Source organism: Dermacentor variabilis, chromosome 9 (genome assembly GCF_050947875.1).
Source record: "Dermacentor variabilis isolate Ectoservices chromosome 9, ASM5094787v1, whole genome shotgun sequence".
Lineage (NCBI taxonomy): Eukaryota > Metazoa > Arthropoda > Arachnida > Ixodida > Ixodidae > Dermacentor > Dermacentor variabilis.
Window position 1 is genome coordinate 141,045,321 of NC_134576.1, and position 252,980 is coordinate 141,298,300.

Genomic DNA, 252,980 nt, shown 5'->3' on the forward strand with positions numbered 1-252,980 from the left:
CTTGAGCATTAAACTTTGTGATAGTATTATTTTACATAAGATATCGATACCATGGTTACTTCACTATCTTACAGACGTTTCTCCACAAGGAAATGACGATCACCGCACCGATGCGAGTTGGCATGAGCCAAGCCCAAAAGACAGCCCCAACGCAATCAATGCGGCTTCGGACTCTATAAATGTCTTGGATCTCCGCAAGCCGTCGCTCGGCACTACAGGTCCCGAAGCACCCTCGAGCGGCGTCAGTGCAACCAACGCGAAAGATGCGCCGCTACTTAACACCAACACCACCTCTTCAACGCCTAGTCCTACCCAGTTCCCCAATGTTGACAACGCATCAGCGACCGCGTCAGTAAGTCAGAGTAGTGAGGAAATATCTGCTAGAACGCTGCCGAAGGTCAGCGGAGACGTGCCCAACGGGTCTTTAACCGGTACCAACGCTAACAACGGCCCCGAGGCTGCAAACGCATCTACCCCTTTAGACGAACAAACTGACGATGATGATGACGACGACGATGTCCCAGGCGATGTCGGGTCGGAACGTTCGGACGGCAACAGTGCGCAAAACGCGACGCTGGGAGGACGGGACGACTCGGAGAGTTCGAAAGATGAGAAGCCTGAGGATTCCGGGACCACTGACGGCGAACAGGGCTCACTAAATCAAGGGCGAGATTCAACATCCAAGACCTTAGAAGACACGCTGCAATCCAGCGCATCAACAATTTCAAGCCAGCAGGCAATAGAAGGTAAGTTTAATAAAAATCTAAGCAGAGTCCTGTCTGAAGCTGTAAAGTACACAAGCCATTAAAACAGACAGAATAGGCCACGTGGATGTGGTTAATACTGAGGATCAAAAAACGTGACGCATCCCTTTTTTGACACATCCGCACATGGTCAGCCTCTATGTTTTGCCCTTTTGGTGTATATCAATTAGGCGATGTCAACTATTGCCATTAGTTTCTTTGAAATCCATCACATTCACCACCAAGAAACTTTCTGAAAGAGTGCTGCATCACAAACACAATTTACCGCTTCTAGACGTAATGCGCAGTCGTAAACTGGGACACATAGCGCAAGAACGACACAAGGACGAAGCAGGAACGCGGAACTTCGTCCTTGTGTCGTTCTTGCGCTATGTATCCTAGTTTACGATTGAACTACCAACACGCCCAAAGCAGAGTCCTGCCTGAAGCTGTAAAGTACACAAGCCATTAAAACAGACAAAATAGACCACGTGGATGTGGTTAATACTGAGGATCAAAAAACGTGACGCATCCCTTTTTTGACACATCCGCACATGGTCAGCCTTTATGTTTCGCCCTTTTGGTGTATATCAATTAGGCGATGTCAAGTATTGCCATTAGTTTCTTTGAAATCCATCACATTCACCACCAAGAAACTTTCTGAAAGAGTGCTGCATCACAAACACAATTTACCGCTTCTAGGCGTAATGCGCAGTCGTAAACTGGGACACATAGCGCAAGAATGACACAAGGACGAAGCAGGAACACGGAACTTCGTCCTTGTGTCGTTCTTGCGCTATGTATCCTAGTTTACGATTGAACTACCAACACGCCCAAACTTCTTCCCTGCTAAGGTAATGTGCAGATAGAAAGGGGGGAATCTAGGGGCTCAATTACACGTTGCAATCATTCGAAGCAAACAGATAATGAAGCCAGCCTTTACTTTCCCTATCTGTTTGGCTCATAGTTGTTACCGCTTGTTTTCTGGAAAAACTGGAGATACGGATACATGGCCAGCGAGTGCTTAGGCTTGACATCAGAAACGAACTCTTGCCGTGACGAAGTCCCCTTGTATAAATTCTGGCTCCAGGGATATTCCTTGTTCGAGCACTGTTGAAAGCTACTATTGTGCTCTGAAAGACGTCCCAGTCGGAAACTGAAGACCCCGGCCTGCATTTCAGATATTATTAAATGCATAATTTTAAGTCCTTCCAAGATGTGCTTTTGGTTACATGGCACTTCCTGCTTGCCGGACAAACAAAGAAATACAGGTAATTTCCCTACAGCGGCACGGCTGCGCCACCTATCATTGTTAGCGGGAAACACGATACCCGTCTTGTTTCGTCGTCACAGTGAGCGATGGCGCTACCGTTCTGTTCCTGCCATAACGTCCACATTTGCCTTGCGTGGGCACACACAACACATACTTCCAATTCCTGCGGACACGAATCAGACGTGACATCATACTGCATGCGCAGCAATATGCCATCTCTGCGGGAAGCTTTGGCGGTAACGAGCAAGCGACTTAGCTGAAAGGGTCATGTCTACCTACCGCTCCTATTTACGCAACACCCGGTATACTACAGACACGACAGATTTTCAGCTTGTTCCCAGCATTAGGTGTCAACAGGTCCAACAGGGCCCAATAAATTATTACGCCTGAAAGCCACAAGATGGGGGAATTCTTTTGGAAGTAACAGCTGTGGCTTGGTACTATACTTTCAGATGAATGCCAAATTTTCTTGCCACGAGAGGCGTTGTGCCCTGAAAGCAGTTTATGTAGTATATAGCAGTCATTGTTTTTGCTATGCCAATATCGCAGGCCACATCTCGTCTACCAGAGTTGACCACCCAACTTCCGCTTCCAACGTCGCTGGTGAAGGAACCGCAGATCAGCACAGCACTCCCCACTGACGGCTGCGGACGATGACGTCCACAAATAAAAGGCGTCCGAAAACTGCAAATCGCGTCCCTCGCCCCCTTTCAATGAAGAAATAAATCACGACTTTCGTGAAGGACGCCGAAGGAATGCCAGGAAATGGAAGATTATGTTATAGTCCTTTAATACTTTTAAAGTACTTAAATGACTCTGGTTATGCTTAGCTTTATTGTAGATTTGCCTAAAACGTTGTCGGGTCTTACAAATAGCGCTTCCTTTCAAATAAACCTACACAAGTGGCTTCTGGCATTATGCAATACATAATGCAGTAGTTTTTGCTTACGTATGATTACACATGTGAGCGAAAAAATAAAGCGCGTGGGGTTGAGACAGACACGGAACTTTACATCTTCCTTTAAATGTTTGCAACCCACCTACGGCAGAGTTCACATTTAATATACAGGGGGACCATACAGAATTTTTAAAAACCACCTGTAGCAGATAGTGTAATGGCAGTCCTTGAGCTGGATACTCGAAGTGGTGGGCATTACTCGCACGAGAAATTGAAACTACTTATTGAATAACTTAAACAATGCCCTAATTAAAAGCATATTTAGCGCCAGCAAACAAGGACGGATGGGAGACAACACAATGCGCTAACCAATGCGTCTCCCATCCGTCCTTGTTTGCTGGCGCTAAATATGCTTTCAATTTACCAACACGCCCAACAAATGGCAATGCCCTAATTAACTTTTAATTAATTACTGTAAGGCACATATTGCAATTCACTAACTGTAGCCGCTTCGTCTGCAAGGCAACATCCACTTGGAACGAATTCTAACAACAGAACAAGTTTCGAGATATATGCCGTGAATCTTGTGGTAAACATGCGCCATTGTTTTCCTTACTTTTTTCTATAACAAACCACTATTTTATGCATTAAATCAGAAGAGAAACTGGACCGTCAGTGTTTTTCGTCGCTTACTTTGGTAATGGATATCTCTAAACTGCGGTCACCCTGAAAACTCGTTCTAAGTGGATACGCCTTGCGAACTCACCGGCAGTAATTCGTAAATTGCAATAGGTACCGTGGGTAAATAAATAATTAAATATATATTGGCGTCTTTTTTTTTTTTTTTTTTGCTAATCAGTGGTTGTATGTTTCGATTTCTCAAGCAAGAAATTCCGGCTCATTGAGCAGCCCAGCTCAATGAATAGAATTATACTTTCTGCCACAGGCGATGTTTAGATCTTTTGTATGCTCTAAAGAAATACCCGGTATATAGGGTGCGTCCCAATGCAAGTACGTGATCACTTCTTCGATCACTACTGTTTAGTATAGCGGCACAAAAGACCGGCATGAAATAAAGGAACGAAACCTCTGGGGCACAGAAAGATTTGCCACCGAACAGAAATTTCATCGAAAAAGGCGCGAAATTACCCTGATATACGAAGCCCTTACACAACCTGCGAAATAAAATTGTCTATTGAATTGAGTGCAAATCCGACAGCAGCAACAAATAAGAGTGCCTAAGCTGAACATTCCCTCGTTCTTTAAAATGCGACCGACTCCGTCATTCTGTCCTGAGCACTCCACAAGTTGTTGCTTCCGTCTTGGCAAAAGTGCATTGTAACTGCAACGCTGTGTTTTTGGCATCATCATTGCCACTGCGGTAAGACGCTTAATGGCGTTATATCACATGGGCTGTGCGGAATTTCTTTTTCCTTAGCGTCCAACTTGTCACTCGACGATTCTATGTACCGATAGCCGTACCAAGAACTAGTTACGTTACTGACGGTGGCCATATGGGTAATCTACTACATTTCTCGTCAGATCGAATAAAACATAAATATAGAATATAAAAAAATCGGGGAGGAGGAATTTTGAAAGGAAAAACTTGTCATCCACACGAGAGTGGCTGAAGATACAAAGAAAGCTCATGCGAGTTTCCTTTCTCAGTGGATAATAAGTTTTCCATTCATGATTCTTCCTCTACCTTGCGAGTGTCCGCAGATCCGTTTTGCAACATACGTTAGATATAAAAAAGCAACTACGTCAACAGGTTTGGAACCCGCACACTTTGCATCTAAAAACTGACAGTGCGACAACCTGGCCACCAGGACAATCTTTTTTTTTTTTTATTGCAGGACAGTGTAGGGACAAGCACTCACACGGATTCACATTGCTCGACATCAGAACATCGGGCGAAGTGCGAGTGGCGAGGGTAGTGATGACTCGTGAGGCGATCGTTCGGGTTCGTGCTTCATTGCGCGGTAGGCATTAACCGCACCGAAGGGTTGAGGCCGCGAAACAGGACATGGATTGCGAAATAACGAATGGCGAAAGCTGTAGTTTTTCATACATGTAGAAAACGGAATGATTGCACCTCATGTCACATTTCCATTCATTCAACAATTTAAAGTTGTGAGGCAACAGTGTTGGACAAAATGTTTCTAGCGAACTTATATGACATCATGCGCCATCAAAGCAATTCCTCAGGCTTTTTGGCAGAGCTGTGCGTGAAGAATTGTAGCGAGGGAACGCTCTTAAGGTTGTTATTTGACACTCGTAGTTTTCGGTTCACAGCACAGCCCATATGGCAAGGGCTCAGACTGGCTCTATAGCTTCTGTCCGCGGTGCGTTCTGCGGAGTGCACGGGGCCCACTCATCTTCTCTTTATCTTGTCGGATCTGGGACAGAACCTCTCTAGTAAACAAGAAAAAAGAAGTTTGTTTAGAGAGTCATCGAGAAGTCTGCAGATATTGTTTGTGCGTGTGTTCACGGCGGAGATGACCGAACTTCGAATAGCGCGAAAAGTGGACTTGCGTCCTTTTCTTGCATCTTTAGTTTACCGTTCAACTCATGGAAAACCTATGACACATTTTCTATACTGCAAGCGTCGCTAAGGCGGAACACTTGTCTGCACGGAATGTCGTGTTTAAAAACCGCCAAACACATCGCCAGTGTCACGAACAGCAACATCAAGATATTTTGTCGGAAAATGTCTATAAAGTATCGGCAAATGTAGCATACATCTGGAAGCCTATATGGAACAGTAGCAGACCGAGGTAAATTGAACTTTTAACAATTTATATCAATGTAGAGTCTCTATAGACCTCACACGCGCAAAATAACAAGCCTATTAGGAAGGCAACTTGGCCTATACGAGCTAGAAATATACAGGCATGGATGCGCAGAATGCTGGCACGCCACTGCGAACGTTTACAACATTCGATGTTCCGCGAGACGCTGCGTGTCTCGCTACGCCAAACATTGCATTCAGCATTTTGAAAATTCGGTTAACAACGATTCAATATTGTCGCGAGTAGCTTTCTCGTCCACTCGAGAAAGTCCACTCGAGCGCGCTGTCACCCCCTTGAATATTCCGTATGCCTTCACCACTGATATCGCAACGTTGCCAATGGTCAATAGGAAATATTTTTGTCGCAAAGCTTCATTTCTTGCTGCTGCCACAAATAACTCGAGTCTGTCGAATAACTCATTGCAGCCCACCCTCCAGTGGCTATGACGCTGAGCTGCTGAGCACGAGGTCGCGGGTTCGATTCCGGGCCACGGTGGTCGCATTCTCATGGAGGTGTAATACAAGAACGCTCGTGTACCGAAATTTGGGGGCGCGTTAAAAAAAATCAGGTTTTCACAGTTAATCCGGAGCCTTCCACTGCGGCGTCCCTTACAACCCACTATTTCGGCACGTTATACAACCCATGGTTACGTTGTTTTAAAACGCACCCCGAAAGTTGTGATCGTTTCCTCACAGTTCTCAAGATATGCGTAAAACGGTCACTACATTTCCGGCCTTCTTATATATATTTTTTTTTCTTTTTACGCGCCTCTAATCTGCAGAAGTGGCACCAACTGCGTCTAAACATGGCAGACGATGACATTAATATTTGCCTCTCCGCCATCGAAGAAGCCATCCCTTAGCAGCTGCCAGTAGTCAGTTCGAAATATATTCTTCCATTTCGAGCGATGACCCGACATGTTATTCGGATCCGCCTCCTGCAAGTAGCGACACCTCCTGCAATCTTTGTCCTGCAGTTCCACACTCCTGACGAAAGGGTTCAGACTGGAGGTTCGAACTGTTCCAGCCAATTGAACACAGACTTCGAACCAGCCCGGATTGTCATCGAGGGCGATGGCGATGATGAAATACAAATCCTTGCAGTGCCACAGGTCGACTACGTCCAGTACTCTTCTGCCGGAACGTTTATAATCGTGGCCGATTTTGTCTGCGTTTTTCAGGTTCAGGCAGTAAGTGAAGCGCTCCAGTAGTCTCAGCTGAGACGAGTACAGCGGATCTACGATAGCTCTCTCCTTGTGGTCGCACGCCATATCGCAGCGGGCGACGAGGTGCGGAACATCCCGCACAGTGGCGTGGCGCAGGTCGCTCAGGTAGCCAAGCGATTGCGTCACCATGACGTCCAACCTGCGAAGCACGTGTCTCTTTTCCTGACACCACGGCATGGGCGATTGGCGCTCTTCATCCGGCGTGGCGTCCCGAAGCCTAGAACAAAGCGTGTCGACCTGGGACTGGAGTTTTTCGTCAAACATCGCGGAAAGTTGTTGCGCCGTTTCCGACTGCCTGCAGGTTAGACTCTGCTGCGTTTCCCTCAAAGTTTGCCTAAGCTCCTGCAGCAGCGCGCCGTGGTTCGTCACCAGCTCGGTGATTTCGTTCATCTTGCTCTCCATAGTCGGTAGCTGGTCCTGGTACAGCTGGCTCAAGAGCGCGTTGAACTCTTCCAACGCTGCGTTGATGTCGCCAACTCTGAGGACGCTATCGTACCGCGGTGGTTCGTCGTCTGTCACAGATGGCACCCGGCCGTGGCAGCCAGCCTTGTAGTGCGCCACCAGGTCAGCGTGCAGGGCTACCTCGCCGCATCTCGGACACTCGACTGCGTGGAAGTTGCACTCTTCCTCGTAATGGCGCAGTAGAGACGGCAGGGTGTCCTCGAAGGGACAGCCTCGGGCTTCATTCCAGCAGCGAGCCTTGAAGAAAAAGATTAAGAAAACGGGAGTATAAATGCCCCGAGCACAACTCGACAAAAAGCGGGAATCTCGACGCGCAACCGTCAAAATCATTTTCAGGAGCGCAAAAGGAAGAACACCGACAGCATCGTACTAGCATTCTCACTCTGGTTTGTTTCGTTCGTTCGTATGTTCATTCGTTTGCTTGCTTGCTTGCTTGCTTGCTTACACGTTTGTTTGTTTGTTTGTTTGTTTGTTTGTTTGTTTGTTTGTTTGTTTGTTTGTTTGTTTGTTTGTTTGTTTTAATTACGCTGTTAGAAATGGAAGCATTCTATGACCTGTGATCTTATTCTCTTTGTAGAGCTTTTGCAGTGAGGATCAAATTCTAAAGAAAAAAACTGTCGCAACTAAGGGTGCAATATTTAATTCTGGTTGTCAGTAAACTTTCAGAACCAGGACATTTGTCGCGAACCGAAGAAAAGATTGAGGAAGACGCTACAAGATCTCCTACATCACATCAAGTGATGATGTCACGCAGCGTACATTTCTTTCCTGCTATGTTCATGTTTTACTTCCAATTATTATTTGTACGTAAACATATAGTTGTTGCTTTTGTTTTCTTGCTTTGCGTTGATTATGTGTGCTGTAATTCTGAAGTTGCAGCACGACTCATTGCTGCAAAATGTCCGTTCGTCTTGGTTTTTGTTTTCTTACGAGAAGAGCAAGCCTTCATCAGGGTTGTGTACCGGCATTTGCCTTCCTTCCTTGGTTTTTGCCCTATAAGCCAATATCAAGTGGCTATATATGTCTATTGGGCGCACTAATTTTGATAACAATGGTAGTAAATCAATTCGCTGCAGAAAAGGCAAAATTTCGCGCGGTGGTCGATGACTTCCAAAATAGCTTACGAGTCTATCTGCCTACAATCTCTGGGGCAATAGCCGCGATCGAACTCGTACCGAAAAGCTCGGAGGCTATGGCCGGACAAGTACAGGGTGCGCAATCGGCAAAACAGATGGCACGGCCCGTCTGGCCGTCAGTAGCACGTACGTACCCGCCGCGCTCCAAGAAAAAAACAGGCAAAGGTTGTCAAAGTTGCCGGTTGTCTATTTCGGGAGGTAGCACTTCAAGTGAGTATCCAAACGCAATTGATGATTGCGAACAAACAAAAACTGACTACAGATTGAGCGTATACAGATTGCACCGTCAAAAATTTTCCGAAAATGTGCGTCACAAGACCAAGCAGTGACTTCGCACGACGCAAACTTCTCTCACGGCACTATCCATCGATAAAATTAACTGCTGGCTCGCCGCGGGAACCGTGAATGCGAAACGACCCAACAGAAATTTCTAGGCGCGTACGAAGTAATCCATGCAGGATTCTCTTGCTTCGCACCGGTGCTGCTTGGCCGAAAAGTGCCACGAAATGGCGATCGAGAGCTCGACACTCGCCTTGAGGCTGCTGAGCTTCCTCAGCGGCAGGGGGATTCTTCCGCATTCGTCCTCGACGAAAGGCTCTTGGTCCAGCGGGCACACGCCTCCGTCATCTTCGAGGCTACCGCTCTTGCATGTCTCGCACAGCGCGTGTTCACACGGTAACAGCAGCGTGTGCTTCGGAATCACTCCGCACAGGGAGCAGGCGTACGGATGCAGTCCGCCCACGGCGAACCGCGTCGGTCGCCAGTTGACGCCGCCGAGCGCCCCTCGTAGTCGGAGCAGCTTCCCCGTGCACGTATCCGGCATCGCAAGTCTCTTCTGGCGCAGAGACGGCGCTCTGCAGACGACGACGAGAATGGTATCGATTGTGGAGAGCGAGGGGTGAGCGGCGTCAGTGGCGTCAGCACCGGCTCAGCTTTGCGCCGAGACTTAAGACCCTTGTCTGTTCCCAAAAGCGTTCTTCTTTTCATTATTCTTATTATTCTTTCGCGGATACTTCTGCTTTTGACTTCCCGTCCGTTTGCGGAAAGGTTCGGGAAGAGATCTGTATTGCGTTCAGTGGTATATGCACGGAAGTCTGAATGTAGAGAAGGCAAAATATAAAGACAGACTAGCATTTTTCTAATGTGTCCCACCCTCTCTGCTTTCTTGTGTTATTACCATCAGTGTATTCAACCCAAATGAAAAAAGAAGGGAAGTGTAACTCTAGTTTCATTTCACTGCCTTTTTAAATGTATAGCAAGATCTTTAATTGCATTACGAGTTGCTACTGATGTTTCCATATTAATGTTCATTTCTCATGCTCCAAATAAGACTACAAATGTTCCCTCATCCACAGCTATCAGGGCTTTATGGCAGCTTTGGAACTTCTCTGAGCTGAGTAAATGCTACACATTGCATAATTTCTGAATACATTTTTCACGGCTGCCTTTAACATGAATAGTTTCTCACTAAAGCCAGCATTTCTCTTCTGAACACCTTGTGGTAATGTATGCCTAACATGAAATATGGGTGCTTCGTAGTGCTGGAATGCTCTGTCTTGGTATATTGTATCTTAGTATATACAAGTCTGACAAATACCGCATTAAGCATTGGTGTTTTGCTATTTTGCCTTATGTTTCAATTTCACTGCACGTGTGCATTTTACCGGTGCACCAGTAAAGGCTTTAAAACGTTCTTTAAAAGGTTTAAACGTTTTTTTAAAACGCTCACGAGCACTTATCCCGATCAATTCCCCATATAAGTGGTTTTCCTGAAGAGAATACAGGAATACGTACAAGCATAATTAGAAAACTAGGAATGTGCGGAGGAACACTATTTTCCGCACACGTCTTTCTTTTGATGAACTGCTGGTATAATGCTAAAATCTGCGCATTTATAAAAGCACACCGCTCTGCTTCACCACTCCACGCCAAGTGCAAGTATCCTGTACCAGGACGTCAAACCAAGACGTGGGATGTTCAGTCTGTAAAAATAAAAACTAGTTTGAAACAGTAACGTTTAAAAAACTAAAACACACCAAAGAAAATACACAGAACACAAGAACAAATCCAATCAATCAGAATTACCTTTGAGAGCAAACATATTTTCTATGGCACAGTGAAGAAACCTTGATCCTCCTGTGTGTGTGTGTGTGTGTGTGTGTGTGTGTGTGTGTGTGTGTGTGTGTGTGTGTGTGTGTGTGTGTGTGTGTGTGTGTGTGCGTGCGTGCGTGCGTGCGTGCGTGCGTGCGTGCGTGCGTGCGTGCGTGCGTGCGTGCGTGCGTGCGTGCGTGCGTGCGTGCGTGCGTGTGTGTGTGCGTGTGCGTGTGTGTGTGTGTGTGTGTGTTTACGAGAAAAGACGACAGCGCATGTGTTCTGTTCCATTTTGTGTATCTGCCACTTTTTCTCACACAAAAAAGACGTCGTCTCAACGCAGCCAACTGTTCTCACATAAACCTTTCTCGGCTCTCATACCATGATACTTACAGTTAAAAGCTGTAGTAATGCTTAGCTTGAATGAACCAAAACCAGCTACATGCACTGTACTATTGACCAGGGCAATGTAAGTTAAGTAAATGCATAGCATATTCATGTGCTATATACATTTCATCTTGATTATAGGCAAGATAAATTAAGAGTTATGTAAATAAGAATGTTCCCTAACAAGCTATGCAGAAGTGCTCTCCCATTTGGACAGAAGCAGAGCGCAACTGCAGTGAACAAGAAGACAACTTATACAGCATTTAAAATGTAGGATCTAAATGTGCAACAGATTTTTCTGAATTCATGGTCAAAAATCTAGGTGTTAAAGGTGACACATTTAAACAGGTATCTGCTTGACTGGTGACGCTATAGATATATATGTGTCGCCTAGTTTTATAAAATATGCCCTACCACTGGTCTCCCACGTTAAGGCTGCTGTCCTGTTGCAGGTGCAAATCCCTCAATCATGTCTAGGGCACACAGCCAAAATTACTGCACCATTGAGGTCTATCTTCTGACATCTCATCTCTTCTCAGAAAACTACCTCTCTAAAAAAACCTTCACAACTTAACCCCAACCTCGCTTGAGAAAAGCCATCACACTGGTCCTTGAACACTAATTATACAGTGACTCCTCGCGATCTTATATTATGTACGTCAGCACCTTGCGAAGTACAGGAAAATTTAATAATGGCAATATGACAGGTACACAAAGCAAAGGGATAAAACATCACACAGGCTGCCATCAATGTCCATGTCTCCATTCAATGTGGACGTTTTTAGTAGCGAATATGCTCTCATTAAATTGAGTGTCATAATATCACTAAAGCGAATGGCAAGGGTTTTTACCTTCTAAACTGACAAATGCGCTTTGAAGCGGTATGCGCTGGATGCATGAAAGAAGACTAAGTGGGCTAGGGGAGAAGTGAGGATGAAATTAGAAAAAAATGGTGGACGCCATTCATCTGACTGAGATCATGCCGTTCCAGTTAGGAACGCTATATGCTTTAGTATGTTTCACCGGAATATAGGATGTTTTACGGTTAACTACCACGTAGTGTTTCGGCTAACTACGGCTGGCGTGTCCTGCAGTGAGGCATCTTCTGTATTGCGGTAAAGCGTATTGATAATGACAAAAGCTAACTGGCATGTATGGCTTTAGCCAACAGAAGTTGTCAAAACATCCTCCTGCCGCGAAAATCTGCTTTGTTGAGACTAGAACATTAGGCTCGTCGCTGACTGAAACCACGTACCCGATTCGCGTAAATTCTTCCCACTATCGGCATGCTTCACCGTAACACACAAATATGTTGCGGTAAAACTGTGGTCAAACAGGCTGGTGCAAATGTTTCGGCAGGGCAACTGCTTTCCTTGGCACCCACTCCCAACGGGGAAGAATCAGGTGGTAAAGCCTTTGCCAAGTGACGTACAGACAAGCGTTTGGTAGTGGCTGGTAGAGAGGCAGGAGTCTAAAAAACGTTGTGAAATTCGGTTTCGTAAGGTTAGCCTCGCCGCAGTGCAAATATGTTACGCGGTTAGACATGCAGAATGTTTTGCGGTGAAGCATAGCAAGAGTGCCTGGCCTTTGATGCAAAGCAGCTTCTCAAGAGGTACACTGATCTCACGGCTAGTTATACAGTTCCATGCGTGCGAGTGAGCACCCCGCGTTCGGTGATCTCCCAGTTACATACAATATGACATTGATTGCCTGTGTTGTAAATGGGTGACGGCACTACTGGTGCAAAAGCGTCGTTTCGCTTTCGAAAACAGCGCTTGGCTAAAAAGAACACCTTGACTAGTATATTACCAAAGCAGTTGGACAGGAAACTACGAAATTACGTAGCTATTATTGAAGAAATCAAAGTTCAGAAAAAATGACTGTCCAATCTGTGACTGCAAAAAGATGACTGTCCAAAAAATGACTATCCGATCGATCACCAGTGATCGATTGGGTAGGCGTGGTAACGAAAGTGTTAACTGAGTGATAGTGCTGAAACCACTACGAAATCCATGCTGAGTGCTGCACAAGATGTTGTTAGACTGAAGAAAAGTGATAATGTGTTTATAAATTATGTGTTCAAGGAGTTTGCATGTATGAGAAGATAACAAAATGGGCCTATAGTTTAGAAAGGATGGTTTCTGCCCAGATTTGTACAATGGAATGATCCTAGCCCGTTTCCATGAACAAGGAACTGTACAAATGGACACTGACTTCTGTAAAATTAATGTGGCGTCCAAAGCGCATAAGGGTGAAGGAACACATTGTTGACGTTGTCTGGACTGCAGTCTTTTTTGGTGTCAAGATTTACAGTACGGTTCAGGAATCCTTGCTTAGATATTGTAACACTGTTAATTGCACAGGACATGTTGCCGTGCAGCGAGGAGGAATTTCGTTATTGTCCTGTGTAAATACTGAGTGAAAATAGTCACTGAATGTTTTAGCAATAGCACTAGTATCACTTTTCAGAATCATCTAATAGGAATATTTGAGTCCTATTTTGGATAGTCAAAATCAAGCTCCAATATTTTTGTGGGTTACCTTTAATCACATTAGGTAGAGTGAACTAATAGAACTTCTTAGCTGCATCAATTTTTTTTGCTAAATTCTTCCTTCATAAAGCGAAAGTGGGCATTTGTTTCGTCCTTTTTGTGGCGCTTCCGGCGTGCTCTGGCTACTCGACGCTTCAAATGCATTATTTCCCTTGTCATCCAAGGAACGTCAAAGTCTTTCTTTTTTCTTTTTAATGGCACATATCGCTCTATGCAAGTTTGGACAAAATGGGATACTATAGCACTATCACTGGTAATTTCCAAACAATAACTCTATTCTTCCCAAGGAACGCACAAATTATGGTAAGAAGAGTATCCACCTTTCGTCCGTTTCCTCCTGGAACACACTACCTCCTACTATTAGGTCATGCAAATTATTTCAATTTAAACGACAACTAAAAAAGAACACATTTTATCATCTGCAACCACTTAGTTAAGTCTTTTTTTTCGTTTCTCCCTTCCAAATGTACATTTGGTTACGCGACACAAATAAAAGTTCATTTGGTTATGTCTCATTATCCATTTGCTTCATAATGGCGTTATAGTTCTGCAATTAGCCGAATGTAATAATAGTTATTATACTTTTTACTAGCACGTCCGCAGCTGATTTGTATTAGTACTGCCAAACCTAAACTAATACTAAGTTTGCTTTTTTTAATATTTTAAACTATTTGTTGCAACTGTTGTTTATATTTTACTTATACGCTGTACAGGAGGTCACATCACAGTCTTTGACGTCGGGACCTCCTCCTGAATATTATTCCCTTGTACTGTATCTTGTCTATTAACAATAAAACCTCATTCATTCAATGCATATTCGGAAGAATTAGTCAAATTAAGTACTCAATGTATCAAGTATGCACGTGTCATTTTCAGGATTATAATCGTAGAAAGTGGTATATATAGTGGCGCCTTGAAACTGAGAGATTAATAGTAGCAATAAAAGTTTTGTGAACGGAAGTAACGTCGGTAATCTCACACTCAAAGCCACTCGCAAAGAGCGGTGCAGTTAGAAAAATCAAATTAATTATGGTGGACTCTCTAGTAGGATCAGATACAGTTCGTTTCAATCCAAACGACAGTGAAAATTCAAGTAACTCTCTAGAAAGAGAAACGTTGGGACCAGTTACTGATAATGAAGCCCACGAAATGTCAGGTACATTGAAGTGCCCCATGTAGATTAAGTTTGTATAGAACAAAAACCGTGCTCTTGTATGAACGTGATAAGATCGCTTTTTCATTGGAGGCAGGTTTGAGGTTTGCGTAAAGAGGCTTGCGTAGGTTTGCAATCTTTGGTGTGTAGCGGTTTTTTCTTTCCTTTCTCTCTTTTTTTATTCATTTCGCGGGCTTTCTTTCTCGTTAAAAGTTTTAACGAAATTAATTAAAATTATACTCTGGAGTTTTACGTGCCAAAACCACGATATCATAATAAGGCACGCCGTAGTGGGGGACTCCGTGTTAATTCTGACCACCTGGGCTTCTCTAACGTGCACCCAATGCACAGTACACCAGTGTTTCTGCATTTCGCCCCCGTCGAAATGCGGCCGCCGCGGCCGGGATTTGATCTCGCGACCTCGGGCTTAGCAGGGTAACACCAAAGCCACTACGCCACCACGGCGGATTCTAGGTTGTTTTAAATGCTGTTATCGGTCATTCGTAAACGTCATCCACAACGCTTTCGTTTACATCTTATCGAGTAGTTTATAAATTCAACTAATTAAACATATTCGTGCACAATAAACGAGAAATAATCAGTGGCCACAATGAACAACACCCATAAAGCTACAGTGAACGCCCTTCGCGTAGTGCTCCAAGGAAATTAATTCTTGGCGACCTTCAGACAAGCTAGCAGAATATCGCAGAATAAATGCGAAGTGACCTACTGGTCATTGCTCGTTTGCCAATATATTTCGCATCGCTTGCCGAGAGAAAGCTCAAAGATATTTCTGAAAACAGTGAAGGGATAAAAATGTTCACTGAATTTCCGGTATGCGTCGTCGACCAATATTTTCAATAAGCTCGATTATTCTGGTTTATTCGCGGTTCTTCCACGAGCTCCGTAAAGCCAGCGTTAAATGCCAATGGTTATTTCGTTCGCTGAATAATGGTTCATTAAAATTTGTGGAATCGAGCTGCGCAATTCGCGTCGTGGACATCGTTGCCGCGAACGTAATTTCGGAGGGTTGCGGTTTCGCCGAACGTTTAATCATGACCACAAATTGGCCGCTAATGTTGACTAAATATGAAACTTTCCATCCTGGGCTTGCTTTCTGCGGCGGCAAGACCATGATTTTGCGTGGTGTGGCCGGGCAGAAAATAGTGTAGCCTGAGTGCAAATTTGAGTGACGATTGTGGTTGCCATGGGATATTTGTGGCGAAGAAGTTTCATGAAAGCAAGCAGGTCGTTTGTCGGCGAGCCGCACTATCAACCCGGTAACCGGACGTGGCGCACGTGCGAAGTAGATTTAGAACATCAGACGCACGGCGTCCCCCATTAATCGACGCGGATGTACCAATATGGTGCAAAGTCGACTGCTAAAATTTATAACGATATTGAGGAGCTACACGCTGAGCAGACTGTACGACCTTATTCATTCAGCGCGGCTTTACTTAACTGCCCCATGAATAAGTGAGCGCCAGTTCAAATCTTTAGCTGGTCCGCATATACGCAAACGCGCAACACCTTTTTAATACATTCGTAACGCATTGTCTAGCATAAAACGGTTTTCATTTTTCTTGTGACCTAGTTACAATTATGCCACCAAACACACCCACACTCCGAATACGCCAAAGCTGAAACGGATCTCTTAGGCTTGGATTGCAGGCCTAAGCGCTAGCCAACGCATGTCAATGACTGTGGGGCTGCCACAGGAGGTGCACATGCTGCTAAATTTGGTAACTTCATTCGACATTTGTGTTTTGGCGTAGGTTGGCGCAGTTGGTGCAGCACTTCCATCCATTCACGAAAAACAAACTCCATGCAAGGTGACTCACCCGACTTGTCCGACCTGCAAACAAGCAGTGGCGTCCTTCCACTCTAAAAAATGCGGTGGGAAAGAAAATAAATATTCGTCCATATTTCTTGGCAATGGGGACCTACTGAAAGCACTTCAATGCAGCAAGTCACTTATGAGGAATGGAATTCTGCCGCCGTCACTAGACAGCCGCCTAAATTTGTGGCACATGTGTGACCGAACTTCGTGTTTGCTTGGCATCGAACTCAACAAGCATTAATTAAGCAACAGCGACAGAAACAATAGGTGTTTTCAGACTGGTAGAGTACTCTTCCATAAGATCATTTTCGTGTTCTTTCGGCAGGAAAGAAAGTCGTTCATTAAGGGAGAAACTTGAGCCCAGACGCTTATTCCTTGAATTCTACGTCTAAACCACCGCGCCTACGGTGTGTATTTGACGTCATACGTTCCACGCTATCCTGGCAGAATATGGCAGTTTTCGCGCCGGAGAAGCCCACATATCTCGTCAGGCTAACCCATATAGTTTAGTTAATAATGCGCTGCGATCCATTTCTCCTATAATTCTTGTATATGCTCTCCTTTGCTCCCCAATGGCAGCATATACAGTGGCTGTGCTGCCTCCGACGAAACGTTTCGCTGACCCCAAGCAGACGCTGTCGAAATATGACGTCGAGGCGCACTGGTGCGGAAACGTCAAGGCGGGGTCGCGAAAGGGGCAGTGTCCGGAAGGGTAAGGCGTTTTGTATAAAACTATCGCAAAGTGCTGAGTGGGCACCATTGCACCTGTCGCTCGTCAGGCTAAGCTCTGGTAAGCTCCTGTCGAACTCTAATATGTCGTCTTTCGCAGATTCGTTTCTTACAGCAGAAGTGCCCTTCAGCAGTGACCGCGAAGTGCCATGGAGCAGAGCTTTTTCGTACTAGCACGACATTATGTACAATGGCTACTGAATATCTGAAGAGATATTCTGGTTTAGAATAGAGAGTAAAAAGAAATGAAGTTGTGCAGGCCGTGTAATGCGTACCTACAGCAGATGGCCGGTGATCTATTTTCAGCTTACAGAAGAGTTTACAGAGTTTACAGAAATTTACGGAGGAATAAATATGGGTTGGAGCGCATTCGGTAGACATTGTCAGATTCTGACTGGAAGCTTACCATTATCATTAAAAAAAAGTGTACAATCAATGCATTCTACCGGTGCTAACATATGGGGCAGAAACTTGGGGTCTAACAAAGAAGATCGAAAACAAGTTAAGGACCACGCAAAGAGCGATGGAACGAAGAATGTTAGGCGTAACGTTAAGAGACAGGAAGATAGTGGTGTGGATCAGCGAGCAAACAGGGATAGCCGATATTCTAATTGACACTAAGAGAAAGAAATGGAGCTGGGCAGGTTGTGTAAAGTGTAGGTTTGATAATCGGTGGACCATTAGGGTTACAGAATGGGTGCCAAGAGGAGGGAAGCGCAGTCGAGCACGGTAGAAGACTAGGTGGGGTGATGAAATTAAGAAATTCGCAGGCGCTAGCTGGAATCGGTTGGCGTAGGATATGGTTAATTGGGGATCGCAGGGAGAGGCCTTCGTCCTGCAGTGGGCATAAGATAGGCTCATGATTATGATGATGAATGGACACCAATCGAAAGAATAAGCAGTCGAAGACGGCAACAATTGTGTAATGTGATGAAACTAGGAGGTTGCCGGGAACAGGATGTAGTCAGGTGACGCAAGGCAGGGGTTGTCGGAGATCGTTGGGAGATGCTTTCGTCTTGCAGTGGACATAACTAGGGCTGATCGTTATATCATCATTTATATATCAGATATATAAATTTGAACTTAAGTAACCCAATAATTAGTTGATGAAAACGACAATGCAGGCGTCTACTATGTGCACAATGTTGCCCTGAACTTAAGCATAGTAGCTAAAGCAACAGTATTCTGTTGCCGGCAGTAACTGTGAGCATGCGCTGTTAGCGTGACGTGAGCTTCGGCGAATGAATTACATTAATTTCAGCATGGCATGCGGAAAACGCGAAAAAAAAAAGCTTTCGAAACAATCTTCGACAGTGTTTGTACTCTCGCGGTAAATGAATAAATCGGGTACCTCATTTCCCTCGACCCATATATGCACTTTTCTTCACGCTCGCAACGTCTGCATAAGGAATTCTTTAGCGACAAGGGACTGCAAGTTAACGTCTCGGCCATATGTGCATGTTTTAATGGCTGCCTTCGTGTGCAGTTTTTACAAGAGATCTAGTCTTTTTAATGAAACTGTCCCCTGCCCCCCTACACACATTGTGGCAATGATTGTTTAGATTTTTTTTCCTTTGCTTCGCTGAACTGGTAGGTTCTCTGATGTTTTCTCTTAGGCAGGCTTTGTTTGTGCCTTTCTAAAACTTCAGTTTCAAAGCATTCTTGCATTTGCTTTTATTGCCTCCGTGTCAGACCAAAAGGCATTGGTCAAAAAGCAGCTATATTAAATATGTCCACCTTCGCTTTTTTAATATTGGCTTATATAATCCCGAACTTGACGCCTTATACAATAAATATTAGGATTGGCCATGGCTAATCTTAATATCTGATTGTTCATATTTACCTTTGCTCTTCGATATACATTTTTAACAGCACTCCCGTTTCAGCTACTTAAGACGTCACAGATGACCAAAGCAGAGCATCGGAACGGATTCCCCAGTCTAGCAGGGCACACAATTCACCGACGCCTCCGCTCGGACCTTATAGGCAACGATGCTGAGGAGCAGCTGCATGTAGTAATCAAACCCTTGACGCGCTTCAATTTCGTCACACAAGAACAATGTGCATTAGTTTCGTGCACAATGCAACGGTTCACGCACGAATGACGCCATTAGGCAGAAAGCATTGCAAAATAATACTGACGCGCGCCAGATCCGCCAACTTGCCCAGCATGGCACACGCATACAGCCTGTCGTCAGCAGAGCAAGCAAACCGAGCGAATCAATGCTCGGTCGACATTGAATAGTCGTATTCAAGCGGCGCGTAAGCCTAAACCGCGCCCTAGGCTGTGTGTTGTTCTTCTTTCCCTATAGGTCAGCCACACGGGATGCCACGTAGCAAATGAGGCGGTTTCGGAAAGGGGAGGGTAGAACGAGCGTTCGACGTAACAGAACCCGCCGTTTACGTAATATAGACGGCATATTCATGGCGCGCAGAATTACGGTACAATGATCTCATTGATCTTTTATTTTGCTGTTGATGGCATCCGGCGATTGTTGCGTCGTCTGTTGGATGACGTCAAGAGGAACACCGTCATACCTTATGCAAAGCGTGCAAACTGTAGCTAGTGGTCTTGTGTATCGTCGCTGCACGACTAACAAAAACGCTACACGCCTCGCGAGCACTTGCCCCGGCCGAATCTGATGAGCGGCGTAACACCTGCGAACGCCACTGCGAGAAGCTTGAATCAAAGGCCGCGCCTACAGAGGCCTGGTGCACCGACCAAGGGAAACTCGTGCTTTGTGGCCGTTTTCCTTCGATTCCTGTTGCTTTATCAGACCAAAGGCTGCGTGCTGCCTGTGACCATCTAAGGACCACTGTAGCCAGTGAATTAAAAGACGACGCCGGCAGCGCATTTTTGGAATGTCCCGGGTCCTGACACCCCACTTATACATTCAAGTCATGAACATCTGCATTTGCGTGACCGTCACAATCTTTACCATCTCCGGTAAACGCCTTCTTGCAGCACCAACGAATGACGATGGCGGCGAGAAATGCAATGCAAAGCCGGCCTCGAGCAGGATCGAAGAACGGGCACTGTGCACCTACACCAGGATTGTCGACAAGGACGAAGCTCGCCATCCTCCAGAGATTCCCGTGGTGCGCTGCAACTGCCTCGATTCGCTCTGCGGAAACGTGGGGGACTTCCGTTGCCACGAAGTGACGGAGAAGGTTCTCGTTCACTACCCCGCACAGCTTCGCAACCTGAGCATCGAGGTGACCACGGCGTGCATCTGCGTGGCGAGTCGGAGCAAACCGGCGTCGCCGACGCTGACCAGGGTCCTCATGGACACGGGCAACTATCTTCTCGCGTGAGATGTGCGGAGTGTGCGCCGATGTTCCCTTAATTTGCCCTTCTGTTGTATACGAGAGCCCCAGACAAACTGCTTGCGACCATGTGACGACAGCCGTTATACATGCAGCAATGCGTCAAGACTAAAGACTGCGACAAGATCTGCGTTTCTATAGCCGGACATAGAGCTTCGACAACCTGTAGAGTTGTGGCACGCGCAGTGCGACACAGTCGCGAGGAGCACTTCCTATAGCCTGCGGTACGTTTGACTGGCAAAGTGATGTTTATTGCCAATCCACTAAACTTGTGGACAACAACTGACGGATTAATAGGTCTTAAAGCGAACTTAAAATTAGTCCGAACCATCCGGTAGCATTTGGAATGGAGTGAACATTTCATTTTCACAGTGGTTAGCAGACGGGTGCGTGACCAAGGTATTAGAATGCGAAAGTACGCAACTGTTTGCTCAACGAAAAGACGATATCTTTCAAGTGCATCTAGTGCTGATGTCATGATGGTGGAGTCATTGAACCCGTCAGCAGTGACGAATGTACCTGTCGCGACGAAAAATAGGAGAAACGGAAGGCGAAGGCCGTTCAATTTCGCTAAAAGCTTTACGGACCGTAGACGGTATCCGAATTCTTGGTTAACGCGCCTTCGAAGCTCGAGCGCATTTTCGTGAGAGACAACGGCAACTTTACGCACATGCGCATTTCGCTCTGCCCTCTAGTGCAAATAAAGCCACGTAGTCTCACTGATAACGACAGCAGATATCGCATACAGTTGGTACTGAAAATATCACGATATTGCCCTCTTTAGAACGACAGAAAGCAGAGCGGTAAAGTATTCCCGATTTGAAAAATCAGGCATATAATAAAAAACATGGTCATATAAGTGTTCCTTTATTATTCATCGTGCGTTTCATGCCTGTCTCCTCTTTTTCACCTTTTTTCTTTAATCACGGGCGCTGACTTCTAGACAATTAGTGAACCGTGAATCCAATTCCAGTACTGGACGTGGCACCATGGTCACGGTGCACGCGCAGACAGGCGGTCGACATTTCTACGCATGTCTACTGGCGATACAACCCTGCAGCAAACACATTGTACAGGAATCAGCAATTCTAGAGACTTTACACCCTCAAGGGACTGGTTGGTCTATTGGATAGCATAGCACCCCTGCCCTAAGACTATACAAAATTACAGCTAGCAAAATCGAGCTGAAATTATGCCTGCTACGAGACAAACCGCAGTCGACAACTTAATTTTGACCACCTGCTACACACCGAAATACCTGCCACGCGAGTTTGACCGTGATACCAGTTAACTGTTTATTTCACGCAGTTTTCCTATCGTCTGTCGAGCCTGTCATCTATACTCGCTACAAAATATTGCCATAAAAGAAAACTTCATTTGTCCTATCGACGACAAACCATGGAAGCACCCTTTGCACAACCATGAGGGTGTTGAAATGTTTAGTCTTTATATGCTTCTAGGTCTCCTTATACGACTCTGCGTACATATAATACAAGACACGGTGATCAAGACTGGCAGAACAATTAAGGGAAGCCTTAGCCACGGAACTAACGTTTCCACAAAGGGGCTTGTCTTCGTCAGGACCAGTGCTCTTCAACACAAGTATAGCCTTGTCGAGACATTGGCTCTGCAGGCTGAGGCTTTCCTTGATCGGAAACTGCTGATGACTTCAAGGTTACATCTTCGCGCCGTTAACCATTTGTCTTGTTTAGTTTACAAGACACCACGTCCTGTGAATATCAATGATTTCCACCGTCAGTTCACGCTTTCGTGGCTGCACGTGAAGCTATTCGCCGTGTGCCCAAACATGGTGCACACCTGTGGCAGCCGAAGAACTATATCATCGCTTTTACTGGCAAATGACTCGTCCAGAACGTCCTAGCCAGAGCATTTTGGTTCGCAGACTTTCCATACACAGATGTTTAGGTATTCGAACACGCCTCTCGGTACACGAAGTATACTCTCTATACTCTGATTTTTCGGTGCGCTGATTTTTTTTAGAGACTTTCAGAATAGGAGCCCCAAACGTTTAGAACACCAAAGAAACAGCGTTGAAGCCATTGCGCATGCGCGAGACGTAAACTGCGTTTGGGTTTTGCGTCAGGCACGCTATTTCACTGATTTAGTGGAAGCCCCAAAAGCTTTGCGTCAACAAACATGGCGCACCCATCGAAGCGACAGCTATAACCTAGCACCAAACTGGGCTCGATTCGCGGTAAAGAGTGAAGTTCGCAAACTAGAAGTGACTGTGGTTATCGCTTTCTCTGAAATAACTTGCACGTGTTATGAGATTGATTTACTAGACGCCGCTGATTCCGAATTTTTCTTTTTTAAACTATGGGGTTTTACGTGCCAAAACCACTTTCTGATTATGAGGCACGCCGTAGTGAAGGACTCCGGAAATTTGGACTACCTGGGGTTCTTTAACGTGCACCTAAATCTAAGTACACGGATGTTTTCGCATTTCGACCCCATCGAAATGCGGCCGCCGTGGCCGGGATTCGATCCCGCGACCTTGTGCTCAGCAGCCTAACACCATAGCCACTGAGCAACCACGGCGGGTGATTCCGAATTCGATTGTCGGTTTCATGACATATAGGCCTAACATGGCGTAACTTGGTGCTATGGTTGGCGTGTAACACTTCAGGCAAAAAGGATGCTCGAAAGACCCTTCTCAACCGAAACGGCGGATGGATTCCTAATTTGTTATGGTTGTCTCGAGTGGTCGCCGGTCCGGCAGACGCCCCGCAGTGTTAACAGGCCCCTTTGTGTGTGTGCATGAAATCCCTTTCCGCGAACTGTCCGACTCTAGGGGAGACCCTTTTCCGAGAACCAACGTCGCCTAGAAGGATCAGTCGCCCATCCTTGACCCGCGGGTTGACGCCAGCGGGGGCAAACAAGTGCAACGTCACCTAGGAAAGTGGGAGCAGCCGCAAAGCAACAACGGGGACGTGCAACCTCGCCCAGGAGAGGAGCAGCCGCAAAGCACCAACGGGGACGTGCAACATCGCCGAGGAAAGTGGGAGCAGCCGAAAAGCACCGAAGGGACTAAGTGCATGCCACGTGACGTTGACGTGAGCAAGATCCCGCCTACAATTTTAGTGGACCTATTACACGGGCACCGCAATGTACTTTTTCAATTCATTCATTCTCTTCTTCTTATCCTTCACCAACCATTGAATAAACAGTGCAAGCTTCGCACTACAAATCATCTCGTCCCTGCATGGTCGCCATGGTCTGCCGGACGCCTGCAACCCGCCGACATAGCCACGCTACCCAATATTAACGCCGGTCGAGCTTCGAGAAACAAGCGGCGCAACTGGTTGGCAGCGGAGGGATACGCTACCCTGGAGACTCCAACTTTGGAAGACATCTAAGAGATCATCTCCTCTTCATCCTGGTGACAATGTTCGGAAGGAAGGTGTCAGGATTCATGACTGCATATGGTGAGTTCACGACGTTTCTTCACAAGATATCACTTGGCTTTACGCATTTTTTCGGGGAAGTACAGAGCAGTGATTTTTCTTTAACCGTTGACGGAAGTTTTGAGTACCTCGAGGTTGTTATAGAGTGAATAGTCAGCAGCACTAAGGGCAGCCATGAATTTGAAGGCACTAAAGAAGCCGGAATTGTTTAGCTTGGCCAGAGAGTTGGGCCTTCAAATTGCCGAATCAAAGAGAAAGCCAGAGATCATAGAGGCGATCGAAGCGATCGGGGCAGACGACGATGAACTGAAAGAATGCCTAGACATCATTGCGGATAAGGAGGAAGAGCGTAAGCGCCTAGAAGGAGAAGAGCGCGAGCGGGCAGCACGTGAGGCCAAAGAAGAGCGCTACCTCGAAATGAGGCGCCTAAATATTGAATTGCTGAAGGCTCAAAATACCAGACCTAGCATACAGGCACGAGAAAGCGAGAGCAGAATGACAGACTTGATGACACCCTACGCAGTAGGAGGGGCATAGGTCTTCTTCTGGTGCAATTTGAGCGCACGTGTGAGAAGGCAAAATTCGCGAGAAACTCGTGGCCGCAACGGCTTGCTTACGCTGCTGCCACGTGAGTTAGCTGATATCATTGCCTGCATTGGGAAAGAAGAAACAGAGGACTTCGATAAAGTCAAAGCAAATCTGCTTAAAAAGTATAGATTATCAGCAGAAGCGTTCAGGCGAAAATTCAGGGAGGTCGAGAAGATCTAACGTTAGTCATACTCAGATTTCGCATACACCTTGGAGGTAAACCTGAAAGAATGGCTCACAGAAGGGGGTGGACTCGGCGACGCAGAAAAGACAATGCAGCGCGTTGCATTAGAACAGTTATATACCGCCGGTTGCCAGAAAATATCAAGTATAGACAAGAACGGCACCGCGAGCGGCGCTGCTGCGCCGGCGGGAGAGCACCGCATGCGGGGCAAAATTCAGCTAGCGGGTGGTACGCCTCTCCCATCTCTCGTTCGCACTGCCTTGTCTTGATTGCCTCTTGTACTGCGGTGTTTGGGCACGTTTCGTACCGCGCGCGGCGTGTAGCTACGTGCGTGTGCGTGGACGTTTTATTCGAAGGACGACGTACACGCTTCTATTTGCCTTTAAGAAGATCGGTACGCTTGACGATTATTTTTATGGCTGCAATGCGACGAAAGGGCAGCGTCTGCTTAGACATGTAAGTGCCGCTGAGCAGGTAATTGGAAACGGCATCGTGTGTGTCCCGCCGGAAAAATCATCGGCATGTCATGCAGATGCCTTCAGCAATGCCGGCGCGACCAAGACGCGGGCGCGTATCGTCCAGTAACTCGATCGATCGGTGCAGTGGTGATGCAGGAATAAACTCCGGTCATGTTTAATGCATCGTTGACATATTCACTTTCTCGGCACGCGTGAACTTCGGCCACTGCTAGCGCATGCAACAGAAGTGGTTTCCATTCTTGGGCAGCGCACATACAAACGAAACACGAGAAAGAAGACCGGACAAGCGCTGGTCGAAGAACCGAGTTTTTATACGAATAAAAGGATTATATACCGAGTAATCACGAAATTCATGTGGGTTACATATAAAAACCGTCATACACTCGCGAATGATCAATTAACGAGCTCGCTTCGTTTGCCAGTTGTTTACTTCGTTCGCACTGCAGTAATCCATGTCTGTCGCCTGCTTTTTTTTTTCGTACCATTTTCTTGTGAATCGGCAGAATTTCGCTGGTGGCATCAACCCTTTCGTGTTTACATTGCTGTCGTGACAGTTAACAACACAATAATAATTTCCGGTCATCCGAAGAAGCGCCGTCGCAAACAAGAAACATTTCGCGCGCAGCGCGAACTGAACGCAGGTACAGTGTACTAGAATACTTCTAGTTCACTGTAACGAGGGCGCTACCATGAAGGGAAGCGGCGGCGGAAGCCTACACCCGTTGGAGGTGAAATCGTTCCGCCAGGGGAGCAACGAGCGCTGGCATCTAGGATGAAACTTGCCGTGCGGACGTCTGTTGGGTTCAGGATAGGCCAGGCGTGGACACTGTCACGATAGCGGCCGATCTCGCTGATGAGTACGTAACTCGTCGTGCGTTCGAAGGCAACAAAGCTCCTAAGAAGGAGATGAATAAATACAGACCCGGCAAGCCAGAGCGATAGTCAAAGTCGAGTCAGTATAAATCCAAGGAAAAGCCAGATTCGGTGAAAATTCGTGACGAGAACAGCAAGGGAAAGGAGTCACCCGAACAGAGGGCAGAAAGGCAAAAGAAAAAAGCTTTCGAGGCAAACAAACCAATAGTTTGCTACAACTGCCAGCAAACGGGACATAACTCCGTGGCGTTCAATAATCCCAAACTAGTGTTGATGTCACTAACTGGTAACGAGAAAGACATGAAGTTGCTGGTACCGTACATTCGAGACCTCGTGGTAAACGGCAAACCATGTCGGGTGATTCGCGACTCGGCAGCTACAATGGACGTGGTGCACCCGTCGTACGCGGAGGAAGGCCAGTTCACGGGAGAATGTGCTTAGATAAGGCAAGCCGTAGAGGCCTCCAGTGTTTGTCTTCCTCTGGCAAAGATTCGTATCGAAGGCCTTTTTGGAGTACTGGACACTGAAGCCACCGTCTCGGTACATCTCCCGCCACAGTATCCATATTTGTTTTCTAACAAATCTGAGGATTTGCTGCGACGCAGGGGAATCGGGTTTAGTGAGGAAATAGTGCAAGCCCTAACTCGTTCCACAGCAAGGGAGCTCGCGGCCAAGGCAGCGTATGAATGTCCAGTGGTGAAGGAAACAGGTTTGACGGAGGATTCGTCAGCCAGCACCAAACAGGACAGCCCTATAGGGGATACTGCGGAAAGTACACGAGCTAAGAAGAGGTCAGGAAAGCACCGGAGCCTGAAATGTCTCAAGAGGCAGAATAAACAAGTCATTGAATCAAGCCCTGCCACTGATTGCTGAACAGGAAAAAGATTCCACCCAGCGTCACCTAAGGTCAGACGCGAAAGAAGGTATGGCCAAACAGAAAGTAAAGTTCCTCAAGAGGGCAGGTGTCCTCTATAGAAAGTACGCCAGTCGAAAGGGAATGCAATTCGACCCACTCGTGGTGCCGCATACCTATCGTGAGCAGCTCCTGCACCTGGTCCACGGGGCCTTTGGACAGGGCATCTGGGCATTCGGAAAACGAAGGACCGCTTACTGCAGGAATTTTACTAGCCCGGCTGCTTTCGGGAAGTGGAAGCATTCGTGAGAAGCTGCGACACATGTCAACGCATAGACAAGCCTGGAGACAAGGCTAAAGCGCCAATGAAACTTGTTCCTATTATCACGGAGCGGTTTCGCCGGCTCATAATAGACACAGGGAGACCATTTCCTGCAACGCACTCTGGCTATCGGCATATTCTCACTATACTATGCCCCGCAACGAAGTTCCCAGAGGCGGTGCCCCTCAAAGAACTAAGCTCGGTGGAGATCGTAAACGCGCTTTTGTCTATCTTCGCGTGAGTGAGTTTTCCCGCAGAAGTCCACTCAGATCAAGGATCCGCCTTTACGAGCGCACTGACCTCGACGTTTCTGGAAACGTGCAGCATTAAAATCATTCATAGCTCAGTGTACCACCCGCAGTCAAATGCGGTAGACAAAGACCACTCCGTCATGAAACTGCTTTTGCGAGCCTTTTGTTATGAGCACAAAGGTGATTGGGAGGTTTGCTTGCCTGCAGCAATGTTCGCGCTTCGAACTGCACCGAACGAGTCAACAGGGCTTTCACCTTCAGAGCTCGTTTACGGTCGCTGCCTTCGGTCCCCTCTTCGCATTGTTCGAGAAGCCTGGGAAGGCCGGGCGGACGACCCTTCAGTTGTGGCATACGTGCTAGAGCTGTTAGACCGGCTGCACACATCTCAAGAATTAGCAGGACAGGAAATGCGCAGGGCCCAAAGCAATGCTAAGCGATACTATGACAGGACGGCTCGAACGCGACGCTTTGAAGTTGGTGAAAAGGTAATGATTCTGAAACCCTCATTGAAAAACAAACTACAGGTTCAATGGGAAGGACCGGTTGACATAATTCAGAAATTATCTGAAACAGACTACGTAATCACGGTACCGGGAAAACGAAGGTCACCACGAGTATACCACAGCAATCTACTTAAACCCTGCCGGCAGAGGGAGGCCATAGTGAACATGTTCCTTAGACAACCTGAGGAGATGCCTGTCGACTTTCCAGAGTTAACATCAATAACGGGGGCAAATGAGATTCACGATACCATTGACAAGCTAGTAGAGCAGACAGAGTTGAATCCCAATCAAAGGGCCGAACTGAAGGAACTCGTGTTTGAATTTAGACATATATTCAGACACACCTGTCAGGACCACTGCTTCGATCGTTCACGATATCGAGTTAACCTCATCGGACAACGTTCGTTCGAAAGCTTATCGCGTTTCACCTCGCCAACGTCATGGCCGCTGAAGTAAACAAGATGCTAGAGCTAGGTGTATTCGAGCCAGGAGAGAGTGATTGTACCTCGCCTCTTATCCTGGTTGAGGTTCCAGGAAAGGGGCCGCGACCGTGTATCGACTACCGCCGGCTCAACTTAATCACGAAGGACCAGATCTACCTAATACCGCATATCGAGGAAAGGCTTCAGAGAGTTAGCAGTGCTAAATTCATCTCTGCGCTCGATTTAGTCAGAGGGTACTGACAGATTCCGTTGACCGAGAGGGCAAGCAGGCTTGCGGCGTTTATTTCCCCGATAGGAACCTTTCGGCCGAAAGTCCTGAGCTTTGTATTGAGGAATGCTCCCAATTGTTTCTCTAGCCTTATGAAGCAGGTGCTAGGGGGAATGGAGGACTTCGCATTTCCGTATCTCGATGACATAGTAATCTTTTCATCATGGGCGAACCATATGCAACACTTGCGAACCGTCTTGTGTCGTCTACGAGAGGCCAACTTGACTGTCAAGGCTCTTAAATGCCAATTAGGACGCGCGGAGGTAGCTTATCTAGGTCATGTAATAGGGCAAGGCCATCGTCGGCCTTCCGAAGTTAAACTGACCGCAATAGACAACTTCATGCAACCACGCACCAAGTGGGACATCAGGTCATTCCTTGGCTTGGCAGGTTATTGCCAAAGATATTGGCGGCGAGAAGTTACGGAGTCGCCATCTGTCGGAAGCGCCTCCCTTGCGTAGTATGGGGGACGCGGCGCGCTCCTCATAGGTTTCGCTTACGGCGCTCAATAAAAAAACCACGCGGCAGCACTCCTGGACATTTATGTAGGTATTCTCAAAACGAGGGAAGTTTTTGACTGTCGATATAACAATATTCGGCAAACTGGAAGCACAGAATCGTTTACAGACGTTATCTCTTTATCGAATACTTGGTGAACGCCACTGCGCGCGGTCGCCGCGATGGAGTCTCCCCAACCGGCTTCTTGGGTGAAAGGTAGCCAAACGCTGAGAGTAAACTATGTGAAATATGTTCTTATAGTGGGCTGTCTGTATAACCGAATGGGGCATAACAGAATGGAGCCTCAATCCAGCGATCGCACCGGTTCGCAGCGACCGACTGCGCGTTTGCATGCATGTCCGCGCACAAAGTTTTGCTTTCGCCGTGAGCGCGTTTTCGCACCACGCTGTGAGCTTTAGGCCGTAGCATATGAGCATTTTACAGTACACAAGGAACCGTTGTTGCGTGGACGCTATCAGAACTGTTCAAAAATAATTCCGTTATAGACTTCAACGCCTAGCTGCGGCGACTGTGATGTGCCGTCGCGATGATTCAATATTTTTTTTTTGTCTTCTAAATTCTTGGACATTTCAATATTATTTCTCAAGTTGCGTCGCACTGTATGTTTATCGGTCTTCTCAGCGTGCGATTTCCCTCTGCTTGTTTTCGTAATCCAGTGCATTAATTCATAACACAAACATGACCATATGCCGTGCCTTTCTTTAATGTGGGTCTTACCGCTCCCTTTCCGTTCCAGCGAACTTGCCAGTATCTAGCATCAACAAGTTCATGGACCAAACCATCATGACATTAGCCGGGCAGCGGGCGCGGGCGAGCATATCAGTGCGCGTTTTCTGCTACTCACCGAACATCACGCAGTCCCGGCGCCGTAACAGAAATGCTCCTCTCGTCTGTGCTTGCTGCATACCCGAGTTGTAGCCGATGGCTGTCTGCCGGTTCCAAGTTCCGACAGACAAGGTTCATGTGTGAATAAAGCTGACACCGAGCTCCGTTGCGTACGCCCGGCACTGCGGCACCAAGCAGTAGCCTACCATGCTGCACGCCTCCAAAGGCAGCCACTACCTATTATAGTACTCTCAAATGTTGTCAAGCAGACACCCAAGGTGGTAAAGCCTCGCCATTTAATCAGAACCGCGGCGCAGGTGGGACTTTAAACTTTCGTTTTCAGCTCGCTTCGGCGCTTCCGAAGCAACCGACGCGGCCGCTGTGTCCACGTGATCCCTCATGCCACGTCAAGCCGACGGTGGCGCTAGCTTTTCCAGTGGTGGAGCTCGCCCCCAATATGCCACGTTATTCCGATATTGCAAGTTCTTTAACAGATGCTCTCAAAAAAAAAAAAGAAAACAGAACCGCAAACGGTAAAGACGGGTGACGCAAAATAAATGGCTTTTAGTATGCTCAAGAAAGCACTAACGAGTCAACCAGTGTTAAACGCGCCCGACTACTCTAAGTCGCTCATTCTTCAGTGTAATGCCAGAGGCAGGGGAATGGGGGTGGTGCTTTGTCAAAGGGAGATGACGAAAATGAACACCCCGTACTGTACGCCAGTAGAAAGCTCAGTTCGTGAGGCAGCATACAGTGCATCAGAAAAGGAATGCGCCTGCGTGGTATGGGCGGTGCAGAAGCTAGCTTGCTATATCGCTGGTTCAGGGTTCAGCACAGAGGCTGACCACTGTCCCCTCACATGGCTGCAGTCCATGTCTACGAAAAACGGCCGTCTTTTGCGCTGGAGCTTGGCTCTTCAACAGTACACCTTCGATATTCGCTACAAGGGTAAACTTAACGGCAATGCCGACGGTCTGAGTCGTTGCCCCTAGAGACGATGGGAATGAGACGTTCATTTGAGGGATCGCCAGTCGTTTGTGCGCAGACGTGAGTAAGCGCGGGCGCGAGAGAGAAGGTCTGGAGGCTTTTGCTCGTTGAATAAATGACTCTGCCTAGGCACTACGGAGGAGGTTTCTTAGCGCGTGTTGCATGCGTTTGTCCCCTAGACATGCCGGCATTGCGGAGTGCGGTGGAGTTTACGCTCCGCCGCAGGCTGCCCGCGCGGTGAGGCAGTGGGCACGGACGCCCTAAAATCCCTCGATAATTTGAAAGTAGCGACACTCTTTGAACTCTGCTGCCGCCGCGCGACCTCCTCGCCTCCTCCTAGCCCCTTGCGCGTTCCCCCGCGGCAACCAGTTTGGCCCCCATTTTTCTGCACGACGATTGGTCTCCCTGCTGTTGCCCTTGGAAACGCGCGGATCTTGAGTTTTGCTTGTTTTTCTTTTTCGTTCGCGCCATTTTCCTCCTGAGCACGGCTGGCTCGGCGCTTTAGCTCGGCGTAGCGAACGTTGTACGCTGTGTTCCATGCTCTATGTGCTAGCGCCATGCAGGGCTGTTGCACATATAACTGCAGCAAGAAGCCTGAAGATGGTTATGCCGTTTTTATGATACCACAAGGAAAGCGTGACGGCTTGCGCAGGACACAGTGGCTGCATAACATTGGCCGAAAGAACTTTGTTCCGACAAAGAACAGCGTTGTTTGCGAGGTGAGGCGTCTTATAGCTCGCTATACCAAAGCATCCCGTAATGCTTTTTTTTTTTCATTCTTCCGGCTTGCTCACCAGCATTTTTGTTGCGGGTGTCTTCAGTATGCTTAATATTCTGCGGCGGCTCCATCACCTCGCACATCGCTAACTGTTGTTATTAAGATTCTGCTTTGCGCCCTGAAAAAATTAGTGGCAAGTATACCCGTGGTATTGCAGGTGATGAGCGTTAGCTAGTCAACATTGAGTTCTTTTTTTTTAAATTTTAGGCGAAAGCCTTAGATCATTGTTTCAAGGTCGCGTTGTAAACTGGAAGTATTACGTGACCCAAGGAAGGCCAGAGGGGACCCAAAGCATGTCCACCCCTGTAGAAGAGAATGATTACCCAAGCTAATTAATGAATCATTAGTTGTTGACATAAGGTGGATTAGGGAGGATTAAGGTTTATTAGAGTGTATTAAAGAAGATTAAGGTGGGTTAGGGTGCATTATGAACGATTAAGATGCATCAATAAAGATTAAGGTGCGTGGAGGAGGATTAAGGCGGATTAGGGTGAAGTGTTGATGAAAGGGTATTAAGACCCTTTCATCATTTCATCACCTTTCATCATTAAGACCCTTTCATCATAGTTCATGACCCTTAAGGGTCATGAACTAGGACTAGGGAGGATAAATGTGGATAAAGGAATATTAAGGTCGAATAATGTAGATTAAGGTGAATTAGGGTTGATAAAGGAGGATTAAGACCGATTTGGATGGAGTAGGGTAGATTAAGGTGGATTAGGGACCATGGAGCTGGATTAGGTATGATAGAGGCGGATTAGGGTGTATTAAGGTAGATTGGGACCATTAAGCAGGATTAATTGGGATTAAGGTGCGTGAATAAAGATTAAGGCGGATTATGATGGATTAGGGTTGATAAAGGAGGATTAAGACCGCATAGGGTAGGCTAAGGTGCATTAGGGGCGATGTAGGTTGATTAGGTTGTGTTAAGGTGGATTGGGAGTATTAAGGTAGATGAAGAAGCATTAAGGTGGATTAGGGTGGACTAAGGTGAATTGGGGTTCATTGAGTAGTAAGACTGATTAGTCTACCATAATCCTCCTAATGCACATTCATCGACCTCAATCCTCCTTCATTCACTTTAATCCACCATAATCCACGAAAGTCCTCCTTAATGCACTTTAATCCCCCTTCGTCGACCTTAATCTACTCTAACCCTACTTAATGCACTTTAATCCTCCTTAATCAACCGTAATGCTCCCGCATCAACTTTAATCCACCCTAGCCCACCATAATCCTCTTTAATTCACCTTAATCCCTCCCAATCCACCCTTATACTTCTTCATGCACTTTAGTCCACCATATTCCACTATAATCGTCCTCAATGCACATCAACGCACCTTCATCTACCCTAATTAACCTCATCGACCTTAATCCAACCTAGTTCTCCTTTATGCGCCTTAATCCATCTTCATTCGCCCTAATGCACCTTCATTGACTTTAATCCACCTTAATCCTCCTTAATACACCCGAATTCATCTTAATCCAATCACTAATCAATCATTACTTTGCTAATCATTAATCATCTCTTATACGCGGCTTCACATACTTTGGTTCGCTTCCCGCCTTCCTTCGGTCACGTGATATTTTCTGTAGCTCACAACGGGACCTTGAAACAGAGGTCTAAGGCTTTCGCTTAATAAGCCACACATAAAGGGATGTGTCACAAGCAATACTAGATAAGACGCACGAAGTAAAGCATCTGATCATGTGGCAGAAAAATTGTCGGGAGTATAGAACTCGCCTCAAAGGTCCCTTTAGATCGGTATACCCCGTTCATACGGCTTTAAGAGAAAAGCAACCTCCTCATAAACGTTGCCTCCAGCATTATCGATGCTGTTAACATTTCTCAAAATTTTCAACCCCACTGGGGCGCGCAACTGGCCCAAAATAACACGCCTCCATAGAATCTTGCGGCCCGTCCGCGGGAGCCCAGGAGGAATAGCGCGCCGTGCGCAGCCTGCGGGTGAGGAGAATCGAGGAGGCAAGCGCCGTGAGGAGGTGAGTGTAGCTACTTTCAAATTATCAAAGGGCTTTAGGTCGCCGTATCGCCGGTACATGCAGCGCCGCCCGTGGGTGCTCATGGAACCAAGGTGCTGCATTGTGGTGTAGCGCGAGGGTAAGAACATCTACGGAGCAAAATTGCTCCTTCTGGTCAACAACAGGCCGGCCTGTAGTTCACCGCACTGCCAGTATAGTGCCAGTAAGCGCTCGTCCGTGTCTCTTCTTCTTGTGTCGTCTGTTTGGCGCTATAGTACTTCAGTAATATGCACCAACTAGCCCAACAAAAAGTTCTGCTGAAATACTGCTGCTGAAATGCCGATCCCCTATGCGTCAGCATCTTCCTCCCCTGCCGGAGATGCTGTTACGGTTGGCATAACACCCCGGGCAAGAAGGATGCTCAAAGACCATGCCTAATCGAAACGAAGGATGAATTCCTAATTTGTTATGGTTGTCTCGAGTGGTTGCCGGTCTGGCAGGCGCTGACCCATCATCCATCAGACCCATGCACCGCGACATCCGCTCTCTGCGCCTTGTCATCTGCTAGCCTACCATTTCGGCTGCCGTGAAGGATCCATGGAAAGCTAAAAATCCCCAGATTTCTGAATATTAGTTCATAGTACTGAGGCATTAACACCATAGGCAAATTGAATAACGATCATTATTCTGAAAAGTTCAGTATTCTGGAGTTCATAGTACATTGAAACTACAAAAAGTCAGCAGGGGATTTCAGAAAAGCTTGTTAATCTGAAAAGTTCGTTAATGTAGTGTTTGTAGTAACGCGGTTTTACTGTATCATCGAAATGCCTGCTAAAATGTATTTTTGTAGAGCTGCCTTATCTGCATGACCTCAGATACAAAATACAACTTGCTTGCAGATCCTCACACCCCCTCAGTGATAGCTAATTTACTCACATAGAGTCAACAAGTTTAGTTCATTAAGCAATAAGCCAGCTGCAGTAGGTATCGCAAAAATGCCAACAATGCTTTCACTACAATTGTCTTTGAACAGCGCAGTTTATTTAGAGGGTCGAGTGCAAATTATAAACGTTCAGAACTTGATACCTAGGTTCAAGCAGAATTTTTCTATAAACAAAAACAAACAGAAAACAGAAAATAGAACCCTCTTCTGCTCCCGATTTCAAAAGTGACTAAAGAAAGTTAACTCAGATCAGTCAAAACTATTATCTCTCAAGATTAATTTGGTATGTCAGATTAAAAAAAGAGAGGAAGAAGAAAGTAAGACCATTTAATAACACTGAGAGTAAGCAATGGACTGTTAAAATGAATGGTTTAGATTGGGACTTACACCGGTAAGCAATTACTATCAACACTATGTAACAAGAGTTTACTTAAACAAAGCCTACAATGTGTCAGAAAAATAAACTGGTGTCAGGTTACATTACAGAGGGAGTCCAAAATAAATTACCTATGGTGAATGAATTCCAGTAGCTCACTGTAATGCACTGCAAGGGCAGATTTATCATGTCATGACAATGCTTTCTGCTGGAAAACATGCAGGACAGAAGTCGCCAAACTACATCTTTAGCCCGCACCTCATTCACCAAAAAGATATCTGTCAGCAAAAGGCAGCAGCTAGATCAAACAAGCTGTGACTAAGAAAATGTAGCAGATGCACTCGCCTGTAAACAAAAACAAAAAAGTGCACGTCGAACATTTTTGTTTACTTTGTCCAATGCAGAAGTCATCTGTTAAACAACATTTCAGCAAAGAACATTTCAAGCCATTCAACAACATCTCACAAAAACAGTGCTTTGCATTTAACATGGCATAGTCCTCGAACCTCTATAAGTCTTTATGCTCCGTTATCATGTCAGTCATATCGTATAACCAGAAATGCTGAAAATGCTGGACATTTAACAGTGTAGTGACCAGTAATCAACAAAGAAATAGCATTCAAACTCAACAACACTACATAAAAAATCGGTAACCAGACAGTACCTATTTGCAAGCCTTTTGAGTTTTATCACAATGTCAGTCCTAAGTGAGAAAGGGCCATGATTATGTTGGACATTTAACTATGTAGCAAGAAGTCAGTGCAAGACATCAAACAGTAATTCTCTGAAAACAGGTGCTAGTGTGTGACAAGGTATGATATGCTTGGCATTCAGGCTTTTGCATTTGCGAGTCAACTTTTGTCCTGCTCCTTCTTTTCTGTCTGCTCATGGCGCAGTGTTGGTCTGTATTCAGATAACAATGTAATAAGGCATTAACCCGTGAGTCTTGACGATTTATTGTTGTTGACAGTTCTTTAACAAAAACGAGAATAAGCAGGGCCATCCCACCAAACTGTCCATGTACGGTAGAAATATCCCTGAATCCACACACTGCATTCAGTAAGCTCATGCTATTCAGTACCAGCTGCTACATTCAAGATTAACACATTTTTACTGTAGACACTGCTACATCATTTTTCTGACTTTGCCTTGTTTCGACCTGATCGTCAGTTTAAAGAAATGTTACTTCGCTGCTTTAGGTTTCTTGACTTCACCTGTTACGAATTATTTGTTCCTGCAGTTCACAAGTCTTTCACATACATATTTTAAAAAAAAGGAGAAATAAATTTTTTTGTATGTTTGTTGTTAAACTCGAGCGTACCATTTGTGCATTTTATCATTGCAAAGGAAGCCAAATTTGTACTTTGCTATGTAATGCCCAGCCATACAAACAAGCATTCACGCCACGCAGATTGGTCATATACCATTTGTTACATTTATGCATACTGGTCTATCAATAACCTTATAAGCTTAAGTGAAAGTCATCATAATTCCACCTCGTCAAATTTTTTATAAGATGGGATTATGATGACTTTTACAGGGCCCCTCACCAGGTCTGGGCATCTTGAGCTGATAAGCGCCGTGCATAAGTGCACACTAACGATTGTGCCTGCTAAGCACGGAAAAAGCTGAAATTTTGAACCAAATGCCGTTTGCCCCTCTCCTCACGAGCGCCGGCTCCAAGACGGAGGGTTGACGTATATGTGCAAGTGTGCCTATATACATGTATATGCTGTGACATCGCTTGTAGTGACATGTGACTTCGAGAATTATTCAAGACAACATCTGTTACTTGGTAATCTGTTGCTTCAATAGATTAATTGAAGTTTAGAGAAATAATTAAACACACAACCCGAATGTCTGCGTGTTCTTGTTTTACTTCGCATCACAGCACGAGTAAGTTACTTCCTATTTGTCTGCTTGTTCCCACGTCATGCAGTCACACAAGCAGACAACGAAAGTATGTAATTTTCTACGGCACTCCAGTACATGATCATGCTCTATGAACTGCTTGTGTCTGCCTCAGTATTCGCACAGCACTGGCTTATACCACTAGTCAGCTGTTCTCGTGCACAGTGCGCAAAATCGTGTGCTGCACAAAATGAGACAAATGCAACAGCTCACGTGTGACGCCATCAGCGGAAGTGTGCAACGCAGCAAAAGAGCTAGGAAAAAATTGAAGGCGTGGCCTATGACATATGCGTCACTCAATCCTCGAGCTCCGGTATGGGACAACGCCGAGAAGGAATTTCGCTGCACAAGCTAGACGGGACAAGTGGAGAGAGTGTCTCTCTTGCCAGCGGCCTCACCACCTGAAATCATTGATTCGCAGCACTGAAATATTTCTATCTTGGTTATTAACGAACCAATTTGAAAAATTCTTGCAGCAGAGCTCTCCTATAGGGCACGTAACAACTTCCAGCGTATAACTGAAATTTGCTATGTGGCCTGGTAAGGGGCACTTTCAGCAGGCAGAAGGATTCAAAGAAAAAAATAAGAGAATGAGAAAATGAAGAGCTGAAAGCCTTTGTCTTTCCAGGTCAGATATCCTTACCTGCAAGGATGAAGGCATTCTTTGTACTTGGATAACAGCCATAATGACGAGCACAATGAATAAGAAAACATAACTTATCAACAGTTATTTATTTTTTTAACTGTTAATCAAGGGAGTTATAACCACATGTCAAAAAATAAAATAATAAACCCCTAAATCATGAGCAGCTCTGGTCGGAGTGAATACCTTCTCCCCATGGAATCTTTAAAAAAAAAAATAGAAGAGGAAAAAAAACTGAGAGACCTGAAGACAATTCCACAGTTAACGCTTTCTCCTGAATGGAAAAAGAGAAGTCCTATGGTTTGTAACAAATGTGGATGAAATTATTTCACATTGTCTTAATGAACCACACACAGTCATGCAAATAATGCAATACAGTGGACAAGCAAAACATGACCAGAGCAACTTGGACACGAGCCCAAATGAAAGAATGCTTTGGTTGATGGGAGTTCAGACACCAAAACTGTCATGTTTGCACATTCAGTAAAGGCAGTGTATCGTAAGATGGATTCAATACGACCACACAACAGTTTCACATGCCTCAACCAGTCTTCGAACGTTTCTTTTTTCATGCATCTTTGAGTTGTCCTCATTCAAACTTCATGTATCTATGATGTGTCTAGTAAGACTTTACAACAGCTTGTGCCACTTGCAAGCACTTGTACAAAGTTGTTGGCTCTTCAGGGAAAACCCCTCGTCAGTAAACAGTCCAAATTAATTATTTTCTTGGAAAATATGTTGTTGCTTTGATGCATTACACCAATACTTACTAATGAAAGGCGGGCCAAAAGCTGTTGTGAACACTTGAGGTGCTCCCATTAAAGACATGTGGTCCTGTGCCTATGACAATGCAACAAAACGACCTTACCAGAACTTCCATATCAGTGGCAGCATCAATGCTGTAGCTGAGCTGGCCTATGAAGCCCAACAAGGGCTATCAGATGATGATCCTGGTCTGGTTGCCCAAAGCACGAGGTAATGAGAACTAAGTCACTGGCCACTGCACAGACCTAACGTGTGATAACCGGTCGAAACAAGGATTGCAAATGGCCAATGTTAGGAGGGGGAGTGGACGGTCACACACACGCACATGACAGTGCACCCATTCCATCTCATAGTTGCACCACTTTCCCATGTGAAGCTTGAAGATGCCTCATTGCTGTCATCAGTTCAGAAATCTTCGGCAGTTCCTTGCTCCACATTTGCACTCGATGCGGATTTTAGTGTGGGGATGACTCTTCTTGGAGTCCGGCGTTGCTTCTGTTCCTGAAATGCAATAATGAAGGAAGGTGTGATCAAATGCTAATGAGAGCAGTTTGCTGTGCACGGAAAGGGCTCTCACACCATGCTTGACCAGAAACTCGGGTTTCCTGACGAAGTGCCACAATAGACCAATTTCACTACGTTCAGACCATGTGCGAAGCAGTCCTGCCAGCAACATGATGACAGTATTCCTCTCCACATTCTCGATGTACTTGGTTTCAAGAGAACATTGAGGAGATTGCGCAGGAAAATGCCATTGTGGATTTTCCTACTAATATTATAGCGTGGTTGAGGAGTGCATCTCCTCGACCACACCCATGGTAGAATTATTTTATTCTCATCTATATGGCCTTTTGATCTTGAGGGCTAAGTGGGTTTGTCACAATACAAACACAACATGCATCATACCATAGTTGCCCTTCAGCCTGCTGAGGACTGCTACTATATATGGCATGCTTTGCTGCAGAGACTGAAGAAGAGCGAAACTTGTCATGAAATGATGTATTGATTATTTTGCAGGGCAAATTCCTCTTTCCAATATACTCCTATTTATCCTGCCTTCTAATGCACCTGCCCCGTGCTTTACAAGTTCACTGACCTCATCACTCTAGCTGACTCACTACCACCTCTGAGTTACAGCAAATACTAACTGGCCATTCAGTCGGAGCTACCTCGAGTAAGTGCTCGAATCGCACTCAGATTTTGCAGATCCAAATTTGTCAACTTGAAGAAAATATTCTCCGGCTAGATTACAGCGATAGTTGCCACATGCAACCAGCATCAATTCACTAGCAGACGAACTTCGTTATAACTAAGTCACATCTGATATGAAAATACCACTGCTACATTCACTATTAATTATATGCATGCACACTGCCATTGGCAAAAGAAGAAGAAGAAAAAAACAAGGAAAATATGTAGGCTTACTTCATTATATCTGATGATTGACAATGTTTGTTCTATTGAGGTTAGATTACATTAAAAATTTTCAATGTCTAAATGGCCAAACAAGAGTGGCTATTTGCCACAATATTATTTGACTCGAAATGACCAGTTCAAAACAAATTATGCATCACAAAATGAAAAAAAAAAATCAGCTCTCGGTGCAACCAGTGGTAACTTAAATGGCGTAACATGCAAGGTTCACATACATCACAGGAGCTTTTGCCGCATGTGCTGCTCTTTGTCCTGAGAACTTATACAAAATTACACAAGTCATGGCACAGGAAACGAAGAAAAGGGTATAAGTGCCTACTGCCTTCACAAATATCCCATCTGTGATTGCTCATTTCAGGTATCAGGAGAATAAAAAAAAAAGTGAGTATCATGGTTGTACGCATGTCTGAGACATCATAGTTCAACCTAATTATAATGAAGTAGCATACAACATGAAAATACCGCTATTATATACACAATATTTGTTATAGGCATATAATAAGCATGCTGCTGGCATCAATGATCAACAATTTAGAGTTACTTTGCTGTATGTGTTTGTTACATCTAGGTTTGTTATATTATTTAAGACATTAACACTTTCTTGCTTGCGGCAAAAGGAGCAGTTTTTGGGTAATCAAGCAGTAAATATATGCTTTCTTTTCTGTTTCCTGCTTGATACTAATGTGCATAGTGTCAAATTGTAGAGGAAAACATTTTCTTTACACAAGTATTGGTCTCAAACAACACATTTATTAAAAAAAAAGATCATGAAAATACTCTCAGAACAAAAATATTGCAAACAAATAGGAAAATATATAAAATTGTCAGTGTTGTGCCACACAGACGGAACATTAAAAACTTTCAGAATATACATTTCCAATGCAAGGTATCTGTGCAATATTCCACCAAATATCGGCTTTCTATGTGCAGAACTGCTTAATTAAGATATATGTGAAAATGTCAGCCCTAGTGAATATTGTTCCACTGTACAAAGCCGTTCTTTGATACAATGAAACACAGATTGGCTGCACAGGCCTCATAAACAGTTGTTTTCTGCTTAGAGATAACGCTTTACTGTGTCCTTGATGGGGTCCAGGGGCCGTGGGGGTTGGGAGACTAACCCCCAGTCCCCGCCCCCTTCCTTAAACGGCCGCCAGTCCTTGCTTTCTGGAGGTATCTTCGGCCATCTGGACGGCCCAGAGCTGCTCTTCTGGGTTCAAGCTGAACAGCAAAGTCTCCTACTGATCAGCCGTAGTTATGATGCGTGTAGGGTTAGTGCGGTGGGTGTTGGCGGATGAGGCTTTAGGATAATGTGATCAAGGTCAGCACAGGCCTCGCACGCTTTGCAGAGTGGAGAGTATGCATCAGGATAAATGTGGTTGTATAGCACGGGGTTTGGGAAAGTTCGCATCTGAAGTAGTCGCCAAGTGGTGGATTGAGATTTATTCAGTGTTTTGTGTGCTGGGGGGGTAGTATAACCACTCTCTGCGATAATGGAGGAGGATTTCTCTGAACATTGGGTCCCGTGCGTGACCGCAATGCAGAACAGAGGGCTGGTCAGGATCAGAAGACGCAGGAGAAGGACAATGTGCCCGCTGTGCGAGGGCTCAGGGCTCAGGCGGCATCGTCAGCGGCTTCGTTTCCAGTCAGACCCGAGTGACCAAAGGCCCAGATGATCTGGACGCAGCATTGCCTTGAGGGAGGAGTGCAGGAGAGTATCTTCTGCACTTGAGGCGCTATCAGTCCTCTTGTGTAGTTGTGAATGGCCATTTTTGAATCGCTGATGATGCAGTGTGCAGTGGTAGAGGCGTAGGCCAAAGCGATGGCCATTTCTTCTCCTTCTTTGGGTTGAGTGGCGAGTATTGATGCAGTCGCGACGAGGCGGTACTGCGAGCCCGCGACTGCGACGACCTCGATGGCGTTTTGGTTGGTGTATTCCGCTGTGTCCACATAGGCTATGTCAGCGGGTTAGTCGCAGCGCTTTTGTAGTAGTTTAGCTCTGTCTGCACATCGCTCCAGATTGTGTTCAGGGTGCATATTGCGAGGTATAGGTGGGATAACTAGCTGAGCGCGAATGTTCAGAGGGACAAGTACTTTTGGTCCGAAATGGGTGGTGTAGGTTATGTCTGGGGTGCCTAGAACATGCCTGCCCGTGGTGGAATTGGCGAGTCGTTCAAATTTGCTAGTACTACGCTAAGCTTCAATAAGCTCACCTATGGTGTTGTGAATGCTGAGGGCGTCCAGTTTCTCGTTAGAGGTGAAAATGGGAAGACATAGGGCTTGTTTATAGGCCCTCTTGATCACGGTACTGAGTTTGAGCTTGTCAGTTACACTGAGGCTAAAGTATGGGGCGACATAGGTGATCCTGGTCAGGGCGTAGGTGGTTATCAGGCGTATAAGCTTCTTTTCTTTCATGACGTGATGTCGATTTGCGATGCGTGTAATGAGGCGAGTGGTTTGGTGTACATGAGTATCTAACTGCTTGAGTATCTCCGTGTTTCTGTCGTTTTGTTGGATGCGTAAGCCAAGGATACGGATGCTAGGTACAGTAGGTATGCGTTGCTGATGCACGTAGAGTTCTATCTCGGTGGGGTGAGTGTCTGGACCTCCTCCATTAGGCTTGTATAGAAGGATCTCAGATTTCTGTGGGGAGCACTCCAGGCCGCACAGTTCTCCGTATGCAACAACCTCATTGATGGCTCTGGGCTAGACCTAACCAAGGCCTTCAATAATGTCACGCATCAGGCCATACTGGCCCAACTGTTTTCTGCTGAACTTTTCTTCCTTCCTGGCACATTTTACAGTTTCTGTGTTTACCCATTTTTGGGGGCTTTGGGATGTGCAGTGGGCATTTGGGGTCTGCAGGATGTGGCTCGCCAAATGTGAGAAGTTTCTCTATCAGTTCCAGTCTGAAGGCAAACTGTTCGAAGAGTTCACTTCTTGACAACGCAGGCAGTTTAGAACACTGCCAGCGATGCTCCTCAAAGAGTACCAAATTATTCCCCGCAGCTGTGTCGATGGAGTAAAAGAAACAGCCTCTTCCACCATCGCATGCACGCACTTCATGATGACATTGCATGAGCTGGTGGTGAGTAGGTCCGATTTGTCTACCCTTGAGCATTCTGACGTTGTACTTGTCAATAAGCATTGGCTTTCTGATGGATACTTCAGATAATTTATTGTACTTTTCTTTTTCACGTCACAAGCACAAATTTCTTCCCTGTGTGGGATGTCAACGTCAAGATGCACCTTCATATTTTCTTTGTCTTTTTTTTTTCCACGAGTTTGTTTTTATATCTGGCAAGATATCAGCGTGCGCATGATTGCATGCTGAAGAACTAGGATGTCCAACTGAAAAGTTTTCAGGTTCAGCTCAGAAGCAAAAATATAACAGTTTGAACTGGTTCATAGTATTTCTAAAGCCCTTGAGCTCTGTCAGGCTGATATCGTCTATGTTTTTGGCGACTTTAATTTTCCATTGATCGACTGGAATAACCTATCATCCTCTTGTCATACATCAATGGAGTTCATTTCTTTAATGTTAGATTTCAATTTATTCCAAATAATTACCCAGCCCACCCGTGGCACTAACATATTAGATTTAGTTTTCACTAACACCCCTGAAACAATTGGTGAAGTTGTTTGCTTAGACGGTTTCAGTGATCACAAGCTACTACAACTTACTCTTAACATTCCCTTGAAATATACAGGCGTCTCAAACAAAACCATCCGTGATTACAACAGCGGAGACTATGGCAATATTAACAAAGAACTTGATACTTTTCTTTCTGGCACCTTTTTAGCTTCGTTTTCTGTTCGGTCAGTCAACGAAAACTGGCTTCTGTTTAAAGAAAAGCTGTGTGCTTTAGTGGAAACGTATATCCCCCAAATAAGAATAACAGGCGATAGACAGAACCCTTGGTTCACCAAGCACCTTCGACGGCTCAGAAACAAGAAGAAAAGGCTATACGCAACTGCAAAGCGTACAAACTCACCCGTGGTATGGGATAAATATAGCTCATTTTTGAAAGTTTACTGTTCATCTTTAAAAGAGGCTAAAGAAAAATACTTCTCTCAAGATCTACCTTCACTACTTAAAAACAACCCCCGAAAATTCTGGCAGGTGATTTCACCCAATAGTGGCTCACATCACATTTCACTAAGTGATGGGAATCAAGCTCCAATCAGTGACAAGGAATGCCCAGTCGTCTTTAATGAATTTTTTTCATCCATATTCACAGTAGAAGACCATTCTAATCTGCCGGAAGTCGCTGATCTAGATTACCAGTACATGCAATCCATCGATATAACAGAGGATGGTATCACAGGTCTCATAAATAACCTTAAGTTGACTACTTCTTCGGGTGTCGATAATATTAACTCAAAAATTTTAAAGAATACAGTCACGTTATCTAGCAAATTTTTATGCAATATTTTCTGCCAGTCGTTGTCATCAGGCCAGCTTCCCTTAGACTGGAAAATTGCAAGAGTGATACCAGTCCACAAAAATGGTAGCAAGAATTCCCCAGAAAACTATCGGCCGATATCATTGACAAGTATTTGCTGCAAAATGCTTGAACATATCATTGCATCTCACATATATCATCATTTGGAATCAAATAATTTTTTCTTTATTAACCAACATGGGTTTAGGAAAGGTTTGTCATGTGAGACGCAGTTACTAGAATTCACTACAGACTTGCATTTTAACATGGACCATAATCTTCAAACAGATTGCTTTTTTCTCGACTTCTCCAAAGCCTTCGACCGTGTGGCTCACTGCCGTTTAATTTCCAAATTATCCGTTCTCAAATTAGACTGCTTAACGCTCTCCTGGATTCGTAAGTTCCTAACAAATCGTCAGCAATTTACAGTCATTAATAATTTTACGTCACCCCTTGCATATGTCAGTTCCGGTGTACCGCAGGGTAGCGTACTAGGACCCTTGCTTTTTCTTATTTACATCAATGATCTGCCCAATAACATCTCATCCTGCATGCGTGTTTTCGCCGATGATTGTATATTATATCGACCAATTCGCAGCCTTGATGACCATCACATTCTTCAAGAGGACCTTCATCTCGTTACCAAATGGTGTGAAGACTGGCAAATGAAACTTAACTCATCTAAATGCCAACTAATGACATTCACGCGAAAAACATCAACTCATAGGCTTTCCTATTATATGAACTCAAATATAATATCTCAGGCATCAGCATATAAATATCTAGGCGTAAATCTTACACCGAGCCTTTCCTGGGCCTTTCACATTGCAACCATATGCGCAAACGCTTCCAAATCTCTTGGGTATATTCGCCGCAACTTTCGTAATAGCCCGTATAACATCCGTAAATTAGCATTCGTATCATTTGTACGCCCTCAGCTCGAGTTCGCGTCCCCTATATGGTCTCCCTACCGTGAATACCTAATCCACATGATAGAAGCCATCCAAAACCGAGCTAGTCGATTTACTTCCCGAAATTGCAGCTACCAGTCAAGCATTACTCAGATAAAACTCGACCTTTCCCTTCAATCACTGAGTAGCCGACATGACATAGCTCTCCTGTCCTTGCTCCATAGATATGTTCACCAAATCAAGCCACCAAACTTGCCACTGGAACGCGCGTCTTGCACATCACGACGACTTTATAATGATTTAAGTCTCACTCGCATTTATGGCAACACTAACGCATTTAACTTCTCGGCTTTACCACGAGCGATTCGGTTATGGAATTCGCTTCCTAATAGCACTGTCGCTCAAATGAGCAATGATAAATTTAGACAACTACTGAACCTACAGTCTTCATCATAACAAATATCTTCATCTGTACATATGTCATGTCATATAATACGTGACTTTCTTTTTCTTGTTATTGTGGTTTCAATTTTGTTTGCTTTATGTACTCGCGCTATGTACGTTATTTTGCGCAAGTGTTACATCGCCTTTTATGTTAGGGTGAAATGTACTTTTCATTCCTTTCCCGATAACTCTTTGTATTGATTTAGCATTTTTTTAACACTGCTTTGGAAGCATGTGATCCTTACAAACATTTTTGACTCTCACATTTTTTAGCGCTCATATATCTGTTTTCTCTTGTCATTTGTTCAATGACGCCCCCTTTACTCAATGCTCCCCTTGGGGCCTGTAAGGTACTTTGAAATTTAAAAAAAAAAATACGGGTTCGTAACAGTATAGGATTAGGAACAATGAAAATTTTAAGAAAATAACTTCCAGCTTCAGCCTCAAATCTATGCGAGCGAAAGACTGTTTATTCCTGTCCTCAAGCAAAAATATAACGGTTTGAACTAGTTCATATGGGTCCATAACAGTATAGGATTAAGAACAATGAAAATTTTAGGAAAATAACTATTAACTTCAGCCTCAAATCTATGTGAGCAAAAGATTGTTTATTCCTGTCCTCACATGATGTGGATCGATGTATCTGTGATGTCTATAATATTATGCAAGAAATGCAATATACTGCGACCCGAGGCGCATGCGCAGGCGTACTGTGATTCGTTTTCGAATGCTCACAGTGCCCAACATGTTGAAAACACATTTTATTTAATTTAATTGTGCCAGAAGACTGCTTTACACCTGCGTTCACCTCATGTGTGGAAGTTGAAGGATCACTGAGGGAGCAACAACTTATAATTTGGCAACGCCACAAGACTGTGTGACCTGCTTTGCCATTCCAAATGTTGTTCTGTTCTGCACAGCCTGCAACCAATCTCTAACCATGCACTCATGTAGGTCCCATTATTTCAACGACCTGAAAGTTAGGCACTGTCACGTTCTTACAGCAAAGCTGTTAGCTCAACTATAGGAAGCTTTCAAAAATGTTATGTGCCTCACAATTTTCTAAAAAAATAGATCACTCAAAAAGTTTACATTTTGAGGAAATGTGGGAAATGTTTGGGGTGATATGCAGATAAGTTTTGGAGCCTCTGGATTATTTAGGCACTAAATACATATTGCTAAAACTCTGCTTTTGGCCAGCTTAAAGCAGTATATTAAATGCTTACTAAGTTTACTGGTTTGTTAGGACCAAAGATGGCAGCAATTTCATACTCAGATAAAATAAGGGCCATGCTATGGGTGTCATGCACAATAAGTTTCATGAGTAATTACCGTATATACTCAAATCTAACATGCACCTTTTTTCCAATAAAACAGGTCCAAAAATTGCATGCGCATTAGAATCGAGTATGACCCTAAATCCGCGCTACCGTATCGCCATCGGCATTCGAAAAATGGCCACCTCATACACACTTCTAGCCTAGCTGCCGTAGCTTCCTCCATGTGCATACCACCATGTTGCACGTGTAACCAGGCACTGGTGTAACCTAGTCTGCCACCTGTCTTCCCGTCTTCTGCGTTTATTCAATCAGCATGGAAGCGCTGACTCTAAAGACACACCAAGTCCACCACGATGCTGCATTCAAAAGGAAAGTTATCATGTGCGCGGAGAAGGACGGAAATAGGGCCGCATCACGGGCCTTCGGAGTTCCCAAAACTTGCATGAGGAACTAGCACAAACAGAAGGATAATATTTTCGCCAGCAAAGCAACAAGGAAGGTTTCAGTGGACCAAAGCAGGGCCACTGCTCGCAGAATACGTGCAAGAGCAGCGAGTGGTACAGCGGCCTGTGACGACCGATCTGCTCAAAGTATGGGCAATGCAGTTGACCTACAGAAAGGGCTAATGCGGAGTGATTTCGAAGTGAACAGGTGCAGGCTATCAAATTTTATGAAAAGAAAAGACTTTTCTCTTCGAAGGCAGACAGGGATATGGGATATGCCAAAAATTGCCCGAAGAATACGAAGAGAAATTGCGCAGTTTTCAGCGGTACGTTTTGAAGTTGCGCCATAGAAACAGCTACCACTTCAGACAGATTGGAAATGCCGATCAGACGCCACTCTATTGGTATGACTGCCACCACAACGTTTGAAAAGAAGGGGGCGAAGAAAGTGCGCGTTTTGTCTTTCGGCCAAGATAAACTAGTCAACGTAATGCTTTGTTGCACTACGGATGGGCACAAGCTGCCCCCATATCTTACCTTCAGACGGAAGACGCTCCCAAAAGGAATCGTGTTTCCGAGTGGCGTGATTGTGCGCACAAATAAAAAAGGTTGGATGACCATGGACTTGGTCGCTGATTGGATTAATATTGTTTAGCAGAAGAGACCCGGCGGCAGTTTAGGCCTGAGTGGGATGCTTGGGTTCGACGCATTCAGGTTCCACCTTGACCAGCGCATCAAGGTTGTACAAGCTGGCTGCATGCAACACCGACCTTGTCGTGATACCCGGCGGCAAGACATCGCAGCTCTAGACGCTCAATGTTTGTTTGAACAAGCCAGTGAAAGATACAATTCAGGTGCTCTATACATCAAATGGCTTGTCAGTGGCTGCCACGAATTCATGCCTGCCAATAAAATGAAGCGTGCCTCATTGCGGGACTTTGCTGGATGGGTGAAAGATGCATGGTGCCCGATCCCGTCTGCCATGGTCAACAAGGCCTTTAAGAAATGCGGCACTTCGAATGCCATGGATGGCACCGAGAATGAAATGCTTTGGTCTGTTGATAGCGATAAGGAGTTGTCTGATAGTGACGACGAGTGATATCTATTGCACCACGCGACTCGTACCAGCACAGTGAAAATCTTGGCGGCAAGGTACGCCGCTCCCATTTGTGTTTTTATTCATCGCAACTTTAGTGTATTGGGAATAAATCTGTTTTTCCAAATGAGACAAAATAGTGTTTCCATATGAAAGCATGAGGTGCGAGGTATTGCACTCTTCTTCTTCTTTTTTTTATTTTTGTTATGGAGAACGGGTATGCATTACAATCGAGGTTTTCGTTTTCTTTTTTGTTCACAAAAAACGCGTGCGCGTTATAATCAAGGGTGCATTAGAATAGAGTAAATACGGTATGTGTCTCAAAAATAATTACTGAACTCATTTTCTCACAATTTTCATGTGTTATGCGAGGCGTTTAGCTTGTTTTCCAGATATTTTCGGTGAATTATGTCAGGCATGTTGTTTAGGTGCAATAAGTGTTCAATCTGCATATGTTAATTACAGTCTTTGTAGAAGTCCAGGGAAAACACGGGGAATGCGGGAGATGAAAATTCAAGACGATGAGCAAAACGTGAACAAGGTGAAAGCAGGAGCCAACGTGTCGACAAGTGGACTTGTCAGAATGTTAGCTCCTGCTTTATTGTGGCCTTTGCAATAAATTATGTATTCAAGTGCTGCAGAGCATTATAAAAAGATGTGTTTTATGAGCAGCACAAAATTTAGCCTGCTGACGGCATAATTACAAATACCATCGGGAGCAAGCTCAGCAAGAATGGGGCAACCATTATGGCAAAGCAGTACAGGAAGTTAAATATGTGTGCGTCAGATACAGCTTTTGCAAAATATATCTTAAGGTACTGTTTGGAGATGCCACGCAACCATTATCGGCAATGTTTCTCAATGTCCCAAGCAAACTCTACTCGACACCAAGTTTATATTTTGTGGTGATGGGAAGCATAATGAGTGTAGCGTGTAGCAAAATTTTAATGTTTCTAGCTGAATTAGGAATGTTGAAAGTAATTACGGGACCCTTGTTTTTAGGTATTTTACTGTATGTCACACCCAGTTTGCCACTTTCGCCGAAGTGACAGCGCAAGTGAACCATGTTTTTTTACGTTGACATTGTTTCTTTTATTTTATTTATTTATTGTTTTTATCACATTAGACAATATATAAATAATTTCCGTCATCCTACTCTGTCCTCTTTTCCTGTACTCTGTCCTAGCTCACTTACATTGGACAGCTACCCATGTGTCAAAAGATGTAGCTAGACAGTTACAGCACAGTCAGCAGTAATTTTCCTTACTTTCCTTTTCTTCCTATTGATTAAAAAAAATCAACTAACATTACACCAAGCCTACTGTTGGTGGAAGAAATGGGAAGATTGCATATGATGTGTACGCAAAGTTAGAAGTGTGCTGGTTGATTCCAGTTTTAGCAATAAATTATGTATTCAAGTGCTCCGGACAATACTTTAAAAGTGTGTTTTACAAATGGCACAGAATTTAGCCGACTGCCTTGGGAGAACAATAAATGCCACCAAGATAAAATTTATCAGAAAGGCAACACTAAGATAAATTTGTGTGCTAAGTTAAATGCATGCAGATCAAATACCCTCTTTCCAAACTTTCCTTTAGCAAGGGCTCAAAAGCCCTATACAGCATTTTACACTACATGTTTTAGTGTTTAAAGAGACTTCTAAATCATACCAAGCTTACATTTGACATAAATGGGGGGGGGGGGGGATTTGGGGAGAATTTATGGCCAATGCTTGCTAAGTAATAAAGTGTGCGGATCAATTACTGCCTTTGTTCAAACATTCCTGAACGATACCTCGAAAGTGTTACCAAATGGGCAAGACATATGCAGGCAACATTTTAAAATAAGTGGTTTAATGACAGGCAACTAAAGTTCTTAATTTAATTGTTTAAGAGAAAGAGCTTCGCTGAAAATTGAGTGGAAACTCTGCAAGGTCACACATGCCTATGTAATTATGCATAAGTGTTTGCATTAACGCATCTATCACATTACGGGCTTTCTGTGCCATTCTGTAGTTCGCTGTATGGTTGATGGAGGTGAATTATTTTATTACCATGTCAGCACTACACTCAACAGGGATTGAGAGAGAAAGATACATTAAGTCACCTACTTATACGTCGTTGAGACACGACCATGAGCTGAAAGTCCGCGAGTTTCCCTTCAGGGGTGACATCTCTAGGTATTCTTTTTTCGTTCGGTCTATAAGAGAATGGGATGCTCTTTCGCCTGACATTGTTAATATTGAAAACAATGATGTATTTTAATGCGCTTTATGTATTCGATTACTTGTTTTTTCCTTTAAAATGTAATCCCCCGTCCTTTAATGCCCGTATGGGCGATGCAGGTATGTAATAAATAAATAAAATAAATTAAGCACCTATTGCGTTCATGTTTCTCCTAGTTTACTTATTTGGCAAAGTTACATCAACCTACACTAATGGCCTGGCGTACCTGTACAATGCCCAATCAAACTTAAGCCACTCTAAAAGCTACTTGGATTTCTAAATAGATATATGTTTGTTATTCACATACGTATTTGGTATGTGGAGATTTAACGGAGGGCTTTCCATTTTTGTTTCTTTCACCGTCATTGTCACATGATGCATCGATGTCACACATGACGACAAACATGCAAGGACTGCCAGGAGTTTCAACATTACAGATTTTTCTCTCATGAGCATACTTCGATTACAACACTTTCTGCCTTTCTATTTCCCCATTCGGTGTACAAGCACGAAGCTGCCCAAGAATTCTCAGAGAGACGCAAAATACCAATTTTCAACCAGTGATAGTGGACTATCAATGGGAATCTGCATGGGCAGTGAAGTGTTAAAGACATTAAAGCCTTTGACATTAATGCAATGAAGTCTACAACAGTAGTGAAGATTTGGCATGGAGCTGTTCTGATTCACTGTTTAAATTACCTTTACACAATATCTCCTAAACGAAGCACAGTGAAATTTACAACAACATGCAATGGAACTGTTACTATAAAATGTTCGAGAAATTAACGACATCAACAAGTATAACTGATACACCAGTATGGCTGTCCGAGAAATTATCGACATTAACAAGTATAATTGATACACCAGTATGGCTATATACAGTCAACGCCTGATTTTTCAGATTCCATAAGGGTTGCAAAACATTAAAAAAAGTCAGGCAGTTCGAAAAAATATGAATGTATAGCCACAGGCATGTTTGAAATAGCTCTGAAGGTTTTCTAGTACACTTCTTAGGCATATCGGTGCTCATACTTTGATAGGAGATGGCAGGTGCATGCGTGTATGATTAAGAAATACATGCTGGGACCTGCGACTGGGAACCCATTCTAATTTTAGTATACTTCACCGCAATACATCGCGTATGCTTCACTGCGTAGCATCATTGTATTGCGGTGAAGCTGACTTTCGGGAACTGGCATATGCAGTGCTTAACTTTTGCCGTGTTTCAGAACCATCAGGGAGGATCAAATACACAGAGTCGATGACATTACTGACAGCTGCAGATTCTTTCAATGATAAACACGGCACTGAACAGCAAGGTGCTTGGTAGCAAACGTAAAATCTGCTAGGCCTAGCGTTGCCGCGGTGTCTGCAGCTGCCAGCAGATTGGCGTGCAAGAGTGTTTGGTAGCGAATGTCGAAGCCACTAGGCCCAGTGTTGCCATGAAGGCTACGACTGCCAGCAGATCAGCATGCCAGAGCACTTTGTAGCGAATGTCGAAGCAGCTAGGCCTAGCACTGCCATGGCTGCCAGTGAGTGGATCGGCGTGCGAGAGCGCCTGGTAGCAAATTTCGAAGCAACTGGGCCTAGCGTTGCCACGGTGGCAACGGGTGACAGTGGATCGGCGTGAAAGTGCTCTGGTTCTAGCATGGAGGAAGAAAAAGGAGGGAGCATACTGCAAAACGATTGAAGCCGAAATCTGCTCGGCCAGTGGTGGCCCAACACATGACGTCAATGTGTGCAGTTGATTTTAGTGTTTCCGCTCTACAGGGAGCGCCATGGCAGGGCAGCTGAACAAGCGTGCACCAAATAAAAACTACTGGCATAGCTACTGGGACCCAAAAGTCCCCACAAATCTTGATTCTTCCTCCATAATCTCGACGTAAGAGGGCACGTGTTGGGCCACTACTGTGGCTTCGCGGAGCGTTCGCTTGCCATATCTTTTTCCTTCCTCCATGAATTCTAGGCTGTGAAGCAATCAAAAGGGTGGGGGGTGGTGCCTTCGATTAATGTCATTTCAGACCTGCAGTCACGGCAAGAAGTCCACAAAAACGGATGGCTTAAAGTTTCAGTGTATAAAATTTCCAACGTTCTTATACACTGCCTCTACTGGGGGCAATCTTTACCAATGGACATGCTGGCGCTACCATTGGTGTGATGTGGTATGAGGGATCACGTGGGCACAGCAGCCATGTCGGCTGCTTCGGAAGCACTCAAGCAAGCTGAAAATGAAAGTTTAAAGTCCCATCTTCGCTGCAATGATTAAGTGGTGCGGTTTTCCCATTTCGGGTGTCTGCCTGACAACACTTGAAAACACTATAATAGGTAGTGGCTGCCCTTGAAGGTGTCCAACATGGTAGGCTACTGCTCGGGGCCACAGTGCTGGACGTACACAACAGAGCCTGGTGTCAGCCTTCACGCATACTCGCACGACAAGAGCCTATGTGAAGCTTGGATTGCAAAAATTAGAACCAGCAAGCAGCCATCGGTACAACTCGGATGTGCAGTAAGCACTTCAGCAAGGAAGATTTCTGCTGCGGCATCGGGGCTGCGATGTTCAGTGAGTAGCAGGAAGCACACACTGAGACGCTCGCTCGTGCACGCTACCTGGCTAATGTCATGAAGCTTTGATCTTTGAACTTGTTTATGCTAGATAGTGGCAAGTTCACTGGAATGGAAAGGGAAGGACAAGAAGCACATTAAGAAAGGCATGGCATATGCTCATGTTTGTGTAAGCACCAAATAATGAATTATGTATTGGATTAAGAAAAAGAATCAGTGGGAAATTACTCGCTGAGAAGACCGATAAAGATACAGTGCGATGCAATTTGAGAAATTACAATATCGAAACATCCAAGAATTTAGAGGAAAGGAAAAAAAAAGGCTGAATCATCGTGACGAACATCAAAAGCCGCCGTAGGCATCGAGGTCCCTAGTTATAACTAAATTATTTTTGAATAACTCTGATAGTGTCACGCAACAATGGTTGTTTGTGTACTGTCGAACACTCACATGCAACGGTCTAAAAAAAGCTCACGATACAGTGCGAATGCGCATGCAGAAAAAGAAAAAGCAAAACACTGCGTGGACATGCATCCAGATGTAGTCGGTCGCTGCGAACCCATGCGACCACTGCATTGAGGCTTCATTCTGCTACGCTCCATTTGCTTTTAGCCAGCCTACTATAAGAACATACTTCACATAGTTTTCTATCGGCAACTGCCAACCTTTCCCGCAAGAAACCGGTTCAGGAGATTCCATCGTGGCAACTGCATGCAGTGTGCGTTCACTGTACGCATTCGGTAAAGAGATAGCGTCCGTGAACCATTCTCTGCTTTTTGTTTGCCCAAGATTATTATTTTGACAGTAACATGGACACTTCTGTTTTTTCTGTCATTTCGAGAGTAGTACTTACAGAAATGTCCAAAAGTTCTCCAACGTGGCGTTTTTGTTGAGCGCTGACAGCCAAACCTATGAGGAGCGCGCCGCGTTATCCCCCATACTACGTAAGTGAGGTGCTTCCGACAGATGACGACTGCATAAGTCCTCGCCACGAATGGTGTACGAGGTGGTGCCACAAAGGCGTCCGAATTATCAAGCATGTCCAAAAAATTTATCATTGACATATTAAGCAACAATGATATACAGGCCATTATAGAAGCCAGCAATAGTAAAAATGGCTGCTGAGCAAGCTGCCGCAGTGCTGACCTCCACATGACATCTTGTAGTCCACAGTCAGCTCCTCGTGAATGCAGATGTCTCTGTTTGTAAAAAACGCCAGGCGCGGCATTCGGAGGTCCAGGTTGTTTATCCACACCATGCAGACAGCCATGTTTGGCTCACACTGCAATTACAAGACAATTATCATAGCCCCATTAATTAAAATGTTTGTCAACAGAAAGCACATAGCAGGTGAGCAACTGGTGCTCTCTCTACAATTAGAAGTCATTGATTTATTTATTTATTTATTTATTTGAGTACCCTAAGGGCCCATTAGGGCATTACATAGGGGGGGACGAAAAAGTTCAAGCATGAGTGAAATCTGTACAATGTAAATATATGAAGGCATTAGGAACCATAAAAAACATCTAGCAGAAGCAAACAAAAAAAAGAAAGAAAGAAAAAAAAGGGTAACGAAATTTATACAATGTTTAGTAGTGTGAAACACGCATAAGAACCTAGAATGTGATGCAAACAATCAGTACCCATCGGAACACGATGGGTACTCAAATCAAATAAACGTTTAGGTAAACAGCCGACACAGATACATAGCAGATGAAACGGAGTGAATTTTACACAATGCCAAGCACTTTAAAACGCTGTTTAAGTAAATATTCAAGAAAATGTGGGTTCTGACAGGTTGACACACTCTAAACAGGTTAGTAGTGCTGCATGAAATGATGATGATTCCGTAAGCGAGACAATGTTTGCAGGTAGCGAGTTCCATTCGGCAATAGATAAAACGAGAGGCGAATTTTGATAAGCGTTAGTCCTGGCAAATATAGGTTTTACTTTATGAACATGGTCTGTGCGGGTAGAGATGTGGGGAGCGGGAAGAATATGGGCTCGAGCGAATGCAGTGTTGCTGTGGTAAAGGCTATGGAAGAAGGTCAACCGTGATAATTTCCTGCGCATGCCAAGTGAAGGGAGATTAAGTAATTTCTTTAAGGCGGACACACTTTGATATCGCGAGTATGAAGTTAAGATGAACCGCGCAGCTTTATTTTGAACTGATTCGAGTAGGTTCGTGAGATTAGACTGATGGGGGTGCCAAATTATTGACGCATATTCTAAAGAAGGCCTGATAAGAGTACTGTATGCTCGAAGTCTGGTATCTGTGTTAGCAAGGTGTAAGTGACGTTTCAGATAACCAAGTTTTTTGCATGCTTTTGTGGTGATGTGTTCAATGTGAGCATTCCAGCTTAAATTGGAGGTAAACAGGACACCCAAGTACTTGATTGAAGATACTGAGTCAACAGTAATACCGCGTATTGCATATTGGTCAGAGGTAGGTTGAGGTATCGAAGCAAATTTTACGTGTTTAGTTTTGGCTATGTTAATTTCCATCTGCCATGTGTCACACCAGCCAGTTAGTTTTGTTAAATCAGACTGCAACACAGAGATGTCGGCAGGGCAGCTTATTTCATTATATAAGACGCAGTCATCTGCGAAGAGACGTATATGTGAGGTAATATTAGTTGCGATGTCATTTATGTATATTAAAAATAGCAGTGGCCCAAGGACGGATCCTTGAGGAACTCCCGAAGTGACGTGAGTGCGGTTAGAAAAGCAGTTGTCGAGACTGATTACTTGAAATCGGTATCAATGTGCCAAAACTGCATCTATCAATCATCTCAATGTGCCAAAACTGCATGCATTTGCACCAGTGAAGTGTTGCAAAACCAGAACACATACACAAACAAGACAGAATAGAGTTCTTTAAAAATGACTGCCCATGAAACAACTTGAAATGTATGTAGAATGCTACTGCAGCAGACATAATGTGTTACCACATTCGCATGTAAATAATATGAGCACGAATACAGTCTATGCTCGTTACAACGGACCCCTGTACAACAGACTTTTGGATATAATGGACCATATTTCAGCCTTAGTTTGTTCTACCTACCGCATTTACTCGAATAATGATCGCACTTTTCTGTAAAAAAAAATTGACAGAAATCCAGGGGTGCGATCATTATGCGGGTTAAATTTCCCGCGAAAAGAAGATTTTTTTTTTTTTCATTCCACGTTTGCTGCGGGATGACAACAGGTCAACAAATAGACGGCTGCTGTTGTATGTAGTGCGGGACACCAAAACAAAGATGATGGCCGGTAGAACAAGCCGAACGCTATACGAACGCGCCGAACGTGATTTTTTTTCTTCTCGTGAGTACATTACGTGCACTGAAACAGTTTCTTCCATATCAGTAATGAATAATATAGTTAATATCGGCAAGTTTGCAGCAATAACGTAGCCATGTCCACTTTGAGGGGACAGAAACAGATGGGCATGAGTGACATAGAAACATGGCGGGCATACTGCTGAAACTATGGAATTTGTCTTCACTATCCTAATACAGCACATTTCCGCTAAGGGTGGGCTTAGCTGTGTTACAAGCGTAGGCGTATGAATAGGGCACACCTCTAACGTATTAGTGTAAACGTGGCTACTATCCTTGCCGCTCACGATTTGTTGTGTGCCCACGAGTGCAGACAAAAATAGAAAGACGCCTTTTTTGTTGTTGTGGACCACAACCATTATAAAGCCTATACATAATAAAGGCAAGTTTGGTTGTAGCTTTTCTTTTTGTCATGGACGTGCGGAAAAGGAATGAAATGGGGCATCTGCTTTAGGATGTTTGGTGCGTGCAGACCGCCTGGTTTGTCTTGAAGAGTTGTTTGCGTAGCATTTGACAGATGATAAGCGCGATCATTGTTAGGTAGACTTGGCACACGACATATTGCTGCGGCAAGTTCGGGGTGCGATCATTACATGAAAAATTTTTAAAAATCGAATTTTGACGACGAAAATCAGGGGTGCGATCATTACGCGAGTGCAATCATTATGTGAGTAAATACGGTATTTCATGAATGCAACGAAGTAAGCTTTTAATGGACCTCGCTACAACAGACTATTGGCTACAGCAGACAAAATTAGTGGCAATTTTATTCAAAATTGGGCATAGAAAAAGTACTTTTCCTGTGTAGACATGGGCTGACAAGTGACTTACGAGGGTCAGCCAATGATCGCAGCTCAATATCGAGCATGCGAGAGAGGAAGGCAGGGCAGAAGCGCCGTCTTCTTTCACACGCGAGGCACGTAGGGGAAGGTGAGAGAGAGGGGCGTTCTAGTCTGGCGGCGCTGCTGCTTACGGAGCTGCCGCTGTATCTTGAAAGTGATCTGATATGTGGACAAAGTGCTCACCTGTGCTGCTGCCGTATCTTGAAAATGACCTGCTATGTGGACAAAGTGCTTCCCACGTGGGGGGCACGGTATTTTGAAAGCGATCTGCAATGGGGACAAAGTGCGTGCCGCCGCGGCACTCATTTCAAAAGCGATCTGTAATGCGGAGAAAGTGCGCCCAGTGCCGGTAGCACCGTATACACCATGTTTTCGACGTTTAGTTCGTGTTGAAGCGATAAACAGCACGAAGATCAATTTTCCCGCAGCTGCTGCCGCGCTTATCTTGCTTAATTTGCTATCACAATCGATGCTTCGGGTGAAACTGCGACTTCTTTGTTCGTTTTTTACTTTGGATGTTTGTCACTCACTTTCCAATAAAGTTGTTAAGACATCACGACGAAAGTTTCACAAGTGAGGCATTTCGGATATTACGGACTTCAGATAAAAATGGATGTTTTCTGTCGGATTATCAGGGTCCATTGTAACGAGAGTTGACTGTATAACATGAAGAGGGCACTTTTAATCTCTCAGAAAAATAAAAAACGTATATATTATGATTATAGCACGAAGTGACGCCACAAAGAAACAGGAAATGATGCATCATGCCAGCAGGTTTATTTTTTATTAATTGTTCCTGTGAAACTACTGTTGCAAAATAAAGTGGAAGGACGAGTGCATGCAAAATTTAGTCATCACTGCCGACATCTTTGTAACTGTTAACAGCAGCATCCTCCACACCACCATGGTTATTGGACAGGCAGCATTTCTGAAGTGGCCACAGTATCATCGAACAGCTCTGTACGTAGTACAGTTGAACCTGGCTATATCGAACTCGCAAAAAATGTCTATCAGTTCGATATAGAGCATAATTCAATATAAGCCTGCTAAATATTTAAATGTCATAAAAGCACATACCATATTAATATCACTTTATTGATGAAACTAGCTTAGTTTCGCATGAAATAGTCCTGCATTTGCTTCTGCTTGGGCAATTTCGCTGCCTGCAATGCACGCACTTCTTCACATTGTCTAAGGAGTCGGAGCAGCTGAGGCCGCAACCTTCCGCATTCGCGCAGAAGCACCGAACTAGTGCAAGCGCACGAATCACTTCGGAAGATGTGGGCAAAGGACCGTCGTTGCTTTCCTCATTGTGACCACTTTCACTTGTGCTCGGTATGATGTCGGCAATGTAGTCTCCGTTTTCGAGCTCTCCCGTGGTCGCGACACCATCATTTGCACTCACAAACTCATCCACCATTGATTTGTCAACAGCTTACGGAAATTCTGATAGCTTGCTCCAAACTTCGGCAACACCGGCAACGGCTTCATCGCATTCATCAGAATGCGATGAATTTACAATCGTCACCGAGCATGCGGAAGCCGGCACGGCTGAAGCAATTTCGGATGAACCGCTCGTACACACGGCTGTACGTACGCGTCGGGCGCCATGGGCACCGGGTCGCGAGTTTGGCCACTTTAGCCCTAATGTCCCCCTTATTCTTCAAGATCGTGCTGAGAGTGCTCCTCGGAATCTGTGGAGCATCTGACTTCTCACCGCGTTCAACCCGATTTATGATTTCGAGCTTCACGACAAAAGGCGAATTTTGCCACTTCATCACGGCAACACTGCGGGAGAAGGCCCACAAGGCGCACACACAATGAACCAGAAAAGCACTTTCAGAAGAACTCGCACTTTCGCCATCTTGCACGACGAGGGTACAAGAGCCTCTGATCGGCTGTTTGAGCAAGCGCTGCGGGCGGGCCAGGATCATTTTTTGCAGGGGGGGTGTCGACGGCTCGTCCGAGGCAGTGCGGTCATGGTAGGGAGAGCGGTTGGATGGAGCCGCGCCGCAGGGTTTCCCCTCCACCGCGAAGGAAAGCCAACTTCTGGGGGCACTTTCCCGCCACTTGATGTTTGATACATCAGGAGTCGCTGCTATTTTAGTTCGATGTAAGGATAATTTTTGCTATATATACTCTTTGTAACTATACAGTGTCCAGAAATTGTTCGATATATAGAATAATTCGATGTAAACGGGTTTGATATAGTCGGGTTCAACTGTAGTAGCAATTGTGATGGTGCGCAGCGGTTTAGCTCATTGCATTCTGAAGAGACAAAAATGTTTGTCAAAAGCTGCGTTATATTCGTATAACGAATCCCAATATATTGCAAGGCGTGTTCAGTGGCTGAAAATTGAGAAAAAAATTTTTGGGTTGTAATTGTGCAAATACGGTAATTTGCTAAGTAGAAGGATGCCTTATCTGTGTGCACATTGTTGTTCATCACATGAATAACATGTAACAATAAAAGTACAAACACTCTATCTTAAAACAAAGAGGCACAGCTGTGAAAGACTGATCAATGCCAAGTATTTATAATCACTCTGCAGGGCGCAGACTTGTGCTACTAGAGAGGTTTAGCTTGTCTTGTATTAGGGTACACGCAGGGGGACGGGGCGTGGGGGCACTGTGGCGGAGGTGTAAACTTGTGCGGCCAGCATGGTACAGCCATGTGTTGGTGCAGAGCTTTAACAGACAAAAAAAGCTACTATTGCAGTAACCAAGTGTACTTTACTTTGCTGCGGGTACAAATTTTTGGCAGCAACATGATAATGCAAGTGCCAAAAATTTACACCGGCAGCGAAGTAGAATACACTTTGTTAACGCAATATTAGCTGTTTTTGTCTCTTTGAGCTCTGCGCCACCAGGTGGCTGCACCATGCAGGCGGCTCCCGTTTACGCCACCGTCCTAACGCCCTGTCCTCCTATGTTTACCCGAATACCAGACAGGCTAAACCTCTCTACTATCCACTGGGAAGAGCCAGGACAGACAAAACCTGTTTCCTCCATTTTTCTATCAGCAGATGGCAGCACCATTGTGCCCCCCCCTTTCAGTTAATGGCATGTGTCATGTAAGAGCCTACCATTTAAGATTGTCAAGAGCTTCAAGGTGATGGGGTTCTTAAACAACAATGGACAGCACAGAGGACAAACAGTTTTTTGGAAGAGTCTATGAGTTGAGCTCATCAAACGATGAGGGTAGTGGAAGAGATGACAAGTGAATAAAGGTATTCATAATCTAAGTGCGCTTTGAGGCTTCAGTTAGTAGCCATAAGCTTGCTTCATGTAATGCCTGCAGCCCGCAAAAAAAAATTTTTTTAAAGTGCGAGCCTTACATGAGCACAAATGGTAGTACAGTATAACCTCGCTCAGTTTAAGAAAATTTTTTTGCATAAGAAGAATGAGAAAAAGTGTACTAACCAAGAGAACGTACAATCCGAAGTAACTAAAAGCTCTGACAGACTCAACTGTATTTCACATCTACGTGATGCAAAATGTTGCAAGTCATTGCGCACAAGGCACTGATGCAAGTCGAGCTAGTGGAGCTTCGGCGGCTTGAGACACAATTTGCTGTTTTGCTACTGCGCAGTGTTTAAGATGGCGATGGAAGCGAAATTGAGCTGGTGGGTGACGCCAGATGCCACCAAAGTGAAACATGACCCTCATGTCACGCCGCCTGCAGCAGGGAATGGCGGCACGTTTGGATTATCACCTACTAAAAGCGTGCAGTATGCTACTAACGGCACTACGCCCCACACGCTGTAAAACAGACAGGTGAAGATGCTTATCACACTAGGTTGGCAGCAGTAACATTGAATGCAGCATGTGACGAACTGGGAGAAGAATTGCTGGTAACAGAATAAGAAACTGAGTGCATGCCAGAATTTTCATGTGAGACGGGCAGGTGAGTATTGCGGTGAAGCTGCCACAGTGGGCGGCTACGTACTCTTTTCGATTGCACAAGCCTCACGCATTTTTTTGTTTGCATGGGATCTAGTGCCTGGAAAGCATATTATACGATCGCAGTGTGGCAACGTACTGAACGTTGGTGCCGAAAAATCATGTTTTCCAAGACGTATGAACTGGTAAAAATTAAGAGCAACTCTATTGGGTCATTCTTTGTGTTCCTGATCGCAAAAATTGGCACCAGGAAATTGTACGTAATGGGATCGTATCAAAAAGGTTTTACTGTACATAATTTTACAACTCTTGTGTGGGTCTTTGTGTAATTGATCTGTATGCAGAAAACAAAGCTGCTTGCAGACCATCAATACCTAAAATTTTACAACATTGAAACCCAGTGCAAATTCACCCACCTTCAAACGATCGAAACATATTTGAACAATCCACACTACAGAGACAGTGAATGCATACTTTTTCTAGTTATCAAAATGCAGGCAGTTGTCTCTACTTCACTGCTGCATGCTTCAGTTGAAAGCAAACTTCAGTACGAAGGCTTGACACACACACACACACACACACACACACACACACACACACACACACACACACACATGCCAAACTGTGCACATTGAGTTACAACTACTAATCAACCTTTTTCATTTTCCTGTCCTGTCCTCTGGCACACACTGCTGGAAACATTTTGGAAGGGTGCCAGGGCTTTTGCCAGTTGATTAGTGTACCTCTGAACATGTTGAGAATGCATCAGTTACGTGTTTTCTAAATCACAATGAATTATTAATGGCTTCTCTGGGGCAGCATATCCTATGTGGAAGCCATGTAGCACTCAAGTACTACAGCAGAACCTCGTGAATACGCCCCTGTTACATACAGTTTCTTGGCGGCAACATTCACGATCAAGAACACAAGAAATGACCCAACAAAATTACGCTCATTTTTTACCGGTTCATACATTCCCGCAAAATACGATTTTTCAGCACCTTCGTTCAGTACATCGCCCAACTGTGATCGTATGATACGTTTTCCGGCTGCTAGATCCCACATAAACAAGGAAATAGGCGAGACGAGCGCAATCAAGAGCAGTATATAGCTGCCCGTCGCAGCAGCTACACCGCAACACTCTCCTGCCTGCCTCCCATGAAGATATCAGCGCACAGTCAGTTTCTCATTTCAGCACCAGCAAATCTTCTGGGTCATCACCCGTGGCATTCACAGCTATCACCACCAATCCCACTGCAATAAGCATCTTTGCCTATTTGTTTCACAGTGTGTGGCGCCGTCGGAAGCATAGCACATGCTTTTAATAGGCAATAACCGAAATTTGCCACCGTTCCCTGCTGTAGACTGCCATTGTATATGTTTTCCGGCCGCTAGATCTCATGTGAACAAAACCAGGTGAAAGACGCAAGCGATCGAGAACAGTATATAGGCGCCCATCTCAGGTGAAAACAACCGCACGCACAGGTTCTTATTCCGCTACCAGCAAATTTCCGCCCGGGTCGTCGCACACTGCATTCACAGATGTTGCCACCGAACCTATTGCGATAGGCATCTTCACCTATCTGTTTTACAGTGCGTGGTACGTAGTGCCATTTGTAACGTACTGCACACTTTTAGTAGGCGATAATCAATATGTGCCATCATTTCCTGCTGCAGGCGGTGCGATATGAGGGTCACATTTCACTTCGACGGCATCCGGCATCGCCCACCAGCTCAACTCCATTTGGGTTTCCCGTCACCATCCTAAAACACTGCGCAATAGGAAAACAACAACATGCGTCTCGGGCCGCCGGAGCACCCCCAGCTAGATGCACGTTGGTGTCTTCTGCCGCAACAATCCGTGCAACGCCTCGTGTTATGTAGATGTCAACAATAGTCGAGCCTGTCAAATTTTTTTAGTTACTTTGGATCGTACATTTTCCTGGGTAGTACATTTTTTTCTCATAGTTCTATGAACTATGAGAAATATGAAACTATGAGAAACTAGGAGAGAAGGCCTGATTGCACTATAGTGCTAACCGTGTGGCCAATAAAAGCACGCTGAGTTCCGTCTACGACGTGGCTGCCTTTGAATTTGTTGCCGATTTCTGGCAATTGCAGCTCACGTTTTATATTCCTTTTACCCATTCTACAGACATTTCGTATTCAAGAAGCCTTTCAGCACAGCCTTTCGTGTCAGATTTACCAAAGCAGTCTATTTGCTTGCACCAACATCTACAGCCATAGATCAATGTTAGCTTCAAATACGGTGGTAGCGGCGCATCGATGATATGAAATAATGTAAAAATGTAGCAAAACATTCATATCTGCACATATGAGCCGCATTGTTCTACCCAGAGACGAGTCAATATGAGCAGTTGAGCCCCTTAAACAAAGACGACTACGAACCAGATACACATATTACAGGCTGTTATCACTAATTTTCACTTTTCTTTAACTCCATCATAGTTACACTTCACACATTCCATAAAGTGCTACAGTCGACTCGGGTTACAACAGACCATGACAACCCAACAAAGCAATGTCAGTTTTATTTGAAGTCCGTAATATCTGAAACGCCTCACTACCGAAAATTTTGGTCACAACGTGTAACAACGTTATTGCAGAGTGAGGGACGAACGTCCAAAGTAAAAAACAAACAGAACAAAGTCACAGTTTTGCCCGAAAAGCAAAGCATCGATTGCGATAGCAATTTAGTAAACAGCTATGCAAAGTAAGGAATGTAGTTTTATCGGCCATATAAAGTTGTAAACTTCAGCTTACTAACTAAATTAACAAGCACCATACAGCGCGCACACAGGTAAATATGAACACAGCTCGCTCAATGACCAACCACGGAAAGTCACTGTCAAAACATTACAGTGAGGAAGTGTGGCAGCAACAGCGAGCGAATTGACCTTCGTGCCGTCTCTCGCTTCAACGCAAACTAAACGTCAAAAACAGGGCGCATATGAAGCTACCGGGACTGGGCGCACTTTGTCCACATTGCAGATTGCTTTCAAGATACGACGCCCACGTGGGTGCGTACTTTGTCCCCATCGCAGATTGCTTTCAAGATGCAGCGCCCACATAGGCACACACTTTGTCCATATCGCACATTGCTTCCAAGATACGGCGCCTGCACGGTTAACAGCAGCCACCAGAGTGGAAGCCCTCCCCATTTTTCCCTTGCCTCCCCCTGCGCCTCGTACACAAAACCTGGCGCGCGCTGGTGTGCTTCCGCCCCGCCTTTCTCCGGCCCTCGCATGCACGATATTGAGCCACGATGGTCAACTGACCCTTGCAAATCAGTTGCCAGCCCGTGTCAAAACAATACAAGTCTATTTAATAAGCACGGTTTTAAGAAAAATTGCAGCTAATTTCATTCACAGTAGCCAACAGTCCATTGTAGCGCAGTCCAAAAGCACACTTTGTTGCATTAATAAAATAGGTAGAGCAAACTAAGGTTGAAATATGGTCCGTTATATCCGAAAGCCTGTTGTATGCGGGTCTGTTGTAACGTGCATAGACTGTCGTATTAGAGAAAACTATGCTAGTATAAGCACCCATTTATAGGCTGTGTAGTTCTCTCGTGAAAACACGGACGCCATCGTTGACACCATTTGGTAACTGAGAAAGACGGTTGTTTATGCTGCTGTACTGAATGCAATGGCTCTTGTTTACTGTTTCACGGAGAGGTAAACAGTACATCTCTGGAATGACGAAATGTGTAAGCATAACAACATGTACAAACCTACCCATCTACGTAGTGAATGGGACTAGCAGGGCACAGCGCTGTGTCACTGCTTCCCACACTTATTTTGTGTGCCCCCGTGCAAAGTGAAGAGTTGATTCAAATTGCTAATGCTATAACTGAACTATAAAAGCGATTTTCTTCGTCCTAACTGCTTACTTTTCAGCTCAGGTCTGTCGGTAGTCGGTTCACAAACTCAACAGTTCTGCAAGGCCTAACCTTCGCTGAACATGATCAATATCGGCTCAAACTTCATGTGCATGGCTTGAGAGGGTTGAAATTTATGCATTTCAAGTTCTAAAGCATATTTCAGCTAATTTTGAGGCCAATTATATATGCAAGTGAAGGTACTGCTATCACATTGCCAGTTTGACGGCTGATCACATGCAGATTGATAGAATGATGGTCGGCACATTGATTTCGTTGGTACTATTGACACAAAAGCCCATAGTACTTCGACAGCTTGTGCTCGTCGATTGTGTCGTTGTCAGCCTGGTATTATAAAATGGTCTCAGCAACACATTGTGCTAAATAATGTCAAACCAGTAATACCTTGCCTCACTTTACGGCTACGTGAAGTGAGGGCTGACGCTGCAAGAAGACTGTCAGCAACGTGATGTTTTTTGAAGTGCCACTCCAGTGTAACGGAGGGGTTTGTCGATAAATTTGCTAGCCATGAATAAAGGGTGGTTGCAACGTGATTAACGGTGCAGTTCGCATAAAGTCCTGCCCACTTCTGTTTTAAATGCAAGTTGCAGTAGTACACTACACACATTTTCGGCATCACATCGATGTAGAGCTACCAGTGGAGTTGTAACGTGGTACATGACATGATATGTGTAGCAGCAGTGCACGTCCGTGCACTTTCTTCTGGAGGACTTGTTTCTGATATTGGGCCGTGCACACAACATTTTGCGACACACACAAAACATTTTGCGACTTGTCCCCTAGCGCAGGATGCATGCGCCGTCACACCGTGAAAAACATGGATTATTGAAAACTTTTTAAACAGCAGCAGCTGATAATAAAATTTACTATGAAGTTGCTCTACACTCTTAAACAAAATTGCACCCTTTGGGTCGTATCTTGCCACACAACAGTAATCTTCATCAGTCTTGTCCACATTTCCTTTCTTTAATGCTGCAAGCCCAGTACTTCAAAGCCATGAACAGCATGCGCATTATCAGCATGACAGAGCATTCTCGACAGGAAAATAGCGGGCACAGTGTTTTCCAGAAAAAAACGCAAGCAAGGCAGATGAAAATTATTGTCGTGTGACAAATATACACTCCAAATGGTGTACATTTGTGTAACAGTGTATACAATGTTTCATACACAGCAGGCAACACTACAAAAGCTAGACTTCTCTCACTGATTGAATTTGCAAGGATGAAATACAGTCGAAGCTCGCTAATTCGAACAGGCTTAATTTGAACTTTCGGTTTATTTGAACTGACACTGTGGTCCTATCAAAGTTATGTGTATTCCAATGGGCAAAAACGCAACACACAAGCATTTGCAACAGTTAATTTGAACATACTGTGCTCTGAGCAGTGCACTAGATTATGTGGTGGCGCCTTCAACCAGCATTCCTCTGACCCCTCCATAGAGGAGGATCTTAGGAGAGACCGCTCAAAGCCGCGCAATGAAAAAAAAAAAAGTGGCACAAATTTGTGCACAGACGTGTGCAGGCGCACATCATCTACAGTCGACTCCCGATAATTCGAAGCCGCTTAATTGGAATTTTCGGTTAATTAGAAGTGAAGTGCTGGTCCCGTCAGTTTTGCATGTAATCCTATAGAAGAAATCGCTCGATAATTCGAAGTCCTCATCCAGTATCTTCAAGGGCAGTATGGTAGCGCGATTCAAAGACGGGACAAGAGAAGACACAAAGGGACACACACAGCGCTAACATGCATAAAAGAGCCCGATGTACTAGAAATGAAGTTCACGAAGGTTGCAATGTGGTCTCTTGTCCCGTCTTTGAATCGCGCTACCATACTCCCCTTGAAGATGCATTACCAACAAGCCCACATTGCAACCCTCGCGAACTTCATTTCTAGTACATCGGGCTCTTTTATGCATGTTAGCGCTGTGTGTGTCCCTTTGTGTCTTCTCTTGTCCCGTCCTTGAATCGCGCTACCATACTCCCCTTGAAGATGCATTACCAACAAGCCCACATTGCAACCCTCGTGAACTCATCCAGTAATATTGTTTAATTGGAAGTTAATTTTCAGCCGGGATCCTCGAGGTGACCGTCATTCTTTGGTAGAATGTGCAATTTTTCAAGTGTTGCAACAGTTCCATGCTCCGCGTTGGTGTCATCGCCACCGCAGCCGCCCGCAACGCCATCCTTCTTGGAGCGGCGCGATTATTCATTGCTACGGCTGCCGTGGCCTCCGCGATCAACTCCGGCGGGAGGCGAAGCGGCTCCCGCCGGAGGCCACGCGCGGCTGCCACGCGTGGCCAGAGCTGATCGCGGAGGCCACGCGGGTGCCATAGGTGCACGCAGCGCTGCATACTGGCAGTGGCGAGATTGTGCGAGATTAGTCTTGCAGCGCACGCAGCTATGTCGAGGCGTGTGTTGGTCGAGCGCCTTTGTGCGGGAAGCTCGTAGGCTAGGTTGTTCCACGAGTGATTCGGAATTGACTGTACCTAGTCGCACAGTTTATAGCCATGGCAAACCGTGGCTCTTATCGCACGCTCGACCTGGCAACGAAAGTCGAGGTTTTGAAGGAAGTTTAGAAGGGAGGTGCCGCCAAACAAGACATAGCGCGGAAGTACGGGATCAAGCCGAACACGCTCTCTAACTACATCAAGAACAAGCGCACAATAATGGATGCATTTGAGAACGACAAGTTCAAGACTTCTCGGAAGCGAATGCGCACCGGCACTTACCCAAAGTTGGAGAAGGCTCTGCTGGTTTGGATTAGGGAGGCCAGGAGCAACAAACTTCCTCTCAGCGGAGACATCGTTGTGATGAAAGCCCGAACGCTTGCAGCAATGTTGGGGATCGATGACTTCGTTTCGTCAGATGGATGGCTGACGCGCTTTAAAGATCGCCATGAACTGGTTTTCAAGAGCGTGTGTGGTGAAAAGGCGTCCGTTAACCAGGAAACATGCGCCACGTGGAAGGACGGAAAGCTGCGTGAATATCTCGCCGAATACAGACCGGAAGACATCTTCAATGCAGATGAGACTGCACTCTTCTATCGGCTTCTACCAGAGAAGACCCTGACATTCAAGGACGACGACTGTGCTGGGGGCAAACGCAGAAAGGAGAGAGCGTCGGTGCTGATCGCGGCAAACATGACTGGCACGGAACGATGTCGGTTACTTGTGATCGGGAAAGCCGCGAAGCCGAGATGTTTTAAAGGCGTGAAGACGCTGCCTGTGGACTATGAGGCGAACAAAAAAGCGTGGATGACGGCCGAAATCTTCAAGAGCTGGATAAGCAAATTGGACCGCAAGTTTGCTGCTTCGAACCGCAAGGTGTTGTTCCTTGTCGATCACTGCAGTGCTCACGTGAATGTGCCAGCCTTGAGTGCAATACGCCTCACATTTTTGCCTGCAAACACAACGGCTGTTTTGCAGCCAATGGGCCAAGGCATCATCAAGAATGTTAAAGTCCTGTACAGGCGGCACCTCCTCGAGCGCATGATTTTGTGTATGGATAGCTCCACAAAGTACGAGGTGAACCTGCTTAGTGCCATCCACATGTTGGCGCGAGCATGGGATCGTGTGAAGCAAGAAACAATCGCAAACTGCTTCAGGGCTTGCAGTTTTGTGGCAGCTTCTTCAGAGGATGCCTCTGAAATTTCAGCGGAGGAAGCGTCAACAAGCGAGCTTGACGGCACTGATTTTGGTGATGCTCTCGGGGATGTCAATTTTGAAGATTACATCGCCATAGACAAGGCGGTCGAAACGTGCGGTGCACTGACAGATAAGAAATTGTAGAGATTATTCGGCCCCAGGAAGCGACCCACGAAAGCGACGATGATGTTGAAGGCGAGCCGCAACCTAAGGCTGCCGATGTAGCTGCGGGCCTTGCTCTTGCGGAGCGCTTCTTTGCCGCTGAAGGTAACGCGGAAGAAGCGTTATGCCACATCTACAGCCTGCAGAACTTGCTTTCAGCAGCGCGATTCGGCAAGAAGAAGCAAAGCAAGATGACCGACTATTTTTCTTAGAGAAAATACTCGATTTCGCCACAAATAAAGTGCTGTTTCTTGTGTTTTGTGCTTAATCGGAAGTTCGTTTAATTCGAAGTTTTTTGCGGTCCCCGTGAACTTCGTATTAACGGGAGTCGACTGTATATAGTTCTGTTAGTGACGGGTGTCCTGTGCAGTGAACAACCAATTTTCCTGACTCCAATTTTTCGGACATGCCAGATAATTTGGACGCCTTCGCGGCACCGCCATGTACCCCCCCCCTTAGAGTTAAATTATAAGAACGTCTAAAATTTTGGACACAAAAAAACCTTTGCGCTCCAATTTTCCAGACTTTTTTCCATGACCGCAGGTCTGAAACGGCATCAATGAAAGCCACCACCACAGCCATTTTTATTATCTTGCCGCCTCGAGCCGGTGCTCTCGCACATAGATCCGCTGGCAGCTGTGGCCACACGGCAGCAACACTACGCCTAAAACGTTCGCTACCAGGCTTCCTGCTGTTCGGTGCCGCCTTCTTCATAGAAACAATTCCCCGCTGTTAGCAACGGCGCCAAGTCCACCTTAGTAATCCTCGCCAATGGCTTCGGAGCGCGGAAAGCATGGCACGTTACATAATGCCGTTTTATGAAAGTCAACTTCGCCCCAATACAGTATTGCACTGCGGTGAAGCATACCAAAACTTGTAAGGGACAATTGTCAAGGGCCATGGCATGTTTCCTTTAATCATACACGTGTGCACTGCCGTCTCCTGCCACAGTACGAGTACCAATACGCCTAATACGCATACTGGCAGGTCTCCAGAGCTATGTCAGGTGTGCCTGTGGCGATTTGAGCCCTTGGGGTCAGTAACCGGCATGCATTCATTTTTTCAGACGTTTTCACAGCCCATAGGTTGTCTAAAAAATCAGACGTTGACTATAATCTAAAACTTCCCACTCAGGTGTTAGCTCAGTGGACATGTGCCACTGCAGGCACGCCTTTCTTTTTAATTTTCTTTTTCTGCAACGTACCCGACACCCTGGCACACTTGCTCCTGGAATGCCCGTGGCAGGAAGGCAGAGAAATGCAACTGGAAACAGATGCAAAATGCGCACAAGAAGCAAACGAAGACCACCTATTCGAAACGTGGGAGGCCAAGCCCGTCCTCGGGAACATGGAAGACCAACAACAACTCATCGCCAGGGCCAAGAGGGCAGTCGAAGCCAGAGGGTTCCTGGACTAAGGAGCCTTCCCACCTTAGGCGACACCGGGCCTCGCTCGGGACACTGTTCCGAATAATAAACGTTTCTTTCTCTCTCTCTAATAGTTGCATACCAAAAACTACTGCAGCGTGAAATGCATAGAACAAGATTTCTATGAACAGTCTACTTACATAGTTTCCACAGCGTTGCTGGCTGTGGATGAAATGGAGAGGTAGTGCAATCCATTTCACATGCACCAACCTAGTTTATCAGAACCACAAAGTTACACCACCACCGAAGTTACACAAAGAGGAACAAGTGCTCACAGAATGGTTCACGAAATGGGCGATGTTTCCATATGTTCCGGCGTCCACTGTGTACATGGTTCCTTGATCCATTGAATCATCTTGGAGGTGATAGTCAAGGTCAAACAGGTACGTTGTTCCATGGTCATCATACCACTTGCCACGTTTCTCAGCTTCCTCATCCGTGATCACCTAAGAGCAATGGAAGAAACTATGAAAAAAGCATTTCAGCTGTACAAAGGCTCCCTTAAAGGGACACTAAAGGTTAATATTAAGTCAACGTGGACTGTTGAAATACCATCCCAGAAACCTCGAAACGCTTGTTTCACACGAAGAAGAGACTTATTTTAAGAGAAAATGTGGTCTGAAGCGTCCGCATACTTCTAGCGCAGTTCAAATCGCCTGCCCTCCGATCGAGGAGTGGTGACGTCATGGTCTCACAGTGACGTTGTGCCGTCGGTGAGTAAAACGACGCCCGCAAATGGCGCTACCGCTTTTCTGCGCAAAATGGAAACGCATGGCCAGAAACAGAGCCGACAGCAGCGCAAAAGCAGAACTGTGGTGGCTAGCGGAAACGAAAGCGTGTGACGATAAGCTGGTTCTTTATTTTATGACGCCAACTTTGACGCTCGTTGCAATGGACGACCCTGACAACGACACATTGGCTCGCGATGCTGGGCTCGACTTCACGAGATTTAAACACTGATGAACGTGACTTGCTGCTGAGGGCTCGCGCTGCCGGCGTCGTTGCATACTACTACAATGGCAACTGTATTTCATGGCTGTACATATTCGCAGATTTGTAGCTTGTCCTTCATGAAAACCAAATGCTGCACTCACCGTCCCGTCTTCGACCTGCAGTTGTTCTTGCGCTTCGGAGAATGCAGGCAAGACCAACGGAACAGCGCTATGGGAAAGCATGCTTTAAAAAGCACTCCACACGACTTCAGTAAGTCGGCGTTGAACTCGTAATCCTCTGGACAGAAGTGCAGCGAGCACACTATGCAATTTTTCGGCTCTTTGCCATTGCAATGTGGCAGAGGTACAGCACTTAACCACTTCGAACGGAGAGGTTTACTCGGTGGCACACAGTGATAAGTAACGTTGGATTCGCCACTGCAACTGCCCTTGACCAAGTTCCACGGACCGTTTGCGCATCCTATGACATCACATGGACGTGGCATTGTCACTGCTTGTTCCAAATGCAAGCTTCGCGAGCCAGCAGAACCAGCGTAGCATGACGCGATAATGAAACAACTGAAACTCCAAAGCGCGCACGGCGCAGAGTCGAGCGAAAACGAAACCCTTCGACCACCCATACTACTGAAGGATAACGTCAAAATGTTTTTTTCTTAGGATCGAACAGAAATAGACCAGGTAGCATTTTCTTCCGTCTAATAACCTAATGAAATTATCTTTTTGATACGAGTAGTTGAGTACTAGTGACATAAATTATGAGGAGTGCCTTCGTCATTGGGCTAGTACCGGAATGTCGCTGGGGGGTCTCAAATCGTGTCATGCATTTACCTCAATTTCTCGGTTACTAAAGCTCCGTTTGCAATTATACTGACGCCTTAGACGTTCTAGACCATTGCTTTAACACTTTAACATGACTTCATAGTAACCTTTCGTGTCCCTTTAAAGGGGCACTAAAGGTAGCCACTTAGTTGACGTAGACTTAAAATACCATCCCAGAAACCTTGGAGCGCATCTTTTGTGCCAAGAAAAGACTTATTTGACACTTGTTAATTGACACTCAGTTGAATCTTGTTAATTCGAACACGCTTAATTTGGCCTTCTGGTTTATTCAAACAGACACCGTGGTCCTGTCAAACTTATGTGTTTTTCTATGGGCAAAAATGCCTGGTAATTCAAATGTGCAAGCACTCGTGACGGTTAATTCGAACATACCGTGCTTCGACAATGCTCTCAGCAGTGCGCCAAATCACACGGCGGCACCTCCGACCAGCATTGCTCTGACTCCACAATAGAGAAAAAGCTTAAGAGTGACCCCTCAATGCATGCGCAATAAAAAATAATAATAAAAATAAGTGGCGGAAACTTGCTCCTCTCTCAAATGACAAGGTCGTCGTTTCTGCATCATACCAGAACACACGTGTATGTGCCTCTGTCTAAGTCAAGCGAAAATGGAAATGAATCCTCCTCCTTTTTGTTTCTTCTGTTTTCTAGTCACATTGTGTTGACCTTGAACGCTACGGCTGCGGAGGCCCAGTCAGTCGGCCGAGTCGGCCAGTGGTGTCGTCGTTCTTGGTGCTGCAAGGTGCTACAAATCAGCTAGGCTTACACTTGCAAGTGTAATGGTGAGCCCGGGCACGTATCGCCCACCAAAGGTCCTCAAAATGAAGGTGGAGATTACGCATGAAGTTGACAAAGGCGTGCCCTTTGAAAGGCAGAAATGCTCCCCCCTCCACTTAGTGCAACTGAAGTAGCATCGGCACTGGACATAGCCGTACACTACTTCTCTTGCCAGAAGAATGCAGACACTGAGTTGCAACTAGTTCACAAGTTTCGAGCGATGTTTATTGAGCTGCCGCAAGACAAACATGAACAGGTGCGGATCACCAATTACTTCTGTTAGTAGAGTGTTTTAGTTGAGAGTGTTTACGCTCCGCTAAACAGTTAAGCAGAGCGGAAGCGCGAATGCGCATGCGCCGTCCGGTTAGCCGTAAGCGGGATAGCGGAGCGAGGAACACGGTCCGCTAAGAAGCTGCCTGAGCGGAGCGTGTTGCGCAGCGGTTTGGCTAGCGTTGGCGTCAGAAAGGATTGGATTGGATGCTGAAAGCAAGCGCGCTGGCTATCACGTGGCGTTCCCCAAGACGGCGCTTTATTTTTCATTGGATAAAATGGACCCGTAACGCATTACAAATGCACGTCTAGATACTTCATGGAGAAATAAGTTATATATAAACATATATACTGTACAAGAGTGATCAATAGGTGTTTTTATTTTCTTTCATTACCCTGAATTTAGCCAGGGGGCGCTGCAACTACGAAAGGTCCACTTCGCTACGCTAAACGTATAACTAAAACGTGAAAATTGCTCGTCGCTCCGCTGTGGCTTAGCGGGGCAGCTCGGAGCGGAGCGTACCGTAAAGACGCTGAACTAAAACACTCTAGTGGCAGGTGTCCTGTAATTCGTACATACCGTATTTACTCGCTTAATGACCGCACTCGCGTAATGATCGCACCCCTGAATTTTGTCGTCAAAATTAGTTGTTTTTTTTTCATTTTCCGTGTAATGATCGCACCCCGCACTTGCCGCAGCAATATTTCATGTGCCAAGTCTAGCTAATAATGATCGCGCTTACCATCTGTCGAATGCTACGCAAACGATTCTTCGAGACAAACCAGGCGGTCTGCACGCACCAAACATTCTTAAGCAGATGCCCCATTTCATTCCTTTTCCGCACATCCATGACAAAAAGAAAGCTACAACCAAACTTACCTTTATTATGTATAGGCTTTATAATGGTTGTGGTCAACAACAAAAAAGGCGTCTTCCGATTTTTGTCTGCACTCGTGGGCACGCAACAAATCGCGAGCAGCAACGATAGTAGCCACGTTTACACTGATACATTAGAAGTGTACCCTATTCGTGCGCCGATGCTTGTAACACAGCTAAGATATTCACAAATCCTTAGCGGAAACGTGCCGTATTAGGATAGTAGTGAAGACAAATGCCGCAGTTTCCGCAGCATGCCCGCCATGTATTCCTATGTCACTGGCAGCTAAGCACGGCCATCTGTTTCTGTCCCCTCAAAGAGGACATGGCTACGTTATTGCTGCAAACTTGCCGATATTAATGATATCATTCATTACTGATACGGAAGAAACTGTTTCAATGCACATAATGTAGTCACAAGAAAAAAAAAATCGCGTTCGGCACGTTCGTATAGTGTTCGGCTTGTTCCGCCAGCCGCCATCCTTGTTTTGGTGTCCCGCACTACATACAATGGCAGCCGCCTATATGTTGACCTGTTGTCATCCCGCAGCAAATGCCGGATGAAAATAAAAAATTATTTTTTCTTGCCGGAAATTTAACCCACATAATGATCGCACCCCTGAATTTGCGTGAATATTTTTTTATAGGAAAGTGCGATCATTGTGCGAGTAAATACGGTATGTGTGAATAAATCTCCTGGAACTTCCCACTCATGTGTTAGCTCAGTGCACACGCGCCACTGCAGGTAAGTCTTCCATTCAATTACCTTCCTTAATTCAACAAGTACTTAGGCCCCTTCGAGTTAAAATTAACAAGTTTCGACTGTATAAAACACTGAAACTTCATTGATACCTTCCTGTTTGTTTCATTTGCCCAGTTATTACGTTGTAAAACATTGGCCCCATTTATTTACTATAGGGTTTTGTGAATTAGTTTCCACACTAATTCCACACTCAGCAGACTAATGTACTCCCTACCTTACCATACCATGAACAGGGAGGAAGAAGAAAAGGCTGATACAATAATAAGGATGGCATATAAGACAGCCCTGAGGTTGCCACACAACACTTCAAATGAGAAGCTTCTAGCCCTCGGCCTCCACAATACATTTCATGAGCAGGCTGAGGCCCAACTCATAGCGCAGAGGAGTCGATTGGCGCAAACGACAGTCGGCAGAGCTCTTCTTCTAAGAGTCGGCCTTGGAGAATGCATACAAATATACCAAAACGCCAAAGGTCTACCCTGCCAGATTAGAGCTTTGTATGGGGTATCACCAATACCACAAAACATGGATCCGACATTACACGCAGGAAGGAGAAAAGCTAGAGCAGAGTACATAGACAAAACAACAAAATTCTTGGACACTGCACGATTCACGGATGCTTCACCATATCGGGCCAACGCAAAGAACATGGTGGCAGTTGTCGTAAACCGTAAAGAGAAAATCACGGCCTGTGCTTCGGTTTCCCGAGCAACCATTTTAGAAGCCGAAGAGATAGCCATCGCCTTAGCTATACGAGAAGGTATAGAGCGCAATGCTCCACTAACAATAGTCACAGATTCTCAGGCCGCATGTAGGAACTATCAGAGGGGACAGATCGGCACGAGGGCACGCCAGATACTTACCGAAATCAACACAGACCTTGACGTCAGGTATACCCAAACGATAACATGGGCCCCAGGACACGAGGGTGTTACTGGGAACCTCCATGCAGATGAGGCAGCTCGAGGTTTTACTAATTGCCGAGCTGCCCATGGCAACATGGTGGAGGACCCGACACCCATTGATTCAAGTTATAAAGCGGTCTTGCAACACTACAGGGAAATCAGAAGGCTCTACCCAGCCCCGCATAGGAACCTTTCAGCCGTGGATTCAGCGACGTTACGCAGGCTCCAAACAGACACATACATAAACCTACATAAATTGCACATATACTACCCAACAGCATACAAGGACATATGCCCGTGGTGTGGGAGCACACCAACGCTCTACCACATCACATGGGAGTGCACAGCTCACACAGAAGAACAAGAAGATAATAACACGAGAGCGAGGTGGGAGGCATTGCTATCCAGCTCCGCCCTCGGGGATAAGCTCAGGCTCGTCCGCAGGGCAGAAAGGATGGCGAGGGCAAGCGGTGCCTTGGAATAGGGGCCCAACCACACGGCGTTACGCCGTTTTAGGTGCAACGAAGTTCTTTCTACGAATAAAGTTTTGTTCTTCTTCTTCACATATGTAATTAGATTTTTGATAGCTGTAGCAGTTCAAAAAATATTGAGGTCTGAAGTCAAATTGATTTCAAACTCGTTACGGGGCTTTTTGATGATTCCGTCTTGCTAAACCAAAAACTAAATGCATGACACCATTGCTAAAAACCTACTGTAGGGGGTGATGCTATTTTTATTCATTTGGAAGCATTTTGCGGACAAGAAAACAATTTTGCATATGTTATGAGCATTTTTTTCTAATTAGCAGCGATTACTATACCTGAATGTAATTTTCATGACAGTGCAGGAGTAATAAAAATAGCATCACCCCCCAGATCATTTCAATACGAATAAAATGATACCACCCTTGTCATTTTTGGCCGAAAACAACCCAAAAAAGACACCTGTAAGGCGGAGTACAGTGTGCAAAAACATCGAACTGAAATAAACACATTTGAAGTTTCAAACAAATGTAGCTTTTGCTGAAGTGAAGCTACAGCAATACAAACGGCACCATTTTGAAGCTCTATGTTTTGTAAGAATGGCCATACTAAATGTGTGACTGCACACTCTCAAAATAATAGCATACTGGCCACTGAACTAGCACAAGAAACTTCAAACCGAAGTGTAGAACTCTGTGTGGGCATGAATATAGTTCCAGTGTTGTACATGCAGGCTGCCTGATTGATTGCAGTCTCCATTACAATCAGTGAGGCATTTTTTCATTTGGTAGAATTGACTATGTTACTGAATGAAGGCTCCGAGTGTAAGTAGCCTTCCAAGTCATCTTCACCTGACAGTGGCTGTGGAACTTAGGATCAGAAAGCCAGTGATAGATATGCAGCTGCTAGGTGCTTTCCAGAATTTTACTTTTGTATGATGCCTCAATCACTTCTGCAGCCAGGTGTGTGCCAGCCCAAGGGGCCTAGTCACAGAGCTCATGATGAGGTTCTCTTTATGAACGGGTGGTATGATAGATATTGTTACGAGCTATCGTGACAATATGATAATAGAGTGAACGCGCAATGTGCTTGGTTGCGAGTCCGAAGTGCCGATGTGCGAAATGCATAGCCGCAGATACAAGGAGCCGACGCGCGATGTGCTTTGTCGCGCAGTTCAAGGTGCCGACGCGCGAAATGCCTAGTCGCGGGCTCGGAGTCGACCCTCGATGCGCTTATTCGCGCAGTCCGAGATGCCGACGCGCAAAATGCCTAGTCGCGGGCTCGAGGAGTCGACACTCGACGCGCTCATTCGCGCAGTCCTACGTGCCGACGCGCGAAATTCCTAGCCGCGGGCTCGAGGAGTCGACACTCGATGCGCTTATTCACGCAGTCAGAGACGCCGATGCACAAAATGATTAGGTGACGGTCCGAGAAGTCCGCGGGAGATGTGCATGATCGCCGAGTCGGAGACTCCCTATGCGCGAAATGTTCAGCCGCGTTTCCGAGGATTGCGTGCGCGATACGAATTTGTCACGAATTCGAAACACCGAGTGCTGAAAGGCTTAGCCGCATGTCCGAGGATTCCGTGCGTGAATCTTGGTCGCGAAGTCCGCGTCGCCGATGCTCGGAATGTTTAGCCGCGAGTCTGAAACGTCCACAAGCGTAGGGATCGGCCACGCTACTGCGGTGTCCACGTAGCGCCCGTTTTGACACGTCGAGATTACGGCGAGTGGAGACGTCAAACTTGCGAGGTGCAAAGAGCCGAGCAGACGACGCGACCGTCGAACCAATGGCGAACCTCAGAAGGGTTTGGGTGCGAGCTAGTTGGTACGGATCATTCATATTTAAAACAGCGCAAATAACACGGACAAGGGAGGACACAGGGAGGGAGGAACCGCACTGGAGTCACGTGGTGGGCGCGGCCAATCGCAGATTCCGGCACGACCTTCAATCATTTGCTTTTTGTGCGCTTGTTTCTGTATGGAGGAGTTCGCTGAAGCGGCAAATTTAGGTCCGTTCGATTTACCTTGCACTGCGTGAACTAGTTCCTGGCAGTTCAGAAAAAGTGCCACACTCATGCAGCACCAGTTCAGCAATGCAGGCATAGCGCGACACTAGCGCCAAACTGAAACGAATGCTGAAGTACAGGTAGTCCAGGGGCCGAATCTTATAACGGTTCGGTTGGGGAACCGTTCTTTTGGCCTCACCTGATTGGCTAAAATTTTGATTACGTCACAGGTCGTCAGAGGCAGCGGGGCGGTATTGCAATTTTCGAATACATCATTTGAAGACGGAGAAATGCGCTTTCCAACGAGACCAAGATGGTGGCGCTCGGTCGCGCCGTTCCGGAGATATTGTGGCGTGAAAAACGCTGTTCTTTCTTGACTTCCGCGAGATTTTTCGCCACCTTGGCTGATAAAACGAATTTTTTAGAGCACTTCTAAGTGGTTTACAGTGATGATATTTGGGTATCAGATAGAAAAAGGGTTATAGAAACTGAAAATGTGATTTTCAAAAAAATCTATTTTTTTGGCCATTTTTCGCGATGTAAAACCCGCGTCCACCCTTAAGCGCGGATTGTCTTCGCTCACGCTACAAAACAACCTGCTTGTGAAGAACTTATCACCAGTCCGCACCAACTACCTTCTTGTTCCCTCAGGGCTGCGTCCAGAAGTATTGCACGCCCTATATGACGATCAGACCGCTGGACACCTCGGATTCTCCCGGACAGTATCGAGGATACAGGAAAGGTATTATTGGCCGCGCCTGACCGTCGACGTCGCCTGTTACGTCAGGACATGCCAAAACTGTCAGCAACGCAAGACACAACCGACAAGGCCAGCAGGATTGCTACAGCCAATCGAGCCTCTTCGCCGACCATTTCAGCAGATCGGGATAGACCTGGTACCCTTTTCGATGTCAACCGGAAATAAGTGAATGGTCTTACGGAGTGCCGCATAAGACTCTTGCCGACATGCTAGCAATGAACGTCGACGTAGAACACAAGACCTGGGATGCCATTTTGCCGTACGTAATCTTCCATTACAACAAGGCAGTGCAAGAAACAACACAGATCTCCCTGTTCAAGCTGATTTACGGCAGGGATGCGACGACGACTCTCGACGCCATGCTGCCGCACGTCATCAACGAAGAGAATCTTGACGTCGCCACCTATTTTCAGCGTGCTGAAGAAGCCCAACAGCTCGCCCACCTAGGGATCAAGAACCAGCAGCATACAGACAGCTGACATTACAACCTCCGACGACGCAACGTCGAGTACAAGCCCGGTGACCGTGTTTGGGTTTGGACCCCGATACGCCGACGAGGACTCAGACTCAGTGAGAAACTATTGCGACGCTATTTCGGAGCCTACAAGATCATCCGACGTATTGGCGAACTGGAATATGTGGTCGTGCCAGATGGCATTTCGCATTCACAGCGGCGCCACGCACGATCTGAAGTGGTCCACATGGTGCGTCTTAAGCCCTTTTACGCACGCTGACGAACTTCCTTATTTTGTTGTTTCTTTGCTACGGGTATTTATTACTTTCGTTTGTTTGCAGCATCGAGTCGATGCTTTTTTGAGAGGGGGGTATTGACCTGGGTGTACTTGTTTATCAGGTGACCGCGTTTCACCGCCCAGCATGTTATCGCACAGTGCAGGACATGCCTGCATGTATCGGAAGTTTCTGGAATGTCATCGATGGTTTCATCCACTGTCTGTCACCGAACCTTGTGTAATCTGATTGCATGTATGCGCAACGCGAATAATGTAGAACTTTGTGGGAGACATGCGGGTCCCAGCGATTACTCTGGAACGTTCGATAACTGATGTATAAAAGTCACCACGCTTGACCCACTGATCAGATTTTCGACGATCGCCACGTGTGTAGGCCGCTATCGTTGTTCTTTGAGTGTAGCCTGCTTTTGAGGGCACAAGTTCGCCTAATAAAACGCTAGTTTCGTTAATCACGGTTTTGCTGCCTTCTTCACGATCACTACTATGTGACAATACAAACCAGCAAAATGCATCATTCAAAGTCACTAAAAAATTTGGCAAACTCAACTGTAGTAGACATCTACATAAGGCGAAGCGTTGCGCAAATTGTTGCAGCTTAGGATGCCGATGTGCGCCGATCTGGTGAGCCCCTCGGGCCCCACCAGATCGTCACACGTTGGCCGTAGCAATGACCCGCAAGAATATTTGCTGGTATTTAAATACGAAACCGAGTGCATGCAACATTTTCATGTGACACGGCTAAGCGAGTAGTGCAGGGAAGCTGCTGTTGCAGGTGCCTACTGCACTCAATCGCATGTGTCTCGCACTTCTCTAGTTTACATGGAATCTAGCGACTGGAAAACGTATCATACGATCACAGTTTAGCGGTATACTGAACGGTGGTGCAGAAAGATAGATCTTACAACCATATCAACCAGTTAAATAGTAGCGTAACTGTATTGGGTCATATTCTGCATTCTCGATAGCGAATGTTGGCGCCGAGAAATCATACTAAATGGGATTGTATCAACAAGGCTCTACTGTACTCGCAAAACAATTTTGACAAGGTCAATGTGTCTTAAGAGGAAGCTTTAGCTCGGGGGATCTTATCTAAACAAGTGAGAAATGAGAAATCGTTTTTCTCAGCAACCACTGCACCAAATTTGATGAGGTCTGTTGCATTTAAATGAAAAAGTTCAAATCTAGTGATAGTGGCTGTTGGTAGCGAATTTATTCAGGCTGTCAATAATTTCATTAAAAATGTTGGAAATCACAAATTTTCAGAAAATGAAACTATAATGTTTACAGTTCTGTAACTCTAACAAAAAACAATATCACGATTCTGTAAATTGTATCTAATGGTACATCTAAAGCGGGCAAAATTGATGCATAATATATGGCTCCCCGATAGACCACTACAGTAAAAGCTCATAATTCGGATCTCAGAGAACCAGGAAAAATGTCCGAATTATCCAAATGCCAAATTAAAAAATGAACAGGAAAAACAGCATTAAAATCAAGTTGGAGAAGCATACCTTTATTTACTGAAGTATTTTGCAATAAATAGTCGTCAGCTTTTTTGCGCCAATTCCGCCTGACATCACAATTTTTATTAACTCTTCGAAGTGGCCAACAGCCCGCAAACTAACGGAAGTGCTCAGGCAAACGTCCTCCAATATCAAAAGTGATTCCGTGACTCCTCGTGAGGTGCGATGAAGTCGCGGCTGCACCTCCTTGCATGACTCTTCGTCTGAATCATGGTCTTCCCAGATGCCCGTGACATCACTAATAATTTCTTCATTGGTCAGGAGACAAGTCGTGGCGACACAATCATCAATCACGATGTAGCCCTGAAGGGTCACATCTGTGGGAAGGACAGCATCGAAGGTCCAGCAGTCATCATCGATGGACTCAGCTGACAGCTCGTCGGCTACTGCCGCATGCACGGGCCTCACAAAACCGCTGAGCCGAAAACAGTTGGCAATGACTTGCGGAGGTGTATTTTTCCACACGTGGGCAATGATGTGCACTGCACCGAGTAAGTCTACTTCATAAAACTTTCCAACTGTTGTGCTTGATTTTTACCTGAGCTGACCACCATGGAAGGTGGGACTCCTGCAGACGAGCAGGCGAGCGTAATACGAAAGCAGGGTCCTCCGGGTTTGCCACTTATACGGCAATGAAACAAATTACAATATATGGTGCTCAAGAAAATCCGGCCGTGCAAGAAAAGGACACGGCAGCGCTCCAGACGACGAATTCGACGAAAGGCGCGAACATCAACATCATAGCCTGAATGTCGGCAAACAGTGTGCTGCACTGGTGAATTGTCGAAAGAGTCCATTGGATCGTATTCAGTGACTTTCTCGCCGACGTTTCTGCCCAGGTTCACTCTGAGGAGCCGGATACAGAGGCCGTCTTCATTTTCGACAACGCTCCCGCTCACAATCGCGCAGGACAGGCAAATCTGGTCAGCTCGAACCATTCCATCAAGCGCCTGCCGCCATACGGCCCTTTTTTTTAATCCAATTGAGGAAGTTTTGTCCAAGTTCAAATGTCAAGTTAAACATTACCTCAGTGAGCGGCGCGACGCAGTGCTGGTGACTCCACAAGGAGTCAAACAAAAGAAGCACAGGCGCTCATTGCTTCTGAATGCTGCACAACACGCAATGCCACTTGTTCAATACGTGGATTGCGCTGCATTTGATAAGTACAACTTTTATTCAGGCTGCGCTCAGAGGGGAGGACATGTAGTTCTCGGTTTGTTTCTATAATCACATTCAGGAAGTGCCCTGGTATCTTGTGAAATTAAATACCACATCGAATAAATTACATCTTTTCGTTTGAAAATCTTACCTTATCTTTGTACATTTGGTGCAGAGCGAGGTGTCTCATATATTCTTCAAAGTGACAACATGTGAGTCACCATCATAATACAGATTGCGCATGTCAATTCGCTTCTTCTCTAAAATGATATCGTTCGAGTTCCTTGGAACAGCGCATCGTTAGTCAATAGTGGTCATGTCATGTTAATGAGCGATAGTAAGCAGCTACCTGCCCTTTGATCGTTTGAAAGATCTTACCTTATCTTTGTACATTTGGTGCAGAGCGAGGTGTCTCATATATTCTTCAAAGTGACAACATGTGAGTCACCATCATAATACAGATTGCGCATGTCAATTCGCTTCTTCTCTAAAACGATATCGTTCGAGTTCCTTGGAACAGCGCATCGTTAGTCACTAGTGGTCATGTCATGTTAATGAGCGATAGTAAGCAGCTACCTGCCCTTTGAAAACCATTTCCTTTGACATACGTGCCGGTAGGTAAGGGGAGTTGACGCTCGTATGCGAATGTGGTGACATCACGTGAGTCACCAGTGATTACCCCTTTCGACTTCGTGATAATGAGCAGGTTGCTGCTCTCTAAAAGCCATTTCGTTTCATATGCATGTCAACAGGTTAGGAGAGTGCACGGTTGGGCAAAACACATGGTGACGTCACGTGAGTCACTAGTGATCACATCATTCTACTTAGTGATATGAGCAGGTTGTTCCTCTTTGAGAGTCATTTCATTTTATATGCATGTCGGCAGATTAGTAGAGTGGATCGATGGGTAAACCGCGTGGTGACGTCACGTGAGTCACTAGTGATAATTTAATTTGACTTTGCGATCGTAAGTAGGTTGTTACTCTTCGAAAGCCATTTCGTTTGTTATGCATGTTAGAAGGTTGGTAGGGTGCATGGGTGGCAAAAACATGTAGTGACATCATATGAGTTACTAGTGATCACCTCATTTGATTTTGTAATAATAAGCAGGTTGTTACTCTTTGAAAGCGATTTAGCTTGTATGCATATTAGTAGGTTCGTAGGGTGCGTTGTTGGGTAAAAAGTGTGATTTCACGTGAGTCCCTAGTGATCACCTCATTCTACTTTGTGATAATGAGCAGGTTGTTCCTCTTTGAGAGCCATTTCGTTTGATATGCATGTCGGCAGATTAGTAGAGTGCATGGTTGGGTAAAACGTGTGGCGACGTCCCGTGAGTCACTAGTGACCTTTTCATTTCGCTGTGTGATAGTAAGTAGGTTATTACTCTTTAAAAGCCATTTCGTTTGATACGCATGTCGGCAGGTTAGGAGAGTACATGTTTGGGTGAGAACCCTGATCACGTCATGTGAGTCACTAGTGATCACCTCATTGATTGGGTGATAGTGAGCAGGTTCTTACTTTTTGAAAGCCATTTCGTTTGATATGCATGTCTGCAGGTTAGGATACTGCACGCATGAGAAGAGTGGTGACGTCACGAGAATCACTAGTGATCACCTCGTTGAGTGGGTGATAGTGAGCCGGTTGTTACCCTTTATAAGCTACTTCGTTTGATATGCATGTCGGCAGGTTAGGATAGTGCCCGTGTGAGAAGCGTGGTGACGTCTTGTGAGTCGCTAGCGATCACGCCACTTGAGTGAGTGATAGGGAGCAGGTTTTTAAGCTTGAAAGCCATTTCCTTTGATATGTTAGTAGGCAGGTTAGGAGGGGTGCGACGGCGGTGACGTCGAGTGAATGACTAGTGACCTAATCATGGCACTCAAGAATAAGCTGTTAAACTCTCAGAACAATTTCGTTTCATATGCATGTTGGAGGCATAGGAGTGCATGCAAGATACAAGCTTAAGGAGCTATAATGAGTCACTTAGTGATTATGTCAAGTGCCTGAGTAATGGTGAGAAAGTTTTTACCCTTGCGAACGATGTTGATCGATATGCATGACGATAAGGAAGGAAATTGAATTTCATGATTGCAACCAAACTCGTGTAATATCCATCACAATTCTGACTCACCCATGTGAGTAACTCTTCTCACTCGGAAATGCGACTCGAAAAGGAGGAAATGAGCGAGCGGTATACACCGGTTTTTCAAGGGTGCCACCATATTGCTACGCAGTGGTGCCATCTATGGGCAGTCGGCATGCTGGCTTGGGCGAGTGCTCCGTCTTGCATGGCAGGTATATGCTCGGCTGTAATTTCTGGCGTTTGTTTTTGCACTTGTGCGGTCTATTTAGTATGACGTGCGTGTTCTATGTGGTAAACGGTTCTGTGAGACGTGTTGAAGTGGTTTAAGTCTGCATGGCGGAGTTTCTGCTGGCATTGGCGGACGGAGCATGCAGCATGATGTGTGAGCGCATATTTGAGTCTACATTCAGCCTCGGAGGTCAATTGTGTATTTTTGAATGTTACATTCACAAATGTCTCCTTATAGCAGTATTCTTCTTTGGCTCTAAGCTGCGGTTTAGGAGCCATGAAATATATGCGATGATAGGAGCTCTGCTGTTATACTTTGACAAGCGTTCAAACTGTTAGCTGCAGATTACATTGCGTTAGTACATGGTTTGATGGATGAGGTTTCCACCAATGAATAAAATTGTTTTGGTTAGTAATAGCAGCATACCTAACAGTGTGAATTAAGCTTGTCCAGCAAAGCGACTGTTTACGAACTGCGCGAGGGTCCTAAGCAGTGGTAGGTGCTGGATTACAGATATCTTTGTTCTATATAGCACATGCTCCAAGCATATGGCATCAACGTTTATAGATCTATAAACGCTGTGCGGCGTGACTATGCGTGGTCGTATTGCGGCATAGCCCTATCTTTTTCAAGAAAGAGGATGATAACCGAATATTTTTTAAGGTTGTGTTCATTCCTTTCTCTACAACGCGCACACACACATTACTTTTTTTTTGTCCTCAAAAATATCCATTGCATTCTCTTTATGCGATCCCTCTCATATATTATGGCTTTACAGGGCGGAAAGGCAATGCTGAAGCACATAGCTTATATATTGGCACGCACTAGTTACACTAGAAGCCGAGGATGAAGTGTGCGTGGTAGCTGCTGCAGAAACGAACAGAAAACGGCCGTTCGCTTGGAACTGACTGCTTGCTTTTCCTCTTGCAACAAACTGATGGAGGCGCCGGGTACATATCCACCGCATGCCTACTGGTCCTGAACCAGAAGCTACCAACGCCAGTACCTCGGGGATGGCAGAAACCCATCGAAGCAGCCGTCGCCTCCAATGTCTTCCACCGCAATACAGTCCCCTGGCAAGCTCCATGAGGAAGATTTCAACAACTGCAAGCCAAACCGAGGGAATCCCAAATGCTGCTGTACCATGCACTGTCAACGCGCCTCGCTAACGCATTCCACGGCGACGCCTTTGAGGACGTTGAAGACTGGTTGGACCATTTCAACCACGTCGTCGCCTTGAACGACTGGGACGATCGCCGTAAGTTGAAGAACATTTACTTTTTACCTTTTAGACGCTGCAAAAGTATGGTACGAGAACCACGAAGCCTCATTTACCAGCTGGCAGGAGTTTTACCGACTGCTTCGTGACACCTTCAGCCCCCTCGAAAGGAAAGAAAGAGCCGAACAGGCACTGTCTTCGAGGTTCCAAATGCCGAACAAAATCATCGCCATGGTCGTCGAAGACATGACACGATTGTTCCGTCAGGCCGACCCACTGATGCCAGAAGACAAGAATGTGTGTCTGTTAATGCGAGGCATAAAGGAACAGCTTTTCACGGACCTCGCGCGCAATCCCCCTACAACAGTGTCTCAGTTCGTTCGTGAGGCAACAGTCATTGAACGTATGCTTCGGCAGCGGCTCTCGCAGTATGAACGCCAGACCACCATGACTGCTGCATGCTCTCTCGTACCTGCAAATGATTACAGGGAGTCCCTTACCAAACTAATACGGCAAATTGTTTGAGAAGAACTGAAGAAGTCTTATACATCAGCTCCGGCACCTCCGAGTGCCGCGGCTCTTACAGACATCGTTCGGAAGGAAATCGGCAAAGTGGCTCACCCTCGGAACCAACACGTACCGAACCATCCACATTCTCGTACGCGAATGCTCTTCGGTTTTTCAGCCGCCTGCCGGGATTCCTCGATGCTTCCCAAGTCTAATCCACCGCACGAATCTGCAAGCGCTAGCCTTTTATCCTGACCATGCAAGTCTACAGTATGGCACGCTCCTGACAACAGTCCATTGTGCTAGCACTGTGGGGAGGCTGGTCACATGTATCGCGACTGCCAGTACCGACAAATTGGTCTGCGGGGATACCATCCGGACGCCCATTGCCCGCTTTATGGCAAACGCCCTCACGAAATTGAGGAATACTTAGAAAGTAACTGGCTTCCTCCTGCCCCGCAAAGAAGACAGTCACGGTCGCCATCACCTCATTGGTACCTGTCACCAAACCGTGCTCGACCCGCCCTTGATTCCACTGGAGTTAAGGGTGGAAGCCCGTGCCGGGAAAACTGAAAATGGCGACCTCCGGGGGTGAAGCCGCTGTCATGCGAACCATCAAATATCCTCCGCTGACGCCACCCCCTAATGACGTACCGCTGACGCCTTCATTCGAAACTGCCAAACAACTTCCGCTGCTATTACTGCTTCCATCGACGGTTATCCGGTAACTGCACTTGTCGATACAGGAGCTGATTACTCGGTTATGAGTGCCTCACTGGCCACTGCATGGGACGGCCCACATCTGATTACGGCTGGAGAACACCTCGTGTCACCCATTGGACGATGCACCGCCAGACTTGCTATTTCTACTTCTACTTTCTTAGCACCTTTCCTTGTGCTACCCAAGTGTTCTCGGCTGGTTATACTGGGCATGGACTTTCTCCAGGAATATGGGGCGATCATTAACCTGCGTGACTTGTTCATGACATTTTTAACTATGTTTCTTCGGATTCGAGCGCGGAGGATGAACATCACCGCAAGGCTTTACGCGTGGTCGATGACTGCGTGAAGTTACCGCCTTGAAGTAGCATCTTCATCCTCATTGAATGCCCCCAAGACCAACTAGGAATAGGCATCGCTGAAGATGACCTCACCATTTTGCTGGATCAAGATGTCAGCATCACACGAAGTCTCGTAGAGCTCCAAAATAGGCAAACCACGATCCTAGTTACCGTATTTAAACGATTGTAAGTCGACCACTTTTTTAAAATTTGAAAGTCTGAAGTTGGGGGGTCGACTTACAATCGAAACCAAAACATGTCCCCGCCAAAAAAGTGAGACCAACGGGAGCTACAATGTAGTTACAATTTTATGTTTGCTTTATGGCCCTACCCGTATCTTTTCGCTATCTCGCGTTTGTTCGCTTTTAGGAAGGGTTTTTCAACATTTTTAAGAGTTTTACAGTGCACGCAAACATCATGGGAGGGGGTGTCGATAGTTGATGGAAGTGCCGCCGTTCCTATTTGCGGCGGCACCCTCAGAACGGCGGCACTTGCGGGAAGTATCGGTAGTTCGTGGAAGAGCAGACACCGCTCGCGGGTTTCTCTTTCTCTGTTGAAAGGCATTGGCATTGGTTTGACGCGTTCCACTTGACTGCCGGCTACGTGCTACTTCTATGCTTCCCCAGTCGTCATGAGTGCTCCAGGCCCACTAATCGTTCGGCACTCGTTCACAGCAGCGTTCAAGAGGGTTGCCATCCTTTAAGCCAAAGAAACAAATCACTGCGCAGCGGTCCGCAATGTCTATGTTTCTGAAAGGGTGGTGCGAGAGTGGTGACTACGGCGAAGTGAAATTTTCGCTTGTGACGGCAAGTGAGAAATTCCCCACGTGCCGAAGTCTGGACGCTTTCTGGAGCTGTAGGCTAAGCTTTTGGCGTACGTCGCTGAAATGCGAGATCGGTCCCTGCCAGTGAAGTGCGACATGGTCATTTTCACGACCATGACAAGCCCCGACCTTCGCCTTTTAAGGCCCTGCTCCGTCGTGAGTATGAGTGACTGGCGGCAGGATACCGCAAAATTACGCCAACCGGACCTGTCAAAAGAGCCTCCCTGACGTCTGCGTGTGGTTGGGTGCATTCAGCGTGGGCTGCTGTTCCGCAAGATGTCGTGATGCGGTCGTTTGCCAAATGTAAAATTTCGCTGGACTGCGACGCGCTGTGGGACCGCAGGAACGATGACGATGGCAGCACTAGTATAGACGAGTAGTCCAGTGACCATGAGAGCTACTAATAAATTTTCATTCTCGAATGCGCCCTTGGGTATGCTCTCCTTGTTGTGTTTTTTTTTCCTGTCACGCAATATGGGGGGGTCAACTTACATTCGAGTCAACTTGCAATCGTGTAAATACGGTACCAACTTCAGTGGCGAATACAAGCACTTTGCGAGGCATACCACCATGGCCTTCTTTGAAACGGTGGCAGAGTCCGACGCCTGTGCTTCGGTAACGACAATCTAAATTCCGGAACCCGGCGATGTGGACTTGACTGGTCACATCAACGTGAACCCACAGCTAGACCAACTCGAAAAGGCGAGGCTCCTCACTCTGCTATCGTCATTTAGCGACTGTTTCGCCACCACGTCGAAGGTCAAACAGACTCCTTTAACCAAACATAGAATCATCAGTGAACCGACCGTCCAACCTGTTCGCCAACTCGCGTATCGCATGTCGCAGAGTGAACAGGATGCTATTCATCATCAAGTCAAACAAATGGTAGACGATGATGTCATTCAACCATCGACAAGTCCCTGCGCTTCACCTGTTGTATTACTTAAGAAGAAAGACAGTTCACTACGATTCTGTGTCAATTATTGCAAACTGAACAAGATCATGAAAAAAGACGTTTACCCACTTCCTCGGAATGACGACTCTTTGGATCGCCTGCGACATGCCCGTTACTTTTCCTCAATGGATCTGCGTAGTGGGTACTGGCAGATTGAAGTTGACGAACGGACCAGGAAAAAACGGCATTTATAACACCTGACTGTCTCTATCAACTTAAGGTACTCCCTTTTGGATTGTGTTCCGCTCCGGCCACATTTCAACGCATGGCGGACAGTTTTATCTGACCTCAAGTGGCACTCGTTTTGAGTCTACTTAGAAAATGTAGTTGTTTTCTCCTACACGTTTGAACAACACATCCAGCGGCTTGAGGCAGTTCTTCACGCCATCCGCACCGCCGGCCTGTCTCTGAAGCCCGAAAAATGTCACTCTGGCTACGAGGAGCTTAAATTTCTAGGTAATATTGTCAGCAACACCGGTATGCGCCCTTACCCTAACAAAGCCATGGCAGTTGCTCTATTCCCGATACCGAAGACAAAGCACAATGTCCGCCGATTTTTAGGGCTTTGTGCATATTACCATCGTTCTGTGCCCAATTTTTGTGAGATTGCTGAACCATTGCAACGACTCATAAAGAACGACGTCACATTTGTTTGGGGCCCGGCACAATCCGGCGCCTTCCGCGACCTTCAGCGACGCCTACAGACACCACCGATCCTTGGTCACTTTGACACCGAGGCCGACACAGAAGTGCATACTCATGCTAGTAACGTCGGACTCGGAGCGACACTCGTACAGTTTCAAGCTGGTGTTGAACGCGTTATTGCATATGCCAGTCGAACGTTGTCTGCTGCTGAAAAAAACTACTCAGCAGCTGAAAAGGAATGTATGGCAGTCATATGGGCTATCCAGAAGTTCCGGCCATACTTGTACAGATGCCCCTTCCGCGTCGTCAGCGACCACCACTCTCTCTGCTGGCTGGCAAATCTCGAGGATCCTTCAGGCCATCTCGCAAGATGGAGCCTTCGGTTGCAAGAATTTGATGTAACAATAGTCTATAAGTCCGGCCAGAAACACACGGACGCTGACTGTCTCTCCCGTGCCCCCGTCAAACACGCACCACTAGATACTGATGACGACTCTGGTTTTCTTTGCACTCTTCCGTCTTTAAACCTAGCTCAACAGCAACGCCAAGATTCTGAGCTCCAGCCCTTGATTGAATACCTTGAAGTAAGCCGCCCACAACCCCCTCGGGAGTTCGCGCTCGTCCTCTTTCTGCCTACGTGGTGACATCCTATACAAGCGGAACTTTCACCTATGGCAACCGTTTTCCTGCTCATTGTTCCCGCTCCTTTCCGAAACGACGTTCTACATGCATGCCATGATGAACCAACATCCGGGCATCTTGGTTTCAAGTGTATTATGGCAAGGATCAAGCAGAAGTACTACTGGCGAAAACTCGCAAAAACCATAAAGCAGTACATCAGAAGCTGTCAAGATGGCCACCTTCGCAAAGTTCCACCACTGAAACAAGCCGGTCTGCTTCAGCCTGTACGACCTCCTTGCTCACCTTTTGAACAAGTCGGGATGTATTTACTTGGCCCGTTTCCCAAGTCTTCGGCTGATAACCGCTGCATCGTTGTCACCACCGATTACCTCACTCGATACTGCGAAACACAAACCGTTCAGCGAGCTACTGCTTCAGATGTAGCCAACTTCTTAGTCAAAAATGTCGTCCTTCGACATGGTGCTCCTGCTGTTGTCATCATAGAACATGGTACGGCCTTCACCGCCCAGTTGGTCCGAGATATTCTGTAGCTGAGTGGAACCATGCACCATACGACAACTGCGCATCACCCGCAGACTAATGGGTTAACCGAGCGTCTCAACAAAACAATTGCAGATATGCTTTCTATGTATGTCGCCACGGATCATAAAAATTGGCACGAACTGCTCCCGTATTTGACATTCGCGTATAACACTGCACTTCAAGAAACCACCGGGTTTTCTCCTGGTTTACGGACACGACGTCCCCACTATGCTCGACGTGATGCTCCTACCAACTTTGTCTCAACTTGCCACACCAGATACAGATGCCTTTGTTCAACGTGCCAAAGCAGCGCAGCACCCTGCACGGCAACGAATTCTATCCTGACAAAGTCATGATGCTCGTCGATACAGCATACGCCATCGGGACGTCACATACAACCCAGGAGATCTCGTATGGGTTTGGACCCCTATACGTCAACGAGGCCACTCAGAAAAATTATTGCACCGTTACCAGGATGAAGTCCTACCACTCATGCTGACTCTCATCCACAAACATTGTGGTGCGGCCTCTGTCATCACGTCCATTGTCTTTCTCATTTCTTTTATTTTCTCCTTGTGGCATTTAACATCACCACAACTTTTTTTGGGGGGGGGGGCCTAACTTTTGTCTAGTCGCATGGAGAAGTAATCTCTCTTATTTTTCTTTTTGAAGGGAAGGGTAATGGCACGTGCTAGCAACGATAGAAGCCGAGGATGAAAAAGTGTGCATGGTAGCTGCTGCAGAAATGAACAGAAAACGGCCATTCGCTTGAAGCTGACTGTTTACTTTTTCCTCTCGTGACAATATGTATCATGTTTCACCAACCGCAGTGATCGTTCTGTTGAGCAGCACCATCGGCCTCAGACAGGAAGGCTAGCATAGATATACAGTGATTTCAAGCCCACTAGACTTGAAATTCATGGGAACGAGCCCGGTGTATCACACATATTTGATAGCGTCTGTCGCTTATTAGATGTTTCGTAGTTGCCTTAGGTTGGCCGTGCACGAGCATGCGCTCTTATGTTTTAGTCCCTACGACAAGCCATCAGATAGTGAGCAGATTTACCATTTCATCTGGTAATACAGAGACACCGGTTCTCTTCGTTGAATTAAAACCGATATACGCAAAATAGTTCACAACACATACGCACACCGCCGCTGATAATGCGCGTCACATGTTTGCGCCCCCAAGAGATATTTCCGCGTACTATAGTTATCGATACACCGAAAGGCTTCCCTGGCGATCTTATATGAACTGACATTGCGTAAATTTCAGAAAGAACTATCTAAAACATATCAAAATCGTTTTGCAGCACGCGGCAGCAATACTTTCAAGCAGCGTCGCACTGGAGAGAGGAGGAAAGGCTCGCCGCGCACCCTTTCCTCCTCACCCAGTGAAAAGGTCTATACCATGCGGAAGTGTTTCTGAAGCAGCCATGACGACACCGGTAGTGTGGAAACTGCTCCTATAGTGCTGACACCAATATAGTGATTACATCAACGAATAGATGGCATTCATGATGCCTGTTACGACCTCTTCTGCAAGAATTATTTCTTTCTCAATCAATTTCCAACAGGATTAAATTGACTGGCACTGGGATTAAAATGTGTGGCACTTGGATTAAAATGGCTGGCGCAAGGATTAAATGAGTTGGCACGTGGATTAATACAGATGGCACTGGGGTTAAGTGTGGTGGCACCTGGATTAAATTATTGGCACTTGGATTAAAAATGCTGGGACTCAGATTAAATTGGCTGGCACCTGGATTATTTTCAATGGAGTTTGGATTAAACTGAGCAGGAAAACCTGCAGTACTACAACGCAATCTACTTATGATGGTAAAAAGCAGAAAAATGTAACACTGAGATATGTGCTCAAGCATGTTGAATGAAAATTAAATTCTGGTACTTTATGCGCCAAAACCACGATCTGACTATGAGGCACACCGCAGCGGGGCACTCTGGATTAATTTTGACCATCTGAGGTTCTTTAACGTGCATTGCATGCATGGCACACAGATGCTTTTGCATTCTGACCCCATTGGAACACAGCTGCTGTGGCAGGAACTGAACGCCCGACCTCGTGCTCAGCAGTGCAACGCAAGTTCAAGAATGCTCTGCTGTAATCTGTTCTTACATACAAGCTCGAAGGGAAAGCCCGTCCGCCTTTTTTACATACAGCTACAATATTCAAGACACATGACCACCCTGATATCGCAAGGGCAGACAATGACATAAATGTGATAATACATTCCACATTTATTATGACTAAAGATATGGAGCAACATCCTTACATCTGGTTTGAATGTATGCTTCAGCAGTAGACAAGACCAATAGTTCAACTGGTAGTCTCTATAATTGGTACCATTATAAATGAACTGAACTGTACTCCTGAACTGTCTATGGCTAGTTGCACAAAATACAAATCTATGCAGAGCCACGTCACATGTGCACGGTGCAGCATTGGCCTTGAAGATTTTTTTAAGTAAAGCACTGACATATCACACAAAACCATCAAGTATACAGTATAGTGCACTCCTAATGGTAACGCCTCATTAGTATTCAGATGAACACAACTTCTCATCAACTTCATAGAAAAAAAGCTCCTTCATATTACAAGCTAGGTAAACTATACATACTACTCAACAAACAGAATATTTCCAACAGCCTTCCTTTTAAAACCAAGCTGTTTCTCGTCTTGAAATAAACTTGGTCTTGCTTCTAACAGTGAAATTTACTCTACAAAACAGTAACACACCTCAGCAGATAAAAGCACAAACTTGCAGAAGCTCACCTGGCCCAAATACTCCATCACAAACGTGCCTTTGTTGATGCGCTGCTCTGTCCGAACGCCCCAGCCCCGACCATTCGTTGTCCTAAAGATAGTAAGGGGAATCTAGGGGGGGGGGGGGGGGGGAGGAAACACGCTAAGTAAATAAGGCAAATTAACCTGCTAAGCAAACTTTCACACTTATCCCAGCATATAAGTATGGTGTAAAGTATATTCATCTATATGAAAGTAGCTTTAAGACAGAGAGAGAATGAAAAATTTCAGCAGAACCCGACTCGTGGTGACTGTCAACGTTAATGTGAGTAGCATTGCAGCAATGTAGCGACACTGTATTGCTGTAGACACCTTTATTTACAACTTGCAGAGGGAAAAGTAGGCTAAGAATGCCACCACAGAGCACAGCATCTACACCTTTGGACACCACAAAGCTTTACTAAATGCAACCTTCCAATTGCAGCCTATTTTGTCCCACTGGTGCTGTAGAATTGGGATTCAGAATACCAGACTTTGAATGAACTATGACATCATGGCTTGGATGTCTTCTTCAGGTGAAAAACTAATTCTCATTGTCATTTAGAAGGGCGTGCATTCTTACTTATACAAGTCACACATGTAATTTCCCCCTTTCTTTCTTTCTTGCGTTCTTTTTCTTTTTTCCCCAACGAGCTAGGTAGCAGACAGCAACAGCATGCCAAAGTGAGCAAAGTAGGCTAAAAATGCTAACTGTATTAAAGAATGCGACGAGGTTATCCATTTTGGTTTGCTATCCTGCACTGGGGGAAGGGAATAAAGGGATGAAAAGAGACAGAACTATATTGTGGGTTTTGATGTCCCAAAACTGCACAGTTACTATTAGGGATGCCATTATGCATGCACACCTGAAAGTGCACACAAAGTCTATAAACTGGCAGAGATTTGTTGCATTGACTAAATGCCCTGTAGTAGCGTTCTCATGGTAGCATTCATACTGTTCCTTGTAGCAGCGTTTTCAAACCCACAAAGACAAACCATATGGGTGCCTCAGGAAGGAAGCTTTGCAGTCAAAGAAAAACTGATCCAGGGGTCAAACCCGCCACGACTAGTTTCCAGGGCAGTCACTCTACCAAGGGCAGTCACTCTACCACGTGACCTAACCAGATGTCTAGTACTCAGCAACTCGCATAGCTGAATAATTGAATTAACTGAACTACTGGGACAATAAACTGACTGCAGAATTATTCAATGTTCTCACACTTTGAGTTGTCAATTATTTAGTTGAGAAGAATGCAACTATGTATTAAATGGCAATATGCCCACTGTGGGTGGTTTATGAGGGAGATCTATAAGTCAAACAAAAGTGTTTCAGAATCTAATTTATCACAATAACACTCTAAGAGACACCAACAGGAATGCGAGAGAACTCATCCATTCACCAACTGACAAGGTAACCGAAGACTCCTTTCTCCTATAGCCAGTGGAAACGAAACCAGCCATAATGGGTGTAGCTCAAAGAACAGCATCCTAATTCCTAAACTATTGCGAAAATAAGGAGCAAGACTTCACCCATCATGTGAAAAATCTATAGCCAGGCATATATTAAACTGCAAACCATACGTCTGCATAACCTATGATATTTGCACAAGTACGAAGCAAGTTTTCTTGGGCATAACTATCAGTTTAACAAACAACTTCGTGCATATTGACAGCTGTGCACTGGCGACAATGTGATCCCAGTTCCGAGTAGAAATCGCATCTTTCAATGAACAGTGCCACTGTCAAAGCCTCATCACCTGCTTCCTCGTCCAGTGACACTCATCTACTGATCTATTGTCCTCTTGCTACCTGTGCTTCACTGATGCACTGTCTGTATTGTGACTTCCCTTGTCAACAAGTCCGTAGTGAAGTCTTCCAAGTGCCTCAGGTCCTACCCTTAAAGGGCTCCTCGCCAAGTTTGGGCATTGCAAAGACAAGCACAATGTATATATCGCTACTAATCATGTCTGCAAGGTATTGCACCAACGTACACCACTAACACAGATGAAAGTTCAAGCAGCAGCCAATGCGCCCTCACTTTCAAGGGGACCCAGCAGGGTCCCCTTTCCCAGTTTCCCAGTAGGGAGATTTCATACCAAAGGCACATCCTCGTCACACCAAATACTCACACCGTCATCAATTATGGCCCATGAATTTGGTAAATCACCTATAGCAGAATGTGCAAAACCATCACTGGAAATGAATCACACAGCAAGAGGAAGAGAAGAAAAAAGGGAAGGTGGGGCTTGTGACATAAACGTTACATGTTCCATTAGCTCTTGTATGGAAGAAGCCAGGGAAAGAATGTCTCTTGCATGCACTAGTCAGGGGGAAAGAGAGTGTCTACAATGCCAGTGGAAGCTCGTTTCCTGGTAGCATAGCATTGCGACACTTCAATTTCTCTCATTTTCTCTAATAATGAGCCAATAGGAAAATTTTTGTAGTAGAATGCTCTCCAGGCAACACCTACAATGTCCAATGCGCGACTAAAATTTCTGATGCTGTCTGGTACAGGTCCCTTTACCGGGCAGCACTTGCCAGCACTATGCAAGTGGCTGGCCTCTCTTCTTGCGAAGGGAGGGAAATATGAGTGAACTCAATAGCTCTACTTGCTTCCTGCTATGGGCACCTGAGCTGCGATTTTGTAGCGATGCCTTTTACTGATGCTATTGCCATTCGGCGCTTTTCGCGTTCACGAGTGCCCGTGTTCGACACTCCCCTGGGGGTGGAGTGTCTCTTTACCACTCACGAATGTGAAAAACGCGAAAGGCATTAGCATCAGAAAATGGCATCGCTACAAAAAAAAACTGCCCTAGTGGAATGTAGTAGGACAGGTGTGCTTCTGGGAAGCCAGCCAGGTCTGGGGCCTTCGAACGCCTGAAAGACCACGGACTTCTCTGACGCATATCGTCGCTGCAGTTCATCGCGAGCCACTGTTATTGGCTTATAATATAATATAGGCATATAGTGAAGTGTGGCTGATTGAATACTTCTTTGGGTTAATGTCCCCAAAGCAGCACCAAGCCTCTGATGGACAGTGTCAGTGGAGGCCTCGGTATTAGCTTTGATTACCTAGGGTTCTTTATCATGCACATAAATCTATGTGCACAAGTGTGTGTGTGTGTGTGTGTGTGTGTGTGTGTGTGTGTGTGTGTGTGTGTGTGTGTGTGTGTGTGTGTGTGTGTGTGTGTGTGTGTGTGTGTGTGCGCACGTGCGTGTGCGTGCGTGTGTGTGTGTGCGCGCGCGTGCGTGTGTGGGCGCGCGCGTGCGTGCGTTTTTTTTCCTATTTCACCCCCATCAGCATGTGGCCGCTGTGCTCGGGGATCAAACCCACAACCTTTTGCTCAGCAGCAGAGTACCATTGTCACTCATGCCAGGTCCAAGTCAACTGTGTGGTGACAGTGGTATTGTAGGGCAGGATCAACGACAAATAAATGGATGAGGGTGATGTTGCAATTCTGACCAGCATCAGAGAGAGTTTATGTAGACAGCTAAAAAGACACCTTTAAGCCCGAGCAATGGAACACATCTGGAATCATCTGGAAGATGTTTCTACAATGCGATGCAACTTGACAAGAAAAAGCTAGGGAAAGCAAATATTTTCTGTTTATTTTAACTCTCTGCTTATGCAAACATATGAAAAACTCAATGCAGCTTACATTAAGTACACAAGAAAGTGCGGCTACGCTTTCTTCTGTGCAGACAACCTTTCTGTTGAGTTTCCAAGCTTCCTGCTGCAAAGCAGCCTGCAACGTTTTTGAATTCAATGTTGTGTTCGCAGAACTGCCTGACAGCTTCGTCAGAACTGGAATGAGACTCAAGATGGGTGCTATTTGCTTAGCAGTCTACTTTGTTCTCTACGGCGAGTATTGGAATACAGTCCGAATACCAGCTAGGGTTTGCTGGCTGGGCCCCAGTGGTGCGGCTTCCCCAGAGTCTGGAAGCATTATCCATTTTCAGCTCGCAACCTCTGTTCCGATTTAGAAAAGCCCACCCCACCCTGCTTATACCATTTCATGTAAATAGCAAATGAAAAAGAAAGAAAAGGAGCCAAAGAGAGAATGATTCATAGTAACAGCTGGCACACCTTGCAGCCTCGCTGCACAACTCTGTTTGGACAGTTAATGTCACATCGGCACAGGCGGTTGCACTCAAAGATGGGGCTGCCGAAGGGTGCACTCAAGGTGCCACTGGCTGTGTAAGCGAACTTGACATCGTTGTAGGCTGGGCAGCAGCCCTTGCGGTCCGTGTAGCAGTTCTCACAACTGCAGCCCATCTTGGGGTCGTCAGGGAATGAGACACCAGGTCCCGGCAAGAAGTCCTGCATGGGTTTTAACATTAGGCCTCTGAGAAATGGCAAAAGATTTTTACTGCCAAAGCAAATCAACGGCGGTGTACGTTATCAAGACCGTGTTTTTTCTCTTTTTATGTATACAATGCTTCATTCAATACCTCACAAGGTTTTGAGAAAACAGGAACTGATTCAGTGCTAACTAAATTTAATAAGTAGTCGACAGTATTAGTTTGTAGTGGTATGACTGTGAGCTACAGCACTGCAGATAAACACTGCCTGAAGCGGAATTGGCATGTGTAGTACAACATGACAGCATGCCTGGCCTGAGTGACCGCATCTACCTGCCCCTACAGTAACCATTGCACTATGGCCGCTGCAGCTCCCTTTTTGTATTGCCTCCACAGGTTCAACTAATTACGATATTCAGGGTGTCTACCAAGTTGACATTTCCGAATTCCCCGAGTTCTCCAGGTTTTCCCTGAGTGCCCTTGCAAAATTCCCTGAGTGACGCAGAGCTATGTTTTATGTCAAGACAGGCTGAAACCATGTCGCCCGATGCTGTCACTATCTAGTGAGCATACGAAAACCAAATAAAAAAAAACTACTTGATCCAGTTTGAATGCTAAGGAGTAGTGTTTGTGTTATTAAAAAAGAGAATGGAAGGAAGGGCTTAGTAAAATGCACAGCAAATAAGATGTCTTCGAAAGAAAATGGCAAATCGAGTCAGAAATTCTCAAATACAAATAAAAAGAAGTTGCATACAGAAGCAAATATTTTCGTATACAAGCTATTTCTATCAACTGACAGCAAGCTCAGTGGTACTAGGCCCGAACTTTGTCACAATTGAGATTGTCTCTCAACAACTCGTAAGTCAACCTCAACTGTCTTGACATAGTCTCAGCCCACGCACGACACGTCAGTGTTTTGTTTCATTGTTTGAAAGAGTTTGTGTTGGTTTGGATGAGGGACACCTGCATCTCGGCATCAGCCAACACTTTGTCTTTTGAGCTCAAGCTCCTTCAAAACGGCGGCAGCACGCTTCCTTTCCTGTTCATTCCTCAATGCATAGGTCCTTCCTGTTCCTGTCCTCCTTCCACCACTCGTTCACCCCATGGACAGTTTGAAGCATCTTTTTGGTCACTTGCACAGTCCACATCCGATTTTTCGAACTCCCTAGGGGCCGCGAGAACGTCCGAAAAATCAGCCAGTTGGAAAAAATAAATGCATGTCATTTACTGCCCTTAAGGACTCAAACAGCCCCAGGCACATTCGAAAAAGCTTGGAAGGCCTGTCGGTACACATATTAGGCATATCAGTGCTCGTACTGTTACAGGAGATACCGGGTGCACGCGTGTATAATTAAGGAATACATACCGTGTCTCGTGGCAATAGCCCCTTCCCACGCTTATGCTTCACTGCAATACTTTTGCATATGTTTCACCAAGTAACACTTCTTAACAGAGGTGAAGCTGACTCTCGGGAACCGGCATTATGCAACGCACCGCACTTTCCAAGCTTCTAACCAATCACGAGGACCACAAAGGCGGAGTCGGTGCCACTGCTGACAGCAGCGAATTCTTTCAATGGAAAACGCGGCACCCAACGGCAAGAAGCTTAATAACGAATGTCGAAGCAGCTGGGTCTAGCGTTGCCGCAGTGGTGGCTACGGATGCCAGCGGATCTGCATGTCAGACCGCCGGTTCGAGGCGGCGAGGTAATCAAAACAGCAGCGGTGGTGGCTTTGATTAATGCCCATTTGGATCTGCAGTCACAGCGAAAAGCGCCGGAAAATCAGACGGCAAAGGGTCCTTGCGTCCGAAATTTCGGATGTTCTGATACATTGACTCTATGGGGTGCATGGTGGTGCCACGAAGCTGTGCAAATTATCGGACATCCGGAAAGTCGGTCATTGACTGTAAACAGGCAACTCCTCCAGCTGACGACAGGGCGTCAAAGACGATTCCTGTCTGTTACTTGAGCCAGCGTTACCACGACTTTCGACCACTTTAATAAAATTACAGCTAATTTTCCCTGATAGAGGCACAAATTCCCCGAGTTTGCCCTGAGTTCTTCCAGACTACTCAAAATCCATGAAAATTCCTGGTTTTCCCTGTTTTCCCGGTTGGTAGACACCCTGGATATTCCTAAACACTTTCCTGCTCTACACTCTGTCTCAATTATCACAAGAGCACAACAGCACCACTCCTCAACAGAAGCAGCCACTACGGTTCAGTGACACTTTTCAGCAAAGCCTAAGCTAGCAATAGGGTTGAGGATTCGGCGAATTGGTATTGCATTCTAGAACTGGTACAGTGCAACATACAAAGGAAGAATCAAGCCGAGCCGGCCAGATAAAGGAACAGAGCACTGACTTCCAACTGGTTTAGTAGCAAGTTGCACGAAATATATACCTACAAGAAAGCATCAGGACAAGTCATCACAACACTTCACAAACGTCACACCGATAGAAGGCTACACCATCATGGGTCACAGAACACACAATTTCGTCATGCAAGGTTAACCCTTTGAGGGTCGATTTTTTTCGCCATATGTGACCGCCCAGGGTCGATTTTTTTTTTTGTTGTTGTTGCAGATTCCGACTCTTTTTAGAGACTTATTTAGAAAAAAAATTACTGCAATTTTTCTAGGGTGACCGTAAAATGAGAAAAAAATATTTTGCGTTGGTATATATGCACTCTTCATTCATGAATAACAACAATAAAGAAGGAAATAAACTTATCAGAATTAAAAATTTGATGCATTTTTATGCACATGGTTCAAGGCTTTGAAAATCCGGACATGAGAATATTTCGCAAGCCACAAATGTTCCTGCTCTTACACTAATACGTACGTCCATAGCGTAATCGAACTGCGTAGGTGCGCGCACTCAAAAAAACTGTTTGGTTGTGTGCCCATCAAAAAAAGCAACACGTGTGACAAACTTCTGCTAATCTTCATGTTATCGCCAACCAGCTAGGGCAATTAGCTTTTGCGATCCTTAAAAAAAAGAAAAGAAACGGAAATGCATGCATGGCGGCATCCCTCCTATGCGCACCTCTGTGAGCACTAAACGAGCAAGAAACAAGCGGTTGCCCTTTGAGAGATTAGGAACGAGATAGCCATCAGTTTTGCAAGCGCAAGAAACCGAAACCGCCCGCGAAACAAAATCCAAACAGCCGCCCGCCTGCGCGCATGCCAATGCGCGAGCGGTAGCGAGCAGTAGGAACGTGTGGGAGCAAACTAGCGCTAAAACAAACCATGCAACGAAAACTGAGAGAGGGAGGCACGCGAAAAAAATTCCCTGTATCCCCACATAGTGGCAGCACATGACAGAAAAGAAAAAGTTAGGAAATTGGCACGCTTTTTAAATGTACAGACGGCGGCATAAATATACGGCATCGACCATTTTCGGACTTGTTCACGACGCCGTATATTTACGTCATGACCATCAAAGGGTTAAACTGATCAAGAAATCTTGCTTCCTGTGGAGATAGGCACAAAGATGGCGCGCTAACGCACGTGCTGCGAGCCCTTGCTATGAGATCAGCTTCAATGATCTCCCGTGTAAGTTGTGATTGGCGCTTCTTTAACACTTCACACCGATAAAAATTCGGTTTACATCCACAGTCGCTACAGTCAATTCCTAAGTGTCCCTGTATAGCCAGTGCACATTGTAATCATGTTCTTTTAGCCTTTCATTAAGGCAGCGACCAGTTTGACCTATATATCTCTTCCCGCATGATAGTGGAATTGAATAAACAATTCGTCTTAAGTGACATCTACCTTGCTCATCATGACCGGCTGCTATTGAGCATGCTAGATAAACAAAGTGTCGTCAAAGTATGCCGTTTTGTAGATGATTTTTGGGACTTTGTAGATTGTGACAACGATGCTTTCCAGCCCACATCAGACGAAATTGTTAAAAATTTAAACAGTTGCTTTCATCCGCTTGTGTTCACCCCATGAGATGCCCACTGACAACAGCTTACGATTTTTAGACCTCAATTTACTTCTTTCACGTGACCCATGTATGCTGGATGTATGAACCAAGAAACGGGAAACCTCTTTTATCATTTAACTCAGCCCATTCTAAGCTGGTTAAGCGAAGCACAACTAATCTTTGTCTCACAAATGCCCTCAGGAAATCCTGTCATTATACCATGCAGCGCAGCTTTGCAGGTCAAGATGATCGACTTTTGTGTGTCGGGTACCCGCCCACACTACTGTCGGCCATGGCAGAAAAGCTATTAAAGCAGCTAAAGAAGGATAGTGACATGGAAGCTCAACAAAGAAATAGTGATCACAAGAGGCCTGTAGTCATACCACATTTGCATAACGTCTCTCAAAGATTAAAAAAGATTGCCCGCAAGGGTAACGTGGAAGAAGTGTTTTCTGTGCCGGTTAAGCTACGCAGGCTCTGTACTGTCGTAAATGCGTTCCATTCGCGCATTACTGTCTGTTCGACTATGCACAAGAAGCGTTTTCAGTCATGCGTTGTTGGAGTTGTTTATTCAATTCCACTATCATGCAGAAAGAGATATATAGCTCAAACTGGTCGCTGCCTTAATGAAAGGCTAAAAAAACATGATTACAATGTGCACCGGGCTATACAGGGACACTTAGGAATTCACTGTCGCGACTGTGGATGTAAACTGAATTTTTAGCGGTGTGAAGTGCTAAAAAAGCACCGATCACAACTTACGCGGGAAATCATTGAAGCTGATTCATTTTATAGCAAGGGCTGGCAGCACGTGCCTATCTTGTGCCTATCTCCACAGGAAGCAAGATTTCTTGATCAGTTTAAGCTTGCATGATGAAATTGCGCGTTCTGTGACCCATGATGGTGTAGCCTTCTATCGGTGTGACGTTTGTGAAGTGTTGTTACGACTTGTCCTGATGCTTTCTTGTAGGTATATATTTCGCGCAACCCGCTAATAAACCAGTTGGAAGTCAGCACTCTGTTCCTTTATCTGGCTGGCTCGGCTTGATTCTTCCACTACAACTGATATTCTTGAAAGCGCTTTCGAGTCAAGGGCTAGCTGTCAATATGGGGCAAGTTCCCGAACCACAAGATGCAGTTTAATCTGTATGTCACCTGAATCCCCAAAAACAGCACATCAAAACTGAAAACTGTTGACGTGAAGGCATGCATAAACGATGAATATTCAAACGATGCCTAAATTTGACATCCAAGTGGTCAAAATTAATCCGGAGTCCCCCACTATGGTGTGCCTGAAACAAATCATGGTTTTGGCCCGTAAAATCCCCAGAATTCTATTCAATGTTAAAACACGTTGACACAAAATGAATGACGCTACCAACTCTCTTGCCACAAACATGAATGGGTTGAACCACCTAATACTACATCTGTTTCTATAACATTTCCCATTCAGTATCTCTTGGAACACAATGAAGTGTGCACAGTCGACTCTTGTTACAATGTACCCTGATAATCTGACAAAACACATCCGTTTTATCTGAAGTCCGTAATATCCGAAACGCCCCACTTCCGAAACGTTCGTCACAATGTCTAACTTTATTGCAAAAAGTGAGTGACAAACATCCAAAGTAAAAAACAAAGAAAAGTCGCAGCTTCGCCCGAAAGGCAACGCACCGATTGCGATAGCAAATTAAGTACGCACTTAGTTTACATCTCAGATCGTTGTCAAGATACGGTGCCCGCGCAGGTGCGCACTCTGTCCACATCGCAGATCGCTTTCAAGATACAGCGCCCACGCGGGCAAGCACTTTGTTCACATCACATATCGCTTTCAAGATAAGGCGGCAGCGCCGGAAGCAGCAGCCGTCGGAGTAGAACAACCCTCTCTCGTATTCCTCCCACCCTCCGTGCCTCGCGCGCGAAAGATGGCGCGTTTCTACCCCGCCTTTCTTTCTCGCATGCGCGATACTGAGCCTTGATTGTTGGCTGGCCCTCGCAAGTCAGTTGTCAGCCCGTGTCGACATGGCAAAAATTCGTTTTATACGGCCAATTTAAAAAAATAATTGCCACTCACTTTGTCCACTGTAGCCAATAGTCCATTGTAGCGTGGTCCGTTAAAAGCGAACTTTGTTGAATTAATAAAATAGGTAGAACTGAGTATGTATGGCTTATTATATCCGAAAGTCTGTTGTACGCAGGTCCATTGTAACGAGCCTAGACTGTATATCTGTTCACACAGAAACCCACAAATCTGTTACAGAATCCCGTTACTTTAGCTTCGGATATTTCTAACCTCTTCTAAATCAAGCAAAAATCAATGGTCTCAAAAGTTTGAACCACCTTTTTTCATGACAGCTCACTCTGTCCCTGTGGAGCTGAAAAACAACAGGGAGCTTTAGATATCGTGTACCCAAAGTGTGGGGTAGCAAACTGCTGGGTTTACAAAAGGATGCAGACAGAGTATGGCACTTTGGGAGCACAAAGATCCCTTTGGGTAACGCAAGCCGTTTGGGTCTGCAAAATCGAACTCTCGAATGCTACGAGATGTCATCAACACTCCATCAACATCTTTCTCCTGCGCTCGTGGCATCCAGTAAATGACCTCTTCCAGACAAGTTACTATAGCAAAGGGCGGTGAAAATGTATTCACTACATAACCTAATGCACAGGACTTTATGCAATTGTTTTTCACATCCAGAAGAAAGGTCAAACAACCCTATCTCTAGCAGGCTGGGGGATTATTTGTCCCAATCCCATTTTAAAGGGGATGCCAATAAACATTATCATCATCATCACCAATGTCACTGTAATTTTTCTTCTTATAAGCTGCTTGAATGCTTTCATTGAAAATATGGTTGCCTCTATGACACATTTGTGTGAAACTTTTGGGAAATTTGGTAAACTTTTGTCACTTGCTGCAGTAGAGAAAGGGTTAGCGTAACTTCAATGTTCCAAATGCGGAAACCCGATTGCCAATTCAATCATACCCTTATGTAGACAAAGCCAGGTGGTGGTGCTTCCTGGTCAACGTTGTTCTCTACGCGCAGGAGAGGCTTCGTTGTGTTGGCCTCGTATGTACCAGAGGCGACCTGGATATACGTTTCCCACTTGCGGATGGTGTGGGCCAGTGCATGCCGCTCCTCAACTGTTGCCACAAACAACTCCCACGACCCAAATGCCTTCGCAATGCGTGTCAGCTGTGCTGGCCGATGTGGAGACAGGCGCAGGACCTGGAACGTCAGGGTTGGGAAATTGCTCACTGTACCCAGAGAAATACTGATGTGGCACGCAGGCAGATGTCAGAGAGAGAGAGGCCTTAACAATGAAAGTTCACTGCATTTTATTTCTCAGAATGCTGTCTACTACAGTCCACTCTCGTTACAATGGACCCTGATAATCCAAGAAAAGATGCCCGTTTTATCTGAAGTCCGTAATATCCGAAACACCTCACTTCCGAAAGTTTGGTTGCGATTTGTAACAACATTATTGCAAAGAGTGAGTGACGAACATCCAACGTAAAAAATAAACAAAAGAAAAATGCAGCTTCACCCAAGAGGCGAAGCATCAATTAAGATAGCAAATTAGTAGACAGCTATTCAAAGTAAGGATAGTAGTTTTATTGGCCATATAAAGCTGTAAACATTCGCTTACTAACTAAATTAACAAGCACGGTGTCATACGCGCACAGGTAAAGATGGATAGACCTTACTCGATGACTACGGAAAGTTGCTGTCAAAACGTTGAAGTGAGGAAGTGCGATAGCAGCAGTGAGCGAGTTGACCATAGTGCTGTCTCTCGCTTCAACGCAAGCTAAACATCGAAAGCACAGCGCGTATGAAGCTACCGGCACCGAGCGATTGCACCGAGTTCACATTGCAGATCCTTGCATGTCAGCTGTTAGCCTGTGTTGACACGGGAAAAGTATGTTTCGTACGCCCGATTCTGACAAAAATTGCCGCTAATTTCGTCCGTTGTAGCCGACAGACCGTTGTAGCGCAGTCCATTATAGCGAGCGCAGACTGTATTATAGTTAACGATGGAAAGGAGGAAAACTAAATTGGGACAGCGAAATTTAAATTTGTGTGTTCAGTCAAAACATCAAGTGCAACATACATTGTACTTTGCAAGAGACACAGAAGGGCAACTTTATCTGAAATCCATCAACAAATTACTCTTACATTTATCTGAAAGGTCCAGTTCATGCTTCATTTCTATATGACAGCACACAACTGCTCGTTGTGAATCACAACAACAAATATAAAACAAGCACAATAATGTGATACATTCTTTTTTTTTTTTACACCATGGTTTCAGTTTTCGTGATAAACGAATTCAGTGCACCAGACTGGTCTCCCCTCATTCAGAGCACACATGCAACTGACCTGCTTGCACCACGACCCTGGTATGGCTAAATGCCTTCTGGGTGCATGTGGGTTCAAGGCAACATTAAAGGCCAACTGTAACGAAATTTCACTTTGACTAAATTTTTGAAAAATGAGAGGTATATACTAGGGATGTGCGAATACTCGATTATCACTGAACTGAATCGCATCGTGAACATTAAGAAAATTCAACTGGTGAACTGAATATCTACTACTAGATTTTTTTCAAATATTCTATACATTTGGAATAGAGACTCACACAGTACCACACATTGCGTGCCCTGTGGATCCCCTAGTGCGCGATACCGCCCAAGTGAGCATTTCACTCAGTTTTTGGTGCAGAAAGAGTGCCAAGCGTGCCTCGGACGGGCTGCCACGGTTGACACGGTAGCAGACTTTCTCACTGTGAGTGCACCCTGACTTAAGTTCGGTGCGAAGATCACACACACAGTGCCTGAACGCCATAATATGCAGAATGGCACATCATTGTCCTGGGCCGCCTCTGTCGGTACAAGGTTCATCCTGGCCAACAGGACATATCAAAATGATAACGCAACACAGACAGAGGGAACGGCAACGAAAGCAGCTCGTATTTCACAAAGTGTGAAGATCAAGCCAATTATCCACCAATAGGCACGCAGATTATGTTGCATATGTGGCAACAAATTTAATGCCACTTCAACAATTATCCATCTAACCCACATGCATCATCTTGGCACCGATCACTGATGACACACCCGTACCAACGAATTAAGTGAAACTTCATTACTAAAAACACCACTTTTAACTAACTTTTCAGAAATCCCCCGCTGACTTCTTATGCTTTTCAATGTAATTTCAGAACTACGAACTTCAGAATACCAAACTTTTCAGAATAACGATCATTATTCAGTTTCAGTGCCATGTTAACACCTGAATACTACAAACTAATATTCCGAAATCTGAGGATTCTTATATTTCTGTGTATGCTTCACGGCAGTCGAAACAATAGGCTAGCAGATGATTAGGTGCAGAAAGTAGACGCCATGGTGCACGGGCTCGAAAAACCTGAGACAGCGCTAAATAAAAAAATGCAGGAGAGGATATTTTTATCTATTGCAGAAGCAACCACGCATTCAGTTTTGCGAGCGCTTGCTAGAGGCAGGTGTCACCTAGCAATGGAGGTTTGTCTCTTCCTTCTTTCGGCCTTCTTTCTGCACACGCCTCTTTCTTTTACACTTCTTTCTGTAGCCGTACTAGCTATGCATGCGGAGAAATGTAACCTCCGCACTCGCAGTGATGCTATACGTTTGCATTTTGCACGTTCCAGGCGGTGTCCTTTATGCGCACTTCACTTTGGTATAGTCCAAGTGTCCGCCTCAAGCGAGACAGTTGCTGTGTCCACGGCAAGAAATGTGAAAAACAAACAAACAAGCAACATTGCACTTTGGAGGCAACATGGAGCTTCCTTTTTGTCAGCAGTTTCCTCAGCGTTAGCGCCTGCTTCATGCGCGTCACTCTTATACTGTTCTTCGGTGGTGCATGGCAGCGGAATCTATGGAAAATAGTAACAGCACGAGCCAAGAGCCAACAGCGACGTTTTCATGGACAGCTCAAAAGGTGACAACTTATTAACTCATGGGTTGATCGGCGGAAAAGTTGATTTTGAGGCTTTCACTATAACAACCTTTCAGAATAAAATAAATAATTTTGGGCGGCCCCACGCAATTCGTTATATCGTTATTTGATTGTAGTGGCAAGCATTCTGTGATGGCTTGCTGCCTTTTACCACATAATCCAGCAGGAGAATTTTTGTCACAACCACTGCCTACCGTATTTACACGATTGTAAGTCGACCCCTTCTTTAAAATTTGAAAGTCTGAAGTTGGGGGGTCGACTTACAATCGAAATCAAAACATTGCCCCGCCAAAAAAAAAGCGATACCAACGAGAGCTACAACGTAGTTACAATTTTATGTTTGCTCTATGGTCCTACCCGTATCTTTTCGCTATCCCGCGTGTTTGTTTGCTTTTCGGAAGGGTTTTTCAACATTTTTGAGAGTCTTACAGTGCATGCAACACTCATGGGGGGTGTCGATAGTTGATGGAAGCGCCGCTGTTCCCATTTGCGGCGGCACCCTTAGAACCAACGCTGCTTAGAACGGCCACATTTCTTTCTCTATAGAACGGCGGCGCTTGCGGGGAGTATCGGTAGTTCATGGAAGAGAAGACAGCGTTCGTGGGTTTCTCTTTCTCTGTTTAAAGGCATTGGCATTCGTTTGACCAACTTTTTGACGCGCTCCACTTGACTGCCGGCTACGTGCTACTTCTATGCTTCCCAAGTCGTCATGAGTGCTGCAGGCCCACTAATCTTTCGGCACTCGTTCACAGCAGCGTTCAAGAGGGCTGTCATCCTTTACGCCGAAGAAAGAAATCACTGCGCTGCGGGCCGCAATTTCGATGTTTCTAAACGGGTGGTGCGAGAGTGGCGACTGCAGCGAAGCGAAATTTTCACCCTGTGGCGGCAAGTGAGAAATTTCCCACGTGCCGAAGTCTGGACGCTTTCCGGAGCTGTAGGCTAAGCTTGCGGCAGCGTCGCTGAAATGCGTGATCAGTCCCTGCCAGTGAAGTGTGACGTGGTCATGAAACAAGCCCGGACCTTCGCCTTAATTTTAAGGTTCTGCTCCGCCGTGAGTACGAGTGGCTGGCGGCAGAAGACTGCGAAATTACGCCAAGCGGACCTGTCAAAAGAGCCTCCCTGACGGCTGCGTGTGGTTGGGTGCATTTGGCGTGGGCTGCTGTTCTGCAAGATGTCCTGGTGCGGTCGTTTGCCAAATTTGAAATTTCGCTGGACCACGACGCGCCGTGGGACCGCAGCAACGATGACGATGGCAGCACTAGTGAAGACGAGTAGTCCAGTGACCATGTCAGCTACTAATAAATTTTCGTTATCGAATGCGCCTTCGGTTTTTTTTTTTTCCGGTCAAGCGATATGGGGGGGGGGGGGTCGACTTAGGGCTCATTCACACCGGCGACTGACAGTGGTCGCGCGACCAAGTTGGTCGCAAAGCGACCAGTCGCAAATGGTCGCAAACGGTCGCCTTTCTTGAAAAGCGACCGTTTTGGGCCAGTCACTTTCTGCGCGATTTTTCAGTCGCGCGACCGTGGTCGCAAAACTGATAAACCAATCAGCGGCGCACCGGAAGTGATCTTTCGTGTGTCTACATCCGGCCTCCTCCGGCATCGCGTTCAAATTCCGCGTAGATTCCGAGAGTTCTCGCTGAGAACGATAATCTCCGGGATTGCGACTTGCGGGTCGCGCTCAGCCGGGCTTGCCGGTGTGAACATCAGTCGCCTTCGGTCGCTTTTTGATTGCGAGTCGCAAATGGTCGCGCGACCTCCTCAAGTCGCCGGTGTGAATGTGCCCTTAGATTCGAGTCGACTTACAGTCGTGTAAATACGGTACGTCATTAGGCCTATGCTTCATTGGATGTTGGCGAAGAAAGTTACGGTTTGGTGCTGAATCGATGTAGATATATCCGCAGCAGCTGCGCAACACTTGGAAAGCTGACAAACTGCCTCACAAACAAAAGCAAGTGCATGGGACGGCAACAAAGTTATTCATGGCCGCCATCTTACAGTAGCCTCTCATTCCCAACGCCGTTTGTAGATGCACATTGTTCAATTTTTTTTAGCTTCGAGCAACCGTAACTAGACTAGCTTTTGATTTACATGGCAGGTGCGAAAATGTCATGACCCAGTTGGACACCGGATGAACGAAGTGGGTAGATAAAGGGAGAAGGGGGATGGAAGCGAACATAAAAATGCCGCGACCCTTTGGGTTTCAGATTCTTTGACAGGTAGCAAATGATGCAGAACATGACAATGCAACGGCACGGAGGGCACCTGCTTCTTACAGTCAGTGCCAGCTACACGTGAAACAGTGATTGAGTCACGTGACACAGTCCCTTTGCCTGTCAGGCAGATTGGCCTTACAATAAACCACCTGCCGTAAAATTGGGTAGCCCTTCAGTCTTTTTAAAGAAAAACTGTAAAGCAAAACTTTCTATGCAATAAATAAAAGATTGTGGCAAAACACTGGACCTCACTGGTATTCAGTCCAACAAGATGTCATTAATTCATCAGTTTCAGAGGAAAAAAAAGCATTTGATTCTGTTGAACAAAAAGATTATATTGATAAAAAAATACTGAGACTTTTATATACTGGAACTGAGTTGTAATCAGTGTTGATGTGGCTCAAGCCCCGCCTATATGGACATAGCACCCACCCCTATTGGCAGGTCTTGAGCCATCCTGACCTCTCGCAGGGGGTAAATGGCGGATTTTAATTAAAAAAACAGATTGGAATAGTTTTACATTATCCCAACCCTGGCATACTAAATTGGTGCTCCCTTTATTAAGAGTAGAACGCATTGTATATCTTAATTTCTATGCACACCCAGCGACAAAATATTGTGGGGCACGAGATCGAAGAAAAAGCTGAATCTCTCAGCAACCTCACAATGCAGTCTGGTATTTGCATTTCAGGCCTCAACTAGAATATGCTAACAACACTGTCGATACAGTTTTACTGGCTACTACTACAGGCTGCTCGGGAATTGAATGTTTTCGGAGAACCCGTGATCCGTAAACTTTTGTCGCCAGGTGTACATAAGCAAGGTCCCACGATCAAACCTCGGCCACGGCAGTCACATTTCGATGGGAGTGAACCCGTGTACTTAGATTTAGGTGCACAATAAAAAACCCCAGGTGGTCAAATTTAATCCAGAGTCTCCCCCTGCAGCATGCCTCATAATCAGATCATAGTTTTGGTACGTAAAGCCTCATAATTTAATTTATTTATGTCCATAAGTTACTAATAGCTTGCTACATTCTTGTTATGCAATGCTAGGAGACTCCCGCTGCAGCACAGTGTTTCCTTGCACAAAATTTTGTAAGCATTAAATTTCATGAATAATTTTTTTTTTATATTCCACATTCAATATTTGGATTTCTTTTTTCTTGATTCGGTTCTACATTCAATTCGAAATCTACTAGTATTCGGTATTCACATACACCTAGTATATGCCGTTGAAGCAATCTTGGCAAAGTCATAAAGCTGGTAATTGCATAGTGTTCTTGTTAACAGTCTTTAAACTATGATGCAACTCCCAACATGCTGCCTCACATTAGTACTTATGGCATAATATGATGCGGAAACACCTATAATACTCATATAGTGTCTCTCCAGACAGTTCAGAATGAAGCCATAAGAATAATTACTCACAATCCACGCTTTTCTAATGCCAATTCCCTACTATGTACACGAGAATAACATCCTTACCATTTCTGGACTCACTAAATACGCTCAAGTAAAACTTTTGCTTGGGCTAGTTGGTTCATGCTTGAATTAGTAAAGGCAAGGCGCAGAAGAAAAGGACTCAAGAAGAACACACACGACAGGACCGACACATGACAGGACCGGCGCCGGTCCTGTCGTGTGTGTTCTTCTCGAGTCCTGTTCTTCTGCGCCTTGCCTTTACTAATTCACTGAATACAACCTAGGTATTTTTTCTAGAGTTTTCTGTATAATGAGCTACCATTTTCACCATCTAACCTGATGATTCATAGTACCACCAGATTTGCATTGAATAACAATTTTCTTTTACCAAGAATCTGCACTAACTTTGGCAAACAGACTGCAGAATTCACTTCGACATAAATATGTTCCATAAAAATGAAAAACGCAAAATCTTTACCACAATTTAAAAGAGAACTAAAAATGCATTTAATATTGACAGATTAACAAGAAGGTTTCCTGTATTCGGTCTTTGTTCCCTTTTTTTTTGCTTCTTTATTTTTTTTTCACTCTTTCGTTGTTGTAAATAAACTGTTGGCATTTTCTTCCCACACAATTTTTTTCCTGCTACCATGAGATATGCTACCTTGTTAGTATTTGTAATCAATTCTGTATTTTGTTCTCTAACCATTTTTTTTACTTGTATACTACTTTATTAAATGCTACTGTTGCTTTGAGATGTTAACTATAATAACCGTTCTTGTACAGGAGGTCCCGATACAGTCTTTGACTATGGGACCTCCTCCTGCATACTAAATACAGTCAAACCCACTTAAAACGATACCGGTTTTAACAATATATCGGTTATAACAATGTGAAGATGCTGCACCATCAACTTTTGTATGTTTTGCATGGTGAAATAACCCGCTTACTACAATGCCCTGGCGCTGCATTATCGGTTATAACGATGAAGTCTGGCTGCTCAGTGTACGAGCCGAAAGGTAGTGAAATGCGAAATCCTTGAAAAGAAAAAAGAAAACGAGAAATTCGAGCCACTGCACGATGGCCCGCTTCTCGTACAGCCGCCACACGCTCATTTTTTAGCCTTCTCCGCGCGCCTTTCTCCCGTCACCCTTCCACCCCTTCGAACACGAATGGACTGTGCCCATCTCTACGCTGCACCACCCTTTGAAACATGAATGGACCGCGCCAACTGCACTGCTCGGATCATTCAGCGCAGTTCTGTAAACAGCGTAATCGCCAATGTTCGTCTGTTAGTTGCATCCAAATCGTTCCTGGCCACGTGGTTTCTCAGCCTTTCTTGACTCGCTGCCGAAACGGAAGATGACTGACGCGTCCGCTGATAATCGGTAATGCACAACGTTGCCGGTGAAAGGAAAGGGTGCAGCTATGGATTTGGAAACTAAGTGCTAACAGATGAAGCAATCACCGCAAATGTGCTTGCATAGGATAGTGACGGCGACAATGGCAATGATGACGCGGTAGGGCAGGCTGTCTCAAGGTTGCCCTCACAGGAGGCCCGGCAGAAGATTCAGTCCCCCTCCGGGGCTTTGTTTTCACAAGGAACCTTTTGTTGCACACAGTGGAGCTCCTGGATGCCTTAGAGAAGGATGTCAGCAAGTTTCGCGTAAAGCATGCAAGGCTGAGGGACATAGGGTTTTCTCGTGCAAGCCAGTGAGAATTACATGTCCAGATGCTTGTGGCATCTCAGCATTTTTTCTGGATTTCTCAAGCTGACAGGCTGCTGCGAATACTTCTTCACATTCTTTGAAAAGCCCCTTTTGGGCCCACCAAAGCACTGCCTCAGTGGTGCTCGCATATCGCTTGCCACCCGTGACACCTCTTTGCAGTTGTTATAGCAGCGCCATTCTGTAACGCCGACAGCCGCAGCTTGTTGCACATGATTAGAGCGCCCAGGAAGCATTTATACCGGTGTCGCAGGTACACTTTTGATTGCAAACGGGACCGTTCCGGATCAAAATTCTCGACTGCGATTGGCTCTCTCGTGCATTTTGTGCAAAGGAGCCAATCACGACCGAGAAATTCTATCCGGATCGGGCTTGATTGTGATCAAAAGTGCGCCGTGTGACACCCGTATTAAACGAGTGAGCACAAGCAGTAGCCAGATGGAGGAAGGTGGCGGGGAGAGGCACTGGCCTCCCCACTATTATAGTTTGCTAAGATCAGCTCTGCCATCCCCCTATTTTGATTTTTTCATGCAACCTGGTTTTAACAACTATCGGTTATAACAATAGAATTCTCATGGCATTTGAATATTGTTATAAGTGGGTTCAACTGTACTTGTAATGTGACCCAACTTCTAATAATAAATTCCGATCCTGATCCCGAAATTAGTGCGCCACAGGCAGTCGCAGGTGCTGCCTATCTTGGAGGTCATGCCAAGGAGCTGCTCATTCAAGGTCACATGTCACTTCTGCTGAGTGGAATGGTGGCACATTTTTTAGTTCCGGTATCAAAAAATGGCTATCTCTGCAAGCTTTTTGTAACGCTAGCATTTGTATTTCAAATGACAAATTTTGCATAGAGGCCCCTCTATATCTAAATGATCTCGAACTAGGCTTTTTATGCACTCCAAAATTTCATTGCAGTTGGCCTTTAAGTGAGTGCATAGACTAGCTGCTTTGTGAATATTTCCAGCATTTAAAGAGAAATACGAGCTGCATCTGCATTGCTCTTTTTCCTTGTGCCTTCCTTTTCAAATCATAATTAACCTCTAGTCCACTAAGGTCAACTGCTAATGGCATCCTTTGCAATATCAGTGGCCTGGTAAAACTCTTTGAGAGGTCTATATATTTACAACAGCACAACACTGAAAAAAAAAAGGTAGATGAGGCTCACATGACCATGCATTATGTTTCTCAATTTGTAAAGAAGAAAAAGTGCATTACAGTTCTGATGAAATGAAGTACAGTAAAACCTTGATATAAGAAACGCAGATTCTCATACATAACAGATCACTGTGACCAAAAGTGGTCAATCATGATATGCCTCGAGCAGGAGCCAATGCTTCAACAAGGGGACTTGTCATTCACCTTGAGAAAGACAAGCTTCCATGTTGAAACACTGGCTCTAACCTGAGGTATCCACTATTTGATCACTGTTATCTGATATGAAGTGCTGTGCCACACGTGTCAAACATGATTAGTTCTTTTTATGTTACGTCATAGGCAAGCAGCCTATATATATAGTTCGCTGTCACTGAAATAAAACAGTGCGGTACGTGCTCTTGGATCGTCTCCGTCACTCTGCCACCCACTACAACAGTGGCGACGAGGGTGGGACCACCCCGCGGAGCCCCCGCCACGAGCAGTGGCATCTCGGTAGCGCTGGAAGTCCTGCTGGGTACTGAAAGTAATCGAGTCTACGGAGCATCGGCGGTCATGGCCCTGGCTACGAACCTCGGTACCCCAAGTTTCTATGAAAATCAAGATAAGTGGGATATTTACTTGACTTGACTGGAGGCATTTTTTGAAGCAAATGATATTAAGACAGATGATAAGAAAAAGGTGCTCTTGGTTTCGACACTGTCAACGAAGACGGTAGGCGTTCTTGCTGGACACTGCGCCCCCCAGAAAGTAAATGGCCTGAGTTACAAGGACGCACTTACCATCCTAAATAACCACTATGCGCCGAAGACTAATGAGGTTGCCGCAAGTTATAAGTTCTTTACAAGGGATCAGGCTGCAAACGAATCTGTCCGGGACTATGTTGTTGAGCTATGAAAGCTTGCGAATAATTGTCACTTTGGCACCAGTCTGGACCGTATGTTACGGGACCGCATTGTTTGTGGCATCCGAAATCGGGCGGTGCAGCAGACGCTGCTTGAAAAATCTGAGCTCACACTTGCCCAAGCTGAAACGATTGCCATAGCGGCAGAGACAGCCGCAGTGGAAGTAAGCGCCATGACTAGACCTGATAATGAGGCAGCGGTGTGCACTGTAAATCGCGCCGATATCAGACCTTCACCAAAGATAAGCAAAGCCATACTGAGTGCGCACGCTGCGGAAACTACGATCACGAAGCAAGCGACTGTCTGCACAAAAAGGAGCAGTGTTTTCACTGTCGGAAGACTGGTCATTTTGCAAGAAAATGCCGCTCCCAATCGGGGCTCCGGGCTGGTCGTAGGCGCGATGGCGTCGCTAACGCAGTTCATTATGAGAGCGCTGTATCCGAAACGGAGGAAGGCATTATTTCATCAGTCTTCACATTGCAGGAATCGCGGGAAAAGAAATCTTTGCTCCAGGCATTCCGCAGATTTATCCGCTGGGGTGGCGTGCCCTTGAACATGATTATTGACACGGGATCACCGTTTTCTATCATTCCGCAGGAGGTGTATCTAAAGCACCGTCTGAGTTGGCCACGCTTATCGAAATGCAAACACACGCTCAGCTGTTACTTGGGCAAGCTACCCATTGTCGGTGAACTGCACCTTGAAGCCCATTTTGCGGGGAAGACTGTACCTGCCACACTGATAGTTACAGGCTGCTCGGGTCACAGCCTTTGCGGAAAGGACTTAATCCAAGCGTTCTCGCTTTTGCCGTCCGGGTTTCTCGCTACGGTTCAACCGACGTCAGCAGATCCCGACAGCCTCAGGACCGAGTTTTCTGCCCTTTTTGAGCCAGGACTTGGAAACATTCAGGGGCCACCTGTGAAATTCCACATTCGAGAAGGCGCCCAACCGAAGTTCCACAAGACGCGGTCAATTCCTTATGCTCTACATGAAAAAGTGGAAACTGCGCTGTACCGTTTAGTAGAGCAAGGCATATTATCGCCCATAGCACATTCTGAGTGGGCGGCGCCAATCATACCAGTACTGAAGAAAGACGGGTCCCTTCGCATCTGCGGCGATTTCAAAACCACAATCAATGCTGCGTGCATAACTGAGCAGTACCCTTTACCAAACATTGAAGACATTTTCGCGTCGCTACGTGGGGGATCCTATTTCACAACACTGGACCTTAAGGATGCATATAACCAACTCCCTTTGGATGAGGAGGCGAGGAAGTTGGCCGTGATAAACACTCACAAGGGGTTGTTCTGCTATAACCGTCTTCCGTTTGGAGTTGCCTCAGCTCCCGCGATTTTTCAGCGGCGCATGGAAACGGTCCTGGCCGGTCTTCCAGCCATGCAGGTGTATTTGGACGATGTATTGATAGCGGAACGTCAAGACGATAATGGCTCAGTGCTTCGGGACGTTTTGCGCAGGCTTCAAGAAAATGGTATCAAGCTGAAGGCCGAAAAATGCCATTTTCACAAAGACTCAATCGTCTACCTGGGTCATTGCATTGACAAAGACGGCTTGCATCCGCTTGAGAAGAACCTAGCAGCAATACGCGACTCGCCACGGCCTACGAATGTGAGCGAACTGCGCTCGTTTTTGGGTCTGTTGACTTATTATCACCGGTTCTTGCCACACATGTCAACGATGCTGGCCCCGTTGTATCTTCTGCTAGAAAAAGAGCATAAATGGCACTGGGGAACGGCGCAGGAAAATTCATATCTCAAGGCTAAACAAACACTTCTGAGTTCGCCTGTTCTGACGTATTTCGATCCCAACCAACCAGTGCGATTGGAATGCGATGCATCACCTTCGGGTTTAGGTGCCGTATTCTCGCACCGAATTGGAAAATTGGATAAGCCCATTGCCTTCTGCTCACGCACGTTAACACACGCCGAAAAGAATTATTCTCAGCTCGAGAAGGAAGCGCTCGCACTGGTATTCGGAGTAAAAAAGTTTCGAGACTACCTGCTGGGCCGCGAGTTTGTATTGGTCACGGACCACCAACCATTGGTGGGACTTCTACAAGAAGATCGACCTGTGCCCCCAATGGCGTCGGTACGTATTCAGAGATGGGCTCTGTTTCTAAGCCAATATAGCTACCGCATAGAGTACAAGGCCAGCAAGGAAAACGCCAACGCGGACGCACTCAGCCGATTGCCCGTGCCGATAACAGACGTGTGTCGATCGGGCACCTTACCAGAATACGTGTTGTCTTCAGAGACCCTTGACAGCTTGTTCATGCCAGCGGATGCCATACGGGCGCTGACGAACGGAGATGAAAACCTTAACATTGTGCAGCACATTGTACTGAATGGATGGCCTAAACGCTTGTCACCGTGTCACAATCACCTTCAACCTTATTTTTCCAGAAGACTGGAGCTGTCAAGCGTAGAAGGCCTGCTCTACTGGGGTCATCGCATCGTCGTACCCCACAAAGCGCGAGTTGCCATGCTCGCTGAGCTACATCGGTCACACCAGGGTGCATCTGCAATGAAAAGACTGGCTCGGACGCTGTTCTGGTGGCCTGGGTTGGATGGTGAGATCGAAAGCCTTGCACGTTCGTGCATCTCATGTGTACAAGCTCAGCCAATGCCTCATCGACAGGTTCCTATCTGTTGGCCAGAAACGGGAACCAAATGGTCAAGGCTTCGCAATGATTATGCCGGACCGATAGAAGGACGCATGCTGTTGATAGTCATCGACTCGCGTCGACTCGACGGGAAGACCCGTGCAAAGACTGCAGTTTTAAAAGAAAGGGAGAAGTGATATGAAGTGCTGTGCCACACATGTCAAACATGATTCATTCTTTTTATGTTACATCACAGGCAAACAGCCTATATATATAGTTTGCTGTCACTGAAATAAAACAGTGCGGTACGTGCTCTTGGATCGTCTCCGTCACTCTGCCACCCGCTACAACGTTATCACTTCGAGTTTTCACCTTTGAATTACTGCGCTTCATAGAGAACCGAAACCCTCAACCAAGCAAGTTTTGAAACCTTTTCCCATGCAGGAAATGGTTGCAACAAACAAAGTTACTCGCAATTCCTGATGTAACCAGGCAGCTGCTGTTTCAGAATAAAATTCAGGATAAACTTTGGCATTCAATTTCTCCACTAGTAAGCAAACTTTCTTTTGCCAAATAAAACGTCCACAAAGTTTTAAAAGGCTAATTCACCAGTCTAAGCATGTTTAGTGTCATGCTTTGGTGTCCAGTTAATGAAATGAAGTAGAGTGTACAACTAGTAGGACCCCATGTGCCATCTTCACAAAGAGCTAAGTTAGTAAAATTGCGCCACATATTGACGCACCTGTTTTCTCATGTCGCTGATGTCCTGCTTCCGGATGAAGCCGTTGTCCGGTATGGTGAAACCAGCAAGCTTGCTTAAAACAGCAACATCGGGGTCTTGAGCATTGCAGGCAAGTCGAAGTGCCCTCTGAATCAGGTTATTCTTATAGCTGCGCTCCTCAATAAGAGACACAGAAAAGAAAAAAAGAAGAGAAAAAAGGTGTTAAGAAATAATTATGTCTACACATGAATAATTAAATGTATCACTTAGGAACAATGCAGTGAAGACATTTCTGACATAGGGCAGGGGTAGGTTATTGTAGCTCACACACATAAGTGGAAAGAAGCAGGTACACACTGATTGCTGATGAGGAATAGAATGAAGACTCACTGTGCAGCATGTGTAATGCTGAAACCTCACATTACCGACTCATAACTCCCCCCCCCCCCTCCTCAAAAAAAATTTAACTACTGCACCATTCTATGAATGCTCCTACGTTTTGGTTTATCGTTTCTAAACAAGAAACCTAAAACACATATATCTAAAAGCCTGCTGAAAACTCAATCTACATCTCCACCATAACTGGTTCCTCTCAAATGTGCCATACTCCACTCCTGCCATGGCAGAAAACATCACTTACAGCGCTTACATAGACAGGGACCAAAAGAATGGCGAAGACAAGCACCGACTTCCAGCTGATTTTTATTTTGAGTAACACACATACCCTATTTACTCGCATAATGATCGAACTTTTTTGTAAAAAAAAAATTGACTGAAATTCAGGGGTGCAATCATTACGCGGATTAAATTTCCTGCAAAAAGAAAAAAAATTCATCTGGCATTCGCTACGGGATGACAACTGGTCAACAAATAGGCGGCTGCTGCTGTATGTAGTGCGGGACACAAAAAAAAATGGTGGCCGGCAGAGCAAGCCGAACGCGCTGAACGCGATTTTTTTTCTTCTCGTGAGTACATTACGTGCATTCAAACAGTTTCTTCCGTATCAGTAATGAATACTATCGGCAAGTTTGCGGCAACAACATAGCCATGTCCATTTTGAGGGGACAGAAACAGATGGGCGTGCTTAGCTGCCAGTGACATAGGAACACATGGCGGACATGCTGCGGAAACTGCGGCATTTGTCTTGACCACTATACTAATATGGCACGTTTCCGCTCAACCATTATAAAGCCTACACATAATAAAGGCAAGTTTGGTTGTAGCTTTTTTTCGTCACAGAAGTGCAGAAAGTGATGAAAGGAATGAAATGGGGCATCTGCTTAAAAGTGTTTGGTGCGTGCAGACCGCTTGGTTTGTCTTGAACAGTCGTTCGCATAGCAGTCAACAGATGGTAAGCGCGATCATTATTAGCTAGACTTGGCACATGACATATCGCTGCGGCAACTTTGGGGTACAATCATTATACGGAAAATAAAAAAATCGAATTTTGGTGACAAAATTTAGGGGTGCAATCGAGTAAATATGGTATATACCAAGACACCAAGACAAAAGTGCCCCCCCTCCCCCCAAAGCACAAAACCAGGATAAGTGTGCATTCAAAATTCAAAGGAACCATGACCGCCTCCTTAAGATGAACAAGTACACATGTGCGAGCTCAGAAAAGCAAGTTCTTTATCTGTTAATGCAATTGACAGCTTACTAACCGAGTCACCTTCAGCAATCGCAGCTGCTTCAATGATAAGTCTAGTGTTTTCATTAGGATGCCTAGCTAAGATACTGTTTTTTTCAAACAGTTCGATGAAGGTGACTCGGTTTGCCATTTCAACAAGTTGAAACGGCATTTAGTTTGAAATTTCAGCTCTTTCAGCGTCGCATAGTGACGTAATTCTTAGCAGACACGATTGTGAGCGTGCATTGTATGCACTGTGCTTGTCAGCTCAAAATGGCCAGACCTCATGAGGGGCCCTTCAACAAGTGTCACTAAACCTTTCCGTGAGAAAGCCTTTGAATGACAGTTAACAAGAAAGCACACTTTCTCATAGTGACATTAAATTTGACGATCTGATAGGGGTATACCACAGGTGCTATGAAAGAATGAGAGACTCTATAGCGTAGTGTTTCAGGTTAGTTCTAAATGCCTGTGCTTATATATGTGTACCAAAGGGTCAGTGCGTGAGTGTTTTTGCATTCTACTGATATTAGTATGAGGGCAACATTTGAGTTCAATGAACCAAGAGAACAGGCTGGCTTCAGGAAGGAATATTCTACAATGGATCACGTCCATGTCATCAAATCAGGTAATTTAGAAATCTGCAGAGTACAATCAACCTATCTGTATAGCTTTCATAGATTATGAAAAGGCATGTGATTCAGTAGAGACACCAGCAGCCATGGAGGCACTGCATAATCAAAGAGTGCAAAGGCATATGTGAATATCTTCAGAAATATCTGCAAAGATTCCATAGCTACCTTGTTCCTCCACAAGAAAAGTAGAAAATTGCCTATCAGGAAAAGGGTCAGACAAGAACACACAATCTCTGCAATGCTATTCACCGCATGCTTAGAAGTATTCAAGCTCTTAGACTAGGAAGGCTTAGGAATGAGGATCAACGGCCAATAGCTCAACAACCTTCACTTTGCAGATGACAATGTCCTGGTCAGAAACACTCAGGATGAACTGCAACAAACAATTGAGGCCCTTAACTGAGAAAGTGTAAGAGTAGGGTTGGAGATTAATATGCAGAAGACAAAGGCCAGTGTGTTCAATAGCCTGGCAAAGGAACAAGAATTTAGGTTCCCCTGTCAGCCTCTAGAGTCTGTACAGGAGTATATTTATCTAAGTCAATTAGTCACATGGGACCCTTATCATGAGAGGGAAATTTACAGAACAATAAAAATGGGCTGGAGTGCATACAACAGGCATTGCTACATCCTGACTGGGAGCTTCCAACTGTCGCTGAAAAGAAAAGTGTACAATCATTGCATTATACTGGTGCTAACATATGAGGCGTAAACTTGGAGGTTAACAAAGAAGCTGGAGAACAAGTTAAGCACTCTGCAAAGAGCAACACAATGAAAAATGTTAGGCACAATAAAAAGCAGGACGAGAGTAGTGTGGGTACGGGAACAAACTGGGACAGCCAATATTCTAGTATATATTAAGAGAAAGTGGAGCTGGGCCGGCCATGTAATGCATAGGGCAGATAACAGGTGGAACATTAGAGTCAAAGAATGGGTGCCAAGGGAAGGGAAGCGCAGTCGAGGACAGCAGAAAATTAGGTGGGGTGATGAAATCAGGAAACTCACAGATGCAACTTGTAATTAGCTGGCACATAACAGGGGAGATCTCTAGGAGAGGCCTTTGTCTTGCAGTCGACATAAAAATAGGCTGCTGCTGCTGATAATGATATTAGAATCTAATCGAGACGGTCAGGAATTGAACCCGCAACTCATACTAATGCAAATTCAGGATGCTAGAGGCAAATGTTAAGTGCTTTTGAGGTGACAGATTGGTGCTTTGAGATGTCCAACGTGTTAATTTTACTAAGAACATAAGTATCACAAGTCAGAAATTTATGAAAAGAATTATAAAATTCCACCACTGCGAGAATACATGTCCTGTTTGTGTATGGTAAATATAAATTAGTAGTAGTAATTAGGCTAATGTGTAGAGTATCACATGCGTAATTCACTATTTAAGTTCGGCTGTCACTGGAAGCAGGTTGTATCATCATATATCCATAGCCAAAGCATATTTAAGCTTAAAAAAAATTTAGATAATGGGGTTTTCAAGGCAAAAAACCACGGCCTGATTATGAGGCATGCCATAGAAGGGGACTCTGGATCAATTTCAACCACCTGCGATTCTTTAACGTGCACCTCAATCTAAGTACACGGGCATTTTTGCATTTGACCCCCATCAAAGTGTGGCTGCCGTGGCCGGGATTTGATCCCGCGATGTCATGCTTAGCAGCACAACACCAAAGCAACTAAGCAACCATGGCGGGTCATATTTAAGCTGAAACACCCACTAGGTATGCAGACAACCTGAGCTGCAATAAATACAGGATAGTAAAAGCTACAAACCTAGAATTTGTCCGAACACAGCATTCTAGTACTAAGGCCATACAATTCTGCACTGCATCTTCCGTTTCCCAGGAGTTGTAGATATCGCTCCAGCCCTTCCATTTGATGAGAAACCGCGTCTGGCCCTGAAAAAGAGAAAAAAAAATAGAAAAAAAGAAAAAGAATGAGCGAGTGTGCTTTGGGCAAGATCGCTAACGGCTAGGCAGCCGCTCCTTCCTTTACTGAGGCAAGCACCCCTTGAACTCTTCTCACACCTTTACAATAAGTGCCCCAAAGTTTTGTGGCTCACTAAACAATCCATATGCTCCATTCAGAACAACCATGCCCTTCCAAGTTTCGGTAACATTTCATAATCAGCGACAACTTGAGAATAGGAGCCATAACACGGAGCAAGGTGGTGATATTAGAAAGGTGGCATTCACACAGGCAAGTTGCTGAGGCTGTGTTACCATTTAAGCTCACTCGCTTGCTGCTTACCCAATCAATGGTGCACGACAGTGCATTATGTTAACGGTTATTTGATGTGGTGATGCTTGTGCGAACAGACATGAACAGCACCAATCACAACACATTTTTGGAGTGGGGACATACAAGTCCCACTTGCCAGTGTTGAACATTGGTTGCAGCGAGTTGCCCTCTGATCGCTAGCTGCAGCTGGTCCCACGATAATTGCTGATGTGAATGCTGCATTAAGAGTTCGCCCTCATGCTCAAAGCATTGGTATGCACAAATACTGTTTCATCATCATCATCATCATCATCATCAGCCTGGGCAAAGGCCTCTCCCATACTTCTCCAACAACCCCGGTCATGTACTAATTGTGGCCATGTTGTCCCTGCAAACTTCTTAAAGGGAAGCTGAAGAGTCTGTCGAATTCAATAAGACGCTCATATACGGATGCGGGAACCTTATAAACCATGTAGGTAAAATTTGGGGGGGTTTTTTTTCGATTAGGAGCGACATAATCATCGGTTAAAATTGCGCTGTAGCTCCGCCCCCCGTCGAATGCCGCGCGCTGCTGCCGACGCTGACGATGCGAGCGGAGACCAGAAACCACGGTGTTGTGATGTCAACTCTAGTGTTTTGTTCCTTCGCAGCCTGCGCGACCGTGCCTGACCATGCTTGTTTCTGCGTGCGTGCCATCGTAATCTGCTTCGATCGACCCTGCATTCCTTTGTTGGTGCGTCTGCGTGTATGTAGAGTGGTAGTCAACGTGCGCAGCATCAACTGAAGTGGTGGGCCGATCATGCCGGCTTTCTGTGCAGCCTACAGTTGCACGAGCACCAGCGGCCGCGACGATGTTGTCTTCCATTGTTTCCCACAAGACAAGAAGCTTTTAACGAAGTGGGTGACTGCTGTGAAGCGAAAGAATGTCAAGCCCTCAAGAACAATAGTGCTGTGCTCCAACCACTTCCGTGACGACGATTATCACGAGATGGCGCACAGATGAAGGTCACTACATGTACTGCATGAACCGGGAAGCTTTTCACGTGTATAAACTGTCTTTGTAGATTGCCGACAGCCTTGGACAGCGCGCAAATGCCGACGATCGCATCCCCGCTTACGTTCCACGAGGAGGCATGTAGGAACACAACACTACAGTTGTTTGACCGGAAACAAGCTCACTAGATCGGCGAAAGATCGGCGAAAGATCGGCGAGATCACTAGATCGCTTTGCAAAAAACATACTCACCAAAGAGCATTTCCAACACGAGGAGATCCCAAGACTTCGCTTTCGTTCGCGTCGAAAGCACTGCTCGCACCAGCATTGTTTGCTTCTTCGAGAGGCCGGCTCTTCGCAATCGGCTCGTACATGTAGGGAGTAATGCCGAACTCCTCAGAAAAACGCAATCTCTCTAAATTTTCCATTACCTCTTAATTTTCCATTACAGCACCAAACTACCTGGCACCACGCTTCATGTGTAGCGGCAGCGGTCGGTCACTAGAGTTGACGTCACGAGGCGCCCGACCAATCACAGGCGGAAACAAGACGCGCGAGCTGGGCGTGTCCGCTGCTGCACTTTTCGTCGAAATAAAATATATTTGCGCTTTCTTTCACTCAATTACGATACGATATTCGAATTCGGAGGGTTGAAAACCATTATGTACACATGTTCCCTCATTTTTTCTGGAAAACCTTTCAGCTTCCCTTTAATCTCATCCGCCCACCTAACTTTCTGCCGCCCCCTGCTACACTTCCCTTCCCTGGAATCCAGTCCGTAACTCTTAATGACCATCGGTTATCTTCCCTCCTCATTACATGTCCTGTCCTGCCCATGCCCCCCCCCCCCATTTCTTTTTCTTGATTTCAACTAAGATGTCATTAACTCGCATTTGTTCCCTCACCCAATCTGCTCTTTTCTTATCCCTTAACGTTACACCCATCATTCTTCTTTCCATAGCTCGTTGCGTCGTCCTCAATTTGAGTAGAACCCTTTTCGTAAGCCTCCAGGTTTCTGCCCCGTAGGTGAGTACTGGTAAGACACAGCTGTTATACACTTTCCTCTTGAGGGATAATGGCAACCTGCTGTTCATGATCTGAGAATGCCTGCCAAACGCACCCCAGCCCATTCTTATTCTTCTGATTATTTCCGTTGTAGCAATTGCAACAACAGGGTGGATGTCTGATTTCCCCTTTATTAATTACTTCACTCCATCTTGCGGGTTCCCGCAGAACTATTATGTCAAACTGTTGCCTTTGCTTAGAGTTGTTGACAAATTCGACTTCGCCCTGCCATCTGCTAGCCGCCTGGTTAGTTCAGATCATAGAGCGGCTGCCCCAAAAAGGCTGTGGTCTCGGGTTCAAGTCCCAGACCAGGACAAACCTTTCTTGAACTACGAGGCTTTTCTTTCGAGGAACCTGTATAAGTTTCCATAATAGCAATTGAAGTTTGAAGTTTATTGAATAATTAGTGCAGATACAAAAATATTGACATTTAGTACAGAAAAAGGTCTCATAGTGTAAACACTGTAGGGGGACCTTTTATAATGTTAAAAATACACTAATACTACTTGACAGCAAAAAGGCAGCAAGTTATAAGAATACGAAAATGCAAATACAAATGCAAATACAGAATGATGCAAAAGAATAATACAATGGAAAATATAAAATGGTAGGGATAAGGCTTAAGCAGAAGTAAGAAACGAAGCAAACAGTATTAGAAACGACAGAACTGAAGTTGTGTTTTAAAAGACATATTCAATAAACGGAGCTATAGGTTAACATGAAATTGCGAAGCTGATGTTTGAATGACGATATAGAAAAGGCACATTTAATGTTAAAAGGCAATGAATTCCAAAGTTTGATTAAAATAAATGCTACTCTTTGTGAGCCATAGTTAGTTCGTACCTTAGGGAGTATAAAATTGTTATTGGAGGAAAAGCGCATAATATTTGAGTTAGTAAGGTGTCGAATAAGAACAAATTTGAGAAGGCTGTGGTCTTTAACTGCTTGATAAGCAAATGTGCAGACATTAAATTTGATTAGATTGTCAATATTCAGTATGTGCAGTTCCCGGTACAGATCAGTAACATGTGAACGTCAGTTGGTCCAGGTGAGAATGCGAATGGCTTGATTTTGTACATGTTGGAGGGAAGAAAGGTGGCAATGATATGTTTGACCCCAGGAAGCAATACAATAATTTAGATGACTGTGAATGAATGCATAATATAAGGTGGCCAAAGTAGTCAAGTCAAAGTAACATCTAGCTTTTAGTAATACCCTAATACCATAGGAAGTTTTCCGCTGTAGCTCATTAATATGCAAATTAAATTTTAAGCAGGAATCAAGTTTGATACCAAGGAAGGAACATTGATCTGATAGATGAATAGGATGTGTGTTTATAAAGAGGGGCATAACTTGCGCATTATTTATTGACCTGGAATAGAAAATTAAGAACTTACTTTTCGAGGGATTTATCAAAAGCTTATTTTTAGCACACCATGCGCTAACGTTAATAAGTTCAGCGTTAAGGGTTGTTGAAATGTTGCTTACAGAATTACTCGAACATAAGGCAGTCGTGTTGTCAGCATATAAGATGCATTCTGAAAATGTGGTTAGACACTGTGGAAGGTCATTAATGCATAGTAAAAATAAAAGCGGGCCTAGAATTGCGCCTTGCGGAACGCCGATGTTAATAATTTTTTTAGTGAAATAGATGCCGGAGATGGATACTAATTGCTCACGATCAGATAAGTAACTACGGAAAAGATTGAGAGAGTTGCCAACAATGCCATAAGATGCAAGTTTAGAAAAAAGAACGTCATGATCTAGTGTATCAAAAGCTTTGGTAAAATCTAGAAAAACAGAACCAACGAAGCTACCATTGTCAATTTCTAGTTTACATTTTTCTGTGAAGTAAATGAGGGCTAGGTCCCTTGTCTAAATACCCTTGTCTAAATACCCTTGTCTAAACTCAAATTGTTTTGGATGAAGTAGGTTAAATTTCGTTAGGTAGCTAGACAGGCGAACATGTATTATTTTTTCAATTACTTTGCTAAAAAAGGGGAGAATGGATATCGGCCTATAATTAGAAATTAAGCATCTGTCACCTTTTTTAAATACCGGGATAACCCTACTCATCTTTAACTCATGGGGAAATATGCCAGTTTCAAAAATTAGATTGATTATGTAGGTGAGCACATCCGCAACATGATCAACAATCATTTTCACGTGGTTAGCAGAAATATTATCGATACCTGCGCTAGAGGACTTTATACTAATAATTGTTCTTCTTACCTCATCTGGGGTAACAGGAAAAAGAAAACATGAGTGACCACAATGATCAAGTTCGTCATGCGTACTGGCTGGAACGGGTACGGGAGAGGAGTAGTAGTCACTAAATGCATTGGCGGTATCTAGTGGGTTAGATATAACAGATCCTTCATGATTAATGTTGGCTATCGGCGGGTTAATGGTTTTATTGAGAAAGGAATTGATCAAGCGCCATTGTTTTTTTACATCTGAACCAGTACAATTAATTTCGTTTTGATAATAGCGCTTTTTGGCATTCTTCATTAGAGTATTAAGTGTGTTGCAATATTGCTTGTAACGGTCAAGTAGATGCACGTTAAATGGCTGTCTTTTTGTTTTTTTATATAGGTTATTAGGTTATCTTTCTTGCGCAGGCTATTAAGTAATCCCTTTGTTAACCATGGGTTTCTAGGGGAAGAATAACGTTTATGGCACTGTACACATGTTGTCGATGAAGATAAGCAATTGGATATTGTAGAAATGAGAGCGGTGTATGCTGATTCAACATTATTCATTGAAGTCACACAAGACCAATCAGAATTAGACACCATTTCTATGAATTTGTCGCGATCAAATTATTTTTAACAAAGCTTACACTATTTGTGCGAGGACTGTTCTCAAAGAAAAGTGCAACGGGGAAATGATCTGTAATATTGCTTTGAAGAATGAATGCGGAGGGAGGATAATTGCTACGATTGGGTGGATGTCTGATTCCCCTTTATTAACTAGTTCTCGAGCTTCTTTGTCAGTCTCCAAGTTTCTGCCCCACATGTCAGCACCGAAAGAATGCATTGATTGTACACCTTTCTTTTTAATGATAATGGTAAGCTTCCAGTCGGGATCTGACAATGTCTGCTGAATACGCTCCAACCCAATTTTATTCTTTTGCAAATTTCCTTCTCATGATCACTGTCCCCTATGAGTAATTGACCTAGGTAAACATACTCCTTCACAGACTCTAGAGGCTGACTGGCGATCCTGAACTCTTGTTCACATGCCTGGTTATTGTTCATTATCTTTGTCTTCTGCATATTAATCTTCAACCCGACTCTACGTAGGTGCAGTACGTAGGTGCAGGGACACGAGTACGTCCCCATCCAGCTTGCAGCATGGTCACGATGTGGGAAAACAGCATTAAGATTGAAATTTCAGGCCTTTTCATGGCACGTAATGATGCGTTTCATTGCGAACATGATCATTAGCGTGCACTGTATGCTCTGCGCTTGTCAGCTTAAAATGGCCAGACCTGGTGAGGGGCCCTTTAAACATTACAAAGGTCAGGTTATTCAGAAAATGATTCGCCTGCCCAACATAACATTTCCCACAAGATAACAGAATGTTATACACAGCACCCTTTGCTGCACTCGACCAAACTGCCACGGTGCTCGATCGTGCACCTACGAATGCTCCGGCCTTCTCTTACTACCTTCTTGTCCACTTCCGCGCATAGCTTGCTGAGCTTGCTGTTCAATGAAAAAAAAACATGTTACACCCGTTACACCCGCATAACAACAAAGTTATGCGCCAAGTTTATATTTCAGGGTGTCTACGAAGTTGACTATTCTAAATTCCCTGAGTTTTCCAAGTTTTCCCTGAGTGCCTTTGCAAATTTCCCTGAGGGATGCAGAACTATGCTTTATGTCAAGACGGGCTGAAACCATATCACCCAATGCTGTCACTCTCTAATAAGCATATCGAGTCGGACATTGTCAAATACGAAGAAAAACGAGACACATAAAGAAGCCAATATTTTCGATTATGATCTATTTCTATCAAATGATAGCAAGCTCAGTGGTATGAGGCCCTAACATTGTCAAAATTGAGATCCTCTCTCAACAGCTCGTAAGTCAATATCAACTGTCCTGACATACTCTCAGCCTGCGCACGATGCCTCAGTGTTGTGTTTCACTGCTTTAAAGAGTTTATTTTGGTTTGAATGAAAGACACCTACATCTCGGCATCAGCCAAAACTTTGTTCTTTGAGCTCAAGCTTCTTCAAAACGATGGCAGCACGCTTCCTTTCCCGTTCATTCTTCAGTGTGTAGGTCCTTTCTGTTCTTGTCTTCCTTCCGCCACTTGCTCGCCCCATGGACCATTTGAAGCAGTTTCTTGGCCAGTTGCATAGTCCACGTCCGATTTTTCGAACTCCCTAGGGGCCGCGAAAACGTCCGAAAAATTGGCCAGTTGGAAAAAAAAATGCATGTCATTTACTGCCGTTAAGGGCTCTAACTACCACAGGCACATTCGAAAACGCTCTGAAGGCCTGTCGGTACACGTATTAGGCATATGGGTGCTCATACTGTGACAGGAATTACCGGGTGCATGCGTGTATAATTAAGGAATACATACCGTGTCTCGTGGCAATAGCCCCTTCCCACGCTTGTTATGCTTCACTGCAATACTTTTGCGTATGCTTCACTAAGTAACATTTCTATACAGAGGCGAAGCTGACTTTCGGGGACCGGCCTTATACAATGCTACGTGCTTTCCAAGCTTCTAAGCCAATCGCGAGGATCACAAAGGCGGAGTCCGTGCCATTGCTAACAACGGCGAATCCTTTCAATAAAAAAACACGGTACCAAACGACAAGAAGCTTCATAGCGAACGTCGAAGCAGTTAGGCCTAGAGTTGCCGCAGTGGCGGCTACGATTGCCAGTGGATCTGCGTGCGAGAGCGCCAGTTCGAGGTGGCGAGGTAATCAAAATGGCAGCAATGGTGGCTTTGCTTAATGCCGTTTCGGACCTGTGGTCAAGGCAAACTGTCCGGAAAATTGGACGGCGAAGAGTTCTTGCGTCCGAAATTTCAGATGTTCTGATACATTGGCTCTATAGGGTATGCGGCGGTGCCGCGAAGCCGTCTAAATTACAGAGAATCCGGAAGTTGCTCATTGACTGTACAGTGGCAACTCTTCCAGCCGACGGCAGGGTGTTAAAGACGATTCATTACGATTCTTGTCTGTTACTCGAGCCAGCATTACCGCGACTTTCGACCCTTTCAATAAAATTACAGCTAATTTTCCCTAATAGAGGCACAAATTCCCTGAATTTTCCCCGAGTTTGTCCAAACTACTCAAAATCCCTGAGAATTTCTGGTCTTCCCAGTTTTCCCGTTTGGTAGACACCCTGATATTTAGAGGAAAGGGGGAGGGACACATTAGGGACCTAAAGGGCCACTAAAGGCAAATATTAAGTCAAGCTGAAGTGATAGATTAGGTGCTCGAGAATGTCTAAGACCTCAATATCACAAACAGAGCTTTAGTAAGAAAAATTGAGGTAAATCAGGGACACGATTTGGGACTCCACCGGGACAGTCAGGTACTGGCCTGATGATGAAGGCACTCACCATTATAATTCTGTCGCGAGTACTCAACCACTCGTAATAAAAAGATCATGGTATTGCATTATGAGACAAAAGAAAAAGCTATGTGTCCAATTCTATTTGATCTTTAGAAAAAGGAACTCATTGACAATACCCTAGACAACCTCGTGGGCAATCGAAAGGTTTCCTTTTCTCCACTCTGCGCCACTTATACTTTCGCGTTTCAGTAGTTTCGTTATCACGTAGCACTGCACTGGTTTTGCTGGCTTGCAAAACTCACACAAACTCCAAGTAACAGAGAATGCCACATCCATGTGATGTCACGGGATTCCCAAATGGTCGACATCACTTGACCAAGAGCAGCTTCAGTGGCGAATACAACGCTGTCTTGGCTCGGTTTCTCCATGGCCACACGTTTGTGTTTTGTGTAGAAAACCGTTGTGTCATCTGTCGGGCCCTGTTGTACTTACAGGCGACACTAAAGGGCACTGATGGCATCACCACATCTCACTTAGGGTAGGATGATTTGAATTGCACTAAAGGTATGCGGACCCCTGAGACACAATTTTCTCACAAACTAAGTCTTTCCTTGGCATGTAACAAGCACTGAGAGATTTCTGGAACACTATTTTAACAGTCCACATTGACTTAGTATTTGAATTTCGTGTCCCTTTAAATGAAAATTTATAAATACTCATTTTCTACTTGTTTAGGGGTGTCATAAGAAACACAAAGTTTGCCTGCAGCCCTGGGAATACCAAAAATGGCAGCAAATCGATATTCAGAAAGATATAAGCTGTGTTATGGATGACCACTACAGTAAGCTTAAACTAAGTAGGGTATCTACAGCCTTTGCAGTAAATTACTTATTGAAGCGTGCCAGAGCTCTACAAGTGCTTTTTATGAGCAAAGTAGAAGTTTGCCCCATGTACCGAAAGAAGACAACGCGCCACAAAAAGATACATGCTTAAAGAAATAAGGGGCATCCAATGGGTGATGTGTGAGCAAAGTTTTAAGAGCATCAGTTGACTGCATGTTTTGGACGAATTTCTTTAGCAAGTGCTCGAAAGTGTTAACACCATTAAATGCAACGCTTCCCAGTTTCCAGAGAGAACTGTACTTGACACCAAGTTCATATTCAGTGGACTCGAGCTTGCAAGACAAGAGCTTTTAAAAATTCATTTTTTTCCGCGCACCGTTACTGAATGGAATGCTCTTTCTGCTGATACAATAAACTGCACTACTGTTGAGTTGTTCATGCCAAAGCTGCAGCAGCAATCCCCTTGACCTTACTTAATTGTACATGCCCCCCCATTCCCCTATCTGGCCTCGCTCAACGCATGCACTACTCTTCAATTTACGTTTTATTCTCTAGTACTTTTTCAGTGTGCTAAAAATATTTGCTTGGTGTCATGTGTATCTTTCGGTGTTCGCAAGGCGTAATGTTTTACAAGTTTATCTTGCCCTGATTATGGTATGTTCACTCATTGCAGAGATGTTTGTCAAGAGATGTCTGTTGCCGCTATTCTGACTTTGAATTGTATAATTTCTAGTGTTCGAGTTTCTAGCGTTTCAGTTTCTTGTACTTGTGCGTGAATCATGTTTTCCCTAGTACCTGCATTGAACTTGCTTTGGCAAATTTTCCTGTTGCACTTCTAGAATTGTTTCTCTTTGTTTCCAAATCTGTTTTTGTGTTATAACCCATTCCTGTTTAAGGCCCCATTGAGAGGTCGGCAGTACTCCTGAAATAAATAAATAAACAAGGGGCCATGTTAGCAGGGGCCATGTTAGCAGGCACCTGTGAGAAAAATTTAACCGCTTCTGGCTTAATTATAAGTTTTGCAAATAATTACTGAATCCTTGTTTCTTTTTTACCTATTTGATGCATTTTACGAGGTTCATAATAAGTTTCTCAGATGTCCTCGGTGTACTAAATGGGCCACACTGTTTACATTTGGTGAAAATAGGAGGCATATTTATAATATGGATGATGTGTAGAAGTTTATATTATGTGGATTAATTATGGCCTTTGCAGTACACTGCATCTGGAATTGTTCTTGAGAAACCCGAGTGCATTTTTAAGAATTTTTTTTCAGTTAATACTCATGAAAACAAACGGTTCAAAGTAGTTCTAACTCAAGCAAGCTTGTCTCTACAGATGTACCAAACACTTTTGCAGAAACCAGAGGCACGCGAGTGTATTTTTTTTTTTTCTTCAAAACCATGTGAATCCGAACGAAACGGTTCAGAAAGCTCCGAACCGCTTTGCTCTAGAGCTGAACCTGAACTGTACTGAAGGTGAAAAAAGTTTTGGTTTGACACTGTGGTCGTAAGTGAAGTGAAATTTACCAGCTTCAAAAACAATTTGCAGGTTCTACATACCTTCTCTTTCTTTATATCCAGGACATCCTCCACTTCATATTCTGAAAGAGAGGCATTAATCAGCAAAATCTGGTATGGTTGATGCACGACCATGCAAAACGAGCATTTTTTTTTTCTTCCTCTTTCGAGCACATAGTAATCAGTACTAACCAAGGCCAATACAAGTGTCAAGCATGCTACAACAGATCTGTCAAAACTCCACTAAAAGCATTCGAATTTTGCCTTGTGGCACCATCTGTGGGTGGCCCTAGATTTGAATCTGGCAGTAGTGGCTGGCAGAGCATAATGAGACTGTCAGTACAGTACAAAAATTGCCACATAAATCACCCAATTTCTCCTAGGCCATTTGAGCTGTGAAAAAAATGTTTCTCAAGTGGTCAGGGCCACGTTTTGTAGCAATGCTTTCCACTCAATTCTATGCTATTCTTATCACACACCATTCACAGCCAGCTAAGTCCAGCGATAAGGTAGATGGAGCATTGCTCTGACCACGGAGCAAATGTAAAAAGGATAACACTGGTATGGGCACCACTACAATATTGTGGCCCAGGTTGAGTTTTCTGGCAGAAAGGCAATGGAGGTTTGCAGAAGTGAAATTCACCGCACATTGTATAGGCATTTGCAGTTTATTTAACTAAAGCTTATTCAAGACTCTTGTAGCTTTCAAGGGACTAAATGCACCTTGTAGCGATACTGCTGAATGTTTTCTAAGCAGCCATGCAGGATGAAATTGCATATTATCCTTGTAGAACATGAGAAAGAATGCTTCCTTTATTCACATCATTCCAAACACGTGATCAGGATGTGCTTTATAGCTACAATGTTACGCTTTGTCAGATATAGCATCACCCTTTAGAAGAAAGTTTTCTTTGAAACTAAGTCCTGTCTTGGCATAAATAATATGTTGCGACATTCCTGGAATGTTTTACTTACACTTTTGTATGATATCATGTTTGCCTTTAGTGGCCAACAATGCCAGATTGAAACCAATTTGCAATCAGGGAACTATGAAAACCTACAAAAGGCAGCCAGAGCAAAATCTGACAATTTCGGCCAAAGCGCGAAGCCATGACAGCGATAGCAAGGTTTTGCATTGCCCTTGAACTTCTTGAACAGGATTTTAATTATATGTGGCCGCAACATGTTAGCCACAGCATGCAAGGCAACTACTGCTGGGCAGAAGGAACAGCGCCCTGGCAGCTACCAGGCCTGCAACACAACTGCTGGCATGAGGAGCACCAGCAGTTGTGTTGCAGGCCCCACAGCTCAATGGTGCAAAGGTGAGACTGATGGGGGACCATTGGCATTAGTCAGAGTGTCCAGTGAAATATCAGATAAAATTATCTTAACATTTACTGTTTGTTCCACACAGACCAGTGCATACAAACAGCAGCTCAGTAGAAACACTAGAGCGCTTATGGTGCATGCACACAAATGTTCATGCCAGCTGTGAAAGGCAGGACACTGCCATGGCCCCACCACCTAGCTGACTGAGCAGAGCACTTATGGTGTGTCTAGTTTGCTTGGTCGTTTTTGCAACCAAATGCACACCACATCTGTGGAGATAATCCAACTGTCTGGACACTAGCTGTGCATGCGACATCGATATCAGGACAGCATGACAACAGCAGCAGTGGTGCCGAAAATGCACTTTGAGCATCCACATAATTGCCAATGCAATAATAAATGCAAGGCTGGCTATAGCAATGCTAAATCCAGTTCAGCTGCACCAACAAGTATTGTACAAGATAGGTATAATGCTCATGTCCGTGATGCAGTTGGTTTTTGTCAATTTGGCCTTGACTGGACATTTAGATTTTGTACAAATAATACTGCAACAAGACACCTGATATCAACGACCACTGAGCTATGGTTTTGGCATGCTGGACCAGTACTGGAGCTGAATATAAGTACATCTTGTAAATATTTTTCCACCGACTTTGTGCTTACCACCATGCATTACGTCCTTAATTTGACCATACGGTTCATTTAAAGGGGCCCTGAACCACTTTTTATCGAAGTGGAGAAAGACATTTTAAATGAAGATAGGCTATTTCAGAACCACTTTGCCACAAAAAGTACTTCAATGCGTTCAGCAGAAGCGGAGTTATCGGCAATCAAACATGGCCTCCCAGCTGTGCTCTCCTTCCTCCTCCGATGCCTTGCACTGCGAAGGCTACGGCGGAGACGTCACCGTGGCGCGCAGTTCAAATTTCCGATTTGGTGCCTATGCCACGCTAAACGTAAGCCAAACGCGGCTGTCCTCAGAAAGCCGCAGTGCGCTTAGCCACAGGACTCGTGGCGGCACCTCACGGCAGCCGCAGTGTAGCCAAGCGCAGCGACCAACAGCAGCGGCGTATTGGAGTGTGCATTATGACGAAATAGAGCACACAGAAAAGAGCGAGGAGCATGGGGTTTTTGAAAAGAGAGCGTTTGAAAAAAATTTGACTTCGCGCTCCGCTTGCAAGCTCCACGGGCCACGTATGACAGCAGAACTTGGCTGAAATGTTCACAACAGCGTATGCTACCCGCAGACTACGTTATTTCACCAAGCCCGAGGGGTGGTTCAGGGCCCCTTTAGTGCCACTGTCACATTTCCATCAAAGCACCTTTTTATCTATGTAAAACAAGTGCTCGTTCAAGGTCATCAATGCTTGCGTTTCTAAGTTTTTACAGGGAAGGAACTAGTGTGACTAGAAGCACTGAAAAAATGTTATGTGCTTGTTTTAATGGTGTCTTGGAAGAACTAGATCATTCACAGAGTTTATATTTAGAGTTAAGATGTCCTGACAGTCTATTTGGTAATTCATGACTTGGTTATAGTAGTGCACTGGAAAAAACATCGGCACAATAAATGAAGACACCGAAGAAGCACGAAAGAAGTTTGGCACATTCCCTTCTCCCGCACAATGTACGGGCAACAGATGCTCCAACATAGCCTGCCCACTGTTTTGAATAAATTATTGTCAAGGGGTATAATTCCTGAAACATGTTCACTAGTTGACATAAGAAGTGCATTAATTCACTATCTTCTTTTTGAAAGCCGCGTTCATGTATTTTTTTCTCGTATTTTGCTGCGATGTATCCTGTGTAATTTTATCTTGCTGCGATGCATTTCTGTGTTTTTTTTTTTTTTACTATTATGCTGTTTTTTCTGTTCTTATGCTTTGTTCACAAACTCATGCATATACGAGATATTTTTGCCCTTGTTAAATAGCCAGAGCGTTACTATGACTTTTACACTTTGTGTTTTCGCTGTATGCCTTGTACAGGGGGGCTCGGGCATCCCTCAAGTGATTGTGTTCACTTTTTGCCCAGGCCTACCCGCATCGTTGATTTTTTGGCGATGTAAATAAACTTCAACTTCAACTGAAGTTTTTCAGATCCTAATTTGATTGCGACTTTGCCTCTTAATGTGTACTGCCCATATAACTAGGCTATATATGGTCATAGAGCTAGTGTGGCAAGTATAAGCGGTAATACACAGAAAATTTTTCATGTGTGTTGGTTAATTCATGACTAAATGACAATTACTAAACCATCATACTTTGGCCGCGTAGAGGCATTATTAAAATTCTCACAGTTTCCCTGCCACCCTGAGAGCAGCAAAGGTGGTAGCAAATCCATGGTTGCACAGAATAGGTGACATGTACTGTTACAAGCGTATTTACAAGCCCTGTAGGATGTTTACACAATGCCCCGAAATACCTTAACATGCCAAGAAGTTGAATTCTCAATAGGAGGCATATTAAGCATTCAAGCAGAACTTTTTGTTGGGCTAGTTGGTGCATGTTACCGAACTACTAAAGCGCCAAACAGACAACACAAGAAGAGACATGGACGAGCGCTTACTAACAACTGCTGCTTTATTGTCAGAAACACACAATAAAAACGCAAATCTGGCAGCACAACTCACACGTCGAAAATCACATCGTAGCCAGGCAAAACGCGATAAAACGATTGTAAACGATGACAAACCTCTAATAAAAGATGAAATTCTTGACAATGACACGTGGCGTATAGGGCCAAAGGACCATAAATGATAATGGTTACGCGATACACAAAACACACTTGTAAGGTGTGTTTGTGTATCGGTGTGTTTAGGTAAGGTGTGTTTTCCCCATTAGAAACTAAAAGATTAATATTTCTCACCAAGCGCAGGCAGCACACCAATGTGCTAAGTTCTAACTGCTTCTAAAAAGGACATTTCACTTTTATATAATATTTTTGACAGTTTGCTGATGCATTCCAGGCCCTTCCTTTTAATGTGGAAGGCTTCCTTCAGCTCACGGGCAATGCTGTCTCGACTTCTGTCCAGAACAATGGTATCTCTTGGGCGAGGCTTGCACCCACACTCTTTGCAATGGATGGCCATATTGGAACCAGTTCCTTTTTGCTGTGAGCGTTCATATTCTTTTAGCCTTTCATTTAAACATCGCCCCGTTTGTCCAATGTAAGCCTTTTTGCATGAGAGCAGAATTTGATAAACCACCCTTTCTTGCAACTGACAAGTGGATCGGTATGCTGGGTTCCGCAGGTTGCGCATTCTGTTTTTTGGTTGTTAATGCAAGCGCACAATGTAGCAAGTTTTGAAGGGGCTGAGAAAACAACCGGGACTGTTTCCTCCCCTACGTCAAATACGGCAGCCCTCGTCACCAACATCACATGGTCTTCATGCCACGCCAGACATCTATCTCGTTTTGCCTCAAGAAGGGACTGATTCCTGGTGAAATTTCCGCCCTCTTTGGTGCCATTCAGCCTCCCTACGAGCACGTAAAGCGGGTGTGTAGGATTGTACGTTCAGAATTGGGGAGGCAAGTGCGGCTCTTTTTCGACTATTTGCGCGTTACATGTCACATCAATTATCCTGAGTGGGTTGTTGAGAAGAAATTCCGGGAATACAGGAAGCTTGCGGCTCAAACGGTGGAATTCTGGTGGCGGCATATGTTAAACAACACACCCAAGCACCCAGGCAAGAAGAAGGCCAGTGGTGCTGTAAAAATCCTGGGACAAGCACAAGTCACGGAGGAAGTAGAAAACGTTCAGGCGAAGGGACCGAAGTTCAGCCTCGAACCTGAAAGTGCAGCGCATGAATAGGCGTGTTGCCGGGAAGGCGTCACCTGAGGACCAGGAAAGGTGCCTACTCGAAGGAGTAGACGCTCTGTCAAGAACAGTTTCGAAGAAAACCTCGAGCAACCGGTGTGGGATTAACAGAGTAGTCACCTTCTTCAAGGACAAAGGCCTGCTACTTTTACAGGCTGACAAGGAAGGAGGCTTCGTTGTGGTCCCGCAAGGAATTTACAAGGAAAAGGCCTGCCAAGCTGTGGAAAAGAATTTCGCCACGTCAAGCCTCAAGCCGGCTAGAGTGAAATCTCAGGCTGTGTCCCTCTGCAAGGAACTGGAACTAGGAAAGACTGCAAATGCCATAAGTTAGTGCAAAAACAAGACTTTGGGCATGTTTTTTACCGCCAAGTGCCACAAAGAAGAAGTTCCATTCCAGTGTATCGTGAGCGAACGTGAATCTTGGCTACGTCATGTTAGCCAGTTTCTCTTAAAGCATTTGAATTCACTTAACATAGAAGATCCCTTCGAAACAAAAAACTCCTATGATGTGGTAGTATTTTTGCAGTCCTGCGGTACCATAGGCAATTTTTTCTCGGTCGATGTTGCAAGGAAGGGGTGGTTTATCAAATTCCGCTCTCATGTAAAAAGGTTTACATTGGATAAATGTTTAAATGAAAGGCTAAAAGAACCTGAATGCCCACAGGAAAAAGGAACTAGTTCCAATATGGCCATCCATTGCAAAGAGTGCGGGTGCAAGCCTCACCTAAGAGATACCATTGTTCTGGACAGAAGTCAAGACAGCACTGCCCATTAGCTGAATGAAGCCTTCCACATTAAAAGGAAGGGCCTGGAATGCGTCAGCGAACCGTCAAAATTACTATATAAAAGTGAAATGTCCTTTTTAGAAGCACTTAGTTAGAACTTAGCATGTTGATGAGGATATGTAGTGTTTAATGGCGCAAGGGCCAGGTTTGGCCAAAGAGCGCCATGACAAGTGGTGATGTTGACGATGTATTATGGAGATGTGACTTGGCTGTAAAGTGGCCTAAAAATTGTCGCTGTAAAGTGCGTAAAATCTACGTGCTATAAAATTATGGCGATGACTAATGACGATTACTATGAACATTAAAATCTATCGTAGAAGAATGATGCAAAATCAAAAATATGTAGGATGTTAAAATTACTTGGAGCACTGCTGCCTCGCCAGAGCCCTTGAAAGACAAGGGCCTAGAGGCATGTGCTATACTAAAGAGATATCGCAGCGGCATCCTCTGAAGAGAGGACCCGCTACGAACATGTGGGGCAAAAAACATGCAGGACGACATCTTTCAGGAAATTTAGTACTGTGTTGGTGTCAAATAAAGGTTCTGGGCCGAGTAGCATTACGGGATGTAGGGGGATGTGCTGCCGGTATGCTAGGGAAAAATGTTTCCTTCTTTCAGATTCGGCTGCCCGACACTCCAGGAGGACGTGGAGGACGGTCAGCCTCTCCCCGCATCTACCGCAGGTTGGAGGATCATTTTCAGTGAGTAAAAAGTTATGTGTGCCAAATGTGTGTCCTATTCTGAGGCGACAGAATAGGACATCTGTCCGGCGTGATTTTGTTACAGGAGGCCAGAAACCTAATTGTGGCTTTATTAAATGCAACTTATTATTTGTTTCCAGGTCCCACAATCGTTGCCAGTAGTTTCGCAGTTTCCTTCTTAAGAAGGGTTTCAGGTCTGTGACAGGGACTGCAGCAGTAGAATTAACAGTGTGTGATGCAATTGATGTGGCCATCTGGTCCGCTAGAACGTTACCCAGGATGCCCCTATGGCCAGGCACCCAGCATATAACCACATCCTGGTTAGATACATATGCTTTGCATAAGACGGAATAGAGTTCAATTATTATAGGATTTTTGTGCTTACAGAACGACATCAAAGACTTCACAACACTAAGGGAGTCCGTATATATAACTGACTTTTTGAGTTTTGATTTCCTTATATGCTTCACGGTCGACAATATTGCGTAGGCCTCAGCCGTGAAGATACTAGTTTCCGGATGCAGTAAATCGGATTCCGAGAAGGATGGACCGACGGCTGCATATGACACCCCCTCGCGTGACTTCGATGCGTCTGTGTAAAACTCCGTGCAGGAGTGTTTGTATTGCAGTTCCTGGAAATGCATCTGGATTTCAATCTCTGGAGCGTGTTTTGTAACCTGCATGAAAGATATGTCGCATTGTATCATCTGCCACTCCCAAGGAGGTAGCAGCTTAGCTGGAGGCATTAGGCGGAACTCGAGGAGTGGGACATGCATTTCATCACTGAGCTCCCTCACACGCAGCGAGAAAGGCTGTCTTACGGAGGGACGATTGCGAAAGAGTGTAGCATATGTCATGTCATTAACGGTTTTAAAACAGGGATGTTCAGGATTTGAGTGGACTTTCAGAAAATATGTTTGGCTGATGTACGTTCTCTGGATATGAAGTGACCATTCATTCGATTCTGCATATAAACTTTGTACGGGACTCGTTCTGAAAGCTCCTGTGGCTAAACGGATACCTAGATGGTGAACAGGGTCTAGCATCTTTAGCGCACTTGGAGCGGCAGAATGATAGATCACGGCACCATAATCTAATCGTGAACGGATCAGGCTCTTATAGAGATTAATTAGGCACTTCCTGTCACTACCCCACGATGTATGGGATAGAAGTTTCATTAGGTTCATTGTTTTCAGACATTTTTCTTTAATATGTTTAATGTGGGGGACGAAAGTGAGTCTGTAGTCTAATATAACACCTAGAAATTTGTGATCTTTGTTTACGGGTATTTGTTGTCCACATAGTTCTAAGCAAGGATCTGGGATCATTCCTCTCTTTCTTGTAAAAAGAACGCAAGAGCTTTTGTTAGGATTGATCTTAAATCCATTATTGTCTGCCCACATTGAGACTTTGTTCAGGCCATGCTGTACCTGCCTCTCGCAGACTGCGAGGTTACAAGATTTGAAAGCTATTTGTATATCGTCCACGTAGACAGAATAAAAGATTGCCGGTGGTAATGAAGCGCGAAGCGTGTTCATCTTCACGATGAAAAGTGTGCAGCTGAGCACGCCTCCTTGGGGTACACCCGTTTCTTGCATAAAAGGTCGTGAAAGTACATTGCCGACTTTTACCCGGAAGGTACGACTGGACAGATAGCTTTCTATTAGGTTAAGCATATTTCCATGGATACCCATTTCTAACAAGTCTCTTAGGATTCCGTAACGCCACGTCGTATCGTACGCCTTCTCCATATCGAGGAATATGGATAAGAAGAATTGTTTGTGTACAAATGCGTCCCGGATATTTGCTTCTACACGTATAAGATGGTCATTTGTGGAGCGCCCTTCTCGGAAGCCGCCCTGATAGGGATCAAGGATTTTGCTCTGTTCAAGGAAATGAATGAGTCGCCGGTTGATCATTTTTTCAAACACCTTACAAATGCAACTTGTGAGGGCTATCGGGCGGTAACTTGCCACTGAGGAAGGGTCCTTGCCTTGTTTCAAAACAGGGACCACAATGGCTTCCTTCCATGCGGTTGGAAAGTACCCTGCATCCCAAATGGTGTTGAAAAGTGTGAGTAGTGTAACCTGCGTGTCATTGTGTAAGTTTTTGAGCATTTCATACATGATTCTATCAGATCCTGGTGCGGAGCTGTTGCATGCGCTCAAGGCAGCTCTCAATTCAGCAATACAAAAAGGACGGTTGTAAGGCTCATTCTTTCGACCTTTTCTTATTAATGGCTTACGTTCTTCTGTTTGTTTGTATTTGAGAAAGGATTGTGTATAATTTGTTGGACTTGACACGCTCTCAAAATATTCCCCAAGTGAGTCTGCCTGGTCTTGCAGTGTATCGCCCTGTGTGTTTACCAGGGGGACTGAGTATGTTTGCCGCCCTCTAATCCTATTAACTCTGTTCCAGGCTTTGGCCTCATCCCTAAACGAGTTAATACTCGATAGATACTTTTGCCAGCTTTCTCTTCTGGCCTGTCGGCGGGTTCTCCTACCTTGGGATTTTACTTTTTTTAAAGTTGACAAGATTTTCTGCAGTGGGCGAAGCGCGCAGCAACCCCCACGCTTTGTTCTGATTCCTACGTGCGATTCTGCATTCATTGTTCCACCACGGGACATGCCGTTTGCATGCCGAGCCGCTTAATTCACGTATGCATTTAGATGCGGCATCTATTACGAAGGCTGTGAAGTACTCCACAGCAGCATCGATTTCTAAAGAGGACATGTCATACCCTGATATACTAGTTAAGTTTCGGAACCTGTCCCAGTCTGCTGTGTCAATCTTCCATCTGGGAGCCTGTGGCGGATATTCGTTTTCTTTAAGTGTTCTTAATAGTATGGGGAAGTGGTCGCTTCCGTAAGGATTGTTCATAACTTCCCAATCGAGTTCAGGCAGAATGGACGAGGAAACTATGCTCAGGTCAATAGAAGAAAAGGTTCTGTTTGCTAGGGAGTAATACGTGGGTTCCTTCTTATTCAGCAAGCACGCACCTGAAGAAAAAAGGAACTGTTCAACAAGACGACCTCGTGCGTCTGTACGAGAGTCGCCCCACAGGGAGCTGTGCGCATTGAAATCGCCAAGAACAACATAAGGCTCTGGCAATTCGTCTATAAATGACTGAAATTCATGTTTGTTTAATTTGAAGTGTGGGGGTACATAAAGCGAGCAAATGGTGACGAGTTTATTTAAAAGAACAGCTCGAACCGCCACTGCTTCAAGGGGCGTTTGTAGCTGTAAACGCTGACAGGAAATACTTTTATGAACCAAAATGGCAACACCGCCTGATGATACGACTGCATCATCGCGATCTTTGCGAAACTTGACATACGGTCAAAGAAAGTTTGTATGTTGTGGTTTTAGGTGTGTTTCCTGCAGACACAGCACTGTTGGATTGTGTTTTTGGATAAGCTCTTGCACATCATCAAGGTTCCTTAGAAGACCTCTGATGTTCCACTGAATTATTTGTTTATCCACATTGGAGGTCAGTAGGTGCTGTGTGTACAGAAACAGAAGTAGTGATTATGAAAATTACAGAGATTAAATTACAGAGCCCTTTCGAGGCCCTGTAACGGGAGTTTTGTCCTTTCTGGAGCGTTCGAGGGAGCCTCGCCGCTCCTTAGGCGCTTGGGGCGCCTTGAGGATAGGTGTTGTGTCCATTGCCTCTAGTGAGGCTCCGGACACGTGCTCTTGCGAGCGAGACGTTTTCAGAGGGAGTCCCGCCTTGGAGGGCAAGACCCCTGCGCCCACCAGCCCGGAGGTCGATGGGGCTCCCTGAGGGATTTGACTGCGCCGGCTGTGGCCAGCGCTGGAAAGGGCCGAGGAGGTTGTGGCAGCCTCGGCTGCGCCCACCTTCGGGGTCGATGGTCCCTTCTGCTCAGTTGGCGGAGCAGCGCTAGCTGCAACCACCGTGGGGGCAGATGGCGTAACTGCCGACTCACTGCGTGTGGGTCGGACAGCCGCCGGAGGCCGTTGTGACGCTGCTCCCTGACGCGCCACTTCGGCAAAGCTTTTCTTTGGCAGGTATGCTACCCGCCTGCGTGCCTCTTTGAACGATACATTTTCCTTGACCTTGATTGTGACTATTTCTTTTTCTTTTTTCCATGATGGACAGGACCGCGAGTACGCGGCGTGTTCTCCATCACAGTTCACGCAGTGTGGAGCATTCTCGCAATTGTCAGATGGGTGTTCTTGGGCACTACATTTTGCGCATGTCTGGCGGCCTCGGCAGTTCTGTGAACTGTGGCCAAATCTTTGACACTTAAAGCATCGGAGAGGATTGGGGATGTACGGTCTGACTCGGATCTTTATGTAGCCAGCCTCAATGGTCTCAGGTAGCGTACTTGATGCAAAAGTTAAAATTAAGTGCTTTGTCTTAATCTCCTTGCCATCGCGCCTGATTTTTATTCTCTTGACATTGGTCACATTTTGATCGCTCCAGCCCTCCAGTAGTTCGGCTTCAGTCAGTTCCATGAGATCGGCATCGGAAACGACTCCGCGGGTGGTGTTCATTGTGCGGTGCGGTGTTACCGTCACTGGAAGATTCCCAAAGGATACTAGATTAGAGAGTTTCTCGTACTGTGTCTTATCACGCAGTTCTAAGAGGAGGTCGCCACTTGCCAACTTAGAGACTTTATAGCCTGGGCCAAAAGCTTCACTAAGTGTCTTCGCAACAAGAAAAGGTGAGATCATTCTCGCTGCCTTTTCTTTTTTCTCTGAATGTACTACATGAAATCTTGGAAAATTGTCATTATATCGGCCAAAAAACTTGAAAACTTCTTCGGTGCGCCCTCGTTTATGAGGGCGATCAGGAAGGGTTGGAAAAGAACTTGCCATAGATATGTGTAAAAATTCGGCAGCGCCGCCAGCCACCCACCATGGAGCCCAACAAGGGGACGCTGCAGGACCGTGAAAAGACGGCCTGCACGCGCCAGCTGTACGACACTACTATAACCAAATCTGTTATAACCAAGGTTGGCTATCCCACACAAGGTTAACCCTTGCCGCCGAGGAGAATGAAGTAAATGGAAGAGAGGAGAGGACAGGAAAGGTCAAAAAGTAAGAGATAAAGACGAAGATTCGAGAGGAAGAGACAGGAAAAGGCGACTGCCGATTTCCCCCGGGTGGGTCAGTCCGGGGGTGCCGTCTATGTGAAGCAGAGGCCAAAGGGGTGTGTTGCCTCAGCCGGGGGGCCATAAAGGTCCAAACACCCAGCATCAGCTCAACCCCCAGGATCCCCTTTTCCCCAGACACGGCTAAGCCGCGCACGGCTACACGCGGGAGGGTCCAACCCTCGTGTGCTCGGGTACGTGGTGTCGCAACACACCAAACGCCTGCTTGCGCAGACGCCCCTGCGGGGACTTAGCATGTTGGTGCGCCACCTGCACTTGGTGAAAAATATTAATCTTTTAGTTTCTAGTAGGGTACTCCCTTACAGCTGTGTTTTGTGTATCATGTAACGATTATCATTTATGGTCCGTTGGCCCTATACACCCTGTGTCATTGTCGCGAATGTCACCTTTCATTCGAGGTTCGTCATCTTTTACAATCGTTTTATCGCTTTTCGCCTGGCTACGATGTGATTTTCGACACCGTGGGAGTTGCGCTGCCAGATTTGCGTATAATTACGTGTTTCTGACAATAAAGCATCAGTTGTTAATAAGCGCTCATCCATGTGTCTCTTCTTGTATCGTCTGTTTGGCACTTTAGTACTTCAGTTGCATATTAAGAATGATGCATAAGCAAATTTTCAAAGCGCGGCGGATAATTACACCTTTTGCAAAAAATTTCTTAAGCAACCGCTTGACACCTTTATATGGCTATTATCAGCTATGTTTCCCAGTGTCTTGAGATAATTCTACATTACACCCAGTTTACATTTGGCAAAAACAGAGGGTCCTGTGAAGTGTAATGTGTGGCAAAACTGTCGTTTTTGGTGTAAAATGAATTACTTCCCCCTTTTTCTTCTTTTTCATGTCTTATGCAACATTCATAATCAGTTTCCCCAATTTCTTCGGTGAATTAATTGAGCTACTTTTGCTTATACTCTGTAAAAATAGGGGGAATGTTATGGTAATTCATAGGCGAAGTACCTAGTTGTGAAGATGCCAAGCACATCTGCAAGATTCTGCATTCTGACCTCTTCATTCCTTCATGAAATGCTCAAATGAGTTACACGGCTGCTATTTGCTACGTTTCCCAATGTCCAGAAAAGATTATGTCACAATGTGTTTACATTTGGTTCAAATTAGGGGAGTGTTATGTGCAATGTGTGGCAAATGTTAGCATTTATAAATTAATAATGAGTTATACAAATATGAGGGAACCATCATTCTCACCCTATTTTCATGCGTTATGTAAGACGCATGTGGTGTCTCAGATTGAATAAACAAATCACCTTGTTTATGTTCTGTGGATGAAGAGGGAAGGTTATGGGTGTTGTGTAGGCAAAGTTAAAAGTGTGTCATTCAATTACAACGTAGAATTTAGCTTGTCGTCCTGGGACAACTATAAGCTACCGATAACAAATCTGGTGGATGGGAGAGCATTATGACCAATAAACAAATGTTTTCATAAACAAAAGTAAGAAGAGTTGGGTTCTAACACGGATGTAAAAAGAAGAAACATAGCAATTGAGTAATCGAAATAATTATTGTCTGCGAGGCACAGTATCAACGCGCGTCACATGCAGGCTTTAAAAGTGTCTTCGAAAGTTTTAAACTGTGTGGTTATGTACAAGGAAATGAAATTTGTAATGCGACAGCTCGAAAGAAACAGCTACCCTGGAAATTGGGCCACGATTTCACAAAATCGCACAAGTTTGCTGTAGTGAAAAAACTTACCTGCAGACTTTAGCAATTCCTACAGTGGACTAGTTTTCAATGACACGTGAAATAGATGTGAACTGTATATGTCTCAACATTATTGCTGCTCTTTCATGTAGGCAGTACTTCTCTAACTGCTATTTGCAGTAAAACTCACATCAACAGATTGTATATTGTCATATGATGCTGTCTTGAGTGCTCACGTCTTACTAAATTTCCTGGGCCATTTGTCTTGCAATCTGCAATAAATATCCAGCTAAACTTTATGTTTCTGTCATCTTCACCTGTACACCTATACATTCACATTTTCTTCAGTCCTACAGTGAGAATCTTACACAATATATAGATCGTGTCACACTTCTCTAGAGCCTATGAATTGGGCAAGGCAATTTGGAATGCAACAAAATCTTTTTACCACTGCCTCTCAAGCTGGAAGAAGCTTACAGAACGCAAGAACTTAAACACAATCGGTGTGGTGTAATATGCTCAAAAAAAGAAAAAGCTGCTTGAAGACAACTGTGTATCAATGTAACCACTTCAATTAGGGGCACTTTGCTCACATATGAGCCAGAGTAATTGCGGCTCCAATGATATGTATAAATATTAATGTAGAGCTGCTGAATTGCTTAGGAAGAAATGGCCGTTAGCTAGGGAAAAACGAAGGTGAAGTGCAATTGGGCACCAGTTAGAATAAGCATTGTCGAGGGTCAGCAACTGTTGGAGCCACACGTATCGTGCATGCCTCAATCCTAAATCTATCACAGAAGTGCTAACAAATATGCACGTTGTCAACCGTGCTGCACATATTGCAAACAAAAGAAACATTTTTCGACCCTAGTTGATGAGAGAGCTGACACTTTCGATCACTACGCATTTTCTTTCCCAAGAAAGGTAGTTTATGACCCTTTTAACAGATGTGCACATGAAATACATATGCGCTTTTTTATATTTGCTCATTTCTGTTGCAGCCAAAAGAAAGATGTGTGTGCTCTGCATAGATGTGCGCCGCCTAAAACATCATCCGAAAAACGTCAGACAAAAGATTAAGAAAAAATCTGATAGAGAAACGCTGCCCTACCGACACCTGTCATAAGCGCTAGCGACACCTGTCGCACTTACTGGTCCTCACGACCTAAACTTCGGCGGCCTGGTCGAATCGCTGCACACGCATCCATCAGGCGAAAGACTGAAAGCATTCGCGCGATGCCTCGATACGGCAGTCCACTTCATCTCACCTTGTACCGGCGCCGACTCGTTCCACTGAGAGTAACCAGTGGCGGCAAGAACCTCTTCGTCGGTCAGCCGCCTCACAACTAAGCGTGGACACTTGCTGAAAACTTCGCTTCCGTCTTGAACACCTGAGTTGTGGTGGCAAATACAAAGTTCCAGCAATCGTTTATATAACCGCCGTGCGAGACAACTGCCCGATCGGGCAATAACAGGTGACGCAAAAACAGTCAAATCAAACACTGCTAGCCACGTTACAAGCAAGTGCCTTCAGGCATCGCTGCTGTGTGATAAATCGTGCTTTATAAAATATACTGCAAGGAAGGGACAACTGGAAAAGAACCTCCAGAAGCGCTTACCTAGGTCGTTTGCGACGACGCCGTTGAACAACTTGCGAGTGGACCGCTTCGTCGGACTCGAAGTAGGTAGCTGCGTTGTGCACCCATTTACGGTTCCATTGTAGAACGTAGACCGAGAAACACATTGACGGCTGCCAAACTTCGATGGGGAGCTCATCGCCGATGAGTCGGTTCGCTTCCTGGCGAATCGCGAAGAAAGGAAAAGCGAATGCGCGCCCAGTCTCTATGAAACGGCTAGAGGTACCATTTGAGAAACAAGGCGGTTGAAGTCGTTAAGGACGCCATGTTTGAAGAAGCGCGCTAAGGAAAGCTAATAGTGTACCCAAACTTAAGACAGCAAGTGACTATTTTATCGTTTTGCCTAGTTAGCGGTTTCTCAATCCCATATTCCAGCTGCTATCAGACTATTCCTCTATTCCAGCAGCAACGGGCCAGTAGAAAGACGGCACGTAGACGACGTAGGAGGCGCAGCCACTATCCCGACCATCCACGCAAAGCCGAGCCAGGCCGATATAGGTGTTTCGCTGATCGGCGCAGGAGGGGGCACGGGGACACCAGGGACACTGCAAGGTCGGGTAAACTGGCAGGCTCCTTTAATTCAACCACCGGTGACATATAGGTGTTCTGTGGTGACATTTCCTGAGTGCCTTTGAGGATACCAGCAACACGTTTAATGTTTCAGGTCTCTGCCTGAGCCCATACTACCATGTTGTTCCGCACACCTTTCACGGACCTGGTGTCCGCGTGTGTGGAAGGAGAAAGCAACCGCAACTGCCAGAAGCTGTCCATGCAGCTAGCGCTCTGCCAGGAGGCCTACGGCGCGCATAGGTCTCAAGAGAAGTGCGCGGCGGAAAACGAGGACTTCAAAGAGTGTATCTACGGTTTTAAGCAGGCGAGTGCGCCGGCGATTACTGCCGATTTACCTCCATCTTGCAGGGTCGCATGCGCGTAAGCTCATGTCTGGACGTCTTCCCGAGCGATAATTTTCGGTACTTTCGGTGTGTGTACCCTAGTTTTTTTCGTAAGATTCTTAAATGGCATCGTGCGCGATATACTGCGGATTTTGCCATTCTACACTCTTAAATTTGCACCCTCTGGGGCCTATCTCGTCCCATAACAATAATCATCTGTCTCGCCCGCATTTCCTTTCTTCAGCTCTGCCAGCCCGGTGCTTCCAAGCCACGAACTGCTTGCGCGTTATCAGCGTGACGCAGCATTCTTTACAGGAAAGTGTAGAGCGCCGAGCTTTCAAGAAATGAAACGCAAGCAAGGCAGATGATTATCGCTGTGGGACAAGTATACACCCCAAATGGTGCAACCGTTTTGGGTCTAGAACATGCATGCACAAATACGAATATCGTATCGAAATTACCGCGCGTGCGAATCCTCACCTTTCAAATACTGGATATCTGAAATGCATTAATCGTAAAAATGTTTCTAGTGTTTCAGATCCTGATTCTGGTGCACCCAACAGTACTACACTGGAATGCGTCAAAGACGTAGTGTAATATCAGTTGACATAGCCAATTCTTATGCATTTCCTGCGGTAATATGGAATGGAGACTATACAAGGGGTATGCGCATGACGTCATCCGCTAGGAGCGATAGCGGCGTCCGCGGAAGCCACCTTGAAGGCTGAACCCCATGAGAGCAAGTTTGTGCGCGACAGCCACGGCTTCGAGCGACGGCTCTGGCCGTCGCTTGAGCAGATCGCTCGGCCTTGTCACTCGATCGCTCGGTTCTGCAAATCTAGAATTCGTCGCTCGTCCGGAAGTGCTATAAAGTATAAACCCCATGCAAGCGATCTTGCACGCGACAGCGACAGGCGACGCGATGGAGATGGCTGTCGCGTTCGCTCGTCGCCTACAAGTTGCACCCCATGCGAGCGATGACTTCGAGCGACGTCTCCCCAGTGTTGCTGGTATGAGGGCAGCAATAGAGGCGCCGAAACTAGCGTGACGCGTGCTTTATTAACTTAAGTTTATGTATTTTACTGTAAAAAGCAGCATAAAATATTTCTGAAAGTCTTGCAGTAGGTTCTTATCCTTGCACCTATAAAAATTCAATCGTTTGCTCGTTCCGTGCGACAATCGGAAGTACTGGAGTTATGTACATCCAGTTCCGGCTTTGCGCTATTGGCTAGTCGCTCGTAGCACTTCCGGGCGACGAGCGACGAATTCTAGATTTGCAAAACCGAGCGATCGCGCGACAAGACCGAGCGATCTGTTCAAGCGACGGCCTGATCCGTCGCGCGAACCCGTCGCTCGTCGCTGTCGCGCACAAAATCGCGCTAATGGGGTTTAGCCTTAAATCACTAGCCAATAGCGCAAAGCCGGAACTGGATGTGCACCCGGCCACAAAAGTTTACGGACGACGGGATCGCAGGAAACGTTCAATTTCCAAGCAGCTTGTAGCAGTAGCCAGTAGAACTGTATACGAAAATGTTAACATATTCTAGCTGATGCCTATAATGCAAATACCAAATTGCATTGTGAGGTTGCAGAGATATTCCGCTTTTTCTCAAATTTCATGGTCCGTTATATTTTGTGGCTGGGTGTATGTTACTCAAATACTACTGATCGTTGCACAGAACGAGCAAACGATTAAATTTTTACACCATCAAATACATCAACTTAATATAATAAAGCATGAGTCACGCTAGGTTCAACATGTATTTGCTACCCTCGTGCCGGCAACACTGGGGAGACATCGCTCGAAATTGTCGCTCTCATGGGGTACGACTTGTAGGACAAGCGAACGCGATGGCCATCTCCATTGCATCGCTTGTCACTGTCGTATGCAAGATTTCTTGCATGGGGTTTATGCTTAACTTCGGCCGCGAGTTCGCGGCGTCTATGGGAGCAGGCCTGCGTCACCAAGCAGCTACCAATACGCACGAACCATCTGTCCTTTTCAAATTGCCTTTCTGACTTGACTATAGAGTGGTATGTCTTACGTTAACAATGCACTTAACTGTGTACGTGCATTGGTTGACTTAACCAGAAAAATTATGCTATGAAAACAAGGTGCACTTGTATGACTGTGTCGACCAGCTGAAACTCAAAGATGAGGAGCATGGCACGATATCGCACTACTGCCTCGCGTGGATCTCGTAGACATCAAGGATTACCTTGTGAATGGAATGAGCTTCGTGACCCGCAAGCAGTTGAAAGCCTACAAGTCGATGGAAGGCCACAATGATCTGACAGGCGGCTGGATGCAGCAGCTGTACGTCAAAGTGCTCGCATAGCATGATCGCCTTCATTATGGAATTTACTGCATATTGATCACTTGCATCATTAAAGGTAGCGTTAAACTTTGCTTCACTGAAAAAAAAAAACAAGAACTAAACAGTATGATTCCACGCAGCCTTTGTAATTTTTATGTTGCGGCAATTCTGCTGGTCTTGCCATAACAACTTTTCTTTTCTTTTTTTTCCTTCTTTTTTTTTTTTTTTTTTTTTTTTTTTTTTTGCCCTCCCAGGTCTGTCAATCACATTCATTCGATGAAAACCCACTCGCACCATGGCTTCTCGTAAAAAAATGATGGCGAGGTGCTAGCTGCACAGTGCACCTGCAAGGCAGGCCTGGCAGAGGCATGCTCACACATACTGCTGTGCTCTTTTACGTTGAGGCTGTAGTGAAAAAGAGAGATAACCAGGTATTGAGAACCCAATCTGAGCAATATCACCGAGCTTCTTTCGTGTGATTGCTGCAACCAAGCACAGCACAGTACAGTTCACTATGACATTGAAGCTCAATTGGCGCTTGGCCACACTGCGTAGCCTATCCGGATGTGCAAACATTGTACGTAGACCTGTTCAATATCAGCAACTGCATAAGTCCACAAGGCGAACGGTGGGCCAAAAGGCCAAAGAATGGGATCAGATGTTCACGTGAGAAGGACCGCTGACATTTTCCCAACCAATGTGACCGTAAACATGGCGTGGCTGCCTCGGTGACAGCGTCACCGTCTCATGGATAGAGCTCAGTGCATACCCCTTGTATGCTACCAATCATGGCCCCGCCACCTGGTGGTGACAATTTTTCAAGATTGTGCTGAAGATATTGCCAGGTTGTAGTATTGGGGTTCCTACAGGGTGGCATTCCTTCTGCTCTGGCAACATTTAGGTCCACAGTTGCAAAATGTCTCTAAGTAATTAGTATTAAAACTTCATAAGTGCACTAGCTAGAGCTTTGGCTTGTTCAGCCAAGCAACTGGATATGTGGGTGGCATTACAGCACTGGTAGTGACATCTTGTGTTGCCTTGTCCAACCACGGTACATTCCTTTAGGAATGTTTTTGTGTTACTTGGGTGTCCTCTTCAAAGGAAAACAAAAATGGACTGCATGTTAATGGTTACTTCAGCTTCAAAACTTTGCACTAGCAATGAAGTGCAATACTGCAATAATACCAATGTATCCTCACTAGTTACCCATGCAGCAAGATGGTGCCAGAGGGGGCTGCTCATTTCCATGTCTTCGGTAATCCAGTCAGCGAGGCAAGCAATTTGATATGCATCGACCATAATTGTATTGCCAAAGAAGGACTTCCTGTCTGTACTATGTTTTATTTTCTTAGTATTTGATAAAACATCCAGTATAATGCTTTTTGATATTGACACAACTACCCAACATGCTAAATTTCATCCCAAGATTTCTAGTAGAGAGAGATTTGGCAAATGCACTTAGTTGTCCAGCCAATGCGAGAATGAGAATATGTAGATCTTCACACAATTTAACATGACTTCTTTGAGAAATTGCAGCACAGCTTCTTAAATCTGTCATTTTGGTTCAACTGTGGTGGCCACTACCTGCAGTGTTTCTTCAGAGCAGTTCAGTGGTTATGCTCAAAACTAAATCATTGCATCACTATTTTTACCAATTTTTTAAGCAAGCCACAACATTTCCAGTATGTGTTGCTAGGTCTAGATGGTGTTTTCAGCAAGAATAATCACGTTGGGTGATTGTTTCTGATGTCCAAGACAGTTGCAGTTTTCTTTATTTACAGTGTTCTAGAAATAGCATGATGGAAGGTATTAAGTGCTAATCATTGTTACACAACAAATTTATATTGTCAGGTTAGGTTAAAATAATGCTAAAGCAGAAGGCTATTTGAAACTAAAGCTTAGACTAATTCATGTATTACCCAGCATTTCTATGGTATGCACCATAGCGGCAGAACTGACATATGCTGCCAGGTCTTCCTAGTAATCTTGCTATGAAAGTTTACGCCGGACACCAATATCTATTACAACCTACTGTGTCCCGTCTCAAGTAGGGCTCGTAACTGACCTGCAAAACCTTTAAATCTCTTGACAGGATACTTTTAAACATCCCTAGATTTAGTTTTCTGTTAAGATAAGTGGACTTTCCTTGGACATCTGCCTACAAAATTTGTGAAGTCCGAAGTCAAGTAAATGCAGTCCCGTTGGGGAGCTTTGCAGTGGTTGGCTTGCTAAGCCTTTGTGGTTTGCATGCAACACAAAAAAGATGTGCTTGTTATTGAAAACAATGTTTACACTTTTTTTAGCTGTCAGAGCTTTAATCCCTAAATATTTGTCTTTGTAAGAGCCTTCAAGGTCCTAAGAAATGGCTGAATCTCTTCCCACAAAATTACTGCAAATCCCACTCCTGGTTTCAGGTTTTTCTGCCGAGAGAAGGTTAACCTTGATCACCTGTTTGAAATGTATCTTGCAGCGTGCACGAGTGGTCATCATGCAACGAGAGCGGGAGAGGCAGTTCAAGAATGGGGAGCGGAAGCAGCACTATGCCGAAACGCCTCCCGTAGATGGCTTCGCCATGCGTGACCCGTTTTCATAACCTGTTCACTTGCTGTAGGAAATAAATGCTGTGCAAATTACTGCAACAGAGTTTCACGGCAATGTCTAAGGCACTTGGCGAGTATAGGTGGCAGTGTATAGAGATTTACGGCTGGAATTTAGCTGAACCCAGATACAGTAGAGTTGTACTTTTTGCAGTCTACAGCTTTTGTTACACTGAAATTAGCTTTAGTGGTGCTCACAGTTGTATCGGTCTTCGCGAGTCCTGTTGCATTAAGGTGTTGTGATCAGGTGTTTTGCAATAAGTATATAAGGTTTGTGGGTGAAGTTGCATGACCAGCCACCAAGACATCTTGTGCAGCCATGATAGCAGTGCTCAGTGACACAACTTTGTCTTCAAGTGCAAGCTCTCTCTCTCTCTATCTCTCTTTGTTGTATGAGGCAGTGCTACAGCATAGTACAGAAATTTGTGTCTAGGTGCAGTCTGAACATCACCTACATTAGCTAAAACCAACGAAAAATAATTGCAAATGACAACTTTACTGCTACTCTCAAAAGTTTATTCAGGCACATAAACACTTAGTTTGATTGCAGTAAGATTCACATCTACAATGTGCTGCTGTTCATGCATCCTCTTCATTTTGTGCTTCCCGTATTTTTGGCGCTAGTGTATTTCATGTTCGAATTGATACAGAAAGGCTAGCAAGAGAAGTTAGGGGCAAGTGCAAGCCTTGCTTCGGACTCTGACAGCCTATGCATGTAGGTGCAAGTGCTTCCTGATAAATTGAATTTACGTGCAAGGAATGAAGTTCCATGCAGCTCTTGTAACTGTGGGACACAACCCATTTTTGCACAAGGCAACCAGCTGGTCACTATAGCAAATGCCTACCAAGTTCTTCTGCACGGTGCTGACTGAATAAAATGACGGAATCTCGTGTGCAACAAAAAGCTCCAAACCAAATTTGCACAACACGGCCTAAGATGGACTGCATGTGCAGCCGATACAACATAAGACATCTGCATTCTGCAGTTTCACAGAAGTGCATGTTGGACTGCGTGATGGGTGAATTTCCTCAACAAAATGTACATATTTCACTAAAACATAGTACTGAGCCTGTAAAATAGTTTTCTGCATTGTTGGCACAGTAAAGAGTTTTACTTCACAGTTCATTTGAACATTAAAATTAGATTTGAGGGCTATAGATTTATAGTGTGTTCTGGGGTTTACATGAACTATGGCTCTCTTAAAAGGCCCATAGCACAGACATAAAGTGAAAATAAGCTTGGTGGCATCCGCCACCACCCTGTTTCAATGGGATGCTCGAATAGCCATCTGTGGAAGGTTTTTTAGCAACCTTGTTATCTATATATTGTCTCGGCACAGCTAGGTTTGTGGCTAGAATTAACTAGCTGCACATACACAATGCACATAAGAGTATGGGACAATAAACAAAATTGGAAAGACGTTTGATGTGCATCATACCTTCCAACCTATGATGTTTGATATCGGATAAAAGAGTGGAACGTGATAGGACTCAGATTCCAGACTGCTTCTCGCGCTTCCCAGCAGCTGCAGCATATGTAACTGTAATGTTTACCGGGAAACGCTGGCCACGAACGCTCTGCACGAAGGCAGGCTTTCTGGTAGAAACACGGCCTCTTGTGTGGGCTGCGATGTGGCAGAGGAGAGTACCACCTGGAGGTATTGCAAGGAACCAGGCACACCGCTTCATGCCCCCCCTCCAGAGATACTCGAGGACCAGTGCGTGCAAATGGCGGACGCAGTGGCCGGTCTATGAATGGTAGAAACGCTGGAATATAGGTTTACGTTTTTGCTTAACAGAATTGTTTCCTTGTATAGTCAAATTATAATATGACGCTATCATGTCTGTAGGTAGTGTGCAAGTCGTACTGCATGATTTTTCTACGTATTTTAGCTTGAGAAATTCAACAGTTCAGTAACTTCCTTCACCACATCTCTGGGTATGGGTGGTACAAAAAAATTTTTTTTTTTTTGCCAAAACGACACAGACACCAGATTTTCTGCGGCACAGGGCCCTTAAGGCTGTCGCAATATTTTCAGTGTTGCACTGCTTACAGCACACTGTTGTTTCCACACTCCCATTACCGGCCCGGGCATACAAGCACACCCAAAACAGGCAAGACAGAGTTTCAGAATAGGGGCCACAATAGTTTGAGGCCCCAAAGAGCTTTGCAAGTGTTAGCATTGGGGCACGCAGGAGTGGAGTATTAGAATAGGGCTTTGCATTTGCAAATAGTTTTACACTGACAGCGCCATTACAACGTCGAAGAAAAGCTATTTCAAATAAAATGTACCATTTTATGAGAATAGCCATTTTGACTTGTGTATTCAAATTTAATTACAATTTAGAGGTTATCCTGTAAGCAGCAAAAATTAGTTGCATTTAGTTGTGAGTAACCAACTTTACGTGCCTTCACCAGCCAAATTAAGCTGTGTTAGGCCTACAAGCCATGAAATCCATAATCTAATTAGGAGTCAGCGGTGTCTAATGAATTAATTTTCATAACACGCTAGCTGAAAGTGATGACCACGGTCACTTCTAGCTTGCAAACTTCATGCGTTACCACGAATTGATCCGATCCCAGTTTGGTGCTAGGTTAGAGCTGTTGCTTCAATGGGTGCCACCATGTTTGTTTACGCAAATCTTTTGGGGCTCCCGCTATATCAGTGAAACAGCGTGCCAGACATAAAACCCAAATGCAGTTTGCATTTCGCACATGCACAGTGGCTTCGACACTATTTCTTTGGAGCCCCGAATGTTTGGGGCCCCTATTCTAAAATTCTCCTTTACCCGTTTCATACATGAACTTAATGGCATGGTGTAAGCTGTTCAGCACTGTGTGGAAAGCAACCAGGTGTGCCCTTTTCAAAATTTGAAGTGTCATCCACACACATACAATACATTTTCACCCGAAAGGGTAGCAAGTTGAGCACCTGTGTTTCTATGTGCTCCATCACTAGGTTTGCCACGGTAACAGAAACTTCCCATAGGGCACCCTTCAATTTGATGATAAATTGTGTTGCCAAAACTGAAGTGGTTCAAGCAAAACTGCAACAAAATTACGATCTCCTCCAACAAGGACGTACGGCATTCTAAATTACGATCTCTCGAACGTGCCTCTACTACATCAATGGCCAGGCCAACAGGGACGTTTGTAAACAAGGAAATAACAGGGAAAGGACAGGGGGAGGTGGTTAAGATGATATGACATAGTTAAAGAACTACTTTTATAGCAAAGCTGTATATGCCTAGGCAAAACGCTCGCGGTCAGACCACAGAAACCCTCATGCGAAAGGTGCGCCGCATCATTGGCTACACCGATGGCAACATTTCTCTCGCAGCAGTCTCTCTCAAGATGGCCACGCAGTGCTCCTTTTCCCAAGGAGCAGCTGGCTTACAAGCAACAGCACCAAGAACATGAGAGATCTTGTCGGTGTCAGCAGAAAATCAGGCCCGCGATGTGCAGCGCAAGTAGCAATATCAGGCTAATTCAGTGGCTCGTGTGGCTGAGCGAAATCGCCAGTGGCAACATGGGGCCAGGGATCTGGGGTGTAACCCTGTCGTGGTCAACAACGTAAATACACGGTGCCGCGAACAAGTTCAAAATGGTCGATGCCTTATATTTACGGCACCATCTGTACGTTTAAAGAGCATGCGAATTTCCCAACTTTTTCTGTCGTGCTGCCACTATGTGGGAATACAGGGCATTCTTTTTTTGCCCGCCTCCATCTCCAAGTTCTAGTTGCATGGTTTGTTTTAGAGCTACTTTGCTCCCGCGAGTCTATGTACTACCATTTGCACATTGGTGTGCAGGCAGGCAGCGGTTTGGATTTTGTTCCACAGGTGGTTTTGGCTTCTTGCGCTTGCAAAACTGATGGATATCTCATTACTAATCGCTCAAAGGGTGATCACTTGTTTAGTGCTCACAGGGGTGCGCATAGGAAGGTTGCCGCCGTGCATGCTTTCCGTTGCTTTTTTGGGGGGGGGACACTCACGAAACCTAATTGTCTCGGTTCGGCAGTAAGAAGATTGGCGGAAGTTTGTCACGTTTTGCTTTTTTGATGGGCACACAACCAGTTCTTTTTGAGCGAGTGCACCTACGCAGTTCGATTACGCTATGGATGTACATATTAGTATAAGAGCAGGAACATTCGAGTCTCTCGAAATATTCTTGTATGTGCATCTTCAGCCTTGAACTATGTGTATAACAATGCATAAAATTTTTATGCGAAGCATATTACGAGAGCTCAACCCAGCTCCTCAGGCGCGGCGGTGTCGCCTTCAATACCACGTGACACCGTGACGTCACGACAGAGGAGAAACGGGGCTCCAACTCTCGCCGTCGCTCGCGGCGTCGCGGCGGTATATAAGCAGCTGCGCTTGCCTCTGCTAGACACTCACGAGGTGAGATGCCTCCTGGAGACAGAGCTGCTCGTTGGAATGGGAAGCGAAGGTTGCGGCGTGCTACAGAGACTGATTTTCTAGGTGGCTTTGGCTCAACTCTTGCAAGATGGGCTGGGTGGGAATCGAACCAGGGTCTCCGGAGTGCGAGACGGAGATGCTACCACTGAGCCACGAGTACGATGCTTCAAAGCGGTACAAAAGCGCCTCTAGCGAATGTGGTGTTGCCTTAGAAACGAGCTGTTTCTAAGGCTCAGGCGTGCGTCGCTTGCTCAGGCGCACATTTCGTTGCCGCGGCGAACGCTGCGTTGCTCGACGTTCACCGCGTCCAATGCGGGGCGCGTAGTCGCTGCGCCGTAGCCCATTGTCTTACACCCCTTGGCGGGTCGACGGGAACGCTGTCGCGTTCCACTCTTGAAGACGAAGCAGAGTTAACGCATGAGTTGTTTCTTCGTCTAGCCGAACCAAATATAGCCAAGCAACGGCAGTTCACCAGGCTAAACAGTGGTTCAACAACTAAAATAAAGGCTAGTATGCTTCGCATCCTGGGCTTAACCTTAGCTAAGCCACAGCCATTTTTTTATTACTTTATTTCCTTTTTTATTGTTATTCATGAGTGAAAAGTATATACCAACTCAAACTATTTTCTTCTCACTTAACGGTCACCCTAAAAAATGACGGTAAGTTTTTTCAATATAAGTCCCTAAGAATTGGAATCTGCAATTAAAGAAGTTTACCCTGGTCAGTCGCATATGGCGAAAAAAATCTACCCTCAAAGGGTTAAAAAAATGTGTCATTCTTTGATTAAAGGAAATGTGCAGCCCCAGTATGTCACTTGGCAACTACAGTGCATAACCAAGTCAAACACTGACAAATGCTTAACCTAATTCATAAAGACTGATGAACCCACTGGATTAACACAATAAACTGCTCATTGCACCCCTCCACAATGATTATGTGAAGCCCAATATGCAGGATTTGAAATAAACACTGATAACCCAAGCCAAACATTTATAACCTCATCAAGGAGCAAAATGACAAATAACTGAGAGTTTAATGAACCATCGGAATTAAATCTGTGATAAAACACCAGGGCTGCACATTTAAGCTTCGCTGGTTTAAGGTCTGTGTGAGGTGCATGGGAGTTTTATTTTTTTTTTTCCAAGACAACTATTGTTTTTAGAACTTCATGTAACATTTGCAAGATTGCAGAATGAGCCCAAATTTGTGAACATTACGGGAAAAAACAGGATAGCTGGCAGTTACAACTTGGTTATGATGTGTTTTGAACAGAGCTGATGATCAACTGACAAGGGAGATATTGGAAGCGCTTCAAAAAAGCGTGGTGTTGACTGTATCAGTGAAGCCTCAGTTTCTCTTTCGAGAAAGGAACCGGCATATCTTGACAACGACACTTAGAAGTTATTCTGTATCTTGGCTTCCTTGTGCGATGCAGATGACTGCCCTGTTTATTCTTGTTTTGATCCTTGACGGCAGCTATATATTACTATGTCAAGAAATAAAACACTGTTGTTAGTGCGCCTACATGCTTGTCTCGAGTCTCCCTTCTTCGTGTGTTGTTTTATTCGGCACAGTGTTTGTGATCATGCTTAACCAAATAGCCCACCAGCACATGCTCTATGACTTGGGGAATTTTGCAAGGTGACACAGAGAAAAGAAAAGCTCAAACCTAGCAGTGAGAATTGTTCACAGGGCAGCTGACAAAGAAGCTGGTACTATAAACAGAACAGCACTGCAGGGTTGCCAGGATTGCTTCAATAGTGTATTTTCTTTGGACACTGAATGAACAATTGTGTATGCCAAGATATTGCATCAGTAGCACTGACGATATTCGAAACATCTCGCATGTCTTTAAACACATCTGATTGGATCTGCGCTGCAAGTTTCAATATGCATGAAGTCTGTCAAAGGAATTGAAGGTACACCAGGTGTTTGATCTCTGTGGCGGTATGTCGTCACTGAACAGGTTCACTTTCATTGTTTGAACACAATAGCATTATGGGCCCCGTGTGGCAGAAAATCTGGTGTCGGTGGCGTTGTCCATTAAAACCACACAGGTCCTCCACGCAGTGTACTATAGGTGTTACTGAACTAATCGAATTTCTCAAAGTAAGATGCATCAGAAAATTCGTAAAGTACGACATAAAACCTACAGACATCGCATGGAATTCTAATTTGAAAACAACAAAAAAATACTGTTATGCAAAAGCTTGAACACAAGCCTCTTTTCCAGCTGCCGTTTTAGGTCTGTCTTAGTGGTCGTGGACTCCAGGTGTGGATACTAGTGCGACCTAGTGAGTAGGTTGTGGCCTTTAACCTAATAAAATTGTTAGGGACATGTACTGATGAACGCTATCGCGTTCCACTCATAAAGGCGAAACTTAAGCATCTTCCAAGTTCTAACACATTATTCCAACAATGACAACCTACGGTCGGTTCTAACACAGTCGAATAAAAAGAGTGGCTGAAGTTCAACTGTGGTGTAAGTCTACAACTTCTCACAAGACTGCTGAATACAACTTGAGTAGCAGATTTTTATTACATACAAGCCTTCTAAATACGGTCCTCATACAAGGCAGCATGTTGGATACAGCACTAAAACTGCATGCAAAACATTCAGACATCAAATAATTGTATCAATGAAAAAAGTAAATTCATGACAAACCGCAATGTCATTTCAATGTAACTCAATATCAAAACAATTGTTTTTTCTAATATTTAAATACAAACATCTCTACTATATTGTTTAAAAGAAGAATGCTTGAGAGAGTACAAATTCATCGCTGAAATACAAGATGCATACCAGTAAATACAGAACACCTTTAAGGGGGGAGGCTACACTTGAAATACAACTTTTTTATTTGTGGACAGATCTGAACGAAATTTTCACACTTTGTGTATCTTAATATGCAGATTCTAAAAATATAATTAGTTTCGCCACAGGATAAGTAGTTTCTGATATACTCTAAATGCATTGTATTAGCTGAGTCCTTTGTTTGGAGGAAAATTAGCATCTAAACAGAAAACCCTAACACGGTAATTTTAGTATAAAGACTATCTAGAATGTTCAGGGAGTGCCATAAGGTATTATTCAATGTTCTAGGCTAATCTGAGTAAGAGTTAGAGCTCATCAAAGTTGTGAGAAAAAAATGCCATCTTGACATGTCAAGCATGTGACCCATTTCAAAAACTTTTTGAGAAGAGTGCTACTTTTAAAAGGTGCATATTGCTAACTGCATACATTTATCTTTCTGGCAAAAAAAAAATTAAGTTGATAGCTGAAATAGGACAGAAGCTATTTTACCTCCAAAATTGGGTCTGTCGGAATTGTTGTTTTGAGAAATCAAGAAAAAACATTCTGCAACATTTTTATTGAGAACATACCAATAAAATCTTAAGGAAATTCACCAGGGGCATAATCTGGATACATCCTATCTTTTTGCCGCTTTTTGGCGAGCTTCCTTGCGCTCAAAGAGGTTCTCGCTTTTTGCTGGAGTTAGCACTTCGAAGGTCCGGCGCTCCGGACGTTTTCCGGCGCTCGCTGCGCGCTCGCTACTTTCTTCAGTCGTGAAGGAAACGGTGCCTGCACGATCTGTGCCAACACGCGTGGCCTGGGCGGACGAAGTGTTGACGTTAGACGTGCCAGTTTGCAGCTCGGCACTCGATCCGGTAGAATGTCCAGGCAGACCAGCAACCGGCAACTCCGCGAGTATCACAGGCCTAGCCGCCTTCCGTCGCGCATTCCACAGCCGCTTGACGCGTAGTAGCCTTGAGACGACAATCTTTTCCAGCCATCCGGGCAGCGAAATGAGCATCTTATCAAACGTCGCGAAGCAAGCGGCTGAACAAACGCTGACAGCGGCGCGATGAAACCAGAGATAAACAAACGTAGCGAGACGGGAGAGCGGTCGAGCGCGCGCGCCGACGAGCACCGGACCAATAGGAGCGAGGCGCGCGGGGGGTGTGCGCGCTTTGGCCAATCGGCGCCACGGACGCATCCTCCAGAAATGACGCGATAGCGTCGGTTTCCCTTCGCCGACGCCATTTTGAACTGGTGCAAAATGCGCACAAAGAAAACAGCTTCAAAACAAGCGCAAGATGGCGGCCATCGGCCACCGCGTTCGCAAATGGTGACGGCGCGAAGTTTGAACATTTTTGACCAAATTTTGCTGATTTCGCGTTCACCCTGGCCCCTTTAAGCGCGATTTTTTTTATTATTTTCCGATTAAATTTAGCTTCTAGATTTCGCGGAGGGATTCTTGAATGTATAAACGTAGCGAAAATACACTTTTCCGAAAATCGACTTTTTTGTGATTTTTTGCCCTTTCAAGACCCGCGTCCCCCCTTAAAAACCTCTTTGCACTTAACATACACAATTTCCTTATAAACAAGCAACTGTAATTGTCTTCAGAATCCCTGCCAAATGCCGAACCATGCTGAGAATGAAATCGAGGCTTACACTTATTCTAACCTTTCCATGCTCCTGAAGTTTGAGTCATTTTTAAGTGCACATATGTACAGCTAAAATGTGACAGGCCGACCCCAAGAACACTTGTTAAAAGCGCGCTGCAAGTTACAGACATCCAGATGCACGCAATAAAGCCGACACTTTCGCACGGCAGGTCTGCCACCTCAAGAAAGTTGGTGGAACAGGTCCCGCCTAGTAGTAGTCCGATGATTGGTTACGGTAGAAAACACGTTGGCCACCTGGACCAGCTGCAGCTCTGTAAAGGCAAATGCAATGGGGGTCACATGTTTAGCAGAAGTGCTCGCTAATTTTAGCATAGCTAGTAATACTAGACTGCAAGTGTAGCACCAACTGGGACAGCAATCCAAGCGAGTGTAGGATGTGCAATTGCCACGAAGGTACCCAAATATTGTGCAAGCCTGCCTCGCCAGAGCAAAAGTGCATACCTGCCAACCTGTTGACAGAAGAATTCGCAAAATTCTGTGGAGATCACATGAGGAAGGAAGTAGTAGCAAGCATTTCTTGCCCTTAGCACACACCCTTTGGGGGAAACATATGCACTTATACTAACGATTATTTACTTAGCACATAAGCAGCAACAGACTTGGATAGTGACAAGCAAAACAATGTTATTTAGACCACAGCAACTTTTCCAGCAACTCTGCTGTTGACGATTTCACCTGCACCAGGAACTTGTTTGTACAAGCTTGCTGAGCATCCTTTCACCATCAGAATTGAAAATTCGTAAACTTTATGGAAAACTCGAATAGCAATTTGGTGTAGCGTCATCACCACAGTACTCAATGCATAGGATTGACAATGACCCCTGTCCTTGTCAGTCGTCATTCACAATTCACATTTAGTGACTGCACAATTCTTTAGAGTGCAACCGAAGTGCTTCTTCAGATTGCAAAGGAGCAAATAATTTTCTTATCAAATGAAGAGTACCATCACAACTGACCTGCGAGGATTGGCAACACCAACACGGATGGGCTTGGAACCCACCAAGAGGGAGTGTTGCATGTCAACCAGTGCCTCCTGGTATTCGGTCCCATCCGAGAAACGGACAAAGCCAAAGCCCTTGCTCAAGCCAGTTGGATCCAACACAACTATAACCAAAAATAGAGCACCGAAAAACATCAACACCATCCATATAAAATGAAAACTTAAACTATCCGCTCCGCAACAAGATTAGCATCCGAATACAGCAGCAATAGGTATACACATGTTAATCCAAGAGCTCGCCTTGTCATGGTTCTTACAGATCATTTGACACACAATTCAAGAATGATGCCAAAGGCAAAAATTTGAAGAGAGGGAAACAAACCCTAATCATAGACATGTATACTGAAAAATAGTGAAATCTCCTTAGCTAGAATTTCTTGCAGTAAAGTAGCAGCTGAGTTAGACACATGCTTCAAGCTCTTCATGTCGCTTCTCTAAGTTGGCTATTGGATTGCAATGAAGTCAACCACCTCTTGGCAAGATGATTGGTATAGTGTCTGACTTCAGCCACAGATACTCGTGTTAAAAACAAATGGCTGAAACTTTCCGCCAAACATTTCTAGAGCCTAGGGCTCGAAAAAGGAGCCATGATGGCTGTGGTGTGAACTAGCACAAGAACAAAATAGTGGCACGGCTTGGTCGCCTGATCTGGCTTTGACAAGCTCCACAATTGCAACAGTGATTTAAACAAGCCTGCTGTTGGCAGCTGTGGACAAGCCACAAAGCAACATTTACTGACGCTCTCAAAAGAAACTAACTTAGGATTTTTCCCCCCGATAGTGGCCATGGCGTAGCCCCTGTACAGATTTCGTTATCATGAATGTTCAAAAATTGCCCCCAACTCCAGTTTTCTAGGAGTTCAAGGAGCACAGTTATTTTCAAGAAGGTTTAAGGGACCTTTGCATCTTCCTAATTTAAGTGTTTTCAAGGATTTTAAGAAGGTGTACAAACATTGCTTGTGCATCATTAGTAAAGCAGTACAGGCAGAACTCTCGATTCAAAACCTAAAATTTCAATACCAGTTGGCCTGCACTGCTTCAGTTCAGTTTGAAGCAGCACAATTAAAACAGCATTTTGTATAAAGCGAACTTTTTGTCATGCTAGGGCCAAGGAACAACCAAACCAGTTGAAACATTGTGCATGTGACTTCAGGAAAATGCATCTCTTGAGTGCAATTTCCAAGATGGTTACACTGACTCAATTGCAAGTTTGCAGCTTTGAAACATGCGCCAGATTTCTCTCCAGCATTGAAACTAGCAATGGCAAGATAATAGTCATCGCCCTACTGGCAAAGAGAAAGAAAAGTATTATTTGCCAACTTGCAACAGAACTGTGCTGGCAGTGTCCGATTAAACCACACTGCTCTCCTTCTGGCACGACTTGATGAACCTGCTTGCTCGTTACTTATTCACTGCTCTGTATGAGTCACAGAATGTTCACAGACAGTAAATTTTTGCAAGGCTAATGTGCAATAGTGCTACAATCTGTACCGTTTTCAATGCTCCTGGGTCAATCACAAAGGCAATGAAGGTTTTTGGAGTGAATAGGTGTCTTCATCGTACTTAGCACCAATTCTAAACATGTCTCATAACTGCTTGCTTTCTTAACTGAAGGTAAAGAAAAAAATCACCTCTCCAGCATTGAAACTAGCAATGGCAAGATAATAGTCATCGCCCTACTGGCAAAGAGAAAGAAAAGTATTATTTGCAAACTTGCAACAAAACTGTGCTGGCAGTGTCCGATTAAACCAGACTGATCTCCTTCTGGCACGACTTGATGAACCTGCTTGCTCGTTACTTATTCACTGCTCTGTATGAGTCACAGAATGTTCACAGACAGTAAATTTTTGCAAGGCTAATGTGCAATAGTGCTACAATCTGTACCGTTTTCAATTCTCCTGGGTCAATCACAAAGGCAATGAAGGTTTTTGGAGTGAATAGGTGTCTTCATCGTACTTAGCACCAATTCTAAACATGTCTCATAACTGCTTGCTTTCTTAACTGAAGGTAAAGAAAAAAATCACAGGCGATTACAATACTCCCCAATGCGAAACTTGAGCGCAGCTCTATACATGTTTTAATATCGCAATGTATTGGTTGCCACAGACAATCAGTTGCAACAGAGCATGTTGCAACAGAGCGCAGTGCGGTGCGACTGCATTGCTAATCTGGAGATCATGAGAGACAGCGCGTGGGCACGATTCACAGCAGCCGCCACAGACAGGCCACCAAGACAATGCATGCTACTTGGGCGCCATCTCGTATCCATACTTGCCAGACTACACTTTCGTTTTCATGCCTTTCACCATACCCTCCTCCTCTGCTTTCATCCTCGCATGTTTCATGCCCGGCTACGCTCCATCTTTGCTCTTTCATCCTTCACTGTGCTGATTCGATCGGTGACGCCAATGGCGACATTCACCGCAGCAACAGGCACCTAAGAGCAGCGCTCTAACATACAATGCAGTCCTTGCTGCATCACCGTGGTGCACCCTCGCATTACCATGCTGGTAGGCAGGCAGCTGTTGCTGCCTAACAATTTTGAAAGTTGCACTGAGTTGCTGAAATTCTTCGTTACAAATTGTCAATATGAAAAGAAAGTAACTCCGCCGACTGGCCAATACTAATTGCAGTGAAGACACAAGCAAATTAGCATAATAAAAGCAGTCACCACAAAGTGCAGAGATGCATCACAATCAAATTCCCCACCTTTGGCAGCTCTGACTGACGGGTAACGCTGCGAGAACGCCTGGTAGAGCAAGGTGTCGTCCACATCTGCCGAGAGGTCGCCCACGAACATGGACAACTCGTTTGACCTTGATTCCATGCAATAAATCCATGTATGAAGTGCTGAATGTGTGTACTCTGTTTCATGCATTCCATGCAATGTGAAACCTTATGACACTTCTCACTGCTTGTTGCAGTGATAGCTAGATTATATGTTATGGCATAAAAAAACACATGAAACTAATGCACTTGCACGATTATAATGTGCCCCCCAACCTAACGTTCACCCAATCTTACACAGGTTCAAAGTACAAACAAAAAAAGGCAACTGAACGTAAAATGCACAGGATTTATAAAGGAAAAATACTGTATTTGCTCGCATAATTATCGCACCCCTAAATTATGTTGTCAAAATTCAGTTTTTTTTTTTCCTTTCCTGTGTTATGATCGCGCCCCGAACTGGCCACAGCAATATGTTGTGTGCCAAGTCTAGCTAATGATGGTCACGCTTACCATTTGTCGATGTCGAATGCTATGCGAACTACTCTTCAAGACATATTAAGCGGTCTGCACACACCCAACATTCTTAAAAGGACCCTGAAACGATTTTGACGATTTTCTGCACCCCTACTGAGTCGTTAGAGAAGATCCTTGTGATCATTAATTGATGCATCTAAGTGCTCGGCATAAAGCGTGTAATTTATTATAAGATTTTAAAAATGTACATCGCTGCTGATCGCAGCACACTGCTCGGTGGAGTTTTCAGCTGCCCCTACCCATATGATGTAAATCACCCAATTGACGTCATGTGGCTGAGCTATCCGATAGGCTGCCCAGGGCGCGTCATCGATAATTTTTCCACCTTTATGGTGAACAAATGATGTTCGTAATAGTTGGAATGTTAGTTAATTTGTTTCTATGAAGAAAAAACTAACAGAAAGAGAACCGCGGTCAGAGTTGGTCTCAGTCTTTTTGCGAGCACTATGATTCGACTTGTTGCATTGTGGACTGCAAACATAGCGACTGTCAATATGTCAAGCTGCAACATTGTGTCCCTCTGCAAGGCAGCAGACTAGCGGACTTGCTGCAGCGCATTGGACTGCTGCTATCTGATCGGCGCCAGGATTTGCGCGTTTGCGGCTGTCTCTTTACACCGGAAGATTATTAACGCAATAGCATTTCGCGAGTCTGGTATTAGGGTAAATGCAAGCGCAAAGGGACAAGGCCTGGCCATGTCCCCTTGCGTGTCATTTCCCGAGATGAGCAGAAGCACAAATGTGAATGGTCTGCATGGTGCAGCCACCTGGTGGCACAGAGCTCGACCACACACAGTAGCAGTAACAAAATGTATTCTTTGCTGCTGGTGTAAATTTTCCGCAGGAGTGTAATCGTTAACACGTTTTTGTAAATGTTTAATATGTTTTACACTTGGTTAGAGCAACATTAGCTTTTTGTTTGGCTGGCTAAGCTCTGGGCCAATGTATGGCTGGACTGCGGAGACCGGTGAGGCAGCTCACGTACGTCTACGCTTAAAGTTCCTTCATCAGCTTGAGTTTATGCCTCCATCCATCCATCCAAACACCCGGCTAGCCTGTGGTTACTGGAATACCAGACACGTTCGGTGCTGCAACAGAATGCTCGCAACGCACGCTGCTTCATAGCTCTCGCTTGGGGTCGACTGCCAAACAGCTGGCGGAGAGTTTGGTAGGGCTTCAAGCACACACCTAGAGAACTGGAAGTTAACGACACAACGTGCCATTATGATGCAGAGCCAGTGAAGGTGGAACTTAGCCCCGATTACTCGGCGAACGAGTTGAGAAAATGCATGACTATGGAGGAGGGTAACTTCTCATGGTCCGTAGCTCTCTTAATATTAGACATTTCACACAAATTGTGGTGCGAATGATTAACTTTAGCTGTGCCCTACGCATCTACAAAATTTGTCCAAACCGTTTCAGGGGCCCTTTAAGCAGATAACAAACTTCTCAGCACTGACTCAATAGCATCTATTACTATCTAATATTAGTGCTTGTTCTTACGAAATCTCGTTTCAATTTGTATCATTGTGCAATATTTATTGATTTGCGCATTGTAGTAATTTTGAATTATGCACTCCTCCTTTTTTTTTCTATTACATTTCCTGTGCTTTGAAATTGTGCTTGTGAAACAGCGTTTCAATTTGTATCTGCCACTCTCTATGCGTTATTTAGAGGTGCTTTACTCATTATGTAGTTGTACTTTCTATTACATTTTTCCAGAGCTTTTTTTTTTGTTACTCCTTCGTCAATCTATTGTGTTTTCTTTTTGTATGTACCTTTCCCCTCCTGCCTGGGCCTTCTAAGGCCTGCAGTATTCCTAAATAAATAAAATTAAAATAAAATACCCCATTTCATTCCTTTCATCACTTTCTGCACTTCCATGAAAAAGAGGAAGGAAAGCTACAACCAAACTTGCCTTGGCTTTGTTATGTGTGGGCTTTATAATGGTTGTGGTGAACAACAACAACAAAAAAAGACATCTTTCGATTCCTCTCATCTGCACTCGTGGGCACGCAACAAATCACAAGCAGCAACTAGCCACGTTTACACTTATACGTTAGAAGTGTACCCTATTCATACGCCGACGCTTGTAACACGGCTAAGATATTCGCCCACCCTTAGTGGAAATGTGCCGTATTAGGATAGTAGTGAAGGCAAATACCGCAGTTTTCGCAGAATGCCCGCCATGCATTTCTATGTCACTGGCAGCTAAGCGCACCCATCTCTGTTTCTGTCCCCTCAAAGTGAACATGGCTACATTATTTCCGTAAGCTTGCCAATATGAACATCATTATTCCTCACCGACACAGAAGAAACTGTTTCAATACACGTTATGTATTCATGGGAAGAAAAAAAGATTGCATTCGGTACGTCCGGCCGCCGTATTTGTTTTGGTGCTTAGGTCATTTCGCAGCAAATTCGGGATGACAAATTTTTTCTTTTCACAGAAAATTTTCCCCGCATCATGATCGTACCCCTGAATTTGCATCAATTTTTCTGGCAACAAAGTGTGATCATTATGTGAGCAAATAAGATATAACATGCCGCCCACCCCCATGTTCGTGATCAAAAAAGATGAGACAAGAATTTACGTTCACGGAAGAAAACTTTTAAAAATTGAGCTTTCATAATATAAGCAGGTTGTCAACAACATTTAGCACTTCACTGGCCACAGGGGCAGCATTCTCAAGCCATCACTTATAGAAATGCAGTAGATCTTGTTAAACTGTACCCGCTTAAACAGTAGTTTCATTTTAGAAGTAGTAAAACCAAATCCCCGACTCAGCGGCCATTGAAAATAATGCATTTTGTATCCACGTAAACCACAACAGCTTATTGCGTATGTATCGGTGAACAGGTAGTGTTTCCACTTTTCGTCATGCAATCACAGTAGTGCGTCGTCCCCATCGGGTTGCCCCTCAGAACAACAAGCCTCAGGACCACCACCGGCCGCTGAAACGCTGCATGCGCTCGATGTTCTGAGGCAAGCTATGACTGAGGAGGAAATCAGCGACGACACGTGCACGCGTTTTTATGGATTTGAACAAAGTCTGCTAAGTGACCTGACAAAGAAAAAGAAGCAGAAGGACACTAGAGACCTTTTCTTCAAGAAATAAATGCTTTTCACATACGTGTGCCTGAGTGAGTTCACCTCCAACTCTTTAATTTAGCTAGTTTTAATTGTATTTCGATGATACGAATTTTGGCTAATACGAATATTTTTCGTGACCCCGTGAGGTTCGTATCATCGAGATTTCACTGTACTACTATCACTTTCACAAGATTTTACAAGACTCTGTGTCAGGCTTGTCAAACTATGCAGCTGAGATCATTCCTGGCACTGTGGCAGAAATGCAGGTGGCTGTATGCGCCAATACATTTGGTGCTGAGTTGCGCGAAATATCTCGAAAGGGATACTACATATGAAAGTGACTGACCAAGAATAATACTCCAGATTGTAATCGAGTCAAAAATGAACCCACAGCAAGCAGTCACCACTTCGTTATGGTGATGACACGTATAACGGCTCTAGCAGTAGGCTGTTGCTGAAGCCGCAAACGCAGCTTTGGACTTGTATTAGTTTGTAATAAACAAGTAATTTTTGGACAAATTTTCTCAGACAAAAAAAGTGCACGTTAGATCCATGCAAATACAGTATACGAAAAACTATGCTCTCTCCTGTCCGGTCGTTTCTTCATACAGTTTCAAGTCTTTTGCATGATAACACTTCTCACTGCCTGCATCTGAAACCATGGTACATGACTACAACAACAGAAAATGATTTGACATAACATTCCCTTGTTAAGTTATACTCGGGGTTTAGAGTTGTCAGTTACAGTAAAACCTTGTTAATTTGAGTTTCACTAGGCTGGAAAAAAATGTCCAAATGAACCGGATGTGAAATTATGAGGGTATAAAACAAAACAAAAACAAGAACTTCCTACATCAACAAGTTTTTATTTACAGAATTAATCAGAAAATCCTGTTTCTATGTGGCACTGAAGAAGTGCAGAAGCTGCATTTCTCATCTCGTGAATAATTAGTGCTTTCAGCAGCAAACTCGCAAATTCCTTTGCAGCAAAGCCACGGCACAACACCTACGCCTTCATGCCGGGCAGCGTGTGGGCTGCGGTAGAGTCACTCTTCATCCTCAACAGGATCCACCATGTTTGACATGCAGCACACATTACAGAGTCAAAACAAAACTACAGCCGAACCTGGCTATATCAAACTCGCAAAAAAACTATCAGTTAGTTCGATATAGAGCATAATTCGATATAAGCCTGCTAAAGAATTGAATGTCATAAAAGTACATACCATTTATAAGATCACTCTATTGATGAAACAGCTTAGTTTTGCATGAAATAGTCCTGTGTTTTCTCCTGCTTGGGCAGTTTGTCTGCAACGCATGCACTTCTCCCATAGTCTAATGAGTGGGAGCAGCTGAGGCCGCAACCTTCGACATTTGCGCAGAAGCACCACACTTGTGCGAGTGCACCAATCACCTCGGAGGACTTGACCAAAGGACCATAGTTGCTTTCCTTATTGTGCCCACTTTCACTTGTGCTTGGTACGATGTTGGCAATGTAGTCTTCGTTTTCAGGCTCTCCCGTGGTCGCGACACCATCACCTGCACTCACAAACTCGTCGACTGTCGATTCGTCAACGGCTTCCGGAAATTCTGACAGCTCAGTCCAAACTTCGGCAACACCACCAGCGGCTTTGTCGCACTCATCAGAGTTTACAGTCATCACCAGGCACACGGAAGCCGGCACATCTGAACCAATTTCGCATGAACCACTCGTACACGGCCATGCATACGTGTCGGGCGCCACGGGCACCAGGTCGAGAGTTTGTTTGCTTCAGCCCCAATCTCCCCCTTATTCTTCAAGATCGTGCTGAGAGTGCTCCTCAGAATCTTGCACACTGTGGGGCATCCGACTTTTCAACGCGTTCGACCCGATTTATGATTTCGAGCTTCAAGGCAAAAGGTGAATTCTGCTGCTACTGATCACAGTAACAGTGCGGGAGAAGGCCCACAAGGCGCGAACACAATGAACCCGAAAAGCAGAGAGACAACTCGTACTTGTGCCATCTTGCACGACAAGGGCACAAGAGCCTCTGATTGGCTGTCTGAGCAAGTGCTGCGAGCAGACCAGGATAATTTTTGGCAGGCAGGTGCCGATGGCTCACTCGACGCAGTGCGGTCACGGTAGGGAGAGTGATTTGATGGAGCCGCACCGCCGAGTTTCCTTGCCACCGCGAGGGAAAGCCAACTTCTGGGGGCATTTTTTCGCCGCTTGACATTCCGATATCTCAGGAGTCGCTGCTACCGTATTTACACAATTGTAAGTGGACCCATTTTTCTACATTTGAAAATCTGAAGTGGGGGGTTGACTTACAAACGAAACCAAAACATGGCACCGCCAAGAAAGCGAGACCAATGGGACCCACAACGTAGTTAAAATTTTATGCTTGCTCTATGGTCCTACCCATAGCTTTTTGCTATCCCGCGTGTTTGCTTTTCGGAAGCATTTTCCCACATTTTTGAGAGTTTTACAGTACACGCAACATCCATGGGGGGGGGGGGGGGGGGGTGATAGTTGATGGAAGCGCTGCTGTTCCATTCACGGCGGCACCCTCAGAACAGCGGCGCTTGCGGGGAGTATCGGTAGTTCATGGAAGAGCAGACACCGCTCATAGGTTTTTCTCTATAGTTTAACCGTAGGCATTGGTTTGATGTGTTCGACTTGACTGCAAGCTACGTGCTACTTCCATGCTTCTTCAGTCATCATGAGTGCTCCAGGCCCACTAATTATTAGGCACTCATTCACAGCAGCGTTCAAGAGGGCCGCCATCCTTTACGCTGAAAAAACAAATCACTGCGCAGCAGGCCGCAAGTCCGATGTTTCTGAGCAGGTGGTACGAGAGTGGCGACTGCAGCGAAGTGAAATTTTCACTTGTGACGGCAAGTGAGGAATTTCCCACGTGCCGAAGTCTGGACGCTTTCTGGAGCTGTAGGCCAAGCTTGCGGCGTACGTAGCTGAAATGCGTAATCAGTCCCTGCCAGTGAAGTGTGACATGGTCATGAAACAAGCCCAGATCTTTGACTTTTAAGGACCTGCTCCGCTGTGAGTACAACGAGTGGCTGGCGGCAGAAGACCATGAACTTACTACGCCAACCGGACCTGTCAAAAGAGCCTCCCTGACGGCTGCGTGTGGTTGGGTGCATTCGGCGTGGGCTGCTGTTCCACAAGATGTCGTGGTGCGGTTGTTTGCCAAATGTGGAATTTCGCTGGACGACGACGCGCCGTGGGACCGTAGCAGCACTGACGATGGCAACACTAGTTAAGACAAGTAGTCCAGTGACCATGTCAGCTATTAATAAATTTGCGTTATCGAATGCGCCCTCGGGTATGCTCTCTTTTTTGTTTTTTCCTGTCATGCGATATGAGGGGGTCGACTTACAATCATGTAAATACGGTATTTTTGTTCGATGTAAGCATAACTTTTGCTATATATACGTTCATTTCTGAATTTCTGAACAAGGTATATACTATACCTTGTTCAGAAATTGTTCGATATTAAGAATTCAATGTAAATGGGTTCGATATAGTTGGGTTCGACTGTACTGTTTGCCCTAACCCCCACGGACAAAATCATAGTCGCTATCGCAGATGGTGACAGGTTCTTGTAATACGAACTCTGCTGCTTCGTTTCTGTTGGACGCTAGCACAGCTTCTGTCATACATTTGCCAGGCTCTAATGTTTGTCTGAATTAAATGGCAAGTGGCCAAACAGTTTGTCACCATTAAAAATGCATGCACCTGCCAGGACCAGGGCAAAAGTTCCAATAATTCGATTTAATGAGGGTCGAATTAACAAAGTTTTACAGAATGTTCAAGGAAACTTGTACTCATTTTCTGCTTTATCCAAATATGCTTGGCTTCATTTGGCAACAATTTGAATGAAAGCTTCAATTTGCACTAAACTTTATTCATTTTGTAATTGTGTTTAGAGTAAAAGTTATGTTACAGCCCTTGTTTGCTTTTCTTTCCTGCTTTAAAATCTGTGTAATGGCAAATGACATGCAAATAGAGTTGACGTAACGTGATCATAAGGCATGCACAATTAACACAAGGACTGGCTGTGCTATTTGGTTTAATGTTCTTAAATTATGGCGAGAACCACTGAGCAGCAACGTCCTGATTACACTTTAACTGTTTGATGCTGAATCAATATACAAACTAGCTCAGTACCGTATTTACACGATTGTAAGTCGACCCCCTTTTTTAAATTTGAAAGTCTGAAGTTGGGGGGTCGACTTACAATCGAAACCAAAACATGGCCCCGCCAAAAAAAGCGATACCAACTGGAGCTACAACGTAGTTACAATTTTATGTTTGCTCTATGGCCCTACCCATATCTTTTCGCTATCCCACGTGTTTGTTCACTTTTCGGAAGGGTCTTTCAACATTTTTGAGAGTTTTACAGTGCATGCATCACTCATGGGGAGGGGGGATCGATAGTTGATGGAAGTGCCGCTGTTCTCATTTGCGGCGGCACCCTCAGAACGGCGGTGCTTGCGGGGAGTATCGGTAGTTCATGGAAAAGCAGACACCGCTCGCGAGTTTCTCTTTCTCTGTTTAAAGGTATTGGTATTGGTTTGACGCGTTTCACTTGACTGCCGGCTACGTGCTACTTCTATGCTTCCCCAGTCGTCATGAGTGCTCCAGGCTCACTAATCGTTCGGCACTCGTTCACAGCTGCGTTCAAGAGGGCTGCCATCCTTTACGCGGATGAAACAAATCACTGCGCAGCGGGCCGCAATTTCTGTTTCTAAACGGGTGGTGCGAGAGTGGCAACTGCAGCGAAGCGAAATTATAACGCGACAGCGTTAAGGAGCTCGCGTCGCAGAAAAGCCGGTGTCGTCGGCGTCGGTGTCGGCGTCCGCGGCATTGGCCGTGAGCGATAAATCACGGCAGGCACTTCATAAATAAAAAGCAACTTCCAAGATGGGCTGGGTGGGAATCGAAGCAGGGTCTCCGGAGTGTGAGACGGAGACGTTACCACTGAGCCACGAGTTCGATGCTTCAAAGCGGTACAAAAGCGCCTCTAGTGAACGCGGTGTTGCCTTAGAAACGAGCTGTTTCTAAGGCTCAGGCGTGCGTCGCTTGCTCAGGCGCACATTTCGTTGTCACGCCAAACGCTGCGTTGCTCGACGCTCACCGCGTCCTATGTGGGGCGCGTAGTCGCTGCGCCGTAGCCCATTGTCTTACACCCCTTGGTGGGTCGACGGGAACGCTGTCGCGTTCCACTCTTGAAGGCGAAGCTTAAGCGTCCTCCAACTTTCCACCTGTGTGACGGCAAGTGAGAAATTTCCCACGTGCCAAAGTATGGACGCTTTCCGGAGCTGTAAGCTAAGCTTGCGGCGTACGTCGCTGAAATGTGTGATCGGTCCCTGCCAGTGAAGTGCAACGTGATCATGAAATAAGCCCGGACCTCCGCCTTAATTTTAAGGTTCTGCTCCGCCGTGAGTACAACGAGTGGCTGGCGGCAGAAGACTGCAAAATTACGCCAACCGGACCTGTCAAAAGAGCCTCCCTGATGGCTGCGTGTGGTTGGGTGCATTTCGCGTGGGCTGCTGTTCTGCAAGATGTCCTGGTGCGGTCGTTTGCCAAATTTGAAATTTCGCTGGACCACGACGCGCTGTGTGACCGCAGCAACGATGACGATGGCAGCACTAGTGAAGACGAGTAGTCCAGTGACCATGTCAGCTACTAATAAATTTTCGCTATCGAATGCGCCCTCGGGTATGCTCTTATTCTTTTTTTTTCCGGTCAAGCGATATGGGGGGGTCGACTTACATTCGAGTCGACTTACAATCGTGTAAATACGGTAATTGTTAGAAGTTTAATGGTATGGCCCACGAGTGGACGTAAGGACATGTCAAGAGCTGAAAGAATCAACCAACCAACCCTTCGCAGAACCAACAAAGTCATAACAGCAGCTGCTGTTAAATGTGTACTAATGTTTAGGGTAATTCACTTACGAGGATCCATATTGAGGGCGGCCACCACCACCACCATTAGAGTAGCCTTGCTGGTAGCCACCGCCTCCACCGCCACCGCCGCCTCCTGTGCTGTTGTTTGCATGGTTTAGCCGGAACATCTTCGGCTACAAGAAAGAAAACAGTTCACATACACATCTGTGCTTAGCATCTTGGTTACCACTGAGTCTGCTAAGAACTACCTATTACTGGCAGATCTTTTGGCAGCAGCAGCAATATGAAACTCCTTGCGATACTGGTGTGGTCACACATACCTGCATTGCATTAGGAATGGGTTTCCCATTGCAGCGCAGCAACGCTCTCTCTGCGGCTTCTTCATCACCAAAGTCCAGAAATCCATAGCCTCGAGGCAACCTGCTTGCAAACAAAGGGGAAAAAATTGTCAATAATTTAGTTGCAAAAACAAAGTCCCTGTAAAGGAAAATTATAAGCACAATGTCTTCAGAGAAAGGCAGCCATATGAACAAGAAATCAAATGCAGGAATGATATTCTAGTCAAGTTTTAGTCAAAAGAGCAGTATGGATAACAGATCAAGTAGATCAATGTGACTAGAGGTGAAGTGCAAATGGCATTCTAGTTGGGATTAACAGGACAATGCGACATGCAGGTTGAACAACGCATAGAAAAGAAGGCTGAACAAGGGGTAACAGAATGGTTGCCATGGCAAGAAAATGGCTATCCAGGGTAGTTCAAGATTAAGAGTGATAAATTTGCAGGCACATGACGGGTTTGGTTGACACAAGATGTGGTAGCTAGAGATCTCGGGGAGATGCCTTCATCCTGCAGTCAGGATAAAAAGTACACTTTTTGGAAGGCACCATCGGGACCAGGTTCCCATTAGTGGAGGTAGAACAATGCAGTACCAAATGGAAAGTGTGGTCCTGACTAAGCAGAAAAGCTAACTGTCCCTCCTACGGATGATCACCGGTTGAAGGTGCACTGACACATGAAAGTCTCTCGGCTCTCACTGGTATGGCGAACCAGCATCTAGAATGTTTTAGCTCATCCATACATATAATTACCCTTGGCAGAGTGCCAGGTTCCAAGAAAAATTTTAAATATGGCGTTTCACGTAACAAAACCACAATCTGATTATGATGCACGCCGTGGTGGGGCACTCCAGGAATTTGAACCACCCGTAGTTCTTTAACATGCACTTAAATCTAAGTACATGGGTGCTTTTGCATTTTCACCCTTATCAAAATGCGGCCATGGCGGCTGCATTTTGATCCCACAACCTCATGCTTAGCAGCCCAACATCACAGCCACTAAGCAACCATGGCGGGTTGGATTACAGGACACATGAACAGCACTAGCAATGCTGGCAGCAACACCTTGTGATGCTTTGTCCAACCACAATGCAATAGATATTTTTATGTTACATAAGTGTTCTTGTGGCAGAAAAATTGAAAAATTTGCATGTAAATCATTATGAAAATGCCAACACTAGACCAGCAGCTAGGTAGAATATGGTCGGTCACTACAATAAGAGCCCTATGTCCTCTGGTTGAATTGTGCTGCAGCAGCCCACTTTGCTACTACCGTCTGTCTCTGGTAAACTGGAATTCCACAGAGCGATATGTTTACAGAAAAGCCAAAACTCTCTCTAACCCCTTGATGGTCTAAGATGCAAATGCATGGCGTTGCGAATAAGTACCAAATAGTAGATTCCATATATTTGTGGCACTGTTAGCATATTTTATTAATAGCGCACTAATTTTTCAATTCTTTGCTGCCCAGCAAGTGCTGCCACTCTGTGTGGGTACGAGATTTCTTTTTTTTTTCCGCTCCGTAGTTGCTTTGTTTTCAATCCATGGCTTCTTTATCCTAGCGTTTCAGTGATTGCCTGCACATCCACATGGCAGTTAGTTTTGGTTGCATCTAGCCAGCTGTTCTGTTTGTTTTGCTAGTAAGAACTGATGTCTATCTAGTTTGTAATATCTCGAAAGGTCACCGTTAGATGCTCGCCCATTTATTGCTCACGAGAATGCAATTACATCTACTCACTGGTCAATACAAACGATGCTGCCATGCGTGCACTTCTTTTCTCAAGACTCGGCTTGGAAAAACTGATTGCCCCTCATTAGAGAAATTTAGAATAGGGGCCTCAAACATTTTTGGGCCCCAAAGAAATAGCGTCAAAGCCACTGCACATGCGCGAGACGCAACCTGCATTTGGGTTTTGCATTGGGCACGCTATTTCACTGATTTAGCGAGAGCCCCAAAATATTTGTGTAAACAAACATGGCGGCACTCATCGAAGCGACGGCTCTAACCTAGCACCAAACTGGGTTCGATTCATGGTAACCCATGAAGTTCGCAAGCTGGGAGAAGTGACTGCAGTTATCGCTTTCTCTCAACTAGCGTGTGTTATGAAGACTGATTCATTGGACGCCACTGATTCCACATTCAATTGTGGATTTTATGGCTCATAGGCCTAACACAGCTTAGCTTAGCTGGTGAAAGCCCGTAAAGTTGGTTACTCAGAACTAAGCACAACTAATTGTTTGCCACTTACAAAATAACCTCTAAACTGTAATTAAACGCAACTACATGAAAGTCAAAATTACTATTCTTATCATAAAATGGTACATTTTATTATTATTCTAATAGCTTTTCTTTGACGCCATAGTGGCGCTGTCAGCGCAAGATGCTATCCGCAAACGAAAAGCTCTATTCTAAAACTCTTCACTCCTGTGTGCCCCAACACTAACACCCGCAAAGCTCTTTGGGGCCCCAAACTGTTGGGGCCCCTATTTTAAAACTCTCTATTGGCGGTGGAAAAACAGATTACTGCATGTTTGACTTGTTTGGTTTTTCTGATGTACGGACAACCATGGAGTTTTGTGTGCATTCACATATGTGGTTCAATTACATATGGGCACGCATGCTGGTTGCTCTGCTGCAAGCAAGTCAAGCAGCAATTCCTCTGATGCAGACTACTGCTCAAGTGCCAAATCAGAATATATAAATTACAGCGAATCTACTTTTAAAAGATTGTTATAAGCACTTATGGAAGCCCATCTGTATTCATAATGCATGTTTACCCATGGAAAATATTCTTTGTCACTTTATGGCCACTAAAAAAAAAAACTGCAGCAAATTAAAAGGAATTGAGATGCATTTAAATTTTCAATAAAAGAAATTGACCCTGATAGGGTTAAGGTCGGGCTACTTCAAGAGACAAACCAGCATCAAGGCAGTGAATGCCCGATGTTAACCACTGACCACACACAGCCAGAAAAATTTGCCTGACAAGCATCTGCAGCGGATGAGGCTAACGGGCGAGGCACGCTTGCCAGGCGTCGTGAGGTGCGATCTCTTTCCAACTTCTGGTGACCAATTATGAGGCACCGCAGGGTTTTCTTTTTTTATGGGAAAATGCATGTATGAATCGTTTTCTTTTGATCACATGCTTGGCTAACAACAAATAACGAACTGAGGACACATTTTCTTTCTTTACAAAAACACATTTATCGAATCTGGCAACAGTGATAGCAACGCAGTGAATGCATGGCAGCGTCTGCCTGTTCTTCACTCTATGTAGCCAAAGACTGAACAATCGGCGTTGTGCCGCCACGTCAATTTCTGCCACATGAAGTTTGTCGTGAAAGTTCACATTGCATAGCTTACTTGGGTGCAGGTGGCGTGGCCGCATTATACAGACAAGGACGTGAGGAGACATACAAGACACGCACAAACTCTCAACTCTTGTTTTCCTTGAACAAAATACCAGAATGCATACAAATACTAGAGTAAGGAAAAACGAGAGGGTATCAGAACTGCATCTGCACAACATACAGTTTTGATTCCTGGAATTCTGCATGTGCTGACAATCTATTAAATTCTTTTGACAGCAAGAGCTGCAGACTTCTCTAGAGCATTTATCCTCATTTAAAGACCTCTCGGGCCAGTTGCTGCCCATGAACACACCATCAGATTACTCTGAACGTCCACCAGCTGGCCCAGTTCTCTACACTAATTTGATAATGCAATTAGCATTCTTTGCCTAGTTCAGGCAAAGTTCTCTGTGTGGGTGTATGTGTGTGTTTATATATATATATATATATATATATATATATATATATATTCTCATTTCAACACAATTAGTCAAGTTGTTGACTATAGCTTGGGCCACCAGGTAAGAGTTGGTGATCAGGACACCGTCGAGGTGTCATTTGACCTCGATCACCAGACTCATCATGCACGTCGCCACCATGACATAGTCACCATACAGTCGTATCTTATTGTAAGCATGCCGTCCTTGTCCCGCTGTTGTTGTATTATCGTCATTTCAGAAACGTCATCCGATTCATACGCCGTCATTGTCATACCGCCTTCGCTCTATCGACATCATTCTTTTGTAATTACGTTATAATCACGATTTCAACAATCATGATTAGGCAGGCATTGTCACACCATTGTCATCATACAGTTGTCAAGAAGCCACCCTGGCTGTTTCATTGTCGTCACACTGTTGTTGTACCATCATTTGAGAAATGTCATCCAGTTGTGCTTTCGCCATTCCATCGAAGTCAGTCCATGATTATATTGCAGTTGTCATACAATCGTCATCCCACTGTCCTGATGTCGTTATACCATCGTCATTTTAGAACTGTCATCCCATCATAGTCATACACCTTTGTCGTTCCATCGACATGATTACACAGTGGTTGCCCTGCTGTCATAGCAAAGGGCGTCAGTCCCCATAGCTGAAGCAATGGAAATATCAGAATGATCACTAAAGATTCTATATAAAGGTGTCTTCAGCAACATGGTGTGTTGCTACAGTGCTTGGATGCTAATCTCATCAACATCGACAGTCATAACAAGACAAGTTCTGCCAGAATTTTTTTTAAGAGAATGTGCATGCCATGTTGCGAGACACCATGAAGCTGTAGTGTTTGGGAAGTGTACTCCTTGCTTAAAGGGACACTAAAGAGCACTAAATTAGCCAAAGAAAATAGCCCTTCAAAACTATTTAAGTTAATTTCACAGTAAGTTAGCTACTAGTACGGAAAATGAAGGCTAAACTTATGTTTTTAAAACTTCATATTGAAATCCTAGTCCTTACAAGCACTTGGCAAGTTTTCAGAGCTTTAGTGTGCCAGAATGGCCAGAGTACAACACAATGATAACTGCAACACCATACTGACTTAATACGAGGAAACACGTTGAAATCAGTGATAACACACAGACATAGAAGTCAGTGCAAAGTCGCAGATTTCAATGTATTTTGGTAATTCTGGTACAGTAAGGTGCTTGAAACATGCCAAGTTCAGCCTTTGCCTCCTTTAGAACTCAATGTAGTCCATTATTACAAGTAAAAAAATAAACTAGGCCCGTGAAGATCTATAACATGACTTCCTGGTGTGGGAACATCAAAGTGGGGTTGCCACCCATCTTTCCTACTTTTGTTACTTGTTAAGCCTCATCTCTTGGTAAGACCGCCTCTTTGGTATTGTAGAAATGCAATTTACCAAAAAAGCTGAATTTCTCTTTCTTTTTGTTCTTTAGTGGCCCTTTAAATACAAACTGTGACAGGAGAGGGTGAGCATCAGCTCGAGCACTAGTGCTTAAAGTGCCAACAACAAAAGAATTACTCAAATCACCTCATCGTCTCAAATCTCTTTGCCACGTCTATGGCAAATACCACTGACAAATGATGCAGAGCAAGACTGTAGAACAACTTTGTGCCATTCTTGACTGGTCATTTCAGAGCACGCTCTGACACCACCAAAATGTTCTGCAAGAATGCACTTGCACTGCGCTAGAAAGGGTGACAATCACGTTTCATTACCATTACTAGGGCACCACTTGATTTCACAGCAAAACCTAGTCATTGCCCTTACACAAACTCTGTAGCATTGGTGAACTTCTCTGAAAGAATAGGTCAAAGATTACATGTACTAAGTATTCAGACGACCGAGAATATACACACTGGAAACGCGAGCAACGGAAATGGTTCAGCAGCGTGTGGCTTTTCTTTTCAACAAGGTTGCATAATTCTGTAACACGCACCAGTGGTGTAGCCAGAAATATTGTTCAGGGGGGGGGGGGGGGGTGAGGGGGTTCACGTTGCAACTCGGCCTCCTCCTTATAGAATTTGTTGAGGGATCAAATGCAATGACTGCATTACCATTGCCGAAGATTCTGCAAATGAATTCTTGAACGCTACACACTGTCAAGTACAATATGTATTTTTTCCTAAAATAATATTCTCATATGTGTAAAAATTGCACCCAAAATAACCAATAGCAATGATTCCATGTCTTCTGTTTATTTAATAAATAAAGAAAATATCACACGAACTTATGAAATATATCAGTTCGGAACCAGCCAAGTAGTGCATGCTGCTGCTATAAAAATGTAAAGGCCATGAAATGAACAAGTAGACAACAAATATTTCAATGAAACTGTCATTCGAGAACTTTGTTTACATTTTTGTACATATACAATGGCCAGGGAAAAATCTCAATGACGCTGTCCTTTATTCCAATGTACTGCACACGAGCAGCTGTCACCGATCGTGTATTGCGAGTAATTGCAACAAAATTATAGTCTCAACAGAAAGAATATATAGGAAGCAGAAGTTCTGCTAAATATATCAGGACGAGGCAAATGAAAGTGAGCCAGTGCGAATATAAATGGGGTACTTTAAATAAAGTAGCCTCCATGAGAATTTGGACACTTGTCCCACTGACTAATGAGTCGCGCAATTTCCATCTCATAGAACTCCTTGGGTTGCTGCTTCAGAAAGCCTGTAACTGACTTTCACGTCACCGTCCGACACGACTCAGGTTCCCTTGAGCTGTTTCTTCAAATGCCCCAAATTAAGTCCCAACGTGACAGGTCTGTGCTGTATGGCGGCTGTTGCAGCGTTTTGTAGCCAGTTTTGTGTTAAAGGGCCCCTGAAACGGTACGGACAAATTTTGCGTACACGTAGGGTACAGCAAAAGTTCATTCGCATCACTTGTGTGAAGCATCTCATATTAAGAGTAAGAGAGCTACGGACGATTACAGGTTACCCTCCTCCATAGCCATGCATTTTCTCCTCAACTCGTTCGCCGAGTGATCGTGGTTAAGCTCCGCCTTCACTGGCTCTGCGTCATGATGGCACGTCGTGTCGTCTACTTCCGGTTCTCTAGGAGCGAGCACGCAAAGCCTCTCCAACCTCTCCGGCGGTTGCTTGGCAGTCGACCCCAAGCGAGAGCTATTGAAGCAGCGTGCCTTGCGAGCATTCTGTCACAGCCCCAAACATGTCTGATACTCCGGTAAACACAGGCAGACTGGGCCTTTCGAAGGGTGGGTGGAGGCACAAACTCAAGTTGACGAAGGAACTTTAGCGTAGACGTACATGAGCGGCCTGATCGGTCCCCATCCACCCGTTCGCACAGAGTGTAACCAGCCAAACTACGAGCTAATATTGCACTAACCAAGTGTAAAGCATTTCAAACATTTACAAGCACAGCATGTTAATGATTACGCTCCTGCAAGAAATTTACACCAGCAGCGAAGTAGAACACACTTCGTTACTGCTACTGTGTTTGGTTGAGCCCTGTGCCACCAGGTGGCTGCACCGTGCAGATCATTCACGTTTGTGCTTCTGCTCATCCCATGAAACGGCAAGGTCAAGCGGCCAGGCCCTGTCCCCTCGCTTGCGTTTTACCCAAATACCAGACTCGCGAAATGCTATTGTGGTAGTAATCCTCCCGTGTAAAGGGACAGCCGCAAACGCGCAAATTCTGGCGCCGATCGGATAGCAACAGTCAGATATGCTGCAGCCACTCCGCTCGTCTGCTGCCTTCAGTGGGACACACTGTCGCAGCTTGACATATTGCCAGGTGCTACATTTGCAGCCCACAATGCAACAAAGGCGATTCGTGGTGCTCACAAAAAGACAGACCGACAAGATACAGCTTGATAAAGGGCAAAAGAGTGTCACTGGAAATAAAAGTTCACTGCAACTATGCAGGAAACCTCAAAACAAGAAAATTGAATATGCGTATAAGTGTCCAATAAATCTAGGTATCTAAGAAAAAGTAACTGTATATAACGTGTCAAGCAAGGCAAGTAAGCATGTTCTGAAATCACAGATTCACAGAATTCTAAGCCTCCCCCCCTCCATACCCCCTGATAATTGCGTGCGACGGAAGGCGGCGCGCTTCCTCCCCATTTTTCTCCCTTGCGCACAAAAGTCTGAGCCACCATCGTAGGCTCAGCCATGCCACACCCCCTCCCCCCCTGGGCCATACGCTTTCACTTGCACATGCAGCATGCGGCACACAGTCGCGATGTTATTGCCCTTGGACTTTATACAGAACATCAGGGCGATGGCTACGGCAGGAATGCGCCTGGAGTGTCCATAGAAACTGGCAACGGCAGCATCACATGGCCCACTACTTTTTGTAAAGGATGAAATCGAACTTTCGTCATGCAACAATTCGGTGCGCCACAACAATCTTTTGTGGGACGGGGACATCGAAAATGAGGCGGTGCGCTTCCTCCCCGCTTTTCTCCCTTGCGCACACAAGACTGAGCCACCATCGTCGGCTCAGCCATGCCCCCCCCCCCCCACGGGGCCTACACTTTCACTTGCACATGCAGCATACAACGCATGGTCATGATGTTATCTCCCTTGGACTTTATACGGAACATGAGGGCGACGGCAGGAAAGCACCTCGAGTGTCCATATAATCCGGCAACGGCAGCGTTGCATGGCCCACTGCTTTTCGCAAAGGAAGAAATAAAATAGAATTTTTGCGATGCAACAATTCACTGCGCCGCAACAATCTACTGTGGAGCGGGGGCACCGAAATGAATAAATGCGAAGGAAAGCATATTGGCCACAATCGAATGCCTACTTTGGGCACCTAATGTGGCTACCGAAGAAATGAAAACAGACGATTGGTCCACAGACAACTATCCGCATAGTGCTCGGTATCCTACACCGGCAAGAAAAGACTTTCCGGAGAGGTTGCGCTGAAGCGAATGCGTTGCAATCCGTCAAGTCCCCACAGTGATGGCGGCAAGCAACCATCGTTTCTTTTTCTCGGCTGCTAGCCAGAAAGTGTCCAAAACTCTGCCAGGTGAAAATCCACTCGGCCCGAAAAAAACTAACGCAGACCACAGTGCGACACATGGTGGTCGGGGCAACATGAGAAAACCGCATGCACTCTGGCTGGCTCTGGTAGCCTGCGGGTAATGAGAACTAAAAAATTGAAGAGGCTCAATGTGTCCTCGTGAATAAAAGTCAAAGTAGAAAAATAAATGAGCACAGTTACCTTTGCTGGCTTTAGCGTCTTCGCATGGATGCTTTGACGAAGGTGTAAAAAAATGTTGATATTCTTTTCTATGGCATGACGGCACAAATGAACCACCACAATGCTTCTTCTCATCAGACCTCACTGCGTGCTTTGTGAACTTTATAGTAGTACACTCTAGTCAGCTTGTCTGATAGTGTGTTAATTTGGCTTGCCTCGTTGTATGGTCCAATGTACGACTTTAGAAAAGTCAATGCACCTTTGGCGCCAAATGTTTATAACAACATTAAACCCACAAAGTTCCGGAATTGAAAATTCAAAGCATGACTTTGGAAATATCAATGCACCTTTCGCAACAAAAGTTTATAAGAACTTTATACCCATAATGTTTCGGATTTGGAATCCACGCGCTCCGTAGATTCCGCGGCGTCCGTGAGACACCGCGACGAGCCCACTCGCCATCGAAACGCCCTTGGAACTTTGTGTTCAGATGGGGCTCCTTGCTTTGTGCCCACTCCCAGTGCATGGGCGTTGCCACGAAATCCAGTCAGAGTTCACAATGATCATGCCGAAATGTCTTTTTGAGCATAAAGAAGACATTCTAGACAAAATCCGGAATGATTTCCGGCGATGCGGGTTGTTTTGGTCGACGGTGCATGACAGCACGAAAAAATTTCGGGGGGGCTGAAGCTCTATAAGCACCCCTCCCCCTTGGCTATGCACCTGACATGCACTGAACCTAGCAATAGCACGGGTAGCAGCTTGCGCAATTTCGCAGGCAGGTACATATTTCAAGCACTTGAAAACCACAGCAAAATCAGCACCAATGGAATCTTGCCAAGGGAAGCTAGTGGTGACCTATGTCATCCGAATGTAGCTCACACTATAGTTTCTAAGCAGAACTTGGCATCTAGCAGCACTGCATACTTACCTGAGGTGCCCATAGGGCTGTACCCTGGAAACTAAGTGCCTGCTCAGCACTCCCCCAAATAATGGCTCGGCTGAGCTTTTGATTCTTTACAGGCCTGAATTTTACCCATTCCTGCAACGGAAAAACCAGCAATGTCCCATTTAGTCATGCTTCTTCCCACAGGTGCTGCAGAAAAGCAGACTTATGGCCGGCGAATAAATGACTGCAAGAGAGATCTGAAGCACTGCAACCATATATGACATGGTAACCCAGCCCAACACACTGAAAAGGTGTTGCTCAGAAGACTAGTGAGAAAGACTATAGTTACACACAAAAGGCTTAAGCAATTAAGTATCGAGAAGCATACTGCAAGCATTACATGCATGAGCTTACAATGACAACAGAAAGCAACTTAAGGTTAGCGACGAAACGTGGAATATCTCTTGAACTGAAGAAGTGCATGCACAAATCAGCAGATTGTAATTTAGAGTCTGCAGCATGGCCCATGCGTTATGTTTCAAAGATCATGAGGCTGAAACATTGACAACTGGATAAACCATTAAAACGACAAGACAAATAAAAACCTGAAGTCAGAAGCCCACTTCATCGTGCATACAATTTTGTTTCAAACCAAGAAAAGGCCGTGCAAAGAGAAGAGCAAAACTTAACAACTACTGCTATGCCCACAACGAGGAGCTTGCGTCAACGGCGTCGCAAACGGTTGCTCACCCTGTGAGCCGGTCTCGGATGATTTTCACATGAACTGGATTCTCGCCCATCATACTGAATGCCTGCTGCACAAAGTACTCGTCCATGGTAGGCTCCAACTGCAAGAGTGAAACAAACGAAGCTTGGAAAAGATTCACGTTACAACCGTTACAGCTCTCACCACGTGCCTCACGAGCGATTTCAAATATTGCACCGCCCCGCCTAGTGAACGGGGGCCGCTAGTCTGTAACAAGCAATTTACGACGTTCCAAACGCCCAATACACGACGCGAATACACACTTTGCCCCTGGAATTCCTTCTAAGGTAGGGTGTAGCGCCGTAAAATCGTTAACATAAATCGTTAACAGAAAAGTGCGCTACTGAACTACGCCGTACAGTTATCAACGGTACAGGCCACTACGAAGTAAGGCGTCATTAGATTCGCACAAAAATTGAGGTTGCTCCTTACACAAAGCTGTAAGCGTACTGGGAGGAAAGAATCACGTCTACGTGACCCCGAAAGTTTACTGAACTTTATCAACATTTATCAAGCAACATTCCAGGATACTCACGTCCCCCATCCAAAGTGTTGACGCTGACCCAGCCATAACGAAATGTGCAGAAGTAAAACACGAACAACAGTCGCGCAGAAGCTCGCGCAAGTCAACAAAAATAGGATACGTGAAACGTGGGTTCACTCTGCTAGGACAAGCAACGGGGGCCTCGCACCACAACGCAACGACGACGTCAACACAAAGCCGGAGCAGAATATAAAAACTACCGCTGAGCATGCGCGTGCACCGCACCACGGTTCACTTGATTTGATGATGATGATGACAGCAGCCGCCACAGTACGGTAGGAGGTGTGGGCGGCACGTACGCAACACGCTGAGCATGTTAATGGTTCTAGATTAAAAAACTTGGGCAAGGGATTAAAAGATTGGGTGAGGGAACAAACGCGAGTTAATGATATCTTAGTTGAAATCAAGAAAAAGAAATGGGCATGGGCAGGACACGTAATGAGGAGGGAAGATAACCCATAGAGTTTATACTAATATGAAACTCTATAAGATAACCATTGCTTATTAAGGGTTACAGAATGGATTCCAAGGGAAGGGAAGCGTAGCAGAGGGCAGCAGAAAGTTAGGTGGGCGGATGGGATTAAGAAGTTTGCAGGGACAACATGGCCACAATCAGTACATGACCGGGGTAGTTGGAGAAGAATGGGAGAGGCCTTTGCCCTGCAGATGGGCGTAACCAGGCTGATGATGATGATGATGAAAACAATTTAGTGCAGCTTTCAAAGCATGGATCCTGGATGCCGCTGCCAGCTGGGCCCGTCGGATCAGCCCTAGTTGGAGGTCCTGACGGTCGCTGGAGAGCATTCCTTCCCATTGCTCCGCACTCGGGTTTGGTATTATTGGTGCCGCATTTGTTTTCTGGCAGGCCCACGTTATATGGTAGTGCGTGGGTGTTTCCTGGCACCATGGGGATTTGTCAGTGTACTGTGTGGGTTCTATTTTACTGAGGGTGTTAAGTTCGGATATGCACCCGTCTGTAGCAGCCTCCAAGCTACGGAGCCCTCTCTAGTGAGAGAGCTATGCGGCGGGGGGGTATCGCTTCCTGCTGCCCTTATAGTGGTTTAGGATAGCCGAGTATTCTCTGGGGACTGGCTCGGTTTCCTCGAGGTCATTGGCGGAGGGTGCTCGGTATGCAGTGTATCCTCGAGCTACCCTGTCGACCTCACGGTTGCCTTCCACGTCCGTGTGACCCGGCGTCCACATTATCGTGTGCCTAATTGGTTGTTCTTTTTCTGGGTTTTGTGTGTGGGGATCTTCAAGAGCGGAGTATGCGGAGCGCTCTGTGACCTATTCTTGAGTCACAGAGTCACTCCCTTGGGACACTCGATCGGTCCCATGTCGATACTAAAGGCCATAGAGTTTCTCGCTATATATGCTAAAACCCCTTGATAATTTGGAAGTAGCGACCAGTAGACACTCTCCTCCCGCGGCGCTTTCCTCCTCAGTTCTCCTAGCGCGCCAGCTGTGTGCGCTGCGCACGGCACGCTCTTTCTCCTTAGCTCCAGCCACCTCCAGGGGAGGGGCCTCAGCATTCGATGGAGGCGCGTCATTTTGGACCAGTTGCGCGCCCCAGTGGTGTAGAAAATCTTGAGAAATGGTGATAACAGCACAGAGAATGCTGAAGGAAACGTTTATGAGGAGGCTGCATGGTTTCTTGTTAAAGCTGTATGAATTGGGCATACTGATGTAAAAGGAGTTTTGAGGCGAGTTTCATATTCAGACATTTTTCTTCTGCCACATGAAAAGATGCTTTACTTTGTGCATCTGATCTGGTATTGCTTGCGGCACATCCCTCTGTGTTTGGCTTTTTTTTCTTGCCTGTGCGTGCATGTGCCCCACGACAGCTAGGTATTATATTCAGCGTGCCTTTATATAATGAGTTAGTCGCGAGTGCACTGTCCGTCCATGTGTTTGTATTATCAATGTCAAAGTAGCTATGTAGTTCAGTGTGAAACTGAATAGGATGGTTGTGCAATTTTAGTGCAGGCAACTGAGCGTGCGCGATCATGCACGCCCTGCACATTGCCTGTATATGTGATAAAAACAAATAATAATCATCACACTGATGCGTTCGTAGCAGCCCAATCCAAAGCAAATTCAACTGAAAAATAATGCAGAAACTTCACTGGAGTTATCTATAGGTACGCATAAGCATACCCATACACAAATTTCAGTTGGCCCACCCCCAAATTTCAAGTTGTCCTGCACCCAAATTTCAAGTTGGCCTATCCCCAAATTTAAGTTGGCCCAACCCCTAATTTTAAGTTTGTCCACCCCCAGATTTCAACTTGGCTTATCCCCAAGTTTAGTTTGGCCCACCCCCAAATTTCAAGTTGGTCCCCGTACCCCTACTGTAAGCTTCCCCATGCATTTTCCAAAAGCCCTACATATCGGTATTCTCCTTTTACTTATTTTTAGGGGGTCTAAATTGTTCCTTATCGCTTATAAAGCTACCAATCAGCTACACTTACACTATCATAATAATTAAATGTCTTAAGTTTGAAAATTACCCATTTTTGTGCACATACAAGGCATTACATGTATTTTTTGTGTGACGGGGCTGGGTTACTTGCCAAGGAATGCTTACGCATTAAAAACACAATTAATTGTTAGATTATGGCTTTTCATGTGCCAAAACCACCATCTGGTTATGATGGTGGTATATAGGACGCATCTGGAAATTTTCACCACATGAGATTCTTTAAGGTGCACCTAAATGTAGGTACACAGGTGTTTTCGCATTTTGCCCCCATCGAAATACAGCCGCTGTGGCCGGGACTCGATCCTGCGACCTCGCGCTTGGCAACACCACACCGTAGCCACTACGCAACCACGGCGAGTTAACATGGCAATGCATGTAGACTACCTAGCGCTCATCACCCGCAGTGCCACCGGTATACTTACCATTAATTTATTCAGGGCCTGCATACACTGTATCTGAGTGACTGACGCACCCATCGAAGTAAGCTGGAAAGAGAGCTTCTCCACAAGCCGCTATTTCGATCTTCAGTAAAACAGGCAACGGATCTTAGCAATCACGAAAAGTGCAATCGAGAGGCTGTATCGATCTTCGCACATAATTGTTGACTGCAGAAAACAGAACCTATGCTATTGCATTTCCGACTAAATAACATGCAGTTGATGACGTGCGAGATGGTGAGTCCCAGCATAATTTTCAGCATACAGACACCCCCATTTTTAGGCCATGTACAAATTGTTGCAGCAAAAACGCTGATGAGACGGCCAGAACAATTTTAAAAAAATGAAGCATTAGGGGATGCTTTGATACGAGCAGTAATTAAGGCGCCTTACCTCGCAAACAATGCTCTTTGTCGGAACAAAGTTATTTCGGCTAACGTTGTGCAGCCACTGCGCTTGCGCAAGCCATGCATGCTTTCCTTGTGGTATCATAAAAACTGCATAGTCATACTCAGGCTTCTTGCTGCAGTTATATTAGCTACAGCGCGGCATAGCGCTAGCATAACACCGCAGGAAACACAGCGCACAACGTTCACGGCGCTGAGCCAGCCGCGAGCTAAGGAGAAAAATGGCGCTAACGAAAAAAAAAATAACAAGGAGAAAGCAAGATCCGGGCGCTTCTAAAGGCAACGGCAAGGAGACTAATGGCCGTGCAGAAAAACAAGGGCAAAAGTGGTTCCTGCTAAAGCCCATTAAACTTTGGGGCTTTAGTTCCCACGGGGGGGGGGGGGGGGGCTCAAGGGGCGAGGAGGATAGAGGAGGTGAGGAGGTCACGCGGAGGCGGGAGTTCAAATAGTGGCGGTACTTTCAAATTATCAAGGAACTTCAGCCGATACGTGGTGGCAGCGCCGCTTCCACCGCTGGCGTTTGCCGGATATCCAATTGAAAATAATTCACAAACAAAACAATGTCTCCATGACGTTACTGATTAGGTCAGAAGGTAGAGGGAGAGGGTGCGCTGTCGCGAGGCAGAGGCTTGCCACGAAGCCCTCTTTTCCCACTTCGCATGCAAGCGGGCTGTGTTCGTGCTCTCTGGCAAGTCCGCTGGCCGCACGACAACATTGGCCAAATCGCGGAGCAGGAACCCGCTGAAGTGTGCCGTGTTTACGAAGCGCATTTTTTTCTGCCGCGCTTACCATGGAAACTTCTATTCATTTTTTTTAAAGCACTGGGACAGCGCTCGTACACACCAGTGCCAAGCAAATATAATTAAAAATATTCATACAGCAAACCGTCGTTAACTACAAATATTCGCAGGTAACATATATTACATTTGGTCATTTCGTGAAAGTAGTCACTTTGATATTCCTAACTTGCGGTTAAGTTTAGGGCCACAGTTCAGCTAGTCCACAGATATAGTAGGGCGTAGGATAAAAAAAAAAAAAAAGCTTCCTGGAACCATCAATCATTAAGTTTGTACGTGTGTTGTGAAGTGGATTAACTAAAGCTGGCCGATTTCACAGTCAGCCAGAATTCAACACAAGTAAAAGTTGAATGTTTTTGTTTTTATTCACACATTCCGTTTTGAAAAAGACTGACCTCCACGCAGTGCGAAGGTGTCAACCTGTAGAAGCAATTTTCATTCACAACTGAAATTTGTACATAATGAGCAAACATAGATTCCAGATCTAAACCAATGCGAAAATTAACCATTACAGGCTGGTTACACAGAACTTCACTATCACGTATGACAGCGACACATTTTGTGGCTCACAGAAAGAAGGTAGAGCACAATACATGTATTTCATTGACAGTATGAGAAGTAAGCACCCACAGAATCTTAAACTGGCTACATGTATCTGCATGAACAGGAAGTAGCCTATAATTGCTCTCATTATATGAACTACATGCATTTACTTTCTGTCATCACTTCACTGTCATTGCAGCATACGAGGTCTGTTAGAAAAGTATCCGACCTTTTTTTCTTGTCTTTTTTTTTTTGCGAACACCTGATGGATATGAAACAAGCACGCTTTCACCAGCCGACCTTGACCCTTCATGCGCATGCATGAATTTTTGCCCACCTGCCGATAGCATCAGTCGCTGGGACACAGCGTTTGAGTGAGGTAGTGCTCAGTGCTCTCGTTAGTTTTTTATTGCAAGGAAAATGGCGGAGCAACTAGAGCAGCGCTACTGCATCAAATTTTGCCAGAAACTGGGCGACAGCCAAGTGGAAACCATTTGGAAGATTCAGACAGCTTTCGGTGATGATGCGATGAGCAGCACACGGAATAAGGAGTGGTACAACCGGTTTAAAGACGGCCGCACATTGGTGGAGAGCAAGCCACGCTCCAGTCGGCCATCAACATGGTGAAATGACCAGGTCATTGCCGAAGTGAATGCTGTGGTGATGCAGGCCCATTGTGTGACTATCCGAGAAATTGTGGAAGAGGCGGGCATCAGCACTTTTTCTTCACATTCGATTACGACCGAAAATTTGGCCATGAAGAGAGTTGTGGCGAAATTCGTGCCGAAGCTGCTCAGGTGGAGCAAAAGCAACTTCGTATTAAAGTCTCACAGGACATGCTGGATTCCACAAACAGTGAACCTGACTTCATGAACACCATAATCACTGGTGAAGAGTATTGGGCGTACGGGTACGACCCGGAAACCAAATCCCAGTCGTTCCAGTGGAAGCATTCCATGTCACCAAGACCAAAGAAGGCCCGCCAAGTGCACAGCAATGTCAAAGTGATGCTGACTGCTTTCTTTGACTCCCGCGGTGTGGTAAACCACGAGTATGCACCACAAGGTCAAACAATCACCAAAGAGTGCTGCAGGGATGTCCTCCGTCGCCTACGTGACGCTGTGCAGCGCAAGAGACCGGAGTTGTCAACAGGAAATTGGCGCATCCATCACGACAATGCTCCTGCACATTCCTCGCACTTGATTCAGACCTTTCTTGGCGAAAAACCAGACTCTTGTAGCTCAACAGGCTCCTTACTCTCCTGATATGGCCCCCTGCGACTTCTGGCTGTTTCCCAAAATCAAGAGGCCATTGAAAGGAGCGCGGTTTCAGACAAGAGAGGACTTTATGGCTGCAACGACAGCTAAGCTAAACTCCATTCCGGAAGAGGCCTTCTCGGAATTCTTCCAACAATGGTAGCACAGCTGGGAGAAGTGTGTGGAGTCACGAGGAGACTACTTTGAGGGTGATTAGGTTTCCAACGCTCTAGTTATGCAAGTTTTTTTTCTTCGGCCAAAGGTCGGATACCTTTCTAACAGACCTCGTATTTGCAAGAAGATAAGGTATGTGTATGCTGCAGCAAAAATCCAGAGACCACTTGGCACACCCTAATGTCATACTACAGGATTCAGCCAATGAGACCCATAGGTAACGTACGCGTTCCAGAACTGCTTGGATTTAAAGTGGATGGAAGCATCAACCAGTCAGCAGTCGAGATAAGCAAGAGACATTTAGAGTATTGGGGGAAAAAAGGCAGGGAAGAGATACGACTGGATCTGTTACAGGCATAGGTAGCGGTACAAAGTACATAGAGAAGTTCTGAGGAAGAAAAAGAAATGGTTAAGGAGATATATGCAAAAATATATGGTGGAATGAAAACCTGATTAAAGTAAGCAAGCTAGGTGACTATTTGTCACCACCCGTTTCGAAGGGGATGCCAATGAATTATATAATCGTCTAAGCACGGCTGTTGTAGTAAATGCCTCAGATATAACTTGTTTTGACGGTGGCAATACATTGTGTCACTAATTGATTCAGTACCAATGCTTACCATCGACAGTCACCATGAGATAAGTTCTGTCGCAATTTTTTGTTTTTCTTCCTACTGTGCAGGCTGTCTACTGTGTAGACGCTTCGCTCAATCACTCAAATTTCCACTCTGAAACTGTTACTGACGAGACCAATGAAGCTCTTGCTTGTGTAATGAAAGAAAAGACGGTTTGCGTTCTTTTTTTGGTTGCAGTTCTTGAGAACTTGATTTACGGCTTTCTTTTTTTTTTTGCAGTTTCACCTATATTTTTATGTATCCACCTGTCCCCTTCAGTTGCTAATTAGGATGGGCTGATGACAAATGTGTCAGTTACATAATTTTATTTCTAGGCATTGTGGCTTCTAGTAAAAGAAAGTCAAGATGGTAGGCCATGTAACTGTGGCTGCCCTCGACTTCATGAAATTTGCAATGTAACAAAACTTTATTGATCTTGCATCTGAGGACAACATATTTCTGATTGCAATTTAACCGATTTTGCAGTTGTAATCTTGGTAATGGCTATGGGGTAGCAAGCACTCAGGAACAAAGGAAAGTATACACAGTGCAGTGCAAACACAAAAGGGCATTTATTGCACCTTTTATACACAATGCCAGCTAGTCTATATACAACGAATGTAGCCAACCAATGGAACACACTGAAGAATTGAAGTTTGGCTCACCACGCAAGGATATCGAGTGAGTAATGTTCACCCTTTCCAGACACCCACATCTAAGTCATTCACAAGTGCATTTCGTGAACGGAGGCGTGTTTGAGCGATCATGTTCGTCCATCCCTATGTCCTGCTTTGAAGCTTTCCACAGTTGGTCTGCACGCTTTGCCGACCCCCAAGCCAAAAAGGAGGAAAGAAGTTGCTTTTGCACCCAAGTATCCATGTCATCAGGTGGCAGCATTAGAACACTCACACCACCTCTCATTGTACTGCACAGCTAAAGACACCGACTCTCACCACGACATGTATCATGCCATAAAAACAGACTCCAGGAGAAGCAAGCCATGCAGGGAAAAAACATCAGGAGATGCAAGAAAGTTGAGCATCCTGACATCCACGAGAAAGTCAAGCGTCCCCACACAGCTTGCATATTGCATGTGTGCATCAGGGCTTTATACTAAGCTATTAAAAAAAATGCAGTAACCATTGAAGATGATTGTCAAAGTAAGTGAAGCTTATACTGTACCATACTGTGCTTTACTTTGTGCCCTTTCCTTGTTTAATTGAAATGTCATTGTTTTGTTGACTGTATGAACTCTGATCATTATTGCTATGCAACACAATGTGCATGCCAAGCATCTCAAGTGCTAGCTTGCATGAGGGTAGGACTGGTAAGGTTATTCTCCTCTGCCATGCACTCATAAGTTCGGATAGTCCTCGGATAGCTCATGACCTGATCTCGTCCAAAAAAAATTTATTGTGTCATTTGAGCAACCTGCTCTGAACAATCCCAGATTTTTTAACAAATCAAAGCAGCAGCTCGCCCTTGCTACGGCTCTATAAGACTAGTGGCTGGAATGTGTGGATGGGTACCAGCGAATCACATGTGCCTTTGGGCGAGATGAACTTGCTGTACATCATAAAACAGGAATTTTCTATTGACTGCTAGAAGGGCCGAGGTCACGGCTGGTTCGCTGTACATGTTGAAGTGAAACACACTACTGAGCCAAAACAATAAACAACAGAAAGGACACACGATTCCTGGAGAAGCCTGCAAGAAGAACAAGGGAGACATGCCAGCTGGACACAGACAACTTCATATGTTTTGCATGCACTGTAAGCATAGAAACAAAGCATGCTTGATCAACTAATGAAAAGAGAGAGGGAGAGAGAAACATGCATGATAGCTGTTATGATGGGAGGCTAGGAAGAGCACTGAAGTCTCCACGAAGATGGCTACATGTGACGCATAGTGCCCTGTCATTCGTACTCGGCCTAATTACCTTGGAGAGTCCTCAAACTGATAATCAATGCAGAAGAAATACAGTGAAGCTGCTCAGATTGCTATATAAAGCTGCTCAGGCAAAAAAGATATAGAGCAGTGTCTCGGTTAGTCCTGGGCATTCCAGGACCTCGAATCAAGGAAACCACAGGTTGCCTAGCTTTTGCTACACCCATAAGCAAAGAAGGAACCCATTCTTTTTGTTACTGCCAATGACCCCACTGTGATTTCAATGATTCCAATCTTACCGCCAATTTTGTTTCCACTGGCAATCTCTGCAGCATACAGTAGCCTCGGGTATTGCTGTCAGGAGTATAAACCAGCTTTTCAAAGCAAAAATCAAGGGAGTATTAAAATTTTGATCAGTGTCCTTCCTTCGACAAAAATTCTCTTACAAGCAGCTCAGTATAAATATGTTTGCCTAGTTCCTACTGGTTCAATGAAACGATGAAGATATTCAAGACCCTTTCATGTTCGTCTTGGAGGAAAATCTGCTGCATAGGCTTCCCAACTGGCAAGATGCTTCGTTGCATCTATCAAGAGCAAGCTGCAGCCTGGAGGAACAAAACTTGGCCTTGTTGATACTGGTAGTAACTGGTGAGATGAGCACAGCTTATGCTTGGGCATTAAATGATTAAGAGAACACCAAGGACATTAAATCAGTCTATACATGTGAAGTATTCTGTCAAAACTCTTGTTTTCATTCACTTGGTAGAGAAATATTGACTTAGACAACAAACACAAATCTTTTTTATTGAGCTTTATGCCCTAAATTGAATAGCTGCTACATTTATCAACAGTGGTTGAACAAGGAATGTTGTCGATAGTTCCGACAAAGGGAGTTCACTGGCAGCAGATGACAGAATAATACGAAAGTCCATTTTAACAAAGGCGAAACATTCAGCAAAATTCCTTGTTCAACCACTGCTGATTACTCCAAGCTTCAACTGCCATGGTCGTTCTGCAGCTGTGGTATTGTACTGCTGAGCATGACGTCGGTAGTTCGACATCTGCCACAGCAGCTCCATTTCGATGGGGTTGGAATACAAGAACGCCCATGTGGCGTCCATAGGGTGTGTGTCAGAGTCCTTCAATGCTTTTCGGGCGCATGCTAAAGAAACCCAAGTAGTCAAAATTAATCCATAGTCATCTACTACGACGTGACTCATAGATCGGCTCCTGGTTATGGCATGTAAAACCCCAGAATTATTTTTTTACAAGCCTACAACTTCCTCATAACGTCCGTCTTAATAGTTTGGATAGCTGGCATATCAGTGAAACATTGCGATTTCAAAGTGTTTTTATTGCACATTGACTGTTTTAGATGAAGTATACACACATATATATATATATATATACACGCAGGAAAGAGACGACAAGCCTTTTGGAAGACGTATTTACTTAACGTTTTCGGCTGGTTGACCAGCCTTCGGTATATATATATATATATATAAACTTCCTTGATGAAAATGGAAGGAAGGTTTAGTGAGTAGATCGTCGGAGTCCACTAGTCTTGCGCTCCGCTGGCTTTAGCCGTCTGTTGGACCTGATCCAGAAGAGCCAGCCGCTCGAGCTGGACAGTTATGCCTTCCACTGTTCCACTGCTCTGGGTTTAGGATTTTCTGTGCTTAACTGTGTGTTAAGTGTCTGTGGCGTCTGTGTGCAGTGCCGTGATACATGATGCAAAGTGGGGCTACCCTCACACCACAGGCATTGCACCTCAGGGTACCGGTCAGGAAACATGGAATTTAGTCTGTTCAGGTGCGGAAAAACACCCGTCTGTTTTTTTTTTCTAAGATCTATCGCGTCCTCCCCGCTTAGCTCCCTGTGGATAAGAGCATATTTTTGACTGTCGGGATGCTGGTGAGCTAGAACTTCCGTAGAATGTTTGGGGGTTTCTGCCGAATTGGTCTTTGTGTATTTCTGCCAAAGGGGTGGTACTGAGTTCATGTTTTTGGCAACTGCTTGGTTAGTCATACCTCTAGCTAGTGCGTCAGCCCATTCGTTGCCCTCCAGACCTGCTCGTCCCGGGCACTAAACCAATCTGTGGTTGTGCATGGGTTTGGGTTTTAATAACTTTCTGCATGTCGCGGTCAGTCATTTATTCAAATAGAGACAACAGGCCTCCTGCTAGTCCAAGATTATTGTTGAGCTTCTGCACTTCAGCTCGCTGCTGTGTATTGCCAGGGCTATTGCCGTAGCTTCCGCTGTAGCGACATGATGCTAGAAGTGAGGTATCCACCGCCTTGACGTCTGTGATGGCCACCGTGTATCTGTTTTTCCTCTTGTTTCCGTGTTTGCCATTGCTGCCAAATTCATATAAGGCCACATTCGCATAGAGTGTTTCCTCATCTTGTGGCTTGCCATACTGTTTCCTGAGCTACTTGACTTTGGCTTGACATCAAACCATGTGGTATTTCGGATGCATGTTTTTTCGTATAGGTGCCACTGAGATCTTTCTTCTGGTCTTGGTATCAGTGCAATAACTCCACTTATACTTGAAGGATTAAAAAATTTTTTTCAGCATATTTGTAAGACGAAGTCCTTTAATAATAATGAAGCCATTCTATAATCAGTTAGAAAAGTGTTTCAGGGCACCTTTAAAAGGTTGTTACTGCTCATGCTTAAATTTTTTTTTTCCTGGCTTGCCAGGCAGCTGCTCAACTAATTTTCTGCATGCCAGCCACAGAAGTTTACAGAGTACATGTTCCACAACAAACGTGAATTTCTGCCTTGTTAAGGCATGTGGCACTTCTAAGTAAGTGGATCACTGCTTGGGTTGTAATGTCTACTACAGACAAACTTTAAGCCGATCCAACATTTAGTGGAAAAGGGGAAGGAAGGCAAAAGTATAAAACCCATTCGAGACTATGTGCCCAGAGTTCATGGGAATTTAGATGTTTTGCAGAGTCCCTGTACCATAAACTTCTGTGACAGCCTGTGCTTTATCAAGCAGCTAAACATGATGCTCATTTTTAGTATCCTCCGATTTTCCACCAGGCAAGTGTGTGTGCGAAGTCATCTTGAGAACAGTAAGCGCTTTCAGCCCATGAACATGTTTTGAGCCCTGTTCAAGCTCTGCAATTTTTGAAACATGTTTATTTAAAACACTGTGACTGTCTACAAGGCAGTGAGTAGAACAATGTTGTGGTGAAGTGCTTGCATTCTTTTTACAGAGCCAAAAAAGTTGCATGAAGCTTTTACAGTGACTCATGGCAGAAATGAGTTTAGTCTGTGCTTTCATGGTGACATGATGACAGCGTCTTCATCACAATCCATAGCTGTCTGCGAGACCCGGATCTACTTTTGAGGCGATGGCAAGCAACCTCGCAAGTCCTGAAATGGGAGAAATAGAAACTGCCTCTTTACAAGGTTAAATCAAGGTTGCAAACTTAGTGTTGGCCTGACGATGCCAGATGTACATAGCACCTCTTAACGAATCTGACGTGAAAATAACTTCCAATATTTATATTTACTTTGCTATATCTGATAATTCCTTATATCTGTGTTCATACTGAAGTTCGACATTAAAATGCTGTTTAATCAAAATACGTAAAGAAGCACTAAACATAGAACAAACATTACACACCAGAAGAGAAATGGAATACCCACACACAGTGCACACACTGCTGGAGCTATTACAAGAAAATAGAAGATGCAACTGAAATTTTTGCCTTTGCTAATCCTTTACCCTGTAACAAGAGAATAAGATACAGAAGCTTAAATCACTTCCTCTTTTCATTAAATCAAAGCCTGTTTATTGGTAGCGAAACACTAAAGTCTTAAAGAAGTACTTAATGACATTTTCAACTTATTATTTATTTAGCATATTTTTTTGCATTAGGTGATAGTCCTAGTTTACCAAAAATATAGTGATAAGTGTCAGGGCGCCCTGAATGATTTACTGTGGCACAGTAACATATAACGAAGTTGGCAAGATTGGCAACTTGCTTTGTTATATGAAAATTTCATTATTTTGAAATTTGAGCTTTTATGCAAGTACAATCGCCGAATAATTTTTTTTTACGTTAAGGGGAGCGGAAAGCTTTCGGAATTGATGGGCAATCAGAAAAAACAATCTTAATGGAGAAAAAAAAATAATTTTGTTGAATTTGAGAGTTGGCGACAAAAGATGCTGCGTCAAAGATATCTTCACATCGGCGTTACGAAGCAAAGGCAGGCACGCTTTCGCATCCACTCCACCCTCGCGGCTGATAACGTTGCTTGCAGTAGGACGATGCTATTGTGAAAAGCACCGGCAGTGGAGCGTAAATCAGCCTCTCGCTTCAGTGTGTCTTTGAAACTCGAGATTATACAATTTCCAGTACTACCGTATTCACTTCATTCTAACGCGCCCTCGATTGCAATGTGCACCCTTTTTCCGTGACCAAAAAGAAAAGAAAAAAAAGAAAACACCCTCGATTGTAACACGCACCCGTTTGCCATGAAATAAAACAAGAAAGTCCTTTAACAGTACCACGCACCTCACTCTTTCATACAGAAATACAACTTTCTTTCATTTGAAAAAAGAAAAAAAAAAAGCTTTACTCCCAATGCACCATAGTTGCGATAAATAAACAAAGTTGCAGTTTTTCCCGACAAGTGAAGCATCGATTACGATAGCAAATTAGTAGACAGCTATACAAAAAGTAAGGCTAGTAGTTCTATCGGCCGTATAAACTCTTAAACATTCGATTACTAACTAAAATAACAAGCATGGTGTCACGCACGCACAAGCAAACATGAGCACTTCTCACTCAATGGCTGCGGAAACTCTTTAAACACTGGAGCGAGGAAGTGCGGTAGCAGGAGCGAGGGAATTGACCTTTGTGCGGCCTCTCACTTCGATGCGAACTAAGCGACAAGAACACAGCGCGGTGTGCCTAGTTGTGTACACTCTCATCTCCGTCGCAGATTGCTTTCAAGATAGGGGATGCGCAGCCGCGCTGTACGTAGCAGCAGCCGGTGAAGAATGCCTCTCTTGTTTGTGCCAGTCCCGCACGCAAATTTCGGGAACTCTGAACACCGGTGATGCGGCCCGATTTCCGTCCATCTCCGCACATGTGATAGCTTTCCTCTTAATTGCGGCATTGTGATGAACTCGGCATGTCTTTGTAGTCGGCACTTCCATGCCGATAGAGCAAATGCAGAAAACGGGAAGACAGACTGTGCACTAACCTAAGCCAAAGGAAACATTGCCTAAGCACACATACTACAGCACACTGAGAAAGCTACGGCAGCTAGGCTCGAAGCGTGTACGAGGCGGCCATTTTGAAATGCTGATGGCGATATGGTAGCACAGATTTAGGGTTGCACTCCATTCTAAGGCGCACGCAATTTTGGACCCGTTTAATCGGGAAGAAAGTGCGCGTTAGGTTTGGGTAGTAAGTACGGTAAACGCACAGGACGACAGCACATGTGCCACACCATCTCGGCACACCCACTCTTTGCACAGGCAGGAGGTTACTTTGTAAACAGGGCACACAGGCTGCGTATGCACTCAGCCAAGCTGACAGCCATGCACAGCCACAGCTGCAATAGAAAAGCAAATGTAAGCCAACCTGCATCCCCTACTCCATCCTCAATGTTCCCACTTGATCGCCTTGCTGCGACTTACCCCTTGCTAGTACATGAAGACAGCGATCATCAAGCCACCATCCTTCTGAGCTCATCCTCCCACGCTTTCATTTGCTGCCAAAGCGTACAGCATGCGGGGCACGATAGGATCTTATCACCCCTGGAGTTCATACCGAATATGCCGATGCTCTACTTCAGCAGTCACTCATGGTAGTGTGGTCGCGATATCAGAGGTGCGTTTGCAAGAAACTGCTTGTATTCAACCATTTGACCATCCATGGAAAAGTTTCCATTTATTACCTCGGTATTCCTTCGTGGTGGCAGTGAAATTATGTTATACAGTCTAAGCTCGTAACAACGGACCTGCGTACAAGAGACTTTTGGATATAATGGAGCAGAAATTTTATTATTGCAACAAAGTTCGCTTTTAACGGACCGCGCTACAATGGACTATCGGCTACAGCAGACAAAATTAACGGCAATTTTTTCAAAATTAGGCGTATAAAACATACTTTTGCTGTATCGACATGGGCAAACAACTGACTTGCAATGTCAGCCGATGATCACAGCTCAATATTGAGTGCGCAAGAGAGGAAGACGGGGCAGAAATGTGCCGCCTTCTTTCCCACGCGAGGAACTGGGAGAGACAAGGGGGAGGGGGGTTCTACTCCGGCGGCTGCTGGTTACGGCGCGGCTGCACGGCCGCCGTATCTTGAAAGCGATCTGCAATGTGGACAGAGTATGCCTGGTGCCAGTAGCGTTGTACGCGCTGTGCTTTCGATGTTTAGTTCGCATTGGAGTGAGAGACAGCACGAAGGTCAATTCACTCGCTGCTGCTGCCATGCTTCCCTACTCAGACATTTTGACAGCGACTTTCTGCAGCCAATGAGTGAGATAAAACTACTATCCTTCCTTCACATATCTGTCTACTAATTTGCTACCGTAATCGATGTTATGCCTTTAGGGCGAAACTGCAACTGCTTTTTTTTTTTTTACTTTGGACATTCGTCACTAACTCTTTGCAATAACGTTGTTAGACATCGTGACAAGTTTCAGAGGTAAGGCATTTTGGATATTATGGACTTCAGATAGAATGGACATTTTTTTGTCGGATTATCAGGGTTCATTCTAACGAGAGTCAACTGTGCTGAAATCGTATATAACTATAAATCGTTATACTGAGGTTCTAAATACATGTTTTTCTATGGACAAGAAGGTATAAAAGATTAATTACTTCATTATATTGAGAATTTAGCTATATTGAGGTTTAACAGTACTTGTTTTTACGTACATATTTCAGTATCAGTATTCATCGGGTACACTAGCTTGCTCTGTTTTTGTCGCTGCAGCTGCTACATACAAGTACAGCTAGAATATATGCAAGCAGCACTCTCGTTAACTTTTTTGCGAACAGTATCATCATAATGCCTAGTCTTATTGCTTCACGCGGGAACCAAATTTTATCTGTGTTATGAAGTCATGCCTGCTATTTTGAAGCCAACTTTAGAATCAATTTAAAATATACTAAGTGATTTTCAGCATTTATACTTGCCAGGTGCCACACTTTTTGTGTGAGAAACATGGTAGGTTCTCTGTGATTTCAAGAACACATGTCACTACTCCTTTAAACTATGCCATAAATATGTGTCAGTACATCATAAACTGGTCGCACACATTTCCAGGTGGCCTTTCCAGGCTTACTAAGAATGAAGGTCTCAAAGATCGTAATAATGCAGGCGTTTCACTGTATTGAGAATGCAATGCAAGTTTCACACACACCATTTCCAACTAATTAACGGTCAAAGTGTCAGCTTCTACCAAAATGCAATTTAGTATCCATGGCCTTGAGGTATACGAGACTTTGGAATGATAACTATTGACCCTTTTTGCAGAGCAATCTGTTCTAGAGAAACAAGATGGCGCTTTTGGCAGCGCGCTGCACGTAGCCTCAGTGACAGCGTACGAATATGAAACCGCTACCGCTTCTACACTGCTTCTGTGTGATCAGCTGTCGGAAATGCAATTGAGTTTTCGCTAACGCACTGTGCTCCAATCATGCTGGATTGAATCATGTGGATTGAAGACACATGCAGTAGTTGGCTGCAAAAATAGTGGCTGGCATATTAAGGAATGGAATGAATCTGTGTGGCCAAGTTCATGGACCGCTGCTGCAACTGTCTGTACATGTTATCGTCACTTTAAGAAGTCTGGCTTTTCTCGAGGATACAGAAATTTGCTCATCTACCAGGTTTGTATCGCTAGCCTTCAAAGAAAGTTCTTTGAAAGCCCTGGAACTTCGGCAAGAGTGAGTACCACTCGTTAAACAATGACAAAGGGAGTAGTGCCACTTCTTGTCATCGTAAGTTTCGCACACGGTATTAACATACATGTACGGCAACTGGCACGAAAAATTAACCCACTCTATCGCCAACGTGTCATTGAGTGAATGGGCGCACACTTGAGTATATGCATACTATATATAGTACACAATAAATGACAGACTACACTAACAGCACACAAATGGTCGAAGCTGAATGTTTCATGACAGCCCACAAGAGTAAGCGAGTTACTAGCGATAATACATCTTTGCTACAAGGTACTACAACATACAAAACAGCTATGTTTCGAGCCTAATTTGCATGCAGCAAGAACACATTTATCGGAAGTGAGCACATCCACAAGCAATTAGGCAAAAAATGATCAGATAGTGACCACACCAAGGAAGTCAGAAATGTGACAAGCTGCTGCTTCAAAATTTTTGCCAAATAAAGAACGAAGAGCAAAACACACTAACTTTGATTCAATTCATGAGCAGAAAGTTTGGATAGCTTGGAATACATATTTGGCCCCACCTTCAGAACAAGCATGATACACGCTGCTCGCACCGTTTGGACATGGCTTAATCAGCTTCCAAAGCACTTTTGCATGTTCTCTGAAGCTCTGGCCAAAGCTTCGTGTCGTGCACATGAAATAGAGGTTCGCTAAGCCGCAGCGGTGTCGTACAAACCCATTGTAAACACGGAGGCAAAGGAGCCAGCTGAGGCAAGCACTGGATGCGTCACCACGTGATCAAACATGGCAGCGCCTACAGCATCAGCGCGAAAAGGGTCAATAGACGAATATTCACGTCCGTTACATGTGGAACCCAAATGCAGTCAAAACAATCTTCCAACATTTTGACAGTAACAAGACATGATAAAGATCACCTACTGAAGTTCGTTCTGTATGTAGCTCGAATCACCATAGCAGCATGAAACTAATGTCTCTGTGAAATGTACCTACTTGCAAAATTGATCACATCCACTTTTGCTGGCTTAATTGATCAGCATATGTACACACTTGCTGGCAATTCCAAATGCCAGTGCATAGCTTGAACTATCAGTGAGAGAAGCAATTAACATTCAAATTAGAAAGCCGTTATTTGACATGCAGTTTTGCACGGCTTTGTAAGACCATGGCAGTCTTGAAGTTACGTGAAAACTCAAATCAAGTTTTAATTATTCGCCTTTCACTGCAGTAAGTATTCGCACAAGAACATGCACTTGTCAGAACTTACGCTTCTTGTCTTCACTTCCAAGGAACATAACTAAGGTTAAGAAACGGCCCACTTTCGGCAAGCTGCTCAAGATGGGGTAGATATCTACACCATCCCTGAAATGAAGGAAAAGAAAAATATGCTCACAACTGTCCTCAATTGTAAATTCATGTCATACATTTTCCAGAATACAGCAACATGTTTAACTCAATGAATGCATCATTGGAGTTTCACTGCATATGTTGGAATTTATGCGAAAAAGACTGGCTTGATTTCAAATCAAGTATCAAATTAATGTACCTTGGAAATGTTAAACCTTCAAACTTGTTAGATGACATATTTTTACGTAATATGTGTCAGTACATACTCCTTTAAAGGGACACTAAAGGTTAATATTAAGTCAACGTGGACTGTTGAAATAATAATAATAATAATAATAATAATAATAATAATAATAATAATAATAATAATATTTATTTCTCTCTTTCCACAGAATACAGAATGAGAATGGACGTAACGGTAAAAGCCGCATGCAGCGGCTTGAAAAAAAAACCATTACGCCCCAGATGACAGTATGACGAGGAAATAGCTTAGTCATGACAAATGCAGAGAAATACTAGAAACATTGGAATACATTGCGAAATTGGCGAATGTACAAAGGCAAAAATACAGTAGGGATCAGTAAGAAAATATACGTACAAAATTGACAACAGCCTTAGTGCCTTTGTTAACATTGTGTGATGTAAGAAACAATAGCGCGACATACAAAAACAGAATGAAACACCATACATTAGTGCAGGAGCGGCAAAACACTAATTAACTTATTTATCTATATTTCTTCCAGTGAGATGTTATTACATTCAAGTCTGTTAAGGCTTGATTGAAATCGGTACACAGTCCGACAAAACGGTGTAAGCCAAGCGGTGCAACGGCGTACATTGTACATGGGAACATGGCTTTGAAGGTTGAATAGTGTCAACATATCTGCGTTGTTTGTTCTAATGGCATTCTTGTACATAAGAATTAATCTTGTAAAGAAGAAGAAGAGCACAGGAACAAGGCCAGCCAGATCGTCTCTTCCATGCCTGCTGTGCAACCAGTGGGCCAGCCGGATCGCCAGTGCTTGGCACGAGTGTGAGCTGTTCGAGCTACCAGCTGTTCCTGCTCTGCGTCACCTGCCTCCTCGGTTACGCAAAGACGTTACCATCGGAACTGTTCAGTGCACCCATTACAATTGGTGGAAGGTGCGGGGTACTCAAGAACATCTACACCCTGGAACTCCGGTCTCGGACTGTGCCTCCCGTCATGCCTGCCTCTCCCCAGCCGACGCCGCCGCTCCCCCCCGTTGCCTGCTCTGGCGCTGTCCCGCAACGCCATCCAGCGGTTTTCAGCGGTACGGACGAACAGGACGTCAATGACTGGTTGGCTATGTACGAACGGGTGAGCTTGCACAATCGATGGGATGATACCGCCAAGTTAAATGCCGTCATATTCTACCTAGCGGGAGTGGCTCACCTGTGGTTTAAGAATCACGAAGCCGACTTTCAGTCCTGGTCCGCGTTCAAGACCAGTTTCGCTGCAGTTTTCGGTCGCCCTGCCGTCCACAAGTTGCGCACCGAGCAGCGGTTACGAGAGCGAGCGCAACAACCCGGTGAAACATTCACCTGTTATATTGAAGAGGTTCTCGACCTATGCAAACGTGTGGATGCGTCTATGCCGGAAAATGACAAATTGAAGCACATTTTGAAGGGCATCGCCGATGACATTTTCCAAATATTGATTGCCAAGAGCCCCCGCACCGTAGCAGAGCTCATAAACTTGTGCCTAAGCTACGACGAGTTGAGGCGGCAGCGCGAGTTGACTAGGCGCACCTCAGTGGCTGACGAGGCCCTCTCTTCCCTGACGGCCTTCTCTGATCGTTCCTCCTTGCTCACACAAATCCAAGCTTTCGTGCGGGAGGAAGTTGCACGTCAGCTTTCTTTGCTACCCTTTGCTGAGCTACAGCAGCCGCTGCCGCAACAGCCTCCTACACAGCTCGCTCCTACGCTCCGGTGGGTTATTGAAGACCAAGTTGCTGAGGCTCTACCAATGCAGCACCAGCAGTACCCTACCGCCGCGCCACTTACTTACGCATCCGTCGCCGTGCAGCCCCCTCGTCAACCACTCGTCGCCCTACATCCTCGGCCGCCACCACCCGTTCATAGTCCCGTTCATCGACCTGCTCCTGCCTTTACTAATCCTTGGCGCACGCAAGACAACAGGCCCATATGTTATGCCTGCGGTATTCCCGGCCACGTTGCACAACTCCGCCGCCGCCGCATGCTGCACTCTAATGAGTTTGTGCAGTCGCCTCCCTACGCCAACAACCTATCCTCCTGGTGTCCTGCATGCGACACCGCGTTCGTGACCTTACGCCGTCTCCTGACGTCTCCGCCTATACTGCGACACTACGACCCCACCGCCCCAACTGAAGTGCATACCGATGCCAGTGGTATTGGCCTTGGCGCTGTACTTGCGCAGCGCAAGTCTGGCTACTCCGAGTACGTCGTTGCTTACGCCAGTCGTGCGCTGACCAAAGCGGAACGCAATTACAGCGTCACAGAAAAAGAATGCCTGGCCATCGTTTGGGCACTCGGGAAGTTTCGCCCCTATTTATACGGCAGGCCTTTCAATGTGGTTACTGACCATCACGCCCTTTGTTGGTTATCCTCTTTAAAAAAACCCGTCTGGACGCCTTGCCCGCTGGGCTCTGCGCATTCAAGAATATGACATACACGTCATATACCGCTCAGGTCGCAAGCACACTGACGCTGACGCTCTGTCCCGCTCTCCGCTGCCAGCCGACGTGGCCTCCCTCTCCACCATTAAGGCGGTATCCTCAGTCGACATCGACACGTTCGCATCAGAACAGCGCAAGGATCCTTGGGTGGCCTCTCTTTTGGATTTCCTTTCTGGCTCGCCTGCATCTCCCATCTCCCGCTCCCTGCGTCGCCAAGCTGTCCATTTTGCTGTCCGGGATAAACTTTTGTATCGACGCAACTACCAGCCCGATGGTCGCAAGTGGCTCCTGGTTATCCCTAAGACTTTACGTTCCGACATGTGCGCGTCTTTCCATACTGACCCACAATGTGCACACGCAGGCGTTTTGAAGACGTATGAGCGCCTGCGGCAACGTTACTACTGGCGCGGAATGTTTACTTTTGTCCAAAAGTTTGTCCGCTCGTGCCCGCAATGCCAACGCCGCAAATCTCCGCCTCATCCAGCCCACGGATTATTGCAGCCGCTTCCATGCCCTGCTCGTGCCTTCGACCGTGTGGGAATTGACCTGTACGGGCCGCTACCACTAACACCCGCTGGAAAACGATGGATTATTGTCGCAGTTGATCACCTTCCACACTATGCCGAAACCGCTGCTCTACCTGCAGCGACTGCCAGTGACGTTGCATCCTTTCTGCTCCGTCGTTTCATTCTTCGTCATGGCCCACCTCAGGAGCTGCTGAGTGATAGAGGCCGTGTGTTTCTGTCGCAGGTGGTTGAAGCTCTGCTTGCTCAATGCCGCATAGTTCACCGGACCACCACGGCGTACCATCCTCAAACTAACGGACTTACAGAGCGTTTCAATCGCACCCTTGGTGATATGCTCGCCATGTACGTTTCATCGGAGCATAAAAACTGGGACATCATCCTTCCATTTGTCACGTACGCATATAATACGGCTACACAAAGTACCACAGGATTTTCTCCATACTTTCTTCTCTACGGTCGCGATCCTTCCCATACCATCGATACGGTTTTGCCTTATACACCAGACGCGTCAGAATGTGCTCCCATTTCAGCTGTCGACCGATACGCCGAGGAATGCCGTCAATTAGCCCGAAAGTTCACCTCCGCTGACCAACAATGACAAAAAGCCAATCGTGATGGCGACGCTACGAATCCGAACTTCGCTCCCGGCACCCTTGTCCTGTTGTCCGTGCCTTCTACCTTGCCTGGACTTTCGACAAAACTTCTATCGCAGTATGATGGACCATACCGCATCGTCGAACGGAGCTCTCCCGTCAACTATGTCATAGAGCCGCTTACATCGACATCCGACAAGCGCCGCCGTGGACGGGATGTTGTTCACGTGCGCCGCCTGAAACAATTCTATGACCCGCTCGTCTCCACGTCGTAAGTCGCCAGGATGGCTCCGCTTTTGCACCGGGGGTAATTGTAATGAAGAAGAAGAGCACAGGAACAAGGCCAGACAGATCGTCTCTTCCATGCCTGCTGTGCAACCAGTGGGCCAGCCGGATCGCCAGTGCTTGGCACGAATGTGAGCTGTTCGAGCTACCAGCTGTTCCTGCTCTGCGTCACCCGCCTCCTCGGTTACGCAGAGACGTTACCATCGGAACTGTTCAGTGCACCCATTACAATCTGAAGGCATAAAGATTAGGCACTTGAATGATGTTAAACTCGGAATAATAGCTTTCTGTGTGGGCATACCATGGTATGTTAGGAATTAATCTTATCGCACGTTTCTGAGTAACAATAATCTTGGATGAATTATGGTTCGTACTTGTGCCCCAGACAGTGTAAGGCACAAATACCATCCCAGAAACCTCGAAACGCTTGTTTCGTGCAAAGAAGAGACTTATTTTAAGAGAAAATGCATTCTAAAGCGTCCCCGTACCTCTTGCACAGTTCAAATCACCCACCCTCCAATCGAGGAGTGGTGACGTCATGGTCTCATAGTGACGTTGCACCGTTGGTAAGTAAAACTGCTCCCGCAGATGGCACTACGGCTTTTCTGCACAAAACGCAAACATGTGGCAAGAAACAGAGCCGACAGCAGCGCGAAAGCGGAACTATGGTAGCTAGCGAGAGGGAAAGCGCACGACGATAAGCTGGCTCTTTATTTTATGACGCCAACTTTGACGCTCGTTGCAATGGATGACCCTGACAATTGGCTCGCTTGAGTTCGCTTGACAATTGGCTGGGCTTGAGTTCAGAGATTTAAGCACTGATGAACGTCACCTGCTGCTGAGGGCTCGCGCTGCCGGCGTCGTTGTGTACTACTACGACGGCGGCCTGCTTTGAAAGACCCTCCACACAACTTCAGTAAGTCGGCATTGAACTCGTAATCCTCTGGATGAAAGTGCAGCGACCACACTACATGATTTTTCAGCCATTTGCCAGTGCGCTGTGGTAAAGGTACGGCACTTAACCACTTCGAACGGAGAGGTTCACTCGATGGCACATAGTGATAAGTAACGTTGGATTCACCGCTGCAACTGCCCTTGGCCAAGTTCCACGGATCGTTCGCGCATCCCACGGCATAACATGGACGTGGCATTAACGCTACTTGTTCCAAATGCAAGTTTCACGAGCCAACAGGACCACCGCAGCACGATGCAATAAAGAAACTGAAACTCCAAAGCGCGTGCAGCGCAAAGTCAAGCGCGCAGAGTCGAGCGAAAACGAAACCTTTCGATCACCCATACTAATCAAGGGTAACGTCAAAATGTTATTTTTTCTTAGAATCGAATAGAAGTAGACAAGTAGCATTTTCTTCGGTCTTATAATCTAATGAAATGACCTTTTTAATACGAGTAGTTGAGTACTAGTGACATAAATTATGATGAGGAGTGCTTTCGTCATCGGGCTAGTACCGCAATGTCGCTGGGGGGTCTCAAATCATGTCATGCATTTACCTCAATTTCTCGGTTACTAAAGCTCTGCTCACGATTATATTGATGCCTTAGACGTTCTAGAGCATTGCTTTATCTCTTTAACTGGACTTTCTGGTAACCTTTAGAGTCCCTTTAAAGGGGGACACTGCTATCGAAACTATGTTCATCGTCTTTTACATCAATATTAATGTAACTTTCCAGTCTTACTAAGATATTTGTTATATCAAATATGTAATTAGCTTTGTAGTAGGTCAATTAGTTTCTATGATAATTAGCATTTCACTTGCATTCTTTAGGGCCACAATAGAAAATAAATGGCACAATAAAAAATTACTTGTAAGGCACGTTTAAATAACATAAAGAGTTAGGAATGACGGATAGCAAGCACATTTTTTATCTGACCCTTAATAGATATTTTTCAGCCCATTGAATACTAATAATTGATTTCTAAAGTGAAAAAAAAATTGCTTGCTATACTTTGTAGAGTATACATTAGGGTCCGTTCTGCAAAACACACACACACACACACGCACGCACACACAGATATATATATATATATATATATATATATATATATATATATATATATATATATATATATATATATATATATATATATAGTTCTATTTGTTCTTGGTGTTGAGATAGTGAGGCCTGAACATTAAGTGGAGCCCAAAATTTGTGATTTTTGTTTTGATAAAAGTACAAAAAACAAACAGCATTAAATATGAGGGGACATGGCATCCAGAACAAATATTTTTGATACTTGCTCTGTTCGCACGAAACTTTCAGAACACATCCAATCTTGCATGCTGCTTATAAATATGCAATTAGATTTTTCCTGAGGTCAAAAAGAAAGTACTAGTCACAATTCTTGTGTTAAAAATTTGGGATGTGATTTGCAAAAGATGTACTGCAACAACATAGCTAAATTTAATCAGGTATGTTCCTAGATGTTCAGATATTGCTAGTTAGTACTTGGATGTTTGTATCTGTACTTCAGCCAAAGTTATGAAATTCTAAAGTTGCAGCTTTACACATGTAAATTCTTGCTGGTGATTTCTACGGGATTTCAACATATTTCATTGTCCTAAGACACTATATCATAGTTTTTGTGCACTCTCTGACTTGCCTGCATTCAGGGGAAAAAAAAAAGAATGACGAGAAGTGAATCAGTAAAAGGAACACAGTGCTGATTCCAAACTTTTGAAATTTATAAAAAGCTATACTTGAGAAAAACAAAAAAACTAAAAAAACACACGGAAAATATAAATTTCAAGCTTCAAAACCGAGAAATAATTACACCATAATTAAAAACTCAAAATTATTCCGCTGATGGAGACATTAGGTGCACGTATAGGTTTGTAACAGAATCTGGAATGCACCAACACAAACCCACGTATGCGTGAGAGGCACGGGAATAGGCATCGGCACATTGTCTGCAGTCTCCAAAGTAAACCTACACGCGAGGACAAAGGCCAATGGCTAGCTTCGTTGCTGCGTTATTGCTGATATGGTATGAGACTGCGTGGCGACGCAGTGATTTATCTCTGGCGCGATCTTGTCGGCTCGCCTGAGCCTTGAGATAACCGCCTCCTCTTTATTGCCATAGGAAGCAGAGACGGCTTGCACTTCAGTTTTCCTGGACGCAAGTTCAGTTTCAAACGTCTTTTTTTTTTAAAGAGAGGGTCTATTTGCTGCTTACGTTCACAATACAATTAACAAAGAAACAGCGTAACAGCGGATTTCGAAGCGATCCACTGCCAGGCCTAGCAGACGAGCTCATCTACGAGGCCTAGTTGGCGCAGCAACAGCCGATCAGAAGGCCCCTCTCAGCGCACTGAGCCAACAGGAGGGCCGCATGCATCGCAAGCTTCGTCAGACCGGCTCCTGATTGTTTTACATTTGCATTTTTTCTATGTGGCCATTGTTCGCAAGCATGCAGGGAACTGAAAGGCGGAACTTTGAGCTTTTGAACGATACAGTCGAACCCGACTATATCGAATCTGTTTACATAGAATTATTCTATATATAGAACAATTTCTGGACACGGTATATTTACAAAGAGTATATATAGCAAAAATTATGCTTACATCGAAATAAAATAGCAGCGGCTCCTGATATATCGAACATCAAGCAGCGGGAAAGTGCCCCCAGAAGTTGGCTTTCCCTCGTGGTGGAGGGGAAACCCTCTCCACTCTCCCTACCGTGACCGCGCTGCCTTGGACGAGCCGTCAACACCCCCCCTGCAAAAAATTATCCTGGCCCACCCGCAGCGCTTGCTCAAACAGCCAATTAGAGGCTCTTGTACCCTCGTCGTGCAAAATGGCAAAAGTGTGGGTTGTCTTGCTGCTTTTAACGCGATAGCGTTAAGGAGCTCGTGTCGCAGAAAAGCCGGTGTCATCGGCGTCGGTGTCGGCGTCCGCGGCGTTGGCCGTGAGCGATAAATCACGGCAGGCACTTCATAAATAAAAAGCAACTTCCAAGATGGGCTGGGTGGGAATCGAACCAGGGTCTCCGGAGTGTGAGACGGAGACGTTACCACTGAGCCACGAGTTCGATGCTTCAAAGCAGTACAAAAGCGCCTCTAGTGAACGCGGTGTTGCCTTAGAAATGAGCTGTTTCTAAGGCTCAGGCGTGCGTCGCTTGCTCAGGCGCACATTTCGTTGTCGCGCCGAACGCTGCGTTGCTCGACGCTCACCGCGTCCGATGCGGGGCGCGTAGTCGCTGCGCCGTAGCCCATTGTCTTACACCCCTTGGCGGGTCGACAGGAACACTGTCGCGTTCCACTCTTGAAGGCGAAGCTTAAGCGTCCTCCAATTTTCTGGTTCATTATGTGTGCGCCTTGTGGGCCTTCTCCCGCAGTGTTGCCGTGATGAAGCGGCAGAATTCGCCTTTCGTCGTGAAGCTCGAAATCATAAATCGGGTCGAGCGCGGTGAGAAGTCGGATGCCCCTACAGCGGGCAAGATTCTGACGAGCACTCTCAGCGCGATCTTGAAGAATAAGGGGGACATTAGGGCTAAAGCGGCCAAACTCGCGACCCGGTGCCCGTGGCGCCCGACGCGTACGCACGGCCGTGTACAAGCGGTTCATCCGAAATTGCTTCAGCCATGCCGGCTTCCGCATGCTCGGTGAAGATTGTAAATTCTGATGAATGCGACGAAGCCGTTGCCGGTGTTGCCGAAGTTTGAAGCGAGCTGTCAGAATTTCCGAAAGCTGTTGCCGAATCAACGGTGGACGAGTTTATGAGTGCAAATGATGGTGTTGCGACCACGGGAGAGCCCAAAAACGGAGACTACACTGCCGACATCGTACCAAACACAAGTGAAAGTGGTCACAATGAGGAAAGCAACGACGGCCCTTTGCCCACATCCTCCGAAGCGATTCGTGCGCTCGCACTAGTCCGGTGCTTCTGCGCAAATGTGGAAGGTTGCGGCCTCAGCTGCTCCGACTCCTTAGACAATGTGGAGAAGTGCGTGCGTTGCAGGCAGCGAAATTGCCCAAGCAGATGAAAATGCAGGACCATTTCATGTGAAACTAAGCTAGTTTCATCAACGAAGGTATTTTATATATGGCATGTGCTTTTATGACATCCAAATATTTAGCAGGCTTATATCGCATTATGCTCTATATCGAACTGATAGACATTTTTTTGCGAGTTCGATATAGCCAGGTTTGACTGTATTAAGATGGCGGCGCTCAGCGGCAGGAAAGACGAAAAATAGCTCCGTGAACTCCGGTGTTTCTGCATGATTTTGGGGTCGTTTCTCACTGTCCGCAGTGACAAAATTCTTTAGGTGCAGACAGCGAATTTTAGGGTGCGTTTTTGGGCAAATCATTTTGATATAGAGTAGAGTAGGCATTACAGATGTCGAAACAAGTAGTTCCCAAAACTAGATTTTTTTCACAACTTTCCGTTTTTAAGACCCGTCTCACCCGCAGGATTCATTAGTATGTTTTGAAACATGGCGTGGTTCCCCGAAATAGGAAGCTTGAGAATGTCTCAGCTACATCTAGCAATGTCCAAGCACACAGGCAGACACGGTCAGCATTCAGACCATTACCACTGGCCCCCATACACACCTCATAAACTGGTTCTCCAGGATGCACAGAATGTCGCAGAAGAGTTCAGTCTCCATCGACTCTTGAAAAAATGTTCCTAATTTGCTCGGGTTCATTTGCTGTGGGAAAAAAGAAACAAAACGTTGTAGTGAAATAGAATAGAATTTTACCTTATAGGTGAGGCAAGAAAGATGGTGGCTTCACAAGTGCCGCCTTCCTGCACGAGTAAAGGGAAATCAAGCACTCGCGAGAGGCGGGGGGGTAAGTCGGCACAAGTCGTGATTTCTGGCATGCGCCTAGGCCATCGCTGCGCATGGCTGTAAACGCGGCTGAGTGTATACCCAACTATGTGTCCTGCTTTAAGGTGTGTTTATAGTCTGATGTTATCAGCATCTGGGCATGTCGAAGCGCATTGGCCGCATCCGGTTACCTTGGCTGCGCCAGTGCATCGAACCATCGGCCGAACTATAGACGCTCTTGTTCTTGCCAACGAGACGTAACATGTACGTGCGCTCACGATACATTGGACTACGTTTAGCCCTTTAGAGGTAATCTGCCGCATGTGCAAAGAGTGTGCACAAAGAGAGCGCGTGGCATCATGTAAGCTGTCTTCCCGCGCTTTTAGCATTATAAGTTGCGTAATCCCAAGTTTCGGTGACTCGTTGGAGTGATAGGCAGACAAACCATTCACTCCCCTCTGCTGACGATAGTGTTGTCCCAGTGCGGGTAAGATTATGAGCTGCAGGGGCGGAGTGCACACGAAAGCGTGGCTGGCTTCACTTAATTCGTAGCGCCGATATGAAGATGTCATCGATGTGGCAAGAAACCGTATCATTCATCGCCGACTCTCAAATTCATCAAATGAGTTGTTTTCTCATTCAAATTTGATTCCTTCAATTGCCCGATAATTCGGAAAATTCTGTGGCTTCTTTCTGTGTAAGAAATATTGATCGGTGACTGTACTTATGTGCATAAAAGGACGAATTTCAATGCCACGAAATTTCGATATAACGAAATGAAGTGCCGCTTTTACCCACTTCGTTATATCGAAGTTTAACTCTATAAACAAAACCTCAATTTAGATATAATGAAGATCAATACCGTCTGAGTGGTGCTTAAGGTTTAGGATGACAAAAAGCATGCTTTCATAGAAGCACAAAATCTACATCAATAGGCTCCGAAGGCTTCTACATTCTTGCAATTTTTCAACCAGAATGCACAAGCGTCAATTGCACGGCATGTCAGCACCTTATGGCGGCAAAAAGTGGCAAGAGAGGCTACAGTATATGCAATCATGAAAAGCGATTTCCAATTGAATGCCATCTGCTATGCAATTCCCATCAGGAGGACACATGCACTGCCCGCATTACAGTTGGGCCTCGCAATAACGAGATCAGTGGGGAAAGTAAAAAAATTCGCTCTCTTGAGAATTTTGTTGTTGTGAAAAGAGACAGCACAGATAGGTAATGCATCGCAGCACAAAACCTTACCGTCAAAATTCTGTTCGGTTACTTTGACAAGCTTTGCTCAAGGTTATAATCTGCATTGCCATGGAACACTGCCATGGAGCAGTATTCTCGGTCAATTGCTTTCGGAGATACAATCACTTTTGCGAGATTTTGCGTAACTCGGCACCGGACGCAGAGCAACAGCACATGCAGCAGCATTTCTCCAGCACACGCTGTCGCCTGTAGGCACCGATGCGTCCGGTGCCGAACGCAAAAAATCGAGATTACCGCCCCTTAGAGTACATCTACGTCCGGCGCCGAATCTACACGCGATGCCTGTCGGGTGGCACCAAAACCAGTGTTCTTGACATAAGGGATATGTATTCCCGGATGATTGCTCAATAACAGCCCGGTGCTTGGCACTCTATGCTGCGACTGCCATCTCAAACACCATAAGCAATTCCATGTCGGTGGGACGTGGGTTGCCTTGTTTTTGCTGCATATTTTCTCATTTAGGCGCACATCATGCGAAAAAACTGCCGCGATCAGCAATCATTGTTCGTAACGCAAGTTCAGTTTGCATTCAATTTCGCCTCATGCGACTGACCTAGGCCACACCGAGTTGTCAGCCACGGGGAAGGCAAACAACACGCGTTTCGAACAACAATCTACAATCTTGCCTAGTAGGCGTGCAAAACTGTCATCACATGTCAGTAGCAACATGCGTGCCGCTTCAAACGGGCGATCAACAGACAAGATGGCAGCCATGACATGTTTCCAGTGCTTGCGATCGCTTCCGACGCTTGGTTGTTTTTGTAAGCAAAAATAGCGCCACCAACGCAAGTGTAATGTGGTGGCATTTTACACAATTTTAGTGCAAGACAATGCATTTGAGCACAATTTGGAGCCTGCTAGCCCTATGCGAGTGGGTAATATGCGGGGTTACGCTCCGGCAAATTTCACTGATGCGGTATTGTAGTACAGGTACGAAATGCATTGAATCTTATGGGCGTTTGCTGGGGATACGAAAAATATTTCGTTGTTGTGGGAATTTCGTTGTTGCAGGATTTTGTTATCATGGGTTTCGACTGTATCTGCACAGTCCTGTTTGAGAAAAGCCAGTGTGAGAACAGGTGTATATGAAGATGTTTCATCTGCGATGCACTTTCCATTTTTGCTTCGTATCACTGGAACCTGCACATCCAAAAGGGAATCAAAATAAAGAAAGCAAATTTATGGGCACATAGGAGGCATTGTCTTAAAAAAGAAAAGAAGCAGAAGCAATGATTGCAAATACTTGTAGCTGTGTGGACTGACTATATACATGGCAGTGCACAAAGGGGCCTCGTGTATAATAAAGGTAGGACCCCCTGCCACGAGTAAGTAGGCCTCTTTCTATCATTTGCTGTGGTTTCAAAGCTTCATGCAATGAAAAAAGAAAACAATGTAGCAAGTGCTAAAACTACAGGCTGAACAGCGAGATTACACCTTGAGGTATCTGTAGCGCAGCTCGGGAAATGGGGCCAGCTGCCTCCAGTCGACCTGAAACTGGTATGAACTTGGTGCAGGTGGCGGGAGCTGCGGCTTATGTGTCTTTGTTGCTGCCACCCACTCCTCTTTGAGGAGCGTTCCACCTGGCACGTCACGGATGGGTACCCTCTTCAGCAGTCTCTGCTGACAGGAAAGGACAGCAACAGTTAAAGTTGTACTGACACATACATTTCGAAGTTGTAGGAACTATTCTACACATTTCTTGCACCTAAATTGATCATGCTTAACAAGTGCCAAGGTTAGTAAGCACTCGTGACGTCATGACAGAAAATCAAATTTGCTAATGTTGTGTAGCAATAAAGTTAGGTATGGTGACGCTGCTCATAAAAGAATTAAACAAGTCTGCTGCATGTTTGTTTTGGTGTCCCACTTGTGTGTCGCAGCCGCAGCAATCACAAGAAAGCAGTGAGCCAGTGTCCAAAAAAAAGAGTTCAAAAAAATTGGACTATGAATAAAGTCAATAACTGTAGTTATATTCTTCAAAAATTGGCTTTGCCTTAACCTGGGTGCAAACAAGAAATCATAAATCTATCTATGTTAATATGACAATTGCAAACAAGCTCTAGAAAACTGGACCTTCACTGATAAAATCTTTAAGGTTGGCAGGTATGGAGTACTATCCTGCTAAAAAGCTTACATGACAGCTCAAAGGTTTACATTAAAAGCCAAGATCCCAAAGAACAAGATCCACAATACAACACTTACTTCTGATACTCTCCTGGTTCTAGGGGCAGTCAGGGGCTCCACTTTAACTGCAGTCACTGCTCTGATGGGCAGTGACATCTTTTCAGCTGCAGAGCCCTTCTTCGCTGGCTTTTCAACTTGACCTGCTGGTTCTTTGGCATTCAAAGAGTGGGAACTTGAGGAGGCCTTTGTTGTGACCATGTCACCAGCTCCAGCCTTTAATTCCTGAGCAAGACGCAGAGCAGAAAAAAACATTTTGCAAAGGAAAACTAACCCATCCTAGTCGCAAATACATTTAAACTTGAACATCTTAAGTTTTACTACATTCATGGGAGAGCAGCACTATCCTTTCAACAGTAGTGTAGTCACTGAACAGCATTAATCCTCCTTGACAATTCTTGTGATAACCTGTTACCCAAGAAATACATTTCCACTATCTTGCCTTCATGAAGGCGCTCAAGGTTGCCAACTATGATTATTATTATTTATTGGTACAGGTTCTCATGGACCAGGAATCCTCAAGGAACATCACTGAAGAGCAGTGCACACCATATTTCATGGATGGAAGCAGCCAAGGCAGTTTTGGAGCAGCTCTGGGAGCAGATTTGGCACTTTGGAACAGGTTTAGAGCAGGAATCATTCATTCTGAAGTGGAAGACACACATGCTGGAGCAGCTTGGTAAAGCTTAACATGAGCGAAATACATGAAAATCAAGAGAATATATTCGTTTTGGACTTTGTAGAATACTACTAAGTTACGGCAAGTCATTTCTGCAAAAGCCCACAAAGTGGAAGAAAGTTCATAAAAGAGAAAAAGTGTCATTCACCCGACTGTAGCAAGAAGTTACAAAGAAAGTCCGTATAGGTTTCATAGAAACCACTTTTAAGTTACATACATGATGTGCCATCCAAATGTGGCCAAGCAAAAAAAATAACTGAAGGCATTATTTAGGCAAACAGCGCCTACTGTATGCTGATAGGCTTTTGTTAATGCCAGTGAAGAGTTATTTTTCCTTGTGCACAAGCATTTAATATTTCATTTTAACTAGTTAAAATTTATCTACATTCAATATCGTGCAAATACAAAAGTTGTGTAGCACATAGAGAAATGACCGGTAACAGCTTTTAACAACCTAGATCTCGTGTGGTTTTTTGTTCCGACAAGAAGAAAAAGAAAAAGCCTATGAAATTTTAAAAAATTCTTCGTGATAATAAGTCCCTGCGCTAGTGATATCAGTGGTCTCAGACCTAAACATGGTCATCTATTATATTGCATACATTATAACCGTGTGTACCAGGGGCACGGTCTTGGTAACAGTTCGGAAAGAGAACTGCTACAAGATCATGCTACTTTGCATTTGATAAGAAACGAAAATGTACGAAAAGCTGCTGACGCGCCGAGAAAAGAGCGCTCCCAGTGCCCATATTTGACAAGGTTTTCATTGAGATTAATGCGCAATCTTTCACGCCTGGAGGTGCTGTCATAGGCACTACATGTTGTTGTTTTTTTCTTTTCTTTTTTAATTCATAGGTGTTTTTCCTTTTGTTAAAAAAAATAGTCTGCACAAATCCTAGGTTGCCTTAAATGCTACCATTGGTCATTCTTTAGCGTCCTTCACTACTTTTTATAAAGTTAGCTAATTAAATGTATTCATGCACAATGAACAAGAAATATATACTCTCAGTAACAACCATGAACAACACCCACCAACATACAATGAATGTCCTTTACATAATGCCTTCTGTTAATTTTTCATTCTTTGCACATTCAATTGGAATAGCTGAATACCACAAAATAAATGCGAATTTACTTTCCTGGTCATTGCATATTTGTCAGTATTTCACATCACTGCGCCATTTCTCCCATACTTAAACAAAAGCCACCGCATTTGCTTTCATTGTGATCAAGGGATCCGTATGAGCCCCGAAAAATCAAGTTTTCTTTCAATACGCTTTACCTTTGGCGAGTGTTCATATTATTCTGCTATTACTTGCCAAGAAGAAAACTGCCATTTTGAAGAGAATCAAGCAAAAAATGTTCACGTGTTTCTGACCTGCATTGTCAACCAATATTTTGCACAAGCTCAATTATTTGAGCTTATTAACGGTTCCGCCATAGGGCCTATAAAGCCAATGTAAAACAAGTTTTTGGACGCGATCTGTGCAAGTTGCATCATGAACATCGTCGGCGCAAATGCAATTTCTGTCGTTTGTGTTTTCACTTACCTTTTATGACCACTGTTTGGCTGCTAAAGTTGACTAAAACCGAAACTACACCACTGGCTTGCGTTCTGCAGTGGCAAAAGTCTGACTTTGTGTGGTGTGGTCACACAAATTTGGCCAGAGTCCAAATTTGTGTGATGATTACGTTTGCCATGGGATATTTTTGGCCAAGAAGTTTCACGAAAGCAAGCAGGTCATTTGTCAGTGCGTTACACTACTATCCCGGTAACCGGACGAGGTGCACGTGGGAAATAGATTTAGAACATTACACACATTGCTTTCGCCCGTTAATCGACGCAGGTTTACCAATAGGGTGTACAAGCAAGCGTTAAAATGTATGAAACTGATATGCTGTGCTCTGAGCAGACCGTACAACTTATTCACTCAGCTAAGGGCGTTATTTCCTTCCTGACTGCCCCATGAAAAGAGAGCCAATTGAATTCATCTTCAGCCAGTCTGCATAGTGTGCAAACACATAAGACCTATATAAAACGTTCGTAATGCATTGTATAGCACCTAACATTTTTCATTTTCCTGGAGCCAGGAAAATTAGTTATTATGTGCCACTAAATACATCCACACTCAAAACACACCGATGCTGAAAAGGACTGCTTGGGCTTGGTTTCTGAGGCCTAGCTAACGCATGACTATGGCTGTGTGATTGCCACTCAACATGCACATTCCACTATATTTAGCGCCTTCAGTAGAAGTGAATGTGTTGGTGCAGGTTGGCACAGCCATATGGTTTGGCACCAAGATAGCATAGCACTTCCATCTACAGTATGATATCTTCAAGAACATAATGCAAGGGGGCACCTTTGACAACCTAAATATAAGTATAATTATATTACTGTTTTAATTTAAACTGTGGCCACGGTTCAGAACTGTGCAGGCTGACACAGCAGTGGTGTTTGCACATGCAAGGTCACGCCAGCATGCATCACATGGGCACGCGTGATAAGCATGCACACTCCACTGTTCAAAAACATATCTGCGGTCATGCCTAGTTGAAGAGAGAGCTGCTGTTAGCACATGACACAAGCGTACCTTTTCTAGTCTGGTCAGGTGCTGCCTCGCTTCCTTGTTGTTTGACTCCAGGGAGAGGACCATGCGGAAATCCTCTGCGGCAAGGGCCTTCTTAGAGAGGCTTTGTCGAGCGAGACCGCGCCGGTGGTAGGCTTTGATGTAGTTGGGATCCCACTCCAAGGCCCGATTGCAGTCTTCTTCAGCAGCGCCAAACCTGTTCATAGGAACATACAGAAAGTGCATGCGCTATTTCAAATGAGCCAGTTCACCATGCCTCCTCTTTCAAAATACTAATATTGCATGTTGTGCTTTTTTATTCTTCTATATCAGTTATTGTTATTCCGAAATTGATTCCCCCTTCCTTGCTTCACACATCTCTCTCTTCTTTCATTTGTTTTTGTTCTAACATTTCCAGACACTCATGCATTTTCTCGTTTATTTTTCTATCAGCTTACCCCTCCCCTACACTGCACACTGGTCTGTTATTTCACTGCAATAGCCCCCTTACAAATTACAGCCTCTCTAATCTATCAACACAAGCCAGTGCTCGCATTTAAAAATGTACCTGTGAAAAGGGTCTAGTAATCAATGATATTTTTAAAGGGACACTCAGGAGAAAAATAAGTTAGACATATTAAGAAATGGCACTTCTGGGATAGCATGAAAGCCACTCTTACTGTGGTAGGCGGCTTGGTAAGCTAGAAAAGACAAAAAAAACAAAAGCTTTCTGGCAATGCCATCTTGAAGTTCCTGTGCCATGCTCGCAGCGACAGAATAGATTTTGACAGCATATGCTCTTGTCTTATTATTTGTTTATTGGTAAGGATGGGCTACATTGCTCCTAAAGGAGCCCCAGACTGAACTTAGCAAGCTTCAACAACCAGCTGAGTCACGGTGGTCCAAACACAAGGAAATCCTTTGAAATCTGTGACTGGCACTGGCGTTGTGGCGTAAATTCAAGAATGAAAGTTCAGCCCTCACTTTATCTTCTGGTAACCACCTTCTTACCGTGAAATTAAGAAAAATAGAGTGTTGAAACAATGCTTTATTAGTATAAACTGATTTAGTTTCTCATTAGTGTTCCTTCAACATATCAGCTCATTGAAATAGGGGAGCAACTCACATGTTTTTACGCAAAAATGCCATTGCCCTATTGGCATAGAGCACCGGATTCTGGGGGTCACATTCAATGCCTATGCCGTAGCTTTCAATTGCTTCATCATAGCGGCCATCTTTGAAGAGTCTGTTGCCCTGCACAAATGAGACAAGCTTATTGAAGCATTGCAATTGTCAGAGTTTTGTGCAGTGTTTTACAAGTGCAAGAAAGGGATTGGTTATCAGATCCAAGTTTGTGGAAAGGTCTGAATTGGCGGACACTTCTTATGTTCTTAACTGTACTTCACGTGCCATGACAGAGGCCCCTCCCCTTCACTTTTTCTTTTCCAGAATCCAGCCACCTAGTTTATAAATTAAATCCTGAAGTGCTTTGTTTTTGGGTGCTGTCATATCATTGTTGAGTACTTCATATGATTAACTGTTCCAAACTGCTTTTAATTCCCTTGCTGTGTGACATACAAAGGAGAGGGCAGCTGACTAGGCTGAGGCCTTGGTACCTCAGAATTTGAGCTCCTAAATGCACATGTGCACTTAAAGCAGTAATAGCTTTTTGCTTTTTAATATTTTTTATTCATTCAGTTTCCACTGGCCATGTGATGATGTCGACGTCTTGGAAGTGTTCCAATTGCACCATCGCAATGCATCATCGCAATGCATCATCGCAATCAGCATAGTCATCATCGTCATTGGCACTTTGATATCTCACAGTCAAGGCTATGTACAATACAAGGTAAAACAATTATGAAACAGTTCAAACAATGATTGACAGTATTTGAAGGAGGGATGTCTCATGCTGCAGTGTTTCAACAATGGGACTTGTACTTTTCTGTTACAGTGACAAGTCCCCTTGTTGAAACATTGGCTCCAGCTTGAAATATCCCTCATTTGGACACTGTTGATCGCGTTAAGTCTCCATATTCCTGTTAACCTCTGTCTTGTTTAGTTGTTGCAGAAAGCTAGGCAGACACTTTAAAGAAGAGCATGGCTAATATAACACAACGATTCTTTTACATAAAATTTCATATTTACATCTTACGCCAAAGCTGGTGGTCTTGGTTATAGTTAATTTTGTGCCATGCGAGACCAACCCATGACAAAGGGCATAAAGGATCAGTTTGAAATGGAATTGTCAATGGTGTCTCCATTTGTTATTTTACCACGTCAATTCAACATGAATATACTTCAAGAGATCTGCCATATATCCAGGCATAAAACACTAGCCTTTTCCTTTTCAATAAGTGCTCGCTGACGCTTCCATTCAGCTTGAAACTGCTCGTCATCGCTGCCACTAGTCTCCGACGTGCTTTCATCCTAGAAATAAAATGATAAAGATAAGCAAGAGGATAGCGTGGGCAGTTTCGAAGTAAGGTGATAAGTGAGGTCACATACGCACATTTATTAAAGTTTCTAATGCAACCATGGAGTCTGACACTGCGCTGCCTGCACATGGTGTGCTTTTATCTTCCGATGACGCAGGTCTCTTCACAGGCATAGGCTCCTGAATAGATAAGCAACACTTTGTGTTTGAATATATTCAACAGTAATAGTTAAGCTCAAACTAGCTGGTCATTTCAACAGTTCGAAGTTCTCTTTCCTGCACTGGATTTGCTGACAAGCAAGCCTTTTTGTGCTAAATGTGAATTTCAGGGCTCAGCACATAAGAGCCTTTCAATATGTCTACATGCTACTGCCAGCTACAAACAAGAACCATGGCATGAATAAAACAGAAATGCAGAGTAGAAACAAGAAAAATACAAATATAAAAAGTAACAGTCATATTGTAAGAAAGATTGATCAAGTTTACAGCAAAATGAACTTTCAGCTGTTATTCCTGTCAAAAATTGGCGACAATGCATTCCACTCAAGTACCATTCGTAGGGGAAAAAAGATTTAAAACACTCTTCCTGCAATGAAACATGAATGACATATTCATATTTTTATCATGTTTCACGACTATAACAGAATTGAAAATAATCTTCATTTTTAGTCCGACCCCAACGCGTTACAATATTAAATTATGCAAAAATTTCATTCCTTTCACTTTTTTTTCTTTTTCACACCACAGACTGGGGAGAAGAATCTATATACCACCAAAGATCTTGAAAGAAGACCCTGTAACTTACAGAAAACTACAAACCAACACTTTCCCACATAACACAAAATGCCAACACATTTACCACACACATTACGAATACAGCTGCAAATTCTGCCAGACGCCAAACACCCTGTGCCACCATGGTATGAAGAACGTGACCAAATCACCAACATCCACACAATCCCCCATCCCACACTGGAGCAGTGGGAGACCCAGCTCACCAGCCTCAACCCTGATCACCAGTGCCAAATGGCAAACAGGGCAAGGCAGGCAGCAAGGTCGCAAGCTTCCTGGACTGAGGAAGCCACCCGCAAGGAAAGCGACCAAACAACTTCGTCTGCTCTTAATAAAAGTTCCACGCTGTCCCACCTTTCTCCTAGTTGACAGGTCTGGCAATCCTGAATGGCTATACAATCCTGGCACAGATTCCCCATCATAGAAATTGTACACAAAACATAAAAGCCTTTCTCTGGATGCTCTCTAAATGATCAACAAGTACCAATGAATGAGGCTCCCAAATAATATCTGCATACTCAGGTACTGCTCTAATCAGTGGATGCTTTGACAGAGATGCTGTCCAAAAAGACAGTTATGGTTCGCCACCTGTATCTGCATGCACGCGCTTCTCATTCCGTTACACAACTGCCACCATAGTCACGCAGCAAGTGCACCATGCTGACACACAAACTAAGAGTTCACCCTTTTTTAACTGCTTAATGTTATTACATAGGCTACGGTATTTAGATGCAATACAGTGTGATTTCAACATAACTGTGATTACTAATGACTGTAGCCCAAAATGTGTATTAATTTTTTTTCTTGGTAAGAATTCTGAACTACAATGTACTACATGTACTACAATGTACCCTTAATGGAATTGGGCCGGTCTGACGTAGGGATGCCTTTAGCTCAATTCTATTCCTTCCTTACCAAGTGCCACTCACAACTGGATGGTCCCTGCGATAATGCAGGCAAAATACTATTTGTATCACGAATAAAGTGCCGAAGGAAAATAAGTGGAAAAGGATCATTATGTTATACTGGGCTTGGTGTCCTACTTCTACTGTAACCAGTAAAAGCTATTAGAAACACACAACAAGAAGGTTACTAGCTTGAATTGGTGAGTGAATCCAGTTCAAAAGGTCAGCTATCCTTGTGTGGGTTTCTATGTAAAACAACCAGAAAGGAGCTATAAGTTTGGAGAAAATAAGCGGTGAAAAAAAAAAAATGCCAGGAGATGAGAAACAGCAAGGATCAAGCAATCAAGCATCATCAATACCAGGCAAAAAGGTAAGTTAATCTTAATTTGTGTCCACTGCTGGACGAATGTCCCTCCCAGCAATCTACAATTACCAATGTCGTGAGCTGACCACATCCTACGCTTGCGAATTTCCTAATATCATTACACAAAGCTTCTTCCCTAAACTATGTTTCCTTTCCCCTTGAAAATATTCGGTTACTCTGATGGACTGTTTGTTATCTGCTGTTCACATTACATTGCTTTTTTAACTCCCAATCTTAACTAGGATAGCAGCAAATTCATTCTGTTCCCTAATCCACATGGCAGCATGGCTACCTCTTAACGTTACACCTATAATTTTTCATTCCCTGGCTTTTTGCATTCTTCGGCATTCCTTCCAGGAATTTTTTTATCCTGCAAGTACAGTGCCCACTGGTCAATACTGGCACAATACATTGATTATCTATCGATAAGATGCAGCTCACATCTTCGGAAAGCCCAGTGAATGTATACCAAGGTATCTTTAAAACAAATCTCGAGAATACCACTGTGCGAACTAATCCAGTTGGTGCATGCCTCGTTTGCTTTGTACCATCTTTTCATGCCACTTGGTGCAAATCAGATAGCAATAAGTGAAACATGGTCTGCTCTCCTTTCCTACAAACCCCTCCCCACCACCCTGCTACATGTCAACTACATACTTTTATAGACTACATGTCTTACTACAATGCCATTTAAGAGTATGCTACTAGTGTGCATATGATCTAAGTACTTGAAAAGTCAAGCAGGCAGCATGTTTTAAACAACCATGCTGTCAGATGAGTTCAGTGCGCTAAGGACAGGACAAATGTGCTAAGCCCACTTAGATATCTGTACCATGTCCTGTTGTTTCAAATAAGCTAGTGAATAAAATAAACGATATAAAGGGCCGTACCTAATTTTTTGTAATTGTCACTGAGACCGTTTTTTGGAAGTTACCTTACATTTTTCACATTCAAAACTACGATAATGATACAAATCAATAACATGGTCATGGAGAGACTGAATCGCATGGTACAAAATATTGCCTTAACATAGATGCGAATTTTGAAATTGCATGTTACATGTTAAACGTCATCGACATGAATTACAGTGACAAGCAAAACTAATGATGGACCTCGTGGTATGCCTGCCTCAAGAATGAGTGAGAGCACTAACGCTTTAGGTAAAGCAATAAAATTTGCATTGGCTTGGCCCCCTTCATGTACAGTATGGGCAACAGCTGGGCAACACTGCTGAACTTGTACGCAACACTGCTGAACTTGTACAGAAAGTCAAATGGAACATTACATAGAGCAATGCTAGCATCGAAAAATTTATTGGTAAATGGGTCAATTGTTTCGAAAGTGTTTTGGCATTTTTATACCAACCTCGCATGAGATGTTCAAAAATAAATAAATGAAACAACTGACAAATTGTGGAGTCGACGTGCAGTCAAACCTCTGCACGAACAAGCAGTGGGCGAGTGTTTCGGTAAACGTGTTACGAATCATATAGTAGAGCGGGACTTAACTTTGACTATATTACTTTTCTTAATGATTACCGAAAGCTCTGCGCACCGGTGCACACTGAAGAAGGAAAAAATAAAAAAAAAGATAGGGTCACTATGTGCCCCAATCACAGGGAATCATTGCCAAGAGAAAATATGTCACGAGAACTGCATGCTGTCGCACATATATAACGTGTTCAGCGTCACACGAAACACGACAGAGCGGCGGCAACAAAACCGCGCCGATTTGCGCATTAGATGCAAAGGGACCGCACTACCGTGGCCGGCTGGAGCTTGGACTTCAAGGAGCGAAGCTGTGCGTCTTTCATCTTGATGCTGGCCTCCCAATTTCGGAGGTTACGCAGATATTCCTCGTAAGCCGCGTTGCGAGTCTTCGTCGTGCTAGGCTGACAGCGCGGTTCGGACGGCATGCCTGCGTCTCATCGATTTGACGGCAACGCGAATCGAGTTACGACCGCATAGAGCGAGCTAAAGATCACGTGCGACTAAAAATCAACGATGCTGCACAGACGCAGAGCCGCGCCTTTTCACGGGAGTTCGGAGCTGTTCACGCCCCGCAGACACAACACCGGTGACGAACAGCACATGTATGTATGGGCTGCTGCTGCGTGCGGTCACAAAAAAGAAAATGCGATCCACTTCCCGCAATCGCTGCGGTAGCTGTTCCGTGGCCTTGCAACAAACAAACAACAAAACAAAGCTGCTGACAGCGCAGTACGCTGAGTTTTCCCGCGTTGCTGCAGCAATACACAATTTTTAGCGCGAAATCGGCGAAACCGCGTAAACGCGAAGCAAAACCACAGGCAAAACTGCTCGATTGCGCAATGCAAGAACAAAATACAACCATACAACATGCAGCGCAAAAAAGCGCTTCTCGATCGATGATGATGATGAAGTTAATTATAATTAAAGTGTGAATGATGCAAACCGAAAACACTAAAAAAAGATCCACCGGGCGTCAGAACAATGGCCTGAAAACTTTTCTGGTCATTACGATTTAAATTATGTTGTATGCATATCACTTATGTCTTTCAGATTTCTCTTGTGCATGTGCCATTTTGCATGTGCGATAGAGTGGCAAATAACACCGAAAGCGTAGTAGAAAAAAATGGCGGCTCCCATGTCAGTCATGCTCGCCGTTGCATCAAAATCTATGCAGAGCTGCAGATGTAAGCACTATTCTTTTTCTCTAGTGCTCATGGAACTGTGCTTTATTACAAGCCAAAAATTAAAAGAGTAAGTTATGCACCTCGCCGTCACACCGACCATGGTGTGTGCTCTCGGAGTCCTCTAATGCCGGTGTCACAGGGCCACTTTCGATAGCGATTGAGCCCGATCCGGATCTAAATCATTGACCGCGATTGGCGCCCTCCCGCAGATTGAGCAAAGAAGCCGATCGCGACCTATGAATTCGATCCGAATCAGGCTCGATGGCGATCAAAAGACTGCCGTGTGACACCCCAGTCACACGGGCACACTTTGGATCGCGATATCGAATTTCTCACTTGTGATTGCTCTACCACGCGTGTTCTGTGGCTATATTACGCAACTTGCTCAAAGTATCCAATGTCCAATCGCAATCGAGAAAATCGACCTCGATCGCGATCGTAAGTGCCGTGACAGCGGTATTTAAACTCGCTCGCCATGTCTGATCTCAACATTTAACAAGTGTGTTGACACATGAGATTCAATATATGCACAGTTCATGATCTGTCCTCGTGGGTGGCTGCACTCGTCGTGGCGGGATGCTGTAGCTAGGTCCCCTTCTTTTATTATGGCTGTAGCTTCTGGCATTCTACTTTTCGTTCATGAAGCCCGGGTTCCTCAAGTGGTTACCTGCATGGGCCTCAAGCTGTGGAAGGTGCCTCCAACGTACGAAGGTAACGTGCTGGCCGCTTGTTAAATCTCGGTTGATAGAACTAGATGTCGTTTACCGAAATATGTCCCCAATGCTGAATTGCTGGGACTTCTGTACGGCGTTTTTACGAGCCTCGAACTTACCTAAACTTATTTTCGACAAAAGGGCATCACCGAAGAGCGCGGCCTGTGCAATGGCATTTTCAAAAATTTAGGGTAATACTCAATGTCATGATTCATGTCTTCTGAAAGTTCCCTTTGAAATGCTTGAGTTTTCACTTGTAATTTTCATCACAATGATATATTCGAAGGGATTTTCGTGCAACTGTATGGATGGGAGCGCATACTCAATTCATTTGGCCTATAGCTTTATTTCTTGTGTGTGTGTGTATATATATATATATATATGTTGACACAATGATGTGGGGCTTCCATGGCGCCAGCAACGAAGACGACGAAGTGCGTAAGCTGCATGCTCTTCTTCTGCCCAGCCATTAAAGAGAAGCGTCTATTTTGTAAGACTCGTCTTCAATCTACGTTACATTTTTCTGATGGAGGTGCTGGATACATGCTACCACTCCCAGATCAAACGCCATCTACAAGCCCAGTATGAAGTCCGGTCGAGCTGACTCCTGTTCACGTACGGACAGGCCGTCGACTTCAAGGACTGCCACCTGAGCACGAGCCTCTATCCAATCGAGTTGGAAAAATGAGTACATCAGTTCCGTCTTCTTCCTCAACGGCACCGACCGAGGTCGTCCTTAACCAGCCGCGAATCCCCACATCCTTCCATGGGGACACCTTTGAGGATGTTGAGGACTGGCTCGATCACTTCGAGCGCGTCGCAGAATTCAACAGCTGGACTCCAGAGTGCAAGCTATGCAACGCTTACTTTGCCCTCGAGTACTATGTGCAGACATGGTTTGAGAACCGTGTATCAACATGGGACGAATTCCGACGCCAGCTAATCAGCACATACACCAGCCTCGATCGCAAGGAGCGAGCTGAATCTGCAATTCAGGCGAGAGTACAGCGGCCGAACGAAAGCATCGCAATGTTTGTCGAAGATATGTGCCAAATTTTCCGACGCACGGATCCATCCATGCCGGAAGAAGGTTAGGAAATTGATGCATGGTGTCAAGCAAGAGTTATTCGGTGGCCTAATACGCAACCCACCAAAGACCGTTGCAGAGTTTCTCGCGGAAGCCATATCAATGGAAAAGGCACTGCAGCAACGAACAAGGCAGTACAACCGCGACGTGTCGACCCTATCACGAGACCCTCTCGCTATACCCTCGGACAATACCGACGCCTTGCTCATTAGGCTTGTCCGAGAAGAGCTCCAAAAGCTTCAAGTGGCTCCGGTATCGGTACCGCGACTCGCTCTGGCTGAGGTCGTCCGGGAAGAAATCGGGCAGGCAGTACAAGTCCCGAAGCGAAGCGAGGCACCACAGCCCGAGGTACGGCAGCCACAACTTCGCATGTCGTATGCGGAAGCTGCACAAAGTTCGTTGTCTCCGACTTTTCACGATGCGTGCGATGTCCCGGACTTCCATGGTGTGTGCGCCGTTGAACAAGCAACTGCCGACTTCAGGACTCGCCGCACACCATTCATGGCTGGAACACGACCACCCCGCAAGAACGACGTATGGTGCACTGCAGACCGGAGACCCTTGTGTTTTCATTGCGGTGAAGCCGACCCCCTCTACAGGGTGTGTCCTTACCGCCGAGCTCGGCTCCGTGGATTTTCACTGAATGCGCCGTGCCCGCGCAATGGTGAACGCCCCCTCGAGATCGAAGCCTACCTCGCGGATGCCAGGAGCTCGTTTGGCCCATGATTCCATGACCCCCGATGACCGTCACCTGCCCGATACAGGTCTTCCAACCCCATCTTCACGCCGAGCGCAACAAGGCGTCACTCGCCCGGCCCTGCCTCCCGGGAAAACTGAGTCCAGCGACCTGCGGAGGTGAGGTCACTGACGTTGCTAACGCTGAAGGTCCTCCACAACGACGACCGCGAAATTACGTAATTGAGACACAGAGAAAGCAGTGTAGTTCGGTGTCAGTATCTTGCAACGTACCAGTTACCATCGATGACCACGAAGTCACGGCGCTAATCAACACGGGTGCAGACACGTCTGTTATGAGCCAGAATCTCGCGCACACACTGAACAAAGTTTCAACGCAATGAACCGGAACTCAGATTCGTACTGCAGGAGGGCACCTCATAACTCCAATGGGCCGGTGCACGGCACGAGTCAACATTCGGGGCTTCACGTACATCGGCGACTTCGTCATTCTTCCTGAATGTTCAAAGGACCTTATACTCGGCATGGATTTCCTTCAGGCGAACGGTGCCATCATCGACCTGCAAGAGTCCAGAGTTAGCTTCGCTACTACGCAAGCCATAGCGAACAGTAATGACGACAGTGACATCGCGCTTCGCGTAGCTGACGATACGTCACGTTGCCACCCAAGAGCAGCGTGCTTACCCTTGTTCGATGCGACATGGAAGACGACGCCGAAGGAATTGCTGAGGCCAACATCCCCCTGCTTCTTGAGCGCCACATTTGCATAGCCAGAAGGCTTCTTCAGGTGCGAAACAAATGTTCAGTCGTTTTGCTAACAAACTTTAGCAACGAGTATCGGCATGTACCGCGAGGAACGACTATCGCATTTCTTCGCGAAATCATTGATATCACTGACATTGCCACATTGGAAATCGCATCGTCTCAGCAATCTGAGTTACCCAGCCTAAAATAACGGATTCACATTAACGCTGCTCTGCCAGACCATCAGAAAGACCATCTACTGAGTCTCATGAATGAATTTGCAGACTGTTTTTTAATGTCGTCCAAAGTACGGCGCACGTCCATCACAAAGCACCGCATTATTACGGACGAGTCTGCACATCCTGTTCGTCAGCATCCTTACAGAGTGTCTCCACTGGAAAGGGAAGCGATCAAGCATCAGGTGAAAGAGATGCTCCAAGACGACGTGATCCAGCTGTCCACAAGCCCGTGGGCCTCCCCTGTAGTGTTAGTCAGAAAGAAAGATAACACACTACGGTTCTGTGTAGATTACAGGAAATTGAACAGTGTCACCAAGCGCGATGTTTATCCATTGACCCGCATCGACGACGCATTAGATCGGCTGCAACACGCCAAGTTTTTTTCTTCGTTGGACCTTAAATCAGGGTATTGGTAAATCGAAGTTGATGAACAGGATCGTGAAAAAGCAGCGTTTGTGACACCTGACAGGCTTTATGAGTTCAAAGTTCTCGCCTTCGGTCTCTGTTCTGCACCTGCCACCTTTCAGCAGATGATGTATACTGTGCTTGCTGAACTCAAATGGCAAACCTGCCTCGTATACTTGGACGACGTCGTCGTGTTCTCGAGCATGTTTGACGAACATCTCACACGACTCGAGAGTGTCCTCGCTGCAATCCGTACTGCCGGCCTTACCATGAAGCCTGAAAAGTGCTACTTCGGGTTCCAAGAGCTCAAATTTCTTAGCCATGTCGTTGGTCCTAAAGGCGTCTGACCAGACCCAGACAAGTTAGCTGCTGTCGCCGAGTTTTCACCATCCACAGACAAGAAGGCTGTCCAACGCTTCCTTGGTTTGTGCGGATATTATAGGCACTTTGTCGAGAGATTCTCGAGAATTGCTGAGCCTCTGACATGGCTTACACGCGACGATGTGCCTTTCATCTGGGTGGACGAGCAGCAGCAGTCGTTCAATGAATTGCGCCAGCGTTTGCAGGCGGCCCCGATACTTGCTCATTTCGATGAAGATGCTGACACTGAAATCCATACTGACGCATAATACGCGTCTCGGTGCAGTTCTTGTGCAGCGGCAAGCTAGTGCGGAACGCCCCATTGCTTATGCAAGCCGCAGTCTCACCAGGGCTGAGAAGAACTACTCAACCACTGAAAAAAAATGCTTAGCGGTTGTGTGGGCAATTGGTGAATTCCGACCCTACTTGTACGGTACACCCTTTAAGGCTGTCAGCGATCACCACGCCCTGTGCTGGCTTGCCAACCTCAAGGATCCTTCAGGCAGACTAGCCCGTTGGAGCCTGCGCTTACAAGAGTACGACATAACAGTTGTCTACCGATCTGGGAGGAAGCACAGCGACGCTGACTGTTTGTCACGTGCACCACTCCCTACGACGTCATCGGACCCTGACCATGACTTGCCATTTGTCGGTGTTATTGACGCCATGAAGATGGCTGAGCACCAGTGCGCTGACCCTGAGCTGCTGCCGCTGATCGAGCACCTTCAAGGAGTTGAAGGTGTTTTACCCCGCTCGCTCGTGCACGGCTTATCATCACACCGCTTGCACAACAACGTCCTTTACAGGAAAAACAGCAGAAGTGGTCCCAATACATACCTCCTTGTCGTGCCATCGGCGCTGTGCCAAGACATTTTGCAAGCCTGCCATGACGAGCCATGCGCGGGCCACCTGGGATTCGCTAAAACATTAGCAAGGATACGACAGAAGTATTACTGGCCCTGGCTTTATTCTGCTGTGAAACGGTACGTGAAGACCTGCCGCGATTGTCAGCGCTGCAAGAAACCACCAGTTAAACCGGCTGGCTTTCTCCACCCTGTGGACCCTCCTCAAGCACCGTTCCAACAAATAGGAATAGATCTACTTGGGCCATTCTCAGTGACCTCTTCGCGCAACAAATGGATAGTCGTCGTTACTGACTACTTAACTCAGTACGCCGAAACCGAAGCTATTCCGCAAGCAAACTCATATGAAATGGCCAAGTTCTTTGTACGCCACATCGTCCTACGACATGGTGCACCGTCTGTTGTCATCACTGACCGCGGTACAGCATTTACAGCCGAACTTATGCAGGACGTTCTCCAGCTGACGCATTGCTCTCACCACAAGAGCACTGCGTATCACCCTCAGACCAATGGATTAATGGAACGTCTGAACAGAACGCTGGCTGCTATGCTCTCCATGTATATCGACGTAGAGCACAAGACGTGGGACGAGATCTTACCCTACGTGACCTTCGCGTATAACACTGCTGTACAGGAGACTACGCAGTATGCGCCGTTCAATCTTGTATATGGCCGTCACGTCACATCCACACTTGGCACCATGCTACCTCTGGCTGATAATAGCCTGACCAGCGAACACGTAGAAGAGTTCGTACAAAGAGCTGAAGAAGCCCGCCAGCTTGCTCGGCATCGTATCCGGAGCCAACAGCATGCTGACGCCCTTCTGTACAATCAGGGTCGACGCGACGTCCATTACAATACTGGCGCCTTCGTGTGGATCTGGACGCCCATCCGTCGCCGTGGACTCTCGGAAAAGTTGCTCCGCCGGTATTTTGGTCCCTACAAGGTTACACACCGCCTCAGTGACGTTACCTACGAAGTCGTCCCCTGCAGTTTTGACCCTGGTTCGCCCTGTCGTCGTCCTCGCGCTGAAGTTGTTCATGTAGTGCGCATGAAACCCTACTATGCGCGTACGTGAACGCCGAAATGCACCTGAGGAGCTCTATTTCTTGTCGCCGAAAGAACTTTTTGATGCGACCGAGACGGTCGCTTTACGCATGGGGGCAATTGACACAATGATGTGGGGCGCCCGCACCACGGGACGGCGCACGCAACGGCCGGCGCCATGGAAGACGACGAAGCGCGTACGCTTCACGCTCTTCTTCTGGCCCGCCACTAAAGAGAAGCATATATTTGTAAGACTCGTCTTCAATCTACATTACAATATATATATATGATAGAATCACCTTAGCTTCAATTTATCATCTGTTTTCATATTGCATTAAATGTAGCCTGCCAATAGCAGTGTCTGTGCTGCTTTGGGGGCTGTTAGAGGACCATGAATTGTTCAACCAAAGCCCTACAGAGTTAAAAAAAGAAAGAAGCTTAAACCAAACAAGTCGAATTTACCATTAGGCAGGGATTCTTACTTTTGGTTTCGCTGTTCTTGCCACTCCAATCTCAGGTGTGGAGTTCCCAGAGGAGAGGAAACTACGCAACCTTGAAAAGGTGCCAACGTACCCACATGGTGTGCGGCCTCCAAAGATGTTCAAGGACCTAGCCACCATCCGTGGGGCTGAGCTCGTGCACAACAGACTGTTATACAACCAGTATGGCATAATGGTGAGTGCAGTGTGCCCATAAGCAGATACGCTTGTTTCAGAGGGGAGAGCTACAAAGAGGCCCTATTAACAAAGAAGCCTTTGTGTCGTGAGCTTTTATCTGTACGTGAGAACACAAAAATAATTTGTCTGGCATGCACCCAACTGACTTTGTTGAGTATTTAAAGCAAAAATGTAAAGTCTGCTGCTAATTGGCAGCACATTTTTTATTAAAGTGTGATTTTTGAAATGAAAATTGCCAAAATCAGGAATATTTTTTTAAAAGTAAACCATCATAGTTTACTACTTTGCAGCTCTGGAACTAAAAGAAAAGATAGCACAATTCTTTAAACTGCAGTCATCTAAAGTGGACAAATTTCATGTATTTTCCACCGATCTGAATCATACCAGTAATTTATGAGCAGGACTTCTGCAAAACTTGGGTAAACACTAACTATATCACACAAGCTGTAAGCTAATACACATCATATATCTGCTTTAGACAATGTATAACCGATACAGTGTACAAAATTGTTCTATGTTGCCCTGTATTTGTTATTGGTATGTAAAGTTAGAGTTGTAAGCTTCAAGCTTCAGCTTTCATTCATTCATTCATTCATTCATTCTTCCTTTTCAGTGTTATGCAGTTCAGGCAATTTTGGTAAAAAGTTCGACGCCCTACATTAAAATTTCACTTCCAACAGTTGCTAGGTTCTAGCTTTCTTTTCCAAGTGTGCCAAATTTAAACCAAATAAATTCTGTAGTAGTCTAATTAGAGCATTTCTGCTTCTTACATGTATTTCAATAGGAAAATTTGGTTTGGTGCAGGGCAAAGACTTCCTCTTCATTTTCCCTGGCATGGTTGCCCACCTTCTCAGCTTATCATTGTAACTGAGAGTAGACGTGCCAGTATAGTTGTGCACTATGCCCGAGAACTGTCAATCCGGGCCGAGGACGAGCCAGAGCTACCACACCCCGTGACAAGTTACAAAGAAATCACACAAATGTACAGAAGCGGCAGATGTAGGCTTCCCCGTCCGCATCCGCAACTGAGCCGAATGCAGCAAACGATTGTGCGACGCACGCAAGTGGGGTCGCTAGCGCATCCCGTACTCTTGCACAAGATGTTCCCCACAGAGCATGACACCTCATGCCCTTTTTGCAAATGGTCAAAAGGCACTCTAGCACACATCCTTGCAGAGTGCACTAAGCTCAAGAACCCCCCACCATCCCTACCCCCTGTTATGTATCTCCTGGCGCCCCCTAGAAATCCGACATTTTTTAATAAAGGCTAGGCCAGTCGTGGCCGCCAGAGTTGTTCTCAAGAAATGGAGTCTGTCACTCGCGGCTTCGTGCCGTCGCATCTTTGAAACCCTACGCAACAAACCCGAACAACATAACATGGTGTCAGAAGTGTAAGCAGATCGTACCCGCAACGCCTGAAATCAACAAAATGGCCAACGTTTTCATCCAGCCCCCGGCTCACTTCGAACCTGGTGACACTCCTCAGACCGCATGGGAAGAATGGCAGGAAGCATTCACCATATATGAACTGGCTTGTGAGTACAACACTAAGCCTAAATCAGCGCGGAAGGCATTGTTGCTTCATGTACTTGGCCCGCATGCTCGTCGCATCGCACAGACGTTCCCTCCAGACCCTGCCGCCGGAAACGAAGACGCAGACCCAGTGAAATACATACTTGACAAGTTTGACGAGCTATATCGCCCGTACAAGAACGTCATACAAGCAGCGGCGGTGTTCAACTCGATGGTACAAAAGCCAGGTCAGTCAATTGACGATTTTCTTACTGACCTTCGACGACAGGCGCAGAAATGCGACTTCGGTGACAAGTGCGACAGACTCATCGGCGACCGCGTGGTGGTTGGAATCCGCGATGGAGCTCTCCACGAACGGCTCTTTCGGGAGCGCGACCTCACTCTGGAAAAAATCGTCTCAGCGTCCAAGGGAGCGGAAATATCAAAGAAACATGTGCAAGAGATCGTAACCAGTGATCAGCAGCCAGAAGTAAATGCCGTTCACACGTATAATCGGAAACCCACGAAGACAACTGGTCGTCCGCTAGGTATCAACAAACCTCAGCAGCCTCATCGCTCGTCCCAAAGGTCTAATCGTAAATGTTCTCGCTACGGAACCTCGCACCCCCCACAACAGTGCCCAGCTTTTGGCAAAAACTGTTACAACTGCGACAAACTTGGCCATTTCGCGCACCTGTGCAAGCAGCCACGTCGGCAGACAGCAGCGCATCGACCGCGAGTCGGACTGCTTAATGAGCATCCACAACAAGACTCGCAGGAGGAATTATACTTGGGCTGTTAGACTACATGCAGTGTCAATGTCGACGCATCAGACTGGAGCGAAAGTGTCAGTATTAATGGACACGAGGTGACATTCAAGTTAGACACCGGTTCGGACGTCAACATAATTCCAGAACATATGTTCAAGCAGTGGCCGTGCAGACCAGCAACCAAACCAACCACAGCTAAAGTGACTACATACAGTGGCCACCAGCTTCCTATAGACAGTGAATGTGAACTGTCTTGTGCGGTAAACAACAGGGAGTGCCGTCTGAGGTTTCTTCTGGTGAAGGAGCCCCTCAAGCCGATACTAGGGGCCGCTGCTTGCACAACTCTGCACTTGCTTTCCCGTGTGAAGACCCTTCAAGCAACGACAAAGCCCACTGACACAGTGTTGCAAGAACAGTTTCAGAAAGTACTGAATGATTTCCCTGACATATTTGAAGGAATCAGCCAGCTTCCGGGACGTTATAGCATCCAGCTGCGTGAAGGTGCAGTGCCGACAGTTTGTGTAGAGTACCTCGTAGAGTACTCCTCGTAGAGTACCTAGTGCACTCGAGGATAAGGTCAAAGCAGAGCTGAAGCGCATGGAGAGGAATGGCGTAATCACGCGAGAGTCAGAACATAGTGAATGGGTCCATCCCATAGTGGTGATAACCAAAAAAGACAGAACTGTTCGTTTGTGCCTGGATTCACGGAACCTCAATGCAGCAATAAAAAGGCAACACCACCGCATACCAGTACCAGAAGAGCTTTTTGCAAGCCTGAATGGCTCAACAGTCTTCTCTGTCCTTGATGCGAAGAGTGCTTTCTGGCAACTGACTTTGGATCAACCAAGTTCACGGCTTTGCACATTCGCAACACCATGGGGCCGTTACCGTTTTCTTCGAGTACCATTTGGGCTTGCGACAGCCCTCGAGCTGTTCCAGCAGGCCATTGACAAGGTATTTGAAGGGCAGGCCATTGTGAAGCCGTATTTTGATGACATACTGGTTGCCTCAAGGACTCCAGAAGAACACAAAGCCCATCTCAGAACTGTTCTGACCATAGCTAGACACAACATCCTTAAGCTTAAATCAAAACTGAAGTTAGGACTTTCAACCATAAAATATCTGGGTCACCAGCTCTCCTCAGATGGGCTATCCCCAGACCCTGACAAGGTCAGATCAATTGAAGCCATGTCACTTCCATCAAACAAGTCAGAACTGCAAAGATTCTTAGAAATGGTGACATATCTTACGAAGTTCATCCCTAATTTTTCAGCAACTACCAGTCCTCTGCGTGAGCTTCTCAAGGCAGATGTAGCGTGGCACTGGACAAGCCAGCACACAGAGACTTTTAAGGTCATCAAACAGAAGCTCACAACAGCGCCTGTGTTGCGTTATTTTGACCCATCCAAGCCGATCACAATTTCAACAGATGCCAGCTCATATGGCCTGGGATCGGTTCTCTTGCAGGAAGGCAGACCAATCGCATATGCTTCTGCAGCCCTTACACCTCCCCAACAACGTTATGCTCAAATAGAGAAAGAACTTCTAGCTGTGGTGTTCGCATGCGAGCGGTTCCACTATTACACTTTTGGACGCCCTGTAACAGTGGAAACAGACCACAAACCTCTTGTTGGACTGCAGACAAAGGATCTAACAAAAATGTCACCAAGACTGCGAAGACTGTTGCTCCGGCTACAGTGCTATAGCACTAAACTAGTGTATGTACCGGGGAAACAGCTAACTGTGGCTGATGCCTTGTCAAGATCCCCAAACCCCGAATCCAAGATGGAAACTGCAGACAGTGATCCAGGACTGTTGGTGTCCAGTCTGGTTCAAGCGTCGCCCACCAAGCTCAACCAGATCCAGGAAGCAACAAGTCGCGATCGAGTATTGCAACAACTAACCAAGTACATTCAACAAGGATGGCCTGATCGCCCTAGTGATGTTCATCCGATGGCAAGACCATACTTTCACATAAGAAGTGAACTGTATATCACAGACGGCTTCATTTGCTGTGGTCAACGGCTTGTCATTCCAGCAGTTCTCCAGGCTGATGTTCTTGAGAAACTCCATCAGGCACATCGTGGTATAGTGGCTTGTAAAAGACTAGCAAGCCAGAGTGTTTATTGGCCCACACTCAACAAGGACATTGCCACCCTTGTCTCAAGCTGCGACACCTGCCAATCCACCCAGAAGGCAAACCCTCAGCAACCATTGCTTGACAGAGATCTGCCAGCACGACCATGGGAAAAGTTGGCCGTTGATTTCTTTCACTGTCAAGGCAATACATGTATCCTTGTTGTTGACTACTTTTTAAAGTACGTTGAAGTAAAACGTATGGAAACCACTACGTCAACTTCAGTTATTTTGGTCCTGAAGGACATCTTTTCACGGTTTGGACTCCCCAATGTGCTTATCTCTGATCAGGGACCACCGTTTGACTCGCAGGCATTCAGAGCATTCCTGCAAGAATGGGATATTGCTCATAAACCGTCATCACCCCACTACCCGAGGTCCAATTGGTAGGTCGAGAGAACAATACAGACTGTTAAGTCCATGCTGATCAAGTCGCACAGCAATGGCAAAGATCTGTCTTTGGTTCTCCTCAACTGCCGTGCCACCCCAACCATTAGAGCATCTTCCCCAGCAGAGTTGCTAATGGGCAGGAAATTGAGAACGTTCATACCGACCTTGCCCCATAATCTGAAATCACACTACCCCTCAGATGCACATCTGAAGCTCCTCAAATGCAGACGAAGTGCACAGCACAGATATGGAGACAACCACACTCCTGTACTTGCACCTCTGAAGAAACATCAACCTGTATGGGTGAGGCACAAGAATGACTGGAAAAAAGCAGTCGTCACACAGGTTGGTCCTCAACCAAGGCGCTACACAGTGCAAACTACAAGTGGAGCAATTTATATGCGTAACCATGTGCACCTGAGGCCACGCACTCAGGTGGTCCGTGAAGCCACTCGTACAGCAGAAGACTACACCCTTGATGAATCGGGGCCAACAAGTGCCAACGATGCTACGCCTCACAACTATCCTGAAGAAGCAAGACATGCTTCGACATACGTGACAAGCGCTGGAAGAGCCATACGGCCACCGGCCAGATTTCAGAACTGAAAGTCGTGAAGTGCGTGTTTTATTGTTGTAATCGTCACTCAAAAAGGGGCGTGTTATGTATCTCCTGGCGCCCCCTACAAATCCGACATTTTTTAATAAAGGCTAGGCCAGTCGTGGCTGCCAGAGTTGTTCTCATGAAATGGAGCCTGTCACTCGCGGCTTCGTGCCATCGCATCTTTGAAACCCTACGCAACAAACCCGAACAACATAACACCCACCACCCTCCCTAGCCCCAACCCCCCCGAGCGATGGGAGACCTTGTTGTCCAGCCGCAACCTACCGACCCAGCTCGCGCTGGCAGCTAGGGGCCAGGAACTGCTGGACGCATATGGGACCTGGGAAGAAGGTTCCACTCCATCTGGTGCCAGCGCATACCAACCGTCACTAAGGGCTCAGTACAAAAGTTGATTCTCTCTCTCTCTCACTCAGAAAAAAAGATTGGCTCTCAGTACAGTCTGATTTCAACAGACAGTACACCATTGTTTTAAAGCAGTGCTTTTCACTCTGATTTTCAGGCCCTTTCAGGTGCCTTCCTTCGACCAGGTCACATTGACATGATCCGTCTCAATATAAACAAGAAACTTGATGTGACTAGAATGTTTGCCGTGTGGAGGATTGACCCACCATGGAAGCCTATTACCAAAAAGGTATAGCTTCTTTCTGTAGATCTTTTGTCTGTTGGTATAACTGCACATGACTGAATGCCATTTTTTGTTCTATCCAGTGATTTTGCCCTAGTGTTTGTAAATGTTATGATTCCCGTGTGTGGCATGAAGACGGTGAGGTGATCCTTGATGTGCTGTTTGTAAATGTTATGATTCCCATGTGTGGCATGAAGACGGTGAGGTGATCCTTGATGTACTAGAGCAAAGTTATCCTTCTTCAAAGTCTTTCCTGTCTGTCTGTGTGTTTTTTCTGTGAGCTTTCTACCAGAGGTGTTTGGAATAGTGAAATTTTTTAATTGAATAGGTTAATAATGGTCAGAAAATGGGTTCTCTGTATATTTAACGCTTTTCGGCTTCCAAAAATATGAAATGAAGCATGCAGGACAATGCTAATAAAGCAGTTGTCGTTTCAACCTAAAAGTGAAGCGTTGATGGCAGTAGCAAAGTATTAGACAACTTGAAGCAAGTCTCATAGTTTCATTGGTTGTATGAATTGCAATTAACATTTGCTTACTAATTATGTTACCAAGCATGGTGTCGTGTGCACAGGCGAACCTTAGTAGATCTGGATCGATGACTGTGAACGCTCACTATGACAACACTGATGTGTTGAAGAGTGGCAGCATTGGCAAGTGAATTGAGCAAACTGAGTAGTTTGCAAATAAACTAGAAGTCATAGGTTATCGCAGTTCCAGGTTAGCCTACAGTAGGAACCTGAAGTTTCCAGTGTACCCTTAGTCTTGAATGGTTGGTAACTCTTCATGTTCTTATGCCATTATGGAATGTTCAAAGATATCGAATTCATAGACTGAACACTACAACCTGACGTAAGGATTTGGTTCATATTTGGAATGATGCATAGTCAGATATTCCTACTTTCTACAATTTCCCCACACCTCCTGGCTTTGGTTGTTCATGTGTGTAGTGCATGACCATGTCACGATTGTTGCTGCTGGACCACATGTATTGATTCAGCAGTGCGCATATGCATCCGAGAAGAAGATACCTTCATTATACCCATTATTCAATCTAGTATATACATATTGTTACAGTGCATTTGGACAGGACCGTGTGTGCAAGAGGGAGAAAAACAGTAAGTGGTAGACTGTCTCCTGCAGCTGTGACCTTTGTACCAGCCTACGCAGTTACCACTAACTTTTGCCGATGTAAATGGTTGTACATACATTTGTACATTGGGCTTCCTCTTTGTCAGTCAGTGGCCGGGCAATATGCGCAAAATTTTTAACAAACCAGCGGAAATAGGAGCATAAGCCCACAAAGCTGTGAACATTTTTGCTGAGCAGGGTACAGGAAAGTTCTTGACTGCGTGAATCTTATCAGGATCAGGCTGTATACCTGCAGCACTGACAAGGTGGCCAATAACTTTGACTTCGTGGTGTTCAAAATGGCACTTGGAAGAGTTAAGTTGAAGCGACTGAGGTGGTTGTCAAACGTAGGGGAAATTATGATGACATTGTCCAGATAACACAAGCAGGTGGACCACTTACAGCCCTGAAGGAGAGAGTCCATCATTTTTTCGAAAGTTGCTGGTGCATTACAAAGTCCGAAAGGCATAACCTTAAATGGTAAAGGCGATCGGGTGTAACAAAAGTGGTGTTCTCACGGTTGGGTTCATCAACTGAAATCTGCCAATAACCGGATTGGAGGTCGATTGAAGAGAAGTATCTCGATCCAGGAAGGCAGTTGAGAGTGTCATCGATCCACAGGAGAGGGCACACATCCTTTTTTGTGACCTGGTTCAGTTGACAGTAGTGGACACACAATTGCCAGCTGTCATCCTTCTTTTTGACCAAGACAACCGGCGATGCCCAAGAACTCGGAGAGGGCTCAATCACACTTTTGGTTAGCATTTTGTCTACTTCAGCTTCGATAATATGGCGTTCTGCGTGAGACACGCGATAAGGTCATTGGCGGATAGGATTAGCATCACTGGTGTCAATATTATAGGTCACAACGGAAGTCTGTCCCAGCGGGCGATCGTCAAAGTCAAAGATGTTGCGATAAGACACCAGGATGTGACAAAGAGCCGCAGCTTGTTCGGGAAGCGGGTATTGAGTGATCACCTTCGAAAATATGCCGGGATCGGACGTTGCGGAACTGATCAGACAGCAGGTGGATGCAGATCAGCATGGAACATCTAATACAGAGAAGGCGGAATCGTCGATGGGAAAAGCATTACCGAGTTATATGCCTTTCGGGGTAACTTGTGTACTTAAATCAAAATTTATAACAAGAAAAATTATGCGGTTACCGATGATAGTCACAATGGTATGAAGAATGGCAACTGTGCATAGCAGGAGAACACTGACGTTAGGAGTCAGCACATAATCGCCATCAAGAACAGATGGGGAGGATGTCAAAGGCATATACACAGAGGCTCGAGACAGCAACTGTACGAAGTCTTCAGAACATAAACGAGGCTCAGCTGATTTTGGAGGACAGCAGTGAATAGGTAGCTCAAGTTGGAGGAGGCCAGCAGCGCAGTTAGTTAGAGTTGAATGGTCTGATAAAATATTGAGGCCGAAGATCAAGTCATGGGAACGCCGTTCTAGAACAGCAACTAAAATGGAAGTGTTGAAACCAGCAACAATCATTCGGGCAGTACATATGCCGAGGATAATGGGTTGGCTCCATCAGCTACCCGGATAGCACGAGATGCAGCAGATGTCAGGATTTTTTTCAAGTGGCAACGAACACGGTTGCTCATCACCGAGATATGGGCTCCAGTATCAACAACCACTGGGACAAATACACCGTCAACTTCTACATTGATTATATTGCGTCTGGTCAGCAGGTTGAGAGGTTTTGGCAGAGGAATCGACAATGCAGCATCACCTCAGGGAGCTGCATTTTTTAGTTTTCCGAAGGTATGCACCCAGGTCAGAATGACGGCTACAGGCAATGGGACTGGGGTGATTTGGACAATGGGCAACAGCTTTGTGGTGAACGGGACTGGTGACTGCTCAGCGACGGTAATCAACGGTGTCATGCGGTCTTACCGTCAGTGGTGTGCAGGTTCAGCTCAGCTTGCGGCTGGATATGGCGAAAACCGCCGTCTAGACGAGGGCTGTTCAAGAACGGCATCGATGACCAGCAGTTGCGACAGTATTGGGTGACGTGACCAACGTGGTGACAACTGAAACAAATAGGTCGGTCATCCGGTGTTCGCCACTTCGCTATGTTGCGAGAACCACGGGGGACCCACTAATTTTGAGTATGCACGAGTGAAGGATGTTCGGTTGGCCGGGAACTGGCCACGGTACAAATTGACTGCAAGCCGACATTGGCGAGTTCTTGGCGCACAATAGCCTGAAAAAAGGGAACAAAAGAAGCGCATGTATTAGTGAGAGGTAATTACAGAGCTGCAGGACACATGGCTTCCAGCTCACGGCGCACATTCTTCATCAGCTGCTCTGAAGGCTGTTGCTGCCATGAAGGAGAGTCCTGTCGGACTTCACAAGATGATGTTGCAGCCGTATTGGGAAGCAGTGCAAATGACTGATAAATATGACGACTTTTCACCTGCTCGAAATGCTTGAACTTTGTTATAATGTCATTTTCCGAAGTACAGTTCTTACAAATGAGTAAATTGAAGGCGTCATCGGCGATAACTTTTAAGACATGCCCGACTTTTTCAGACTCTGTCATTTCAGCGTCGACCTTGCAGCAGAGTGCCAGCATGTCTTGCATATAGATGACGTAGCCTTTGGTAGACGTCCGAACTCATGATGCCAACTCTTTCTTGGCGAAAGCCTTCTGACCCAGTGGTTTTCTGAGGAGATCTCGCAGTTTCTGCTTTCAGGTATCGCAGTCATAGAGTTCTTCGTGGTTTTGAAACCACACTCGCGCGGTTTCCGAGTAAAAAATTATGTTTGTCAGCATTACTGTGGGATCCCATTTGTTGTGGCTGCTCACCCGCTAATACATCTCCAGCCAGTCGTCGACATTGGCGCCATCAGTGCAGCAGAAGGTTCCTGGATCATACGGAGGTGTGAGTGCGACAGTCGGTGCAGTGGATGCAGGCATTGCCGACCTAGGCATCGTCTCCTGCGACATCGGTGAAGAGCTGAAGCGGTGGCCACTGCGAAGCTCCATTCGAGTAGTTACCCTGCACCTCCAGCAAATGTTATGAAGAGGAAGCCCGATGCACAAATGTATCTACAACTATTTACATGGGCAAAATTTAGTGGTGATTGGCCAGGCTGGTACAAAGGTCACAGCTCCAGGACATAGTCTACCACTTCCTCTTCATCTCCCTCTTGCACGCATGTCCAGTCCAAATGCACCGTAACAATATATTCATTACATGCTGGTATCAGGGAGAGATGTTTTAACTTTACTTAGTATGTCCAATAATTTTTTATACCTGTGCTTGTTTCATCCTCATAGACACCATTATGACGAATTATTGGATATAACAAAGTAAATATATAATGTTTATCATCGATATCACCATGTAACAAGTATATGCATATATTGAATACTGGATATAATCTAGGTATTTTAGTATTGTTTGCAACTTACTAGGTCACATCCATCCTAATACAGTGGGTTAGACTGTGCTATGTTTTCGCTGCTTGTGAGCTCTGTTTTTCCTTTGTGCTTAAATGTGCCCTTAGGGTCAGGGAAAAAGGATGGGTAAAGGAAAAGGCGCCATAGACCACTATGTGACTCCCATCAAAGCAGGACGTATCATCATCGAAGTTGGCGGCCACGTGGATTTTGAGGAAATCAGGCCACTCTTACAGCAAGCAAGTGCTTTTTCTTGAATTTCCTTTGATAGTTGTATTTTATTGCTTTTAAAGGTCAACTGCAATGAAATTTCACTTTGGCTAAATTAGTTATAAATGAATAGTATATCCTGTTGAAGCAATCCTGGGAAAGGTGCTGGGCTAGTAATTGTCTAATTTTCTTATTGGCAGCCTTTAAATATCACCTAGGCAGATAATGCGGGCACCTGGTAGTTAACGTATGTGACATAAACTCCAGCATGTTGCCTCTGGTATTTTTCAGTGCACCTTAGGCAGCTGCAGGCGGTGCCTAATATCAGAAGCCACGCCATATCATGTTTCTCCGAAGCCTTGTTTGACTGCCATCAATTGTGACAGTGATATGTACTAGCTTGTTGCAACTAAATGTGGCCAAGAAATTAAACATAAGGTTAAGGGCTTTATACAAACGACGATCACTATTTGTGGAGGGTGTTGCTCAAGCTATTAGTGTATTTTTTCATTGTGCAATAAGAACTATCTAATTTAAGTTATTTAGTTAGATTTTCATAGACTTGCCTAATCAATACGGTGTCAATGCAAACATTGTGGAGGATGTCAAGAAATTGTCGAGAACAACATATAAAGCAACCTAGGTCATGTGCGGTGCTTTTATCCTACAAGAAAAAGCCAGCAACATTTTAATAATACCACGCAACACTGTATTGGTGTGCCAGGGATATAAATGGTCTCAAGTGTAAGCCTTATCATCTAGTATGCTATGCATCTTATGCACACTGAAAGCCAAGGCGTTGTGTTTGATGAGGACTGAAGACTTGCATTGAAAGCTGCTGCATGTTGAGGAAAGAGTGCTGCCTTTCGTTTCCAGTGGAGCAATCTGTACCCATATTTGATTATGTTTATGTTTGAGACCACTGCAGTCTCTGGTATGTGGTCTCATTGTCACATAGTATATAATACCAATTTCACCAGCTTTCTTTTTCTCAAGAAAAAATAACCACGCACGTTGTTACTGGTCAATCTCAATGTCATCTACAACTTTTGTATTGATCCCTTAGCGATTAGAAAACTTAAGAGTTAGTTATTTGTTTAAAAATATATACACATGATTAACCTACCTTTTGAGTGAAATCCTAAGAGAAGTCTTTCGAACTGATTAAAGAAGTTCAAGTTCAAAGAGGCATTGACTGGTTTTTTGTATCGTTTCTAGGTATGTTACAAGCTTCCTGTAGATGCCATACCAATCAGCAATGAACTGCTTGAAGAAATCAAGCGTGAAGAAGAGGAGCTAGAGAGAAAGAACATCAATCCATTTAGCATTGAGCGGGTTATAGACTACAAGATGCATGACTCTGCTCGGTGGATCAGCAAATATGACCGAAAGTTCTACACTAAATATGTGTGACATGCATAATAGACGACATTTGTTTAATGTACAGAACGGGGTGGGGGGGGGAGCTCAATAAAATAGTAGATGTTGCCATGTCTCTCTTGCGCCTCCTCCCCTACAAATCTCATTTTGCAAAAGAAGAAAGCGTAATCTCATGTGAGCAAAGCAGTGCAATAGACAGGACACATACCCAAGTGATTTACTGTACAAAGCACTTAATGGCATAACAATGACCTCACAATGACAATGGCACGGTGATGATGATGGCATGACTGACAACAGGACTATGACGTTTTGTTGACCAAAATTTTAATGCATTGGCATTCTTAGGGTACTTCACGCACTTTTCACGGGTGACCTTTTTATATATCTTTGTCTCTAGCTGTTTTCCCACCTACCTGGGTCATGACATGTCTCTTAGCATTCGCACACGCCGGTGTGCTATGCATTTCAGACGCCAGCCACAGTCCTTGCGGTGGCACCCATAGATGGCACTGATTGTTCTTAGGGAAGTGCAAAAGACGAGTCCTACTGCAGTACATGCCTCATACATAATTCTTTTCAACAGTGGCAATACGTTGTGTCACTATATTGGTTCAACGCTAAACACATCTCAGTTGATGTTCATCATGAGATTGGTTGTGCTGAATTTTAATGTGATTAGCATTCTTTGCCTGCTTCAGGCATTTTGAGGCTATCTATCTATCTATTCTCTTACATCAACACAATGGCGCAATTTGTCTACCAGCTTGGGCCACTGCATGTAGGCTCGTCGTCGTAATGCCATCGTGGTCGTTCCATCATCATTTAGGCTTTGTCTCCGCTCTAGTCATGCTGCCATTGCCACACTTTCTACACCGAACCAGTGGACCAAGTTGTATAGTAGCTTGAGCCATAATGTATGGACTCATGGTCATGATGCCATTGTGATCATTGCATTGTCACCATTCCAGCTTTGTCATCTGACTCTAGTCTTGCTGTCATTGTCACGCTTTCTACTGCTCACCGTGGTTGCTTAGTGGCTATGGTGTTGGGCTTCTGAGCACGAAGTCGCGGGATCGAATCCCTACCACAGCGGCCACATTTCGATGAGGACGAAATGCTAAAACACCCGTGTACTTAGATTTAGGTGCATGTTAAAGAACACCAAGTGGTAAAAATTTTCAGAGTCCCCCGCTACGGTGTGCCTCATAATGAGAAAGTGGTTTTCGCACGTAAAACCCCATAATTTAATTTTTTTAATGCTTTCTACTGCGACTCTATAGCCCAAGTTGTTAATAGCTTGGAACATTACGTATGTACTCGTGATAATGATGCCGTTATGGTTGTTACATCATCATTTCAGCTTTCTCATCTGACTCTCGTTATGCGCTTGTCGTCATGCTATCATCATCATACAGTCATGCATTGATAGTCATACTGTCATCATGATGTCAGGGTCGTTCGATTATTGACATTCCAGCTTTATCCGTCATCCTGTTGTTGTCACGCAGTCGTCACGTAGTATTCGCGATACAATTCTCACACCATATTCATCTTACACTTGTTGTCATCCGATTATCTTCATACCATCGCCATGCAATTGTCGTCATTGTGTCTTTGTCATACAGTCACCGCCATACATTTGTTGTTGTACAGTTATCACGATGCTGTAATGGTCCTTCCGTTGTCGCCAGTGAAACTTCGTCATCCGACTCCTGTCATGCATTCATCGTCACACCGTCATCGTCACACCATTATAGTCATGCTGTTCACGTCATGCTGTTCACGTCATGCTGTCAATTTACCATCTTCAACTCTTCAAAACCGTCATCCCATTATCATCATACCTCCTTCGTCGTTCCATCAACATAATTTTTTCCCCATCATTCTATCTTAATCATGCTGTTGTCATTCAGTCGTGATTATATCGTCGTCGTCATGCCGTTGTCATCGGACAGCTGCTGTCATTAATCCGTCGTCATACTATTGCTTGTCATGCTGTTGTCATGCTGTCGTAGTCGTGCCATCGTCACCATTCCAGCTCATTGTTGATGGCCGTGGGCACCAGTGATTCCTTGTCGAGCATCTTGGTCAGCAGCATTTTCTTTTTGGTGTCCAAGTCCAGTCTGTAGACACCACGGCCCATGCAGACGACCAATTTGTGGTTGTCCTTGGCGTAAGGGATGAAGTTGCCAATCTCTTTCTTTGGGCATGTGTGGCATTATGTGAACTGGAGTCGTAGTTATACGATCAATTGCTTTCTCAAATATAACTTTTTGTGGGAAGGGCAAACGTTTAACAGAGACACAGGAACAGGAAGACGCGGCGATGAGCGCAAGTTAGGTAACAAATTAGGCTTGTTTCTTCTTTCTTTTACATGCTGCCCACAGCGGTGCCTCTTCCTATACATTCTTTAAAAAGTTTGCACCTTTAGTGAGCTTATCTTGTCCCACAACAATAATTGTCATCTATCTCGATCACACTTCCTTTCTTTAATGCAACGCACCCGGTACTTCCAGGTCACGAACGATGTGCGTGTTATCAGCGTGACATAGCATTCTCAAAAGGATAGTAGCAAGCGCGGAGTATTCCAGGAAGGAAATGCAAGCAAGGTAGATGATTATTGTTGTGAGACAAGATAAGCCCTAAATGGTGCAAACTCCATTAAGAGTGGACAATTATTATTGTGGGACAAAGATAAGACTCAAAGGGTGCACAATTTATTAAGAGTGTATATACACCATGAGTTTCAGCGAGGACTGCCTCGTTATTGAAACTATGGTACTTGAGAGAAGGGTGATAATATTTCCTGGCCAAAGTGTGCTCTCTTTGTGGCTTATCTTGTCCACAAAGAATAATTGTTATCTTGCATTCATTTCCTTTCTATAACGATGTATGCATTCCAAGTGTACATCTACTTACAGGTATACCGAATTGCATACGCATATCAGCGTAATACATATATCATGTTCAGGATAAAGTAAGAAAAAGGTGGGAACTTTTCTTACAATGAGTGCTAGAAGTCATGCAGAACCTGTGCATGACTTCCGCCATCAATTTTTGCATAAGTGACTTCAATATGCATATAAGAATGAGTAAAAATGAAAGAGGGCAAATGTTGTGAAGAAAGCACCTATTCCTTCCTTTTCTTATGCACACACTAAAAAAGTTCAGCAGCATGTTACACTCCTCTAACACATGAAGGCGAAAGCCCGCTGCACACTTGGTAATGTCCCGTCTCACATTGTCGCATTGCTGCTTTCACAGTTCGACTTCTTTAGCTCATTTTCGACACTTAGCTGTGGCTTCGTGCGCTCGTATAGTGGGGTCAGACTCGCGCAAACAGTGTTTCTCTCCAACTTTCTATTGCATCCTCTCAGTGGGGGATTGAAACCTATGCTGTTCTGTGTGTTGTATGGATGATTTCAATGAATGTATTCACTGTTTGCTCCACTTTGATGATTGCTTGTAGCCTCTGCATTACGAGAAGGATTGGTTGGTAAAAAATTTTATTGAATGTCCTGCAGATTGATGACCTGCCCTCAGGTCTCCCACATCAAGATGTTCAGGCCTTGCCTAGTTGCCACTTTGTGGTCCTGCTGAACGGCCAAGATGTGGTCAGAGAGTGTGGAGAGGGATGAGGCATTGCATTTTTTGCTTGCTCAGGGAGGTATGAGCCATTGCTGTTGATGATAGTTTTTGTACCATTGGAGCGGATGATGCATTTTTTTGAAGGCCATTGGGAGTATGAGCCACTTAAGGCTTTCGCCTTAAAAAAAATTGAAGAGACACTTGGTTATCCCTATGTGGATGAATGCAAAAGCATTGTGACCACCATGCGATGTCTGTGCTCTTTCAGTTGTCTTAATTTAACTTCACCTTAATTAGCACCAAAGGTTGTGGGTTCGACTCCCAACTAACTTCGTGGATTTGAGTGTCTTAATTGACTCTATCTTAATTAACAGTGTTTTAATTAAGTTCACCTTAATTAACACTGAAGGTCATGGCTCTGACTCCCACCGAAGGCCGAGGGTCCTTAGCCTTTTTGGACCATCGTGTGGTCACACCAACGTCGGATTTACTGCCTCATGAGCCATATAACGCTTTCGCATTAGAAAAAAGAAAAAAAAAAGCGGAATTGACATTTGGGCAAGTCAGT

The 252,980-nt window shown here is 45.1% G+C and overlaps 7 protein-coding genes across 17 annotated transcripts; 3 read left to right on the forward strand and 4 right to left on the reverse strand.

Moving 5' to 3' along the window:
- Positions 1 to 8,918: 8,918 nt before the first annotated feature.
- Positions 8,919 to 9,374, reverse strand: LOC142558221 (uncharacterized). Its single transcript, XM_075670377.1, has one exon. It carries the CDS (start codon positions 9,350 to 9,352, stop codon positions 8,960 to 8,962), a length of 393 nt encoding a protein of 130 aa, XP_075526492.1. The 5' UTR covers positions 9,353 to 9,374; the 3' UTR covers positions 8,919 to 8,959.
- A 10,530-nt stretch (positions 9,375 to 19,904) lies between these two features.
- LOC142558222 (uncharacterized) lies at positions 19,905 to 21,449 on the forward strand. Its single transcript, XM_075670378.1, has one exon. It carries the CDS (start codon positions 20,144 to 20,146, stop codon positions 20,594 to 20,596), a length of 453 nt encoding a protein of 150 aa, XP_075526493.1. The 5' UTR covers positions 19,905 to 20,143; the 3' UTR covers positions 20,597 to 21,449.
- Positions 21,450 to 35,240: 13,791 nt separating this feature from the next.
- Positions 35,241 to 148,975, reverse strand: LOC142557690 (histone-lysine N-methyltransferase SUV39H2-like). 4 transcript variants are annotated; one of them, XM_075669715.1, is made up of 11 exons: positions 148,674 to 148,975; positions 148,323 to 148,445; positions 133,669 to 133,709; positions 123,216 to 123,340; positions 119,190 to 119,337; positions 105,384 to 105,626; positions 98,250 to 98,483; positions 94,154 to 94,255; positions 70,881 to 71,051; positions 54,511 to 54,646; positions 35,241 to 39,025 (listed from the first exon to the last, which is right to left on the reverse strand). In XM_075669715.1, exons 1-11 carry the CDS (start codon positions 148,828 to 148,830, stop codon positions 38,925 to 38,927), a joined length of 1,581 nt encoding a protein of 526 aa, XP_075525830.1. In that variant the 5' UTR covers positions 148,831 to 148,975; the 3' UTR covers positions 35,241 to 38,924. The 4 variants fall into 4 exon arrangements, with proteins under 4 accessions (XP_075525830.1, XP_075525831.1, XP_075525833.1 ...); XM_075669716.1 differs by lacking the exon at positions 148,323 to 148,445; XM_075669718.1 differs by lacking the exon at positions 105,384 to 105,626.
- A 134-nt stretch (positions 148,976 to 149,109) lies between these two features.
- Positions 149,110 to 154,541, forward strand: ND-15 (NADH dehydrogenase (ubiquinone) 15 kDa subunit). 3 transcript variants are annotated; one of them, XM_075669719.1, is made up of 3 exons: positions 149,110 to 149,243; positions 149,356 to 149,565; positions 154,373 to 154,541. In XM_075669719.1, exons 2-3 carry the CDS (start codon positions 149,380 to 149,382, stop codon positions 154,493 to 154,495), a joined length of 309 nt encoding a protein of 102 aa, XP_075525834.1. In that variant the 5' UTR covers positions 149,110 to 149,243; positions 149,356 to 149,379; the 3' UTR covers positions 154,496 to 154,541. The 3 variants fall into 3 exon arrangements, with proteins under 3 accessions (XP_075525834.1, XP_075525836.1, XP_075525835.1); XM_075669721.1 differs by having other exon boundaries at positions 149,128 to 149,248; XM_075669720.1 differs by having other exon boundaries at positions 149,203 to 149,292.
- Positions 154,542 to 163,266: 8,725 nt separating this feature from the next.
- On the reverse strand, positions 163,267 to 188,376 carry LOC142557692 (tRNA selenocysteine 1-associated protein 1-like). The gene is made up of 7 exons (XM_075669722.1): positions 188,184 to 188,376; positions 187,633 to 187,730; positions 176,984 to 177,083; positions 176,712 to 176,836; positions 167,103 to 167,209; positions 164,351 to 164,498; positions 163,267 to 163,645 (listed from the first exon to the last, which is right to left on the reverse strand). Exons 1-7 carry the CDS (start codon positions 188,217 to 188,219, stop codon positions 163,582 to 163,584), a joined length of 678 nt encoding a protein of 225 aa, XP_075525837.1. The 5' UTR covers positions 188,220 to 188,376; the 3' UTR covers positions 163,267 to 163,581.
- An 11,541-nt stretch (positions 188,377 to 199,917) lies between these two features.
- Positions 199,918 to 229,489, reverse strand: LOC142557693 (RNA polymerase II-associated protein 3-like). Of its 3 annotated transcripts, none has more exons than XM_075669724.1 (10): positions 228,877 to 229,489; positions 225,129 to 225,233; positions 224,957 to 225,046; positions 223,743 to 223,870; positions 222,641 to 222,833; positions 219,392 to 219,595; positions 218,624 to 218,806; positions 215,709 to 215,806; positions 205,974 to 206,068; positions 199,918 to 200,176 (listed from the first exon to the last, which is right to left on the reverse strand). In XM_075669724.1, exons 1-10 carry the CDS (start codon positions 229,027 to 229,029, stop codon positions 200,109 to 200,111), a joined length of 1,317 nt encoding a protein of 438 aa, XP_075525839.1. In that variant the 5' UTR covers positions 229,030 to 229,489; the 3' UTR covers positions 199,918 to 200,108. The 3 variants fall into 3 exon arrangements, with proteins under 3 accessions (XP_075525839.1, XP_075525838.1, XP_075525841.1); XM_075669723.1 differs by having other exon boundaries at positions 218,624 to 218,809; XM_075669726.1 differs by lacking the exon at positions 225,129 to 225,233 and having other exon boundaries at positions 218,624 to 218,809.
- A 161-nt stretch (positions 229,490 to 229,650) lies between these two features.
- Positions 229,651 to 248,936, forward strand: mRpL16 (mitochondrial ribosomal protein L16). Of its 4 annotated transcripts, none has more exons than XM_075669728.1 (6): positions 229,651 to 229,788; positions 230,434 to 230,499; positions 236,460 to 236,617; positions 242,549 to 242,680; positions 247,339 to 247,470; positions 248,660 to 248,936. In XM_075669728.1, exons 1-6 carry the CDS (start codon positions 229,728 to 229,730, stop codon positions 248,852 to 248,854), a joined length of 744 nt encoding a protein of 247 aa, XP_075525843.1. In that variant the 5' UTR covers positions 229,651 to 229,727; the 3' UTR covers positions 248,855 to 248,936. The 4 variants fall into 4 exon arrangements, with proteins under 4 accessions (XP_075525843.1, XP_075525844.1, XP_075525842.1 ...); XM_075669727.1 differs by having other exon boundaries at positions 229,691 to 229,788; positions 230,404 to 230,499; XM_075669730.1 differs by lacking the exon at positions 229,651 to 229,788 and adding an exon at positions 229,833 to 229,855.
- The last annotated feature ends 4,044 nt before the right edge of the window (positions 248,937 to 252,980 follow it).

What these genes read in the sequence shown, in the direction of transcription:
- LOC142557690 (XM_075669715.1), bottom strand. Translation starts at nt 148,830, where the DNA reads ATGAGCTCCCCATCGAAGTTTGGCAGCCGTCAATGTGTTTCTCGGTCT. An exon ending in TGTGTTCGGACAAATTCTAG is followed by an intron (nt 119,338 to 123,215) that starts GTTTGTAGCTTT and finishes TGAGGAGCGCAG; the next exon opens with CTATAAGAATAACCTGATTC. An exon ending in CTGGCTTTGTCTACATAAGG is followed by an intron (nt 98,484 to 105,383) that starts GTATGATTGAAT and finishes AAACCCATGCAG; the next exon opens with GACTTCTTGCCGGGACCTGG.
- LOC142557692 (XM_075669722.1), bottom strand. Translation starts at nt 188,219, where the DNA reads ATGGCTGGGTCAGCGTCAACACTTTGGATGGGGGAC. An exon ending in CAACACTTTGGATGGGGGAC is followed by an intron (nt 187,731 to 188,183) that starts GTGAGTATCCTG and finishes TCACTCTTGCAG; the next exon opens with TTGGAGCCTACCATGGACGA. An exon ending in GTCAGTCAGAGCTGCCAAAG is followed by an intron (nt 164,499 to 167,102) that starts GTGGGGAATTTG and finishes TTTTGGTTATAG; the next exon opens with TTGTGTTGGATCCAACTGGC.
- ND-15 (XM_075669719.1), top strand. Translation starts at nt 149,380, where the DNA reads ATGTTGTTCCGCACACCTTTCACGGACCTGGTGTCCGCGTGTGTGGAA. An exon ending in GTATCTACGGTTTTAAGCAG is followed by an intron (nt 149,566 to 154,372) that starts GCGAGTGCGCCG and finishes TGTATCTTGCAG; the next exon opens with CGTGCACGAGTGGTCATCAT.
- LOC142558221 (XM_075670377.1), bottom strand. Translation starts at nt 9,352, where the DNA reads ATGCCGGATACGTGCACGGGGAAGCTGCTCCGACTACGAGGGGCGCTC.
- mRpL16 (XM_075669727.1), top strand. Translation starts at nt 229,728, where the DNA reads ATGGCGGCTCCCATGTCAGTCATGCTCGCCGTTGCATCAAAATCTATG. An exon ending in GGAAGCCTATTACCAAAAAG is followed by an intron (nt 242,681 to 247,338) that starts GTATAGCTTCTT and finishes ATGTGCCCTTAG; the next exon opens with GGTCAGGGAAAAAGGATGGG. An exon ending in TCAGGCCACTCTTACAGCAA is followed by an intron (nt 247,471 to 248,659) that starts GCAAGTGCTTTT and finishes TATCGTTTCTAG; the next exon opens with GTATGTTACAAGCTTCCTGT.
- LOC142558222 (XM_075670378.1), top strand. Translation starts at nt 20,144, where the DNA reads ATGTCCCGGGTCCTGACACCCCACTTATACATTCAAGTCATGAACATC.
- LOC142557693 (XM_075669723.1), bottom strand. Translation starts at nt 229,029, where the DNA reads ATGCCGTCCGAACCGCGCTGTCAGCCTAGCACGACGAAGACTCGCAAC. An exon ending in CATTAGAAACTTTAATAAAT is followed by an intron (nt 225,047 to 225,128) that starts GTGCGTATGTGA and finishes TTTTATTTCTAG; the next exon opens with GATGAAAGCACGTCGGAGAC. An exon ending in TGCGCTACAGATACCTCAAG is followed by an intron (nt 215,807 to 218,623) that starts GTGTAATCTCGC and finishes TTTTTCCCACAG; the next exon opens with CAAATGAACCCGAGCAAATT.